Source organism: Synchiropus splendidus, chromosome 18 (assembly GCF_027744825.2).
Source record: "Synchiropus splendidus isolate RoL2022-P1 chromosome 18, RoL_Sspl_1.0, whole genome shotgun sequence".
Taxonomy (NCBI): domain Eukaryota; kingdom Metazoa; phylum Chordata; class Actinopteri; order Syngnathiformes; family Callionymidae; genus Synchiropus; species Synchiropus splendidus.
In genome coordinates, this window is record NC_071351.1 from 14,463,409 (window position 1) to 14,751,766 (window position 288,358).

General features: G+C 42.2%; 11 protein-coding genes across 29 annotated transcripts; 5 read left to right on the top strand and 6 right to left on the bottom strand.

The window, feature by feature from the left end:
- Window positions 1-5,732: 5,732 nt before the first annotated feature.
- On the bottom strand, window positions 5,733-13,417 carry ythdf1 (YTH N6-methyladenosine RNA binding protein F1). Its single transcript, XM_053850146.1, has 6 exons — window positions 13,060-13,417; window positions 12,523-12,547; window positions 9,844-9,923; window positions 8,066-9,715; window positions 7,935-7,979; window positions 5,733-7,798 (listed from the first exon to the last, which is right to left on the bottom strand). The coding sequence occupies exons 1-6, from the start codon at window positions 13,084-13,086 to the stop codon at window positions 7,772-7,774; spliced, it is 1,854 nt and encodes a 617-aa protein (XP_053706121.1). The 5' UTR covers window positions 13,087-13,417; the 3' UTR covers window positions 5,733-7,771.
- A 392-nt stretch (window positions 13,418-13,809) lies between these two features.
- birc7 (baculoviral IAP repeat containing 7) lies at window positions 13,810-16,112 on the top strand. 2 transcript variants are annotated; one of them, XM_053849994.1, is made up of 7 exons: window positions 13,810-14,748; window positions 15,054-15,153; window positions 15,223-15,304; window positions 15,366-15,411; window positions 15,479-15,694; window positions 15,750-15,809; window positions 15,874-16,112. In XM_053849994.1, the coding sequence occupies exons 1-7, from the start codon at window positions 14,208-14,210 to the stop codon at window positions 16,071-16,073; spliced, it is 1,245 nt and encodes a 414-aa protein (XP_053705969.1). In that variant the 5' UTR covers window positions 13,810-14,207; the 3' UTR covers window positions 16,074-16,112. The 2 variants fall into 2 exon arrangements, with proteins under 2 accessions (XP_053705969.1, XP_053705970.1); XM_053849995.1 differs by having other exon boundaries at window positions 15,223-15,301.
- On the bottom strand, window positions 15,335-46,040 carry nkain4 (sodium/potassium transporting ATPase interacting 4). 2 transcript variants are annotated; one of them, XM_053849996.1, is made up of 7 exons: window positions 45,713-46,036; window positions 32,045-32,182; window positions 30,835-30,915; window positions 27,321-27,521; window positions 23,857-23,917; window positions 18,444-18,528; window positions 15,336-17,629 (listed from the first exon to the last, which is right to left on the bottom strand). In XM_053849996.1, the coding sequence occupies exons 1-7, from the start codon at window positions 45,764-45,766 to the stop codon at window positions 17,620-17,622; spliced, it is 630 nt and encodes a 209-aa protein (XP_053705971.1). In that variant the 5' UTR covers window positions 45,767-46,036; the 3' UTR covers window positions 15,336-17,619. The 2 variants fall into 2 exon arrangements, with proteins under 2 accessions (XP_053705972.1, XP_053705971.1); XM_053849997.1 differs by lacking the exon at window positions 18,444-18,528 and having other exon boundaries at window positions 15,335-17,629; window positions 45,713-46,040.
- Window positions 46,041-48,999: 2,959 nt separating this feature from the next.
- On the top strand, window positions 49,000-76,421 carry LOC128749626 (uncharacterized). Of its 4 annotated transcripts, none has more exons than XM_053849384.1 (9): window positions 49,000-49,276; window positions 65,585-65,785; window positions 67,567-67,621; window positions 67,695-67,785; window positions 67,848-68,254; window positions 68,324-68,488; window positions 68,714-68,875; window positions 69,957-70,091; window positions 73,403-76,421. In XM_053849384.1, the coding sequence occupies exons 2-9, from the start codon at window positions 65,655-65,657 to the stop codon at window positions 73,904-73,906; spliced, it is 1,650 nt and encodes a 549-aa protein (XP_053705359.1). In that variant the 5' UTR covers window positions 49,000-49,276; window positions 65,585-65,654; the 3' UTR covers window positions 73,907-76,421. The 4 variants fall into 4 exon arrangements, with proteins under 4 accessions (XP_053705359.1, XP_053705360.1, XP_053705361.1 ...); XM_053849385.1 differs by having other exon boundaries at window positions 67,851-68,254; XM_053849386.1 differs by having other exon boundaries at window positions 67,698-67,785.
- Window positions 76,422-77,812: 1,391 nt separating this feature from the next.
- slc2a4rg (SLC2A4 regulator) lies at window positions 77,813-97,128 on the top strand. 3 transcript variants are annotated; one of them, XM_053849388.1, is made up of 9 exons: window positions 77,814-78,257; window positions 79,044-79,279; window positions 92,042-92,142; window positions 92,540-92,775; window positions 93,449-93,549; window positions 94,655-94,928; window positions 95,361-95,501; window positions 95,871-95,998; window positions 96,180-97,128. In XM_053849388.1, the coding sequence occupies exons 1-9, from the start codon at window positions 78,024-78,026 to the stop codon at window positions 96,289-96,291; spliced, it is 1,563 nt and encodes a 520-aa protein (XP_053705363.1). In that variant the 5' UTR covers window positions 77,814-78,023; the 3' UTR covers window positions 96,292-97,128. The 3 variants fall into 3 exon arrangements, with proteins under 3 accessions (XP_053705366.1, XP_053705363.1, XP_053705365.1); XM_053849390.1 differs by lacking the exon at window positions 77,814-78,257 and adding an exon at window positions 78,713-78,864; XM_053849391.1 differs by lacking the exon at window positions 95,361-95,501 and having other exon boundaries at window positions 77,813-78,257.
- Window positions 97,129-97,709: 581 nt separating this feature from the next.
- Window positions 97,710-148,676, bottom strand: zbtb46 (zinc finger and BTB domain containing 46). Of its 4 annotated transcripts, XM_053849382.1 has the most exons (9): window positions 148,488-148,676; window positions 131,609-131,829; window positions 130,653-131,541; window positions 112,123-112,398; window positions 107,850-108,172; window positions 106,652-106,688; window positions 106,422-106,547; window positions 103,655-103,830; window positions 97,710-103,310 (listed from the first exon to the last, which is right to left on the bottom strand). In XM_053849382.1, exons 2-9 carry the CDS (start codon window positions 131,792-131,794, stop codon window positions 102,882-102,884), a joined length of 2,442 nt encoding a protein of 813 aa, XP_053705357.1. In that variant the 5' UTR covers window positions 131,795-131,829; window positions 148,488-148,676; the 3' UTR covers window positions 97,710-102,881. The 4 variants fall into 4 exon arrangements, with proteins under 4 accessions (XP_053705357.1, XP_053705356.1, XP_053705355.1 ...); XM_053849380.1 differs by lacking the exons at window positions 97,710-103,310; window positions 103,655-103,830 and having other exon boundaries at window positions 103,838-106,547; window positions 131,609-131,826; XM_053849379.1 differs by lacking the exons at window positions 97,710-103,310; window positions 103,655-103,830 and having other exon boundaries at window positions 103,838-106,547.
- A 15,589-nt stretch (window positions 148,677-164,265) lies between these two features.
- uckl1b (uridine-cytidine kinase 1-like 1b) lies at window positions 164,266-175,010 on the bottom strand. 3 transcript variants are annotated; one of them, XM_053849910.1, is made up of 15 exons: window positions 174,915-175,010; window positions 171,366-171,559; window positions 170,517-170,623; window positions 169,489-169,659; window positions 169,229-169,300; window positions 168,359-168,548; window positions 168,151-168,212; window positions 167,508-167,524; window positions 165,978-166,076; window positions 165,815-165,908; window positions 165,556-165,618; window positions 165,370-165,492; window positions 165,194-165,301; window positions 164,971-165,127; window positions 164,266-164,897 (listed from the first exon to the last, which is right to left on the bottom strand). In XM_053849910.1, the coding sequence occupies exons 1-15, from the start codon at window positions 174,950-174,952 to the stop codon at window positions 164,818-164,820; spliced, it is 1,575 nt and encodes a 524-aa protein (XP_053705885.1). In that variant the 5' UTR covers window positions 174,953-175,010; the 3' UTR covers window positions 164,266-164,817. The 3 variants fall into 3 exon arrangements, with proteins under 3 accessions (XP_053705885.1, XP_053705884.1, XP_053705886.1); XM_053849909.1 differs by lacking the exon at window positions 174,915-175,010 and adding an exon at window positions 172,875-174,894; XM_053849911.1 differs by lacking the exon at window positions 174,915-175,010 and adding an exon at window positions 172,487-172,849.
- A 510-nt stretch (window positions 175,011-175,520) lies between these two features.
- znf512b (zinc finger protein 512B) lies at window positions 175,521-194,910 on the bottom strand. Of its 5 annotated transcripts, none has more exons than XM_053850029.1 (18): window positions 194,795-194,910; window positions 193,949-194,186; window positions 191,850-191,978; window positions 185,274-185,353; window positions 184,997-185,125; window positions 184,684-184,859; window positions 183,683-183,948; window positions 183,525-183,596; window positions 182,909-183,043; window positions 182,669-182,796; window positions 181,498-181,590; window positions 180,348-180,446; window positions 179,810-179,950; window positions 179,246-179,563; window positions 179,059-179,160; window positions 178,928-178,990; window positions 178,633-178,731; window positions 175,521-178,487 (listed from the first exon to the last, which is right to left on the bottom strand). In XM_053850029.1, the coding sequence occupies exons 3-18, from the start codon at window positions 191,974-191,976 to the stop codon at window positions 178,170-178,172; spliced, it is 2,346 nt and encodes a 781-aa protein (XP_053706004.1). In that variant the 5' UTR covers window positions 191,977-191,978; window positions 193,949-194,186; window positions 194,795-194,910; the 3' UTR covers window positions 175,521-178,169. The 5 variants fall into 5 exon arrangements, with proteins under 5 accessions (XP_053706004.1, XP_053706002.1, XP_053706005.1 ...); XM_053850027.1 differs by lacking the exon at window positions 194,795-194,910 and adding an exon at window positions 194,593-194,788; XM_053850030.1 differs by lacking the exons at window positions 184,997-185,125; window positions 194,795-194,910 and adding an exon at window positions 194,593-194,788.
- Window positions 194,911-196,880: 1,970 nt separating this feature from the next.
- LOC128750004 (sterile alpha motif domain-containing protein 10-like) lies at window positions 196,881-229,074 on the bottom strand. Its single transcript, XM_053850080.1, has 5 exons — window positions 228,904-229,074; window positions 215,200-215,384; window positions 206,924-207,092; window positions 201,699-201,839; window positions 196,881-197,972 (listed from the first exon to the last, which is right to left on the bottom strand). The coding sequence occupies exons 1-5, from the start codon at window positions 228,914-228,916 to the stop codon at window positions 197,950-197,952; spliced, it is 531 nt and encodes a 176-aa protein (XP_053706055.1). The 5' UTR covers window positions 228,917-229,074; the 3' UTR covers window positions 196,881-197,949.
- A 5,275-nt stretch (window positions 229,075-234,349) lies between these two features.
- prpf6 (PRP6 pre-mRNA processing factor 6 homolog (S. cerevisiae)) lies at window positions 234,350-240,698 on the top strand. Of its 2 annotated transcripts, none has more exons than XM_053849171.1 (21): window positions 234,350-234,552; window positions 234,970-235,132; window positions 235,206-235,324; window positions 235,400-235,478; window positions 235,623-235,799; window positions 236,186-236,314; window positions 236,409-236,503; window positions 236,609-236,765; window positions 236,925-237,087; window positions 237,155-237,273; window positions 237,344-237,562; window positions 237,693-237,815; window positions 237,887-238,008; window positions 238,096-238,234; window positions 238,335-238,454; window positions 238,940-239,116; window positions 239,182-239,315; window positions 239,456-239,547; window positions 239,875-239,989; window positions 240,060-240,186; window positions 240,309-240,698. In XM_053849171.1, exons 1-21 carry the CDS (start codon window positions 234,377-234,379, stop codon window positions 240,459-240,461), a joined length of 2,898 nt encoding a protein of 965 aa, XP_053705146.1. In that variant the 5' UTR covers window positions 234,350-234,376; the 3' UTR covers window positions 240,462-240,698. The 2 variants fall into 2 exon arrangements, with proteins under 2 accessions (XP_053705146.1, XP_053705147.1); XM_053849172.1 differs by having other exon boundaries at window positions 234,404-234,552; window positions 235,238-235,324.
- A 1,687-nt stretch (window positions 240,699-242,385) lies between these two features.
- On the top strand, window positions 242,386-244,417 carry aar2 (AAR2 splicing factor). Of its 2 annotated transcripts, XM_053849811.1 has the most exons (4): window positions 242,386-242,449; window positions 242,514-243,397; window positions 243,462-243,691; window positions 243,821-244,417. In XM_053849811.1, exons 2-4 carry the CDS (start codon window positions 242,632-242,634, stop codon window positions 243,986-243,988), a joined length of 1,164 nt encoding a protein of 387 aa, XP_053705786.1. In that variant the 5' UTR covers window positions 242,386-242,449; window positions 242,514-242,631; the 3' UTR covers window positions 243,989-244,417. The 2 variants fall into 2 exon arrangements, with proteins under 2 accessions (XP_053705786.1, XP_053705785.1); XM_053849810.1 differs by having other exon boundaries at window positions 242,392-243,397; window positions 243,821-244,416.
- The last annotated feature ends 43,941 nt before the right edge of the window (window positions 244,418-288,358 follow it).

Here is a 288,358-nt window from a genome sequence, read left to right on the forward strand (position 1 = left end):
AAAACGCCTCTGATGCGCCGACGCTCTCGACAGAGGCCTGCTCCATCTGCAGGGGAAACGTGTGGGGGGATGGGTGGGGTCACGGCGTGGCACTATATGGATTGTGGGCTTTTTTAATTTTAAACTTGGGTATCAACTTCTATTCAGTAAATGCATTTCCCCCCCCTTAAAATATTGTTTGTTTGTAAAGAAACAAACCAGAATCAGCGACAATATTATATTATATTATATTATATTATATTATATTATATTATATTATATTATATTATATTATATTATATTATATTATATTATATTATATTATATTATATTATATTATATTATATTATATTATATTGAACGTGGGAGTATCATTCTCGTCTCTGACAAACAAGGTTTCGTGGAAGTGCAGGGTGGTTGAAGGGTTAAGTAAAAGAGAGGAGCACTTTGCTGTAAATAGGAGTCAAAGCCTAGTTTTGTCACAGTGCACGCCGGACTAATGAATTATCTCAGGTGTGTGTGTGACTCATGCCGACTGTGATTCATGCCATGATATCCATGTCACCTCAGTGACTGTGTTTCAGCTCCCGTCAGAGAAGTGAGCAGGAGATGAGTATTTTGGTTTTGAGCTGCTCTTTCTAAATCTATATTTCGTGGGGATGAATTCCACTTCATCTGCGAGTGAAAACAAGCAGCAGGTCAATAGTTCCCCTCCTCGTCTTCTCCTTCCCAGATCAATGGAACGCTTCACAATTATAATCAGATAAAGTGGCCGACTGATGCTCAAGTGTCTCCGTGTTGTTAATGTGCGTCTGCATGTGTGTGTGTGTGTGTCACATTTGATTCTCAAATCAGCCGTTTGTTCAGTCATTTGGGTAATTTCAATCATATTTATCAAGTAATTATAATTGCAGATGGGTGAAAATGACTTGGTGCGTCAACACAGTCATCAAAATCATTATGGGATTGTTGGAATCATATTATCATGTAATGGGGAGACGCTTGTGATGCATGAGGTGAATCCAGGTTGCTTTTTAAGAAGCATTACCAAACCTAACCTGAGACCAGATTTAGGTGCCACAGAAAAGTGTCATGGCTGCGCTCACTAAGCTGAGCTACTGTTTGCTGCACCTGCTTTTTTGTGGCGTATAGTAAACACATGTTTCTGGACGCAGTAGAAAAGTGACCAAAATACGTTCATTTCTGAAACGTTAGATGAAGTAATGTTAAAAATCTGTGTGCGTTGAGCATGCGCACACACACCTTCCTGCCTTCGCTTCAATGTATTGTCGTCATCCTCCAGCCATCATCATCATCAGTGAGCTCCATACATTAGCATTTCTCCTGGAGGGGGCCCCTCGCATAGAAATCAGCGGCCCGCCGCCTGATCGCAGAGGACAGCTTACTAGGCCTCTTGAATTGTTCCGCAGGAACAATAGCTTCTTTTGTCAACGTCTTTCTCTTTCTGCGGGCGCACAAAGCTGGAGGGTCCTTGTGGCTCCTCGCACTTAGGACATGTTTGCAGAATTACACCTCCGTGCTCCTCACAAGTCAGGAGACAAGTGAGGAAGGACGAGGAGCGAGCGCTTCTTCACCTTCCTCCTTTCTGCGAGGCTTCCAAACATGGCGTCAGAGCACCTGGCGAGTTGCATGATGGAGAGTTCTAAGGTCGCGAGAGTGAGGATGGGTCCTGCGTGAGCACAACCGAGCTGACCTCGCCCTCCTCCCCGTCCATGGACCAGAAGCAGAGGTCCAGCTGTGCCCACTCGGCCCTTCAACAGCATTTGGGAAATCTGTGTGATTTTCATGGGAAAGTTGCCTCTTCTCCCTTGGACTCGGCATGTAATAATAATAATAATAATAATAATAACAATAATAATGATAATAATAATAATAAACATGATAAAATGTATTTAATGAATTTAATAACAATAATAACAATCCTATTATAAACAAACACTAATATACCTGCTGCTATTGAAGCTCGCACAGAAATACATATATATATATAAACCTTCCATTTTTCTAAAATATAAAAAACAGTAGAAATAGAAATATTCATTGTTAAATATTTGTTTAATTTTAAAGGGTAATAAAAAATATAATTGCAGCCTTCATTGTTTAAAAAAATATTTAGGAGCATGCTCAATGGCATTGTCGCCATTTTCATCCGCCGCTCTAGCTTTTTTTAATGTTACTTATTTTCCAGTTATTTCCTGCAAGTTTCACGTCACGTGAATTGACATTGTTATCATTTACAGGGTGAAGCTGGTAAATCAAAGAAGATCAGAATTTTATTCCCAGATTATTCTTTGAAGTCCACTCGTAAATGCAGCTCAAGCTTTCCACTGAGTATTTTCCCAGAAGTGCAGGGGCCGCAGCTCGCACAACTGGGGCCGACTCTGCTCTCTCCTTTTGTTGGGGCTATTGTAGGGGGTGTAATGAGGGGGCTGCGACCCCCCGATGGGGGTGCATTTGCCGTCCAAAGACCGTTAGACAGTGTGTGAATGAATGGGGGCCTGGATGTCATTGTAATGCACAGGGACAACTCCCCCCTTCATTCTGTGGAGGCCGCTCTCACAGGAGCTGCTGCACTTCAATCCTGCATCGCTGCTGCTGCTGCACCGCTGACATCGAAGGAGGATTTTTGTGGGGCGAAATACAAGAGTTAAGTGAGACCATGGTTGTCTGTGGGAGAGAATATGGAGGAGACCTTGAGAGAAGGAGCCACTGGTGAAGAAAACAAGTGGATTTATCTGACTGGACAATTCCATTTTGGGTGATCCCCAGAAGAGAGCGACGAGGCCTCCATAGTTGTGATCAAGATGGCAGGATGCGTTCACGTGCAGGTTGACTGGGTTTGCTTGTTTAATTGCTTTTGTTTGACAACCTCTGCGAGTCTATAGGTGGAGTTACGGTAAAGAACCATCCTCCTCTGCATCTCTTTGTTCAGGCAGCGGCAGGAGATGGACTCATCCACAAACAGGAAGGACCTTAAACACTGCTTTTGACACCCCAAAGAAACTGGTTCATTCTAATCCTGCCTTGCATTCTAAAGGATAGTCCTCCTTCTGGAGCACTTAGGGTTACGTTGAATTTAGGCTTCACATGTTTAATACTCCAAAATAAAAGTAGATATTAACAAATATAGGCTGTAAGCATGAAGAATTCAGACATACACAGATGCTAAATATATAATGAAGCCTGTTTGGAGTGTTGCTCCAAAATAAAATGGCGCTAGCAGGGCCGATTTTAATCATTTGGAGGCCCTGGGCTAAAGATGGCAGCAGCTGCATGGAAACATTAATTGACAATGGGCGTCGATACCAATGAAAAAAAATAATTAAAGTGGCAAAACTGTTCTGGAATTATGGGGCACTGTAAATTAAAATGGCGGTGAGGATGAGTAAATCTGAAGGCAGGGTTGGTTTGGACCATTTTAGAAGCCTGGGGCAAAAAAAAATGGGGCCCCTCCCCATTCAGCACTCCATCTAAAATATTGGTGGAAATAAGTAGATTTCAATGACATATAAGGTTGGGACTTTATGAATTAATTTTAACATAATAGATACCCTTAGAATAGCATATTCAATTTAGTGTTAATATTTTTTTTACTTAACAAAATAGCTTCATAAAGTGACATTGTAAAGTGAAATTATTGAAGATGAAATCGCATTTATTAACTACATAAAATATGCTCGAGACATACAGTATTTTGGGGTGTCTAAAGATTGCATTATTTTCAAAATTATTTAATTCTTTAATTCGCACCAACGCTGGTGGTTTGATTTCATCCGCCATCTCTGGCGCTCCCGAGTATAAACAGCGTGTTCTGCAGAGTATAACATCGATTTCTGGAACAGGGAGGTGGAACAACGGCCGGCCAGTGCGCACAGCGTCCTGCTTCGATATTTACTTCTGGACCGGTCGCAGGTGGTGATGCAACTGAAAGGACGCATGTTAACTCCAACCGAGTCAGGCCGCTGGTTTCAAGGACATTTGGAGCTGATGAGGATTTGGTTTTAATGGAGATGAGGGGGCTGGGTAGCGGTGATGTGTTGGTGTAGTGGTGGGGGTCGGCTCGTGACGTCATTGTGCGCCCATGTAATCCTCTTGCGCTGAAGTCCAATCAGCAGAGACTCGCAATTGTCTAGGATAGGAAGAGTGGGGCGCTCTAATCCGGGAGGCAGAGGATCACACAGCCCGGCAGAGAGGGCACCGACGCCTGGATTCTGGCACTAAATGGGTCACACGATCCGAGAGGAGCTGAGAGAGGAGCGCTAAAGGAGCAACCAAGAGGTGTGAGCTTGCTGGCTAGTACGCAGTGGAAAAGGTAGAAAGGAGAGACGAGGCATCGCGCGTTCATCTCTCCTTCGAGGGCGTCGATGGACCCTGGCTCAGGAGTCCTTCAGTGGGATGTACGGCGGAGAGGCTTCTGCTGGAAGGACAATGCCTGCAGATGTCATCTGAGCGCGAGGTCACCTGCCGGTAGAAAAGCGCGCAAGCGCTGCGGTAAACAAAAACCTGCTGTTCTGGGGGGTCTCTCCTCGCGGTGCGTTGACAGTGGCGCAGTGATATCAATATTCCGCGGAGGAGAGCTCGGACGCGCTCTGTCGCGGCTCCGAATTCGCTTTACGTTCGAGTGCGCGCAAAAAAAAGACGCGTTACAGACGCTGGCGCGTGACGGGTTGTCGCTCTGCGTGTTCACAGCGGACCTTGATTTAATGTCCAAACAATTAAGGCACGCGGTGAATGCCAAGAGAGAGAGCCACTGAGCGTCGTGGGAGCGCGCTTCCGTTCCGGGGACTACAGGCCCCGGAGGCCACCGTAGCTCCGCGTACTGTAAGTGCGCGTTGAGTGCACGCCCGATCACGCGTGCGCGTGTTGCTTTGATCAGGTGGGTGCAATGCGTACTTTGATCGATTCCCGTCGACGAATTAAAAACGTCGTCAGTGCGAAGTCACGTGGCTCGTGAGGTTAGCTAGTTTGCTGGTGTGTTATTTGCTTTTGTTTCTTTTTTTATCATTAAAAAAGTATTTAATTCGTGTTTCGGTTTTGGAAACGTCAATATCGCGTGTCGCAGCCTCAGATGTAGGCCAGCACCAGCGTGCTTCAACCTCAGGCCCGCGGCACTTTGTGCGGACGGCGAGGTGGCGGGAAGGCGGAGGCTACTGAAGGGCTGCACGCTTAAACAATAACGATCTACCGCCACCTTCAGGGGAACCTTTGCCACTGCCCCAAATTAGCCAACGATTCCATGTCTCGGAAGGTGAAACCACATTTTTGCTCTGTGCTAGTTTTGATTTCCAACGATGTTAGGATTAAAATTTGTACTATTCCAATGAAATAAGATAAAACTTAATTTTATGAGAGTGGCAATGGCAGCAGCCTAATAAATTTTAATAGGCTACCCCTAAACCTATGGAGACCTGTTCGTTATATATTGTCAACTAGCATGCAGCAGTCTTTCCAGGGTGTCCCCGTTTTTCTTTACTTAGTATTTTCATTTGTGATGCATGTTGTGATTCTTCTATAAGCAATAATTAATAGATTAAACAAAATGAACACTGCAACCATTGAAATATTGTGCATTAAATGATATGTAATGATGTGCGGTTTGAATTCCTACCATGTAAAGTGCATCTGCTTTTGTTTCTATATTTCATGTTTTTTCACACTGCATTGTAAGGCAACGATCAATAAAGCATTGAACAGATTGACACTTCTTGTAGCGTGTTTACTTCTCACGAAGGATTTAATCACCCATTTTCTCCTCTGGACGCATTAAACAAATACTTTCGATCACGTCTAGTCAGCACCATGGAGAGCTCCTTATACGAGCCACCCGTCATTCGTCGACGTTCGTGCTGCAGTCTAAACAAAGATGACCAAATTAGGATGCAGACTCCTACCAGAATTGCGATGCGTTCGTCACTCTGCAGTATCCACCTCTTAATGATGAGTGTCCTTTTATTATTTAATAGTCAGTTTTAAGTGCATCAAAGGCGCCTAATTCATGAGATGAAAACAAACTGACTCTTTATTAAGGCTTGATTTTGGTCAAGAGATGATTTTCTGTTGAACAAGCTGAAGTACCCACGACAGCACTGTTTTTTCAGTTGACTATTCTTCAACATTAAATAATATTTTCTCGCTTCAAAAGGCTGACTTGACTCCATTTCTTCCCCTAGAAAACAACTTCCTATTTCAAGCGCTAGGTGAGCCCAGACAGAAAACGCCACCACAGAGATCATCCCTCAAAACAAACAAGACATCCACTTCTGTTTAATAGGGACACTCCTCCTGGTAGCGCCCTGAAATACTTACACGCGGCGACACTGTTAACAGACCCGAAGGTGAGAGAGAACCGGCTGGTTTTTGGGTTTTCAAATGACTTTTGGTTTTGACGAGGAGGAACATGAGGACACTTCCAAACCATAGCATCGTCACTCTCAATATTCAGACAACAAAAATGTTTCCTTTCAAGCATCAACATACCTGAAACCACTTTATATCCCCTCTCCAAAGTATTTTTTTTTTCGTGTAACAACCAAAAAACACACAGAAACCACATGTAATTATTTTTTTCTTTCTCGATAGTAAATCAGTTACAGTAATTATTAAGGTTATACATTTTTAGGCTTTCTCCATTAATATATAGGCTCCTACGTTAAAGCTTAGCATTACAGCCAACATGATAGCAAAAATCCAAATTCAAAGAAAAGAAAATAACAGAGGATTGAGACAGAATGACAAATATGTTAACCCCTCCCCCCATTTTTTTTCTGAGCAAAAGTAATTCATCGTAGCACTTTACATCGACACAACTGATTGTAAAACAATTTAAAATGGCAGATGCGACAGTTCTCTCTTGGACAGACAGGATCTCCTGACGCCAATCTCAATATAAATCCCTTCTCGACGAGAACACAACGAGAGCACGAAGCAGAGGGCTGTGAACCAAGTACAATTTTTGATCTAAACGGTGAGTTCGGTTTGTCAGTTAGTTCGTTCCCAGAGGCCTTTGCGACTCCTCCTCTGAAATGTTTCAAGTCCTGTGTGACTTCACACACTATCCCTGATTTCTCCAGCAGTGTCACTGTTTTGAGTAGTTCATTTTTGAGAAGTCATCAATAATTAGGACAACGAAAAAAAAAATCATTAAGGCTCCAGAAGAGAGGTTTCTGAAATGAAAACTGTCAGTAGTAAGCCAAAAAAATAGAGATTTTGTCAATCTGAATGAAAAATAGATAAACCATTGGGGTTCTACTTTCGCACAGTTCCAAGTCCGACTAAGGGCCTTTGGCTCCTCCAACCCTGTTGGCACAGTTTCACCTCTGAAGCATGGCAATGCTGCCCCCGAGTGGACAAATAGAGGCAGGACATAAACGTTCCTGATTGTACTGAAATATAAAGTGGCAGATATACTGTATATATATATATTTTAATTCTCCACGGTGCAGTCAAACCCTGATTCAGTTGGAAGGAGGAGAGTGGGGGTGGGGACGGGGCAGAGAGATCAGTCTGGTGAGAGAAGAGTACTGGATGTGATCGCAGGAAGAAAAAAAAAAAAAAAAAAAAGACTGAAGCAGTGACTGGTGAGACATTAACTCAGCTTGTTTTCCCTGCACAAGAGGTGGGTGGACCATTGGGCGAAAGAGAGTCTGGACGATGGCAGAGATTTCCCCCGAATAGAAAATAAAAATGAAGGGCTTGGTTGCATTTTCATGTTCTGTCTCTTTAAATCAAAAGTCCTAGTGTAACGGTTGATCAAGCCATGGATAAATGTCTTCTATTGTTTACTCCTGTTCTGGCGCTCCTGTGTGGACCAAGGAAAGACCAGAGATTAGACACAGCTCAGATTTGTAGGACTCCTACATCGCTTTACTGAGACATCTAAATGGAACTATATACTTTGGTTTTAAGATCTAGGTACATGAAGGTGAAGTATTTACCTGATCCAACCGGGAACGGCTCTGTATTTGAGGAGGTTCAAAGGTCTGAGGCGAACAAGGGGCGAGAGGGAGAACACAGTGAATGAGGAGCTCAAATGATGAGCAAGGCTTCATGGAAAAAGGGCACCCACCTTGCGCACTTCCTCCTCCTCTTCCTGCCTCTTCTCATAGTGGGAGAAGTCATCAAAGATGGAGGTGGTGTGTTTGTAGGTGGCGATGATCTTCAGCACCTGCTTGGCCTTCTCCAGAGGAACTTCCTGGGTGTCGCGGGAGTTGGTCACTGGCTTATTGTCGTTGTTCTCCAGTCGAATATGGCGCAGTTGGCTATTAGGCACGTCCTTGACAAACAACCAGTCCACGTCAAATTTGCCCTTCCACTTGTCCTGAGCCCAAACACCTGCACTGGTGCCATAGTCCACCGGCGAGCGCATTTCTGCCACGCCGCAAAAATGGCCGCTACCATTAACACTGAAGAGCAGATAGACCGGGCCCTTGCCGTTCATGGCCCGGAAAGCCGAGTCCAGCCGCTTGTTTCCATGCTCGGTGCTGCACCAGATGGAGTACTTGATGGAGCGATGGATGTCATCCTCGGAATAGCTCTTGATGATGAACACGCGGCCGTTCTTCAGATTCCACTCAAAGTCCTTGGGGTTGTAACTGTGTGCGGCCCGTAGCTTCTCTAGCACAGGGTGCGACTCCATACCAGGCCCCTGGTTCAGAGAAGATAGAGGGCCGCCGTTGCCACCGCCGACCATCCCCATGATGCCGTTATCCGGGCCCAGGCCTCCCTGACCGTACCCTTGGTTGCGGTTTCGCGGGGCGACCCAGCGGGTCTGCGGTTGTGGGGGTTGGGTGTGATTTTGGTAGGACTGAGGCGGGGGCTGATGGTGCTGGTGGTGGGGTGGTTGGGGTTGTAAGGCCATAGGCTGCATCTGGGGCTGCACCAAGGACTGAGGAGGGGGAGGTTGCATGGGTCCTTGCTGCATGGGGGGCTGAGGCTGCATGGCATGAGGCAGACCAAGAGGCTGCTGCTGTTGCTGCAGAGGAGCTGTGGCTACTTTCGTCACAGGCCCCTTCTCCCAGGTCCCAATGTTCATGTTGTGTTTGATGGGGGGCGGAGGAAGCGCGCCCCCCGGATTGGGCATACCGGGTTTCACCTTCGCTTTTAGTTGCTGAGGTTTGGCTGGTTTGCTGGCGATGGCGGCCCAGGAGGTGGGCTTGGGTGGAGGCATACCGATGGGTGTCGCCCCATTTCCCGTGGCCGCCACCGCAGGGCCACCTATCACAGACCCCACTGCCTTAACCCCAGACCCTTGGCCGGTCACGTCGCCACCAAGCTTTAAACCAACCATACCTTGCTCCAGGCTGTTCATGCCAGGGGCTTTATTCAGGGTGTCACTGTGAAAGCCAGTCTGACCATCAGGCACCAGGGTGCCACCCAGAGAGCTCGGCGGGTAACTGTAGCTGCCCCCATAGGCTGAATTTTGAGTCTGCTGGCCCTGGGAGCCGCTAGTGCCCCAAGCAGAGAAGGCAGGATTTTCTGGGAAGAAATTAAACCTGTGAGGGTAGATGCTGCTTCCCAAGCCCCCCGGCTGTCCGAAAACAGTATCAGGCATGAAGTGATGGTCGCCGTTGCTCAAGGGTCCGTAAGGGGTGAGGTAAGGAATAGGGGGGTCCCCTCCTGTGGACCAGGGAGCCTCACTGAGAGGGTAAGGAAATCCAATCGAGGGTGCGTAGTAGCTTGACAGGTATGGGTCAGTGATGGACTGGTAGCTGTTGTTCTGGAAGCCAGAAACAACACGTGATCAGCAAGAGTCCTCAGGTCCAATGCTTCACTGACAACATTCCAGCACATTTCATCCCGACACACATGCATCACACCCACTAAAAGCAAAAGACTTAACTTTACCTGAGTTGATTGACCAGTGAGGTATGGCTCAAAGTCATTGTCATGGACAGTCTCCTTCTGATGCAGCGAACCATTTTGCACTGCAACAACAACAAAAATGCAGTAACAACTTTAAAATTACCGTCCATTTCAATTTAAAGAAATCCCGAACAACAGCAATGATCACTACAAGCCAGAACATGAATTCTAGTTGGCTTCAAATAAGGCTCCAGCAGTAGTCACAATATAACAGTGGGGATCACCTTTGGAGGCACTACCAAATCTAGTCATGCTCCTCAAACAATAATCATCTACGACTTTCATGAATAGGGCCTGTTCACCAAAATCCCACCCATAAAAGATATTCCTCAGAAATCATACTTCAGTCTCGTGAGTGCAGGACCTGGAGCTGGATGTGGCACAGTGTAAAAGGTCATTTGTTAATTCTATATAAGCAGTGTTTAATCCACAGTTGCGTGGGTCTATTATAGCAGAGTCGCCACACAAAGAGAGCCTCTAGATAATTCATAAATACTTGGTATAGCACTAGATTGTAGTAGATGTGTTGTGTTCACCTGACACTTTATTAATCATAGAAATTAAAAATAGCTGGTGTTAAATAGCTGGAGCAAAATTTACAGAAAAACATTTTTAACTTGTGCTGCAATAAATCTGTGACAACCAAACCTACATTTTGCATAGAAATGTACTCTTAACAATAAACTATTCACAGCACAGAAAAGACAGGAGATTGGATCAAAACTTGTGGTGTATTTTCACCAATGATAGGTTCCAACTCTGAGATTACGGCAAGTACATAATGAGTGAATTAACTCACAATATCATAACGCAAAACATGTCATCAAGTACCATCCTCACAGCATGACGGCACACAGGGGGCAATGAATGCGGAACAGACTTCAGTGGGAAAGACATTTTTCCATCGTAAAAGCAACAAAAACTAATGGACTCAAACACTCAATAACAATAATAATAATGGGCTTCAGCCATCACAGAAATTATGAAACATTGAATTAACCCTCTGGGTGCCAGTTTTTTCAATGCAACATACAACTCTGATATTAAAAGGCTGTTGCTTGAGAACGCTTAGAGATAAAGGCAAATGGGAATGTCACCCATCTGATTTGAATGCATCATCACGCCACTGGGCGGCGGCCATAGTGAATTACATACTTTTACAGGCGTTCGATCAAGTGGAAATACTCTTCCTCATCTCTCAGGCATCCATGCTGCCCCCTGCAGCAATTCCCTCTCTATTACAGCTCTATGTACCCCAAAACACTCTCACAAATGTTCAGAATGACTGTCCGCCATCTGACTGTGTAAAGCAGACATTACATCAAGGCTCCATATTTGCAGCTTGGCATGTTTAAATTAGGGCTGAACGATTAATTGCATTTGCGATTATACCGCAATATGATAAAACGTGATTTTCTAACCGTAAGGCTGCGATTTGACTGGTCACGTGACTTTCACGTTGGTGGCGCAGCGCAACGGTGGGCTTTAGCCTATGAAGGTAAAATGGGTGCAAAATTGGCACATACCCGTAACACAAGACTCGTATCCATGCGTCAGAGGCACATATGCGTAACTGTTCATTTGCATCCGTAAACCCCGTGGCATGTGCGTGTAAAAAGAAGATTTACATTCATACAAACACGAAAAGTAATTTTGCCTTCATTTTCTAAGTGCACAGATACAAGTGGCTAAACACGAGCTCTTGAAACTGTAATTGTGACACATTGCCAAGTTTTCCACCTCAACCACCACCAGCATAAGTTCCACATACTCGTAGAACACGATCCGTATGCAAGTGCACCCTTTTGCACCTCTTATCACACCCATAGATAAAACTGATGCGCACTCGTAGAAGTGGCGGCAATACGTGCCTGTTACTCCATGCGCGTTCCCGGTAGTCACGTGACGTCTATTGTCCAATTGGCTTTTTTTAAAATTACTAATAATGGGCTGTTTATGTTCCGACAGTGCTTAAAAAGTGCAATCTACGTTTACATGAAGAGTTGGACGTGTTAGAGTGGTAAAGCCACATATTGGTTTGCATTATTGTTGTAATATGCACTTTAGATTGTGTGATTTATAAGTTTAGTAAGTCTACAGTTGAAACTGAAGTAGACTAACAAACCATCTTTCATTTTAATTCATGCTTCATTTGCCTTTATCTTAACATAAGAAGATAACATAACAATAGCATATAAGGAAGAATAATTATATATACTGAACCACATATGGTTTATTATAATACAGATTGATTTATTAGTTGTGTTTGCTGTAAAATACATGAGAAGAGGACCTTGAAAAATAATCGCACATTTAATCTCAATCGCAATATTGAGAGAAAAAAAAAATCGCAATTAGATTATTTTCCAAAATCGTTCAGCCCTAGTTTAAATGCTGCAATGCTGCCTTGGCACCTAAAGAGTGAATCTCAATGACAAATGCTTAATGTTGGATGCACACAAGGATATTAATAAAACACCCATCTATTTGGACAGAAATGGAAGGGTATTCACATGAAATGTTCTGTATAAGTTGCACAATTACACGTGAAATATTTGGGAGCAGGCAAGAACAAAACAACGGATAAGTGGAGATACAGAGAGAAGATAGATTTGGGAGTGATCCATGCTAAGGCCTTCATTGATTGATGATAGTTCTCACCTTTAGATGCTTGTCCCTTTGATCTCTGCATCCACACAGATTCATGAAAAGAGAAAAAGATGATAGATGGTTAGGACGCGATGTCTAGCTTAACAATGTGCACTCGAAGCGGACAAGGTAGATTCTGAAAGACAGGCCAGATAAAGATACAACCACCAACAGAGATTGCTAGACACGTCGTTTTTTTAAAAAAGGAAAACACATTTTTACGTTTGAAATGCAACAATCACGTGTGAGGTTGGCGTTTTAAACGAAGAAATTGGTGTTAGCATTTATGCTAGCAATTCAGCCACAGGGAGTATTTTCCAAGCTACGTCGTTGGGGCTTTTTAAACTGGTTTTGGAAACAATTTGGACCCTAAAATCGAATTCCCTTTAGCTGTTCCAACAGGTTGGCTGAATACACGAAAACATTTCCCGAAATGAAGGCAACTTCTTGGCGTCATGCACCGGCGGCCACGTTAGCAACACGCTAGCACTTCCGAGCAATAGCCGTAGCCCGGCAGCTCTGCGAGGCTCGCCGCTCCGTCCTTCCTACCTGAGGGTCAATGCTTGTGGTAGACATAATTCATGAAGCAACTCCCTGGATTCGCACAGAGCCTGAGCTTGTGACCGGATCTCAAAATCCCTGGGATGTAGAAGCAAGTTCCCAGCTCAGACGCTTAGCAGTGCCGCTTTAGCCAGATGCTAACTTCCACAGTTGGAGTCTCCGACAGCAGCCAAGTCCGTGAGCTGTATCTTTTAATTGAGGAGGATATCACCGCGAGGCTCTTGAGGTCCCGTTAAATCCTATCTTCTCGAGTCACTTTTCATTCCAGAGAGAAGCCCCTCAGTTACGTTACAGCCCTGTACACTTCCCCAATGGCCGCTCCATCCGGGCTCTGAGCCACCGCTGTAGTTCACACGCTCACCGCCAGGGGGCCGCAGGTCAAACGTCCCAAATGATTTCAATGAAATAATGTACATTATATTATCATACATTATATTATGTTATATAATAATAGTGAATAAAATTAGATGCGCCTACCTTTCAGCACGCAGAGTGCACATTCATTGTTTATTTAGAACAATCACTACGACAAATTATTTCCATGCGTTTATCCGAGTGTATTTTTTAAATCCATTTTGTTTAAAGATTCTCAATGTAAATTTTCAATGTTTTCAAAAGCTCTTTTCTAAGGAGTGAACGCATTACGAATGAATATAGTAACAATAATTTTCCTTGTTTATTTTCTCAGTGTATTTCATTTATTTATTTTGAGGAACAATAATTACTGATAAAATTACATTACTCATCTGACGAATTTAGGCCACATAATCCAAAAGCTATGTTAAAAATGATCAATGAACACTGAGGAAAAAGTACAACTTCTTTTGAGAGCCGTATGTGGTCCTGCTCTCTGATTTACAGCAAGAAATTATTGACCTCAATATACATAATCAGGTGCTTTAAAAGAGTCAGTGTTTTAGAATTATTGACCTTGACCCCAAGTCAGATGTGGCTCAGCAACATGTTGGGTCTATTATTCACAAAAGTATCAATGAGCCCGAGGTTCTAGCATTTGGAGTCTTTTCTGGAATGTGTTGCCTGTAGGTGGCGTGGCAGCTCCCCCCTGCTGATTATATGAATTCCCCTACTGCGCTGGACTTCGCTTCAGTGTGTGTCTACTATGGACCACGGAAGTGATGACCCTCACAGGACCGAAAGAGAAAGGAATACCTTCAAGCCAGAGAGTGATGGGTGACAGAAGCCCCCTGCTCTACATCCTGGAGGAACCTGGGATGAGGAGGGAAGAAGAGAGACTTCGAACGTATCACGGCTGGCCTCCTGATGCTCCTGTTACATCTGGAGACCTCGCCAAGGCTGGGTTCTTCTTCCTGGGCCCAGTGGATACAGTCCAGTGTTTCTGCTGCGGTGGGGTTTTAAGATGTTGGGTGCACGGAGACAGACCTGCCGTGGAGCACAAGAGGCACTTCCCTGTCTGTGGCTTTATCTTGGGTCAGGACGTCGGAAATGTCCCTCTACAGGCCGTATCTTCGGACCTGGTGGATGGCCAGCTATTGACCCACCTCCAGCGGCTGACCATCGACGATCAGGGCTCAGGTGTGCAAGCCGTCTACCCAGAGCTGGAGGATGAGGACTCCCGACTGACCACCTTCCACAACTGGCCCACGGAGGCTTCAGTCCAGCCGGACATTCTCGCCAGAGCAGGATTCTTCTACACAGGTGCGACTCAGCTTTACTGCATGATTTTGATCCATCTGCTTTATCTGAGCGACATTCAGCTCTGACCCAGTGACTGCCAGAGTGACCTCTTTTTGTCAGGCCTCAATTGCCCTGCTGAGTCAGAGCGTTTTGAAAAGAACACAAAGCCACTCTCATGATCACTGAAAGTGGCATTTTAAGTACCTCCAAATTCACCTGTAAATATACATTGAGTATCCAGTGAAATAAAACCTATTGAATTGAATATTTAAGCTTGAAAAAGTTTGATTTCTACATTCATTATTTCATTATTATATCGCTAATAGGCCACGCTGACAACGTGAAATGCTTCTACTGTGATGGTGGGCTGCGGAACTGGGAGCCAGGCGATGACCCCTGGCAGGAACATGCCAAGTGGTTCCCACGGTAACCATAATCATAACCAGGATAAAGTACACCGTGAACTGTAAACTAGTAGCCATTTTCTGTCTACAGGTGTGAGTTCTTAATCCAGGAGCGGGGACAGGATTACATAAGCAACATTCAAGACACTCACTTCCACGTGGGGGAGACGGTGGTGAGGGGTGGCAGATACTGACCTCAAAATTCTGCAGGAATAACACGCATTTATTTGACAGGTTGAATCAGAAAGTCCATCAGGCAGAGACGTTGGCTCAAGAAATGGTCAGTTCCAATGATCAAATACATTTTTTGGTATCAATATGAAGCCAGATGACGGTTGTTCTTCTAGTTTCAGATGTGGTTGGAAGCCTGGGAGCTTCGTCGACCATGCTCTCTCCTGTGGTGCAGACTGTCCTGCAGATGGGTTTTGAAGTTGGGCTGTTGGAGAGTCTGGTTCAGACCAAGTACCTGTTGACAGGTCAGCACTATACCAGCGTGTCTGATCTGGTGTCTGATGTGCTCCAGGCTGAGGAGGAGGACGGAGGCAGGACGCCACAGGGCAGAGGTAACAGCAGACTTGTTGAGCAGAGACAGTGTCTGAGTGTCTGCTGTGTTCGCAGAGGTGAGGCAGGGATCCAGCACTGCAGGTGTGAAGACACAAATCTCCACCAAGGAGAAAGGTCAGAGGTTTTGTTTTCTCACATCAGCCATTCCTTCTAGCCGCTGACGGTCCGTCTTCCACAGTGAAGGACCACAGTCCTGAGGAGCTTCTCAGACAGCTGCAGGAGGAGAGGACCTGCAAAGTGTGTATGGACAAACTGGTGTCCATCGTCTTCATCCCCTGCGGTCATCTGGTTGTGTGTGGCGACTGCGCAGCCAGTCTGCGCCACTGTCCCATCTGCAGGGCTGTGATCAGGGGCAGCGTCCGAGCCTTCATGTCCTGAGGACGCAGCACCACACTGCTTTTTTACACACTGTAATGTTGGAATTTAGAACTTAAACAATGTTTTTATTACTTTATTGTTCATGCAAATTGATGATCAACAAGTTTCTTGGCTTGAAAATGCATTTTTTGTTTGCTTTTTTGCCCTCAGTTGGTCCAAATAAAATTGGTAAACAATGATCACTTTTGAAAGGCACAATCCCACTTCAAAAATTAAACTGTGAATGACAAAAAGTGTTACATTCCTCCACAGAGATTGAGATTATCATCCCTTGTTCATTTATGAGATTAAAAAACAGTATAGAAAAGAGCAATTTCCTTTTATTAAAGGTCTATTTACATAAACACAACACTCAAGAACAGTCCGAACACAAACGCGGAACAACAAATTTGGGAAACGGATCACATTTTTAAAGAATGTCATGATGGTAAACGCTCGGCCATCTTAATGGTCAGCAGTGCATTCAAAACATCTCGAGTTCATATTGCACTGTGAGGAAGACTAGTTATTTCCGTGTCACTGGTTACCGATTATAACACTGATTATGTACAATACGAGGTGTTCTAGTCCGAAGTTTGTAAACTTCACGATGAATTATAAATCCCTGTCAACAACGATTCCATTAGAAAAACTACGACACCTTCGGCAGGAGCTACACGGCGTCTGTGACCACTAGAGGGCAGTCACGAGTCACGCAACGGTACAAGGCAAGCGTGGATCGGAACCAAACATCCCAACAAGAGAAGAGGAAAGTGCCAGTGTAGGTTCTTTCAGATCCACATTGACGCACAAACATAAACAAAGTTGAAGTTTCTAAGTGAACCACTATAACTGCAAGTGAACGCATGTAACTGCTGTTCAAACACCAAACTTGAAAGCTTCTATCCAAACAAAAATTCTTTTCTTGAAGTCAAAAATACACCTCAGCACAATCGCGTGGAGCGACCATCTCTGTCAATAGTTTAAGAGGACGTGACGTGAAAAGCAAAATGGTTGACACTTCAGAAGCGGTGAATTGACTGCTTGGTAAAAATAACTGCGATAATGAGACTCTGGTAGATGCTTCTCTTGCAACTAAAACTTCCTCTCGTTTCGCTATTTACAGTTTCTATTTTTGTTCAAACGTCCTCTGCCATCCCTCCTCCGCCGCTTCCTGCTTTGCTTGTGTACTTATGCGCACAGTTTTCCCCCTAAAGTAAACAGACGGCACACAATGGCCGATTCCACAAACCAAACACCGAAATCCAGCCCTCCAGCCGAGCTCTGATCTAAATTAGCAAAAGCATCCTTGGCCACTCACACGCGCTACAATCACGGGCCGATATCACATGACAACGGGCAGCTCAGGACAGACGTGAAACAGTAACTATTGATATTTCCTAGTGGGATCCTCGTGTCGCTGGTGACGGCAAGTGTAAATGCTCCGGGCAGCTCACCAGTAAACAACACAATGAACAGACGATGAAACTGACAGGAGCTGGAATGTCTGACAAGTCCAAGCACAACAGAAGTCCGAAAAGCCAATCTGCTGTCACCTTTCTTCTATTTACGTAGACCTGAAAGAAGAAAAAATGATTTATTATGAAGCAAAATTAAGTTTGATTTAATGATTCCTATCCCAGCTATATAGGGTGAGAGGCAGGGCGATGAATCATCGGTCCATCACATATGAAACAATTGCATAAGTAAGTGTCAAAACTCAAAACTATTTTTCATCTTAAATGTTCCATTTGGGAAAACAATGTATTCTTTAGTGAAATAAGTATTAAGTTAAGCAGTGGAACAACTGAATGGTTTCTCTGCCGCTCTTTCTGCTCAGCCCCAGAGACAATACAGAACAAGACAATAGTTGTTATTTTATATTTATGAGTGAATGCGTGTGGTTGACCTCGTCACCTTGAGAGCCAAGAGAAACAGTGGACGATGAATAAATGAATACATTACTGCAGCAGGGATAAATTTAGCAGAGGTAACTGACAGTCGCTCAGGCAGTCGTCTGTTCTTCAGTTTGATTAGACTGTCATACACTTATGAAATATAGATGCCAGTTTCTCGGAGAATAACTTCCAGACTGTTATCAAATTCTCTTTCACAACGTGACTGATTCATCGTTTTTTTCCCCGACACACACGTTGAGTCACATGCTTATCAGCGAGCAGAGGAGTCAAATGAAAGGCTCCTGACTCCCCAGAGCCCTCCGACAGGATGCGGCATGTCGACAGAGACGTGACTCAAAGAACCAGGTAAACATCCAACTGCTGGTTGTGTCACTTCCTGCTGATATAATTGATAGCTGCTGCATTTGCAAATAGTGACGGACGAGAACTTGAGGTGGAACGTGAGCATATGGCACGGAGACAGAATACTTACGGATACATGGGCTTTAAAAGGAGATGAGATGGTTTCTCATTGACATGGTAGAGTGGGAATGGGTCAAATCCACCAATAAAATCAACTGAAAACAAAGAAAATAAACACAAAAGTATGTGATATATTGAAAGACAGACAGATGAACTGAAAATGAAAATGATCAAATGTCAATGTTTATTTGTTTTTAGAGCCGTGCTAGTGGCGCCAGAGATTCACAGACCAGGCTCACAGCACACTGACTCGCATGGAAACGTTTAGCTCACTTCATATGAGTTTTCCTTCAAGCCAACCATACATATTTCAAGACTGAGAGGTCAGTTTAAGAGCCTTATATGTTCCATGTTGTTTGTCTTAAAAGCAGATATGTTGGACTTCCATTAGCCGTCACAGAGTCATGGGATCAAATATTCCCTTGCATCAGCAGATGAAAGCAAGCACGACTTCTGTGGCTCAAAAAAGTGCCCCAACTGGAAACAAACGGTGTGAAATTGAGTGAGTAAATTAAGCTTTGCCAGAATTCTTGAAGTTTACATTAAAGTACTGAAGCGCACTCAATCTGACAGTTGAAACGATGACACAAAAATTGGGGAGAAAAGACCACTTCAGGTTGATGCATTACCAATTTAAAAAAACCCTGTCAAATAAAAAAAAAATGACCATATTTTCTTGGTTTCCACCTCTTGTAGGTTTTTATTTCATTTTAAATGGGTGGGGGAGAGAGACGTGTATTATTTTTTCTTAGTTTCATTTATTGGTAACTTGCTTTTATATGAAAGTTTTTTTATACAAAAGTTTAACCGGGGGGGATCTTTTTTGTATTTAAACTTCTTCAATAAAATTACAAAAATAAATGAAATCAAATGGTCTGACCATGATAATCTTACTTAAAATTTAGTTCAGTCTCTATATGCCCTGGTAATAACTTCATAAATAATAAACATTAGACTGAAAAATACTTGAAATAAAAATTGAGGAGAAACAGTATGCAAAATTAGCTTGTGATATTTTGTATCTGTTTTTAGTATCAAATTTTCGTCCCAAATTTAAGGTTTCCTAAGACGATGAGGCATGGAAGACATGAAATTATTCAGAACATTATGGCTCTGAAATGAACAAACACTATTCAGGAGTATTTTCCCTGCTTCACTAACGTAATATAACAAAAGTAGGCACTTGCTTCTATCTACTGAGGTCAGAGGGAAACAGGTGAACAGTGGCCAGCTGTCAAAACACAAGGCCTCCTATCGCTTCAAAAACAGCTGACCTTCAGCCCAACAGAGACGCTGAACCCTCCCTATTTATTTTCTCTCATCCGAGGTCAAACTGTGACAAGCCTTGTGTATCACACCAGCACCCAAGTGCCTTTCACCCTAAATCGTTGCAATGCACTTGATATTTTGGAGACAGAGGGAAACCCTTGAGCGTGGACACAGAGGAGAGGAGGAAGGGAGTGCGTCATGCTTGTCACTCTGACCGACAGGAGCCAACGAGACTGGATGGAGGGGTTGAACATGGAGACAAGGCGGAAAAACACATGGAAAGTTCTGTGAAGTCCAATCACTTGTGATAAAAAGTGACAGGAGGTCTGCAGAAAAGTGATATGAGGACAGGATGAGTGCGATGAGCCACAGGGGGGCTCAGGGCAGGAATATCCCCTTCCTCTGACCCTGCTGTGGTTTTGCAACATTTGGGATTGTGAGCGGTTCACACAAACAGAGGACAAAAACACTTCTATTTCCAGCATTTTAGCATGGTCTCTTTCAGTGTGAGGGTGAATGAGGTGAGTTCTCTGTGGCGTTAAATTGAAGAAAATCCGGTCGCCTCCTCGCTCCCTTTTATTCCAAACTCAATTAAAATACATAACTGTTTTAGGTGCTGTGCACATGAAAGGGATATAACAACGAAAGGCAGAGGAAGGGGAGACAAAAATGTGGAAAGTTAGTGAGCAAGAACTATTATATAACTACAGTGTTAATTGTCACTTGTCTGAACTGGGTATAATCTGCTGAGCGTGCAAAAAATTTAAACCGGGGGAAATGCAAGTCATGAATGTGAGCAAAAAGTTCTGCTGTATCAAGGAAGTACACAGACGTGTCGTTGTGCACTGCTGTGACAAGTGAGAACGAAGCGCCGGTAAGATAAGAAGTGACTGAGAATGACCCTGAATGTTTAGAGTTTCAGAATCTCGAAGCTCGAAAATTACAGATAATTCATCTGTAAGTTTCTTGATGCAAAAATAAAAATATATTTGACATGCATGTACATAATCTTTTTGTAGCATTGAAGAAATGCCAGATTTAAATTAAAAATAAATAAATTACGACATAAAAAGATTGTTCCCAAATAATACAAATAAAAAATACGTGGTTAAAAAAAACTTTGGGAAAAAATAAAAGTCTTCCCTTTTTATTTTTCACTTGAATATATAATATAATTAAATATATAATTTATAAAAGAAATAAATAGTGTCTATATTGAAAACAGTCCCTAAAAAAGCCCTGTTTTATGCTAATGTTTATTAAGTGGTGTGCTTCGTAAAATGTGTCCAGGTTTCGTAAGTGAGACTTTGATTCACTGTCGCACACTCTGCCACGGGCACCAGCCCGTCTCGTGCCTTGGTCTGGTGCGGTAGATTTTCCGGGGATGTGACTCAGCATCGAGAGCTGCTGCATAATTAGCAGACATGCTAAAGAGAGCTTATCCCGACGCGAGGCGGCTAACTCCGTGACCTACTTTACAAAGAGGATTTTCCCCCTTGCTCAGTCTGACGGTGCGTCTGGGAAACGCTGATAAGTTTGAGATACAGGTTCGTGACTCTGTGACCGGCACAAAACACCACAGCGAACTTTGTTGCCTCAGCAGAGATGAAGTCACATTAACGAATAAACACACACTCATCAGTGACACAGCTGAAAAGCGATGGCCAACACCTTGCTTTTGTGATCATCCCTCTTTTCCATGAGCAAGCCAGAGCAGAACTCGTCTTCCTCCCCAGAGAGCGCGAGGGTAGTTGGCAGTACCTGTCCTATCTGCTGAGCTGATAGAAGCTAGTCTCGCCTTCCACATCTTTATACTCCCCTCTCTTCCCCTGAGACTAGACAGAACCAGGAAAAATACCAATCACCCAATAACCTTTCTAACCGGAGCATGTTGTTTTGGCACACTGCGAGAAAAACATCAAGCCGTACTTGAGATGGACTCTCCTTTCACAGAACCAGTCAAAGGGAAGCGAAAACTTTGGGAGTAGGAGGAGAAGAAGTGAACACAGCCCGAGAGCTCAACGCAGGAACTTGCTTTAATCTCACATCAAATAGAAGGAAATGAGAGCAGCAAAGTGGCTGCTTTTTGGATTCTGCACAGCGTGTTGGTGTGCACCTGCCTCTGTTTGGGGAGGCTTGTGTGCCTCACATCTAAAGGCTCATTACAATGACAAAAGGTGGCGGAAAGATGCGCCCCTTGCTTTAGGTGCATTTTGGATCAAAGTCAAGCTCTCTGATTTATTTACGATTAATAATCCTGCAGCTCGGCCCTCGAGACTGTTGATACGACTTTTTCAGAGAAATTATTAAATTCCGTTTGTGAGAGCGCGAGATGTCGTGGGAGACAGGGAGAAGAAGGGTAACATTAACAATGACGTGGACCGAGTTATGTGTGTATATGTTTATGTCTTCCTGCCACACACACAGTCACAGTCAGACCTGTCAAATGAGGAAATGAGAGGGAAAAATGAGGATACAGATAAGTAATAAGGACACCAGGAAACAAAGAATGAAGCACAGAAACCGACAAAGGAAACATGTACACAAGAAAATGAACAAGGATACCAGGACTCAAGGACACAAAAAAGGCAGTTAGACTATGATCTAGGGCAGAAGAAAACTGAAACAAGGAATCAATTAAGTAAACGTGTAAACAAAAAAGAAAACAAGAAAACTAACAAGGGAACAAGGATGCAAGGAAATGAACAAGGAGAGCAGGTAAAACAGAGAAGCAAGGAGACAAACAAAGAAATGAGGAAATGAACAAGGACACAAGGAAACAAACAAGGAAGCACTGAAACACATTCATAAGAAAATGAACAAGGATACAAGGAAATTAATAAGGAAACAAAAAGGAACCAAGGAAATAGACAATGGAACAAGGAAACTAATGATAAAAAAGGAGACATGTAACCAAAAACAAGAAAAATAACAAGGAAACAAGAATGAAATAAGGCAGAAAGGAGACCAACAATGAAACGGGTCAACAAACAAGGACACAAACAAGAAACTAGGAAACAAAAAAAGAGACCAAGGACGCAAACTAGGAAACATGGAGACAAACAAGGAACCAAGGAAATGCACTAGGGAACTAACTAGCCAACAAGGATTTTTAATCCATTAATATTTACTATTAATAATCATCCAGGAGAAGTAGTCATTGTTTCCAAGTAAGCTACAAAAAACAACTTACACACAGAGAAGTGCATAATTATTGAGCTGTGTAGAAACTCAACAAGTTATCTTTTAGAGTTTAACTCATAAAGACCTTCAACTTGGCTCCAGCAAGAGCCCAAAATATCTCGCCGGTAACTGGGGAATCTTAATGCAAACATTTTCATGTTCACAAAAACGCCAGTAGGAATGCATGATCCACTGAAACAAAACCGTTGCCCTCCAGATTTACCTTGTGGTATGTCCTGGTGGAGGAGCCTGACCACTCACTCTGGCATCTGACCACTTAATAACAGCTTGTATTTCTGGTCTATAGCTATACACAAATATGTACACACAAAGATTACAAGGCGATGTTGAATGTACTGCCATTAAAACATGTATTTTCTTGCTGGCAGTTTCCTCACAATTTCACATACCATACATCCTCCGGCGACTCATTGCAGTAGCTGCTAATCATATATTTAGGCCTCGAGCTGTGACCTCTGACCTGCTTCCTATGAGGTCATAGCATCTGAGGCATTTATCAGAGCCTGTCTCCGGTTACATCCCCACTGATGAGTCAGCTCATGATCTCAAACTGTCTCATCGCATGAATCTCACTGCTAAGCAACTGTATTTATTTTTCAAGACTAGAATGACACAGGAAACAGTTGCGATAATGGCGAAACTTCTTCATTAAATTAGTCCCAGGCTGGTTCAAGTATTTTTGTGATCATTTTCCTTCTGAATTATGAAGCTTTTAACCAGAAGGATAAGGCTCAAAACAAGAGATTTGGGGGGGGCGGATCGACAGTGAAGCAAACAGTCAGTAAAGGACAGCTGGAACGACAAACGTGAGGAGAAAGTGTGAAAAGCAAAAGCACATCTGAGGGCCCACAACAGAGCATTGAGGTGACAAGTGAGGGGTTACAGCTGGCATGAAGGAGTGGAAGGGAGGTAAAAATTGGTGATTGCTGCGTGTGTGATTCTGTACTCACAGCTGTCCTCCTCTTCAGTGATGGCGCTGACAACATAGCAGGCATACACGAAGCCAAGAAGCTGCAAACACACAGAGAGATCAGAATGCTCAATATGCAAGATCCAATACAGCAAGATATTATACGGTGTGAAAGACTTCAACTTCAGAAACACAAGACAAGAACAAGAGGCTACAAATAGCATGAATAAAAGCTGGATATTAGCTCATGGACCTGGCAGATGGCTGCCACAACCCCTGAATCACACCCAGTGAGAGATAGTTTCTCGTCCATCCATCATTTGGCGGCCTGCCACGCCAATTAAAACAGTGCCAGGCGCGCTGCCCTCTCCACATACAATTCAAGAGGGAAACGGCGGTGAACGATGGCAGTCATTTGAGCCACATCAAAAAAGTCACACACATATGAAGACTAAGAATCATTTTGGTGGAAATCGCTTGAATAAAATGCATTACTTTCTGATAAAAACAGTTGTGTTATGAGACGCAACCCTTTTTTGATTTGGCTTCCCTTCAGGATCTAATTGCGGGGCTCACCCCGGCCATTATGGCGGAGGGAAATTAGCATATGTATGAAGCAAATGTCAACCACAAGCAGGGGGAACACAGCGTAACGCCATCCCTGTGTACATGAGCTCCACATGTTTCGCTTCATACGGACGCATCACTAATGAACATGGTGGAAACGGAGCAAACCTGGGCAGATACAAGAAGGATATTTTAATCTATTTTAGCTTCAGCTTGAAGGAAAAAAGAGGTTTCAGATGACAGGAGATCTAAGGAGCAGGTCAGACAGTGAAGATCAGCAGAGACACAAAGGAATTACTCAGCTGAACAGTTTTTTTTAAAGGCGCCAGACATGCACCTCTGGTTCAATCGCGGGTCAGTTTATAATTTCACACATTTAATTAAACTCTTAAATTACGGTTCTATCCTCTGAGATTCCCGTCGAGTCTGTCGGCAGTCACTCAGGTAAATCTCTTGGCTAATAAAAGAGGGATTTCAATAGCCACAGCAGAAAGTTCTATGGCATAAATGAAAAACTTCAGGTTCCAGACATGAGTTTGGATGGATCGTGGTTTCGACCTATAAGCATTGATTGGGACTCCATGTCAGGCAAATGAAGCTGCAGAGTGTATAGTGTAACTCAAGGGGATTCTCGGCTTAAATATCAAAACAGGAAGCAGAGCATGAGCCTTCAGATTCAGCTGCAAATTCGCCAACAGCTGCCTGTTTAATGGGAGACACTGAAGAGACCTCCTCCCCCTGTTCTGCTCCCCCCCCCATTCTAAACGCACACGCAACAGGGATCCGAAAACACATTGATCAGTGTTCATTCCAGCATTGCAGAGCACATCATATCCAAAATGGCCGTCACAGTAAGCGCAAATGGACATTTATCAGCCCTGGCTGGGCTTAAAATGTATACAATGTGCAAGGCTGTAGAGAAACTGAACTTTGGGATTGATTCAAAAGAAAGTAAAAACACTGAGGAAAATTTAACTCAGCATGAACTAGATTTAAGGAACTGTATTTAGAGCAACTGCATGGTTTCCCTTTTGGGATTTGATTTTTCCTTCTTTCTCCCCACATAAATGCATCCACTTCACCAGCGATCTGAGGACAATCCTGCATTTTGCAAAACAGATTAGACTGTACTGAAGCTTCTGGCTGTGACTGAAGTATCATCGCTAATGTTTAGCCTGAGTCGGCATCATCAGACAAGCAGGAACATTTCATAAATACTTTAACCTGCCTTGAAAAACTACAGAAAAGTGGATGACTGTGGTTTTATGCCACAGACAAAATGGATGGGCTCAAACAAAACACCCAAAATGCTTCCAGTTGGAAAGCCAAAAATGAACCTCGGATATCAAGGGGTGGACCATGACCTTTTGGATGGACGTGTGGCAGACGAATTAAAGGACACTGAATGCAACCGAACAAGCAAAGCGCTCGGATGCAATTACAGGGGTTCACTCAAGCTCACTTTGCTGGAGGGTCCAGTCCAATCAAACGAACGTACAAAGGGGCTCTGGCTTGAAACACGAGTGAGTGATGTGACGGAGAGGAGAAACAATGAGCAAGTCTTGGCTCAGGAGTCTGCATGATGTTTTGAGGCTCGGTGATGACAACACTGAATCCAAATTTGACATGATTTACGGCATGACACTGCTGAAAACAAAGCCTCCACACGCTGCGGTCAAAGCCTCACTCAGCAGTGAGGGGAGGCTCATCCTCTTGCACAATACTTGTCTTCACTCCTCAAACTATTTTCTCAACCACAGACGTCTCATTTAACCCAGCAGAGACCCTTGAAAGGGCAAGACAGGACAGGACGATGGAAGGATTATAGATTGGAAAACAACAGGCGTTGAGTCACTGAGGAAGATGTGCAACTTAGACATCACTTAACTACACAAGAGGCTATTGTTTTAAGTGCCAAATTCTGATCCAGATCAGTCCTGAACAAGGCAAGGTAGACACTTTCAAATCAAGTAAATAAAAATATAGAGGCAACCAAATGGCCTTTAATGCACACAGTTCCAGGAACAGATGCGTGAGATTAAGTGGATGGTACCAGAAGGAGAAAGTCAAAAGAGTGCCAGGATTGGGAAGAAATAAAATGAAGCCTTGACTTCCACGAGCCGCGTGATGGATCTGAGCAGATAGACGACAGTGACGTCTTCACTTTACTGGGGAGAAGATGCACATTTTTCATCGTAATGAAACCTTCTCCACGGAGGTCAAACTAAATATTTAATGGCCTTTCATTTGACCTAGAAAGCCTGCCGAACAAAGAGCGGAGAATTGCTCCCTTTCATATCATTTATTTTCCTTCAACTTTCTCTCCAGCTCTCACTTCAATAGCCCGGCCGCTGCAACTCATTTGGGAGTCCACAGAGGTGCCCATGAATCCTCGGAGGGAAAATATCATATTAGACTGCAGGCAGTCATTTTTATATGGAGTTCAATCATGGAGAGAAATAAACCGATTCACTCCCCACAGTGAGAGGGTTAATGAGGTTCAGTGCTAAAGTTAAGGCTCCATCACAAGGTCAGTCATTTTATGACTTTGCCCCGAGGGGGTGAATGAGTGAATGGGAGAGCTTCTTGGCTGGCTTCCTCCCAGTATTCTCCAGTTCAACCCAGGAGTGTCTGTGAGTCAACATGTGCGTAGACTGGGTTTCAGCATGTGGCAGACTCATACAATAAGTGTGCTTGAGGAGGCGGTTGTGAGCAGACAAAACAGTGACCGCTGCACAGGAAGGCAGCTTGGGCTTGACAAAACATCTCTGGCGTGTGAAAGGAAACAAAAACATTGTCTTCCCTCTATGATCTTCATATTTCCTGCGCGCTAAAGAGGTCTCCACTGGTGTTTTAAAGTGTCTTGGCGGGACGAGCCCAGACTTGTTCAGCATGACTGAGTCAGTGTGAGACTCATTTGAAGTGATTTATACTCACAGCAACGAGGATCTGGGCTCCACTGTGCACAACCTCGATGTACTGGTAGTCCATGAGACAGCCCATGACAGTAATGTAAGACTGGCCCTCGGTGGTTTGTACCCCCGGAGCCTGAAGCATCTCTCTCCTCACACATCCGGGCCCATGTTCGCTCCACCAGGAGTGATGGGCTGAGATGTTGAACGTCAGCAGGTTACTGTCCTGCCACACAAGAAAGAAAATACAACACTCAGTATTATTTTAAAGAAAAAAGGACATTTAAAAAATGTAAAATAAAAAAATAATGACACCATTAATTACTGTATCAAAAAAGAGATTGAAAATGCAATGTGTTAAAAATACTAAAAACACTGAAATAGTGAAAATAAAAATAAAAATAAACAAGCGTTGTGTGTTAAAAAATAGGAAAATACTAATGACAAAAAATATATGTTAAAAAATAAAAATAAAAATAAAAGATTGTCAAAGCAAATGGGTTACAAACATAAACACAAAATAAAAATAAACAAAAATAGAATATGAGAAGAACCAATGGCAAGAAAACTATTTAAAAAAACAAATTATTATGCTACATTATTTCATTAGAAGTTTTCAGCAGTGAAATTATTTAGTAAGATTTAGTGAGCATTTTTTGAAATCACAATAATAACAGACACAAAACTACTGTATTTCATATCAACTATCAACTTTCCATTTATAGTAAGAAAAACATATCATGAATATGCAACTCTATCTTTTGGAAAAAGTGATAGCAATCCCTGGCCTCATAATCCCACACCCACGCATCGATCAATACACCAATACAGCGATCTAACCGGCATCTGCCCTCTGTGACAAGACATGCATTATTAACGGAGATAAGTGATGTCAGGAAACATCTCACATTCCTATCAACCCCCCACACAGAGCTAGAGCTGTATAATAAAACATATGTGATTGAAATAGCAAAAAGCAAGAGGGAAATTGTTATTGATCACACATCTGCATTGAATTTGAATCATGCCAGAGAGTTACACTGTCAATCAAAGACTTAAAGAGTTCACATTTGGAGAGACCACAGAGTTGCTTATGAGGCATGAAACCGTTCAGTGACTTAAAACTTTCACCCTTGATACTATCAAAAGCAACATAGATATAGAGCTCCTCAGACATGGTCCCCTGTGCCTGTATATTCCAACAATGAAAAAGGAGTTTAAGTGCTGAAATGTAAGAACACAGCTGAGGTGGGAAAGTGATTTTTAGTCAATAATTTCAATTTTTTTTGTAGGTTCTGAAGGTCATTCTTCATGAAATGTCAGCAGAGAAAATGAAAAAGTATGAGTAAGCCTGTTTATATTGCTCAAGAATCACAATGGTGGTGGTATGTTTTGTTGACCATTTCGATCAATAGGTGTATGTCAAGTAGCAGGGGTCTGTCTGTCAGTCTGGCCTGCACCATAGGGAGGCAGCGAAGGGCATCAATAGGAGGTGAGAGAGCATGTGGCGTGTGACTTCCACTTAGAAATAAAGGCTCTGGCTTTAGCACATGCAAGAAAACAGTTGGCCGGCGCTGTATAGCGGGTTGGCTGAACGTCCTTTTTTTTATGATAAAATGTGTTGCTGTGTCAAGTGCATGCGTGTGTGACCATTAGCCGTCTCTCCTCCTGGCCACCATATGCAGAGCCATGAGTCGGGCCTGCCCCATCTGTCAGGTTAATGCCCAGCCCCGGCCCCGAGCAGCTGGCCCCTACAAGCTTCATTATTGGAGACGAGACACATAGGCACACGCGGACACCTCCGCGGACGCTCCATCACCCAATGACAAAGACCCCAGCGCACAGGAAAGGATGTTCAGGGAAATCACAGCGCTGCTGCCAGATGAATGTTGCACAAGTGAATTCATTATTCTCACTGGTCAGGCGGGCAATTGGCCAAGACGCCCATAAATAGTGGAGGAGAAGTGGGGATTTGGAAGGGGGAGGGGTGAAATGATTAAATTGAAATTTGAGGGGTAGTTCAGAAATGAACTTCCAGAAGTTATGTTATGTGGTTAAGAGCTAATAATGCACCGACATATTCATATTTGTGAATTGAAGCTTCCATTAGTTAAGAAGATCATTATTTAAAAATGTTATGCGCTATTAATGTGGCAGTGACACGATTCATCTTTCAGATTTGGATTCATACTGCGACATGAATTCACTATACACAGCGAGTCATCATTCTCACTTGGCTGCACTCGTGTTGGAACACCCAGGCTTGATCGAGACAAACCGCATCAGACGGCAGTCTCGTTTAATTACACTGAAAATGCATCCTATTCAGAGTAAGAGAGAGCGATATCGGACACGTTTGGTTCTCTTTCTGCTGAAGAAATAGGTTCTGTTTAGGAAACACGTGGAGGTGAGCATACTTCTGCTCCTGCCCTTTTGAATAGGCTCGAGGTGAAGAGACATGAGATGAGATTAGATAGAAGCGAATCGATCTCCCTCGGGGAAATGCAAACGTGACTCAGCATTGCAAAACCAGTGTGAAAGCATCCTGAGGCTAATATGAGTAACCAATGTATATAATTACACCATGCAAGAGAGTAATTGTTGGAGAAATAACTCCATAATTTGCTGACTTTTTGCCTAGTAAAAAACAAGTCTGTTCTGGATGAAAATGTATTCTATAATAATCTTTTTTTTTCCAGAGCACCGCTTTTGTTGCAGCCACCCCTGAACTTAATCCAACTAGGAATTTATAGGATTACATTGAAGCATTAGTCACCAGTTGAAAACCTGGCTTTTGTGGTGTCAAGCATGGCAAGAATCTCAGTAAAAGCTGAAGGCATTTACAGTTGTGTTGAAATGACTGTTAAAAACAGGGACTTCTGGATGATCAGTGCAATTAGAAAACCGTTTTTCGAAGCTAAAAACGAGAGCAGCAGGAAGCGAGCAAAATAGCAAGCAATGTTGGAAAGCTAGTTATTTAGTGAGTTCAAAAGTGATTTTACTTCAGTGGGTATTGTTTCACATTTTTAACATGAGTCACTTAAAACATAAGGCAGTTGGTGAGAGAAGAGAGACCAGCAGGCTGCTCAGTCCTACCACACCAGCTAAAAATGCCTGCTCGAATCAGTCAGCAGTAAAACTGAGTAGCAGGTCAGGAGTGAAAATATTGTAGTGTATATACATCAAATAGCTCACATTCATCATCTCACTTTGCACCCTGAAGTCCTTTTAGAGTAAGGACCTTGTTATCAAGTGACAAATCCAGCTTTTTGGTGTTTTCTTCCACTTCAACTATTAGTACATGTTGACAAAAGTCACAGTACTGTTGGGTATTTGCTAGATGCTGAAAATGTAACTTCATTAAAAGGGACAAAAGCACTTGGTAAAAGCACTTTATTTTAATCACTGTATTTTTTTTCTCAGCGATATAGAATCAAAATAAACCCAGGCAAGCCAATTATAGAACAGCACAACTGTGAACATGTTCAGCCAAGTGACAACTAGACCTCTAATAATAAAGGAAATAAAGGTCATCTCACCTTCGACAGGCCTCCGACTTCAAGGTAGAAGCAGATGATGAAGACATTCCAGGCCACCCACACTGCTGCCCATACTGTATACTGCCGGTCAAAGACAACAATAGAAGAACAAAACTTCAGTTTGATTGCAACTCTAGCACCTGTTCCAAGTCTTGCAGTGACACGTGACTCGCACATAAAAACATTGAACATACATTTTATTGCCGAGAAAGTCATCACTTTAAAGGTGCCAGCCAGTTTGGGATGTCTGCCACAACTCTTAGAAACTACGTCCGCGAGCAAAGCACTGACAGATCTCGACTGGTGCTGAGCCGAGCTTGATTGATAGCAGGAGACTCATCAGCATGAGGATTGTGAAACCTCTCTGACTCACCCTCATGAGTGCCAGAGGTGACGGAGAGGAAGACCAAAAGAAAAACATGCGTGTCGTATCATGAAGCTTCCTCACTCAGCTCTGCTGTCATTTGCCTCTGCCGTCACTCAACTTCAACTTTCTCAACTGCTGTTTTGGAAAGCAAAGGCTTCTTTTTTTGAACTAAAAAAAACAAAAATCAAACTGCGGCTGTGGTTAAAAAAGGATGACCTTCTGAGCTGATTCTGGGTGATAATTATAAACCTGACGCGCTGCTGCAACATCCGCACCCACGGTAATTAGCCCTAATTACTCTGAGATTAAAGTGATTTAAGGGTGTCACACGAGGCGTGAGAGATCACCGCATGCCCAATCTTCGGATGTAAGCCGAAGAACTAATGCAGGGTGAAGGGACGGAGCTTTACCAAAATCTTCAGCAACAGATTGGGTGTCGACTTTCATCCATTGGTTGCGATCAAGGCTACTTCCAGATCTGGGACCTGGGTGGTTTCACGTTACTGGCTTTGAAAGGTTTTCTCTTTGAGGAAACTTAAAAATAGACTCACAAAAATATAAACAGGGAGGTCCAAGCTACCTCTCCCAGTCTGGGATTCAAAGCAGCTCCCAGAGAGGCTCCTCCACTCAAACCCATTGTGCAGTCAAAAGCAAGACCCCACACAGCCCCGACTCTTGACTGAATGAGTCTCTCTCTCTTCAGTAGCTGCACCTCAACAGAGAAAGTTGGAGGTCACAGCTTGAGGATCTTGACGGTTAATCTGGGGTTCCCTCAGGCTAATGCTTCCCTCATGCACACGTGAACTTCCTCAATATAATGCCAACGAAACAGAAGACACTTACCACCACAATGTAGCGTGGACGATACTGGATGGTTCCAAAGAGTCCAAGGATGACGACGATGATGTGGAAGAAGTTGGCAAGGATGGGGGCCCACTGGTATCCCAGGAAGTCAAACACTTGCCTCTCTAAAGCCAAAACCTAAACAGAGGCAGCAGAATAACACAATTATAGCGAGGGATTCAGCCTCACACAGCTGGTATACAAGCGTCTCTTGAAGATGAAAACAGTTTTGGTCCAGCGGTGCATCTGTCTCAAAGGGGAAACATGAAGTTTTACTAAATAAAGAAGAGCAGATTTATTGATTCTGTGTTGCAGAAGTGAGCATACAGGTTTCCAACCTTGAAGGCGAATTCCAGCACATTTTTCCTGTCCTGTTCTTATGGACAGAAAAAGAGACGTGCAGTTTTCCCATTAGCATCAGCTCAATTAGCGCCCCATCTGAGTTGGTGCGGGGTGTGAGACATTTAATTAGGATTCTGTAGCCACTCTAACACCACACAATTCCCCGCGTGTCTTGTGTCTTTGTTACACCGCGCTCATTGACATGCCATTTCCAGCCAGAAGACGGATGAGGTGGGAGTAATAGAAACGCATCACGGCATTTGTTCAGGCCAAAACCAACAAAAGAAATGAGCGGGGCAACATGAACGCATGCTGACTGCGCTTCAAAAAAAACAAAAAACAGAGAAGACGGAACACTGAACACACACACACGTAAATGTGAATCTTGCATCGCCGATAGCACACATTTTAGGTCCCTGGAAATATACATCAAACACCTAAGAACCTCCCCGTGATATTTCCACTGGCCAGTAAAACGGGAAGAAGGATGTGTGACTCTCCCTCTCTTCTCTCAATTAATCCAATTTTTTTACTATTACGATTATGTCTTCCTACGATTATGATAATATTATTAGTGTCATTAAACGATTATTTAGCCGGACACCCGTCTCATTCTGTCCCGATGCACCCAAACGCTGCACCACGCCTCGTCTCCGTGAAAGTTGCCCGGTTGGAAGCTACTCTGGGGGACCGCGGTCAAGCCCGCACCAAAACGCAAATCCTCAATCCAGCATTGCACGTCTATTGATTGTCATAGGACTCCGCTAGACTCAGACTAGAGCACCCCAGGAATGCACACAGGAAGTTGTAACTCTGTCCCAAGTGGCATAACAAAATAAAGGCCTTTTGAAAATCATAGATTTTGATGAATGACAGTTATGAGTTTATGATGATATTGAGCAGAATTCCATAGTTTCTCATCAATGCCAGTGGTCTAGACTTAAACTAGAGCACCCCGGGAATGCACACAGGAAGTTAGAACTCTGTCTTAAATGCCACTTCAAAATAAAGGCCTTTTGAAAATCTTGGATTTTGATGAATGGCAGTTATGAGTTTATGATGATATTGTGCAGAATTCTTTAGTTTGTCATTAATGCCAGTGGTCTAGAATTAAACTAGAGTCAGCTGTCAGCGAGAGAGCTCGAGCCTCTGTTCGCGCGGAGCGGGGGACGCTAATATTAGCCACTGTTAGCTACAGACTCAGTTGTCTTTACAGGTTTTCAGCATAAGAACCTCTGAGGAGCAGGCGCACATCCAGCGTTCTGAGTCACAGCATCAGTGCTAGCTGCTTGACGGAGATGTTTTGAAAACTAATTTGGAAGTGGGTAATCACGAAAGAACAATCGCTGGTGCTCAACCCGAAACAGGGGTGATAAAATCAAGCGCTCCTTGTCATTCATCACGCAGACATACAGTTTATATACAAATACAGAAGTTTTATAATCGAAGGAGTGACTTGTTCTCTCATGAAAATGACTAAAAAAAGCTTGGAATCACATCTTACAGCACAACCACATAAAAATGTACGCATTGAAGCCAATTGTCTGCTGAACTTGAAATATTGTCCCCTGTCTCCACTGTTCTAAAGCCAGACGATACAGATTGTTTTTTCTAGAGAGAAACATTTAACCTACATGATGAAGGTTAAATATAACTGTTAAATTGTTTTATTGTAGTTCATTGTTCAATAATCGTCTTCCAGGAAACGGCTTGTAAACGGAATCCCACGCAGGAAGACTGGGGATTGTTGCCCATACCATGCTGTTCCCCAGGGATTATAAAACAGAATTTTAGAAAGTGGCATGCGGATGGATGTGTTAATATAGGTGAATAGAGCAGCCGCGTCACCGTTTACCTGATAAGCAGCCGTGCTACACGTCAGAACATGGAGCAATTAGGATGATAAATGCTGATATGATCTGACAATGCCCTGAGATATTGACCTCACAATGCCCTCGCCCCATTTCTGGTTCCCGCCGGCCATGCCATTGTCCTCACTGGCGCGTTGAAATTACCACATATAATTATGCGTCAACATAAACTCTGGCTGTGTGAGAATGAGTCATACTTTGAGGAGCTTGGAGGGAAAAGATTAAGGATTGTAATGGAAGAAAAATGAGTAAAACTGAGACAGTTTCCAGCGGCGTGTGACTGTTGTCGTGAGCAGATCGATGTTCCTGGTGCAACCACGTTTATGGGAGAAGCCTTATGTCTTTATCAGCAAACTTTATGATGCTTTAATGGATCATTCGTGTTTTTATAACAGCAGGGAAGTGTCGCGGGAGTCTCTCTTCTTTTAAAGAAACCTCATTTGCACATCAAAGTTTCAGCAACAATGAAACATTTTTTCAAGTTTGATTGTAACCTAAGAAAGAATGTGGCTTGCCAGGATTCAGCTCATATTTATGGCTTAGCACATGATGCTTTCCTGGGGAACTGGGGTGGGTAAGGTCAAGCTCGGGGTGAACAGTCTTTTGCGTTTTTTTACGTAAATTTTTTGTTGCCTTCTGAACATGATTTTTTTGCAAAAATCAAGGTTCAAATTTAAGGTTTTCTGACACAAATATTTCAGGAGGTATATCAGCGGGGCTTATGAGAGGATCAAGCAGACTTGGCTGCATCAGCTGGAGGAGGAACACGGCAGAGCAGGAATGTGATGAGTTCAGTGTCAACCCACGTGGATTAATGTCACTTCAGGGCTGCGTTTTCCTTCATTGTTGCAAAACCTGATTTGCTTTGATGCGGTAAGAAGAGACAGGTGACTGGATCAACTCGACAGAATTTTTTTTTCACATTTCTCCTATATTTTGATGTTACAGTGGCACCTTTCCACGAAAGCCTTAATATTTAGCTCCTTCACTTCATGTTCAGTTCAGAATTGTCATGCTTTGACAATCCACATTGGATTACATTTGAAACGGTGAGTGGTCATTCGTTTTTATAAACCATATATATATATATATATATATATATATATATATATATATATATATATATATATATATATATATATATATATATATATATATATATATATATATATATATAGTTGTATGCAAAAGTTTGGACAACCCTGATCATTTTCAAGATTTTCCTTCATAAATCATTGGTTGTTTGGATCAGCAATTTCAGTTAAATACATCATATAGCAGACAAACACAGTGATATTTGAGAAGTGAAATGAAGTTTGTAGGATTTACAGAAAGTGTGCAATAATTACTTAAACAAAAGTAGGCAGGTGCATAAGTTTGGGCACCCCAACAGAAAAATTACATCAATATTTAGTAGATCCTCCTTTTGCAGAAATAACAGCCTCTAAACGCTTCTTATAGCTTCCAATGAGGGTCTGGATTCTGGTTGAAGGTATTTTTGACCATTCTTCTTTACAAAACATCTCTAGTTCTGTCAGGTTTGATGGTTTCCGAGCATGGACAGATTTTCATTAATATTCAGGTCTGGGGACTGAGATGGCCATTCTAGAACATTGTACTTGTTCCTCTGCATGAATGCCTTAGTAGAATTTGAGCAGTGTTTAGGGTTGTTGTCTTGTTGAAGTATCCAGCCCCGACGCAACTTCAACTTTGTCACGGAGTATTGAACATCGTTCGTAAGTATCTGCTGATGCTGACTGGAATCCATGCAACCTTCAACTTTAACAAGATTGCCAGTACCTGCACTGGCCACACAGCCCCACAGCATGATGGAACCACCACCAAATTTTACTGTGGGTAGCAAGTGTTTGTCTTGGAATGCTGTGTTCTTCTTCTGCCGTGCATACCGCCCCTGGTTATGTCAAAATAACAGCACCTTATTCCAAAATGAAGCTGGCTTGTCCAAATGTGCTCTAGCATACCTCAAGCGACGCTGTTTGTGGCATGTGCGCAGAAAAGGCTTCTGCCGCATGATTCTCCCATACAGCATCTCCTTGCGCAAAGTGCGCTGAATAGTTGGATGATGCACAGTGACACCATCTGCAGCAAGATCATGTTGTAGGTCTTTGGAGCTGGTCTGTGGGTCGAGTTTGACTGTTCTCACCATCCTTGGCCTCTGCGTATCTGAGATCTTTCTTGGCCTGCCACTTCGGGCCTTAACTAGAACTATACTTGTGGTCTTCCAGTTCCTCACTATGTTTCTCACAGTGGAAACTGACAGCAGAAATCTCTGATCTAGCTTTTTGTATCATTCCCCTAAACATGATGTTGAACAATCTTTGTTTTCAGGTCATTTGACAGTTGTTTTGAGGCTCCCATGTTGCCACTCTTCAGAGAAGATGCAAAAAGGAGAATAACTTGCAACTGGCCACCTTAAATACCCTTTCTCATGATTGGCTTCACCTTTGTATGTAGGCCAAGGGTCAATGAGCTAACCAAACAAATTTTGCATTACAATAGTTAGTGCTAAAGGTATTCAAATCAATAAAACAACAAAGGTGCCCAAACTTATGCACCTGCCTACTTTTGTTTAAGTAATTATTGCACACTTTCTGCAAATCCTACAAACTTCATTTCACTTCTCAAATATCACTGTGTTTGTCTGCTATATGATATATTTAACTGAAATTGCTAATCCAAAAAAAAAAGATTTATAAAGGAAAATCTTGAAAATGATCAGGGGTGCCAAAACTTTTGCATACAACTGTAGATATATATAGTGTACTCAGAAACAATGTGTTTTGTCGTTCACAAAAGGAATTTTTCAACTTTATAATGGAGCTCTAATATGACACGAATAAGCAAAGTGAGATGATGAATCAATTCTTTCACTCCTGGACTTTTATGATTCAAAATTTTGCCAACTGATTAGAGGAATGTCCAGGTGTTTTTAGCTGGTGTGGGTCGGACTGAGCAACATGGTGGTCTTCCCACAGTCTAAGACAGTCTTATCATGGTGTTTTCCAACTCGTACTTTAAAGCAATACACAGGTAAATATGTTTTTGGGGGGTCCTAGTGCAGAAGTATTGGGGACTAGAATAACGACAGTTTCAACGTAGGAAAAACTTTGGAGACGTTAAGGTAATTTAGAAACACTTGATCAAGAGCCTGTTAAGCAGCGCAGAGGGATATAAATCAAATCAAGTTCATTTCAAGGAGATGGCTGCATAAAAATATCTTCATTAAATGACTCCCCGCATCTGCGCCGCCTCGTTAACAAATGTTTAGATTTCACCCCAATTAACCGGCAGCAATGAAGTAATTCCCCATTCGGATGATGCAGTCAAAAACAACAAGCAGATGTCAACAGCAAAAAAACTCTCAGTGGCACTTTTCAAAATGAGTCACTTGATGCTGTTAAACACTGAAACCATCCTTGCCAAGTGAAACCAAACCACCTCAGTGTTCATGTCACAAGTCGAGAATACGTCCAAGAGGGAGGCAGGTGTCCTCCATTTTTTGGAAAGAAAACAACTACTGCTCTTTTCATTTTACAGTCAGACTGAGATACAGCAACAAATGGACTTGGTGTTCCCTCCCTATTGCCCTTTGTAGCAGGGACAAAAATACATGCATGAAACATCCAGCATGTCTCATCTCATGGAGAAGAGAATAGCAATCCTTGGAAAAGTAGACGAATGTTTAAATAATACATGTTCTTAAAACAAACATGACTAAAAGCCTGATATAAAAAGATGCCTTTACTTGAAAGACCACGGGGATCGAAAGCCATGTGAGCTGATCCGAAGTTTGTTCTTGAAAGTGCGTGTGTTGGGGGCCCACTGTGACACTCACTCGCACTTAAACAAATAGCATCGCTAGAGCCAAAAGAAAGATTCCATTTGATCACCACTATAGTTTAACATTGCGGGGTCATTGGCGCGGAACGCACACACGCAACACTGAGCGTCGGCTTCACACACTCTGCCCAAGGTTTTCAGCATAACCACATAATTAATGGCCTGTTAAATTGAAGACAATAAAAATGAGCAGGGCAAAAACAAAGGAGCCAAGGACGCGGCAGAAGTTAGATGCTAAGAACATGCATTAGCAAGTGGAAGGTATGAAAAGATGCGTTTGTTTTCATCAGACATGGCTCACTGTTATTGAACGTTTCCATGGTCACAAATGTACAAATGATCGTTGGAGACCTCAAAGAGGTTTGGGAGCAACCAAATCCAGGATAAGGTCTCCGGGGGTCGTTCACATAATTGGCCCAGAGTGAGAGGTCGGACCCTCGCCCATCCCCCAAGCCTCACTCCCCAACCTATCTATTTGCATCTCTCTCCTAAATCTCCAGAGTCTCCGGATCAGAAGGTGAATCAATAATTCACGTCAAACCCAAGGCAGGGAGAAGCGGGGGGTGATAACATGAGGCTTTGTTGGGCTTCAACAAAGGCTACACATTAGAGGCGGAGCCTGGTTGCTCATTACACATTCAATCGCTGCATCCTTCACTACCCAGGTTAAGCTTCCCAGGTGGGGTGATGGCCCAGTGGGGGGAGGGGGCAATGTTGGGGCCCCGGAATTTATTGGACAGTCACCTTGCCTCATGACCTGACACACAAATTGAAGACTCCTAGGTGGCACACTGTGTGTTCACAGACTGAATATTTTGGATCTTAAAGAGGGAAAGTATTGAGCAGGAAAGGGCTGCTATCATTTTTTATTTTGGGGGAAAATCATTTTTGTTAGAGAGCGGTGCAACACAAGAACAAGTGCAGTGTGGTCAGCTGCTTCGGGGCCTGCTCTTCTGAAGGTGACCTTGCAATCAACAGTGAGTGAAGACCACAATCAGAGCACAAGAGGACGCCTGGATCATCATGGCCTTTAAAGCCACAGCATTTCTCCCTCCCCTTGAGCAAACAGTGAAACCAGGCGAGTGCTGTGAAGTGGTCCGCATTTCATTACCGTAGCACAACTGTCTGGAACCTTTTTGACTGAGAGAGACGAAAACCAAAACCCCTCATATTTTAAAATGCCATTCCATGAGCTATATATATATATATATATATATATATATGTATATATACACTGCTCAAAAATAAAGGGAACACTAGAGTAACACATTGTAGTTCTGCATGAATGAAATATTTTTCTTTCCATAGTTGAATGTGCGGACAACTAAAGCACACAAAAATTATCAATGAAAATCAAATGTATCAACCCATGGAGGTCTGGATATAGAGCTACACTCAAAATTAAGGTGGAAAAACACACTGCAGGCTGATCCAACTTTGATGTAACGTCCTTGAAACAAGTCAAAATGAGGCTCAGTAGAGTGTGTGTGGCCTCCGCGTGCCTGTATGACCTCCCTACAACGCCTGGCCATGCTCCTGATGTTCCCCTGTGGGATCTCCTCCCAGACCTGGACGAAAGCATCTGCCAACTCCTGGACAGTCTGTGGTGCAACTTGGCGTTGGTGGATGGAGAAAGACATGATGATGTGCTCAATTGGATTCAGGTCTGGGGAACAGGCGGGCTAGTCCAGAAAATCAATGCCTTCGTGTTGCAGGAACTGCTGACACACTCCAACCACATGAGTTCTAGCATTGTCTTGCATTAGGAGGAACCCGGGACCAAAGAAATGCCACTGCACACCATCACTGAACCACTGCCAAACCGGTCATGCTGGAGGATGTTGCAGGCAAGCAGAACGTTCTCCACGGCGTGTGAACCTGCTTTCATCTGTGAAGAGCAGAGGGTGCGAGTGGCGAATTTGCCAATCTTGGTGTTCTCTGGCAAATGCCAAACGTCCTGCACAGTGTTGGGCTGTAAGCACAACCCTCACCTGTGGACGTCGGGCCTCATACCACCCTCGTGGCATTTTGGAGGGCTCTGGGAGTGCTCCTCCTGTTCCTATGTGCACAAAGAAGGAGGTAGCGGTCCTGCTGATGGATTGTTGCCCTCTCACAGCCTCCACCACGTCTCCTCATGTGCTGGTCTGTCTCTTGGTAGCGCCTCCATGCTAGATTGACAGACACAGCAAACCTTGCCACCTGTATGTGCCATCCTGGACAAGCTGTACTGCCTGAGTCACTTGTGTGGGTTGTAGACACCATCTCATGCTACCACTTGAGTGAAAGCACTGCCAGCGTCAAAAATGACCAAAACATCAGCCAGAATTATACATCTGTATATATATAAGTACACACACACATATATATATATATATATATATATATATATATATATATATATATATATATATATATATATATATATATATATATATATATATATATATATATATATGTAGAGAGAGAGAGAGAGAGAGAGAGAGATGGTGACAACAAACTGTGTGTCTTTCGTGACTACAGTACAGCACATCCAGACTATACTACCGTCATAGACGTGTTTCAGAGCACAGCAGCATTGGTCCCATCACTCTCAATAACAAACTCAGTTATGGTGACTTAAACAGTTCCCATGATGCTTTGCAGTCCATTCAACCAATCACACTGCACCATGGTTCCGCCTCCACAGCCGGTCAGCTGAATAGCACAGTACTCCGGGAACAGAAGAGAAGTGAGAAGAAGAAGTCGGAATACATATTGCAATCTTGGCAGCATGAAGCAAGATTGCTCGCAAAATTCCATAATTCAGTGATCAACAACAGTGATTGGTTGACTGGGGTGCAGAGCATCATGGGAAATCACCATTACATACCACAACATTTATTTAGGTGGCTAAACAGAATGGTAAAATAGAAAAGATGTAAGAGAAACTGCAGTTAGTTCTGACGGTATTTCGCACTCCAACCTCTAATGACAGAGTCGTTCAAGAGCCAGACTCCTTGTCGAAAGAGCCACATGTGGCTCGCGAGGCATAGGTTCCCGGCCCCTGCCATAGGAGGACAGGCTTTAAAAGTCACGTCAAGTCAAGTAGAATCTATGACTGGAGCGGCGGGATGTGCTCCAGGAAGCCAGTAAAATGACTTTATTTGTTGTTAAAATACAGACTGAAGAGTCTGCTCTCGTACCATCCTGACCTTCTTCTGGTCACATAGCCCAGGAAATCCTCTGATCCGCGTCAGGAGAGTGAAAACGGGCCACAGCACGCCACGTCTTTAACTGGAAAATGGAAATACCTCACGGATTATGAATTTTGACCTTAATATTTGGATAAGCCAGCCTTTATTAGCCTCCATTGTCTGAGCCGCATTTTTTTATTCAACAATAAGAGGCATTTTCCCACCACCAACACGCCATTACAAATTCCAAGCAGATCCCCACTATAGGCAGCCTTCAAGCCAACATTGTTATGCAGAAGGCAGAAATCATGTTTCTGGGACTTGGACAAGGAGGGAAGGTTTCGGTTCCAGGATTAAGAAGTGGGCCAATTCAGGATAGATTTCATTTCCTTATTTTCCGTCATGGCCTAGTTTGCGCATTATTTGTGTCTACCGCTGCAAAAACAGTTTTGACTTTAGAGCTTCGAAGCTACATTCCCAAGTTGGTAAATGAACACGCAGTTTGTCATGACCTACTTTCTAAACTTTCTTGTAGGTTGAACCTGCTTTTAAATAAAATACAGTAAATAAACTGGAGCTAACAACCCAAAAGCAAACAGCCAACTTTTACAATCCATCAGTGTTTATTACTGCGTCTATTAACTTCACAGCTAACCAGCTTTCATGATCTCTCCAGGCAGAAAAGCTCTGGTTTTATTGCCTCATTATTGCCCAGCTGCTGTGAAATTGTTGGGGTTTACTCATTTATATTCAACATTATCCTCTTGGTTTCTGCAGAGCAATAGAGAGAAAGAAAGGAAATGCTAAATTCATCATGGCTGAAGCGCTCCTTGCCAGTGTATGACGTAGTTTCTTAAAATAGAAACTGGACAAGACACTCTTCATCCCTGGTTTGTGGAGGAACTTAAACTGAACCAATTTATAGTCAATTTATCCAGGCCTCTTCTGCTATGTTAAAAAAAAAACAACAAGATATTTACAAAAACCGTCTTAATCTGAGAACCCTAATCTCAAACGAATTCCTTTACCTTTAAACTAGCTACATAAGAATTAAGATGACAACATGGGTCAGGGGTTTTCTAGCTGTAAATAAAAGAACCTGAGAACCTGGGATGTTTATTAAAGTTGCACCAGGACCACACTTCTTCTCAATCCAACCAATCACATGCGACACACTGCCCAAGCAGGGGTCTCGACACATTTGTTTGTTTCGTCTTCAGCATCAAACACTCTAGACAACTTGAGGCACGTGAACCAAACAGTGCCTGAATTTGATGGATCTGCATCTACTTCGAAAGCTAAAATGCTAACAATTCTGGCCTTCAGCAAACCGACCGCCATTTTGGATGCAACGTCCTACAGTTCCATCGGATGCAAGAATCGCAATCTGAATTTCCTGAAACTGGAGCGTGAGCAGTGATGTCATAATTTCACTTCATATTTACGACCGTTTCCCTCATTCATTTGACTTGCTAGCATCATGATAATTTATGAGGGGGACACTGTGTTCTAATCTGGATCCTGTCGTGACTTGAAAGACCTCCAGAACCACTTAGATTTGAGTCTCAATATCCTACTCAGTACTATAATAATTCATGGTAATGACTGATGTATTAGTACCTTCACACACAACAGCTTGTTTCTAAATGTTGTTTAACCACACAAATTGAATCTTCCATAACCAAACACCCCCACCCCACCCTCACCCCCCTAGCTGTTATCTTTCCCCAACATTAGACCTACTAAGTCATAACTCACAGGTCAGAATGCACAGCTGCAGAGGTGGGTGTGACCATGCGTGGAGTGAAATAGGGTCCTGTCGAGGTTGCATTTGTTCGTGCTGGCAGAGCAGTTACGACCGGCCAGGCATTTTCAGGGTCAACGTTCAGTTGTGAGCTCATTACCCTTCCGAATGGTGATTATGTGAGCGCGCAATGACAGGAAATACCGCCGTCATCAATCGAACATTGTGTTGCAGTGATCATACTGCTCCTCTTGGAATGCTTCAACATAAGTTGGGATTTAGGTCAACTCATCAAAGAACCCATCCCAATGGGACCACAACAAGCTCTTCTGTCTCTGTGGGTCCAAACACATCATTAGACAGAGAGGTTCCAGCCAGGAAGAGCTATTCCAGTCCAGCTAGGGAGAAACAATGTCAGTATTTTTGGTTTCCTGAGTTCATCTTGACTTCACCTTCCCGCCTGTGTCTCACAGATGAAGACAGCGGGCCACTTACAGTTAAGCCAGCTGAATCACCAACTACAGTAGGGCGACAAGGAAATCTGGATCAATAGGGAGCTTGCATCCGCTCTCCCACATGAATATTCACACCGTCATGAACCCGCCTTCCTCAGGGGTCAGAGGTTTAATGCTTCCCCTGTTTGCAGGTTAAACTCATCTGAAATGTTTATGGCCGTACGTGTTTCCTGTAGGCAGGAAGCGTCGCGTCATCTAGAAACAGCGCTGAGGGGAAATGAAGCCGTTTCCAAGCGTCTTCGGGGGCTTTTCAGGCAGCCCCTCTGACAGCTTTATAAAGCTCTTAACAAATGACCGGCCTCCTTCTCTCTAATGAGGCAGCCAGGAGAAAACAGGTGTGCACCTTGACGTGGACCATCCTAAGCTATGTCGACAAGAGGAGGACTTGCCTCTTTACTCTCAGCGCTTAGTTAATTCACAGGCGGAAAACCTACTAGACCTCAAATGAAGGCCATTGGATTCTCATTTAGTTAGGTGGGAAATGGAGTGAAAAAAAACCCCCAATAATTTAACAGAAAAAGTAAGTAAAATAAAACAAAATTAAACATTACATTTTATCAGTAATATATTTAAAAGAAGTAAAAGCATCAAAAATATAGGAAAGTTAAAAACATATAAATATAGAAATAAAAATCTAGATTATTAGTTGGGTTTCAAAGGACATATTTAATGAAAGAAAACCCGACAGAAATAAAGAGAAAACTCTAACAATTGAATTTCCTAAGGGCCCACATTATATCGTGTGACAAATGTGAGGGGCCATCTAGTCACATGGCCAAAGAAAAATGTATTTCTTAAATATTACAAAATAGGGAGAAGGCTTAACATTGAGTTACTTGACTAAATATTTGTTTGTTTTTTTTAAAATACATTTTGGTTAAAGATTCTCAATATAAATCAGAAATATAAGGACAATCTTTGAGGGCTATTGAAAAAACATGATTATTTGTTTGGTCTTTTTTTAATAGATTTTATTATTTATTTTGAGAGACAATAATTACTGAATCAATTACATTACTCAAAAAAAAAAAAAAAAAAAAAAGAATTTTAAAAGCATACAAAGAAGTGAAAAAATAAAAGGCAGAAAATAGTGGAAAAAGGAAAAAAGTATCATGTCTTTTGTGGTACTGACGCCAAGAGGGCCACATGGATACAGGTAAGGGCTATGTGTGGCCCACGGGCCTCACTTTACCCAACTCTGACGGTCAGTGAAAAGTTGCTGGGGCAGTTTTTATAGATGGAAGGTGGATACAAATATATCAACAGGCATGTGAAGGTGCCTGGCAACCTCAAGTTCATCCTTGGGACCAGCCACTTCAAGAGACGCGGGGAGGTCGACAACATCGGAGCGAGCGTCACAAGTTTACAGCCATGATCACTTCTGATGTATTGTGTATGATTACGATTTAAACAGATTTAACCAGAGATGAAGTCATGCAAAACCTCTGCATCATCTGGATGTTATGCTGGTTAAATTGCCCCTCTGCTTTCAGTCAATTTACCACCACAACAGCATTGTTCTTGGATTCTCTCAAGTGTGATACCATCTATCAGGGCTTTCCCCATCTGACTCCTCATCTGGAGACAACTTTATTGCTCCCTTGGCTCTTCAAAGCAGCATCGGGGATGTGGTGCGAGCCAGCCCGCCTTTAATACCCCCGTAAATAACACTGTCACACCCTGTCAAGTAACTTCGCTCTGCGATGGCAGCAGGGCGAGCTGGAGTGTGAGTCCATGGCAAAGCATCATCCTGAGACTGCGCAGTGGAGACATCAGTAAAATGCCAAGAGCCACACTCCACTGATCTGCTCTGTAGTTGGGGATCACTACATCCCAAGTTTCAGCTGGGTGGCCACGATGATGATGCTATTCTTCAAAACATCAGAGCACAGATGACAACAAGGAATTTAAAACTGAGATCATCATCAGGAAAACATGCTTCATCATTTTAGATTTCAATGTTGTCCTTATGAGAGACATTTGTGTGACCCAGTTACGGATAATTATTTTGAAGTTTTAAGTAGTTTAAACGCTTGATGGAGAGCAAGTGTTTACAGGCAGGTGATAAACTCAGACGCTGAACCAGGGATGAAGTTCAAGAAATCTCGTTGTTAAAGTTGAGGATTCAAACTCTAAAGGAATCAAGTCGAGAAGTGACTCACCAGCTGTAAAGTGCAAATGAAGATGAGGGTGCATCGACCGCTGCAGCAGCCCATTGTGTCCGCGATACGAACCGGGTTCACTGGGAAGAAAACCACCTGGAAACAAGTAGCGGATGCTCGGAACGCTCTGACTCAGTCCTGCTCCAAAAAGCTAGGTCCCATCATCCCCGAGTGTCCTTCGGATCTCTGTTAAGAAACCACGGCTCCAGTGGGTGCGGGGTCCCTGTCGAACCGACCGACTGGTTGGAGTTGAGGTGACTGAAGAGGGAGACGCCTGGAGCCGCTAGGTGAAGGAGGGAGGAAGGGGAGGAGGGGGAGGAAGGGGAGTTGTTTTAGTGAGGTTGTCGTTCAGGGGCTGAGGTCAGGATGAGGGCGTCACCCCTTCCGCTGTCTGGAGAAAAGACAACGAGACGACAAAATATTTATGGCACAATATTACACCGATGCCAGCTAAATAATTACATTATTATAACTAACACATTTGGGGGGGATCAGGGTTTATTTTTTAAGGAGTAAAAGTTTCGACATTGTTCAGGCGCTGTGAAAATTTAATATTGGCGCTATACTACCATCTAGTGGCCAAAAGGTGTATCGCACTTTTAAGAATAGTAATACTGGCATAGTTACTACAAGATGTAAACACGTTTGAGAAGAATTGTTGTCAAAGTACAATTTTATCGAGGTTGAAAATTGAAAGGAGGTTAAGAATGTATATATATATGCGTCACATTTAGACGAAGACTTGAAGACCAAAGTTGGGAAAATGGTTGAAATAACAGGCCCCACACCCAAGAAGAAACTATATCAGTTAACCGTTTGCTGTCGTTTTTTAAATGACTAATAGGAACTTTAAATTAAGCAAAAAGGTACTTTTAGGTCAAAGTTTGGTGCTAACAGGAGGAGGAAGGAAGCATTATTTTAACACAATTGACATTACTGCTGCTGCTCCTATGTAACGGTTCATTCCAAAAGGCCCATATGGACAATGTCTGATTACTTCAGGCTGACTGAACTGGCGTGCTTTATTCTTCTTTAATATCCTTTAGCTTCACCTCACATTCTTTCCAAATCCCCTTTGCTCCCGCTCGCTTTCTTCCCAGCCCTTTCATTTGAATCACCACTTGCCTTGTGGGCAGCCGCTGCTTGGTGTGATATGTATAATGGAGCAGATTTTAAAAGCGACACTCTCAGTCACCCTCCTTCTTTTCTGTCCACTCGGAGTGCTGGGAGGCAGGTCCCACCTCGCTCCTCACCGGCTTGATAAATCTTTTACACAGCAGCAGACTGAGTGAGAGAAGCCTTCACATTCCATTTCATCATTCACTCCTCCGCTTTGCTCATCTAAAGTGCATCTCTTCTCTTCCTCCTGCTCACCTGCATGCAGGAGAAGCTCCCTCCCACCTTCTCAAAATATACACTGGCTGTTTACAGAGTTCAGGATGCAATAATTTAATGTTCGATCTTGCAAGCTTCATGTCCCCAGCTAAGACATTCCAGATGCAGAGTGGATTTAATCTGGACGTCTGATCTCGAAACAAGGATCTACAGTGGAGGATTTCACTTGTCTACAGCTGTTTTGACATGCAGTGAATTTCTCCTTTGTCAGATTAATAAAGTCTATCTCATCTTATATCTATTCACTAAGTAATTAAATTGAGTTAGTGACAAATTATAAACAAATGAACTCACATAAAGCACTTATAATAGCAATTGTTCAAAATAATGCAATATTAAAATAGAAATTTATCATGATTTTAAGGTATAATTCTATTATATTAAGACAATTCAGGTCACACTTTCATAATGGAGGTTCCCCTTTAGCCAAGCATCTTGTGGGCCGCGTGGGTGTGTGTGCAGAGCATTTCTTTTCTGGTGAGTAGGCGCTGACCCCACTGTGGCTGCTGTTTGTTCCACAAAGACACTAATGTGAAGTGACAGGACAGCCAGTGGTGCGCTGCTCGGAGGGGACCAGCATTGTGAAGAAGACCAAGCAGTCTGGCTCGCAGTGGACAACAATGGAGGAGAAAGCAAAGGACAAGGCTTTTTATCCAGCCTTGAAAGGGCATTATACTCCTGCCTCTCCCCCTTTCTTCCCTCTGATTCTTTCTTCTTGGGTTTTGGCGCTGAAATAAACTATACGGCACTTCAAACTGAAAAGTGAAATATATGAAATTGAAATAGAAATATAGAAAGTACAATAGAAAAAGAAGATTATTATAATTATTGTGTTGAAAACTGCTTACAAACAAGCAACAAACTTAAAATATCGTTGTGTATTTTTAACAATTTAAACCCATCAATTTGATTTCAAAATTATTCATTTTATTATTGTTTTTTTTTTCTCCACTGACTCTCAACCTCAGATGCTGCGAATTTTCTTCCCGAATTTGAAGTTACTCTTATCAAAGTGTTCTCATAAATTCGAGAGGCATTATTCAACTTCCATCGTGAGAAAGAGCTGTGAGCAAATCTATCAACCCACAGCGCAGCAAGTTACAGCCACCGTGGGCTGTCCCACCAGCAAATGAGTGCTTTATTTAGAACGACTCATCAAACTTTAACATTCTGTAAGTGCCCTCGGAGGCAAAGTCTCATCTGATTCCCTTCATTTTTCCTACATAGAGAAACGCGATGTACTCAATGAAGAATAAACACAGGGGCTAATACAAGGAGCATGTGAATTATTAATAGCGGCATTACGCTTGGTCGTGATGAAACACTTCCATATACCGTACATGTGTAATAACATTATCGCCGCTTGGTGGCGTTCGCCAGTGTGGTCCGCTTGAATTCGACGGGTACTGCGATGGCTGCGTCAAGTCAGACAACGCGCGCTTGGTAAAAAAAAAAAAATCTCTTTTCAAAATAAAAGGGTCAGGCTTGAAATAATCAGTTTTTGAAAAAAGAATGCTGTTCAATATTTATGCTCAATTGAGGTTTAACGATTTCAGTTGACATAAACGCGAAAATACAAATAAACCAAAAGTGATTTTATTTTAGTTTCTCAGGCGAATAAATAGGTTTATTTCCCCCCTGCATATATGTTCCTGTTCTAAGTTCATTGTGACAAGCTAGACAAGAAGTCGCCATTATAGTCAGTGAGTGCTATTTTGATTTCAATGGGAGGAATATGGCTGTAAACAATGCATTTGATGTCTAATTTCAAATTTTAATCCCAGATTGACAGTGGGGAAATGAAAAGGATTAAATTGAAAATGGCTCCCGGAAGTCAGGTGCATCACCCCGCCCACTTGACATCGGTTTGAGTCACATGGTGCTGATGGAGCCAGAGCAGCAGGCAGGCAGGAGTCGAGCCCCTCCGCAGGCGCGTCAGCAGCATCACCGCAAATCCGATGCTGTCACTTCATCCCCACGCACACAGACACACGCACGACGGTGAGCCTGCGACAACCCATCTGACATGGTGCCCCTCGCTGTGACGCGCAACGGGATGCGGCTGGAGGCAGAATGGTAGCGAGGATCAGGGTGCGCTGTCCCGGGAGAACTCATCCGAAGAGCCGGCCGTCAGACACCGGGATGCTTCAGTAACGCACCGGAGGGCGAGTGAGTACATCCTTCGCCTCCTTCCTCCGAGCATCGATCCACCTGTCTGATCGATCAGCTGTTTCTGTGTCTCACAGTGAGAGCGGCGTGACTGAACTTGAAGTTGATCGTTTTTGGGGTCCCTTCCTTCACATGCACTTATCACAGCTGATGGCCCGAGGGCGTGGGTTGGTTGGAAAAAAGAGGGGCATAGATTCATAAAGCATTGCGAGAATCAGCGTCTCCTCACGTGTGCTTATATAAAAGATTGATGCTTATATGTGAAAATGTGAGCCGTGATTCTATTCCTCTGGTGAATAAGCGTCAGGGTGATCTGCCTAGTGCGTGTGGGCGTGAGTTGAACTTGAACAGGAGAGAGCACACATGAATGAAGCGCACCTACCATGCAGCAAGTGCATTACACAGTGTCTATGTGTTACAGCTCATTACATCCATTATGTTGACTCAAGCAGGAGGGTCACCCCGGAGGTCTGCCATCCAGACCTCATTGCGGAGGGATGCCCCGGATTACAGCGGCGCTAGTAATAGCAGGAGATGCATTTTTTTCTTCCACACCATTTGGTCGGCCTCCGTCTTGGTCTGCACCGTGGCCTCCTCCCTGCTACTGTGATTGAAGTGGTTCCCTCCTCCTGTTATCTGGAAAGATGGGTGAACCTCAACGAAGAGTCACCCCTATGTGTAAAGAGACAGTTGAGTCAGACAGCCCCCACCACGCCGAACAGTTCCTGCCTCTGATGCAGCCAAGGCGACAGGACTGGAGCGCTTCTCTCTGCTTCCCTCGCTTCCATTCATCCCTCCCCATGATGGAGCCGTACGGTCCGGCACACCTGCTACCAAGTGCTTTTGAATTTATAGATGTGGGGGGCTCTTTCTCCGCCACGTGCGCCGACACGTGCTTTAGGCGTAATAATTCATGAGGGGTAGTTGGCCTTGTTGATGCAATGCAAGTAATTTATGAAAGTTGTTAGTCACCATGAGGTTCAAGTCTGCGGCAAATAAAATATGAAAGTCATCTTCACTTGGCTTAAAAAATATGATAATATTGTATTCATTATGCTGATATATTAATCAAATTATGAGTCTCTGGACTACATTCTAAAAAGTGCGATATAAAAATTCCTTTCAATCTAAAGAAGTTGGAAACACTACCATTACAGTCATAAATAAGAGGGTTAAGAAGGAAGACAGTTCAGTGTTTGAGGTCAAATGGCTCACTTATATAAAGTTAAAAATAGCCAGTGTTGCCGCAAACTAATGGGAAAAATTGAGTTAACTGAATGACACTAAAAAGACATTAAATAAAGATGGAAAACTGCAACTTGTCCTTTGATACTCCATCGGATTGACTTATATTTGACTTCAAGCTGTTTGTAGTAAACAGACAGATAATCCCACTGAACTATTGCTTCAGTAATTCCTTTTCAAACACAGCAAAACAACAAGGACGCACAATAGCATATAATGCATGTCTTGCCGTCGACGCTGGTTGTGTGTGTGTCGTGAGAGGATGAAAGTGGGTTGTGAGCCGTGCGGGTAAATGAAGTCCAGGATGTGTGTGTGTGTGTGTAGTTGCTGTGGGATGCCCCGGGTGAGCTCACTCGTTCACCAAAAAATTATTTTACACTTCAAATGATGCCCAACATTTAAAGTGTCCACTCCACTTTCACTTCACCCCGTTTCTCATGAATGGCTTTGCTGTAGGGGTTGATTAGTATCTGTCAAGTCACTGCTCACTAAATACATTTCAGGCAGGGTATTGCAGCAGCCTGCCATTAGAGGAGGAGCGCTGTAATTCATAATTATTGATTTATGTCTGAGCCGCATTACAGCATAATATCCATGTGCCGGTACATAACAGTATATACGAGAGAATACAACATAAATAAATTAGTGAAGAGAAAAGCTCTGGCTTGTATGGATAAGCAGCTCAGAGTCTGTTGTGATAGCATCATGAAAAGACACTTTCCGTTGATGTTTCACTGTTAAAAGATGATTCAGCTTCTGTGGATGTTTTTCGTCAACAACCAATATTCATCTTCATATATTAGCCGGCCTATTTTACACTTATAATCCTACTTATTACGAATCAATTCCCATCAGCATTAACTTTTGGATGAAAGTTTAGCGAGCTGAAAGTCACCTTTCTGAAGCTGCTTCCAGAGGACGGACTTGGTGAATCCTCTTCAACTTCTACATGTACATGACTCTGTGTAACCGTTGCAGGCGAAGTTTAACACTTAAAACCAAAGTGAGGGTCTCCACTTTGCTTGAATTTGACTCAAGGGATCTTGCATTTAAGAGTCAGTTTTAGTTTCATTGTCACGTCTTCTGGCGTTTGACTAAAGCCCACAGAAGGCCCCGGACTTCATACATGCGTTGCCGGTGCAAAACACAACGTTTTCCCTTTCAAAAGTAATTTATAATTTAACAAAATGTCATGTGAAAAAGCTGCTAGGTTTTATTGTCAAAAGAGGAATGGAAAGAGTATTGATACAGCAATATATTGTGACATTTTGACCTTTAATATAGTACTAATATATATAACTAATATTTATAAATATGTAATGATATTTAATAATAAAAACATAGTGTATTTAAAGTTAAATATTTTTGCATGTTTTGACTGAAATTGTATTTCCACTTATGAGTGACTTTCTGTGTTTTTTTTTTCCTCTGGTTAACTGCATAGAGTAACCTAAAATACGACACTGTGATATCCTGATAGCATCATATCGTGATGTGTATCATATCGTGAGGTTCTTGCAGATATTTGCCCCTAATTTTTATCCACAAAATGTGAGTTCTGCGCCTCTGAACACAGCTAATCACCTGGGTCTCATTAAAAACGGCATGTCTGCCTGCACCTTTAATGCCAAAGTTAAAAGGATCCCTGGCTCTTTAAAGTTGAATCTTATAGGGTTTACTCTGAAGACGGTAATATTTCAGGATTTTGTAAAACAATAATCCCTAACCAGGGTCTCCGCTGGATTGAATATGATACTTGTGAGTTATTTATTTTTGTTTGCTCATCTGCAGTGATGAAGAATAGGTGTTGATACTTTACTTTATGATGTACGTAACTGAGGTTGAACTACATTTTTGCCTACTGACTCCCTTCCATTGTAACTGAATTAGAAACCAAACGGTGAAAAGGCTTCATCATTCTGAGCTGCATTTCTTCTGTCATTCCTGGTCAATACAAACAGTTATATTACATCTGCGGCTCTGTCTGATGAGTGAGTTCACCTTTGCAACAGTAGGTGTTCATCGATTCCTCTGACAGTCACGCAGTGTTAGGATCGTCGGATCAGCCTTCTCTTCGCAGTACAACAAGGGCATCGGTGCATTAATGCCCACTGTTGGGTTTATTTATTCATTTCCAATCGCTTAGAAGACCTCCACACTCAAGAGCTGTTAGTCTACTGTGTAACAGCAGGAGATGAAGGGTGGAGTTCAGGTCTTGAGAGACCGTGGCGAGGCAGATCCTCTATTGATTGGTTTATGAAGAGAATCCTCACGCTTTCAAAGGTGCTGCTTAATAAGAGTGGAAAGTTAGATAACATCAGCTCAACTCCACTCTGGAGGCTGCTTAGGATACAGCATGGCAAATAAAAACATCAAAACCGAAGGTAAGAGCAGACCGCTGGTGTTTCTATGAGTCAGCAGCTTGTTAAAATTCACCTTTCATTTTGGGTGCTGCGCAGAGTTTCCAAACTTGTCACATTGCGCTCTAATTATTGGCATCATGGGTGTTGCATTCGGGGGTCTAAAAGTACACTTTGAAATGATTTCTTCCCGTAAATGTCGGGTTTGGGCTGCGGTTTTGAATTCAAATATAGACTCAAGGTGGGTGAATGTGCTCGGGTACAGCACAGCAGGATGTATTTGTGCCGTCACGCGGCTCTTGAGGTTTTTTTGCGTGGCTGCAGACACACCTGTCTTTGTGTGATGTCAAGCTGGAGTTATTTTGGGCTGCAGCGGATTGTGTTAAATGAGGAATTAAAGTGACACAACTGGGGTTGAGATTTCTTAGCGCCTGAAAACCTTGAGAACGTCTTTATTTAGTTCGCAGTTCCCCCGACACCGCTGCTGATTGCATGCAGAAAAATGAAGATGTGGAACCGCACTCCAAACTGTAGCCTTCCAAGCTATTTTTTCAACAAGCTATTGGGGTTTTTTTTCAACAATTTTCAACAATTGAATCGATGCATATTAACTCTGCCTGTCTAAATTACTCATGTGTTTGTGTATGTGCAGCACTTAATCCAGCGAAAACACCTGCTGTTTGTCCTCCGTTCAGATCGATAGCATGCTCAACCTCTGCTTACACAATTAATACAACAATCGGCAGAAGCCCTTGAACAATATTAACCCCATTTCTGCACTTAGTCATACACTGTAAAAAGCACTTAGCAATATTAAGGGTTCTTCATTTCTTGAATATATAAGTATGTTCTGCTGCAGCAGTCAGACTGTGGCCAACATTATAAACACCATTCTATCTCGAAGGAAGAGGCTGACTTTGTTCTGCACTCATCTGATGCTGTTTTTTCTTTCAAATCAAATTAAAATTTCAGCCCAAAAAAACCTCAAGCAGAAGCTGGGAAAATTAACAGTTTGACACGATAACATGAGAAGAACAAGGCTCAAATGGTATGAGCCAACATGAGATGAGGAAAACATAAAATGATCAGATAAAATAAGTATCAGATAAATGTGTTCCAAGAGTAGAAGAAAGGCCGTGCCGCCATGGAAACAGACCTCAGTGCAGGCTCTCAAAAGTTATCAATCGTCGTGTACTGTGAACGATTTGACCAGGAAACAGATAAAAATCACATCATATTAACTATTTCAAGTACAGAAATAAATCTTAGAACACAAATTGGGAAACTCTAAGACACCTAAAACACACAAATACAAACAATATCTTGGTCAAATGAACTCACAAAGAACACTCTGGGAAAATAATAATAATAATAATAATGCAAGATAAAGCAGGAGGAAAGGAACAAAATGGCAACAGCTGTCTAAGACACAATTCAGCATGAGGATGTAACAACACACGGGTGTCTCCAGTCACCTTATAAAGCTTCAGCCAGGTGATCAGTGGAATTGTCTCTAGTTGTGTAGAATGCAAGCTGAGACATGCAGATTGCAACAGGAAGTATCACAAAATAAAAGCATACAGGAAGTGACTACACACATGCTGTTGTTCAACACCATGTTCTATGGTATCAATAAAACCCTGTTTATTCCCTTCAGAACGGAGGTTGTTTATCATTAATTAACATTAAAGCAAAAATGTTCATAAAATGTTGCCATTTAAAAGATCTATTTGTATCAAAATATCCGACTTGGGTGAAGCTATTTACATTCTCACCGTGATGTTTTCTTGCCTCCGGTTATGGCTTCTCTGCTTTTTAAGCAGAGCACTTTAATGAATGCAAGGCATTTTAATTGAGATGGAACCTTGTAAAAATCACACAAGAGGATTGAAGCTGGAAAGTTTTTCCATCGAGGCGAATTAGTGGAATTACAAATGAACTGATGTTGTTTCCTTGTAGGACGGCGGTGAATCAAGACTATTACTGTTTAGGTTCGGTCTAACCAAACACGGAAAAATACATTTCCTCTCCCGCCTGGTCGACTTCATACATAATCCCGCTGAAAGCAAAACGTTCTGTCGAGCATATTTTACATTGCACTCTTTTGCTCCTTCCCCCATAGATGAAGCTCACTGTAGTGAAATTTCTACGTACCTTTTTCTTCTCTTCCTTGTCTTCTCTCTATTGAGCCTTTTATTTACATATTTATTTTTAGTCCTCACAACACAAGCCTGACTTACTGTTGCTTCATGTCATTTAATAAATCTAATAGCTGCCTGTGTTTAACCTCATCCAGCGACTACAGAAGAAATAAATGGATGCAGGTTCAAAGAGAAAGTCTTCTGTCTTTACTGCCCATATCTGCGGCAGTGTTGCTAGTACCGGACAAGAGAGGTGAAGATGAGAGTGCAGGCGTGGCGGATCCGTGCAGAGAGGAGACAGTAACCATGTTTTCTTGCAGAGACTAGTCAGACTAAAGGCCCATTTATGCTCAACGCTCCATATGGATCCGGATACAGATGGATTCTTCTGTGTTCTGCGATCATTTTGTCTGTATTTCTGTGCATTTCCACAAAACTAACGGATACAGGACAAACGGTTCAGCACCACTGGAAACCATGAGGTCAAGAAGAAGACTATGGCAGAAATTATTTATCCACCAGTCACAATATACAGTAGTTAATGGTGTCACCTCCGCTGCCAACCCTGGCACTATTTTTCTCTTAAGTGCAAGAGGTACAAAGCAATACTTCTTCCACAGTGGCCATCTTGGATTTGGAGTTTGTTGCTGCCCCCGGTGGGTATATTGGTGATCAACTATAGCAATGTAATGGAGCATAAATGGGCTTTAAGCTTTACAGTTAAGATGCAGAGTTCAATTGCAGTGTCGTCGACCTCCCACAGGTTTCTGGAGTAAATGTTCCAGTTTTGGAATATAATAATATAGAGAACAAATGGCCATCACATGTTGTCTTTGTTTTCTTTGTATTGCTACAGTAGGACGATAGAATGAAGGTCAATGTGGTTCCTAGATTTAACGCAATGCTATTAATTGACTAAAGATTCTAATGGTTCATAAACCAACAAAGTTTCCAGTGAGAACTATCTAAATTGGAATAAAGGTAGATGAAGGTCAAATCTACTAGAGTGACATGATCAGGACATCAGGGTTGTGTGTTCGCCACAGACATTGACAAAGACTTGAGGTCCAATGCAGCGTCACGCAACTTCCCCATTGTACATAATGTTATTAGATGGAGCTGCATTGACTCCCTCAATAGATACTCACGAACTCGCAGATCACCATGTAAAGTCTTAGCCCAGCAAAGCGTTTTTTTTTCCATTCTAAAATGATTGGGAAATCCTTTAACATATTGTTGAGAAATTGGAGGTTATTCTCCCATATCTGATTGTAACAAACATCAAATTTGGTGTGAGTTTTCTCTGTTTTTGAACAAGACAGATCATGTTCAGCGGAGGCAGCGAGCATTTAAGCAAATCAAATTAGTCATCTGTGACTTCTCCACAGTGTCAGGGGCTTGAGTGGTGTAATAGATGAGCAGGCGTAGTAACTTGACAACAGCGGTGCAGGAGTGGAGGTGTAAGGTAGGTGGCCTTGGGCACAGAGTGTGAAAGAAAAGGCAGCATGACTCACACGGAGAGGAGCCTGGATACCATTGAGAAGCATCCCACAAAGCGCGTCTCCTCTCATTCTTGCTTGGTTTAATGGTAAGTGGGACATGTATGTAAGCTAGGTTGTCATTGTTGACCAGGCTTGAGGGGCAAAGGGAGGCAAAGCCAATCGATGCAGGTGATCCGCATTCTGTCTGCAAAATGACGATAAGAATACAGCCTGTGAAGGAAATGCATAGACTTGAATGATGACTCATAACACGCTAGATGTTAAATGTGCTGATGCAATTTCAGTAAATATTTTCCGACTGAAAAACAATAAAGAACTACCAGGATAACTTGTATTCGTGTTACATCCTCCTCTAACGTTTTGATTTTGACTTTGCATAACAATGAGGGCGTGTCCTGTTTTGTAGCGTCGCCTCGGGGCAACGCGCTGGCTTCCTTTGCAGGAGCTGCACACCCAAATACCTTTGGATATCGAGGCAAGCGAGATTGAAAGCTTGCAAGTGCAGAGTATGACTCACCGAACACCAAGGGGGAACGTGTTAACGAAGCCACAGCACACACTCATAACAGTCAAACCTCCCTTCCTTCGTGTCTCCATCCGATCTCCACTGTTCTCGCACTTGGTTCTAATTGGCTTGCTTAATAAGAACCCGACAGGCTCGGCTTCATCAATATGCTGACACAGAAATGGATCTCAAAATGGAAGTGTGGATGAATGAGGAAAGGAACATCGCAGTTTATTGTCTCTTTGTTGGTCTTCCAGCTGATAGCGACTTGGTGTTCTGAATCGGTGAATGGATGTGTAGCTGCTCCCATCAGAGGTCTCTAGGGAAATATAGCAAGATAAGATGAGCTTTGCTCTGACACAGACTTCAGCATGGTCCGTCCTGTCACTGCAGAATGTCTTGTTATATCAGACGTATTGAGTTAAAGCTACAAATAAATCCGCAGTAGATACCTGTGTGTATCAGGTGTTTAGTTGCCATCTGTTGTCAGGGTGATAAACACTGCAACACAGCACACGATATGTGCCAAAGCTCTGAATTTAAGCATCATAATCTGTCACAAACCAGGTTAAACTCACTGACAAAAACAAATCTGCTGTGGATTATACCACTGTTTTAAACATAAAATATGCCTGTGTCAAACTCAAGGCTCAGGGGCCCAATGTGGTATGCTCCTTTATTTTAAGTGACCTAAACGAGCTTTGAATACTTCAACAGAATATTGTTTAGATAGTAAAGACAAAGGGTGGAGATGCTCAAATTTAACAGGGGCTATGATTAAAATATTGGCCCGTCACATGATCAAGTTTGACAAAACCGAAACAGAGGTACAGGTAAATAGTTAGCTACATGAGGCTGCTTTTCGCCTAGCAACTTACCTTCTAAATCACCAGAAACGCGGTGACGCGTGTCACTCTGAGATGTCACGCACACTGACGAATTATTGACTGCAAATCCGAGGATCATTGAGCTTCAAGTATGTTTAGCTCAAACTGCTTTGGCGCACTAAGCTGAAGTGAAAAGATGGTAAAAAGAACTACAAAGTAAAGAAGCCCTGGATCCAGACAATGATGTGGAGCCGCCCCAAAATCGAATCGCTTGTTCCATTTCTGGCTGAAAATCCCTTTTTCAGTTTTGATGCACACAAACTACAACAAACCAGCACCATCAAAAACACAAGCTAGAAGCGGGTAATAAACCTCCTGAAGATGTGAGTGCCCTATGTCGATGAAGAACTCTGCATCTAACTTCAATTTTCCATGCTGTCAAGTTAATTGAAAGTTTAAATGTACTCCTAAATTATATGATGGTTTTACATGCTGTAGCCACGCAAAATCATGTAAGAGTCTAAGGAGAGTCAGGACGGAGACAAACCTGCCTCGTTCCTCTCTTCCATTCCTTTCCATTGTAATTGTTTAGTGAACTGCAGAGAACTGGAAGCTGGCACAGAGAGGAGATAAGGAAAATAATTCAGTCTCACTTCCGTCGCTCTTTGATCCCCACCTCCTACTCCGTAGCAGCGTGATTGCCATGTTTATGACATCTCCCTCTCCAACCCTCCTGTCACGTCACCTTACTGTACGTCCCAGCACATCAGCGGCCTGTGGTGGAGGTCTTCAGGCACACATGCTCCAGCACATGCACTCACACACGCTGACACAGTCTGAGCCAGCAGGACTGCCTTACCCCACTCCTTTAAGAGGTAACGCAAGTGCAGCGACGTCCAAGATGAATAATTGAGTTTTCTAGCTCTGTGCAGAAATAGCAATCTCCACACACAGATGTGAAAATATCCGTTGCCACCGCTGCAACTCATGCACATGTGTGCTTCTGTTTACACACCTGTCTGCATCTTGTTCAAGCTGACGTTGCATTGTAAATTGTTATTGTCTTTTGCAATTGCCGACCGACTAGCCTTCCAAATAATACATTTAAAAAATAGTCAATACTCTATGTGCCCTAACCAGTGGCAAACAATATAATCTGAGGTGTATAATTTTTATTTACTTTAACGCCTCAAATTGGAATTTATTATTTATAACGGCTTACGATTGAGATGCAGAACTGACCCACTAGTGTCGTACTTCCAACTGTCTTGGTCTGTCGTGGCTGGATGAAAATCAGGAGCGAGCCTGGCACACAATCTCCATGTGAGCGACTCCCGGGAACTCTCAGATCTCGGAGACGGTGACAAAGCTGAGGGAGCAGAATCACAGGCGACTGACAAATAAGGCCAAATATGACAGCAGAATCCTCAGAGCGACTCCAGGCTTTGACAGTGGAAGAGCCAACGCCCTCAACTGTGCCACGCTGGAGACGAACTTGAAATACAGAGTGAATCAAGAAGTTGCCGACTGTACTAGTGGAAAGTGAAAATCGTGGTTGCATTGTTAATGCAATTTGGGTTCAGTTCAAAGACAAAATGGAAGGCATACGGGCCAGTTACTTCCAAGAATAAAATGATGATAAGGGGCATTTCACCCCCAAGTCCACCCTTGCTGTCCTCTGTATTGTGAGACTATTCATATGTTTTGAAGCCAACCAAAACATATGATCAATTCTGTAAATAAGTGTGTAAATAAGTGTTAAAAATGATGGCCGAAGTGACTGGCAACAGATTCCCTGAGGTTAGGGTGTGGAGTATAACTCTGGAAAATTTTAGGAATTAGTAAACATCAGTAGGCTCATGGACCAGGCAGGGGTCTCCATGTTAGCGAATATTTGCGGTCATTTGATGGTGAATATGTGAAGCTGAGGGGAGGCTGTTTCTTGTCGTGCACCAGCTGTTTGGTGTAATAACAGGGGGGACAGAGATTACCTTGCAATCCTTCTGATCCCGCCCGTACATACACCGCCTCCTGCCTCCTCACAAACACACATGATAGCGAGTAAAGGACTCTGTTATTTAGAGGATTCCGTGTGGCAGGGTTCAAGTTGGACATTTTCAACAGCGTGTGCATGAAACACTCCAAACGATGGCATACATTTTCTGACTCTATTTATAGATTTGACAGCTTGCTTTCACCGACTGACGCAGTAAGCGTCTCGGCACAAACAAAGTGATTCCAGCCGGTGATCTTTACTCCATGTGTTTTCGGCAGGGGCTAAGAGTCTTAAACTGTGGGCGAATCAGAAACGAGTAGGTCTCATTGGGACATTTGGATTGACCCAATCCTGCTTTTCTGTGTCACTCTCACTCATTCTTTTGTTCTTCTATCTTCTGGCATTCTTCCTTTTCTCACTCTCACTTCTTCTCTTTTTGGTGCAAGCTATTGGGGAGGGGTGGGGGGGTCCTCCAAATTGGCACACAAATGAATAATGCATCTGAGGGGATAAGTAGCGAGCTAGAGTTGGATATATATGTCTGTCAGAGTCTTTCTAGCTGAGAGTTTACTTCAGTAGTCTCAGCGTATGTCTATACTCTGCATCACATGCATGCATGTTTATGGCCGTAATATAAGTCTCCCACTGCGAAAGAATGTGTCTGAAGTGTTTTTTTTTCTTCGCATCCATAATGCATGCATGCAGTTTTTGATTTCATTTGATTCTCTGTGTCGCCTCACTGGCTGTGTATTTCTTGCAATTCCCCGACTCCGATGTTAAAAAAGCAAACTGCGCTGGTGAGCATAAGCCGGCAGAAGCGCCATCATTAAACTAATGAGCGAGAAGTTACCGCTGAAGTCGACCATAAACAGAAATAGAGGAGAGGGAGAAAGAAGAGGGAGCGCTCCTCAATCCCATAAGGAGGAATCTTAAATCCTGAACGTTGCTACTGACTCATTCATCTTAATTAAGTCGAGTCATGTGAGAGGAAAATGGGGTCTCGACTTGCTCCAGTCTCTGTGATCGCCAACGTGCGGACCTTCAATAGAACATTATTGGCGGCGATAGAAGCGACGAGAGAGCCTTTTTACTTGCCTTTCAGGAATACCTTTTGATGAAACAGATTTGTGCTTTGTTTCATTCGGATATTTCACCTTCAAATGCAGTAATTTGATTGAATCTGAATTCTTTTGGAGCCTGAAAGTATGTGCGAAGACATGCAGTCCCTGCTGAGAAAGCTTTCTTCCACGTGACACAGGATGAGGCAAACAGATGTAACGTCAAGCTCTTGTCCGACTGAGTGTATAAAGCCTAGAAAAAAAAACAAAAAAAACATCGCCATTTGAGATTGAGTCTGGAACTGTGAAGACAAACAAGTTGTTCTTACCCAGCAGCAACCGGAGTAGTGCTGCCAAGTGTTCTCTACAGAGAGAGTATCTGTGGGTTTTACAAAAGTTCATTTAAATAACAATTACACCAAAGTTCCCTCAAGATTCTATTTGGTATTGTACATTGGAGTTTGTCTTTCTGAGATGTAAAAAAAAGCACTTCTACACTGAGACACTTTTAGCGGCCTTCATCACCGCCAAACTCCAAAGTCATTTAATGCTACAGTTCTGGTGTCGAAAACCACACAATATATTTCATCATATTTCCTAAAACATATCTGGCACAGTTCAAGTTTGGGAGAAGCAGCAACCTTCAAACTGAGCTAATCCCTCTCTGCGTGTAACGGCGAGATAGTCGCTGCAGTTGATGGCGAAATATTTCCAAGGGTTAAGCCTCAGCCACCTCCCCTGTCTCTCCCTCTCTTCCCTCCTTCCTCGCTCCCCGTTGTTATGCACCGTGTCGTCCCATGGGGCCAGAGATTGGACATGATGTGATTTCTCATCTCCTCTCAACTGTAATTTGCTGTAGCTCAGACCTGTGATGAACTCGACTCACAATATTTGGCAAACTGCTGAGCCTTGTTCCTGCTGTCGTCACGCCATATTTCATCAAGTGTCATCAATAACGAAACCACTGTAATAAAGAGACTTTGTTGAGCTACTCTCCTCGCTGGGCAATAGAGCTGATGCAATTGTTGCCCTTGATAACAATCGCTTATTTGGATTTGTCCTGATGTGATGACAGAGGCTGAGAGCTGCACGTATCAGCCCTGATCTCCGGCCACAATTAGGAAAAATGCACGGATGCTGAAACCAGTTAATTCAATGAGGAGTTGAGAAGAGGCTTTTAGGACGGCTGGGATTTTCTGAGATAAATTCTGGCAGCTCAGGGTGAAAATACGAAGAAAACAGCAAGTTATTGCATGCTATGAATAAGAAGAAACGTCTTTAGGTGAGGCAAGTGGAGTGGGAGAAACTAGTAAGGTGCTTAATGCGCCCCGCCTCTCCCACCATTTTCCACAGCCATCTTTGGATTACTTCCTCTACCCCAGTCCAAACTTCATCTCCCATTTTTTTAAGCTGAATACAAAGAACCCCCCACCCAAAAATGTGTTATTTCCAGAAACCTTTTCTCCATTAGTGCTCATAAAAAAATATTTAATATTACTCTGCCAACTCCTCTGGCTCAGTCGACGAAAATGCTTTCTACTTTATTTTCTCATCATCAAACAGTCGGACTTGAATTAATTTGCAAGTTAAACACTGGGTTACATCATCGGGGGTCTGAAGGACTAAAAACTCCTCTTTTGATTTAACCAACACGTTTTAATGATGTTTATTCTGACAGAAATGTCCCAAATTTCAGGCTAAAATCTGTCTATTTTTAAGTTTAAATGCAGCAATGTCTTTGAGCGAGTCTACTGGCGTATGCTGTTTATTTTGATTCACATAACCAAAGTAGCTTTTTGTCATTTTACTATCTGATACTGAACGCCTTTAAATTCACACAAAACTAATGTAGCTAACATGTATTAATTGACTAGAAACTAGTATTTCTATTTTATTTGACATGTATTTTATGCTGCTGAAGCCAAGAATCATCTTGCAACATTGTGGCAAACTTCTCCGTGGTGCTGTGTGTGCGAGCAGCCATCAGAGGAAATCTTCCACCCTGTGGTCGTGCTGCACCGCTGCATCTCCAGCTCCATGCATCCGCCCCACGCTTTGCAGCCTGACCTCATTATCACCATCATCATCACCATCCACATCTGCATCGTCATTGACATCTTCATTACAATCATTATTACCAGACGCAGTGGGCACCAGTGTCGCTAAAACAAACTTTTCGTGGAGGTTTTTGTTGCTGCGGAGCGACACTGTGAAGTCTGCGCCGCCCGTCCCTGTGCTGCTTTTGTCTGCTGCGTTTCGGTCCTTGGATTTTTCAGAAACAGCTGACAAAACGCAGACTGCAATAGACCACTGATGACCTCCTTCTTATTGCCTCATCCTTTCATTTCTTCCCCCTCCCTTCCTGTTCTTCTCCCAGGCTTCCCCGCTTTTTCGCTGATGGTCTTCACAGTCTCATCCCTCCCCCACAGTTTATCACACCCTCCCTCCTCGGTTCATGTTTAAAGTATGCGCCCCTTTTCTCTCTTTTTATTTGCTACAGCCACCTGTCTCTCCATTCTTTCCTCTCATCCGTCTGCCTCCTCTCTCATTCACCTGCAACGGTTGCTGTAGAGGCCTCCGCTCTTTTAATTCATTGGCTGTGCATCGCCTCAGATATCTGCAGGGTCATGCAGACACCGAGAAGGACACAGATAGACAGACATCCAAAATGAGCAGAGCGAGAAGGAAAAGAGGCAACTGGAGGAAAAAAAGGTTTTGTCTCCTAGAAACAGAAAGCCAGTATTTCACCGACTCTCTGTCACACAAAGCCTGCCGTGACCTCCTTATGCTCACAGACTGGTTTGTCATTTCAGTCCCTCATGTTTTCTTTTTTTGCTGAGAATTTAACCACATTCCTGCTATTGTCTCTGTAAAGGAATGCTCACGTACAGGGAACGCCTCTGGGGTAAGAGCTGAGCTGATTTTGTCAACTGCTCTAAATTCCAAATGTCTTCCGCTAATATGTCAGTCAGGGCTCTGAAACTGAGCACAATGTCTGCTCAGGCGAAATGACAGTGCTGGTGTCAACGGGCTTCAATAAATACTATCAACACATCCAATTTTTAACACTAGAAAAGCACCACCAAGCTGCTAGTTTACAGCGATTATTTGTTTTTGCTTCTTCTTTTGATAAGCTGAAAACATTATAGTACACATGCCAGTCCTGTGGGTGGAGCTGTTTCACAAAATAACAAAGAAGAAGTACTTTCTGTAGAACCTTATTCAGCTGTGGGTGTGTGAGGCAGTGAGAACGAGAGAGCCCCGAGATATAGACTCCAGCCCTGTCCCCTCTGTTTTCTTGCATGAGAACGGTGTGAGTTTTAGGCTGGACATGAACCTAGGGATATGTGTGGACCAGTAGGCCACTGACCAGGCCCATACAAACAAGATATATTCACTGAAATCCACACATTAAAGTTGATTATTTCAATGACAACAATACGTTTGTGATGAGTGCCCATTCTATCTGCTTGAGCAGTAGCCCAACAAAATGTCGACCACGGTTTGTTGAGCTTCATGTGTTGCCGTGTTAGTAAGTGTGGCTATTTAAGAGCATGTTTTTATGTTCTTATTAGCACTTGTTTGTTGCTGTTTACTACAAAATAGGAGCCCAAAATGTTGTTGCTATATCAGTGGTTTTCAAACTGGGGGGTGCGATCCCTAAGAGGGGCCTGGCGTTATGACGGAGGGGGGGCTTTTTATTATTGATTTACAGCCAGCAGATGGAGCTTATTTTACGACCAAGTTCCTTATAAACACCACCACAAGAAGACTGTTAAAAATGTAAACAATACAGGAACAACTTTTAACCGCTTGCATGGACGAGTTCGTGAGAGGACTCAGTGTTAAAGACAAAGCAGATGATGAATCAAGTAAGCCGACCCAAGCAAAGATGTACAACAATGGGTAAGGAGGCAAGACCAAAGTATCACTGTGTCTCAGAATACTGGCCACTGTCAGCATCTCCTAAAAGCGGCGGTGCTAAAAAAGCGTTCCACAACTTGCTTGCACAACATGAAGAAAGAGCTGCAGCTCCATCCACGGAGAATCCTTTGAACCATTTAAGGACTCGGGTCCCGAACACCACTGAAATAGAACCATCAGACCCAAGTATTCTGTGACTGTGGATAAGTTGCTGTCAGCTAACTGAGGTACCACAGTGGAAGCAAACTTCAAGTACAAAATGGTGTCGAAGGGCAACCCAGTAACCTCGGATAAGTGTTTGGCTGCATTGTGTTTTGCTGCCAAGGGCAAAAAATCTATATTAAGTGCCCAGTTTGTGAATCAAAGACAGTTGAGATACAGCATCTTGATGGGGTCAATACAGTTCCACAGGAACCTGTCAGGGCAGTTTGAGGAAGAGAATCTAGAGCGAATCTGCGGTGAGATGTTACTCCTGGGAACTCGCTTTTTTACTCCACATCTCCGCAGCTTGTCAAATAAGTGCCCTGCTGGTATTTGATCTTTTTTTAACAGAAGAAACACAGATGATGAAAAGTGATGAAACTACTTTTGGCTTGTTCACACCGGCTGCTTTGTCAGGTGTTCTATTTTCTGTGCATTCTAGTTTTAGTGAGTCAAAAATAGAAATGTCAGGGAAGATAACTAATGAACCCGTTGTCCATCTTGATTCTAACGTAACGTCATCCACGTGTTGTGCCTCATTCTCTGCAGGTTTTCCTGAGCTGTGTGGCAGAGTTAAAGCTCCAGTAGAAGTGAGTGAGTGAGCCAGCGGGAGTGTGTCATGGATGAAAGGGAAAGCACAAATGTTGAGGACCCTCCCTACGAAAACCTGCTGCTCCTGGGAGCCATCGCAGCAGCGTCCGCCTTCGTGGTGACCATCCTCATCGTTCTTGTGTGCGTCGGCTGCCAAAGGTGAGGGAGAGGGGAAAATCCTTTGCAGCATTCGCTGTCAATCATCCAATATTCTGAGCTGTTAATAGCTGACTGAGAAGATCAGAGGTTCGCGCCACATTTAGGAAGTCATGGGCTTTTCAGCAGCAACAGAACACCCTGCAGTTCAGTGAGGCTCAGACTCAGAACCAAGAGCGAAGGCACAGCCTATTCTCCCTCCGCCTCTTCCTAGAACATCGAGAGGCCAATCAGAAGCCGTGCTGTGGCTTTGTTGCCATGGGATACACAGTTAAGGAGACGTTTTGAACCAGCTCACGGCTGTGAAGTAAACAATATTTTGGAAGCACAAGATTGACGTAAATATGTTTATGCTAATGAGAATAAGCTGTCAATGAAGCGGATTATCTGTCATCTTGTGGTGACGAATGACAGAGCAGGGAACAAGTGGAAATAAAGGCCTCAGAAGCACAACTCATATTGAGTCTTGCAGTGTAAATATAATTCTTATATAGCTGAATAAACTATTTGTGATCACCAATTGGCTTGAATGTAGCATGACAGCTCTCTCAAACATACAAAACTCTGAGCAAAAGCACTGTGGTTTGATCATAACTGTGAGGTACAGCTAAGTTTGTCACTTCATTCTAACACAGAACTGGTCAAAGTGTGGCCTGTAATTACATGGCCCTCATATAGTGCAGTAATAAAACACGAAGAAATATTCAAGCTGTTTTATCCCTCCTTTTTAAAATTGATTTTAAACATTTGTCATTTCCCACCACTCCTGATCATTGTTTTTTTCCCCAACAGTATTTAATGTCCCTCAAAATTTGAATGTTGAGGGCATTGTTAGTTATTTTGTCAAAAACATTCTCCAACTACACAGAACTAAAATGCATATTGAGACCCCTAAATAGTATAAATGTATTTGAAATATAAATAGAACTTTATAATATATTTTAAAATCCCTTCTTCTGGCATTTTACATTTTTTTTCTTTTGTACCATTTTGTCCTTTTTATGCAAGTAATTTTCCCATGATATAATCATTTCCCTCCTGTTTTTTTTTTGTTTTTTTTTCCGCTTGACTGTATAATGTGGTCCCTTGGGAAATATAATTGCCATCCCCTGTTCTCAGGCAAGAGCAGACTTGGAGATGATCCTCCTTGTATTAAGAGGCCATCACCAGATGAGCGATAGTGTCAGAAATCATAGAGTTATCAATATATTTAAGGGCACTTTTGGCTCTCAAAGCATCACTATAGTGTATAATATAACTATGCTTCTTTTGAGTTCCGTTTCACGTAACTTGGGGGAAGTTACATATGTTTGATGTCTGCATCTGTTTGCAAACCCGGCTGCTGTTTATTGCAAGACATATTGCTATGTGGGGGTTTTGTGGTGCAGCAATAACACCTCTTATGTGTTGTGGAGGGCAGAAACCGTCTCTTATTTGCAGCTCCACCCTTGAGCTTTTTGCCTCGCGCACCGTTTTCATCACCACTGTCGCTGCATATCAACAGTTTCCTATAGCTACAGTCGTCTCCAAGGACCTGCAGTGATATAGTCCTTTGTTATACAAGATGAACACCGGAGGTTATTGAAATTAAAACAGGAAGTTGCTGGAAGGAAAGAACATTATGAATATGCTTTGTTTACACGTCGAGAAATAAAAAGCCTGAGTCATGCGGTTTGGGCTTGTCAACCAAGGACTTTCAGGCCCTGTCCACTGTTGATCTGAGTGTCCGTTCTCTCTCTGTCCACCGGCTTCATTTGACCTCCCGCGCATCCACGCCATGTCAGGAAAAGCAAGAGCAAGCATCCCTCGGCAGGAGAGAAGGGGACATCTGTAAACATGGTGAGTGTAGCTGTCTGTCTGTCGCCTTGATGAGGCCTTTACAGCATTTATATGTTTTGCTTTGTTGTGGCAGCAGGGCACCCTTCGGTATCCCAAGCTGAACTCCATGAGCAAATCAGATACAAGGTTGCATGAGATCAATCGCTTCCCCTGCAACGGAAACTGTAAGTGATGCTGAGGTAGGTTTTGATTGATGGTGACGCTCAATATTCTCCCGTTCTCGCAGCAGTTAGTAAAAGCCGTCCGGCCAGCATGGACCTCCTGCTTCTCCACAGTCGGCGCTCGCAGACAGATCTGAGGCCTTCCCACGGGCGCCAGCTCCCCCAGATCCCCAACAGTCCTCCGGGATCGGGCCAGAAGGGAGGAGGGGACCCTGGGGGAGATGCCAGTGGCGGCGGAGAAGGAGGCGAGGCACGGGATCACACTTACACCGAGGTGGGCCTGAGAAGCAACCCCACGCCCACCCACTGCTTAGACGACGGCCTGTATGAAAGCGTTGGGGTTCGGGAAGGTGAAGCGGGGCCCAAAGCTCCACCTGCAGCACCACCAACCTCAGTCAACAGTCCAGCGACAATCAGGGCTGCTCCGAGCCCCCCAACTCAGGCTAATGGAGCCAGGAATGGATTTGGAAATGTATGTATATTCATGCAACGGTTTCTCAAAATATAGCAATGAATTTACACCATAAATGTGCCTCCTCAGGGCAACAGAGGAAACGGCAGAGGGAACGGCATTCTTAATGGAACAATGGCGACCCGAGGTAATGGCCTGAATGGGACCAACAGGTCGCCACTGTCCTCCGTCAACTCACTGGCTAATCAGGAACCAACCGGAGTGGAGTATGCTTCAATACGCAAGTACAGAAAGGTAGTTTCCTCAGTGAAAGTGTACAACCCAAACTGAGCTCTTCAAACTTTTTACTGAGAAATTTGGGCCACAGAAGGTGACGTTTTAATTGCGGTTTTCCACCACAGCTTGCAGCTGCTATAAGTTAAAAATGGATGTTGACAGTTCCACAATATCAACCTTACATCACCATGTTTGTCTCTGATTATTTATTTATATATTTTTCTGGTGACTCAATTCCTCAAGGTTGACAAGGCGAGCCGAAAAGAAAATAATGGGGCTGACAGTCAGTCAGACAGCCAGTCGAGTGTGAGTGATTCACCATCGACTGCTCCTCCGCCGCTGCACCGCAGTCAGGAGTTTCCACGCAAACCATTAGAGCCGTTTCACCTGCACAACTTCCCGAAGGTAACCCCCGAAATATTCCCTCGTTGTAATGACTCATACTGACCACATGGTGGCAGTGCGAACCTACAACTGGCTCTTCATGCTTGAACGCATTCGTCGCAGATAGGAGCGTCCATATCATGTCTGATGTCGGTTTTATCTCACAGGGAAAAACAAATATATGTTTAAACATTTAGGTCTCTTCATGTCATATTGAGCAGTAATCTTGCTTTATAGTCTGATCTCGACTAAATGTCTATACAGATTGATGTTTCATCATCTTTGATAATGCTTTGTTTCATTCACAGATTCACCAAATTATGTTTGTAAAGTTTTGTGGTGGGCAGCAGCTTAGTTAACAGTGGAAGGATGGATAATGTAAGATGTGGGCCAGCTGCCTGACTGTATGCATTCCTATTGGGCAGCCTGAAAAGGTTATCAGAGCCAGCACAGGGCCCTACAACGGCCACCTAGTGATACAACGTGGTCCGAAATGAAACCCAGAGAGGGTTTGATCAGTCTTTGCTGCATCAAATCTGAAACAATTGACATCAACTGTTGCAGTAAAACTTTTTAGTTTGGTGTTATTTGTGCTATCACTTCCTGCTTTAGCACGTGAAAACGCAGCAGTCAGCAGATTGACATGATTTGCATGAAAAGAAGAAAACGAGTTTTCACTTGACTTTTCTTGATAATTGTTCTGAGCAAGTTGAAATACATTTTTTTTTTCCTCAACAGCTCACATTTATTTCTTGTGTGATGATGGCTAACTTTAGGGAGGTTGTAATAAGATAATGAATGAATGAATGGCTGAGTTTGTGAAACCTACTCATTCTTCATCACATTTTAGGATTACAAAAAAAAAATCAACTGACATTAGCCAAAACGTTTGGAATATTGTTAGGAGAGTTTGCACCAAATGGCGTTTTACTTTGGCATTTTTCCACGACGCTCTTTCATGAGACGCCTCAGTCTTTAACGCAGTGGAAACTGAAGCGATTTGCTTTTTGGATGGAGCACAGGAAATTCTAAATGAGAACAGTTAAGCGCATTAATTGTTTCTCTCCAAATATGAGATTGCCTTCCTGATTGTTTCTCCCAGGAGCCGGTGTTCATGGGGAACGGGGAGCAGTACATCTGGAAGCCTCCGGAAGACGATGAGATCATCACCTTGCATGCACCTCCGCACCGCATTGAGAACGGACAAGGGCATCCGTCACCACCGACCGCAAAGGAGGTAAATGTCCACGTTGTGGTGTGTGTGGGAGTGGCGACCCGGCATGAGACAGGAAGGACTACATGCAGACGGGGTTCTGATTTGTAACTGCAGTGTTTACAAATCAGGGCGCCGATTTGATTGGTCTTTGGCGTCATAACACGACTGCCCTGTGACCCACTTGTCATATACTGTCTCCACTTACAGCCAGAGGTTAGGTTACACGTAGGCAGCAGCCCCAACCCCCAGTCTGAACTTTGACCCCAATATGCAAGCCCCCACTCATCTATCTGTCTGCAAAACTCAGGGCACCAGATGGATCCAGAATCAGTATCACCTGCTGCCTTATTATCTGAAAGCATTAAGTCATACATGTTTATTTGAATTTAGCAGATGGTGAAATACTTGTTGAATTTCAATGCACAAATTTGAAGGTGAAGTTATTCAGACTATATATATATATATATATATATATATATATATATATATATATACATGAAATAATCCCCTGGTTCAAGAGCATTTTCCTTCATTCTCATTTCCAAAGCAGGAAGTCAGATTAACATTGTTGCATTTAAAGTGAAGCTGTGGTTTTCAGCTCTTGGCGTTTCTATCTGTTGCTCTAAATCAGAAAGACAGAACAGTTGTCCCAGTTTCCCCCTGCTGGTGTCATTAAGGGTGCACTCTGCTTTCTGTTTCTAGTGAAGAAAAGCAGCATGAGTTGTTCATTAAGTTCCATTATAATGTTTGGTCCACAACATATGACATTAATGCTCTTAGATGTCAAGTCAATAGAACATAATTCCTAATGAGTTTTTCTGCCTGCCTTTGAGTTTAGAAGCTACATGTGGGGATTAAGGGGTTAAGTCATCCACCTCCTCCTCAAATCAGACTGTTGCTTGCCGAGCAGCTGGCAACACGCTGTTGTCTCGCTCCAATAGCTCCTGTCTTTTCTGTCAGACGACGTGTTTTGTTTAAAGGTGTTCGGCTGCCCTGACATGCCCAAATTATTTCTATCTCTCAAAGTTTGTTGGTTGCACTCATCGGAGGGTGTTGGGTTACCTCAGGAATCTCCTCCTCCTTAGTGATATTATCCATCTGCTCCACTCCCTGCTTGGATTTGAAGGCAAGCAACCTCCCCCACACAATCACATTGCAGCAAGCATGCACAGGGAAGTTTTGACTGCCAGCAGGCCAACAACACGACAGTATGGACCAGTGGTTACTCACTAAAACAAGGAATGACTTCTTAATGTTTGAGAAGAGAAACAGTTTCATAAAAAAAAAGCAACTGTAAGGAGCTCAAACACAGGGGCGGATGAGAGAAAACACTATTTGCAGGCTTCCTCAACAGCTGCGGCCCAGTTTTGAAATCCCCGTCATCTTGTGACTTCCTTCCTCTGTTGCACCGAGGCTGCGAATTTAGTTTGCACAAATGCACCCTCGATGCACACAAACATGATTGTTTGCTTTGCAGACTCTATCGGAAAAGAAGGTGGAAACATACGCAACTACAATATCACCACAAAGTTAAACCTGCTGGTACTGTGATATGTACATGCAAGACACAGACCAGAAAAAAATTCTGGCGCTTTTTTGCTCATAAGAAGTGTAAGCCACCGTCGTAAGGTGATTCATAAGGTGGTCAAGTCAAACTTATTGAATAGAGATTTTGAGTAGCCCTAGCGACAACTAAAGGTAGTGTGAGTTTTGAGTAGGAAAACATGGAGAATAAATGTGTGTGAAGTCGGAGTGGATTGGGAGGTTTCTCCATGTTTGAACAACAGTGTTTCTCCAGGCCACTGGTGGAGATCTACTACTCTGTTCTGGGTGTGAACGCAGAAGGTAAACATGACCATTTCCCACAACACCCTGCTCTGCCTTGATGAGTGTTTGGAACAAAACGCTGAACGCCACTGCACTGGCCTGTCGAATTTCCCCTAATGCTTGTCTGAAGTTTGAACAAAAGTTGCAAACATTTAATTGGCTGTTATCCAACACTGTTGCCACAGTTTTGGTGGTGAAATTTTAACAGGTCCATCAACTGTTGAGCTAACGCTGCGTCCCTGAATAGACCCCACCGACTGATAACACAGTTTACTCTGTCTTATCCTGTCCTGTCAAAATAGGTCAGGTTACAGCACGGAGCAAGCAAAGGCTCGCACTTACAGCAGCTCTGTGTTGTCTCATACACATTTGCAGCTGTTTATGTTGACACTTGTGGCTGCAGTCAGTGCGCAGAGAGAAAAACTTAATTTAAAGCTAGAACAACAATAAACATATCAAGTGAGTTTGGAATGTACAGCATGATGAAAACAACGCTGCACTTCACTGCTGCTCAGTTAGTAGTTGTAATTATAGTCAGTACTTATTGTAATATTAAAATCAAGATTAAAGATCCTTAAACAAGTCGCTCAAAAAAATAAGTGTATTTACTACATGTCATCATTATTATTTATACTTCTGGACATCGGGCTTCTGGCCTGGATGTTGAAATGCCATGCTAGCTTTTCTTTTTTTTAGAAAGATCCTGCCAAAAATGGCATAAAACGTTCCGCGTTTTCCTGTTTGTCCAACAGTTATCAACTTATTAAGCATTGAGAGAGTGCATACCTCCACCACGCAGCTCATTTCAACACACATAACCCCACAAACGGCTTGTTTTTTCCTCCCGTTACCACGGTAACTAAAAGTAATTGAAATGTTCCCATTCAAGCCTTCTGCCTGAATCGCGAAACAACGGTGAAAACTCCTGACAGACCATCAATTACAAATTATATTGTGTGTTGAACCCAATCAAAACGCTGTACTGAAGTGCACTTCTTAAAATCATGTGCGAGTTATAGGAGTGTGTCTACTTTTTAGCCCTCCTTTTTAGTCGATCCGAAAGTCCGCTTCACCTGCTCAAGTCAGCAAATGAACTGTCTTTCAAACACGGTGCAGCACCGTACATTTACAATACATTACCTGACACCGCCGCCACCTCATGTTATTTAAAGTGAGTGTAAAAACACTGCATAAAAAACTCAAACTCATATCACAGTCTGGAGTCCTCAAACCTCTCTTTTGCTAGTTCTAAGTGAAGCACGTCTATGTTATGTATGAGCATTTCTTTACATCTTAAAGTGTAATGAAAATCCATCATTGACTTTTATGCGGCTGACAAACAAACAAGCCCAGTAGTGATGAGTTTCAAGACCTTGAAAACACTGTGTAGAAGCCATTTATTAGTGGACACAATGCTCTAAATGAAGTCATGTGAGGCAGGGGTGTGGAGTTGAGCTGCTGTGTAGTTTACTGACACTCAACTCTGCTGTCTCCTGTGTTCTCAGATTGCAGACACTTACTCCATTGTGTGTAAAAGTCAGAAAAAGAAACCCATGGAAAACAATGGAGCTAAGACCCTTCCGCGGTCCTTCGGTGGAGACAGAGGGACGAGGGGAATGGGAAGGGGTGTCCAAGCTCAAGCACGCTCACAAGAGGAACCTTGCTATGAGACAGGAGACAGGTCCTGGTCAACGGCGGTGGAGTCTGACCCGGCCTACGCGACCATTGACTCCCAGCGGAAAAACGACCAGGCAGGAATCAACAGCAGCGCAGTCGTTGGCAGCGCCACGCTGAAGCGGAAGAAGCCAGTGCCCCTGCCAGTAGCACAGGCTGTGCCAACCCCAGCACCTCAAGCCTCAGGACCCACCTCAACACCAGCCAGAGGCCTGCCAGGGGGAGGCAACTTCTATGAGACCATCAGTGACGTCAAACAAGGGGGCAACAGCTCCAGCACCACCACCATCTTCACCTTCAACGACGGGATGGAGATGTACGTCACCGGGCTGTAGCTAGCCTGATTCATCCGCTGTACATAAACGCAACCTCCTCAAAGACAATATGAGGATACATTTTCTGTTGACATCAGGTAAACACAGGGTTTTTATGCAGGTTCAGACTTTGACCCTCAAGAGTTCTGAACCAGCCCAAACCCAGTCTAGCTCAAAATGGACCAGCAACGTCTCAACAACAACAACAAAAAAAGAAAGAAAAAAAGATTTCTCACTATCCAGAGTCACGTCATTTTCCATCATATCTTTATTTTTATATGAAAAATTTGTCTTTGAAAGTGTGCTGTGTAAGTCACAACATAAAGGGAAAGCATTTGAAAAAGAAACATGCATGCTGCGCAAAGACAGAACTGGCTGGACGACCAGACCGGGCCATACAATTTGCCATGTCACAGACAAATCTTTTGGGGCATTATGTAATATAAACAGATGGATGTGCTGAGATAAACAAATTGCTGGCATTTGTTGTTGCAACTTCAGGTTTCCAACCTGTGAAATGAATGAGAGCTTTTGTCCGAACATGACAATTCAACCCTCCTAATTCAAAGAAGTATCAAAATCGTACCGACAACACGCCCCCAAATGAATCATGTTTTGCTGACAATCCTCTCCAGTTTGACAAACATCTGTGGCTGATAGCGGAATGAAACATCCCATAACGCCTCCGAACTGCTCGCTCACTCACACACAGACTCGCATACTTGGCAGGCAGAGCACTGCAGTGTAAAATGATCAGGTCAGGGGCGGCGAGTGGTTTGGGCAACAGTTTCTCCCAGTCAAGATTTCACAACCTTCCTTTACTGTGTTCTTGTGACAAAAAGAGAGACGACAGTTTCAAAGTATATATGTGGACGTGTGCAATTCATGTATCTTTCTGTGAACAACAGGTTTTATGACTATCATTAGATTGCACTGGGCAGCTGCAGGACTTGTTGGCTTGTATATGTGCCGTTAACTTGGCGGTTTAATTTGGCTCTCAGGTCTCCCAACAAAGCCAGAGACCCCTGTAGCTCTCTACACTTTAGACGGGGGGGTTGAAATGGCTCCAAGAAAGCTGGACTAAAGGTGGAAGTCCTGCCCTTAAGCACCCACTCCAGCATTTTCACCTCCACCACTGTACAAAATGCCTTTTCCATGTAGCTTTGGGGAGAAAAAAAAGGGAAGACAAACTGACCATTGAAGGATGTACTCACTGTGAGGTGTTTTAAATGGATCAGTATGTTTTTAACTTAATGAGAAGGTGTGTAAAAACAAATGCACTCTGTATTTTAATGCACTGTTTATTTTTTCCTACCGGTTGAATAGCTCATGCCACTGCCATGAAAACAGTGTGATTATGTGTTGGTGCAATTTCTTTCCTGCTTGATCAAAAAAGTGCATGCATTACTATATGGAGATGAAACTAATGTCGTGGTACTTTTGATCTCTTCTTGTTTGCGAAAAAAAGTTTCTGTTGTACTTCTTGCCATGTTATGCAAAGTGGCTTTTGAAGGTTTTCTGTTGACGGCAACAGATTGGAGGAGGATGAGAGCGGTGGATAAGAAAGAGAGAGACGGATGCTGTTCAGTATTGAGTGTTCGCCCTCCAATCTGAGAAGAGACGGGGGAGGGAGAAAACAAGTTTTAGAAAGCTGGACGGAGATCACTGAAAACGATTCAAGGACGATCCTCCTCTTGATGTGTGTTTGCCCGCGCGCACACACACATCCATACGAGCCAATTTCCAGTCTAAATTTTTTTTCGCATATTTAGCTTCCCTTGTATACATGCCCTCCCCCAGCTGTGTTCGCCTAACAAATAACTGACACAGACCGCTTTTCTCCGCTTCACCTCTCCCTCTTGCTAGGGGGGTCTTTGATGTCGAGTTCTGAGGGACTCTAGGGGTGAGACTGGGGGTTGCGGGGAGGGTCATTGGATGGGGATCAGGCTGACCCTACCAGTCTGACGTCCACGAAACAGCCCAACTACTGTCAGACATGAGGCTTCACACTGACAGTCTTACCTAATCAGATTTCCTTTTGGCTGTCAGTTGACATGTCACACTTTCTTTACCCTGCGGAAGAAGATTTAATAGTGAATATACTGGTGAACACAGCTTTACACAGTTCCAGACAAAGGTTAATTGCACAAATACAGTATGAGGATGTAAATGTGTAAAATACTTTGTGGCTGTTCTGACGTCCCAATGTAACATTTGATATGCAGTATATTTAGTGAAAAAAGATGGTTTATCACAGGCACATTGTAATTTGTGGATGCAAAATATTTCATGCTTTTTCATGCAGATGCTCTTTGTTGTCTTCAGATATAAATATGGGACAATTCTCCTGTGAAAGCTGTAGCCAATGTTATATGTTCTAAAAAGCACAGGGTTTCGTCAGAAAATATTACATATAAGAAAAGAAAAATCTAGTGTGACAGTGCAGATATGCAAAAGATTGTAATGTTTTATATTAATCTTCATAAAATATTAAAGTGACTTTTTACTTTTTTAATAAAGTGGCACATTATAAAGAGTCTCTTGTCTGTGGAGTCTTTGCTCATAGTTAAAGGTATACAATTTAAAACCTCTGACTCGATATAATTACGGTCTGACTCGATATAATTATAATTATGGTGCGTGCTTCCGGTATGATTTTATATTACATGAAGCGGCACACCCTTCTGTTGAATATTCTGACTGAGCTGTGATGAGCAGGTTTCAACTGTAAGTCAAGGATCTTTGCAAGAGTGTGAGGTCAGAGAGAAGACATGGTTTCACCCAATCTCAGTGAGGCTCAAAACAAAAGGTGGAAGGGCAGACAATTATTAAAATATCACCATCAGATATACAAATTTGGTATTGAGCTTCAGTTGTTGCAGTGTGGTTTGAGTCTCACATCGTATGCAAGTGGGTGTTTCAGCGGAATAGAAACAATGTCGCCAGCATTCAACATCCTTAGAGTGAATAACCTTACTAAAGTATGTACCACAGTTTTGTTTTGATAGGTTGTTGCATGAGGCGCAATGAGACAATCAAGCGAAATATGACATATAGAAGTGAGGTCATGTGGGTCATTGATTTCCTCTTCTACTATGCTAAAAATGTGACCGCATAACACAATTCCTTGCAAGAAAGATTGAAAACATCACGCTGATTAAGTCATGTTGACATGAGACATCAAAATGATATTTAATTTTGTCATTTGGTCAACAAAAATATGCCATCTGACAGGATACTCCAGACATTAACTAATAATATTTTTTAAATTTTTCATCACAAGTAAAAAAAAAAAAAAAAGCCAACAACCGCATTCTTTAATTCTCCATGTCTGAATGTTGTATTCTAAGGTGTCAAAGTAAGAAGCAAGAGACAAATAATGCTGTCTATTATTGTGAGGGCATATCAATAAAACAGGGGATTCATATCTTACTATACAATTCGATATTGGTGAGAACTTAAGGCGGCACAAGGAAGATGTGAAGTGCATATAAAAAGTAAAAATGGATGAGTGATAGCAGCACACAAATTCACAAAAGAACAGCGTCAATTCTATGAAAAGTTACAATGAATCAAGATCACATTAAAGGCTGTTTTGAATATTAGACGGTGGACGGTCAATTTTGCAATAAATAAACATCATGTTTGCAGAAACTAAAGTGCGTAGCTCACACTTCGGGCCCGGGGCTGTTCCGCCTCTCGCCGGCTCCCAGTCGCCGACAGATACCGGCCGGTAAACTGCAAAACCCGCCTTCCGCTTCCATCATCCAATAGAAAGACAGTATAAATGATAGATGTTGTCACAGAAACCAATCAGAATCCGTCTTGCAGTGGAAGCGTGCCAAACTGGAATGTTTATGTACGGCGTGAGCCAATCACGGCGAGCCAGAGGGGGCGTGGCGTTCTTTTGGAGGAAAGAGGCAAAACAATCTTTTATCCTTCTGGCCGGGCGCTTTTTGGAGATCTTGGGTTTTCGGTGTCGGTGTCGGCGTCGGCGGAGGTGGAGGTGGGAAGACCGATCAGCAGCAACACCGCCGGTAGCGCATCGTGGCGACAATCCCGATCAATGTATCCAACCCCAGCAATTTGCACTAAAATCTATAGGAAGCTGGTTTTCTTTCTTTAGTCTCCTCTGAATATGGAGTCCAGATATTTTTTGGAAAAGCCGATGGTGGGAGGTGTGGATTTTAAATACCGATCGGTTCTCAGAGAGACCCGCTCGGAGAAAAGCGGTGTCCAGCCGGTGTACACAAACGGCCCGGTGCACTACAGCTTAATCATAGACGGCGGATCGACAGCTAGAAGCGAGCAGACCTCTTCTAAAGGGACCCGGCTGCCTTCGGGTGGGCGGTTATTGCACGACACGGAGAAAGTAAGTTCTGCTTCAGTTACACTCGTTTAGTTACAAAGTACTTGCGGCGTTATTACACCCTTTTTTACATGCATTCGTTGCGTTTTAACGGCTTGAACGACCCTCGCAGCGATATGATCGTGGAAATATGAAGTGCACTTTCGACATACGCAGCAACTTTTGAGGCTGAAAACTTTTCTCCACAGTTGGTTTAACACCCGAGCGTTTGAATAGTTGATGGCTCTGTGTGCAAAGTTTACCGGAAAGAGGGTCAGAGACCTCGAACTCGCAGTCAGACCCCCTCCCCCATAAGAGCAGGGTGGAGCTAGCACCGTGGGCTGAAGAGCACGACCCAACCACACTTCTGTATTCCAAACTTTAATGTTAAACTTCTGAAAGTTTGGATTCGACGTCGTCTTATACGTTTGAATTCTTATTTATTTCAGGATAACTGACGTTCTAAGTAGAGGGGCTGGCTCACATGATGCATAATGTCGACGTTAGTTTAGTAATATAACCTCATTGATTTAACATGCAAACTATCATCACTGAACATAATATCACCCATCAATATATTTTACAGTTGAGCTCAGAATTTAAATTATATTACTCGATGAGAGCTCTGCAGGTAATATACTAAGAATATTCTGGTTTATTGTTTACACACTGAAATGAGGTAATTACTTTGTAATTACATTTCATATTATTTTTATTACTTTCTCCAGTCTGCAAACAACTCTCATGTGTTTTAATGCTTCATCCAACCTAGCATTGCAAGCTACTGAAATATTTTTAATGTACTTACAGACTGGTCGAGGGGACCAAAAAGATACAGGTCCTTCTGGGATCTTGAAGAGGGCCAGTCCAACCAACTGTCCGAGCACAAATGGGCAGATACCCGGCAGCTCTACGACCTTGGACATCAGGAACCCAGAAAAGCAAGTGGAGAGAATCATCAACTTCAGGGCAACACCAGGACAAAACGTAGCACCAGCAGAGAAGCAAGCCTGCACTTCCTCCCATATCCCCGTTCCCAGAAACAGGTAGAGATTTTTTCTTTTCATTTCCCTCATCAAAGTTAAACTCGCAAAATTACGTTTATTTTTAAGTTTTAAGTTTTATTCAGCTGAAACATTTTTCTTTCAGTCTAAATGCTTGCCAAGTAAAAACAAAATGAGATTTAAAAAAAAAACAAATCTGTATCCACCACCACTCTTACAGGCAATTTATGGTTTGTTGTTCTGTTTTGCTGCTGTAGAGGCTTTTAACTTGAGTGCTCACTGTGTCTACAATGTGTCGACAATCTGGAGTGGCGTGATGTTTCCTAACCAAAATATTTCAACCCTCGCTGCAATCCGTTTACCCGACTCATGACAAGTGACAGAGCATTGTTGTCCTTTAACAAACAATTATTTTCAGTCATCTAGATTTCATTGACAGTGCAAGCAGTTCCAAACTGAACATGCTGCAAATGCGTCCAAGGACAAGCCCAGTTCAGTAGTTATGTAACCGTGGGAGACGGGGAGAGGCAGTAGGCATGGCTAAATCACTCTCCCTTATTTTACACAGCTAGGGATTACTGTCTTGTGTCATGTCTGCAGAGAAACCGGCGCTTATTGTTGCCGACATGTTCAGTCATGTAGTGTAATAACGACTTAATAGCCTAACTCTGAGTAGCTCTTTAATCGTGTATCTGTGTCGCTCCATTGATCTTTAAATAAAGGGTCAGACTAATGTCGAGTTACAGACACACAATTGTTTTTTTCCGTTGATATTACACAGCATTCTACTTTTATACACCCATCTCTGTATTATAGCTATTATTAAGACACTCTAAAACACATACATACGTAGCACACCGACATTGCTCCATTCTTGTGTGGGCGATGTTGTGATTGATACTTGTTTATGTTTGTTGGCTAGTGTGTGAATGTGTCATCATGTGTGTGTAGGTGTGGTGGATCCACATTGGTTGTACTCTGTACTCTTTAATGTCAACAAAGGCCTTCATAGCTTTCAAGTATTCAACATGAAACTGTCACTGTTTTATATTGACTTTATTTTCAAAGTCCTCCGCTTTCATTCAGAAGGGCCTCTGACGCTCAACCTTCTACACCTAGTCAGTACCTACAAAGTAGGTCACAATCTATCAGGCATGTCTGGGCAATGGAAAAAAAAGGGGCTGGACAAACACATCTGCATATTCGTACATAATTCTTGTCACAGTTGTTCCTCATCTCCTGTCTTTAATGGGTGTCTCATCGACTCTCAATGGCTGAGCCCGTTCTACTTGTCAATACTCATCAGTTCCTGATCTGGCTGCCAGATAAAGAACAAAGACCAGGTCCACTTAACAAAAAAACTGACGAGAGAAGTGGACGTTTTGTTTAGATTTTCAGAGGCATTTCTTTCTTATCTCTCCCTGTTCAGGTACGATAGTAGTTGAACATGAATAGACAACACTGAGTCAGCATAAACAAAGCGCCTAATGACAACTTGAGGAGGGGGTGGATGTTGGAAGCAGAAACGAAGCGTCACTCTTTTTAATATAATTAACGTACATGTTTCAGTTAGAGGTTTTGGGTCACGCTGGTTCGAGTACACCCCCTCCACCTCATACGCACCGGCAAGATCTGCTCCCAAAGGAGACATTACAGCCTGTTGTTGAAGGTCAGAGCCAGAGGAAAATCTACCCACCCCCATTCTGGTCTTCCATGTCGAGCCAACGTCCAGTTTCATGTCTACACAGAATAAGATGCAAAGGAGTATCCTTATTTTTCCACAGCAAAAAAGCACAGTTCATGTCGATGCTGACTTTTCTCTTCCTTCCAGACAACAGGAGGTTAAGGGTTTGCACTGACACAGGCTAAGGTGAAAGGTCACCCTCAATGAATGGAGCCATGTGTGGCAAGGGTTAAATCCAGGATGCTAGCAGGCTCAGAATCTGGGTTAGATGGTCTGTGCCATTGAAACAGATAGAAGCCTTGCACTTGACAATTGACAGTAAAAAGTTTCTGCGGCAGAGACTCAAGGGTCTCATGCTAATGGGTGGAATTCATACTGTGCGCGCGCATAAAGTGCCCTGATGAGACATTAATCATTTGCTGCTCTGGAGTGAGAAGAGAGGAAAAATCAATTTCATAAGCGAGGAGCAGAATAGGAGACACGGTGGAATGCGTTCTGCAAATGGCCTGCTCTGCTGTAAAAAAGTATCAGTGGTGGTTCCAGCACAACGTGAATTGATTAAAAATTGTAATACGTTTAATCCCATCACCCGTTTTTAGGTATAATTGGCTTGTTTATAGTAAAAGTGAGTCTTAGTCGAGAGGGGAAAACAGGCAGAGGAAATCTGTGCACTTTTGGCAGCGCTGCAGTTAAATGCTTTATCCCTTGCTCACCCACACTAATAGACACTTACATAAGACCACTGCTCTGCCTCAGCAGCATTACAGATGTCAAACTGAGTTGTACTTTCTCAATGTGTCTTTTGGACCAGCAGATCGCTCCTCTGCTTCTCTCCCACACTCGCACAGGAGAGTCCATTGCGTGCACAATGCCCTGACATGTTTGAGGCAAGAACCTTTAACTGATGAGGACTTGTGCAACTTTTGGAGCTGTGGCACAGTCGTGGGCGGTTTACTTGGCTACGCTTCAACTGCCTGGACAGACAATGTTACAGTAGTTGCGCATGATATTTACTTGCTAAATACTGCTGCCATTTTCATTCCTACTCAGCTGCTGCTATAAAAGCCTCCTGTGAAAGGTAGTCACCACAAAGCTGACTTTTACATGAAGATGAAGATGGAATACATATCAAGTGTTATTGACTGTTATCCGGCACAGCTTTTCCCAAACAATAACACAGTACTTGGGAGTCCAATGAAACATTTTGTTACATTCAACTGTCTTTTCTTTCTGGATATTTGCGTGTCATTGAGGCACCGTAGCGTGAGCGCCAAACCTCTCTTTCATTATATAACACATGCGGTAGACACCGATGGCACCGCCACTCATTACGGTACAAAACCACATCTCTACTTTCTCTGAAGTCCTTGATGGCTAGTTAATATTCACTGGTTTAAATGAAAACCATTGACGTTAATGCTGGTGACTGAAAGGGGATGAACAAGGAAGCATCCGATTAGTCTCCATTTTCTCATGAACAATGCAGTTCTGAACAAGACACCTAAAGAAATTGAACATTCACTTAAATGCTGAATCTTAGTCGCCGTTGGTCTGTTGGAAATTGAACATCTGAGGTGTGTTTTGTTTGCTTTTTGGCCTTGTGTACCATTAGCATTCACCAGAATGTGAAATGCCTTACTGGGTTTTAATATCTTTAATCTCCTGGCAATTTTTGGTCACAAACTTTTGGAGAGAAAAATAATTTCCCCCTGATGTCTGTAAATGCAGCCTTTACTGAAGCATGTAAAAAGCACCCTTGGGTAGAATACATGTTCGCTTGTTGGCTTACATTTCCTGGGTATTTAAAACTGTTCATAACTGGCCTCTAACTGGAGGTTGTGGAAGTGAGCCTGCTGAAATCTGCTGTTTGTTAAGTCATTTTGAATATAGGTGTTGGACTCATCCATTGAGGCAGAAGATTTCAGTCTGTTTGACTTCGATCTGTGACGACCCTGGTTGACCTTGCGGCTGAAACTATCTTGAGCATCCCATTTTTTTCTAAGTGTTTATAGCACAGTTAAATTTAGGACCAAACCACCATCATTACAAGGATGTTTTTGATGCAACATTTTGTGTGTTACTAAATGCAACCGTCCCTCTTCCTGTGGCTTTTCTTGCCCTCTGTACATACAATTTTCCATCCCACTTGGCCTTTCGCCCCTTATTGCTCAGCCTCAAGGCTGGCCACTGAATTGTGCTCAAATCCAGTGTATATGAAACGAAACCTCCGGAACAATGCTGAGTTTCTGTTTGCCAGGAAAGATTACAACCCACTCCCACAGCAGAGCCATTTTATTTTTTTGCCTAGAATTAAAATATTTATGTTAAAAACACATCAGCAGTTGTAAAGGATGTGGTGAAACAGGCTTAAGTGTATTCCTCAACTTAAAAAGTCATCTTCAGGGAAATGTTGGGCTTACTCATTGCCCTCCAAAACCATGAGGATTATCTCATAGTTCAAGACATTTTCACATGCTCTTAATACACAACACACTCCTCAGAAACATTGGGAGGGTGATGTAACCAAATCATACCAGCCTGATGGCAAGAAATCAAATTATATCCAGGGAAGAGGCTGACGAATTCTCAGTTGAAGTTAGAGTTCACAACACTGCTTTTTCTCTGTGTGCCACGCATCCCAACGCAAAGCGCTTGCATTTTGGCTAAACCTATTTATGGATAAAGATGATCAACAAAGTTGTGGTGATTTTGAGCATTGTGCTGTCGCAAGGAGGCCAAATTTCACAGAGCACATCTGCTGATACCTAACTTCACCTCTCACTACACTGGCTGTTGCGCAATAGACAAGAGTGATGTGCTGCTAATTCATTTAACACAAGGACATTAAGAGCGGCAAACAAACTGCTGAGATGGAGGTGATGAAGATGAGTCACAGAGTGAAAATGAGCAAATATTGCAAGCTGTTATATGCGTCACACTCCAGGTGCCACAGAAGATGCATTTGCTTTAAACAAAGGATGCCAAAATAATGTATAAACATTTAGCTAGCCCATGCTAGTAGTAGCTTCTTGTTGATCTGGAAAATGAGCAGAAACAACTTGAAAGTATGCTGCAAAGTTGGACTGAATATTTCCTGCCTGCAGAGAAGTAAAAAGTGTCTGTGCTCCATCCAGCACTAACATGCCACTGCACACAGCTTATACTGTTCATGCCTTGAGTATAGTGCGTCTCTGACCACTGCCTGAATAACCCCACAACCACTTTAGCAAGTTCCGGTTTCCTGAGAGTTCACACTTGTTTTATATCGGTGTTGTTATTTTTCTGCGGCTAGGTTCATTTCCTGTCAATACTGTCATTAGAGTACCACATTTCCCAAGATTTCTTTTTGGTGAATGTTGTGACTTTTCCACCGATTTGAACTGCTCTAATCTGGTTTTGGCATGACAGTCAGAAGCTTGTTTGTGTATGTCGACTGGTGTTTACAGGAGTGGAGAACAGAGGACATTAATAAGCAAAGAAATCTAAAAGTAAGCAAACAATACTTGGTCCTCCGCTGGCTCTCAATGTCTTCCTGTGGAATAGATCTATTATTCATTTATGCATTCTGTCTCTTAGCCCTGGGTAGCATGGACCGGAGTCAATCTCAGCGCACACATAGATAGAACATTTAGAGTCATCAAATTTGTATGTTTTTGACTTGAGTGCTCAATGAAAACCCACATGAGCACACACATTTCACACACAAACTCAGAGTAGCCTCACTCTGGATTCAAATCTGGGGCTGGCCACAGTGACATATTGGATTACCTGGGCTGTCAAATGTAACGCAGGTTAATCCTGTATAGTGTTTTTTCATGCTGAATCAAATGCAATTGCTATAATAAATAGTGCATCATAGTGAGACACGAGAATGCACCCACATGATTTCCCAGGCATTTCAGTGGCGTCTCTTGGATCATAACAGTTTTTTGCCTGCATCTTGGCCACCTATTACTCTGTAAGTGGTTCACACAGCTGTCCCTTCTTTGGATGGACACTGACCCCACCAAGGGGGGACCTTTTCTATATGACAGGTGGTTGTTACATCTTCAGACATTCGTCAGTACCAGCAAGAGAAAGTGTTCCTTTCCTAAGCTGTCCCGCTTGATTCAGCACAATCTGTTTTCTAGTGTGATAATCTGACCGAATGAAAAGTTCAGAAGTCATGGCTGCGTGTAGAGATGGGCAAGCCCGTCCATCTGCCTGTCAGTGCGGAACATGGCTGCTGATTCTACCCCTCCGGAGCTTGGCCTCCCTTGAAAAAAACCCCGCACAGTAGGGGCAGCCAGTCGCATTCTAAGTAATTCCTTTTTGTGTGTGTGTGTGTGAAACTGCCACTATTGAGGATTTCGTAGGAGGTCTAATGTTGCAGTCAGATACTGAGCAGCTGTTTAATACCCATCTGTATTACGGAGGATCAGTACTCGTCACAGCTGTCTGTGGTCCGTTATCTCCCTCTCCCCTCCAGTGTTTTCACCATGTGCTATCATCGCCTCCATTTTTCTTTTTTACTGTCACATCGCTGGCATCGCAGAGTGATGAAGGGGCCATTTTCTGCTCCTTTATTCCCTCTCGTGTCATTACCTCTTTTCCAATACCTGTAATTTAGAGCGCGTTACCGAAAAGTCCTGGGAGGGAGTTGTTTTATGAAAACACGTATTGCTGTTTTTTTTCTTCGGCTTTGTTCCGCCATATTTCTGCAATAGCTTTTACACGGTTGGACCTGTCAGTTGGGGCTGGGATTTTGGGTAATGAGGGAAAATTTGGCGCTGGAATTTATTGAACTGATGAAGCAAAAACCTTTCCTTTTTTTTTTAGAAAAGCTGCACCATGTGTTAGTTTTTTACTGGAAAACTATGTCCATGTTTAGAAAAATAACTACAAATCGGATGAACCGATTTCAATCAAATTGTTAGAAAATGTTGACAATGGGACAAAGAATTTATTACCACAGATTACCATCAAAGTCTCACATCTTTTCAATATGTCTCCACTACAGCTACAGCATGAGCTCTGCGTAAGCAAGTTCTAGAAATCTTCTGGTGCTGTCCACATCAGCTTATTTGAATATTAATGATATCAGTGATATTTTAAATGCTAAAAAGGTAATTATGTAGATAAAATATCTTAATGGTGGGTGAAAATGAGAATCTGTGCGCGCTCTGGTGAGCAAATGTGTAGTCTCTTCATCTGGTAAACATTATTGAAAAACAAAATCTTATTCAGAGAGCTGAAAAAAGAAATATATAAATCCCAGCCTATTAAACACCCTGCACACTCCTACTCTAAAAGGAAAATCCATTTGAAACGCCGCTGCACTTGATCTCATTCTTCTTATTTTAACATAGTGCATGAAGTTCAGTGAACAAAAGAAACATTTGATTTTAAATGTGCTCCACAACAATGTGCGGGGGTGTTAGGTTTAGGTTAACTACAGCAGCCAAAATACTTTTCAAATGACTGCATATAACGGGTGTATAGATATTCATTTTTCTGGAACTATCTGCAGCTTCCCTAATCCACTGAAGAAAAATGTGTTTACTTGGCTCCGCATCTGCTTTTAGTCCTGCATATCTTGGCGGGAGGAGTCCAAGAAAATCCACTAACCACCACTTTCCCTTTTTCATGCCGTCTTCCCTTCTGAGCTGCATCTCCTAGGCTTGCTATTTCAAGCAAATAATCAGTTTGTTCTACTGTCTGAAAACGATGCTGTTGGTATTTGGATTTATGGAAATAAGTAGTGCACAGTTGGTGGAGGACAGTATTAATTTGCGAAAAGCAGGAAACCACCAAAGGACTGATTTTATTTGTACAGACAAAATGGCAAAAACCCGAGAGGAGACGTGGAAAGGAAGTAAAAGTTTGAATAACGCAGATAGGAAAATGGGCAAGGAGAGTGGGAAACATTTTTTCTTTCTTATAACATTGGAGGTCTTGTTTTCTCTAAAATGTGAAGGGGAGTGAGACACATTTAATCTGCGCAGGATCTCTCTCTGTGCATGATTTGATTCAGTTACACTCCACAACAGGCACAGCAGATAACGTTGGGATTTGATAGGGGAAACCCTCTGTGGTTTAGTAGCTTGGGGACAAACAGTAGATATAGTGTTTTGGCAGTGGTAGGTCTGTGACAGCAATAATGAAGAAGAAGCTGTTCTACTAGGGGACCCGTCTCAGGCATATTACATCAGCTCATAACTACAAGTGATTTATTGTGGAAACATTTCCATGATTCTTAAAAGTCTTATTCATTTCCCACACTAGTACTTCATGGTGTGATGTTAAAGTGGTACCTCTCAGATAACACCCGAAGGAAATTTGACTGAATGTTGCGGTAAATACGACCAACTTTGGCGCGTCAGAACAGAAGCTTGTGCGTCGTGCTATTCTACCAAAAACACCAGTGTAGAAACAGACAGTGTGGACGGTTGAAGAGGTTGAGACAACAACACGCTTGAACTATCAACTTCCACCACTAATCTTTGAGACAGAATTATTGCTAAATAAACAACTACGCTCCTCATTTGGATGTTAAGTAAAACAGACATAGCCAGACACTGTAAGCTAACAGACCAAAGTGAGTAACAGTGAGTTGAGTTGAGTAGTCTGGCCACACACGTGACATCAGTTGTAGATAGTTAAGATAAGTCTCATCTGATTAAAGAATTGGGTTGCTTTCATAGCACTGCGCGCTTGTATGAATCATAAACAGGTGTTACATTAAACTCAATACTACAGTCCCTTGTTGATCTGTTTAGCCGGAGAGACACGGGGAGCCAGAGGTAATCATGTCTTTAGCTCGGTCTCTCTCCTCCATTATTGTGATTTAAACAGCCATTTGTTGTTTTGGTCAGCCCTAAAGCTACAAATTGCATTGGTTAGAAAGAGAGAGAGTGAGAGAAAGGCTTCTTATTCAGAGTCTGAATGGCCATTATTGTCACAAGCCACCAAAAAGAGGCACGACTCCTGCTGACAACAGACTCTCCAGGGGGCTCAGGGCCTGGGATCTTGCATAACCTAGAGGATGTCTGCGTAGTCTTCAGTCATACATCACTAGTACCGATGCACTTCTACCATCAGACATTGTCACTTCAATAATATTATCAGTCTTTGTCACGTGTTAAACGTCTTTGTACTGTATATTTTAATGTGCAGAGGTGAAAACATATGGAACGCTATGGTTTGCTGCGCACACAAAACAAGAGGGCTGACAATGAGTGAGCTATGATTAGGGGCTGCTGTGGTTTGGTCAGCTGTCGGCAGAGAGAAAACAATCGACACTCCAGGCTGTTTTTACCTTTTCTCATAACCTGTACACAAGCTTGACTGCCGGTTCTTTGCACTCTTTTTCTACGTGCATATTTCCTAATTTATTTGTTTTAATTTTTCTCTTTGAAAGTGACGCCACTGAAGACGGACTTTTCTGGAATAGTAGATACAGAAAAGGGAACATGCCGAAATGCTGAAGAAATGAGTGTTAAAACACAAAAGACTTGCTTGTTACTACTCTCCGGTCAAACTGAAAACAAAGCAGCATTCAACACCAAACTACTCTGTGGTGCACTTTCTCATAACATTCTGAAATTGTCGCCCAGGGCTTTTGAAATCTTCTCTTATCGCCTTCCAAACATTGATTTCTTCCAAACACATTCTGTTTTCAAGCATGTTTTTAAGGCAACAAAACCTGTTTTTAAAACATAAATAGTAGTTCAGTTGTTCAGGTTTGGGTGCTAGATCAGATTCACTGCCATGGATGAAATGATGGGGGTGGATTTTTGGGGGGTGCTGTTGTTGGGTTAAATATAGATTGAAAGCCTTCTCCCCAACAACAGCAGAAAGCGCTTCGTATTCCGGGGTGCCAAACAGCAGCAGGGCGACAGTGGAGAGCCATCTACATTATCAGAGATCTTGTTGAGAGTAATAAACTGGTGTGTCTAATTCATGCTGGGAACAGTGACAATGTCAATTATCAATGCTTTTTTAAAACTGCTGCTAATGTTCCTCGGCTCTGCTGCTTGAGTTCGTTGCTGCTGCTTGTGCTCTGCTTGTCAAAACAACTCTCTCTTCCCTTTTGAGCGTGCGCCTCGGCTGACTTGTTACCTAAACTGACCCATGTGTTGCAGCACTGGCAGGGGGAAGGAAATTTGGCCCAGTCAAGGCCAGCACATTTAAAGGGGGAGCCTTCCTGTGTGTGTTGCGGTTGACAGAACAGGCTTACTCATGCAAAGGCATGTGAATATAACACTGCGTTGTACAGTACAATAAGACGTTCAAGTTTTGCCTGTACATTTAAAGCAACAGCATCTCTAAACACAGCACAATTATTCTTGGCAACACATACACATGCACAAATCAGGAAGGTGCTCTCATGATCCTGTTCCAGTTTTAAATACTGTGTGGATGCTTATTTTTGAATTAGGTCATCCACATGATTTGTTGTCATATGACAGACAAATTGTCTTTCATTCTATAAGCCAACTTTGGTACGCTGAGGTGTTGTGTAAACATCCAAATTTGGCACAGTGAAAACACCCCATTCTGTAAATAAACACACAGGTCTAAATTGAATCTTAGCTCTCTGCACGTCCATGAATAAATGGCTTCAGAAATAATAGCTGTTGTGCAGTTCAGCTCCGACGAGTGCGATGGCATGTAACAACCGCGCTTACTGTTTTACTTTTATGATGGAATGAATGAAGTCGGCCATCTGCTCTGAACTGATAGCGAGATTATCACACAACGCCTGAGTCTGTTGTGCTGTACTGCAGAACATCCTGTACGTTTAATAACAAGCGTATAAAACTGTGTGAGCAAACTCAATACCATCAGTCATCATCGTCTTCCTCCAAATCAATAAATAATAACAACAAAATTGAAGAGCATTACCATGAGCAGTCTGATTTACAAATAAAATACTATCCCACGGGGCAGAAAAATATGTTGGATGAACGCACTAGGTCATCAAAGTGCAGGATGAACAGGCTTGTTGTCCGAGTGTGTAATTTAGCACCACATTGACAACTTCACCGACTTCAGTAGAGCTCACTTTTGAGTATTACGGTTATGATCTTGCAGCACGAAACTAAATTGAACCCATAACTCCAGCTGGGGTGCAAGAAAATATCATGATGCTTGACGGCATGATACTGAATAGATATTGAAAGTAAATATTGATATTAAATAAATAAATATTTGGAGTTGTTTGTGTCCTTTAGATGCATTAAGCTTCCGGCAAAGGTAAAGTCAATGCAGCTTGGGTGAGAACGCCACCGTCAGCAAGGCTGCTACAGTGGTTGAATCTGAGAGCTTTCTAGCTGAGACGGAGTTCATTACCAAAACATTTTAATGCACATAATGTGGTATTTGCAAAGGTGCTATATTGCAAATGATTTATCTTCTCCTCACTCCTGTATCAGGACATAAATCGTGTCATCACATTCCTGTCAAGCCACAGACTAGATCTTTCTTTCTTCTATAAGAAGGCCACAATGTCAGGGTTCTCTCTAGCATTTTAACATTTATATACTCCACATATATACACATTTATATACTCCACATATACACACACACACACACACACACATATATGTATATATACTCCACTTTTTAAATTCACAACTACCAACTTTTTCTTCACTGTGTTTGCTCAAAAATTGACAACACGTCCATGTTCTTTATCCAATTCGGGCAACCACACAGCAGTGTTCTTAGGAAAGAAGTAGACAAATCCGAAGTGCGTCCCAGGCCGCTGCCGAAAACAAGGCTAATGACTGAAACAGGACGCGGCTAATCAACTTATCTCTGTAGCTCTCCTCTCCACTGTGTTTATGATTGTGTGTTTGTGTGAGGCGCTCTCTCCCTCTGGGGATGTCTTGCTCTGCGTTATGGGTTTTTATAATTTGCATAGTGATTCACTCTGGTTTTGTTGGGTCGCTCTAATTACACACGACCGTACAACTTCACCACAGCTATGTACACACATCATTTTAAGGCTCCCATTGTAGTGTGCAGGGGGAGAAACTAGTTCAGCTGGGGCGAGTGTTACCACTGAGCACTCTTGACAGAGATTCTTTCATAACTTTTGCATTCCTCTCTTTTATTTGCTCCCAGTCCAACTCCTGCGTGGGAGTCGAGCCACTTTTTGAACTTTTCTATACCCAGAAAATACTTTTAAAAGACTTGTTTCTTGTGTTGGTGCCAGCTGATGGAGCTCATGGCTGGCAGTTTATCCCTCTGTACATTCAAAGATAGAATTATTAGAGTGTGGAGAGCCTCAAAGAGAGCCTCAGCCAGAGCTTGGGGTTTGGCTAAGAGAAGCTTCAAACCAGTTTACTCTGGTTGTGAAGCGAAGTTTAGAGGGCGGGACGGACCTCTTAAAGCTGCAGAGCATGTTTTATCTGTGTGTCTATTTGTGTGTCAGTGTGTTTCTGTGTTAATGTGTGTGCTTGAAGATTGAATTAAGCTGCACACACAGGTGAATAAAGTCAGCTAAAGTTGGTTTTTCATGCTGACTCATCAAAAAGAAATTGACTTAGGAGTGAACAACTTTAAGTCAAATATACCTACCAAGTTTACTTTTATGTTAGCACTCTCAATTTGACTATATAATTTTCTTTTTTCTTCTTCATCTTTAACCCTTAATTCTAAAATTTGCACTGTCGCACTACGGGCAAGGGACTGAGATTTAAATCCTAGTCCAAGTCACATGCTGAAGATCTCGATCAGACTCTGTATCAAATATATGTGGCTAATATCAGCATATGTGTAGTTAACATGAAAAATAGATAAAACTTCAGCTTCTCCTTGATGCACACGTCTTTTCCAGATTATTTATGGATCAACTCAACTTGAAAAAAAACCAAAAAACATCTGAATGCCATATCACACTGTACTGAGGGTGTTGTTATTGTTTAACCTGAAGCCAAATACCAGTATTTAAAACTCACAGGCCACGCCCACTGAAGTGTTTTTGGACATCATTCAAGACATTAATAAGCTGCTACACCAGGTGGCTGGCTGACTCGATAATAGTCTCACTATAAAGAGCAGCTGCAAGTTTATAACAAGTCATTTTACACTGACAATAAGCACATTGTTAACAGTTTTGCTTGTGTTTGCAGAAAGCCCTCAGGTCACGCTGATAAGGAGGTGATGGCCGCCACTGTGCTGACATCGCTCTCCACATCCCCACTGGTGCTGTGCCCATCCTCTGTACCCACAGGTAACACAACCAAAACAACATACCGCGCATAAAAAAAAAACGTGTGGCGTGAGGCTGCCATCTTCATTCCAGACGTTCAAAGTCCTCTAAGCTTTTTATATGCAGCGTCAGCAGAAGATAAACATCTTACTCACCACGGGAAGCACCATGTAGTTAATAGTTGATAGATGGTCAATCCTCATTTGTATATTCAGTTTACAGGGCTGAAAAAAAGGGTCATGGTGGAGAGATAATTTAAAATACATTTGTGCTTTACATTTACTTCAAGTTCTAATTAAAACAGACTCACAAGCGATCCTCAAATAAATAACGCTGTTAACTATCCAAAGTTTATTTTTCTCAACTTATTTTATGCTGAAAAATACTTTTTGGCACATGGATGTGATTCTCTCCGCAGTGCCAGAACCCTCCAGCAGGGTGTGGAAGGAGGCACTGTCTGCCAGCTACAGCAGCTCCACCAGTGGCAACTGGAGCTGGGATGCCAGTGACCAATCGGTGCCCTCCACACCGTCCCCGCCTCTCCTGAACGACACCAATAAGAGCTTCTTGGTGTCGCAGGGTGATGATGTCAGCGAGGACGTAACTGAGAACACACACTTCATGTTCGAGGATCCCATACCACGCAAAAGAAAGGTGAGAATTGCCACGTGATGAGTTCAGGTGAATGTGGGAATGGAAGCGATTAGCACCTGCGTGGAGCGTTGGAAGTTTCAAAAGCAAACCCACTGTGTTTTAAGATCATTACTTGATGCCACAGAAGAAGAAACCCTGAGTTCATTTGGGGTCACAGACCTCCCAAACAAGAACCAGCTCACCAGACAGCTCTGCTTATTGTTAATTAAGCAGCTGAAGGCAACACCTGGGGTTTCAAATGAGCAGCATTCCCTTTAACTTGTGTGGGAGGTTGAGCCTGCTGTGGGATGAAGTGAGAGACCGTGACTCAGTCCCGGCAGGGATCTGTGTCGTGGGGAGAGATTTGTGGTGATCAGTGTTAGAACTACTCTCCCTGACATGCTTGACAGAAGGTGACCACACCCACTTTGGTGGAGATGCAAGTCCATGCCTGTCAGTGATTCAAGTCGACGTTCAGCAGCAGTAAGAATGGCTTAAATCAAAGCACACGGCTGCTTTGTGGGATATCAGGTTTTATCTGAGCGTTTTACCCTTCGCTGTTCTGATCCCTTCGCAAGTTTGTCCTCGACTTTATTCACACAACTCATAATCTGGCAGCTACTGAGAACCAATCCATAAAAAACATGGTGGTTTAAAAGCTACTTTAAAGTCTAACAAGTTTTCTCTCCATCAGAACTCCATGAAGGTGATGTTCAAGTGCTTGTGGAAGAACTGTGAAAAGGTGCTGAGCACCTCCTCAGGAATCCAGCGACACATCCGCACCGTCCACCTCGGGTCAGCTGCCATCTTGTTGTACTTATCTAAATGCCCCCTGTCCCTCCCAAAAAACCCTGGCTCAATCATGTGTTAGTTTGTCATTTTACTTTTCATATGTAATCTTGTATTATTTTAAGTTGCTGCGAAGTTGACCTACTTGTTTTCCATATCAAACAAGTTTCTATTTCTGAACTTCAGTTGACCTCAATATTGAGCTAACACGAGTGTGGAGAGGCACATTCGACGTGTTTGTTTAAGCAAAGTGCACAAAGCTCCGTCGTCATTTTCACTCACCCGCCCAGGAGTCTTCAGGGTGTTCTACACCAACAGTTACATTCGAGTTCTGACGAGGAACATCCGCCGTTTTACGATGATGTTTGAAGAAAAAACGTTGATGAAAAGCGAACACGCACGTGTACTGCCACCTGGTGTTGAAACCATGTAATTACACCATGTAGTGCTTCGGGTACATTTGTCGTCATGTCACTCAGAAGTGTTTTTTTGCTTGTTAATTTTAAGTCGGTGTTCTAAATGAACATTATTGCTACATTTTTTTTGCATTCGCTTTTTTTCTATTATTGAAAAAACTGTACGTTTTTAATCCGCTTTTTAAAATGTATATATGTGGAGGCACCAAAGGTGAAAATGACGACAATCATTTTTTATTTTTTTCAAATAAATATAAATATTAAATATTTTCAAACAAAACATCAAATACTTGTTACATATGAAACACTACACTTGAATGTTATGTCCCATTGTTTCATCTCTGTAAGTGTTCAAACTAAATGCTAAGACTAAATATTAAATGTAAATCTTAAATCTCAGTTTTAAGGATTTAGAAGCCCCTTTCCTCCAAGTGGAGATTTTGACGCCTCCTTCTGCTCCTCAGCTCATTGAGTTTTAACACTTACAGAGGTGTAACAATGGGACATAGCTTTAAGTGTAATGTCTCAAATGTAACAAATCTGTGAAAATATTGCCAAAGATTTCTGCTAAATCTGGGGGAAAAAAACATTAATTTTTACATCTGGTGCCCCAGATATATGCCAGTCATTACCTCTGCATGTGTAATTTAAGAAATGTTTTCAGCTGTGTTTATTAAGATAATTCTCTCGCTCAGGCGTAACAGCGACTCGGACTACAGCGATGGCGAGGAGGACTTCTACTACTCTGAGATTGAGGTCAACATGGACAGCCTGTCTGACGGTCTGTCCAACCTGGCCCCCACGTCCCCAACCACGTGTGGTCCGTCTCCCATCTTCCCTCCTCCGCTGACCGACATCCCTCACTCCGAAAACATCAGCATGAACGGACTGCAGAGCCACGCGCCGACGCTGCTCAGCCAGTCGGCTCCCTCGACGCTCTGCCACATCCGCACTGACCACGCCTACCAGGTGCTGCACGGTTCAGACTTTTTTTTTTCTTTAACCGTCAAATCTGTTTAGTTCAAACTATTTTCAAGGAAGCGCACCTGCACTCCTTCCCCTCATCGTTCGCCTGACAGGATCAATTGTTCTTCACATGTTTGCCCTGAGAGGCATTCACTGCAAAAACGGGCCGTGAAATCTTCCAAATTGTGGTTCCAAATTTTCAAGTGATGAAGTGCTGGAATGCGTTTCTGAACTTTGCCTTTATGGCGTTAAAAGGAAGTGCCAACTGTCCCTCGGTGTCAAAGAAATCTGAAATATTTTCATGTCTGTCGTCAATAATTCAGCTCTTACTAATCGGTTTTTCATTTTCTCTTTCCTAATTTCATTCTACCTGTCCCCGCCGCCCATGTTTTCCCCTCGTCCCTGACTCATGTGGGGTCCTTGTCCTTGCTCCAGGCCACTGCTCCAGTGAGCATCAACATGGGTCCGGAGCTAACTGAGTTAGCCAGTGGTAATGAGGCCAGGCCTGGAATTGGGACAGGAAATGGCATCAGTGTGTCATGGCAGTCGCCTCCTGTCATTTTCAAAGGCGTCTCGGTGAGTGAGGCTCTGTTTCATTGCTTTACTTTTTTTTTTTTAAAGTATCTTCCTTCCTGTCTCTGCTTCGCTCTACTCTTTTAACCCAGAAACCACTCCTGTTTAAAGCGAGACTCGACTTTAAAGACTAGACTTGGCCAAATGCTGGGGGCTCCAAGTATTAGACGTTAAAAAGCAATTCATAACCCTGTGATAAAACATGGAGACAGACCTGAAGACTAGATGGATTAACTGATCATTGAAATCACCTGGTTCTAATGATGGTGTCTGGATCAGGAGACCAAACTTGAAAGTAGATCAAATGACTTTTTGTATGAGCATTAAAAAAAAGATCAGAGCATTGATGGAACTAAATGATCTTGTCTCCAGGGACCGGTCACTCACGTGCGCACAGTCAGTTTCGGAGAGAAGCGCCAGCCGGTGGTCAGCACAAATGCCACAGTCACCAAGAACCATCCCTCGAACGTGTCGGCAGCTAAAGCAACACCAGGAAACAGGTACGGTTTTAAGGAGTGATGCCCAATAGTTATATAATTACAGTGTTGATGTCATACATTTAAAATGTATGGTTCGGTGACTTCCGATACTGACCGCATGATGACGCCTTGGTCTTTTAAAAAAACGAGGTTGCTTGATAAAGAAGAGTTGTGTTTACATCTGTCCTGCCTGGTCACCCAGGAAACCTCGCGGCGAGGCTAAGAAGTGCCGGAAGGTGTACGGCATGGAGAAGCGAGACATGTGGTGCACTGCCTGCCGATGGAAAAAGGCCTGCCAGAGATTCACCGACTAACAAGTCAGTCCGATGAGAGCTGAGCTTCAGTGCTTTTTTTTTTGTTTGTTTTTTTTCCCTCCCAGAGGTTTGCCTTCTCCCTTTTTTTTATTTTTTTTGTTCCCAGTCACAGAGAAAATGACAAGAAGACAATGACCGACAACATTTTCTGTTGAGGAAAAAGCCTTTTAACGGGAGCCCTTTTTTTAAAAAAACAAAAAGTCACTTTTGTACAACCTCAGACTGCGGATAAGCTTTTCAAGTCTGTTTCATGGGATGGATTCTTTTTACCGTCCCGTAGCTTCTCTCACCACCTAACATCACCGTATCCAGCAGCCTTAATCTTCACCTCGTCCAGTGGTACAAGCGCCCCCCTGTGATCGTCACATGAAATACATCTTCCCTCTCTTCTTTCTCTGCTTAACCTGTAGATATTTGCACCTTCAAGAAATAAGCCAACCTTCTGGATATCACTTTAAGCGTATACCCGAGAGAGTGGACATCTATTTCTTTGTTTTGTTTTTAAAATCGGCATGAACGTGCCGCAGCAGCTCACAGTTGCACCGTGCAATCGGCAAGATTACAGAATTTAATGTTGTCTTTCTTGCTTTGACATTGTCTTTGAGGTGGAGTCGAGGCGAAGGGCTCTTGTCTTGACAGCTGATCTCCAAAATTACTCTGACTCCGATGTGGTCAGTCATTAGCTCAACAATCACTTCCTGGTTGTGAATCAGGATTATTTTTAAAATGTAATTTTCACTCAGTTTGTCTTAAAAAAAAAAAAAAAAATCATATTTTGGAAAAGAAAGGTGAGAATCAAATCCAGTCGGAAAACTTTTTTTTTTTTTTTTTAAATTACATCCAATCTTTAGATAAACTAGTTTTAGATCTTTTAGCTGGATAGTGTAGAATCTGTTTTCTTCTTAAACGGCCACGTTTTTCCAAGTTTGACTGAAGTAAAAAATCTTTTTCCTAAAGCGTCTACCTTCTCAACGTTTTTTTAGCGACAACGCAACACCCCACCATTCCTGACTTAGCAACCTGCCAGATTGATGTCTATTTTAAAAGCGTTTTGAATGTAGTCTCTCCAACAACGACATGATACCGTCGAACAAATTTTACCCCACTTTATTGCTTTATTGTTTTTGGCCTGTCTGGTGTTTTACTTCAGGTGGCATTATCTCCGACAGGGGTTTGGGGTTGCCGTCCATCACCCAGCCGCCCAGTCTCGTCGGAAGCTTCACTAAGTGCCAATGAAAAGAACACGAACAGGAAAAGAATACTGACCGATTAAAAAATAATAATTGCACTACACTGCACTGCGCAAATACGTTTTATACGTGAAAGTTTTCTACACAAACAGTTTTGTTCTCATGAGGGTGTTGGTCACTGCCGGGTGATTTTTAGTTCCCATCGGCAATATCGAGGTCAGTTGTCCGTTTTTTTTGTTTTGTTTTTTTAATCGCTTTCCTGAGTCAATACAACACTGCTTCAACACTGGAGATATCAAACTTTAGAGTTGAGCAGGGCCCTGTATGATCTTGGTGCTTCTATAAAGCTCCTAAAACAACTTTTTTTTCTGTTGTAAATGAGTTCTTTTATTAAGTCATAAACACCAGCTTGTTTGTGAGGCCTAGATTCTCTGTACAGCAACTGTCCATTGAAACGCTTCCCATTTGAGTTTATGTTTCGATCTGACTCCCATCGTCCTTGCGAGCACTTTTCTAGATTGGAGGTGAAACCTTTTTCCGAACTGCGGCACACACTCAGTTTGACGGCGACTATTCCATCATTCTGTCTTGCACTAAAAGTGGCCGGTGAGGTCAAAGGTGAGTGGTAGGAAGGTACAAAGCTGGCGTGACGCGGATGGGCTCACAGTTTCAGGGCTTGTTTGTAAATATGCAAGAGAATTTTGAGGCTTTTTCTTCATGTATTTGCATTTTTTTTCCTTTTTTACTAGAAATGTTTTTGGAAGATCGGTGTTTATTGTAGCTTGGAGGCAAGAAGGGGAGAAACTGTTGAATGTAAAAGAAAAAAACTGTTTAATATCCTGGCTTAATCAGATATATCCCCCCACAAAAAACCCTCATTGACTCCCACCACGCAGTATTGCTCCCTGCCTTTGTCTCTGCCAAATGGAAATTTCCCCGAATGTCGTCGAGTTGTTTTTAAGACGGGGTGACTTCCCGTCTTGCTGGGCACATTCCAGGTGTCTCTCTTCTCCACTAAAATTCTCCAGCTTTAACGTCAAGCTTTCACCCAGTATATTAAGCTAACAAAAACCCTTGAAATGTGCATAAAAAGCCTCTGTGTATTTTCCAAATATGTCGAAACCCATGCTGCTTTTTGTTTGAATGTCAGTTTTCATGTAAACCAGCAGCAGAAAGCCAATAGATCCTTTGTTTCCTCTCAAAATCTAAAGCATTGCGACGGCAGCTCCACTCGACTTTACGCTTCTTCTACTGTATTGTAACGTCCAAGCCAATTCTTTTTCTTTTACGGCACCTCGGATCAGCTTTGCGAGGTCATCCTGCATGTCCAGCATCGCTTTTTATTTCTCATTGCTTTGTTAAGAAATACAACACTGAAGGGTTTTGTGTTCATGAACCCCCCTCCCCTCTGTGAGCAGGCGATTGCCTGAAGGGGGCGGGGGCGTCAAGATTTTCTCCATGTGGACTCAAGTCTCTGGTCTTCATCAGCTGATGGAGGAAGTACTTTTTCGGAGCGGTGCACTTACGGAGTCTGTGTGAATGTCATGCTCCAGGAGATGAATGACCATTTGTGATGCTGATAATGCGATCGATGTGAAAATAAAAGGAAGAACATCCGCCCTGTCTGCACTCTCTTCTTCGCTTACGACAACAGGAAACTACGCATTCAGTGAAACAGTTCTTACAGCAGCATTTTTTTTTATTGAGACTGATTGGTTGTAGCAAATAATATTCAAGCTAATTCGTCCACTAAACATGACCTCGCAAAGAGGCTTGCATGGCGGCGGGGCCTGATCCAAACATCGAAAACAGGAGGCTCATGGTTGACTGTAAAAATATTCCATAGTGTCACCCCGGGAAAAAAAAATAGCACAAGAGCACTTATCTCGAACATTTGAAAAGAACAGGACAATTTTTTTTTCATTATTTAAACACTTTTTGTTACAAACACAGGTTTATGATAATCATCCATATAAAGTCATATTGAACAAGATTCCCAATGAAAAGCAGCTTCAGGTTTGACCTTTTCACAAATCAAAGACCCTCTGAAGCTGGAGAGAAAATAAATAATATATAATATAAATTCATATATATGAAGGTATACACACATCACTCTTAATAGTCGAACAAAATCTTAAGTAAGACGCGGCGAATTTGAAATATAGTATCATACAGATATACCCATATCTATGGCTTCATGATTTGCACTTGAAAAGCTGTACAGGCTAAAGGAGGATTTTCAGTTTGTACATTTGAATACCCATAATCATCTGCAGGAGAGAAAACAGTTCCAGTTTTGCATCACGTGGAATTAAAAGGTTGTGTGCAGATGCCGAAGACGTCGCTTTGGTTTGACAAAATGAACACGGACATGCAGTCGAGACCAAAGGGCACGAGAGGTCAAGGACACACGGTGGGGGAGGAGAATCCAAAAATCGCCCGTCATGATTTGTCATCTCAAACTTTATTTTTGCATTTTAGCTCTGGAGCGGGCGTGCTCACACACACGCACATGTCAGATGTCATCGAGGCACATATCGGGGGGTTTAGATGGCAGACGTTTTCCTGAAGTTAAAACCCGGCGTGAGGAAGAAGACGTACAGTACAGGTCATGAGGAGAGTGCAGGGTTGCACACACACACACACACACACATGCTCACACTGAGAATCAGGTCCATGTTTTCTCACTGATTTCGGGCAACTTCCTTCCCCCATCTTTAACATTCATAGTAATTTGACCCACAACTTGAATTTTAAGCCACATAACACCACCACTTAATAAAGGGGACAAATGCACAATAAATAAATGCACAAACAGAACAGAGCAGAGAGGAATGTGCAGTCCACGGCACCAGAAAAGCAAAAGCAACAAAACCTGACTTCCCTTCGTGTAAATTCAATTGCAGCATTTTAATGTTGGATCATCAGCACCACACGACTTTTAAAGGTCTGTAAATTGTGTGACATCAGCTGATCATTTAAAATATTTTTAAATGTTATCTTTATGTAACATGTAGGTAAAAATTTGTCTTTCATGGTATATCACACGCAAATGCTAACTTTCTTACTTTGTAAATAGTTACTAATAAATAACAAGTCACAATTTACACTGTACTTTACCAAACTATTATATATTTATTCTCTCTCTCCACGTTTTTTGACTTGATGTCAGGAGGAAAATATCAGTTATTCAGACGTTTGTTGCTAATGACATCCTCCATGGCAATTCGAATACCACATATCAACCGATATGCGACGTTGTTTTGATTTAAATTAACTTAAACTTTAAAAAACTCAAATTTAAGAAACTAAACAAAAGATGAGTGATCAGTACTACGTGAGTTGCCGTAGTCAAAATGGCGGGTGAACTAGCGCATGCATGGGCGAACCAGTCTGGCGCTAATTGTTAGTGAAAGACTTTTGCGGAAACCTGCGCTGCTTGCAAAGTTTGATTGATCTCAACGCGAATTTTCAGATTATATATATGTTTACTCCTAACATTAGTGGATCCTCTTGTAACCACATGTAGACCAGCAATGGTCGTGAATTAGAGACATAGTTTTGATGACGCTGCTACTACAAATACTGTTCTAAACGTTTAACTTATTCGGATTATTTCTTTAAAGTCGTGTCGTGTGCCATGATCCAGATCATATAATGGCGAATCCCTGTGATTGTTTTGAACAACTGGTGTTTGACAGACCATTCCAAGTGAAGCAGTAAAGCCAGCCTAAGCACATCAACACAGCCCTTCATATCGACAACACCGGTTACGTGCACTCACTTAAAATGGTGAAATCCAATTCATTTTAAAGAAAAGAACACATTAAACCCACCAGCACCTGCACACAGAAACTGGAACAAAAGCACTTCATGTACAAGATTATTTTTTTGGTCGTCGATTAGTGATGCAAAAGCATGTGCTGAATATAGGTTGGTCATTTAAGTTTTGACAATGAATTTGTACTCCCCAGTGGCACATAAAGAAAAGTATAACAGAAGAAAAGCGTAAACTGGCACAAGAAAAGTTGATTAAAAAGCCCCATGGCTTGCTGTCCACAACAAGGCAAAGTATAAAAGCTCTTTTTTTTCTTATACAAGATATAAAATATAAAACACACGCACAATAAAGCTTAGCATCCAGCACTTAAGAATAATTAATAACCATAACATCAACAACAATAATCATAATTTCAATAATTATAATAAGTCGAGTCATCCGTCTCACTCTGAAAAGAAGGATTTGTGAACCAATATAGACATTTTTTAAACATTCCTGCACACCCATCCCGCCTCACCGAGCACACAGAAGTAGTCAGGAGGGAACGACTTTTTAAAAACACCACAAAAAAGTTGTCAATAAATAGCAAAACAAATTACACTCTCAATACCAAATTTTCAAGCACGTTTTTTTGATTATTTTCTTACAAAGCCAAAGAAAACGTCACCAAAAGTAAAAGCGTTTCTGCATATTGTGTGTTCAGAAATGTACACGGTATGAGGAAAAGAGGAAAACACAGACTTGTGTTTCAGAGCAAAGGCAGCTTCCCTCTCCCCTCAAGGTGTGAGAGACTCCGCTCTCAGGTCCAATCGTCACAACTCAAGAGACAAAAGATTAAGTCATGTGGATTCATTGTTGATATTTCACGGGTGAAAAAGGGGTTTGAATCTCTTGAGTAAATGTCCAGAGCCGTATGTACATCTGATATTTTCAGTTGAACCGAAAAAAAAAAAGCTTTTGATGGACCCGACTGAAGGCATATAAACAGCAACTTGCACAAAGATTCAGTGATTTCTCTCTAACAGTCAAGACATTATCCTTAAAGGTAGGTGCGGTCACCGAGTTGTTAGATAAGCAAAGATCAAAATGTAAACCAGTGGGTTCAGGGCTTTGATAAAGTGCACGTCTGTGGCAGTAGAACTCTGCATCAACAATGTGCCGTTGAGCTGTCGTCTCCTCCGACACAAGTCTAGATTTGCAATAGATTTTCCCTTCATTTGTAGTGACGCCCCGAAACATGACCGCCAAAATGTGACCACAGGTCTTCTTCTGAATCGTCACTGCTGCTCGGTTTCCATGGTGACTGGTGAACATACAGTAGCCGCAGCGTCTGCCGTATCCTCGGCAGTGTCCCTGTTGATTGGTGTTGTAACAGAAACTACCGGAACTTGGCCTGCATCCTCAAAAAAAGAAAAAACACTTTATCAGACATGGAGGAGGTACTTCGTTTCTATGGCAGTCAGGGTTGTCCGTGTGAGTTGAAATGGTTTCAGATCATTGTCGCGCAAAACCCGTCAGCGTTGCCCCAGTCGTCAGGGACAAGCGTGAAGAAGCCAGAAGCCTCTTGGATCTTCACAGATCTTCAGATTGTTGAACCACAGAGAGGAGCCAGAGAGATTCTAAGAGATCCAAGCAAAGTCCCTCTCACTCCCGTTCTGCTGCTCCCCCTCCTGTACCGAGGAGTCACTCTCCTCTTTCTCATTGTCCAGAGGTCTATGTCTCTCTGCCCCCGAGTCTTTCCATTTCCCTCCTTCTTCTTCCCCTTCGCCGATCATCTCCCCATCTCCTTCCACCATCATCTCTTCTTCTGCGTCTCCGTCGCACTCTGCCTGGTCATCGTGGAAACGGTCACCTGGGTAGAGTTCCTCCTCAGGGGATATGTCTCCTCCCACTTCGCCATTGTGGTCAAGCAGCGCCGCCATGCCGCGGCCCGAGCAGTCGGCACAGACACCGTGGCGACGAGAGCCATGTTTGATTCCGACGCTGGCGGCTGACATGAAGACGCGGCTGCAGACTTTGCACACATACTTTTTATCTTTGCTGTGAACCTGCAAGAAAAAAGAAATGTTGAGTTATTTCATATCATGCCTTTGAACGCCATCTGTTTTGCCCAGTTTTTTGGGCAACAGGTGAGAAGGTGGTGGGGGCCGGGAGAGGTGCTACAACCCTCATTGTTCGCCATTTGAGTTAGCTGTGTTGAAGTGAACATTTGGCTGTGTTGATTTGAGTGGGTTATGGTGGGTACATACGCCAAGAAATTACAGCTTTCATAATGGCTTTTATTCTGCATGTCCTTGACACGAAGAATGCATTCTAATTTCCACTATGTTTGTTTTGATCATGTGATACACATACGTGACAATTGCTGCTCAAACATGAGATTGAGACTCACCAGCGTGTGCCTCTTCATGTGCTCCCTTCTGGTGAATTTCTTGCCACAAATGTCACAGGGGTAAGGACGCTCGCCCGTGTGGGAGCGCATGTGCCTCTTCAAGATGCACTGGTGCATAGCGGAAAAACTGCAGTAGGGGCACTTGAACTTTTTCCGGATCACTGTGAAGTCGTTTACTGTGGGGAGACAGAAGAGAACGGAAGATTAGTGGTCAATGACGCCTTTAAGTAAACTGAAGTGTCCCTTTTCAGTTGCGATATTTAATTAGCTGCATGGTCTAGAAATGTACTGTCAATTCCCATGGCCGCACCAAACCCAGTGAAAGCCACAGTTGCCCTGGCAACAGCTCTTCCTCTATACTAAGCATTAAAAGCAAAGAGACACTATAAACACGGGCACGACAATCAGTTGATTCTAGAAGGTGCGCAACATAAAACACAGACGAGAAGACAAACACAGACGATGACAGAAGAGCTCGGGTAATAACACCCACACACACAGCGAGGGGCTTGAGCAAGAGACTGGGTGCAAAATCGTATCTACATTCACTCTGACTACTGCATGGAATAAGTATGTACACAAAGCAGGACCAGTGACACAACCGAGGGGTTTTCACAACAGAGTATATTTACCTCGAGCTCATCATTCCCTCATGCTTTTTAGACAAAAAGAGCAAAACACATGCAAGTACACAACATCTGCACAAAATTGTGTGGAAGAAAGAGTCAGACACATTTTTCCATTTGACAATTTTCTACTTTAATCGTGGAATAGAAACTACAAACAGTTCCATTCTATGAAAAAGTCTGTACATAATGAGCAACAAAGCGACATAAAAATGATCTAGCTGGACACAGTTGCACCACTGTTTTAGCTGCTGAGCAGGACCATGTCGTCTACCTGAGAAATGGGATTCAAATCGGACATGGTTTGGCGTTCAGACGTATTCTATGGGTTTTTCAGTTAAATGGGCGTCATAAATTCCATTGCCAGGAAGTTTGGAATTTGGGTTTGAGATCACAGTTTCGGCTAAACTTGTATTTTACCACACCTCACAATGCTTTCTCCTCTCTTATTTTTGTCCCAGCCTCATGATAGCAGCCCTTATCAGTCTCTCAGCTGTGACATCACGGAGCTCCTCCGTTTTAAAGGGCATCTGCCCCCAGTGCCCAATTCCTCTTTAGAATAGAGGTCAGGGGTTAAGAGCGGCCGGAGCCATGAAGGACCAATTACTGTCCGGATCTGGCCTTTCTTTTCGTCGATAAGACTGGGGACTTGTGCAGCAGGCCAGGTGGACAGGCGAAGGGAGAGTATGTCACCGTCCAACCCTACTTTGTCTACGTACTTCTGAATTCTAGATGCGCTCCAAAAGCCTTGAATAACCCGTGGCCCGGGTCTTGATGATGTAATACTGTTGACTGCCAGTAGGTGGGGTGCTTGTCATATAGCAGTGAGTTCCGGCAAAAGCCTTTGAGATCTAAACTACTGAATCCAAGTGCGCATAGAAAGACAAATCCTAAAAAGGACTAAAGAGTTCAGCAAGACACAAAAGTGCCGCCCTGCCACCGGCCCACTCCCATCATACCTCTGCCTGGCACCAGAGTGGGACAGAGTTCACCCGTACTTCAGGCTCTTCCTGGTTAAATGTGCTCCAGTCACATTTTGGTTCACAGAAGAAAGTGTTGCATAGTTTTTGTGCTTCTTCAAAGACGTAAACAGCTGCTGCAGAGCTAAACCATTTTTGGTCTGCATATTCAGTTTATCAATGAAGCTTGAAATGTGTTTCACCTTTTGTTTAACGTGTAAAGGCAGCACCTCTGAATGTTAGTGGCTACAATTCCACGGACAGCATTAAGGTGTCAGTTACCATTTTAAGGCAATAATCCTGTAAAAGCCAGTCTGTTCATTTTAATTGACAGCTTCCAGATTATTGTTTATGGTCTTGGTTACCTATTAAATGGGTATTGTTCATCAGGCATTGCTCAGGCTGACTGGCTTAAGTGCTCAAGACCATTTTATGGGTTTATTTGTTGTGAGGTTTGTTCTGTGATGGGTCAAAGTTGTCCATGCAAATGTAGCACTGATGGGTGAGTTTTAAGTTAAACACTTTATATTTAGTCTCAGTTATCCACGTTGATACGGAGATTGTGATGTTCAAATTTCATCTCTTCCGACACTCGCCACAGTGGAATTTGTTCCACGCCCTCAATGCCGTTGCTGCCTCCCATGGTGACCCCAGGGATCTGGCAGCACACTTTCACATGGGTCGCTAGGTTCTTTTGGGTACTAAAAGACTTGGCACAGGCTGGGCAAGTGTGCCCTCGCTCTTTGGAGTGTACCGAGGACAGGTGCCTGTGCAGGTCTGTGCGGTCTCTGAAGTGTTTCAGACAGTACACACACTGCATGAGCTTCTTCTTGAAATGAATCGTCTTCTCGTGTCGGTCAGCATTGGATTTGAGGGTGAAGCTGGCTGGGCACTGCGAGCAGAAGTAGCGAGCCGATACGGGCTCACCCAGTGTCGGGCGGAAGAGGGACTGGGGGACATGGAGCGGCTGGCTTTGTAGATGCTGTCGAGGATGCTGGTGTGGGTTCTGCATGTTTGGCCAGTCCAGCGACAAGGCCATGAGAGAAAGGGTGTGTCGGTACTCGTGCTCCCGGAGGCGTTCCAGGCTGCCGAACTGCCGTTTGCACAAGGAGCAGGCAAACGCTTGCAAGGGCCAGGCGCTGGGCTCTGGCAGGATTTTCTCCACTGACCTTACTTCTTTGCCCAGCGCCACCAGTTCCTCACTCCCTCTGTCAGCATTAAAAACTAAGGCAGGCGTAGTCAGGCCACCAGCACAACACCCTTCGGCCATCTGATCCCTCTCGACAGGAGCCTGGTCACCTTCCAAAGCTGTGATGGCATGATAAGAAGTGAGCGGCCAAGGGACAGAAATAGAAAATATACAAATTGCACTCTAGAGATAAAGAAAAAAATGTGTTTCCAAAAATGTATACCTGTTCTGCATATGTCTTCGCTCCCCTTTCTGATGTCCTGTCAACAGAAAACAACCAGTTATGCGTCAAATACACACCGAAAGAATTTGTATTTAATGTTGGCGGCCATGCAAACGGAAGATGGGAGTGAAGACTGAAAAGAACTCTGAAAAGAAAAATAAATCACAGAAAAACAGAAAGAATTTAGAAAGACATCTGATTTGCAACCGCAGGTTAACATCAGTAAATGGTCTCGCATCAGATGCTGTGGCTAACTACAGCTCATCATCATTGTAGCATCAATGTTGGTTACTAATTTTTAGATGATATATGATGGGGGCTTGTTTGTCTGTGCTATTTTACACTGGCTTCTTTGAGCGTCTAAACAAAAGCTTTATTTCGGAGTCTCCTTTTCTACCTTCCTCCAACCCCAATAATGTCCACCATTTCCTCGACCCCTACTATCCTCCTCCTCCTCCTCTCTAAGAACAGAACACCATGCACTGAGCAAACAGATGGCTTGTCCTGAGAGATAGGGAAGCTTGTTGGTAGGCAGGTCCTCTGAAATGAAATGCTGCTCCTAAAGGCTTACCCACACACTCACACTGTATACACACAGACTGGCATAAAAACTCACATTCGCACATGGTCATACTGCCACACTCACACACACGCCCACACAAACACACACTGAGGAGAGCAAACAATTTCCTGGACTGTGAGAGCAAACCCCTCATTGTCTACTAGTATTGATTTTACTCAGTCTCCTCTCGCTACCTTGCCCGTTATCTGCCATCTGCAAGCGCGCGCTGCCATTGTGACCAGATGTGTCATCTCTAATGTAAGGACTGGCTGCCACATTAGCGCTAAACGCCGTCCCTGGGAAGGGGTTTGGCGTGAAGTTATATTAAAAAAGGGCAGATATTAAAAATTGGGAGCTGAAAGGCTGTTGGAAATCTTGAATGAAAGAACAACAAAAGAAAGGAAAATATGGCAGACTTGACTCAGAGTCAAAGAAGGGAGACTTTGAAGAAGAATAACACCAATTTGACTTGATGCAGTCTGCTTGTTAATGTTTTCCCTCTTCGACCTCTCCATCACCTCTGCGTCGGGTGAAACAGACCCTCGGGGTTAAAGCTCCGAAGCTTTAGACGGATCAAACTCGGAAGACTGTGGAGAAGCGGTGCCCCAAAAGTTTGCAGCCACACTGTGTGCTTACCTCAGGAGAGGTGGAGGGCTCCAATCCCTCAGGTGGCTCGTCCACTTCCATGTCCATCCCTTCTGACTGCAGTACAGGCGCTCTGGCCCGTAGCCCGGGGGCCTCTAGGGGCCGAGGTTCAGCGGTAGGGTGTAGTGGAGTGGGCGGAGTGGGTGGGCAGTATGATGTTAAAGTCGTTGGTGGCTGAGGTGGTGGTGGTGATGGCGGAAGATGAGAAGGAAGAAGAGGAAGAGGAGGAGAAGAGCCAGCCCCCTGTTTGTTTTGAATAGTGGCCCCCATGGCCCCTGGCCGGACCGTGCTGGAGTAGTTGCTGGAGCGCAGCCCTGAGGAGCACAGGAAACCAGTCTCACCCACCTACTTACGTACAACTGCAACGCGGCTAGCAGCTGGCCACCAGAACACAACGGGAGAGAGTGGGCAGGGGGCACACTAAGGCTGCCAGTGCTTCACTATCAAACACGGAGGAGAGGGGGAGGAAGAATAACTCAGAAGTTTCACTTTCCAGCAGCCGAGGGGAAAGGGTTAGGGCTTCTCTTCTCTCTCTTATTCTTTCACTCCTCTGCTCTCCTTCTCCTTCCACCCACATGCGTGCGCAGAGGATGGCAGTGTGTGTGTGCTTTTGCGAGTGTGCGAGCCAGTAAAATGCATATAAGGACAGGGCTTGAGGATCCTCTGTAGTGTGCAGGGAGATTGTTTTGGAGAGGTGCCATCTTGCTGCTCCAGTGAAGACTTTAGTACGAGCAGAAAGACTACATCAACCAAGTATGACGCAACCAGCAGGAAGTTTAAACATTGTACACAAAAGAAAGTTGTGAAATACAATCCCCTCAAAATGTCTCCGTTGTCAGCGTTGGGCCTCTAGTTTGTATCTGCAAGTTCTTCTTGCTTATGAGCATGTGTGAGCGTGGGTTGCGTTTAAAGGGAATGTCTCCACAGTTAGCCATTCATTGCGATCTTCGCACAACAACCAGAATCACACAACCATGAGGCTTGACCATGAGTCCTGGAATGTTAAACTACCGCGCCCGATACTCCCACTTTGCAAGCGCGTGCACACGCAAACTTTCAGCATTCTCGGCGCCGCGTCAGGAGCAGGAGGATGAAATAGATGAGTCGTAGGTGAGACAATGCCGCTTGCAAACAAATCTGTGTGTCGGATGAAATCCCTATCCAGTAAAACAGTCTTGTGTGAAGCCAGATGTCATCCCTTTCGTGCCTCATGACTGGTCTTGAAGAGGATGCAATTCAGAATGCAAATATCAGCAGGATGACTCATTGCAAAGGAAGAAATCTACAGAATATTAATTTACCTCAATATACTGTAGCATACCACACATCAGACTGCGTGAAGAAGCAACACCACCATCCATTTTTTGCAACAACAGCAGAGGAAAACAGTACATTATGGAATGCCCACCACTGTGTCAGATATAGGAACATTACATTGCATTATTTTTTGGGGTTTTGCCCAGCATTTCCACGTTTATAACTCCAGTACGACATGATACCTATACAATCCTGCTGCTCTGTGGTAGCCACTTTGTTTTAACGTGTGCAGGGAATTCTCCTGTAAATTCCACTGTCTGCCATTGATTGTCTGAAGTACAAATGGGTTGCGGTGCCAAATCCCAGCGCTCTTTAATGGAACTTGATTGACACAAAGACCAGTATCTGCACTCCTTTTGGTCAGCAGGAAGAGTGTTCATTTTGGATGCTGATTGGGCGGCAACGCGGCAGTCTGTGGGTGTGATGTGCGTTCTCTAACAAAGAATGTAAAGGAGTGATGTGTCAAGGCCTTTTCCTGATTGTCAGTGGTCTCACTAGAATAGCCCGGCGACCTTGCAGCACTTCTTCACAGTCTGCGATCAATACTTTCCCAGGATTTTAATCCAACATACTTTGACGCTCCACAGCTGAAATAAAAGAGACAAGCACAAGACAAGGACGGAACCAGGACCTGATCAGAGGAGAGGAAGCGTGTAAGGGACGAGTGAATGAAGGGGGTGGAATAGAACAGAGGGATGGTCGCAGGGATAAGGCGGAAGCAGTCGAGAGGAGGGGCAAAAGGCTCGATGGAGAGAAGAAGACAGGGAGCAGTGATCTGTCAAATACTCTCCTCCACCCAGTAATCTGAGGTAGAGTGTTTGTTTAGTTTTTGTCCTCATTTAGACTGATCCAGGGAGAGGGTGAGCGGGTGAGGGAGGGATTGTTGGCCAACTTGTCATACCCATTTCCCTCACTGCTATTGTGCTGGGAATTTAAAATAGGCTCTGGTTGACCAAACTCCCTCTGAAGGTTACTTTGGCTGCAATAAAACTGATTTAAAGTTTTCTCTCCACGCAGGGAGCAAGTGATTAACATTCGTTGAATTCTTAAAATATTCTATTCATATAGTCAAGGCTGAGTCTATCTGCATCAATCTGCGTGTATCAAAAAAGCCTCTTCTCTTTTCTGGAGCTGGCGAGGCTGTCTATCTGTGCTCATTCTTTTCTTTGAGCCAACAGAAACATCTCAATCCCACACACTTAACACTTGCACAAAAGGGGTGATGTGATGTGCGCGCGTGTGCGAGCGAGGATGTGTTTGTGCCTTTCGCTCCATACAGTCTTGGCCCTGTCTATTATTTTGAAGGTGAGTGGGGCTCAACTCTTAAAGCATGACTAGGCTCGGCGTTGTACCCTTTATTTCTTCGCTTTTCTTCCTGGCACAAAGAGCGACAGAACTCTGGACAAAAGATCCAATTACTAGCTAGTGAAAGCAACAGAAATACAAACACAGGAGTCACACTGAATGTGCCCACATGGGCACAGAGGCAGCAAATACACACTCCCACTAGTCCATGCACATACAGACACACACTAAGACGACCTAAAAGGATACAGTAACTTGATTGTATGAAGACAGTTTTATTATAACATCATTAATAAGGACAAAATGACGCACGCATTAGCACGCTTAATGGTTATGAGCTAAGTGAAGATGTGAGGAAGATTGCTGACTTTGTAAAACCTTATTGGGATAGTTTATTATGAGAGAGATTAGGATCAGACAACAAAGATTGGTGTTCAAGTTTCAGAATAACTATTTTTTTAAGACGACAAAAGAGATTTGTCACGGGAGGCCCCGTTCCTATCATAAAGTCCATGTTGTTTGTTCATATAAAGGCAAAATCTGGGTAGATTGAACCCTTTTTGATGATTTTGTCGGTGCTGATGGCTTTGACATGCACTTCAAATAAATGTAACGCCTCAAAGGTTTATTGTAGATAGAAAATTGGGAAGCCAAGGCTTTGCAACACCGGTACAACTATCCTAAACAAAAAAAGAGTCCTTTTCTCATGCGCCAAGAATTGCACAGACGTCTCAGTTTAATAACTCCTCTAAACCCAGAGATGTATAGCATGCACACAGTAGTGAGTCGGAAAGCAATTTTATTTCAGTTAGAGGGCTAGTGGTTTAAATTTTTTTATGTGAATTTCATATGAACCGATGCTGCGGCAAGAGTGACAAGACCACAAGGCTGCTCAGAAGTGCCACACGAGACGTATGAAGTGGCAGAAAAACTGCACAATAGAAGGCCAGAGGTGAAGGTTGTTGTTGTCCAAGTACTTTGCTTATTCATTTTAAAGTTCTCATCAAAAAAAAACTTTTTTTTGTTATACAAAAAAAGCACTCAAGAATTGTACAGCCGTAAAAATCTAAATAAACACAGACCTGTTTGGTGAATGTTTTTAAACACTAGTGCTGTAGACAGAAAGTACATCGGTTGGTTGTTTCAATTGGAGCCAAGAAAAAGAGGAAGTAAATTATCAAATGATTCTCATGAATAGATGCATGTTAATTCATCTATTACTGCTGTGTATTGATGATTAAGTGGAAATCATGACTGACTTTGAATCAAAATGTTTATTCATCTTAAGTCCTTGTTGAGCTGCTGTGAAATATTGTAAGCAAATCACATGAATATTAAATAGCTATTGTGTTGCGGTAACATGATGTCGGCGCGCTAAAGAAGGTGTCGCATAAAAACAAAACACATTTTCTCTAGACAGTGGATCTCGGCAAAATGTTCTCTCACTGAGTCACCGCTCACCAGTCATCGCTGGCACGCGAATGAGTGCACACTCATTTATTGACAAACAGGCAGGCGGAAAATTCAAGTGGAGGAAAGTTGTGTTAAAAGTGTACATTTGCATCGTGTTTATCTCTTGAGTTGTAATGTCGAGGTGTGTGTGTCTGAAGCATGCAGACGGTGTTTGTAAATAGTCACTTACAAGACAGGGAGTGTCCTCCTTTTGGCAGGTACTCGTACAGCAGGGGGTTATCATCGCCCATCATCTCAGCCCGCAGGGACAACAGGCTGTTTTTGCTCATCAGTGCTGCCTTCAGATTGGCCACCGATGAAATGGTCCCGCCTCCGGCTCCAGCCTCCTCTGATTCATTCTGACCCATGAAACCCGGCTCTGTGGCAAGAGACTCTTCCTGTTTGAGGAAGAAGTCCAGGCGTTCGCCGCGGCTGTCTGAGCTGTTGGGTTCCGTCACGTCTGCCCCTGGAAAGCAAATTGAGATGGGTGAGGCTCAGTTGAGCTGATGTGGAACGTAATGGGTTTATGTTGACCACTCATGACGCCGTGAAGTGTTTTCCCAGAGACTGAAAATCAGTGATAAAGCAGTTCTTCCAGCGACTTGTTTTCTGGAGCTACTGAAACACGTCAGCACCCTGATTCATTCCTCACCATCCCAGACTCCCTCACACACACCTCATCATCACAAGGCAACAAAAATACAGGGTGCTCACTGCAAGACAAGAGACAGACACATAAGTGTTGGTCTGTTTGTGTGCGTTATATACACGTTCAGCCGTCAGAGTAAAGTGGTCAGCCGGTTAGTGTGTCCCTGGAGGTAACACTTCAGATGTAGGAACACAATGCTGTCGACACCCTCCTTGTCTGCTAATTGACATTTTAACAGATGACAGGTTGCGTTCCCTTGGAAAGCCAAAAGTACACACACCGCCCAGAGAAGTGGAGACTTGCGACACCTGAAGCAAACACACACACTAGGAGGAAGAGCTGGGTGTAAGACACAGAATAGACTCACGACATATCCGCTCATTTGCGTCACAGCTGCAAGAACTAGTTTGAAATGCAAGCTGCCTTTAAAAGTAATCTCTCATTTGCAGAACAGCATGAATAATTTCCTCCTATTTTCCTTATATCCTTGCTGATGATGCTTTGTTTTCGTGAGCTAATCTGCCAAATACTTGGTACAATTGCCAGGCACTCCAGTTGGTGCCTAAACAGTCAGCGCAGTCAGTCGACGATCGACAGATTCAGGAAAATCAGATCCAGTGTGGATGAAAGACACGTAAAACAGATGACTCTACCATGGCTGAAGCTCTTAACCTGGATAGTGGTGTGATGTGACATCTCAACAATGTCGTGCTCAAGCTGATGTGTGCAATAACAGTATTTGAGTCACATAAACAGTGAGTATTTCCAACCGAAGATTACCCCGTGTCAGATGTTAACAGCTACCTGGTTCCAGATTCTATCAAACACAAAGGATTGTAATAGCAGTTAATTTAAGATGATGCTTCACTTCCTGACTGGGATTGATGGATAAGATGACATGGAAACAAGGGATGTGAAGGTGCAAAACCATTAAAGATGTAAACACGAGCCACTATTTAACTAGTCAGGTGGAGCTGTATGCTTCCTGCGCAGCCCTGTCGCCGTCTCCTACTGCAGGGGGGAGTCAAGGTGACAGAGACAGTAGTTTGGCTCCATGTCTGGAATACCGATGGGTGTGCAGCCCCGCTTTCCAGCCTTCTGGGTCAATGATGACCAGTCTCCATCTCACACTCACAAATTTTTCATGCTCGGTATAGATAAATGATCACAGCTCAGATGAATGGTTACTCGCTCTGTATGCAGAGATGAGCATGGCGACATAGATCAGAGGGTTGGGAAAGAAGGACAGGGCGAAGGAGACGGAGCATGACAGATGACTGACACGGTAACAATAGCAAGGGGAATCACAGTGAGACTTACAATAAGTGATCACAAGGTGAAAGATGATATTGAAATTATACCATCAAGTGTGTATATAGAAGTGACCACATCAATGATTCTGAACTGGCCTGAGTCATTATCTGGCCATACATGACGAACAAACAAGGGTATCCCCTGACCCTCATCCTGTGTAGCCTTGAAGCTTGTGTCCCAAAAGACCACAACCGGAAGATGATAAGGCGCTGTATGAAATGCATGACCAAAGGAACAAGATCCCAGATACAAGCAGCTGAAATGATCTGAAACACATGAATGCTTCATAACAAAATAGCCTCCAAATAACTAATATCAGCGGTTTAGCAATAAATATTTGCTAAACATTTCTTTACATGAAGCACATCTGCTTCAAGTCATGTACGGTTATGGACTTTGCATTAAAATAAATACCAAAAAATGCCCCGTTTGAGACCAAATTATGTTTCGCTGTATTGATTTTCTCTCCTTCCCAACTTTACAAGAAATAAAACGGTACAGTGAAAGACTTGTAAAGAGTCTTTGAAGGGAGAAGAGGAGTGAAAAAGCGGGGGTGTTGAGCTATGGAAGACTAGATACATACATAACACACAAACACCGAAGCATTCAAGCACACCCTCGCTTGCACACACAAACACACACAAAGTTAATTAAGGAGGGGTGTAGGGGTTGGTGCAGGGGGCATAAGGTGCAGGAATTCATTAGAGCTCTGCCCCCTCCTTCAGTGGGCAGCCCAGCAGCCACAGGAGTCAATCAATAACATAGATCTGCTGTTGGCCAGGCAAGCGCACACACATGCACACATACATGGAGAAAAGAGACCAAAGAAAGAGAGGAAGCAATGGAGAAAAAGAGCACAAGGCTGCGGTCACCTCTGACCCCTATCTCCCTCTTCTCATCTATCCATTGGATGAACAAATGACCCCTGACCATTTTTTCCCCTGCATACACTGGACACTTACAGATGGAACTTGTCCAGCCCCCACTCCCACTTAAAACAGTATTTAATTCAAGCGCATTTCCTGCATGACAAAAATACATGATCCGTGTTCCCTCCCGTCGCTCACTGTCCTGTCCCGCAATATACTGTATGTCCGACGGATTTATTCATATTACCAAGACGAGGCGGGAAATATTAGAAATTAGTATTCAGCCGACCACAAACAGGCTTCTGCGGCAAATAATCGGAATACACTACATAATCTTCCTTCATTTATGTAAGCTTTATCGGGCCTGCGTAGATGGTGTGTTACTTAAATCTCATCCTGTTCCGACAGATAAAATCATTAACCACACCAGAAACAGTGGCACCTAATCCTTTGCATGCAGCTTATGGATTTCATCATATGAATGCCGGTTTTTCCTCAGAGGATTTGTGGTCACACACACACACACACACACACGTTGGTGTCTTTAAGAGGCAATAGGTTTAGCTGGAGTTTTAGACACACAGCAGTTGCATCATTCACTCGTACAAATATGCTGATTTTCATTGACACGGTCATATTCCTTTCATCTGCATGACCGAATTCCAAAAAACAAACAAACGCATTATCCTGCTAGTCTCTTTTCTCGTGGCTTCCCAGAGCAGTGGGCTCCGTGTTGCGGGGGGGAATTTTCATTTTCCCCGTCCTAAAAGAGTCCGAATAATTTAGATTTCTGCCTTCTGAAGAGATCCTCCGTTTAATTTGGTTGCCATGGTAGCCAGGCACCCTTGGCTTCAACATTTATGCTAAATAAAACCCCCTTTAAAAGCAGAAACAAATGTGTGGAAATTGGTGGATTCCTTTGTTCACATGTGCAAAAGAGAGTGGCTGTGGGTATTTTAATCTGGTGCATTTTCTTTAGGACGGATGTGAGTTGGTGTTGTGGGGAGTGCTTGCTACACTTTCTTATAAATCACTGCCGTAGTTCCCAAACACAACTATGTGTTTGAAATTTGCAAGGTCAGGGGATGAATGAGACAGAACAAGTACTGAGTTGGAATGTCATCTGTGTACATCAAGTGTTGGAAGGAATTTAACAAGTATTAGGAGAGACGGCTGAGAGATGCTTTAATGTTGCTGGACAAGAGGAGTCGTGTTATGGGAGCGAGCACTTCGGTACAGAGCCGGCAGTGGAGAGAGAGCGGGTCGCACAGGGTCAGCTAGTTTGAAAGCTCAAATTGCCAGACTTGTATACATCACGTTGCAAATATCATTATGATCTTTTGAAACAGAACATTGTAGTAGTTGGTGAAGTGCAACTTGCATGTGAAATATCAGCGGATCAAGAAGGTTACCAGCACCTCAGTCAGGTGGCACTCGGGGCACATGCTCCACAGTTGGAGAAACCAGTCAGTCAGACCTGTCAGAGATCACAGAGATTCAGTCCAGCGACTAATGTCTGTGATACTCTCGCAGGGAAAGATGTTTTATTTTTGATGCCCTAGTTCAGATCCTCTATACGATTTAGCCATGTTAGTGTTCAGATTTCCTTCATTGAAACAGCTTACTTCTCTGTGTTCTTTGTTTTGAGGGATTAGAGAATCAGAACTTTGAATATATGTTGGTTTGACACTGAAGTTATTCTTATTTCATCCAAACCGAATTATGCACCACTTGTCCACTCTATTAGCAACAAATTGGGAAGCTGCTGACCAGACATGCAGATGAAACAATACAACACTCAATGCTTCGTTTTACCAACTAGTTTCAATAACAATGTGGTCTTTCAAAAAACGAGTATCATTTGCAATTGTCAAGGATGAGCTTAGAATGCTGCGAATCCACCAGCAAATGATTGAAATTTTGATTTTGATCGATTTAGATCTTAAAAGACAGAGGAATCCAATTCATATTTTTACTCAAAGAAAGGTTGGATTTGAGCTTGAGGTCATATTTCCTGTTTGGTGCAAAAAATCCCTTCTTATTAATATAATGATGATAAAGTTAATATTTGGTGTAACTAGTGGTTGCGTAAATGACAAACAACCAATGCTCTTCACCTTGTCCCCACACACGAATACACAAACAAACACACAAAGCCAAGCCACACCTTCTGAATCAACATCCACAGGAGAACACAATGGAGAGAAAAGTCAAGTGTGGTTTAAGCAAGGAGCATTGAGCTACCAAGGCTTTCAAGCCATAAAAGAGTTGAAAATGAAGTTAGAGAAGAGGTGCACAAAGTTGAAAGACTCTGTGTACTGTATGTGTGTGTCAGCTCAGTAATGATGTGTCCTGCCCGATGTTGAAACGGACAAGATGTTACAAGAATAGTTTTGTCACTAAACTCCGCTGGTTTGCATCATGTCAATGATTTTACAACTGAGCTCTATAAACAAGTAAATGCCTTGTTTTAAGGCGGGCTGCTAGATGTGATCAGTGATTGTCCTCCAGTGGACAAAAAGTGAGGAGAAGGTGGAACTTGCTTTCTCAGCATGCCAAGTTTGAAAGGGTAAAAAAAGTAATTTCAGCCAAGAAGAGGGAGTAAGGCACTAAAACAGTTGAAGAATTCAGAGGCAATTTAAAAGGCAGTGTGGGAGAGGGGAATGAAAAAAATGCCGGGTTAAAAAGGAGGGAGGATGGAAAGTATAAGAGGCTGTTATTCTCTCTCTGCGTCTTCACTCCCTTGCTTGCTCTCTCTGTTGTTTTTAGGGACTGGCCTAGGCCACAACCTTCCAAGAGTGATGGAGATGGGTGAGTGCTGATGGGGTGTGCATGTGGATGGGGAGGCCAAGGATAAATCAAGCAGAGCCTGAAGGCTTTAAAGGAGGGAGGGACAGAGAAGAGGGTGGTAGAGGACAGTGAAGAGAGAGAGAGAGATGATGGTGCTGATGGTGGTACTGCTGGGGGCTCCAGGAAACAAGAGTGTGGGTGGAGGGGAGGAGAGAAGAGAAGAAGAGTGCGGTAACTGTAAGAGTGTTGGGGTGAGAGGTGGACAGTGGGGTGACGGAGTGTGGGTGGGTGAAGGGGCAGAGAAGGAAAGAGAGAGGGAGGTTATGGAGGCAGTGGGAGGCAGGGCGAGTGGTGGGTGTGAATGAGCAAATGAGAGTGAGGCCACGCTAAACAGGCTAAATTGGAAAATCTCGTTATTTTCAGCGATATTCAACTTCTCTTTTCAGTATTGGAGAATGCGTAATGTGTGAGTGAGTTTCAAAGTTCAGTCTCAAGCAAAGTCAATTGAGTATAACAGTAACACCTGCAGGTGTTTTTTCTTTCTTTCCGTTTCATTTTAACACAGAAAGTTGCCTTCATCCAATATGCCAACCACATGACATCTGACATCATGAAAAACTCAAGGTGTCTACCAACAACCTGGACCACCATGTCCATACAAGGGTGAGGAGACTGAGTACAGGGCTCTTGGTGTGAGCTGTACCATCTGCAGCTCAATATGGCAAAGTCCAAAGAACTGGTGGTGGACCTTCGGAGGACCAAGTCTCCTGTGATCCATCCGGGGGGTCAATGTGGATATGGTCAAGGACTATAAATATCTTGGGGTCCACATAGACAATAAACTGGACTGGGCTCAGAACACTGAGGCCCTTTACAAAAAAGGTTAGAGTCGTCTCTTCTTCTTGAGGAGTTCCAGGTCCTTCAACATCTGCGGGAAAGGGCTGAGGATGTCTTATGAGTTGGTGGTGTCCAGTGTAATTCTGTTCACTGTGGTTTGCTGGGGCAGCAGATTAAAGTTAGCGGACACTAACATACTCAACAGACTCATCTGCAAAGCTGGTGATATGGTGGTGGTGAAACTGGACTCCTTAGAGGTTATGGAGAGAAGGATGCTCCTGAAACTTAGGAGCATCCTGGACAACATCACCCACCCCTCCATCCGCTCTTGGTCCAATGCAGTAGCACATGGACCAATAGATATAGACTACCCAACTCAAAGACTGAGCACCACAGGAGGTCCTTTCTTGGCACGTTTTTCTGTTCTTGAAGTGCATTTTCTGGCACATTGTTTTCTAAGCTCTTTTGTATCACTTTTTTGCACTTTATAATATTATTTATTTTCAATTTATTGTGATGTGTTGTGTACAGAGCATGTTACGAACACAATTCTGATTCTGATATTGATTATATATCCCGCCACATGACTTGGAGTTCCGTAAATAGTTCCATAACACACTGCAACAGTTGAAACACTTTTGTCTAGTCACTGTTGTAGATCAAATCTGTAATCGTGATTGACCATGAGCTAAACATTCAGTGAACTTGAATCTTGTGTGGTGAATATTAACCTATAAAAATATACATTTTTCGTGACTCTCCTAGACAGTGCTCTTTGAAATGACTATATTTGGGACACTTGTTCACGACTGAAAATTTGTTTATATCTAATTAGGGGGGGTTATTTAAATTGAACCAGGAAATACAACTTTTAAAGTGCCCTAAAATTAGCCGTGTTATAGTGGCCGTCTGAGTGAGCCACTGACGGAGCGATGGAAGGTAGGAAAAGAGGGAGCGGGTAAGTGTGTGGGGGATGGAGGATTGCAGGGCTCAAGGTAATCTCGGGAGTTAATGCAGCTTAGAGGGACTGAGAGTGGGAGGGAGGTAGATAGAAAGAGAGAGAGGGAGTGATGGCAGAGGGAGGAAGAGAATATAAAAATAATAGGGTCAGCAGGGAAAGGGGGAGAGAAATAAATGAAGATGTATCAGAAACAAAGCTGTAGCAACTCAGGAGTCGAGGGGGTGAAAGAAAAAGTACATGGAGTAGGAAAGCTTAAGAGATAGGAGAGTAGGGAGAGAGTGAGATAAAGAGTCGACTAATGAAAGGTAGGGTGAAGCAAAGTGAGTTGGCGGGCAGAGAGAGAGAGAGAGAGCGCGGGGGAGAGGTCTGCATGGGGAAAGAATGCTGGGTGGGGAAGGAAGGCAGACACGTAGGTCTTTGTCCTGAAAGCAAGGGGATGCAGGGATTGAGACCAAACAGTGAAGCCAACAATCCCAGTCCAGTGTAGTCCAGTCCGGGTTGACTTTGAAAGGTGAGGTGGGAGAAGTGAGAGCTCGAGTGGAGGGATAATGGAAAGTGTGGGAGGAAAACGACAGACTTTGGGTGGGGATGCTGCACGGAGCCAGTGGGTACTAGTGTGTGGGTTAGCACACAATGGCCGGCTCACAGCTCCAGGCAGCTAATAAGAGAGAATTACTGGACTCAAGACATTAATTTAACATGAGTTGGACGACCAAACAAAGTTGGCAAAATCATTTTCCAGTTGGGGGGAGTTTAAGAACAGAATAATAAACAAGTTGAGCATATTAAACATTGACACACTTGGTAGTGTAAATGTTTAACAGAATGTGAGTTGGACAGGGAAGTATATTTAATTTAATCTCTGAAAATAATCCTTCTGAATTGTAATCTGTCATATAAACTACCATTGGAATTATATAGTACATCACAGCAACGCGAATACTGCAACTCATACAAACCAGTTGAACCGCTTTAAATGCCCCATGATTCACCGCAGCTCCCACTTCTGAGGCGACTCGAGTGCTCTCCAAAAAATATGCTTGAATGGGTGACAGAATAAAATAGACGCTCCATAGCATGCGCACTACTCCATTTTATCATTCACACATTTCAACTTCACGTATTGTGGGGCCACGTTCGAGGAACAGTGATTTTTGTTGTGATTTTGTCATTCATTTTAACCAGTTCAAGACTCGTATGAATGTCAACTGTCAATCCAGATGCTTCAGAAATTTCAAGAGTCTGTTCTGAAACAAGGGATCAGCTGACATGAATCTCTAACAATGCGATTCCAATCAAAGCTGCGAACAATCGCCAGCTTTTTTTTTTACCCTGGTTGTTCAACGCTTGCACGCTTTCTCCACTGAGGGACCCACAGCAGAGCCGTGAGCGGGGGTGTTCACTGCATAGTCGGGCTGCCGAGTGACCAGTGAGGCTATTGCCCCTCTTCCCTCTCTCTGCTCATCTCTCCCACATCTCATAACATTAAGACTGTGCCTCTGTGTGCTTGTATCCTTGGCAACCTGCCTCCAACAATGGAGAGAGCTCTGGCCTCAGCATGGGAGGAGGATGGTGCCATGGAGAGGAAAAGCAAGGCCGAGGGAGATAGAGATAGAAAACTGGCAGTGAGAGTGAGAGACAGAGAGAGGGGGAGTGAAGGAACGAGTTGCATTGTTTGTTGAGAACATCTGTGGGTCAAAACCGAGGAACACTGGGTTCAAACAGGAAGGAAGCACAGCCTGCCAAACCTATGCGCGCAAGCAAGCTTAATGTTTGTGGATCAACGGAGATTTGTGCCATTCTAGTCGCTCGAGTTTAAACTCTAAAATCTAAAGCGGCCTACGGATAGTCGACGTCCTCTAATTCTATAATCACAGATCTGGAAAGGCGCATCAAGAACATTTAAAACTTGGGATCTAAGTTGGGGCTAGGGCACAGATATTATGTGTCTCCCCTTCTACGCACGATGTTGGAAGTCAAAAGGCTCAAGTGTTAAAGTAGAACTTAGTGGCACGGTTACGTTGGGTGAGGAGAAAATGTATGTAATAATGTAATATTCAATTTGAATTCTGACCAATGTGTCCTCTTAAAGAACAACAACATGAAAGATAAAGCAACTACAGCGAGGGACTTGTGCGTTGGACAGGACTGTGTTCGTTCTCTCTTCCCCCACTGCAGCCGCGCTGAGCCATTGAGATTAATTGCTTATGATCAAATCAGCAGAAGCTGTGCAAATTAAAGAGCGCCCCACCCCCCCACCTCCCCAGCCCCACCTCCACCACATCCCCACCCAACCAGTGGACACTGCATATGATGAGTGCAAACGCTTATTCAAGGCTACAAACGTGTCATTTCCTTTTTCCCCAGAGAGGAACACGGACCTCAGTAAGGGCTTTAAATGGGGCAAAGGGTCAGCCCAATAGTGCAAACAAGCACACATGCCTAGAGGAGGACTACTGGTATCTCAGCCGACTCTCAAAACGGCTCTCTTCTTTGCCTCTGACTCTCTCATTAAGAAGCCATTAGTGAAAAGGGCAGCGCGAGACCACACGACCTCTTCATAACCCCTGGAAACATCCTTGGATCAGATCCAGGCAAATCAGATTGTTCTTAGGACAGTCAATTTGGGGATGGATGCATGGCAACAGTCATTTTTTGGGATATATTTTTGGGTAAAACAATAAGCAAAGAGGTCAATAGTTGAGTATGTGGACTGTGTTTTAAAGGGATTAGTATACATAAGAGAGTAGATGAGTTGATATGTTTGTGATAACCATGCCGTGACTCCAGGAGAAGGGGGTAATTTTGGGAGTGGAGGGGAAGGCAACTCCTTCCTTGGTCGGTCAGAGGAATGTAGAACGGGCGGAGACCGTTGTGTGGGTTTTTTGGAGTGCAAGTGTGTTTGTGCCAGACAGGAATCCCGAAACCCCCACCAACTCCGGCTCCACTTATCAAGGCCTGAACAGTGGGGCATAAACGGAGGAGGGGGGGAGTCTGGGTGTCCTGCACTATCACATCCACCTTTAAGCCCTATCACTGTTTTCTCCTTCCCCTCACACCCACACACACTCACTTGGGCATGTGTCTCCACATGTTGAACCTTGAAGCTGAGCAGCAGAGCTATGGGAAGGCCAAACATTCTCACCATGAAAAATAACTTAAAAGACAGCCAGGGTCACAAATAAGCATAATACTGTCTCAGTCTGTCTATATGGAACATCACAGACCATTCAGACACTCTCAGAGGATGATGTTGACACAGCTTCATAGATGGAACAGTTGGTGTCAGTTGGTGGATATACCCTGACTACACATTCGCAGAAAGACATAAAGACCTAATGTCTTTATGTCTTCGCCAAATTGGCTTATTTGTGACATTCGTTTTTTACGTCTCTAGGATTAAAATTATTATCAACACGCCGCATAAGTCATAAAGTACATATTGGTCAAACTTCTTTTTGCCTTTATTACACAAACGCACAGCAGCAACAAAGACCTATAGAGAGACCATGTAATGTGGGCGTTAGCTTTTCATCCACCAAGTATCTCCCAGTGTGAGATGATATTAAAATAAAGAGGTGCTTTTAATAGACTTTGTTTACAACACGATGTAGAGCTGAGCGTTTCAAAAGCTGCAGGCCTTATTTGAGGGATGTGGGCACCCTTATTGTTGGTGGTAACATTTTAGATGCAGAGATAGGGAAGAAGTAAGGAGACTCCTTGCTTCAGGATGAGGGCAGTGTGGGAGATATGAGGGTGGAATAGGGTGAAAAAGGGGTTATGGAAAGTTGGTGGTCCTATCAGTGATCCACAATACTTGCCAACTTGACTACCACGAAACTGAGCCATGTCTATGTGTCTCCCAATGTCTGTGCAACGCTGTCTCCACATGAGCTGATATATTCTCTGATATATTCAAGTCTGATCATAGACCCATTATCATAAACACATATAACGTATGCATGTGCTTAAGATCTTTAAACAGGATTCATCACGTTGTTATTAAAATTCCTCCTCATGAGTGTCCAGGCAACAGAGTTATTAATAAGCCTGCACACTGCACCACCAACAATTTATATGAAAATGAGATATTGCAGAAACATAAACTATCTACAATATTCAACAAATAACCTCCACCTCTGGGATTAAATGGGGGCAATATGAATCAGGCAACACATCTGCGGTAACATTTGCTTTTACAAGTCATTTAGAAAAGCTTTAAATGCCTCCAGATGAGAGCGGAATACTTAAACATAGTCCTCCTCACTTCCACGCGCGGGGTGAAGATTTAGGTGCGGAGAAGAATAACTCACATTTCTTCGGTTGACGCAGAAAAAGAATGTGCTTCCAGTTGAATTTGAGGATTAAACTCATCCTGCTTAATACATTTATCAAACCACCATGACAAAACCTCTGTGCTTTGCCATTTGTCCAGAAGACTACCAACTTAATTTATTACATTAATGATGTCTCAATTTATCAGAACCCTCATCATCATACAATTTTGAACACCAATTTCTTCATCACCTTTTAATTCCCTGCATTTCAGCCAGGCTTCTCCAAAGTAGTCAAACATCATCGCTCAACTACAACTTTCCATAACGGTTTCCAATAAAAATAAATAAATAAAGACCAATGAATTTGCAAGCTTTGGAACCTGGGAGACTTAATATGAGTACAATTTTTCGTTTTTCCTTTCATCCTTTGGTTCGTATTATGTTTTGAGTGATACAGTAGGAACTTGGGTTGCAGTGCAAATGGTGGGAGAGATATGCAGTAATAATGCAGGACATTTAATGAGCTGAATGGAGTTTGAATTACGCTTCATGCTTTGAAAGACACTATAGTTTCAGTGTGAAAAGTTGATACTATTGATGCTTGATAGTTAGATGTTGATACTAACTATTACTGACGAATGTCACTGTTCCCAGTGAAGAGGTTGGAGGATTGAATTTGGCTTCATCCTCTTCGTCATATATTGTTTACCTCTGTCTTTTTCCCTTCTGCACACACACAGCCGTGGTGTTGGTGTGTATGGGGGGGTTTGTTGTACGAGAAGAAATGAGGGATGAAGGAGAAAGAGGACTAAAGGACGGCGGTGTGGAAGGGTGTGACGGCGGAAAGGGGGAATGAAGGGGAAGGAGGGAAAGGACAGAATGAATGCAAAAGAGGAAGGGAGACTTTGCCCTCCAGCAGGAACACTCCCACGATTGTGTGTACTTGTGTGTGTGTGTGTACACTTCAGTGTGTATGTGTGCAAACTGCTCCTTAGCCAAACCGACACACCCACAGGCAGTAGACCTCTATATCCTGTTCGGCCTGTCCTTTTGTCCAAACATCATGAACCCCCTCCCGCCCCAACATTACTGGTCCAGGGGTAGAGACGGATGGGGCGAACAAAGACACCTTTCTTAAATAAACAGCGGAGGAAAGAGGAACTTCAGGTTGAGTGAAAATCATGGCTGAGAGGCAGAGACAGAGTTTACTGTAAACCAACTCTTTCAACATTTCTCCTTCTCCCTGCCAGTCAGTCTGCCAGTGTGTACTCCTGTGTCTACTCCTCTCATCTAAACACACACTTTACTAGGCTCAGCGTCGCCACGGCTGCTGCCTGATGCACTTTTGCTGGAGCAACAAGGCAAGTCGCAGCCACGCTGCACAACAGCTCAACTCTTTACAAACCTATCAGATCATCTTCAGTCTCTTTGTTACCGATGCAACTCAACGATGAAGGAGGCTAAATGCTTCTGTTGTCTTATCTCAAACACAAAGCCATCTGCTGGTGTTGGTCTACTGGGTTTTCCGAAGTCCAAAGTCAACCCAGCCATTCGTTTTCCAACAGGACGTGGCACCTGCCACACTGCCATTGCACCAAAAGCTAGTTTAATGACTACAGTATTACGAGGAAAGATCTACTAGAACTAGAACTAGAACTTTCCTGGCTTGACCCACATTGAGACTCTTTGGCGTAATGAAGAGACACCAAACTTAACAACGCAGGCTTCTTCGCACCTGCCACAGTGTAAAACTATGTCATATTTGAGTTACACCTTCAGAGAAATGACAACATATCACCCATGTCCCAGTACTTATTATTTTCTATTATATTTATCTGTAATATTTTAGAAAATTTCCCCATTTATATTTTAAATTAGCATTTTGTAAATACCAATTCTGTCTAAATGAATTTTTTTATGCAAAGCATAACTCTTTGAAACGTCAATATGCCTTCTTTGGCAAATGATAGGCTCATTCAAGCGTATAATACACCATTGCTCCAAAAACACAAGCGTAGGTTCTGTCGCGCCATGACTCTCATCAATCATAGTTGTCCTGTAACCTACAGCCCACATCCCTTCCTGCTCTTCAATGTAATGGAAGTCATTTTGCACATATATATATATAATTTAATCTATCACTGACATAAGTTTGTAGTTTGTGTGAGCTTGTGGTCAAGCCAAACAAGTCCAACCCAAGTGTACTTTGGTGTCATGTCTAATCTTTAACCAACACACAGCCAATGCTACTTCCTCCTCCTGCTCTTCACAACTAATCCATCTCTCGCTAGTTCTTTTGGGGGGCAGGGGGTGGACAAGGGGGGCGTGTTGACAAAGGGAAAGGGTTTCCTGTCTAAAACGGCTTTTCAAAAGTCATGAAATTAAAGCTAAAGCAGGTGCTGAAATGGAGAACTGGGAGAGGAGAAGACAGACAGCAAGAGTGTGAAAAATAGTGTGAATATCTGTTTGCTAAAAAGGGGCTTTTCAGAGTGGTGGACAGCCCATCATGTCCTGCAGGATGTGAGGTCATTTGACAAAGATGGCTGGTGGGCGGTGAGAAAAACTGGTTACCACGGTGATAACAGAACTTCTTTTTTAATTTAATGGCAACTGAATAGACAGTGAAAAAAATAACGGGGGAACATGTTTCTTATAATGTAGCAATTAAAAATGGGGTTGCGCTGGATGGATGGTAAACTGGGTCACAAATGTCAATAGGTTTGGAGGAAGGGGCAGTAAATAGGGGGTGGGGAGGACAGTGATGAGAGACAGACCTGGTCATGGAACTACAATCGACAAGCTGCAAAAGGTGGCGTATTAATGGGGAAGAACCCAAAAACTATCGCCCATATCATGTCGGTATCTAACCCATGGGGTGTCAAGCAGCCAAGCAAGACAGGAGGGGTTAAAAATTAAGTCCACACTGTCGAAGTATTAAATCTATTTCGGCTTTTATGAAAGATGACTGAATAATATGAGAGAGGATTATTCAACCTAAAAGCGAGAAGGAGTGGGAAAGGGAGAACAGTGAGGTATGTGAGGGGTGAGGGGGTTGGAATCTGTTCACGGTGTCTTAAATATTAAACCTATTTCAAGTTTAATGAAGTGCAAAACCTATGGGGAGATTCTTAACTGGAATACAGAGAGGAAGGGGGTGAAAGGGGGATCCGATTCATTATTTTAAGTGTTCACCTTTAGACTGTTGAGACTTGGGGAGTGAGAGTGAAAAGAAGAGCAAAAGTTTTTGAGGGAAGTGTGATGGCGAGGGCAGTTTTTCAGAGTTCGCAGAGTCCATGTGGCTTTGCAGCTCCAGAGGATGAAGGTCTGGACTCAAGCAAGACAAAACATGCAAAGCTCACGAGAATAAACAACACGCTAACACCGAAAAAATGATCATATATATATATATCTATATATATATATATATGTGTGTGTGTGTGTGTGTGACTTGAGTGGGGGGGAACTCAGTAGGGGCTGTAGCCAAAGAAAGCTAGTCGGATAAAGATGTTGGATTCCCAAAAAGATTTTCGATGTAGTCAATGAGCAACAGCTAGAGGGAAGTGGAAAGAACAACCCACGTATGATTGAACAGTTCATGTCTACATAATCAGATGCTCTAAGCCGTGTGTGTTTTCTTGAGTTTGTGTGTGTCTGTGTATCACAACGAGCGTGTACCGCGTTGCCAAAATCCCCCAAGCTGCAGAAAAGGTCAAGACGTGTGTGTGTGTGAATGTTTTTTTCATACGACAAAAAAACAGGATAAGTATTTTCAGTTCAAGATTTTTTTTTTCTTGTCAGATACAAATCAATGTGGGTTTTTCCCCCTATCAGCCAGCAGGTAGTGTGTTCAACCATTGTTGGGACTGTCAATTTTACGGAGCTAATCGATCACTTGCTGAAATTAGTACTGAACTTCATCATGATTTTTATTATTATTATATATTTTGACATAAGTAAGCATCTATTAGCTCCTTCAGATTGTGTAATTCTGTATTGTTAATGATTTTTATGTTCCATTTTTGGCGTGGCCCATACTGGGATGCGAACATCACCATATAAAAGGTAAACGTATCATTGACACAAATACAATCTGAAATACTTCTATTCCAGTAAAAAAATGTCAATAACTTAATGTTTGTTTCTGTAGTCACTAGGGAGTGAAAAAAGCTTTGTGTAGACTGAGAAAAAAAAGAACAATTGCCTGACAATCAATTGGTTGACAGCTGGTTGTCTCAGGATTACACGGATAACAAAGACACGAGTGACACGATGCAGTCAGTGACAAATATACATGATTATCTGAAACAGCTTGACTGGCTCTTTGAATTGCAGATGTTTTTAATTCAGGTCAGAAACAAGCAGCGGGGACAAAACTAAAAATAATTCCAGGTAATTATTTTAAGATTCAGCACATCAGCCGACAGGAGTGGCAACTATTTAAAACTCCTCACCTCGGAAATTGTCAGCTCCAATATCTGCTGGCGCAGGAATGGAATATATGTGTGCGTTCAGATTGCTTTGTGTGAGATGAGCGCGAATTTACTTCTACACATTCCAATGTTGCACTTCAGGTATCTGTCTCAGTTGGGTGAACATCAGGAACGATTACATCAGGACTTGGCCGCCGTCGTGTCAGCAGATGTTCGCAAGTGAAAGGGATCTAAAGATATCAAATCCTAATTCCAGCAAATGTGCATTCGCACACCACCTGCAGCTCATCCGAGATGTTTGCACGGCATATCCGATATGAACACTTCATGTATCCTATGAGATCCTATATGGTCCATGTTATTTTCACCATGACCCCACTATATTTGAAAGTGGAGTTGAGCTTCATAAACGCCAAACATGAATAAATCTTGGGTCGGATTTGGCACACGTGCCTCAAATATGACTTGCCAGACCGAAAGCAAAATCATGGACGACATGTTTCCTATTTATATGCGCACTATATAACTCAGTTGTTTGCAAGGTGAATAAAACCTTTTTTATTTTTGTCTTTCTTTTGATGCTCCTCAGCAACGTCTCTAGTGCCTTTAAATAGAACCGTACTTAACTTTGTAATTCCCTGGTTGTTCCATATGCTACTCACATCAGATTTGGAGATCAGGTGTCAAAAGCCATGATTTACAACGACTTAGGATTCATTTGGAGCTTACAGGTCCACTTAAATCCGGTTTATACTTTTAGCCTTGATTTCATGAAGCAAACTAAGAAGCAACTCCCGTGACATAAACTGCACACCGTCTCCAGACCACAGCCTTCGAGCTTCTGACCTCACTAAACCAGTTTGGCAATCCCCTTCCTTCCCAAAACACGCCAAGCAAGGACACAATGGCAGTGTCATACAGCACCTCTGTGAAATCCACTCGTAACTTGATATTTTTCTGCTAAAACAACCTTTCCAAACGACCTTAGCATCACAATTTCGCACAAGAAAAACCAGTTGCAACTTCAGGTACAATTCCCCCCTCTCTGTCAGGTGTCATTTACTTTGCGGGTGTGTGCGTTTGTATAGACAAGCCTGCCAGAAGACATCAGAAAATCAAGGACTTAGGACACTTGGCTGGCAAACACTGAAGAACAGGCGGATTCCGCTTTGTCCTCCACGTCAATCCTGTTACCATCTGCCTCCTCCAGTTATATCCCCACTCATCATCCACTTTAACTTCCTCATAACTTTTCCCTTATTTTACTCCTTTTCCGAAAGGTCCTTCCAGAAACCCCCAAGAGAAAGGGGGGTTTGGGGGCCTTGGCTGGCAAGGACGCACTGGTAATCCGTGCGGTGACCCAGGTCAATTCAATTATCCTGTTTTTTTTCGCAGTGCAACGTGTGTGCCCATTTCACAGCCAACTCCCTTAATGCGCCCAGGATTAGCTTCTCTTACTTTTAATGATTTAACTATCGACACCCATGTCCCACAGCACACACACGTGCATAGACGTAGACACAAACACCATTGGTGCATTTAAGACAATACCAGAAAAGGAGTTCTGACATGTTTTTACTGGGCATTCGGTGTAGTCCGAAAACAGCAACCGGGTGGGGATTGTGTGTCCATCTGCATGTGGCACAGTGTCACCTTACAACTCTATGATGCGAGGTAATCACCTTAGCGCTAACACCTTGGACATTTAGCTTGCTAATCTAAACCCTTAAAATGGAAATGAGGTTGTTTTCTACGAGTAAACTGTGCTTGTGACACGCTTACTGTAGTTTAAATACACAAACTGGCTTAATTATGTTGATGGAAAAGTATCGGTGAGGTTAGATTAGTGTTAAGTGATAAGATGACCATCCAGTATTGACTAACAGTAATCTACTTATTCAACCAGTAAAATGCCAACTACAAAGTTAACTCAGTGATTGCACTGTTTTGTGTGATTGTTTGAGGAACTGGTCATTTGTGGATCTGCAGTAGTGAAAGTGTCCAGAATGTCGTGGTATGTGGGGACATGGCGCAAAGTAGTTTCAAGCACCAGACAAACAATGTAACTCCTCCATGTGACATTTTTAGAATGTGTCACCGTCCAATTGGTCAAATAAAAAGAAGAAATAAATGTAGCTGACAAATGTGTTTATAGCAAAATTATCTCCTTGTTTGTACACTGCATGGAAAAAAATACGTTTTCACAGTCTCTTCTGTGGCGACATTTTTAAAATCAATGTACTGCTAAAAAGGCTACAAAGCTGCACCCAATTATGTATGGACTTCTTCCACCTCATGACCTCATTAATTCCATGTGCCTGGGAAGCGCATGTAAATGGTAGTTAGCGATCAGCTAACCAAAGTAATTGGTGAGTTGAAGTACACACAAAGTTGGGGGTTTCAGCCTTTCAGTACTAACTTTTGGTTGCACAACCATATCATTTTTGATGCAGCAATAGAATTGAAATCCCAACCATACTGTGGATTTTCCACAAAAATATACTTTGTAAAAAAAAAAAAAAGCCTTTAAGGTGTTGTTTAATTTAGTTGACGTAATAGTTTCAGAAAACCTGTGGCTGGAAAACAAACTCACCTGGAATATCCTGTCCATTGTAGTTCCACCCAGCCACAGCGAGCATGGAAGGCAGTGGAGATCCCGGTCTGCTGTCTCTGTCACGCTCTCTGTCCCAATTCTTCTCAGCTTGCTGGGTAATATGTCTGACTGTGTCTTTGTTCTTTCTATTCTTCCTCCTCCCTGACCCTGACATGGGTTGCAGTGGCCCGTCTCCTCCTGAGTTTCCTCCACTGGCACCTTGTTCGCCTTGACTCTGGGCGGCCCCTCTAGGAGTGTCCCTCGGGTGAGAGGAAGATGCTGGGGAAACTTGCTCCTCTTTGACAGTGACAGGTCTGTAGTCATGAGGCCAAGCAGGCTGGGAGTCATGGCAGGCCTCCTCCTGGCTCTCGTGGCTCTTGGGGGGTTCCTGGTCTTCCTTCCCATATGTGCTACCACCTTCATGGCAACTAGCGATGGCGGAGTCACCGGAAGAGTTAGCTGGGCTGGTGCGACGCGCTAACCAAGGGGAGGTGCTGCGACCAGACATGATAGAGGCCAGCGCTTCAGACGCCATCCCAACAATTCCCCCGCTGAGACCCATCCCAGCAACAGCTCCTGCCCCAGTTATACCCACTCCTCCCGGCACACCTGTTGCCGTGACAGCTCCCATTTCAAAATCGGCTAGCTCGTCCGCCATCTCGGTTCGAATGCTAATGTCCAGCGCTGCTTTGATAAAGCTGTGACAGGCCTGGACAATGTCAGTCATCTGCAGGTAGCTGGCGGCAGACATGACCTCTATCACGTTCTTACTGGTGAGCGCCAGGTGCGCTGAGTACATGAAGTCCAGGATGGCTTTGAAGCCTGTTGCAGTGACAATATCCAGATGAGTAACAGTGGTCTGGTGATGTGGCTCTGCACCCTTTTTTACCTGGAGCATCAAAACCAGAACAAGATATATAAATGTAGCCAACATGCAGAGTCATAAGCTCTCCTACCTGGCAGTAGAGCGTTTTGAAGTAGCGAGAAGAACCCAGGAGTACGTTCTTATGGGCCTTGAAGATCTTGCCGTCCACAATAACACAGGCGTCGCAGAGGATGCCGTGCTGCCTCTGCTCGTTGAGCTCTCGCAGGAGCTGACGGTAGTGAGAGGAGATCTCCATGTCCTCCTTCCTGTTGTTCATCTGTGTACCTGAACAAAAGCCTCTCCAAAGATCTGCTGGAGAGGAATAAAATTCAAATGAAACATGCACGACAGCAAGTGTGAACAGTTCAGTGCCACCGTTTCTTCGACCATTCTGTTGACGACTGTCTTATCCTGACACCCTTCTGCATGAAAAACAAGTGAATTTAAATGGAAATGACCGAAGGTGAAGACACTTGGATAGTTATGACATTTAAATGTGACATCAATAGGAGTCACATCGGTGCTGCAGGAGTTTGATCTGTGAAAGCAGCCCGCCGAAAGTCAGAAATATCAGTTCAAACCAAGTCTGACAGGCACAAGTCTGTGTGCGAGCGACGCAGTTATGGTTCATTAAAAAAGTGTCATTTAGAAGTCGATTCTTAAAAGTTAAACCCAAAAAAAAGTTAGGTTACAAAGCTTTTTGTGTTGAAAGTAAACACAACCTTGACCTTAATCTTGGCTTTGAAGACTTCATCACCAGTTGAAATGATACTGAAAAACACTTTAGATCTCAGACCCCCAAGTGTTTCTGATCTTGAACAGTTCGGTGAGGGCTGCGAACACAAAGATTTCGAAAAACTTTTAATGAGAATCCATCTATTTGTTTCAGATACAACTAGTCAATCATAGCTGCTATTAATTAGAGCTGTATTTCTCGACCCATCATGGAAAGCTTTTTTTTTTTCTTTTGAGAATACATATTGTTCATTCGTCTCTTATGCAGTCATTGAATAGTTGCCTTTTATGAGTGAAGGCCACATAGATTGTACAGCTGAATGCAACAAAAGAAAATGCAAATTGCTACATTGCAATTCTCAAGAAACATGGTGGGAAAACAGAACACAAGTACACATATACACACAAAACCCAGCAGTGTCTAAGCTGTAGCCTTAGCGGCCTGTGCTACTGCTCTTGTCTCAGTAAATCGCGGGGACGCGGAGTGTTACCAGACACAGCGGTGATTTGTTTTGGGAGCGCCACAGCTGTCAGCTCTCATGGGCCATTCGAAGAGATGACAGCTTGGATTGGCCAAGGTGACAGTAACGTTTGCTCGGGGGCCGGCACACTTCAGGTCATGTTTAGCAAAGCTCTGCTCAACCTGATGGCTTGTAAGATCAGATAAATCCAGCGTCTCAAACTTGGACAAAAGCAGCACCTATGAACTGCGCTGGACAAGCAGACAGAGCGATGGTGACAACTGCTGAAAACCATTGGCAAATAAAATAAATAAAAGCGCTCCTACTTACAAACTCTGATTTCGGCTTGCAAGAAATAAAAAGCACACCCCTCCATCCAGCACAAACTTCCATTTATGAGGAGAGGTATTTTCAAAACTTTTTTGAAACCACTACTTGAAGTTTTTATCGTGAGTATACCTGTAGAAGCGGTAGCAACTGCTGAAACCTTTGCCACGAAAAATACCTTCCTAGGTGTTACATCTTTGATTCTAAGGCTCTAATAAGTATGAAACTTGGAAAAAGTGCAAGCCTCGGCTCCCAAGGCAAGTCTCAACACAAATGTTTTCATCCCCCAGTTTGTACATTTCTTAGAAAAATCTATTGCCCATCTAACCTTCGGATACTCGTTCCTTTCTTCAAAGCCCTGATGGAGGTATTGAGAGTCTTCTCCTCTCACCTTTGAAGACAAACTCTGCAGCTGTAAAGACTCAACAGCTCTTCTTTTCCTCTCCTCTCAGGGTCATTTCTGCATTCAATTGTATAGCAGGCCCATGTCGAAATGATAGTCAGTTGAGCCACATAAAACGCACAGGAAAAGTCATCTATTCAACCAGACATACTTTGTGGGAAACACAACAGTCAGATGAACAAATCAATTGACACAAGAGATAATGCCAGCACGCCAGTTCGATTCCACAATCAAACAAAGAATTCAGCGTTTCTGGTCATCCATGCTCCTGGAGCCATGTTCATCGAGAATTAGAATTAAATTGTGACTCTGACTGTGACGATAGTTTGACGTACAAGATCTTATTGTACAGTAAAGTCAGCACAAAAACATCAGCGTGTCGCACTGACACTGAGCCTGAATTTCTAGAATTAAACCTATGTAAAGCTGTTGTGGACCACATAAAAGTAATTGTCAGGCTGGATTGAATCCCCGGGCCTGGTGTTTGACACATGGAGTCAACTTTCACGATCCATTTTTAAGTAGTAGCATATTGTTCCTTGTTGTCGGTATTGTCTGTATTCTAATTACAAAGCAATAGTCTACCGTGAAACACATACATATATCTACTTCAAATTTTCTGTCGTCGCGTCATTTTGTTTTAGCTACAACCCCAGATGGAGTCGTGGCTCTAATCAGCTCTGTGCGTTTTATTGGAGAAGGGAATCACTATTGTCGTTTTACCAACTGTGTGACTGAAAAATGGCCTTCATTTCTTTTTCTTCATTAGCATGTCTTGTTTTCTGCCGCAGCTGAGAGGTTTGGATTTAAATGTATTCTGTCTACAAGGTCACAGCAGACTGAGGTGATGGTGAGCGACAACCTGGACTTTAAAAAATTTCACAGTTAAATGAAAACATTCAGAGGAGAAGGAAACAAAAAAAGAAAATCCGTCCTCCCTGGTATCAGCTACCAATAGAGCGAAAACACGCATGCTTATTAATAGCTGGTGCAATGGGTATCACATTTTTGTTTCATAATGTACAAATAATTGCAAGAAAACTCATATTAAACATGGTGCACAAAACCGGAATATTCCAGGAACTTTTCCTAGAGTTGTGTTTTGGAGTATTTTTCCTAGTTTTTTACAGAGCATACAGAGCAGCGACATTTCCCCAAGTTTAACCAAGCAGTAATAACAAAGTCACTTATTATTACAGTATTTTAATGTTGGGATTTTGCAACACTGCTCAGCGGATGGAGAGGATCAAAAGTAAATCAGATTTACTGCTTGAACAGATAAACGGCAGAGCCAAGAGGAAGTTTAATGGAACGAAGCACTGACTTCTGACCACTTTACTTGCTTAATTGACTTGTTTCATTTCACATTTCCCTCCAGTCAGAGGTGCCAATCGGCTCTACACCCCCCTTCCACAGACAACCTTTTAAGCAATCATCCTACATGTCTTTTTACTCTCCCTCAAGGAATAAATCCATCTTTTCAGCCCTCTAAAATAAGCCATGGAGAGAAAGAAGAAATTGTGAGGCAGCCCTGCAGTCATAACATGTGTGATCAGTAACGATAGTTTCAATAAAGCTCCAAGTCACCATCACCCTTCCGACTGCGAAATCAGAAGTGACGGCCCCTAACATGGCCCTGCGCCCCTTCCTGTCTCCAGCTCGGACATATACACACACAAAGAAATGCCCCCGTCACACACGTATCCGACCACTGAACACATAAAGCAGGCGTGCCAAACCTGAAATCCCTCACATTCACACGCTTAGCAGAGTCGTTGTAAGCGTCACAGCCAGTTTATCCCGGTCGCATCACGACAAAGTCACTTTAGGCTTCGGCCAGACGAGTAAAGTGATGAGACGTGTGATGGAGTGAGAGGACAGGGCTTCTTCCTCCTTGTATTTCTCTTAACACAGTCTGTCCCTCCGAGCCACTTCCATGCCTACTGGACCACACAAGTTGGACAAAAAGGTCTTTCTCAATCACAGCAATCCCTGAGTTGGGAACGCTGGAATCAAGTGTGATTAAACATGTATCCATCAGACTAGCATTTACCTAGTATTTCCAATGAGATCGCTGTTTGACTTTTTAAAACCTAGTAGTGGGACTTTTAAGCAAGAATTGCAGACAGCACCTCTTGCTATCAAGCTAAACCTCCTCACTTCAAGTTATCAAATGCATTTGCATTGTAGAGGAAACGTTCTGAGGAAACCGCCGGACCTTTCTTGACAATGACATATAATCGCTTAAAAAAAAAAAGTATTCCACAGCCTGATAAGTAAACTTAATTTCCGTGTCAAATCTACATATGAGTGATTATGACCGCCTGCGTCTCTGGCTCTTTCACACCTTCAGTCTCACACATTCACAAAATCTCTTCGGGGCTTTCCCCTCCAAATGCATTTCTCAGCAAAGTAAAAAAAGGTTAACTTGCCTGTTCAGTTCAATTACCATGTGATCTGTTGGAAACATGGTTTTAAAATTATATCAGCGTCATGCTTACTTCACTGGCTCAAATCTGAGCTCCAATACTGTTAATGATACGAATTAATTTGAATAACGTTTTTCTTTATCAACAACTTATCTTGGCCATAAAATCCAAACAAAGTAAATGAAGTAGCTTTCATATGTCTTTATTTTAAAGTTATAGTGCCTTTGATTCTGGTGCGTTCAGTGCAGTCAAAGGTTCAAAAGAGAAAAAGTTGGTGAACAGGTCTCTTAATGAGATAATAAAAACATATTTTTGGGTTGATATGAAAAATAGTAAGGGTTCTTTTTGCTCTTGGCCATTCAAACGCCATGAGAAAGTTAAAAATACCTGATATATCTGTTGAACATATCATATTTACGTTCATCTTATCTAATTTTTACTTGGTCAACAAAAATAAACTTTCCCATGTAACATGTTTTTCAGACAAGTCACACAAAAATATGTGAAAGAAATATATGGGAGCATATCATAGCCATCAGATAAACTTGTCGAATATGATTTCCATAGAGATATAACTGAAAATATGATGTTCCGATACCAACTATCACCAAACGTTTGATGGCGACAAAACAGTAATCGCGTACACGTTGAAAAACAGGCAAATATATGACACATATTTGGAACATATGCTCTTGTTATTAATCACAGGTACAAAAAATAAAAACAAATTCTGGTGATAAAGTAAGATGAAAATTAACTTATCTTATCATCCATCTCCAAGTCAACTTTCACTGACATTTTCAGCAACAAACGAAAACTCCCTTTATGCAGCACAGCAAACTAAAAAGCCGAGCATCTGTAAAAGCAGGTTTGCATGTCCACGCAAAATGAATTATGTATAATGTAAAGGCTTCAAAACCAAATAAATATCAGCCTTAAGGAAAATGATATTAAGAAAGTTTCTCTGACACGGTATGCTAATATTGGTGATAAATTAAAAGGTACAAAAATACAGAACGTGTTTACTTCAGCAGGAGGGAAAAGCGCAGCATGCATAAGTAGAAATAAAATTAAATTCAGCAGCACAAAAGATGCACAATAACTCAGAGTCCTGGCAGTGGAGGTGAGCTGTTGGATAAATAAGTGGTTTCTCTTTGTAATTGCTCTTCAACAGGAGTTAAAAGTTAAGACTACAGGCCACGTTACAAGGATTTTTATTTATTTCCTGAAATGTCAGCTGCAAGATGAATCCCCCATTCAAACATGTGGTATAAGAGATTTTTGTGCCAAATAATATGATGACAATAATGTTGTATGTTTTTCGCCAGAAAAAAAAAAATCGTAAATTTCTAATATCAGAGTAAATGAAGTAACTGAATTAAATAGTGAAAAAATAATGCAATTTGATTGATAGATTTTATAAAAAAGAATTATAACCATACAATCACTGACTAAATTAATAATGAATATGAATGACAGACATAAGAAGAACGCCTAATTATTTGCTTTGCTAACTTAAATCTCGGCCATTAAAGTTAAGTTACAGCTGAAAGCTTTCAGAAACAAAGCTAAAAATAAAAATAAGTACAAAAGTGACAGCAGAAAGAAAGAGATGAAAGACAGGAAGGGAGGACGAGCCAATATTTTTAAACAGCTTTGCTTCCACTCAACTGGGCATCAAGGCCATTATCCTGGGGTTAATCCCCAATCCGACGGAGCTGGCAGCCTTCCGGGACAAGTCAGGGTGACAGCCCATCAACAGCACAGACATGAACGAAAATAACACAGCGCTCATACCTACAGAGGCCCTCAGCCCGACAAGCAATTAAAAAACTACCCTCTAATCCGCCCAAAGAGTTCATTCTTCACCTCTTGTGTTTTTCAAATGTCTGATTTTATCTCACTCTTGTTCCTGTCACAAACATGTACAGCCCATCTGCCCATCATCCACTCACTCCTCATTCCCATTCTCTCTGTGTGTTCCACATCCGCTCCTGCTTTCTCCACCTGCTCTCTGTTTTGTTGGCCGGCAACCAAAAAGAAAAGGTGGAGGAAGAGATTGACTCTAAGAAGGATAGCCATGTCATGTGGAGAGGGACCAAAGAGGATCCAGGAGGTTTAGGGAGACTTAAGAGTTGCTTTTCTTCGCTCAACCACCCTTGCACTCGCCACCTAAAAACAAAAACCAGGAGCCTGCACAACAACACCCGAACACCTGAGCGCCTCCGACTCTTTTTGTCAACCTCCGACACCTTCAAAACAATCACTCCTTCCACGGTTCTCTCTTTTCTGCTGCCATCGTTGGCCACACAGAGGTGTTAATCCTCATGTGATCTTATGTAAATCCAGATCATCCCCGAGTGGACATAAAAAAGGTGTAACTCTAAGAAGTTTACATGAAGGTCCTGAACGCAGATGGCTCCTTTATCCTCCGTTGACCTGCAAAGTGCCAGTGATAGCGTTTAACGTCTTTTTGCTTTTCTAGATTGAGACACAATTTTCACTCATCAGTGACGGCATGATAAACTAGACTTTTAACACATCGTATGAAAGTCGTCTGGTGTTATCCAATTGGAAAACACATGAACAGGCCTACACCAAAGTGACACACCTCTCCAGTCCAGACTAATATGCTCATCTCAAGTGAGTCCACAGTTCGTTGGGTGGTCGCAACAAAACATTAATGGTGATCTGCTACAGAAACATCCACTGCGTCGCAGTGTTCGCGGAATGCCTGGCTGGTGCTACAACCAGGACACATCTGGCGCCTACACCTCCTAAAACTCGTCTCATTGTTGTCTATTTGATGACACACACGCGCAAACAGCACAAGTGTGACCTCGTAATATTCATAAGATAAACACAATAATTTAACAGGATGGTCTCAGTTTGGTGATAAATAAAAAGCAATGTTTGACAAGTCAAAACATCCAGAGCTTGCACTTGTAGTTCCGCTAAAAGCTGTAGTCACTACAGAATTTAATAATGAAACATCTAATTATCACTGTTGGAGGAAGACAGTTGAGATGGTGAATGTTCAGGAGAGAGATTTGACCAAGGATGGAGAGGAGTGAAGAAAGACTGCAGAGAGTCAAACAAGCGAAACAGAAAGGGTGGAACCGGCTACATTTACAAACAGAGGCGGAAACCAGATTGAGTGAAGACCTGCCACTCAAATGTCAAACCATCTCTCATTGACAGAATTCGAATGAGCGGAACTTTCTCACTGAAGCCTACTTGAAATGTTTTGTCGATAGATTGGGAAGTTTCTTAAATACACATAAAATGTTTGGCTTATTCATCATTTGTCATGGCATGTGCAGATAGTAAACATAACTTAATAATTTTTGATAATATTTTTTTTGTCATGGTAAAACTGTCAGCATTATGTAAGACTATTTAGATTGATGATTAAGTAAATTATACTTTTTTGCCTCAAATGCTCCTAGTCTAAAAAAAAAAGCTAACAGGTCAGGTGGGAAATATTTGTTCTGCATTAAGCTCTCACCGGAAAAAAACTTTCCTCAAGAGTTCTTGGGTTGGATTACACCGTGGATCCGACCTCTAAAGTCATTGCAAGTACATGTGCAATCCGAGGCAAAGCTGTTAACATCCGTCCAATTGCATGTTGGAGAAGAACAAAACAAACATGTTATCCTGGTAAGTCACCGAGCTGCTTTTAATGCAAATGAGATTGAGTCGGTCAGATTAGAGCTGCCTTTATTGGTTTGATTGTGGATTACCAAAAGGACAGTTTTAAATCACTTGTCCCACAGACATCCAACTGCTTCAGAATGTTTATCATGAGAGGCACAAAACTTACATTTTCGGGTCATCCTGAGCCAGAAGATACTAAGGTCACTAAATTGGCGATCTGTAAATTCTTATTTATTTGCTTTTCTACATTATATGTCAATTATTCTTAGTATATATTAGAGCGAGCGGGTGTCTGCTGGACTGGTGACCAGTCCAGAGTCCAGAAGCAGATTTGCAACACTCCACCTTCAGTCACAAATCCTGTAAAGAAATCCCCTGAGCTCAGAGCATGAATCAAAGTGATGTGTATTGAAAAAGGTTGCACAAACCAAATTATCAATGACCTTTAACTTGCTTTCGCGCCCAGAAAAAAAGACTTTTTTAATGAGCATGCGAGGATTCAAAACTGTCAATGCCGATTGATGTGTAGACGCTGCTCCAAATGTGTCTAACAAATTATAACCAAGTTAAGAAAAAGCACATTTTTTTATTCACACTTTAACCATTATTAAGTTGCAAAAACTGTAGATTTTCAGTCACTTTATATAAACTAGTTAGTAAGTTTAACAAGTGAAAGGGGAACCAAAATGGCAACTCGTCCTTACAAGTGTGTGTGCAGACTGATTCTATTAGCCTTTGTAAAACCAGGTGGCTGTGTCGGAAAACAGACAGACGTCTTATTCACCTACTCATGTATAGAGTGAAGCAATAAAACGACTGAAGATTCAGTCCGCACTGACAAGTATGACAGACATCCTTCACCGCCCCTCTGCAAATATTGAGAGACTTCACCCCCTGCAAATCCAGCGTACAAACACCTCCGAGCGCAAACAAACAGGAAAAACTTAATTTCACTGTATTAACCGAGTCCTTAAAATCCACCCTTGTTTGGGGCTGACTGAGCAGCGCAGCACTTTACGTCTACAGACTGTTTATAAAAACATATTGGGATGAAACTGCCCAAGGCCGACTTGTCACTCATCAAGCTGATCAAACCGAATACAACAGTGATAATTCCCTCATGCCTTCTCTCTAATCTGTCTTTCAAAAGCAGGAAAAAAGACGGTGAGATAAAGGGAGAGACATCAACCAGAGAGAGGAGCATCTAAATATAGATAGACTCGTATTTGGGAGTCAGGAGAGACAAAAGAAAGTGGACGGGACACCAAAGACGAAAGAGGTAAAAAATTGGGGAAGGAGGAGCGGTGGCAAACAAAGACAGCAGACTAAAATTAGCACTTTTGAGTCAAAGTTGGTCGGGAAAACATTGACAAATTTTCTCAAATTTAATCAACTTATAGATTAACTGGCTTTTACAGGATCTCTCCACAATAGTGTCTCAATACTAATATCAAATCCCGTCTTTAAATTGGAAGATTGGGGAATGCTTTTACATGTTGAGATCTAACACGATGTGCAAGTGTAGGAAAAACGGTGCAACTAAAACGTGACTCCTGCTATTAACTTCGGTCTAGAACTCTCATTGCACTGAGAACACTTTTCCAGGCATCAGTGAAACCTCAACTTCCACAGCTTGCTGTTGAAAAGGATGTCGCCTCCAAGATCGGGTCGCTGATAAGCAGTTGAAGATGAGTATCTGATTTAAAGCCTGTGATTCTATTAAGCACTTTGTGTTCCTTTAAGCAGAAAGAGGCTGAGCTCCTGACACCTATTCAAAAAATGATGTTGCTCCGCCCATATTTTACTTCTGAGTGTGTCCGTCCACGCATTCAACAGTTCCTCACTGAGCACACATGTTGTTCTAGGGCAAATACAATGTTTTGCACTTTGAGGAGGTAAACATAAACAGTATGTACGTACATGCTGTTCATGGATCTATTGTACTAAGTTCCTGTCTTCGCCTTTGCTTTCACGCCAAGAAGTGAATGGGGTTCCTGATAAACATCTATAGGTCTCACAGTATGCGCAACAAATTCTAAAAAAAAAGGTATTGCTCAGGTAGGTGGTAACCAATCTGTCTCAGGGAGTACAGCAGCTCACTCCAAAAAATGCAGTGGACATGCACTTCCTGATGACTTCAACAAAACATATGTTCATGTCAAGTTCTGTCTTGGTTGTTCAAGATGTTTGAATCGGAACCTGGTATCTGAGGCTGAAAGCCCACCCCCCGCACATAAGCCAAAAAAAGGAGAACTACTTAAAGAGTTGTCACGACCAACCACATGAGGGAGATAAATGAGGAAGGAAAAGGTGCAAAACTACACCCATTGTCTGACCAGAACGATTCCCATGTTTAATTTCATGAACATTTTGAGGAAGTGGAAAAATTCCACATTTTGAGGTAGTGTCACCTCACCTGCTTTGTGACACGCCACAGTGCAAGACAGTTGGGAGGAGTGAAAAGAGGATAGCAGAAGTGAGGCAGGGAGGATGCTGTGGTGAGATTAAAAAGAGCAGGGCAAGGGAAATGACCAGTCGCAGACAAAGGCAGACAGAATGGCAATGAGAGAAAAGAGGAAGAGAGGGGGAAAACAGAGATGAAGAGATGAGGTGAAAGCCCTCTGCCGTGGTGCCGTGTATTCACAACACAACAAAAAAACAGCAACAATGGGACTGGACGTATCTGCTGGTTTTTTGTGAGCACTTGGTGAGTTTGCCCCTTTTCAGTCAAAGGTGTGGATCATATTTCCGTTTTAAACTGGTCAGGTTTTTGGTCAGGTATTTCCCTTCATATAGGCGGCAGAGTTGGAGACATGGTTGGGGAGGCCACAACAAATGTTGGAGAGATAAAAGGTGACAGCCAGTGGAGGTGGCAAAAGAGGACATGAAGATGATGGGGAGTGATGATAGAGGAGCAAGATAGAGTTTTGTGCAGGCTGTGGCAACATCTGATGGGAAATGTAGACATCACTAATCGTCAAAAACACACCAAATATACAAGTATTCCATTATTTGGAGTTTTGTTGGAAAACAAACTGTCATGTTCCGGCATCTTAAACTGCCCCAGTTTTGCCGGTGGTTTGACTAAAAGGATGTCTAAATATGAGCAAGGGTCAGGGGGGAAGGATAAAAATGAGAAAGGGAACAGGGAGAGGGTAAAAATGAGAAAGGGAGTAGAGGAAGGGTAAAAATGAGAAATGGAGTAGGGGAGGCCACAGGAGGCACCTGGCCCACTTAGAGCAGAGGCGGGGGAGGAGAGGTAGGAGACTGAGGAGTGGGAGGGGACAAGCAAAGGAGATAGGAGAAGAGGAGGGGAGAGGAGAGAGAGGGAGAGTAGAGGGCAAGGAGGTACAGCTGGGGACAGAGTAGAGGGCAATGTAAGGACGGGGGCGAGGTGAGAGAGGAGAGGTGAACCGAGGACAGAAAAATGGAATAATAACGGAGGTGAGAGAAGGAGAAGAGCGAGGAGGAAGAAGAGGTGGCCTTGCGATGCTGAGAATGGAGGACGAGTGTGAGGGATGTGCGTCTGTGTGAGCGTGGGAGTCTAAAAAAATGTGACAAAAAAACTAACACCTCACCCAAAGTATGAAAAAGCGGCCACAATGCAGGTCCAATCTCTTCTCCCGGCACGGCGAACAGGCTGCCCATTCCGCTAATATCCCACTAATACCACCCACAGTCCTCGCTCCACCTCACATCAATGAATATTTCATGTCCTGATGGCACTTTTAAAGCAAAAACTAATTAGCAAATCCAAGTTGATCTGGCATTAGTCATATCAGGCCAATTAAAAGCCTGGTCCTACTGTACATGTTAATGGCAGCGAAGTGGAATAATTGTATGCTGAGAATGTTAAACAAGCTTTGTTAGCGGCACTTTAGCTCTCCAGTTCATGGACAGATTACAAAAACTGCACAAAAGCAGGAAGCGTAATCGTCACAAACACAGACATGATCTTCCAAATCAAAGAGAGATCTGGTGAAAGTCATGGAAAATGCGACAACCGACTGATCTTTTCCACAAATGCTGCAAATTCATTCACTGGATGTGATGTTAAAAAAACCTCCTGGCGATTGCTCAGTGCGCAAGTTGTGGTTTAAAAATCCTTAAAACAATACAAAACCTCTTCTAAAATAGCTTTAACTCAGCTTGACAGGTTAGGGTGCTGGTTGCACCGAGGTAGGGGTTGAGAAGCGAACTGAAAATAGGGTTTCACCGATCAATATTAACTCATCATTAGTACGAATCTACTGGCGAACTATCTCAAACGTATTATTCAAGTATGAGTTTAGATTGAGACAGACATCACTGACACATACGCATGGATGCAACAAAAAAAATGACAGGATAACAAGGGCCAGACAGGTGTAGAAGTATATCTTGACTGTGCCTCCGTTTCATCACCCTCTGCCTCCCTCTTCCCCTTCCTCTCTCTTCCTCCCTCTCTCACCTGAGCTTTGATATGGAAATCTATCGCCAGGCTGAGCTTGAGGCTAGTTGACTGTTTCTAAAGATGTATTTGCTCAAAGACGCTCAATTTCTCATCAAATGCTCACACTGTGTGCATAAAAGACTTTGTATTTCAGTGGGAAAATAACAACTAACAGCCTCATCGTGCGTGTGCAGTGCTCTCAGTCAGCACGACTCGAACAAAGAGCTGCTTAAACCTTCAGGTTCGTTGCAGCGTTTGGAGAAAACATAGGTGAAATTATCCAAAGTGTTGATTTAACAGCGCAAACTTTTGTTCCAGACAATCATGAAGAGTATTACAGCTACCTTCTTCTGGAGTTGTACAGTTTAAAGATTCCGACTGCTTTAAATCCTTACATTTTCAAGAGAACATTGCTGACTTTAGAAGGGAAATTAACAAGCTAAAAACATTAAAACTGGCATTACGTTTTACTATAACTATTATATCACAAAAATGTTTCAGGGATGCATTGGCAGACTAAGAGCTTTAAACTTATTTGACGACACAAAAAGACAAGAGACCTTCAATCCCAGACTCCGATCCTGAGCCTCAGATTCGTCAGGTAAGTGTGGGAGAGAACGCTCTGCAAATTGCCTTTGCATAGAAAATTCAGGGACAAAGAACAAAAGGGAAGGAAGTGTGCGCACTCTTTATTGAAATCCTATCGTTGGCGCTTACACAGTCACACACCGTGATGAAATATTAAGTGAAATCGGGGCAATGGAGGGCATCTCTTTTAGCTTAAACTCACCTGTTCACCATGGGGTTTAGGAGGGGGGAGATAGGGATGACAGCTGCTACAAACACAAACATCCCCCCACCTAGTAACCCCACAGGGATTAGGAACACCTGTACTGGTGCTTGCACAATGACCCATAGAAGAGGTTTGGCTAAAAAGCCTTGGTGGATAGAAGAAACTGGGGGATGGTGTCCCCTACAGTTAAATAGATTCACCTGACAGATCAGTTAAGCGTTGAATACGTGAGAGCAGACAAGGTGTGGTGATGTGCGATAATGACCTGCAGATTAATGTCACCTCATAAAAGTACAAATATGTTTTAATAGACGTCTTATTTCTTGGTTAAATGAAGTGTTTTACATTCACACCATCTCCAGGGTTTTATGAAGCAGAGACCGCTTCCACACACACACACACACACACGCGCCGGCCTACAACCACCACCTACTCACCAGCAGTCTAACGCACAATGAAGAGGCAACAATCACGAGTCTTAAACTAACCACCCGAATTCATACCCACTGCCGCGTTATCTCATACAAAGTCCAACCTTTCCACCAACAAGCGGCATGTGCATCTCGCTCTTCCAAGCAACCTCCACCACCTTCATTGAGCACGACGCACAACTTTGGAAAGTTACTTGAAAAATGCCTTTTGTGGATGAGTGAAAAGGCATCAGAGACGTCCACTTGTTTTTATGTTATGTATGTGACAAGCACTTTAACATTCTCTATTTAGGATGATGGCAAGAGTCAACACTGAAAACAGAAGACTTTCTGGAGCAACACTGTAGGGTGTAAGAAAATATTGATATACTCAAATATCGTGATACTTTATTGCACGATATTGCATCAATATTTTTGCTAAGATAAGTCAGCTATATCAATATTTATAGTAAATATATATATTATACTATATAATATACTTGGATATGTAGCAGCATTTGGAAGGTGTTTTGTTGATTAAGGGACGACGAAAACTAACTGAAAACTTGTACATATTGTACTGCATTATCTGTTTTCCTGCCTTAAAATGGTGGGCCTATTACACATTATTTCTCCCAGTAGTCCCTGACTATTACAGATAATCATGATACTTACACCTACTTAGAGAATGTTTTTTTCATTCTTTAAGATAGCGCTGCATAATATATACTAATCTTAACTCAACAGATATGGAATTTTCATGTGTGTTTAAAGGATTTAAAATTAGCCTCTGGCTTATTTTGAGGACATTTAACAAACTTTTTATTGCTCTTTTTGACACCATTCAAGGAAAACACACTTCCCTCGTGACGCAGGGAGTGTCGACCACGACTTAGTTGGAATGCATGTCAAAGTTACATCAAGTAAAAGTCACGCACACAGTCTGTGTCGCACCATTGTTAGCGCACCACTTCTTGAGCGATCCATCTTTCATAACAAGAGGAACACTTAACAGTGGGAATTTCCTGCATGCCTTCGTCCGCTGTCAAGTTCAAAACCCCCCCAAAAATAGGTGGAATTTGTCGTTTACCATTGGACTGCACACGTACGATTTCTTTACCAATACAAGCAAACAGAAAAGGTCCCACTTAATTTTAAAAACCTGTTTCAGCAGCCAATTTAAATATAAAAGCCGGGAGAGCGTTTGATTGTCTCTGGGGAGTTTTACTTAGTTTTCACTCACGCACAAACACACCTACATGCAGGCTCACACAATCCTATAATAATTGAATAATTGAATAAAAGGCTGTGCAGGGGCTTATCATATCAAGTCCAGAACCTTAGCATAACAAGAGGCAGGGCAAAACAAGCAGACAAATCCAGTGGGGCCTTAAGACAATTTGGGAAAATCGCTCAATGGTCTCTTAATCCCAGAGATCCAGTTAGCCATTGTCAAACACACACAGACACAAACATTATTATTTTGGGGCAGCAGTTACCTTTGTTTGTTAGAATGGCGAGTTACACACAGCAGCCATTAGCAGAGTAGAATAGAACGAAAAAGATTGAGAAGTTTTCTAAAAAGTCCTGACTTGTTAAATTATAGTTATTGTTCACATAATCTTCTATTGGGTGTTTTTGGACTGGTCTACAGATCAACTATCGAAGTGCGCCATCAGAACTTAGTGTCACATAAATGTGTGCAGGAAATCAGATTTTACATGGATGAAGAAATAAACAAGCAAATGTGACGTGAACGTGATCAAAAAGAGCTGCAGCTGAAGGCAACTTTTTCCGTTGAGTCCGTGCTGTAAAAGCCTTCCTGACACTCCTGGTTATTATTTAAGTTGACATCATCTCTGAAGGTGAAGTTGACAGGATGAGCTTTAAATATCAATACCAAGAGTAAGCTGATGGCAAGTGTAAGCGAAAACGAATAAAGCGTGGATGTTCCCTGGTCCTGGGTGGAAAACGGAGATGGTGAGAATTGACTGGTGTGAGAGAGCAGACAGGAGAGAGACGCTTTCAGCTCCAGTCACCAATAAACACAAATCACTTGACGGCACACATACGAACAGGATCGGATGATTGAAAACAGCACATCAGCAATTAGAGAAATTACCCTGGCGAACATCCCCCACACTCATTCATTCACCAGCTGGAGAAATCCCCCTTTTTTGGGAGGTTAATTAGGTGGATCAGGAGGAGATCCGCGTGTGACAACTATATATAGAGAAAATAAATTGAACTATTGTGTGATACATACAGAGAGGAATCCAACTTTTCACCATTCATTTTGCAAAACTTCACTGAATACACATCACATTGGCCAACAACTAAATAATAATTTTAAAAAAATGCAAGTGTATGATTATATAAGCAACGTATATGGCGTAATATCCTTTTGAGGCTTAACTGGGGCACAACTGCGACATCTTCTCTAACACACAAATGGCATTTCAAATGTAGTCTTCGTTAGAAAGTGCAAGCCTGATGCGTGTCATAGAAAAATGTGTCAACCATTCAAAAGCAATTTCTATTCTCTTAAATATCCATCTTCACCATCTACACATTATTCAATAACCATGAACAGCTTTAATCAATTTGAGCGTGTGTTTTCTCTTTCTGTCAATTTAGATTTCATCTAATATAACAAACATAGACAGTGCAAAAAGAATACAGGGTTTGACAAATGGTCATTTGAGACACCTGTCTGTGTTAAGCTCCTGATGTTCGTAATCCAAGTGCTTTGACTGAGTTGTTTTAAGTAGCTAAAAAACATTCGCAGTGGGATCAAGTTGGCTGAGAAGTGATCCAAAAGTTGTTCAGAAATAAATTTGGTTTAGTTTTATGAAACATCAAAACCAGACATGAAGCTTAATCGACTTAAGCAAAAAAATGGAGAAAAACTTCACATAAAAGAAATACTAACTGTGGGCGGTAAAAGTCGCGAGCATAAATTCTAGTAAATGTATTCGTAAATCGACTCAAATTTTGGTGAAAAGGCAGGAAGCGAGTGAGTGACAGCTCTCAGCACGCGCTCGGACGGTCAGCTGGCTGTCAATCAGCAGGTACTTTCACCGCGGCCGTATTCTGTGTCATAACGCGCGTTCACTGTCGACAAAAACACGCACTCGGGCCTTTAAATATAATAAGTTTGCATCACCGACTGTTTAAAACAGTAACAATGACGCGATTTGACTGGTTTTAACGTGACAACTGCTGCCACTGAAACTGAGAAATACAGACGCAGGTTTCTGAATGAAACCTGTTGGCTATGAAAAACCTGGATTGTGTTGCTAACACAGGGAAGTCAGACGTACCTGTTACCCCATGGGGTCCGGGGTGGACGGTGTCGCGTCTGCCGATCTGCTGTCTGGGGGGAGCAGCGGAGGGGATGTCCAGAGCTCCGTGCGGTCCTTCCTCTCCCCGGTACGCCTTCTTTAAAGTGTAATTCCCCCTGTTGTCTCCCACTCCCCGCTATTCCACCACCAGCCCCTTTTTTCTTGCTCTTTCCCTCCCCTGCTTTTCCGTGTCTTGGTATCAGGAGCCTCCCCCTCCTCCCCTCCTCTTCCTCCTCCCCTGCGCGACGTCTAGGTCTCTCTCCTCCGCTCTCTCTTTCTCGCCGTGCACCCCATCTGATCCCTTTCACACAACTCATTCAGCATCCGATCATATATATCAGACATATTATTAATAATAGAAATGAGAACTCCGACTTGTTGCTGTAGTTGTTGTTGACTTACTCCCCCCTGTGGTGAATCCTAGTAGTTCTGGCAAGAACATGTAGAGCACTACTTTCTAATTTTAACACTTAAAATATCTCCTGATCAGTTGGGATGGTGGTCAGTTGGATTCATTCACCGCACAAGAATGACAGATTTTAAGCCTAACCATTCATTTATTTCATTCTAAAAAAAAAAAATCCAAAATGAGAGCTCAAAGTAGAACTGCCACATTTGTTTGGACGCATCATGAACGCAGGCTTCGGTATTCCCAGGAAGTTCAACTGGATGAAGGTCAGGCGTCTCCCTGGAACAGCAGGAGAGGGTTCCTGGGGAGAGGGAAGCGTACTCTTTTTTTTTTACTCTCTGCCCTGTGTAATCCACCCTATGAAGCGCTGGAAAATTTATGGCATCATTGAGTGAGATTTCATCCCTAGAATACATTGAACAATATGAGAGGTTTACGCCAGATATGTCATTAATAAATACAATAATTTGAGATTAACTTAAGTGGTAGCGATGAGGATCTGTTCACAAAATCTGTGGCTATGACAGTAAATTCATGGATCTTTCGCCAAGGCTTTTTGAATCACCTGCACGAGGACCAAATACATGGAGGACATCCCAGATGCTACAGATAATGATCCAGTGACCCTGCGAATAGAAGCAGAGGCAATGAATAAAAATAAATAATATAATGTAAAAAATAAATTCTACTAAAGCAAGAACTTAGTTTCATGCAGAATATTACTCAAACTAGTTTGCTGAGATGCACAGGAAACCTGCTCTGATTTTACTCGACGACTAGAACTATAGTTGCGTTTCTAGTTTTTCACAGTTACGGTGGAAAACACCTTGAGAACCATGTGATGTGAGGCAGCATTACAAGCCAATTTTTTGGGGGATTGTCCAGGGGAATTCCACCAGCCTCTCTATACACCTTCATTCACCTTTCATATTCAGTTTGTTATCTTCAAACAGAGAATAGAACAGAGCATATTGTAACTATGTTGGTGTTGTCTTTATTTACTGCATACTTTTACTCCAATGTGGAGAACTTTACATAGGTAGTTTGTCAATACATATGAACACATCCAATCATACTCTCGTATGGACGTTTCAGTTGCAATTCATTGACATGGTTGGCACCCAAAGCAACCCAGAAGAACCCTTTCTAGCACTGTAGAAAATGGCTTCTAGACAATGACTCAAACTCCTGTGTGAGAGTCGATTGCAAAAATGTTGGTTGAATTCAGTGACATAACTTCTACTCATTGACTTCCACACAGTTGGGTCTCGGGGGCAGAAGCTGAAGTAAAGACACATTCCACTTCCCAGAAACGGATTCTTATGGAGGAATATTCATGTATCCAGGTCAAATGGAATCTCTCAGGGAGGAGCAGCAGTTGAGTGTCTCCCAAGCATCATCCCCTCCGTCTCTCCTGAGTCCAAGCACCCTGCAGAGGCTCATTTCGGCACGATCGTATTTATAATCGTCCAGAATGCTAAGACTCAAATACATCCCTCCAACATCTCAGAACCTCAAGTACTAACTCTCATGGTCACAGATGCTGGAACCAATCCAGATCTAGTTGCTGCCAACAACTTGATAGAGGCAGCAGTACCGTCACAAAAAGTAAACATGATGATGTTCCACTGAAAAGTTTCATAAGGGGTTATTCAAAGACTTCAATTTCCATTGTGAAACATGTTTTTGTAGAGTAGTTTTGGATCAACCAACAGCTCTGCCAAAGCACTCATTGTTTTTTAGATGCATTTAGAGAAAGACGTGTGGGCGTCACTGCCCATGTGAGTGTGTGTGCTAATGGGGAACTGTTGACAGGCTGGTTTCTTGGTGTGTGTGTGTGTGTGTGTGTGTGTAAGCTGCAATCATGAATTGATGTAGTTTTGAGGAAGTGGGAGGTGTGGGGGAGGCTGTCGAAAGTCAAGCATGTAGATTGCATGTTTGCATACGTGCAAACGTGTGCACGTCCTTGTGTGCGTGTGTTTTACTCCACGCAGCAGGGGGTAGAGTGAGACCTCCATCAGTCTCGAGGTTTGGCTGCCAACTGTTGGATAACACCGAATATCGGGCCGAGTGGATTAGGGCTGTAGGTCTGTAACTCTGTGGCAGAGATCGCATTTGTACAAACACACACACAGACACATTCGCTGGGATAGGCCTGCAAACACAATCCCGTCTGAAACAAGCTGCTTTGCTCAAAGCTCCCACACGCCAGTTGGCCTTCCCCTCGACTAACACGACAGGCACGGCCTCTGCAGACCCCTGCATCCTCACCCCCTCCCGCTCATCTTCTCCCCTGCTTCTCCTCTGCCTGCTCATCAGATGGGTTTAGTTGTCATTAGGCCACTTACACATGTATTCAGTCCCAGAAACACTCATCCCAGCAATCCACTCATGAGGGAGAGCAGCGGAGTGAGGGGCTGCCGGGAATTCTGAACAATGGATTTCGGGCCTGTGCGAATATGGCACTCGTGTTTGGGAAGAGTCCTTGAAACACAAGGTGGTGTGTGCATGTGTGTTTGCATTGAGGGGGGTCAGTCATGCCAAACTGAATTGCTGCGAACCCAGAGCGATAGTCTTCTATCGTAATGCATTGCTTTGAGAGAACCACAAGAGAGCAACAGTGATAATGCTGCTCCTTGGACTTCAAGATGGATCTGAACAATCATAGCCAACTGCCAAAAAGTCACGCATGGGGCTTCAATGACAGCTCTCAATGTACTGTATGATTCCATGATCCGTTCATCTCGTGACGGTAAGCTAACTCAAGTGTACCACTTAAAGGTGACCGGTTGGGAGACATTATCCTCGCCTGATATTCATGACTTGTGATATGACACAGCTGGACTGAGGACACTATTCTACGCAAACTGTCAGAGGTTCTGTTGCTGAGTTCTGGACCAGTTGAAGGCATGATAGAGATTTCTTGTTGATGCCAGTTTGGACAGAATGACAGTAATCCAGATGGGATAATACGAACGCATAAATAAGTCACGTAGGAGCATTATATTTTTTTTTCACATGTATTATATTGTTGTATGACTATTATGTCACGTCTTGTTACTTGTTACACTGCATGCAATTCCGTCAATATTACCTCTTACATGGTACAGAGATTGAAAAGGAGCAGAGTGCAAGAACAGTTGTTATAGTTTCTGCCCCTGATTCCCACTTTCCCTCTTTTCAGATTTCAGATTGCTTGTGTGTACCTGTGTATGACATTGTGTAGTGTTAGATTGTGTGTACTTCTATCTTTGTGAGAACCTGTGTGAGTTTTTAATGATAGAGTGAGGACATTTCTGCAAAGTGAGGACATTTTGGCTGGTCCTCACTTTGTCAAGCCTCAGATTGAGGGTTAAAAGTACAAAATGGCTGGGTTATTATACTTGGGTTTCAGTTTGGTTAAGAGTAAAGGTTAAGTTAAGCCATTTGTTTTAGATGGGTAGGTTTAGAGGGAGTTGCTGGGGATAGGGTTATGTTAATATATGTCAATGACGGTACTGAGTAAGATAGGAAGACAAACGTGTGCGTGTGAGAGAGACTAACTGTCAGTCAGTTTTGACTATTGAAAGTCAATGATCTAATGGAGACCAGGAGTTTTGGACTCAACGTGTTGCGTATTTAGGGCTATTTCTGTGCGGAAAAGAGTGAGGAAATTTTGAGCCATCTGATAAGCATTGTCTTAAAGACCAGCTGGGACAGCAGCGACACATTGAGAGTCGCTCATGAGTGGGTAAACGTGTGGTCCAAGAGTGTCGAAAAATAAATGACTCAGTCAAGAGGTAGTAAGCAGATGGAAATGGAAACTAAAACAGAGCCTTGCGAAACCCCACAGATAACTTACTTACTCAAACTAGATGCATCCTGTAAAAAGATGTGACAAAAAAGTGCATTATCTTCCATTTAGGATTAAGAGACTTTATGTGGGAAACAATGAAGGGCGTACAATTTATGGGTTGAACTTTCATTCCCCATAGAAACCATGACCTGATCCACTGGATGTTGACCAGCCATCACAAAGGTATTTAGAACAAGTACATAATGGTGTTGTCTATGAGGACACTACCCTGCTATGCTGCCCACAATGTTCTGCATATTAATGTTAATGTTGCGCACCAGTTGCTCATAACACTGAATATTTTGAGGCCAAAAACATAACTTAAATGCCCTTCCCCACGCCCCATGCTGGGAGACACGGCAGTGTAATGGTTTACATGAAATTAAACAACAAAAATCAAACTGCTGTTAAAATAGCACAAGGTGCTTTCATGGCCCCTTGCTCTAGCCTTTGCTATCAATTTACTGAGGGGAACAGCTGTGTGGTGCCGGTGCCATCCAAACCCGACTTGTATAGAAGGTAGAGCCTGCGGCTGAAAGAGCACTATCTCTACCAGGTGCAGGCAGGGGATAGGGGGGAGGCTGCACAAAGGAATATTTGGCACAAGGTGTGAGGCAACAATATGTGTGAAGGTGCAGCTTGGTGATACTCAAATCAGTGAGGGATTCTATAAAGAGTCCTCTCTCAGAGAGGCAGAGAACATAAAGATTATTGATGGTCAGGGGGAAGCAAGAAAGGTGTAAGTCGGGAAAAAATGATCAGATTTCTCCGAGAAATCAGGTACAAATGAATGAACTGAAGCAGAATGAATGGAGGTGATGCGATTTAAAGGATGTATAATCTTTTGGAGGCTGCAGAGAATGTGTTTGTGCTCACTGCCCACACATTTTTGTTCCTGTGTTGAGGCAACATGTGGAGGGGGAGGCAGCGTTCACACCGCTGCCTGTCCTTGTGTCACCCACAGGACTTCCAGTCCTCCCTACAGGGGCAGGCCTTTGTGGCTATTGTAGGTTTATGATGGAACGATGCCTCTGGATGTGGCTGCAGATAACGTGATTGTTACCACTCAAGATGTGGTGTTGTATGATAACGATGACTCCTGGCTGACCCTCCGTCGTCTGCATGTGGAGAAGTCGCACATTTGTCCCGCATCGTGACCTGAAATATTCCAGCCTCCTTTTCGTGTCCTGGATTTGAAAGGTTGCTGGCCCCCTCACTGGCTCTTCACTTTATAAAGAATCCAAATCTTTTCCTGTTTGTCATATATTAGCTCTCCACTTTGAATCCTGTATCAAGCTGCCCTCTGCGCCTCTGCACTTTTGCCATCTTTTTTTGCACGTCTACCCTCTTGATCCCATCCTCTGCTATCCTACCCCCTCAAAATCTCATTTACTCTGTAGGAAGTAGTAGGAGGGAAAAAAAAGAGGAGTACAAAATGACCTTCTCTTCCCCGAAGCAAGAACATCTTCTTATTGTGGAGGTCACTGTTTCAGCGCAGCCCCATGCTCTCAACACTACGCTGCTTGTTTTAATGATGCACAAGGAAAGGGAGAATAAGAAAGAGAGGAAGGGGGGAGGAAGATAGGAGGACTGGCTATTCTTTTTTTTTTTTTCAACTGACTCCATTCACCCCCACCCCCTCTTTACCTTCCCTCCACCTCTTGGATGCTGAAAGTGCACCTCTCTTTCCACATCCATCTTGAAAGGTTCTTCTAAACTGTCTAACCTCTCAGCAATATTATATATTATTGCTTGACGCAACCCACACTGAAACCTGGGTTGCTATGCTACAATTATATGACCTCTCATCTCCTCTCCTCCACTGCATTTCCTCTCTCATTCCTTTGGCTTATTTCTGCAGGGAGGCAGAGGAGGAAGGGAAGGCAGGGGGAAGCTGCCCCCTCCCCGTCAAACCTTGCTTTGTCTTATGTGACCTCGTCCAACCTGTTGAGGCTGTTTGTCCTGAGATAGCTGGACGTGCTCGGCCATGACCTTATCTATCCATCCAGCTTTAAATCAGATCTGCGTGGACACTCCCCACCTCCTTGCACCTTCCTCCATCTTTTGAATCAATTTGATTTTCAGACTTATGTTATTCATACCTTCTATTCCATGCATCATCTTGATACATCACTTATATATTCATTCTCCATTGCCATCCACTGATCTCCTTTTTTTCTTTCAATCTATGGATTTATAAAAAAATAACGTCCCACTTGTCCCCTATTGTCCGCCCAACCATACATCTATGAAAGATCATCAACTAATGGATCATCACTTTCATAAATATGGTCAGTAATCCATGCATCCAACCATCAATGATCAATTCATCTACCTATCCTTCTTCTATCCAACCACAGTCACTCATCAACTGTCTATCTACGACGGATCAATGTCCCTATTATCAATGCAAGTATCCATTTATCTCTGAAAGATTAATAATAAATAAATAATAGGTGATCGATTCACCCATCCATTTCAAACAATCTATAGACAATATCTATGACTGACCATCTATTTGAAAAAGTTTTGAGATAACCCTGTCAAAATTCCTTGCTGCATCATCCAACTTCTCAAAAGCTTCCTCCTCCACCGCCTCACCTTCTCCCTCTGCCATCCTCTGCTTCCTCCCTTATCTCTATTGGCCTTGTCTCATGGGGGTCTTTCGTTTTTGTCATAATCACCTTGGAGATTGGGGACCGGTGCCCATGGCAGAGCTGAGTAGAGGAGAGAATGAAGGAGAGCAATGGTTGGGGGTGGAATGGAGGCTGAGATGAGCAGCGAAGCTTCCTGGCAGGGAGGTGGGGGTTATGACGGCTTGTCTGGCTCAGACCCGGCTAATGTGAGGGGACAGCTTTGGCTTCGCCTTAGCCACACTCTCACCGAGAATGCCAGGCAGAGAGGGCTGGAGAAAATAGACGGATCAAGCGCTCTCCTTTTCAGCCGTGCCTTCCTTCCACCCGCACTGACTGCATTTGGAGGCGCGTGGGGCCCCGATGTCACACCCTGTAGGTGTTTAAGCTGCTTATTTACACCAACAAGAGGACGAGATGAGGCAACAGAAGACAGGGGAGCGAACGGGAACTGGAGCTGCAAAAAGAATGGGAGAATAGTATGGAGCTACAAGAAGGTGGGGGCGGGAGGTCACGGTTGTAGGAGGTTGCAACATTCAAATATCTTACTTTGAGTGTTTCACAATGAAAAAAAGGGGAGGAGGGGAAGAGCGAAACTGTAAGCAACATAACTTTTCTCAAGACGAAAACTTTTCACCAACCAACGCTGACATCTCTTCATTCATACTATGAATACAGGTGTGAACCACCTACCCCCCACTACAAGCAAAGGATTAAGGTTCACGTCAACCCCAGGGTTGCACCTGAAGAAGAAAGACAAGCGCCAACTACTGCCTTGATGTCATAACTGAAAATAGGCTTTGCTCCAGGGTAGATATGGGTAGGTTCACCACTTACATTATTGCACATGTAATAGGTCAAAGGCCAACACTTAGCAACTGTTGTGTATCCCCCCCCTCGTCCCCTCTATTTGCCGCTCATGCAGTTTCAACTGGTTTCTCTCATCTCAGCAACCTTCTTGTTGATGCACGCTGGGTCGGTTCTCAGACACTCCCTCCTCAGGTCGCTGACTCTGTTTGTCCTGGACCTTCATTCCTTCATCCCCTCCTCCCCTCCACTCCTCTGCTCTCTGCCTCGCCTGACCAGTTCCTTTAATTTGGTTTCTCATTTTTCTTCTGTACCTCATCCCTTCTCCCTGATGCTATGTGGGGGTAAAGCACAACCCCTCCCACTTGACTATGTTTTTATGCTTGTTTTCCTTGGTGTGTGTGTGTGTGTGTGCATGTGAAATCCCCCATAAGCACCAGACACGTTCATTTGCATGTCTCTTCTTCAAAAATGAAACAGAGTTGGCAGTTGGTAGAACAAACACAACACCTAGCTCACATTTAACATGACTAAAAACTTGTAACTGAACACACCTGCACTTGCTAAGGCTACAAAATGACAACTGTTTTAGCGTCATCAGAGGGCAAAATCTGCAGAATAGAAAATAGAAAAGTGAGGGCCATTAGGTTTTACATGCCTATTATAAGTTCCTAAAAAGAGTCAGGAAATTAAAATGAGTCACAAACACCTTTCACAATTTACTTCTTCCTCTGTCTTAGACAGTTGTGATGATGCTTGCGAGTGTGTTCAACAAGGAAACTGAGCGCTACTGGGTGGTGGGGAGCTTACAGTAAATGGAAACATTTAGGAAAGCAGTGGAGAGATGGACACAAACAGGCAGATCATAGAGGTTTGAATATTACAGCACACTAGGGAGCATCCTGAATAGAGGGAGTGCGGGAGGAAGTGATAACCCTGATCAATACTGGATCTCAGAACCTGCTCAGTGGAGGAAATGAAGAAGAACTTTGTCAAATATTAAGAGTTGTTCCTGAGAGCGGGTGGGATTTATGGAAAAGATGGAGGTGCGAACTTAGAGGGGTCAGGTGAGAAGGGAGAAGACATGAGCTATGCAGTCATGAGCTCCTGACCTCCGCTGACCCCACAGTCAGGAAGGTTCAGAGAGCTGAGGTCTGGGGGGAGGCTTTTAAAAAGGGAGGTTTTATTGATTTGGGTCAATAAGAGATGGAGGAGGGGAAATTAAGTGTGAAGACGAGTAGGGGTCAGCTGACCATCCAAGGACAGTGGAGGCCTTCAGGGTGATAATGGGGCTTCCTCGATCAGCCTCATGCACTAGCTCCGACTACTAAATGTGTTGATGTGAATTGTAATTCATAATCGTTCAGTTGGTTAAAAATAGACCTAAAGTTTGTGATATGATCCAAATGGAAGATTAAGGATTAATAGAAGTACTAACACATAAAAAGCATAATATGAAAGTAGTGAAAGGTATGAACTAAATATACGCATTTTTAATTCAAGGTTTTCAGAAACGGTTTAAATCATTTAAAAGTACATAAATTCATAAAATTATGAGTGAAAAAAACATGCAATATATTAGGTTGTATTACATCTAAATTGTAAACTGTAATGATTGAAAAAATTACAATGTAATAAATATTAATACTTCATAACTTTAATGTCTAGGTCTGGATTAATAGAAACAATTGAATTTAAAAATGTGTTTTTTAATCATGTTATCCAAGGCAAATAATCTGTTGGAAACAGCTGACTCATATTGAGATTGTATGTAAAGTACGTACACATCTTCAGTTTGCACTCATAAATAATGAATCGGAATCAATTCAGTTATGCACAAATGTTTTGTATCACGCGTCCGAAGATGTAATAATGGCTTTCATTCTTGTGCCGCAGTAGAGAGAAAGTTGTGGGATGGTTTTTGGCAGCCGCCACGGCACAGTGGATCATTTAGAATTCTTCATATAGTCACTATCGACTGTGTGAGTGGAGAAACAAAGGAGCTGGTCAGAGCTGCATTTGCATGAACATCATCAGTCACTCTTCGCACACGTCCATCAATATCTGATTTGTCTTCAACCCCCCTGTTCGTGTTCCATCCATCTCACGCACACTCTCCCTTTCCTCAGTCTCCTCACAGTCCAGATGGCCTCGCTGCCCCCACACTCACTCCCCCACATTCACTCACTTCATGATCTCCACCCCTTCTCCTCCTCTGCCCTACAGGAACAGCACACCCTTTACTCCCTTTCAAGAATACCCAGCCCTCTCTGTATCGCCACTGCTGTGCATCAACTCAACGTACACACACATCTTTACTATACGTCCACACACCACAGGCTTGCACACGCCCACTCACACACATCCACAACGCTGTTGGGTAGAAATAGAAAGAACACATTCTCTTACAGACACAGTGCAAAACTTTCTATTGTATTTTCCAACACCACGTAACAACTGCATCTTGAAGTGATGACTCAGCTATACAAGAATAAAATAGCTGTTACAGCATCAGGTTTAAGTTGAGGTGGATTCTTGTGAGGGTGGAAGAGCAAGTGCTTTAACTCACTTGGAGTTTGTAGGCTGTTTTGCTTTTATTTGACTTGTGGTAGTTGACAGATCAGCAAGAGCTCCTCACCAAAAATAAAAGACCTTGGGATAACTTGGTCACAGCAAACCCTAGGCCTGGGGGCCAAACTCGGCCTGCCAACTGATTTTAAGTGGCCAGTACTCTAGCTGGCTTGAAATGAAAGTACGTATTCAAAGCAACAATCTGTTGTGTAGTCAATGGACATTATAAATGTCAAGAATTAAGCGGAAAGCTTCCAAAAAATGTGCAGACAGAGAGGAAGTTGATGCAAGATGGAAAGTAGATATGGTTGGTTTCAAAGACAAAAACCAGAGGCAGAGATGAAGCAGTCAGTAACCACAGCAATGCTAAAATTAGCCTCCAATATAATCAAAATAGAGATCTTTATGTCTTGTCAGGTCTGTTATCTTCAATCATTTATTCAATAATCTAAATAATGGGTTTGGTCGATTATGATATTTGTCAGGTTTTAATATTGTAGAGCTTAATATCTTTCTACAAGATCATCCAGTAAAATTAGCTTCTCATAAAATGGATACATTGTTCTTCTGAAAATACAAAACAAATGGTCCAATTGTTAATCAACTTTTTATTAGTGTTTTACTGTGCCCATTTGGAAAATAAATGAAAAAAAAGAACAAAAGGATTATGAGAGTGCGTCTTCGGGTAAGTGTGTGTGTGTGTGTGTGTGTGTGCGCGCGGGGGGGGGGGGTGTTCAATGAGGGTGTGGTTAACAGTTGCAGTGCTCACAGGAAGCAGCGAGGCAGAGAAAGAGGAAGTGAGCCACCCCCACACTTTTCCAAAGCTACTTGGCTGAAGATATCTGACCTCGACAGCCACATCTTTGAAACCTCTGAAACTGAAACTGCGTACGTCCCTCCACCATTACTGCGACCATTTACAGACTTGCAAAAATTATTTAATATATCTAATGCTCTGTGTAAAAAGAACGACATGCAAATGAATTTGACCTTTTGTTTCCATAAACAAGCAGACAAACATGAAGAGAAATTTAATATGATACACAAGCAAAAAAGGTGTGTTTCTTGGCCTGAACGTTTACTTTAAAGGCAAATTGTGTAGTGAACTACACAAATCAAATTACATTTCTGTGCCAGAAGTAAAAACACTAATAATAATAAATGGTAAACAGTTTACCTTTGGGGCCCTTCAGTAACGCTCACCAACTGTTTGGCTTTACTGGAACCATCCACAGACAGATGCGTTGCATCACCCAAGTGTGACTCAGTAAAGACAGGTCTGAGATGGAGTTGCTTAGTTTGAGTATTGCTCACAGCATCTAAAAGTAACATTGACCATGAAGCAGCAGGTGATGTAATCATCAGCAGCTCAACATTACAGTACAAATTCTGTAATATAATATCAATTGCTGGTTTAGCATCAACCAAAGACTAGTCTTATCGCTGGTGCTGGACTCCAAGATGCTTGTCTGTTACGAGTGGACTGACATTTAACAGTGTTGACAGTCATGACTTCCAACAATGAATGACACACAACTTAATATAAAATGTCCAATGGTGAAAATAACACCAACTTCTCCAGTAGTTGCAATGTTTGAAGAGGAAAAGGGGTGCTGACAAACCTTTCAATGAAGTCTTGTATAGCGTTTAGAAGGCATCTACTTCCAGTGACACCAGCTGAAGCACGTAGTAAAAATTATTGTTAATATTAAAATTAATTAATATTAAAAAAAGACCTAACAAGCACCCGCAACGTCACTCACTTTCCTTATTGGATTATTGTCGATTGCTATCGAATAAAGTTGTTTCTTTTTGCCGAGTTCTGTCGAAGTTGCTGTGTCATCGTGGTTGCCAAATTTGGGTGAATAAAGTATGTTATGTGGATGTTATACTACAGACAAATTGGTATAGCACCTGGCAACCCAACATCAACAGTATCGGGTGCTTGTACCTTTTAAATCCATCAAACCGTTGAACGACATTAAAACTGGCAACCTTACGAATCATGAATTTTCCTTTACTGACTCTTTTTAATCCTTTTATCCTCCCGTAATTATTTTATATCATATTTTCCATTTTCATATCATGACACATATGTGTTATAATTACTTCACAAATGTTACCATCATGTAGCCATTATATAATAATAATGGAATTATAAGGCATATAACTAATTTGTTGAAATGAATATAATATTACCTTTTGTACTCAGGAAATGGATGCGTTTCTGTTCGTGCGTTTTCACTTGATCATTTTGTTTCATTTGTGTGTTTTTCAATAAGCAGTGAAGAGAAATACATCACAAAATAAAAAAATATATATATATTTATTTCAATACAGCATATTCAAAAATCATATCAAAGATATTTTATCATTTGGGTCAGCTGACAGAAGGTGAAGGACTGTGCACTGGACGGAAAAAAAAGCCCCTCTATAGTGAGAGTGCTTGTTCAGACGTGACCCGGTCATTGTGGCGACACACCATGTTGCCGTGGAGACCAGCATGATCTGTCCGCAGAGAGTTGCATCTGACCTTTGACCCCCCCATGACAGAGAGGTCATGTGGGCCACACACTTCAGTGCTGTGTTGTCTCTATTTTGCTCCGAGAAGGTGTTTGTGAAATTAGCTTTCAGCTCCGACAACAACGCGTACAGCAGTAATGCAGTTATGCTGATGCGATTTCTTCAAACAAACTGGGCTGCACCTGCCGCGTACACCAAGTAGGTCGGACACCACAAAAACCCAAACATATTCAATCTTGCTTTATTTTACACCTCTTAATCAATATTTAAAGTTATATTTTTTTGTCAAACATCAGCAAGAAATTTTAAAAAATACACGACGCTAAATGAAAGAGTTTCTGTTGATGAAATTATAATAATAATAAAAAAACTCATAATACACAATATGCAACACATTTTACCTATTATGTAAAGTAAAAAAGTAAAATATTTATGTTTTGTTGTGGCATTTCAAATAAAAAAATATAAATACCTATTGTAATGGTAATGAAATAATAATATACATATTATTAATGCAATATTGGTACTATTAACTATATTAAAAGTAATCAAAAAAATATAAGAAAAATAAACAAGAGATTAAATTACAAATACATTTCATGTGACATAAGACTTGTGTGACTATAAATCTATGCCCAATATCTAGAAAATACAAAATATATTGTAACGGCTGTAAATCATCTAACGAAAATGGGAAAACAGAATGCTTTAAACATAAAACAGCAGTCTACATGACTTGAGCTGACGAACCCTCCCTAAGATACGAATGAGCGTTTCACTGTTTATGAGAGAATAGCGACCTCTAGCGGTGTATTGGGAGAATAACTTTAAAACGTCAAACAAGGTATTCAAAATGAACTATTGCTTTATTTAGAACACCTGTTGGATGGTTCTACATTTAAGAAAGGCCAGCGACAACATTATGACCACCTGCCATTGACCTGCGGTGGTTTTGTGCCAGGTCAAAGTTTTCCTCCACCAACAACCCGGTAGATTCTCCTCATCATCGCTCTGTATTGGACCGGTTTCTTGTCTTCAGGTGACCCAAGCGCAGAAGACTTAAAGCATCTGCTGCGGTGAGCCGGTGTTTCATGGGCTGACGAACCTGAGATTGAGCTGAAAGTCACCATTCTCAGGATGGACAGTCCTTGAAAGCACCACTCAGAAGAGTCCGGGCCCTCAGCGCCTGCAGTGCCACACTGCAGGGAATTACACATGAATGTGGGTGACATATTGGACCAGAATATGAGATGAACCAGAGGAGCATATTTGAATTTTGGCTCATCTGTTAAGATTCATTTCAGCTCCATTTGTCAGCGGAATATTCAAACTATTAAAGACGCTCTAAGATGAAGACAAATAATCTAATATTATTATTTATTTATTTATTATTGGGTTATATTGCAGAACGAAACTCTGTTGAAAAACTGGATTTGCGTCTGTGTTTTAAAATCTCAGCGATAGTTCATAGAAACAGATGTTAACGATAACATAATACTTTTTAAATCATGTCCATATTGAGAGCTCAGTGAACTAATATTGGAAAATAACTTTTGTTCACGTTTCTCTATTGAGCTTACTATGAACATGCAGCACTCGTGAACCCTCAACTGAATTGCATTGTTACATGCAAACAAAATATTCTTCTCATTGCATAAAAAAAATGATAATTTCCATACCTTTTTATCTTCATTTTCATTCTAATTGAGACAGATCTGCGTATGAAACCTTCATTAAATAAAGCATGTATTCGTGGCTTTATAAACTATTCATTTTTAGAATAAAAACAAAATCATTGAAATACTTAATAAAAACTAGTTCATTTATGATTCTTAAAAAAATCACCTCTTGTGCTAATCTAAATAAATTATGAGAGCACCTCATCACAAGTCGTACCTTCAGAATCAGTGGATAAAAATGGTCAATAAAGTATTAATATTTAAAGTATTAAAATGCTAATTATCCACACAATTTCATCAGTGTTTTCGAGCACTCGAACTCTCCACTGTCACAGTAACACCTTATCTCACATGTGTTCATGAGTACATGACAATATGTACTATGGATTTTTAGCACCTGTAATTCATATAATTTTCACATAAAGGAACTCTTTTTAAAAATCCATGACACTTCTCCTGCAACAGAAAGGTCAACACAAAGAACTCGTCATCCAGATGAGATGAGTTGTTTACAATAGAGTCGCTGCTCTCAAAGTAATAATTAAAATGACAGTTAACATGAACAAGTCAATGTTCTTACCAACATGTCAGACCCTCCTGAGACCACCGGCAGGAAGAGAGTGAAGAAGAAAGATGCTCTGCTACAACTTTCTCTCGCTCTCTCAGTCACACGAATCTACGAGCATCTTCCTGTTTTTGGAGGATTCTAAACTTTCCACTGACATCTTCAACCCCCAAAACCAATAGCTGACTCTCAGTCCATCAAGTGAGTTATGCTGCACAGTGGAGGAGGAAGCAATGTCCGACAGAAGCGTGAGCCCGGCTGACATGTGCTCAACTGCACTTGACGCACGGTCATTCTCCAACAGAAGACCACAGTATCCTTCCTGTTCTGTCTCTCAACCATACGAAGCCTTTTTTTTTTTTTTTTGTTAACTCTGAGAAGGTGCTATCAAAGTTGCAGTCAGTGATTTACACATTGACCAATATCTTGAAGTAGAGTGAAAATATTAGAAAATATTTAACAAAATGAAAGATAATGAATTTAATATAACTTAAAATTACCAGCTTCTTTTTACACTTTTAACAAAAAAAACCAACTTAATTTAAAATCTTGTTTTTGCAATCTAGTCAAACGATATTAACAGCACTTGCCGTTCTGCAGGATGTACGACGCTCAGGCTGGGACATGAGCCAACCATCACATGTGTCAAGATAATTCCCCAATTTGCATCACTCACTTCTGGCGCACTTCAAACGGAAGGCTAACCAGCGAAATTCAAATGAAAATGAGCGGAAATAAAAGATCTATTGCACTTTATTGAACAGCAAAAGTGGCACACAGAACAGTGTCGATCTCTTTCTCACAGTTGAATGTAGCAACACAAAGATTAGCAATACATACTTTGTTTTAAATATGAATCAAGGTGCCAAAATGGACTGTGGAGTAAAACTTCTGATAAAGGTTGAACTGGAAAATAGTGAGGCACCAAAAGCTACTTATCCCTAAGTATCAGGCACTGACTTTATGAACACATCTGACTGATATGTTGACAGGTTTTTAAAATATTTCTTTAACCATAACAGCAACATTAGTGCAAAGCTGTTATATTGATAACAAACCAACCATTTTTGGAGAAATCTGAAGTCGCACGTCACATTAGGCTCGCAAAACATCTGGACTCACAATCCACATATAAAAATATCATCTTAAATCAAAGCAATATTTAGTTAAAAGGAGTCATAATTTAACTGTACATGTACATTCCACCATGTGTCATCGCCGTTCTTTGGCCTCCGAGTACAAAAATTGTTCTGCGCGTGGCGAGCTCAGCTCTTCAACAAGGTAAAGTCAGTACGTCGGTTCATCCATATCGTCGTCGCTCCAGTCGGGAGGTGCGTCCGTACCGAAGTACCGATCCCCGAAGTTTCCTGCCGTAACACCAAGCCAAACTTCAGTTGATTTAATAACACCATATTCAGGACCTGACTCCGACAGACTCACCGATGCCTGGAATGATGTGGAACAGATCGTTGACCTTCTTGTCCACAGCTGTGGTGATGATTTTGACCTGCGGGAAGGCGTACGCCACTGAGTGGACGCCCATTTCCGCCATCAACAATGACACCAGCAGAATCTTGTCTTCCTGCACGTCATGGTCCTGAAAAGACTCCCAGATTAGACTCCTGAGCGGCTCAGTTTGGGCCTGAGATTAAAGCGAACTGACCAGGAGAACTCTGACTGCCATCATGGCGGCTGCTCCGGTGGACACAGTGCAGTCCATTAGAATCACATGATCCTCGCTGATGTCTTTCGGTAGACGCAGATAGTGAAGCTGTGGAGAGTCTCAGGATTAAAACCAACTCTAAGCCGGGACTGAACGATTCTGAGTCATGTCATCACCTCGGGCTCTCCTGTGTCCTGATTGGTCTGGATGAGGATTTTGCCGATGCGCACGTCTTTGCACACGGCCCTCAGAGCCGGCTCCATGGTCTCCCCGGCTCGCAGGATTGAAACTCCGGTGATCTGGACAGACACTGGCGTCAGAGACAACTGACACCAGCATGAGTAATCTCTGCCGCCACTCACCCTCTTCCCGTGGAAGGTTCGGCCTTCGTAATCCTCCCCCTGAGGCGTCTGGACCACGTGGACCTGATTTCAAGACATTAAATAGAAACTGTTTTAGTGAACCATAAGAGACTTTATATGGAAAAACGAGTCAGGAGTAGGTAGGAGAGCAAGCTTTTCTTTGTGCTACAGTGCCAGTCTAGGGCCAAAAAGCTTATCTTCTTCATCTTAATCATAAAATCATATTTTTCTCAGTGAATCATTTCAAATTAAAATCCACCTGTGAGGGGAGGAAGGACAGCGCCCGCTCGATCAACAGTCGCATCAACCTCTTGGAGTAGAAGATGAACTCATCTCGGCTGGTCTCCTTGTTCCTAAGTGATTCAAGAACCGATGAGTGTTTGAACTTTTCTCTGGCGATGGCAGTGGCGCTCCATGTTTACCTGATGATGGTATGCATTCCCTTGACCTGGGGTGTGCTTTCCAGGACGCTGAGAGTCTGGGGGAGGGGCTGAGCTTGGTGAGCGGAGGCCAAAGCAGCCCTGTTACCATGGCAACAGGTGGATGCAGAGGTGGTGAGAGGACAGAATTGAGAGAACTTTCTTTGAGTCAACAGGAATGCAATTTTTAAACTTGAAAGCGGTGTGAACACACGCACACACACACAATTTAAGTACATGCAATAGTATCCCAATATTTGGGTGGGTAAGGGAGGCTGGTATCACCGCTGTGTGATAAAAATCATATCAATACAGCACACAGTGACTGTTGTGCACATGATGAATAAAATCTCATAAATTAATCACCATGGGATTAATAAGTCACATTGAGAATTAGTTTGTAATTATTAATTCGAGACCGACTTCATTTCAAAATGAAAAATACAGGAAGGAGGAAATAGTTTTCATTTCTCATGTCTCGGCAGCATATTAATTTCCAGGTTTCCACACACATATTTGGCGAGGTTTAGCTGGTGACACCCACTTTAAGTGCAGATGTGTTGGCTGGTGTCACTGTGTGCTGACCCAAAGAAACACCACAATGCAGATGCAAAGACAAAAGAGGAATCATAACAAATCTGCTCACATATCCCAGCGAAGTTTCCTCTATGGGGAGAATGAGGTACAATGACAGACAAAAGGATGGAGGGAAACACATGAGGAAGAAAAAAAGTCATCATCAGCTGGATGAAGGGATGATACACGGTGAAAAGTGTGACAGCGAGTGTTTCTAAATGAGTGTATTATCAGTGAACCAAATTGGTTGTGGCTTGTGTGCATGAAAATAACAGTGCGTGGGAGGTTCACACACTTTGTGCTGCTGTCACTCTTTAACCATGAAGAACATAGAAGCTGGTATTTCAGTTCACAGGCACTTCCTGTGTCTAAAGTCAGACACCAAGCTCACTTCCTCTCCAACGCTGTGGCCGACACTTAATGGAAAAACTCTTGTCGCTAGCGTATTGGAAACTTTGTGGCTGAGCAGTTACCTTTTTCTTGCCTTCTATTATTGTCGAAGGGAGGGGGGGTCAGTGACAGATGTATTTTTAGACACAGACGGCATGAAGACTGAGAGATGCCATATAGGCTGGGAGGAAAACCAACATCTGTCTTAGTGAGCGCTGGCTGCTAACTGTTCGATTTCTCATAAACGCTTTGGTTTCTTTGATTATAGTCAGAGTGTTATGGGAGCTTGTGCTGCCCTGATTTAGAAGTCACGATTTAGAGGATGAAAAACAGACTGAAATGTGTCAACGCAACAATGGAAACAGAGTTCTTATAGCCTCCTCTGAACCGTTAAGACCAAGGTTTATGACCTCATTGGGTCAGCTGATGCCATGTGATGCTAGCAGCCAGCATGTCGGTCAAAACAGGTGTTGGTTTCACTCCTGCTTGTTTCTCTCCCTCCTGAGGGAAACGGTGAAGATGATGAGGAGGAGAGGAAATTAGACATGAAGATGAAGGCTACTCTACCTGACGCTGAGCTCGCGCTGTGAGCCGTTTTTGGGATGTGGGGTGGGAGGGTGGAGACAGAGTGGGAGAGCAATCCATCAGCATGTGTTAATGAAAGCACTTTAATTGCAGATGAGGCGGCTGTTAAGCTTCTATCCCTGTTTGTATTTGGGCACCCGACAATCACCGCGCAACATTACGACCACCGGCCTCACATCTTCACGCACTAGTTCACCTGGGCAGCTCCGAAGCTGCCCAGGTGAACTAGTGCGTGAAGATGTGAGGCCGGTGGTCGTAATGTTGCGCGGACCCGAGTCTGCAGAGATCACTGGCTATCAGAAGGGGCGAACCATGTGATCGAGATTAGAGGAATAAAAACTCACCAACTCAGGCAGGTGATCATAATGTTTTCAGTGACTGATAAAAATTAATTGTGTTGATGCTGCTCATTTAGTACATAAAAGTAACTATTAGGTCAGATAGTAGCTCAGTATTACATTTGAAGGTTTCAACTGAGTTGCAGCGCATTCAGTAAACACTAGAGGGAGGTATTTAATTCAGAGACGCTGGATGTATTTTTCCTCTTGAGAACACACATTATAAACAATTCAGTTGACAACGTAAGAAAAGACAAAAGCATCTGTCTCATAATGAAATTTCTCACCTCCTCCAGCTGACTGTGGACGTGCTGCACAATCAAATCAATAGCCACCATGTTTCCACCACCTGACAAACAAACATCCAACAAGTCATTTAAACAGCATCACGCCACTAATAACATCACTCAGCGGTGTCACTTCAGGACACACATCCAAAGTGTAGCAGTAAAAAAAATATGTGAGAGGTTTCTCTGAGCAAAGAATGTTCTTTACCTCGAGGCACAACAATGTCGGCGAGTCGCATGGTAGGTTCGATGTACTGCTCGAATGCTGGCTTGACAAACTTGTTGTACTGCTTGATGACTCCTTCGATATCCCGGCCCCGCTCAGTGATGTCCCTCCGTAGCCGCCGCACGAGTCGGATGTCGGAGTCTGTGTCCACGAAAAGCTTCATGTCCAGTAACTGCAGGAGACAGTGAGAAAATGTGTGATCGAGCCACTTCGAAAGATTTTTACAAAGCAAGACATGAGCATGACAGAGATATTTTTATGTCTCAAATTTCATTTGAAACTTCAGAAAAACAATAAATGAAATGGATAATTAACTCGTGACAAATGCAATGCTTGACTGAACAGGCAGACCATTGAAAAACTGACAGGTGGTTCAGAAAACACTCCCTCTTGTCTGTCACTGTGCACCTTAATTAAAAATACTTGGCAATTTTTGATCTTTGATTCAGGGCCAATTACTTGACTCTCCATTTCTATGTTGTGCAGCAACCTCAGAACAGGCTCATTTCTAGTCGAAATTATGATTCATATAACCAAACCATTTGTTGAATTATTGTCATAAACGCATTTGGAAACTCATTATTAAACCAAAAATGAAGAAATATCACCCCAAGAATGCTACGCAAGGAGGATAAAGTAAAACAAATAAATACATATAAGGTACTTCTTAAAATTGATGTAAAAAATATTTTCAATTATTAACTAGAAAAAATGTAAACTCATTTTATCTTTTTATCTAAGAAATTCTACTGATTTATTAAGTAAAAAAATAATAATACAAAATAAAAACATAACCTTCTGCTCAATCATCCCAAAGCCAAATGTTAAAAATCACTTTTATAAGAAATGTACCTTCAACAGTTCTTTGTCAGCGAAAGCCATAATTCCTTCAAAGATGATGACACTTGCGCCATAAACAGTTTTCTGTGGGAGACATGCAGATTACTGGTTAACTACAACAGTGAGAGAGACCATAATGCTGCTCTGGTATTCTACTGGACGCTCTTTGATTTGTTAGTACTGATATATTATATGGATAATTAATAGTCACTTTGCAACCAGATTTTTATGTTTCACCAGTGTGTACTGTTGAGCAAGGTAGTGTCACATACCCACTCCTTTTGCCTTCCGTGTGTTGTGAAGTCATAAACTGGGATTTTTACGCTCTTCCCCTGTTTGAGTTTGCGCAGGGTGTGTGTCAGCAAGCCAAAGTCGAAGGCGTCGGGGTGATCAAAGTTGTAGTCGTTGCTGGCAGCGAGGGCCTGCTCTTCCACAGATAGCACCTGCAAAACAAAAACACACAATCAAAACAAAGCATTTGAATGGGTACTTCACGTCTCCCAGGATGTAAATATGACATCTGCATAACCCGGATCTCATATTTTCCTAGGGCAGTTACATAATTTATGCTGGTTTTGACAATTCATTTGTGCTTCAAGATTCAAGAGCTGTTGAAGAGAGCAGGCCTAAATTTAGGAGGGAATCATGCGCCGCCGTGACGTCTGTACCAGGTGGTGTCTGAGAGTGTGTGTGGGTGTGCATGTGTGTGTGTGTGTGTGTGTGCGTGTGTGTGTGTGTGTCCTAGGGGTGGCCACGCATCAAAACTTAGACCTGGTATCTGGCAAGCTGAGAACAGCAACATCTGCTAGAGTTACACATCTACATGTTATTGAAACAAAACCGACTGAGCTTAAACCAGATGTTTGGATTTGGAAGGTGGCTGGTGGTTAAATGCGCAAACTAGCTGTTGTCTAGAATGTCATTAGTAGCTGGTAAATCCCCTCCCACTCTGAGCTGCTGCTGCAAGATAGCAACAAGATTACATAACCAGAGGGAGTGCACATCAGTGATGGCCGCAGCTCCTCAGCACTTTTGCTATTTTCTGAACTAAGGCACATCTACTTTGACTCTATTTTTATTACACCACTTCATTTAAATGTTCTCTTCTTCTTTTCTCCACCTAAGGCATTCCACTGAAATCCCTTTTAAAATGCATTTTGCTTTTGTCAAAACCACTCATTCTTGTTCTTGCACAGTGTTGCCTCAGGCCACCAGGGTGTCACAACCACAAGATAAAAAGAACAAGTTGCTTCTTGGATAGAACGAAAGCCACAGAGAATTAGCGTTAAAAGAATCCAACCTTGTAGAAGGAGTCCATGGAGAGGAGAACCACCCATGGAACATCAAGAGCCTCGATAATTTTTCTTGCAACTGTCGTCTTTCCTGAGGCACTGCCGCCGCACAACCCTGTAAGAAACAATAGAGATCACCTAAAACTATGCAGTAGACAACAGAGTTGGTTCTTTCTCTTAAAGTGGCTAGTGGTTACAATTGGCATGTACTAAAGCACGTAGAAGGAATCCTGACTCATCAAAGATACTGTTGTGAAGGATTCCCGAAGCTTCTTACACTCTTATGAAAAATCCTGTTCATATGTCAATAATACAAGTCATATTTGACAGTTACACATGTGACAAAAACTGATGAGAGAGGAAACTTGAACCAGCAGCGCGACTCATCATCAGTTTGTCAAAGGTTAGGTACATAATAATTCAATAACAGAGGGTCTGGAGTTCCAAGAAAAACAGCACAGATATATCAGCAAAGACCAGCTAAACCTTGATTCGAAGAGAGAATGAAACAGTTCTGCTGAGACTCCTTGTGGTGTAAAAGAATAAACATAAATAATAAAATAAATACATGTAAGTGAACCCATTTTAAGACATTTTTTCAGAATTTTAAATTAATTCATTCTAATTTTCTCAAATGTGAAACATCTTCCTTTCAATACTAGAAGTTCAAAATAAAGGGCATGATGATATCCAAAATATGACATCGCAACACATGGGCAATTTTGCAATCTTTAATTTAGTCATGCAAAATGGCAAATCAAACATTTTAGGCATTCTCAACTTCCATTTTCTTTTTTAAGCCCCTATATTTTGGGAATCAGTTCAATTTTGAATGCACCCGTTTTGCAGAGACTCACCGATGACGAAGGCTTCTTTGGACTGGGTGCCATGCTCATTGTACCAAGGAGGCCGACCAGCGGTGTAGATGGTCCGTTTGGACGTCCGCAGCAGAGGTGGCTCCGACTTACACTGGCTGGTGGTCCGTTTTCTGGGCGAGAGGCCCGCAGTGACCGACGGGAGGAGGCGGTCCAGAGATCCATCACCACATCCACTGCAAAGACACATATTACAGACTAAATACCTGACAAATCATTTTCGCATCTAAAGGTAAAGGAATAAAAAAAAGTTTGAATATACTCAACAACTATCTACGGTTTACACATAGTACTTTTGTTAACGTTGTAGTTTCAAGTTAATCTTGTTTAGATGTCCATCTCTCAGAAATAGTAAAGGTTAATATGCTACTTTTACAATTCCAGTGGATCTGGCGTCTGGCGTAATGCTTCTTTATTTCTGCTACCGTGCTTGATGTTTCTTAAAGACTCAACAGTTATATAAACATATCGAGTACTGCTAGCATTACAATAACAATAAGCCAAAGTCATAAGAATTGTGACCCAAAACAATTATTTATCACAAATGTGATAACGTCAATGAATGTCTCTGAACAAGTTTGTGCTGATCTACAGTATAGGTTTTTTTAACCAGCAAGCAAGCTCTGGATGATGCAGTTATAAAAGGTAGCAAAGTGCAGCATATGCCAATTTTACAGTGGAGTAAATGACCTCAATTGATATCAGACTCCGGAGGCCAAAGCCAAAAGCGTTTTTCGAGCAGGTTCACTACCCAGGCAACGGTTGCTATCGACACAGAAATGTCATGTCAACATGAGTGGAACTTCTCCCACTATTACTATATTCCAGTCCTTCACGATAGCAAAGGAGAAAAACATTCAAACACAACATCAGTTCAAGCTAAATCAAGGAGGATGAATTCTGCAACCAAGACCACTTCTAAACCATGAAGACTACATGGTCCAAAGTACAGCCAAAAGGTACCTTCTCATATTGGCCTGACATTAGCATGTATTTATGTGCCACTAATCCTGAGGAGTGTCTTGAGGGCAAGAACAGATCACTTCTAATTCTGGTCACTGGTCAATGACATGCCTGAAACAACCGGTGAGACAACGACTGACCTGTAATTTAAAGTCCCAGACCCAACTGATTTGCATGGTTTCGATCACAAGAGAAACAACTGGTCAATTTCCCTCCAGGCTGGGGAATAGGGAGGTTAGATTCAGGTACAAAACCCTGATCAAATCCAGAATATAAATGAGTAGGAAAATAGAATGTAAAGAAACAAGTTCCTGGAAGTTTACACAAAAACCTTTTGATCCTCCACAACAAAGTCATGTAACTTAGCCACAGTGCTCAGGCACTTTTAAAAGCAGAACAGCAAACACAAGACTGGTAGCAAGGAGGAATTGCATAACACTTAAGTACCTTCGTGCGTGCAAAGGCGCAACGCAGAACAACATATACTGAATAATTGAAGACATAAACAAATGAAGAAAAAGCACTTACCTGCCATCAGATCTTAAAGTCCAACATCCAGATATCCTAGCTCCTGAGTAAGCCGGTAGAGAGTTCATAACTGGTACAACTTCACAAACTGACAAAGTTGTATTTTCACTGCCGCCAAGAATTATATTTATACACGCTTATCAGCTACAACAGACCAGTGGGCAGAGATAAACAGAATGGACACTGTTGAGGGGAAACTGTTTTGAAATGAAACATCAGTTTAGCTTTCTATTTCCTTCATACTATGAAGCAATAAAGAGAGAGAGACGAGAGTGCAGCCTGGGAGAGTTTGTTCAATGTGGAACTACTGCACAGCTTTTCCCTCCTCTTTCACTCACTATTCACCCCTCCCCTTAGCCAACAAATGTAAGAGGATAACCTACCCTCCAGATTATGTTCATTAGGTGGTATTAATAGCAGCAGGTTAGACCCAGGCCTGGCACACACATAAACATACACACACCAAGTTTAGGTCATTTGTCTTTGACAGGCGGTGCCATGGAGAGATGCAGAAGAAAGTGACAGCCACAGACTCTAGTGCAAAAGCTACAGTGTTCTGAGAATTAGGTATCCGTGCTTCAAAGATGAGGCAATATTGATGTTTTTCCTCTCAGCAGGCACTAGTCACATCTCTGCTTTACACTCTGGCGGTGTCGCTGAAGCGAGCAAAGTCCCTAAACGCTGTCCCCTCCCTGACAGCATAAACAGCATGATGAAACCAAACACCACCTCAACTGCAGACACTCTGAGGAATAGCCTTGAGCAATGTAGATACACAAATACGCACAAGACTTGTACAGACCAAACAAGTCATTACTCCAATACCTTTCTCACAGCAAAACAAGCACATCTTGGTATTGCTTTAAATGCATTAACTACTGTATTTATTTTTTAGAGAAAATAAAATGGACACCGATATTGTAGGACTATAGGTGATTCTTAAAATTACACCAAGAAGACAGCTGCAAAGCAAGTTTAGAAAGTGGGGCCCAAAGCTTGCTGCTATGCCAAATATCTTACAGCTGTAATTCATTTGTTTGTCCACTATTATAATTCTACACAGATAACAGCTGTCAATACACCTGACATTTTGATGCAAATATAAAGCCTGGATTATTTTCAAGACAATGCAGTGGGCAAATTGTACTTTCAAAGCTGTATGTTCAAAGTATAATCAAGAAAGAGTTTAACTTCAATAATGTGCACTTTTAACAAGTCCAAGTTTCAGGTTTCAGCAGGGCACTAACTTGACATGACCCAAATTCCAAATGTGTATCTTTAACTATGACACTAAGTAGGTCAAACCTGTTAATATAGAACCATAGATTGGACACATTGTTTAGTTGGGGGGAGTTTGCACCGACGTTAGCTCACTCATTTCATTCTACACGCAGATACATGTGTAAAATAGATAACTTCAGAGGAACCTGAAAGGCTTCTGGGAAGGACTGACAGTCCTCCAAGCAGAGGCAACAGCTCTCTCTAGTGTTGTAGAAAAAAAACAGTGTTTCAGATGAGTGATTAAGACTAACTGTTAATATTCAGACACAGATTTCCATAGACATACACACACAGTACACTAAATCCAGACAGTTGTTTTTTCCCCTATTCGGCGACTTAAATGTAAATGAAAACCAAGTTCATTTTTATTTACAGTTCAGCAACATTTTTTTTGTTCACACAGTACAGAGTTACAAATGTCACCGAGAGACATTAAAGAGATGCTTGTTGAAAAAGTTTCACCGTTATGTTCGCTTAACAAGCACGGTGATGTTATTTTCGGGATGTACCTCGTGTTAAATATGGCTACTAGCAAGCAGCCAACCACAACAAAGGCGAACGAACTGCTTAACTTTTGGTGAAAGATAAAAGGCTGTGTTTAAGATATAGCTATAAAGATAAAAGCTACAGAAGCAGCGTGACAGCTCGCGTTTCCGTGAAGATGCTTAACCCGACAACTTGTGACTTTCGAATGAAAGACACGTTCGTTTAATAATAGAATTACTTCCTACGTGTTGGTTATTCGTTTTAACCGTTTACCTGTGACACACAGCTGAAGTTTTGTCTTCTAGGTCCATTGTAAGAGACGTTCTTCCGTTCTCCTGCTTCAGCTAGCTGTTGACAGTCAGATGTGGAGAGCAAAGTGGCCAGGTGCATCATGGGAGTTGCAGTCTAACCAAAGAGCCGCATGCAGCAGCGTGAGCCGCAGACGAAACTACAATTTCCATAATTCAACATCATAAAGCGGCGATTAATTAATTAAATAATGGCATTACTTTTCAAGGTGGGGACGACAGTTGATTTGAGGAGGTCAACTCATTTATGTTATCACTATAATCTGGAGCGGTTTGTTTCAAATCAATCGCTACATTTGAAAGAAAGCATAATATTATATTATAACGAGTTGGATTGTTACGATAAGTTGGTATTGGTACATCTCAAATGCTGTTTTCCCAACTGAAATTCTACTACCAAAATATTGCACAGACTTACTGTAAGAATCTTTCAATCTATTTGTGATATAATTTACAGTGATTTTTTTTCATTTGTGAATGAGTAATTCAACCTAATATACAATTGAGAATTTAATGTCTTGAAAATATTCTTTTCCGATTAATGAAAATGGTCAACACAAGCGTAGTCAACAAACCTTTATTAAGTTTTAGTTTCATTTCCCAATGCACATGTAGTACAACAATTCAGGTGAAAAATAACCGTAGCAGTTTCGACTCAAAAGGGGTGCAGTGCGTCCGGACAGGACTACAAGGGTTTATTTTTGATACGGAAATGTGTAATACATTTTTATTCTCATGTCAGTTGTTGCCTATACATTATATTATCACCAGTTATAAGCTACAATGTCAATGTCTTCATAGAACTCTAGCACAGTTTCACAACAGTGACTCTAGCAACAGGGACAGTTGCCCTCTTCTGCTTTAAGAGTAGGTAGCATACAAATCACCCACCGTCTCTAAACAAAAAATGGTGGAGTGGGAATTCTAAAGACTAACCTGGATTTGGGAAAGCAACAGAGGGAAGACGTTTGAGTCGGCTGTTTCTCCAGATACAAAAGTCACAACACACACACAGTCTGGATAACTAGAAAGCTCCAAACAACACTCCTATTCCAAACCTATTTCAAGATATAAGAAGTGTAGTAAGTACAGAAACATGTATACATATGCCTTATTGTCCCATTTTGATTACTAAATGACTCTGTTTGATCTGTAAAACAAAACAAATATGGATATGCATCAATATATCCGAGCACAACAGTATATGTCAACCTAAAATGTCAAAAAAAATCTCTGTTATTTGACTGAAAAAAAGGGGGTTTGCTATCTATATAAAAGCATTTTAAAGCAAACAAAAAAGATCAGGACACATTGATATATCAAAATATCAGCAAGCCAACAAACCAGCGAAACATGGCGTATTGCTATAATCTAAAAAGGTGTCGCAGTTCGCTCACACTGCAGGATAGTAGTGTACTTTCCACATCATAGGAAGACAGAGAGTAAAGGGTGAGATCAAATGTAAAATACCCCACTTTTAAAAGCAGTGCTAAACTATTATATTGCAACACCAAAGCTCGTCAGGTAAACACAGTCAATGGGGCGTTATTGATGAGTGACAAGCTGCTGGTGAACTGTGCCGCAGCTTATGATAGAAAATTAAACTGAACACGCACGCACGCACTCTTTTAAACCACCCATATTGACATGGACAAATCAGTGCTTGACTTAACCGCCTGCCAAACCTGGATAGAAAGGTCGTCACCCCAAGAATGAGCGACACATGCATAATCATCCCTCATTGGAAAATCGGCTTTAGTTTATTTAAAATGGAGAAAATCAGCACATTTAGAATAGAAAAGTCACACGGGATAGGTTTGAATCCCATATTGATTTTTGCTCATTGACATCAGTGCTTGACTCAAATTATGGCGATCATGAACGCAAAAGGCTTGTTCAGGAGGACAGACAGGTTGGCTGGACAAGGTGGCCTTCAGGGACATGCTAGTCGTTGCAGCCATTTTCTGAATCCTGCCTTCTGAGACCCTCAGTGCTCACACCAGTGACGCAACCCAGACGGGATCAGATTCAACTTTAAGGCCATGGTTCTCTCTCTGCATCTTAAAAATGGATGTTCAAGTATCTTTTAAATATAAATTTAAATTATATATTTATATATATCACTTCACACATTTTATAATTTAAATATTTTTAATTAAAATTCAACCAATACTCTGATTGCATGATGACAATAAATGTTTTTCAATAACAATCTGCGCTTTAATCAAATAAAATTTATTTCTCATGACGATAGAATTCACCTGCTCCTAAGCCCGATTCGGATGAATTATCTTGAAGTGCAAAAAATACAAAAGGGCAAGAAGCAGGCTTCAGGGGTTAAAGTGCAAGACGATAACTTGGAGCGTCCAATCGTTCATTAATATACTACACATACTACGCAAACATTGCAAATTCTTTCAATAAACCCTTCCTCTTCTTAACCTCTATAAAAGAGAGCTTCCCAGCTCTTTCAACAACAGTTGGCCTCTGTTTAAAATTTCGATACTTCTTTGATTGTGCTGCAATGGTGCAACAAGCTTAGCAAACAATATTCAAACAATTCAATTTTCTTGGCAAACTGGTTAAAAACATTGATTTTTGACCGCAATTGTTGGGTAAACTCAAACTGACAGTGGCATATAAATGAAAATATACAGTAAAAAAATGGTATGCATACACTGCGACAAAAAAGCAAAATAATGCCACTGAAATTATAGCTTTAGGAAAATTAGCGTCAAAACAGAACAAGACTGACACACATTATTAGCTTATATGACAGTTATTTCAAAATGAAAACATTAAAGGACGTTAAAAACAATAATTTGAAAATAGCTGGCAAACAAATTTGGGCGTTAATGACACAACATTGGGCTGAGTATATAGATATATAGATATAGATTGTGTTTATGTACACAGTACAGTATATGTGTGGAAAAACACTGACTATTTATAAATGATTTTGCCATGCGAACAGAAACACCTCTCAAACACAACATGTAGTTTGAAAACAAGGATTACAATCATTTTAAATACTACTTCTGTTCCAAAACTGCTATGTTTCGATGACTACATGTGCTTTAAAGGTTAAATTAAATTGTTGGATTTACACAGGGAAATGGTGGTCTTAAAAACTAGTTCACGTCTAAATGGTCAGTCCTGACGGATAAACACCACGCCACCTGGTGGCGCGACATTTCAGAATCTTTGTTGAAGAGGAGCTTTACTCGGGTAACAACAACTTCTTCGGTTTATTTCTTCTGTCAAGCAGTGAATTATTGAGGCTGGAATTCTCTTCATCTGTAAGCATCTGTGTTGGACTAGAGGAGCCACTCATGGCAGGGGAGGAGTTTTGGGAGGAGGCTGACTCCTCAGCAAGCCTGTGCAGAGGCTCGACCACAGGACGGCGCTCTTTAGGCTTGCGTCCCCTCTTCTTACCAGTGGTGGCACCATTTCTCACCTCAGGTTCAATTCCATTATCCTCCAGGGATTTAGATTTGCTACTGGACACGACCTCGCTGGCTGCCGCTCTGAACCAGTTCTGAGAGAATAGAAAGGGTCAGATAAGGCCTTGGATTTTCAGACTCGAAATTAACAATTTAGATAATGAATTTAGACGAAAAAACATTGTCATATTGAAGAAAAACCAAGAACATCAAAAAGCAAAAAAGCAGCTGATCACCTACCTGTGAGTGAGTCTTACTGATGTGGTATTTGACTCCGCTCTCTGAGTTGAACGCCTTCTGGCAGATGAGACACGTGTATTTCCCAAGTTCTCCACCGCGCTGAAAAAAAAAATTCTCTTCACGTCAGAAAATCACTTTCAGAGATTGACTGTCTAGTCAATAATAATCACTAGAAAAGAGCAGATTTATTGACTGCGTAGGTTCAGTTGAGCCCATCTTTCAGCTTCCATCTTTTGTCATGGTCCCCCACTACAATGTAGATCTCATGTTTGTGAATGACCTGTCCAGTTTTTACCTGACTACAGTTGGCAAGGTGGGCTTTTAGTCCAGACACACTGGAGTACACGGCTTCACAGTTCTGTAAACAAAAACCAAAAGCTGTTCAAATGTTTCTTTAAAGTTTTGTTCCTTTGTTCGAATCCATACTTCGTTAGTGCAGCAAATGAAGCCTTTCTCCTTGACTTGGTTCTTCCAGGTCTCAATAAGCTCTGGGCTGAAATTCGGGAGGCCTGGGCGAGTGTAGTTTAGCTACACACAAGACAATAATTGGTTAGTGTTTTCTAAACTCTGGAGTTAGATATATCAGCGTCTGGTGCCTTGAGACTATCCTCACCCTCTTGCTATCCGGAACCAGGTCATCCTTGTTTCGTCGCTTGGTGCCCCAGTCTTTGGCAAGTTCGTCCTCAGCTATCTCCTGCAGGTGAAACACAGCGACCTGAGCTGATCGTCGCCGCACTCTGCCGCTCGGAGTCCGTTCAAAGTCCTCTTGAAGTCCCGCGTTTGGAACAGGTTTCTCATTGACTGATTCACTGCTCTTCTTCTCCTGCTCCACCCCTCTGAACTCTCGATCTTTATGCTGTCTCTGTTGGTTGTGCCACTCTCTCCTGTCATGCTGGTCTTTCTTCCCTGCAGATGGTACCACTTCAGACACCTGAGTAAGAGAAAAAAATCAGCAATAAGATGAAACAGTAAGAAGTCACACCACTGCGCAGAAGAAGAATGATAATGTGTACTATGCAATCTTTACGTATTTTTTTACGCATATTTCTATGGAACCAAAAATATACATAAAAATGGCACACAAGAAAAAAACTATTAAATCCTATTTGCACAAAGAGTGTTAATCCAAGACATTCAAAAATCAGCTTGAATTATTCCAACATATGAGAAATCTCACCTTGTCTTTGCCAGTGTTGTTGTTAGTGTCGGTGACGTGGTCTTTACAGTTGACAGTCGCAACGCTGCTGATGGCAGCAGAGTTCTCCGTGTGTGCATGGTAGTCTCTCTCAGCCTTGGAGCGGTGGTTCTTTCCGGAGTGCTGGCAGAGAGAAAAAAACATTTGTTTCTGGTGGTTCTGGTGGCCCATCATACCAGGGATGTTTACAACAAAGAAGCTTCCTGAGTTTGAAGTGGAAACAAATGACACAGCAATGATGTGTCGGATGGTTTATGTTGAAAACAAAATGACGAAAGGAAATTGCTCATTTTGCCATGTTGTTTGCTTTGTAGCGCTCTTATTTCCACTTTCTGAGAATAGAAAAAAGTGTGTACGTGTTGATGTGTTGTGGATAAACTACCAGCTGCAGTGCTTGAAGTGAAAATGATGGCAACAAAATGAAGGAGTCAAAATGAAGGAGTAAACAGCACAGAGGAAGAAAGGAAAGTGGGAAAAGGAAGAGAGAAATGGGACAGAGGAAAAACAGCGGAGTAAATACCTCACGAGGACACTTTATTCGCCCCATCTGTTTGAGCGTTCGCCGTAGACGTTCTCTCTCGTCATGCTCGTCCGCCACCTGGCTCTCACTCCCGGAGGGCTAAGGAGGAAAAACATGTCACATAAGTGTGTCCAGAAACTGACACAAAAAAACACGCTGTGGAAAACGCGTTTTCCATCTCGACTGCACGCCGATGATTAATTAGTTTCACGGCGAGGCTGTTACTCAAGGCTTGTTTATGACAACTGTCAGGCTTTCACTCAACTGTTGGCTGGTGCCAAGCCCCCACTTAGACCAGAACAACAGATGGTGACGCTGCCAGCTACTCGAAAGAGATGTGGAGACTAACTGGGGAATCCCAGTGGAAATATAGCTGATCGTGTGTTGTGTTTTTGTGATTTTTATAAGGCCTAAAAGACCCGTTTGAGCATGTACAGTAAGCGACTAACACCCTACAATAGACAGTAACTAACAGAGAGGGAGGCAGTGTGAGAAAAGCCTCTGGGCGGCAGCAGCGGCATGAAGGTCAAACTCAACAGGGCCACCCTTGTCCTTCTGCCAGCCTGTTGTATTTACCAACGTGACACCTGAGTGGTTGTATTAACCACATGACAATCACAACTAAGCAAATCCACTAATCGAACCACATGCTGAAGTACATTTTGCTCACCACACCTGCTGTGATTGACTGGTCAAGTGAGTGAAGAGACTAGTCAGGTGCTCAATACTTCTTACATGGTTGCTGTTATTAAATGGTGATCAAGCAAAGAAAAAATAAGCAAAAGAACCTCTCCAGCATGTTCCTCACTCAGACCCACACGTGCATCATTCTACGAGCACTCCTGCGAGTACATTCATTAATATTTCATGACACATCTTGAAACAGGCTTGAATAATTTAGCAAACTTCATGGCAGGACCATTGTTCTAATGCCAGGCCTTCACGATCGTATCTTGCTGAAGCTTTTCACTGTCAAACTTTGACAGCTGCGGTAATGCCGTTCAAAATCCAGAATAACCAGAGGATGTCAAGATTCCTCATCGCTGACAATGTTTGGAATCATATTTAATTAGTTTGGCAGCGCTTTTGTCAGGGAGCTTCAAAACCAAACCCACTGATTGACGCAGTGAATAAGATTCCCTCGACATACCTTGGTACTGTGTTCAGCCATGATGTGGTAGTTGAGGCCGGCTTTGGACCGGAACTGTTTGTGGCACTGCTGGCACTTCAGAGCATCTTGGAGCTGTAGAACGATAAACATTAGAACCAATAATAAGCACAGACTATGAAGAATTATAGCTACTGACACACAACTTTATTTCCATGTTAATCACAACCAGGCTATCCACCTAAATATAGAAAACATCACAAGTACTTATTATTAGTATTTCATTTCAAATAATAAATCATCGTCCATGCTAGCAAACATTAGTTCATCACTTTATGCGGATCATAATAACAACAGCGACTTCCTTCTTGAGCTTGGAATTTGAGAGAAAACGCTATGGCTTCAACAGGATTCCACTCCAGAGGAGGCAGCCAGGCTAGCAAATCTCAGGATTGTTTGAAGTTGATGCTGAATTTTTTTGTTGACTAGTTTTTCCAAAACAGATTGCCTATTCTAATAATAATGAAGGAACTGCTAATGAAAACACACTCCTTGGCTGCTCTGCTCATGCTACTGATGTGGTCAGATGTTGATGCTGGATCACTTAACTACAGAATGTGACTTTAATATAGTGACATTGGCCAAGGAGCCATTAAAACAACAGTTGGAACACGACTCTCCTGAGGCACTAAAGTTATTGCCCTGCTCTTGATGGGTCGTCTTTCGGCAAAACTCACTCTAATTTAGTAGTGTTACCTTCTTTCACACAATCTCATTTATTACTTGAGTGGAAAATAATTTAGTGTGCGGCAGTAAAATCGAAGTGCTGTGACAGTGACCGTCTCATTAATGCGTCAGCTGCTTTCCCTTTTTTAAAGATACCACAAACAAGATGCCAGTATTCAGGACAAAATGAACAGATGAATAACTCCTTCATACTCAGAAACTCAAAACATTAATAGCAACCATGACTCAAATGTGTTTCCATTATGTTAACGTGGCTTCCAGACCGCTGCCAGAGCTTCGATTTACGCATGGAATGTCACATTTTAAACAGCTTTTACATTCCTGTCTGCAGTCCAGACGAACGCCTTGCGCACACAACTCTAAAAACGTTACATAATAGGCGAATATAATCAACTTGGATGTACAGATTTGAGTGTATGAGCATGGATCTGGTTTTAATTGACAAGCAGGTGTATGTCATACTGACCTTTTGACAGATCTCCATGTGGTTCTTTAGGCCCTGGATTGTTTTTCTGGTTACAATGGAACAGGTGGGGCAAACCACTTCACCTCTTTCTGAAATGGCTTTCTGCCACAGTGTGTCTGTGACGCTTCCTATGAACATCATCAAAACATGACTGTCATTTACCACTGCACGCGCTTGAAGCTTCTTAGACCAGATCACAGTAAAGGGCTAAGATGATAGAAGGTTTTCATGCTCACTCACCGGTACTGCTTGTTGCAGCTTGGTCTTTCTTGGAGGTCTGATTTGGGGCTGGTCTTTTCTGAGCTGCTTCGTTTAAGTTACCCTCTGCTTTCTTCAGACGGCCGGCTTTCAACTTCTCCTCCACCTTTGTCATCCCTGAAAATATTAGGAAGGATTGACCTTAGACACCAACAGTAACCGCAGTGCCCATTTAATTTCTTCACTTTTTTGCAACAATGCCTCGCACTTTCATTATTAAGACCTGTATATCTGCGCCATGAATGCTAATCCACTTTTAGTACCTCCATTTTTCCTCTTCATTACCTTCAGTCAGTTCTTTAAAACTGCACCAACCACTGTCTTCTGCATGTTTACTTTTATTCTCATATATATTTTGTTGAAATATATTGCTGCTACTCTTCACTGTGCACATGATTAGCTACCATGCCTTTAATCTGTTGGATTTATATGTTAGTGACATCCTTTTTAAGACAAACATATATTCCTGGTCTCTTACTCTGTTTTTAAAGTTCCCGGCTTTTAATTCAACAACAAGATAAATACAAGCCCAAAGGTAGCAACTCATTAATTGAAATGATTATTATCTTAAATACTAAAGGTTGAAAACAGGATTTACCTTTTAATCCAAAAGTTCCAGAAATGGAAGGCTGCTCACCAGTGAATTTTTTGGGAGTTTTCTGTTTCCTTCCTTTCTCAGGACAAACACAACACAAAGAAGAATTTGAGTGAAATCATGAGGATAGAGAGGATTTATGGGTAAAATTTTCATCTCACTGTGTTTCATCCTCTCTGGATCCTCATCAGAGTACAAGGGAGGGAGACTGCCGCCTTCGCTTTCACTGCCTCCTGCGTCAGATGACGCACTGTGCGACTGCTGTGACTGAGACTGGACGGACTGTTGGATGTGAGGCTGGTTGACGCTGGGCAGCTTCCTCTCACTTTTGTGGTGGATCAGCTCCCCGTTGTGGAAGGGTGTGAACGTCTCGTGGATCTTTTTGACCTTAAAAAACACCGGTGATGGAGGGCTGTGCTCTAACGGCCTGGAAACATAGAAGGAATCACTCACAACATAAATCATAGCTAGAAAATCGTAATGGGACGGCCTGTGAAATTGAGGAATTTAAAGCAGCCTTTGGCCTTAAAGAAGCTAGTCGACATCTGTCCAAGCAGGTGATCACAAAGACTCACCGAAGGCTGAACAGCTGTTAAAAAAAGAATAGAATGCAGATCACCAATGTGATGCACTTAAAAATGGATTCCAGGAATTAGAGAAGACATTTAAATGCATGGGTTAGTGTGTAGGAGAGTGTGTTAGTGTAGGGTATCGATGGCAAGTTCACTGTGTGAGAGATTTGTGCGTGACGAGGTACGCGAGGGAGAAACTGAGGTTTTGCATGACCAACAAGTAGCGTGTGAAAGTGGAGTATTTGCAAGTGACAGGATGTGAGGCATCGCAAGTTTGTTCTGCCTGTGCTCGTGTGTGTCACAGTGAGAAAAGGAGGGCATGCTTGAGTGAGTGAATGAGTGGAAGTGATGAGCATCTGCATAAAGGATGACTGTGACGTTACAATTGATTTTAATAATTCATTAGTTTGATCCAAGCATGGTGCTGTCACGGCCGCAGATTCCAATCCAACAGAAAAAAGACAGGGAGGAGAAAACGACTGAATCTTTTAAGCAATAAAGGGACAAGAAATGATGAACCACCTCTTCTGGAGAATCTGTAATCGAATGCTGAATGTTGCTTATTGATATTGACATTTTTTGTTGCCCACCTTTTCTTGCTATTTGACTTGATCGCCTTCTTCTGAAACTTAAGCTGCTCATCCTTCGCCTCCAAACTGACTTGCTCAGGGTGATTCCACAGCTTGTGCTTTTCAAGGCGAACCTTCGTGGCAAACGTGGCCTCACAGTAAGGACAACCGTGACTCAGCTTCTCACCTACTGTTGCCTGGAAGAGCCGTTAAAAAAATCAAGTGAGCTATTAGAGAAAAAGAAGACAGTCTGGAAGTTTCATTTTCTACAAGTCTTTTCTGAAGTGTGGAATAGAAATAGCCTCATTATAGAAAGCATAATTTGGTTGCTCACCCCCTGGCAGCGTTGATAGTGGTACTTGACGCCATAGATGCTGGGAAACTCTAACCAGCAGCCTGAACACGGACACTTAACTCTGGAGCGTCTCTTAAACTCTTCCTTCCACTGTTCTATCATAATAGCCTGCTCAGGGGTGAGACAGAGAGAACTGGATAAATGCAGTGAATAATTAAAGCTGTACTGTTAATTGTGCACATTTGTGGCACACTAGCTACCCTGCTGGAAGACGACGCCCACTTTCAACACCCACGAAGCCCAAAAAGATACTCACAGGGATGCTTCGGAGCTCCTGCACTTCCACTTTCGGCCGACCTTTCCTCTTTCCTTCTGTTGGGTCATCACTCTCTGGACCTGATGATTAAATATTACTCTTAATTTCAATCCCCCTTACAGACAAATTCACACTACAAGACGATATTTTTGTCAGGATGACACACTAGGATTAGCCAGGAAGAAGGAGAAAATAATGCACACTTTCCAGTCTCTCCTCTGCTCCCTCCATCCTTAGCTGTCTGGCACACTTTCTGTTCTCATTTTATGCGACTGAATTCGACATCCCATGAATCCTCTTGAATCGTATCATAAACATTTAGTCAGAAAGCAAAGTGCCACAACGACACGCTGACAATGTGCTACTCAGGAAGCTGCGGTTGAAAGGGAGAAGAGGGGTGAAACTAGGTGAGTGAATTGCAGAGGCGTATGATTTCTTCCTCTGACCAAGCAGAATACTAAATGATGCTGCTACTGCTGCTGCTGGGAACCGCGTTACATAGGGCGGCCCGATTCACCTAGAATGACCAGAGAGCAGCAGCAGAAGCAACGCGAGAAGATAATGTCACTTTGGGTCAGGATGGAAGCTCCTTGTTTTTGAAGGAAAATGCACCAATAACCTTGTAGTCAAGGTGCAATATCCTTGAAATGCAACTGCCTTCATTGAATATCAAGGCAATGAAACACCTAAACGGCACTCAGTGAATGTAAAACCATTTTCTTATGAAGTAAACGCTGGAAAACATGTAGCTCAGAAGTTCATTATTAAAGGGGCCACGATCTACCATGGGACTAAGGCCAAAAAGACTGAAACAAAAAAAAATTAGAGACTTAAATATCATAAAATAAGTTTAGTTATATATTTAGTTATTTTATTTAATAATTATCAATATAAGTATTACTATAAATAATAAATAAATAATCTTGGCAACATACCACTGGGTAAACGTAAATATTTAAAAAAAGCAGTTTATTACAAAGCATTTTCCTCAATATTTTCATTTATTTAGTTTGAGGGACTGGAAATACTGTAAAAATGAGCATTACATGGAAAAACTATAAAGAGTCTAATCTCCGACCTCTGATGTAGCTGGTAGATTCATGACAAATTTGTCTTGATATAAGATGATAGCTCTCATGAAAAGGGTTCCAGCCAGGACAGTTGATCCTAAGGGGCTCCTGTGCTGAGATATGACCCCCTTTGCCAGTTCAAACTAAAGCCATTATTTTCATTTTGTTGATTTGTGGTGCTGGGCCTGTTGTCAATCATGTGCAATGCTGAAGCTGTTCTTCATTTGTAGCTAGAACATACAACCTGGCATGTTCACATCGTTCCACATCACCCGGCTGATTTCATAGATGAGATGAGGTGTCCTTATTTGTCCCTCAGTACATGTATTTATTGACAAGTCTTTAAGTGGGAAGCACCATTTCAGTCTCCATTTTATTTATTACAGGCAAACTATAGAATTTTTAAAAATCCAACTGAGTCTTAACCCTTTTTGCTTCTTTTAATTCACAAGATATCTCCTAGAATATTTGCAAGCAGGAGGCATTTGTAGTGGGTTCAGAATCGAATCATTCGAAGTGTGGGGACAGCACTTATTAAAACGGTCGGCATTCTGCACAGAATAGAAGCAACATTTAATCAGAATGTAGCCTTAGTTCTGACAGGTTGCGATAAAATACAGCACAGAGGAAAGTACAGCAATGCATTTGTGATTTTGTGCGACCAATGGTGCAGGAACTAAATGCTTGACACACAAAACCGCTGTGTCTGTGTGTGCAAGTGTGATTTGTGCTCACGGATTTGAGCATATTAATATTCTTCAGGCGATGAAACATTCTCTATTAGCTGTCTGAGTAGCAGCTGGTGAGGTGATGCAGTTGGCAGAGCCTTTCTTGTGCTGAAGAGGAAATTGAGCATGCGTTCTAATTCCTGTCTCAGAAAATAAAGGTCTTGTAAACGAAAGGAGCCAATTAATGAATTCAGCTGTTGGGTAAGATATGTTTCTGTTGCTATGGGGATAAGAAGTTTCCCTCACTGACAGCCGCTTTCCTCGAAGCAAGATTCTCCGCTGTGCTCTTTCAAAACACCAGACGCTCACGTATCAAGCCAACAGGTTAGAGCCAGAAAGCCAGTGTCAGACATCTTTGGATGCATCTTGTGCTTGTAAATGGATAGCTTAGTCCCGGCAAACACCATGATGCGAAACAAAGCAGGCCCATTGTGACAAGCGGCACAAACAGCTGCTCATCTAATGTCAGTGTGACTTGATCCCAGCTGTCCACAACTGTTGCTGCACGCTCACTAATACTGACTGAGCAAGAAGAGGCGAAGAAGAGAGGAGTCGGGAAGGGAAAACTCAGGACGGCTGGCAGCTGCCTACTGATCTCAAATAACCTCTCCTCGCTACGCCTGCGATTGCTCCCCCTGAGTGCCAGGATATGCACACACACACACACATATACATAGACACATGCACGCACACACTCAGAATACAGTCGTTTGTTTTCCTTGACACACACTCACACAGGAGCCTTTGTCTTTGTCTGCACAGCAGGGTACCGGCACGCTGTGGTTTCAACTGAAAACATTCAAACACAGCAATGCCACTTTTGACTGACATGGTGGAAATGTCCCACAATCAATGCAAAACTACTCTTACTCCACGGATACTGCGTACAACATCTCGACTTGCCAATCAGATGCTCCCTATGAAGAAAACCGTTTTTTTTCCTGCCTCCAAAATGATTATTTATCAGTACCTGTCTCATACTTACACACAAGTGGAGTACATTTCCCTGAATCAACATTTATCTTTCAGTGTTTGTTTTGTATCCAGCAGCTTGAAGTGTCAATAACTTGGTCGTCAAAACCTCACACAGGCACTCATACTCAGTGTCAGTTTGTAAAAGTACATGTAGCTCGGCTTGGCAGTACTTTGAGAAAACTGGAGGAATAGACTTATGTAAGTAATAATGCAGCTAAAAAAAGCATATTCGCAAATGTTTATACACATTATATTGGTTTCAGACCAACATATGGACTATCTGAAACAAAATATATTTATAATTTATTTAATGTTTTCTGGCAGACAGTAACATTGAAATCTGTCTATCTAGGTAGCTAGCTAGCTTGCTTGCTAGCTGTCGGGTAGTGGGTGTCACTGCCTGATCTGGTCCGCCGGAAATTTCGGGTAACCGGATGTTAGTAACACGCATGCGCAAGTTCTACGAATTGTGTTTACTGGTTATATCGGGTAAAGTTGTGATTTTAAAAAAAAATAAATGTTAAAATAGTCTATATTTAACATTAAAATCTGGAAATTATACGTTTTTACGCATGCGTAAGTACGCAGTATTACTGTGTACCCGCACGTTTTTTAGCATAATGGCGTCATCACATTGTCAGAATCTAGATTTAGAAATTGTATGTCAGTATCTGATATTCTATTTTTTTAAGTCCAGCATTATGGAATCAATAAACATTTCAAGCTCATCCAATACATTTGACCTGCGCAATGTATTGCTTATTGCTTCCAGTACACAGCAGACATTATTGTATAGGAAACATTTCTTACATTTGTTTCACATAGATCTAACAGGAGCAAGAGTGAGCACTTCTGCCCTGAACGAGATTTATGTATAGCGTGGTGCGGTGCTTGAGTTTGTTTATTTTGTTGGATTAAAAAAAAATTGAATACCAATTAAAAAATATATAATTTCTAAAGCTGGAATATTTTAAGTAAAAAAACTATTTTAATACATAAAAAACGTCATCACCTTTGCGTGATATAACCATGTACGCTTGTGCTTACCAGTAAATGTCAGTTGGTAAAACGTGCATTTCCGGATCCAGCACCAGAATTTACGGCGGACCACATCAGGCAGGCGGACCAGATCAGGCAGTGACAGTGGGAATTACCTAGCTAGCTAACTATTGTGCTACTGCAGGTGCCTTTCTAGACAAATAAAATGTATCGGCCCTTTGTCCTCCTGAGGCCACCATAGTTGGGAGAACTGCTACTGGCGATGTACAGACCAGCACAGTTGAGCTCATAATATGAGAGAGGGTTTAACCTGCTTGTGTTGATTGGAAACCTGAGTGAATGTGTTCTAAGAATCTTGGTTCTGAAGATCTCATTGGTCAGTCTGAGAGGAGGTAGGTCTATGATGCCCACTGTGACCCTTGGCTTGACTCAGGGTTAATGTGTTCCTAGGAAGTCAAAACGCAAGAGTTCATCATTTAACATACAAATGTTACAAACGTACAAAAATGAAAGCTATTTAGTTTTCTAGATCCCTGTTTTAATCTATGGATCCCCATCTCTTCTATACAAACTGCAGCACACCAGACATTGTCTGATCCAGTCTGCTTATGTCCACCTTATGCACAGTGACTCACCAACTAAACCTCCCTCATTTTCCACTTTCCTCTTCTTCTCGTCTGCTGTCCATAAGCTTGCCAAATAAAGGTGTGATGAAGATGAAAATGCTACACCCACTGAGCGACTGCAGATGCAGCATCAAGCGAGCGACCTCCTCATGTAAACTAAGAATGCGACAGCAGCTGTCGCTCGTTTTGATTTCCTCCCATTGATAAGTTATGTGAGCAATTTAAAACATCAAGGTGTCGTGAAGTTGAAACAAAAGGAGATACTTGTTCAGCGCAGATTGAAATGAGAGTGGGTGAAGTGAGCAGGGATTTGGATCATAGGAAGGTGAGGATGATAGAAAACATCATTCATGTTGGAAATAAACCATTTTGACTCGAACGTGGAGGGAAATGAGACGGCAAAGGAAGAGATTGGAGCTCAATATAAACAAGGACAGCATCACTGGAATGCTGTGCAAAAACGTTAAAAAGTTACAAAAAAAAGTTTAAAAAAATTATAAATAATTTAAGCAGTTACACACACAAGAATTTTATTGTATTTAAACATTTAAACATTTTTAATTATAAAAAATGGTAATTTCATTTAGAACAAAATTAAACTAAGTCACCCATCCTGTCTTCAGTTTGTTGTCACTATTCCAGCAATAGCAATGTTAAGAATTATAAAAAGCTTTCCTCAAATCAAACCATTCTGAAAGAGAGACAAAGAAAACAGTGAGAGTTTCCATCAAACAACTCATGATACAATACGCAACGACTGAACTAGAGAACAATTCAAGCTCGATCAAATGTCTTTCCAAGGGTCATGTGAACAACTCCAAATCTCTCCTTGTTCTGACTGGGTCTCTTAAAGATTGAATGATTTAGCTTTTGGTTATCAAACACTACATTCCTACGATCGCAGAATGAAGGATGACAAGCAAGCGTCACAAAGATAGCAAATGTTTTGGTTTATGCAAATCAGACAAGAACATTGTGTACAATTGGCATTAGGCTCAGTGCTCCAATCCTTCACAGGGATCCTGAGATTGATGTCTTTGTTTCCCCAGTCTGAGCCTCAGAGCCCCCTGGGATAAGCAGACTAACACCAGACTCATTTTGATTAGCTCTGTCGCGCTTTCTTGCATCGTTTGCAATAGAAAGCTCAAGTTAGTCACCGGTGAGTAATAAGATGGGATACATTATTCAACAAAATGTGCGAGAAAAAAAACGATTCTAACACCCGCCTAACTTATTTTAGGAATGACTCATACCAACGGGCCACTCCAGCCATATTAGCTGAAGTGCTGAGAGAGTTCCAGTGGTGGAGGTTTTCAGTGAATCACTGGCTAAGAAATGAAACAGGAAGTGGTCTAGATAAGAGAAACTGAATGTTGAACTGCATATTCGTATGAGTAAACAAACCGGGTTGCACACTCGTAAATCTTCAGTCGGGAAGCACCTAGAAATCCAGATGTCACGAAACTTGATTTCATCAGGGTCAACACTGAATTGTACTTTGCACACTTGTGGAGTAGTCGGCGACTTTAACCCACGTGACATCGATACATACCATTGCTTGAAATAAACATGTCCTGAAAATTAGCACAGATTACCGAAAAACAAAGGCTACATTTGAACGTCAAAACATTAAATGGCCAGCAAATTTAGGTTTTAGTACTGTGTACACCAACTAATAGTCTTGAGCCGCTGCCTAAATTGTATTTCACACCTGCAAGAAGCCTTTGTTGCCAAGTTAAGCTTAGGCTGATGAACTGAGCGTAAAGTTATCTTCACTACAGCCTTGTAAATAAGGAAGGCATTAGTATTATTATGATCACTGGGATTCTCTGAAAATAAACAGTCACCATCCAGCCAGGCAGGGATGAAAAGCCAGTCTGTGGAGCGGTTCAAATAATAATTTGAAACAGCGCAGTTTTAAACATGAATGTCGCACACGAACGGCGCGAGCAAACCGACCTGTCAAACATTAACATCCAATTGGTGTTGATTTCAAACACAACTGAGTTCAAACTATTCTTCTTTTGTTTAGATTTTTTTCCAAGAAGTGGAAATTAAATTTCTGATGCTTTCACCTGTGAATGGCAAAATTGCAAGTCACTGTTGAGCCTTTCTTTGGCTGGCACATTAAGCCGACTCTATACATGAAAAAGACCTGAGTAACCGGTTGCCACCTACTATTTTTGTTGTTGTCCGTACATGCCAGGGATCCTGGGTCTTGAAGATGTCCATGCTTTGCCGTCCTGATCTTTGGCATCCCGGACGAGGTTAGTTTCCCAAGCCTGGGGCTACTTGGGTTCTCCATCACTGCAACCAAGGACAAAGACCAATCAATGACAAAAAACTGTGTCAGTGTCATTCCTTCCAACCATTAATCCTGCTGCATTGATTTTGAAACATAATTAGAAATAATCTACACTCACGCTGTCATCCTGCGCTGCACTGCTAGACGCATGGCTATTTGAATTCGGAAACACACATCTGTGGTGCTAATGATTGTGTGACCTTCCATGTTTCATTTAAAAATCAATAACCTCTTACACCTCATGCTCCACACATTAAACACCAGAGGAGTTCAACACAATTCCAAAGGCATCGCCCTTGCTACAGTTAAGATTGGGCTTCAATGATCTGCAAAAAATACTTCAAAATAAGACTTGGGAGGTCGTGACACCGTCTTCATTAATATCTACTTAATTTAACCAAGAAGTCATTGGTGAAGGGTGATTTAAAATCCCATTAGTAGAAGTGCAATAACATATCATGTTTAAATACATGATACATGTATCCATATATATTATATATATTGAAGTATTGAATGTGACTATTGCTCAAACACCCTTAAAATATTTCAAACATTCTTCATAAAAATGTAATGGTAATTTTTTACAACGTATTAATGTTTGGCCAATTTTGGCACCCGGCTGTCAGCATTGCTAATAAACTTGAAAATATCACTGCCATGATCTTTCAAGAGAAAGAAGTCAGTCAGTAGAAGTTGCAGCTGCAGAATAGAAACTCAATTCACTGAAGCCTTCTGGAAAAGTATGAGCAAGAACAAGACAGTTATTATGAGATAACAGAAATAATAACCGGCAATAAACAATTTCATCTATTTCTGAGTCTGAAACTACTGTGTGCTACTGTGAGCATAGCAGGATAGCAATCTCTTGAACCACTGATGCAAATCTGTTTTTTGATCGCAGCAAGTTTAGCATCCAACAGGCTGTCAACTTACACTTAGACGGATCGCTGCAGTTCCTGTGAGCTGGATAGCATCACACAGATCCGTGTATTAAAAAATGCAGTAGGGTATACAATATTGATGGTTCTGTGTTATTAATACTTTTCTGTCTGTTCTCTATAAGGTCATGGCCTAAAAACTTCTGCTATTTTTGGTTTCCTGACTCTTTGGTCAACGATAATGCCGCTGTAACCAAAGCTACTTTAGGCCTCCAGAGTCGGTAAACGGTGAATTATATTGGCTATATTACTGTGAGTGTGGGGACTTGGGCATCTACCTAAAGGCTGGACTCCCTTCTGGCTTCCGAACAGCTCGTGACTTGTATTCAAAACAGCGTCAAAAGAGTTGAAGTTTTGGGAGGAAAATAAAAGGTAGTGGGCTTCAGAAACACATAAAAAAAACGCAAAATAACAGATTTGTTTGTCACTTTAAATCAGGCATGTCCGCCCCGGAGCCATTTTCCCCAGTAAAAGAATTGCGCATCAGTTTCTAAAATCGCTCATAAAAGGATCTATTTTAACAGCGCATCAACTCGGTTTAACAAGAGTCAGGATAAAATGCTACTTAGAGAGTGTTGTGAAATATTTCAATATCCTGTTAAACCAGTTCATAACATACTTTACATGCTTTTTCACTCAAATGCCAGCGTTTAATAGCTTATTAATATTAAAAAATGACGTTTCATTGACATGCTGTATGTTAATGATAATGGGGTCACATATTAGTATACTTATTGTTATGGATATTGACTTTAGTTCTGATTTAAACATCTTATTTAAGCACAGAAATTATCACTGAACTGTGGAGGTAATATAGTTATGACCCCTAAAACTGTGCTTTGCTACTACTTTCTGCAGCTAGTGCAGCATAGGTAGCGGAAAATTAGTAGTAAAACCAGGTTAAATAATCATTAGAACTGATTTTGACTTAAATATTCCGTCGGATGACTTGTTTCAATGTAAAGAACACGTTTAAAAGAAGCAGTAAATGTTTTGTTGACATGGAGCCCCAGATTGGGGTCGACCACACCTACCAGTCTGGCGCTCTCCGGGTGGCCCCGGGTCACCCACGTGTGGAAGGACAAGGTCAAGGGTCAAGCACCTTCCTGGGCGTACTTCCACAGACGCAACGTTACATGTCCATCACACCTGCCGGCTGTCCGAGAGCCGTCTCGCTGGACCAAAAGGTGGCCTGAATGAAACCGGACAGTCGTCGCCGTCGTCCCGTATTCCGGAGCACCGCAAACCTTGACGCCGGAGGAATGAAACAACCTAGCGGGAGGAGATAAACCACAGCGTCTGTCAGCGAGCAGATCCCCCGGACACTTTCGCTTTATTTATTCCTGGTTTCCATTTTCCCCGGTGCTCCCTCCTCTCCGCATCAATATGTTCACCATGAGGCACTTCTCCTCTGCCTGCTCGCCAAACACTCCCCTCAAAAATACCCTCATAAACTCACAAAATCCCTGAGCAAAAATGTCACAACACGGAATCGGTTTATAAAGGCAGTGAAGCAAAATGGCGACTTTATTACGAAGGAGGAGGAAAAAATCCTGGCGCTGCTGGAGCTGAAGGGAGGACACAAACATGTTGTAATGTCGACGCCTGTGAGACTCATGGCGAAAGTAAAAGAGGACGGAAATAAACGTTAAGAACACATTTCAGACGTGTCGCTTACCTCGGGTTAAATATAAACGGACATTATCTCGGCGGCCGTGTACAGTATTACGGTAATGTGTGTTTGGTCATGCGCGTATCCACCTTTGACAGTTGCGACCACAGTCTTCAGGCAACTTGCAAACTCTCGCGTTATTATCTCCGCTAATATTATCGATCTCTAATCACTGATCGCAGTCAGAAATGATCAAGTGCCCCGTTACCCCATGCTCCTCCGACGTAACGGCGCTCGGTGCTGACGAAAACTACTTGGGAGCTTCAATTCTTTACATCAGCCTTCGCCAAGCGCTTTATCCCCATCGCCCTCCGGTGACCAGATTTGGCAATTTATTGAACAATATCTCCCGACTTCTGGTATCAAACTGTTTCAAATATATTTATTTTAAATCTAAACTGCGCATTTTGACTGTTTAAAAAACAATCTTAAAACATATTTACCATCTAAATTTCATTAAATGACGGAATTTTAATTTGATGTTGACGTATAATTCTATATTCTATAATCGTAAATGGTATTTTTGAAACCATCCGTTTTCACCTTAAAATCACTATTCATTTTAATATTTGTATATTTATATAACTATCGATTAATGAAGGAATACCACTGTGAAACGCAGCGACAGTTTTATTTGTGACCCACAATTTCCTCTCAGTGGAGAAAATGAGAAACCATGATGTAATCTTTGCTTCTAAATAGTCTCCCATATTGCCAGTAGAGGGCAGCAAAATTGCACATTGAAGGCGTAAATCTGAATGCGAGTACACGTCAAAGCAAAATATGTATTGTGATAGCTGAAAGCTGAAAGGAAAACTCACATACATGAGGTATCAACACAGACGCTTTTATTCACGGTTCCAACTTCCAACAAACTGGATGGTGACCCGGCAATATAACAAGAGCGCCCCCAAGTTGTGACCCCAAATAATCCATGACACATCATAACATCTCTTCCCCCTCAAATTGGTCACGTCTTCCAACTTCAATCCGCAAACCCATGTCACCAAAACCACCATAAACACTAAGTAAGTAAGGTAAATCTAAAACAATAAAATGGTCATAAAATAGAATGGAACTTAAAAGGCTAACCCAAAACAAAACAAAACAAAACCAAAACATGACCCTTTAGGCTAAGGAATAAGAAAATAGCATGCACCATGGCCCAAAACTTTTATCTGCTGTTCCACTTTTTGAACATAATCTTTCAGATACCCTGGGGGATTCCTGCTCCTTTTTGATCGAACTCTTCCTAGAGATGGTGAGCCTACCAGGTCACAGTCTGCCTGTTTGTTTAGTTTTAAACTGACTTCTTCACTGTTCCCTTCACTTGGCTCAGTCTCCAGTGAGATCCCATCCTCGTCTCCAAATGTGACAGCTGAAAGCTGTAGGAAAACTCACAGGCGGTATCAACACAGCCGGTTTTATTCACGGTTCCAACTTCCAACAAACTGAATGGTTACCCGGCAACATAACAAGAGCGCCCCCCAACTTGTGACCCCAAACAATCCATGACACATCATAACATGTATCATGAAGACTTATTATTTATTGGGAAAAATGTTAAGTACAGTGATGTTTTGTATTTATTTGTTTATAGATAATACATATTTTTGCTTTGACGTGTACTCACATTGAGATTTACACATTCACTGTTCACCAAGCTTCTCACCTTCTTGTTGAACTGCCTCACTGTCGCAGGTGCCGAGATTACAAGATCAATGAATTCCCTTCACCTGTTCGACTGTCTCATCACTTTTTCTAATTGACTCTCAGCAAGCTGCAGTTGCATTCCACCGAGGGGCACTGTTGCATTACTAATCTTCCAATTGAATCGAAAAAACAAATCGAATTTCAGATATTTCAGTTCATATCACTGAAATGAATGTTCCCACTGAAAAGCACCCCAGCAGTTATATGGCGGGGTGCTGCTGCAGGACGCCCTGGAAATGCAAACAACTGTTTAGGCACCGACCCCTCTACTCACTTTATGAAAATAATTTGCGACTTTAACTCCTTTCGGGTCATGTTGTGGCTTTCACAAGTCCACCACACCATCATCGCCAGGCTGTTTGCTTTCGTCAGTCAGTTTATTAACACAAATCGATTCACACAGATTTGCGCTTTCATTTCTGCATGCTGATTGGGAAAAAGATTGCTTCCATTTTCATCATCCTGTCAGACTAATCTGATCACAGTTTCAAGCAAATAACACAGAAAGAATGTCTGTCTCTTACTGGACTAGAGACCTTTTGCAGCTCTTCAATAAAGAGAAATAATTACATGACGCACTGTTTAATATCAGTTTATTGTGAAAGAAAAACTCACTGTATTCCCAGTCTTTTTGCATCATCACTCATCCCACCACATGGTCAGGTACAGTACAGTACATCAGGTTTACTAAAAAAACACCCTTTTAACAGTCAACAACACAAATCAAAACAAAAAAACGTATGTTCTACATACACCTGTCTCCTCTGGAAATCTAAGTCGCTGTCACAGTGTTCTGCTGAATGAAGTCACAGTGTCACACATTGGTACGGGGTGCTGAATTATTTAGGCTAGATTTGTACCTGTGAGAGATAGTAGAGGATATTTAAGCACACAACCAACATGGAGCCACAGTAAACTATCGTCTTTGAGGAGATATTCCCCTCAAATTCACCCTTCTTTTATGAATTAGTCTACAGAATAGTCACACTGATCTCTCTTGTTACTCTGAAGCACAAGTACTCTCATTTGTTTTCATGTCTTTGACTGAGTCTAAATGATGTTTGAACCTGCTGTTCTGTAGATGGGTTGACTAAGTTTCAAGCTTGATGGATAGAGTCTCTCCTTCCTGTGTTGATGGTTGCCATCTTTCTATGCATGCGAATCGTGTTGTCCTGAGAAAAAACTGCATCATGATGAGTGGTAAATAAATGCTGCATTGCATTGAAACCTGAACAGGTTCCACATTAGAAGCTGAAAAATGGGTCCAGAAAAAATGTGCGCTACATTTAGATACACAAAAACGACTTTCTCTTTTCCACCACGCTGCCTCAAAACCACAAATAAAAGGAAGATACAAAATGATTTCTAAACAGATACTCATGTAATGAGGAGCATTAATCCACCATTGATCTGATCGTTGTGCATAATAATCCCAACACAGTCATCTGTTTTGTTTTATTTGACTTGAATGGGCTGGCCAGCTTCAAGCAGAGATGCTTCTCAGTCTCCGTATCCAGATTGGCCATGTTGAATGAGAATCCCACAGACAGGCTGGCTTTTTTTTGGTCCATTCAGATATCTGAAGACAGCAGCTCCCAGGGACTTTTGTTACAGGGCATAAGACAAAGGGGCTCCCACATCCCCTGTGACCTAAGAGAAGTTTCCAAAGGAAGCTGCAGAGAGAGGATGAGAAAGAACACCTTCCTTATTAAAATTTTACATCATGATGCACAGGATGTTTGCAATGGGAAATCAATTATCCCCATCCTCGCAAACTGTGTTGACCCTGTGTCATGTGACTCACAAACCATTGGGCTGCACACATCCCCATTATCATTCACTCTCATTTTTGAATTTTATAAGCTTGCAGAAGCTCAATATCCCCGTCCTGGTAACGTTGACCTCCTGACCTGCATATATTGATACTTTTCTGTTGCAGTTTAGCGGTTCTATAGTGAAGGATGTGCTGTTTTTAAATGAAAACATCTAGCCTTTTTATTCGCTTCCACAGGAATCAATACAGACAGTATGACATATTTTCCAAACAGGATATCCTCCTAAATGAGCTCCCGACGGAAGTGTCATCACTGAGCAAGCAAAATATGAGAATTGAAAGTCCTAAATTTGGAGTACATTTTGATTCCACTTTGAATATATGGTGCGTCCTGATCTTTTCTAAAGCTCAGTCCTATAGCAACCAACAGCCAAGGTCAAGGGTTGTTTGCGAGGTTATTGCACATTTCACTGCATTTTGCTATTTACCACTGGGGCACTGAGACGTAGCAGATGGTTCTCCAAACTGTTAAAATTTGATGTGGTGGAGGAAAGAAGGTAGGGAATGACAATTTATCAAAGATGTCAGAGAGTACCTAGGTGACCAGTCCCAAAGCCCCACAGCAGCTCCAACAACTTACAAGCTGCATTGAATATGAACAGAATGACAGCTAAAGGAAATAAAAAGTGCAGTAGAGGATTTATTTTTATTCTTACAGGAAAATATGTCGAGTAAATGAACAACAGACTGCAGAATAATGTGACGGGAAAGTGCAGCGGTGAAGGTCATATATTAGCATGAAACTGAATTCTGAATTTACAAGTGTGTCATCAATTGTTTTAACTTTGAAACCACACCGCAAAAAAAGCTGTGTAAATACTCGAAAGACATTAATGATTTAGAATATTAAAAGATTTTAATGCCGCGGCTGTTCTCTCCTTTATAAAGTCATCTTTATTTAGATGGTTAGATCATCAATGTTTGGGGACTTCTCAACGATAGTCAGGTCTTCAGGAGCAAAACCCTTCTGGGATTTTATTGCCTCTCTAAAAGTAGACGCATAAAACCGAGCTGAAGCGAAGTTTGTGTACCATTTTGTTCAATTTGCTTCATCTACACCTCAGACTGCGAAGACGTTTCTCATGGATGCTGATCTCATGGAAAATCTGTGCCACACACTGAGACAATTTCATTTGGATTTGATTTTCTGAAACGCCATCAGATCATGTGAACACAAAAGAGATTATAAAGGAACAACATCAGGAGCTGAACCGTCACAGCAGATAAAATGTTTTCACTATCCATCACCGTCCCTCCCCTTTTGCAATTTTTTCATTATTTTTTTAAGACTTCCTAGGCACCTTAAAAACTCTGTCACCAATATTAAAGTGTAATCCCAGGGGGATAAATCAGAGTAAAATTCCACATCAGATTTTGACCTAATTCATATTACGATTCTCTTCTCAAATGTTGCGAGCGTGCAACATTTTCTAGGCTTTGGAGATGAATCAGAACTGACAGGCAATGTGACACGAGGCTCTCCTGCCAGAATAATAAATGCATTTTGAGAATCATTCATGGAAAAAGGCAATAAATGTGTATCAGATTGTGATGAAAACAGTGCAGAAAAACACCCTAAAGCCAAACCTTACTGGGATTTCACTTAGCTTCACGGACAAAATAACAGTTTTCACAAGGAAATAAATGGCGTGTGACATTATCAGCACCACTTATGTAGAAAAAAATGAAGACAGAAACAGCCCCCGCTTATATCTGAAGCAGGGGGCAAAGGAACCACATTTTACAAGCTGAATGAAGAGATAAAAACACTTTAACTTCGGTGAATAAAATATTATAAAAAAAGAGAAAATAGCAATAAGCAAAAGCACACCATGACAATACAGCGTGATTAAACTATGTAATTTGATGATATATTGTAGATTTTATTGAATGATTCCTGATACAAATGATATTTCTTCAGGTGGTCAGAGAACAATTGGATAAAATATAAAATATCAATGCACTTTTTTGTAATTTTAAAAATGTATTTATTTATTTATTCATTTTGAGGAACAAAAATTGCATCAAATTGAACGTAACATTGCAATGTAACCGACAGGAAAGAAAAACAGAGACATAAAATGAGGGAGAAAAAAAGAGTTTTATGTAGAATTGAGATGGCAATAAATGTGGAAAAAATAAGTAAAATATTTTTTGTAATATAAATACAGGCACTTTATCCATGCCTGATGTACAGAATGGATCTTGATAATTCTAATGAGGAGAAACTGACTTTTTATACAGAATAAAAAAGATCAGATCCAAAAATCATCATTTGTTCCTGCATGCGTGTTGTTTTTAATGAGTAAATTATGCACCCAATGTTTACAGAACTGGAAGGCCGTCGTGTTGTCATTTCACTCGTAACTTTCTCTGCCTTTTGCCTCCTTGTCCTACTTTTTCACCACCTCATCATTTCACTAGAGTTCTGCATCAGCCCCATTATTACTCCCACCTTTGCTCCTCATGCTTCAGCCGTCTCCTTCACCCCCCCGAATCTCCTCCAACCCTGCAGACCTCAGGTGTTTCATTAGGCCTTTGCATTAGCTTATCCTTCTCGCTCAGAGTCAGAACCTGCTGAACTGGCAAATTAAATTTGCATGTCTCTATTAAAAAGAGTGTCCAACAGCAGTCTAATTATTGTCCAATAACTTGACCATTAAGGCGCATTGAGGGTCCAGTTTTAACTCAGGTGTTTTGGACTTTTCTTTGACTTGAAAAAAATCTTATGGCTCAGGATGTTTATGTAGTGAGAGATCGCTGAGGAACAAACAGTGTGTGCAAGCATGCCACATATTCCCCTGAAGAAGAGAAACTAGTTTGAAGTTACTTCATTTCATGTCGCATGCCGAGCATGAACAATAATTATCTCCACCGGACTGAAAACATTTTAGAAGCTTCTTACAGTGTGACAGCTGCAGTCGCCGGACTTCTGCCTGGGTTAATGATGCACAACAACCACAGATGGGTGGAACGGTGCGTCAGAAAACGTAGGAGCCAAATACTTTGTATGATGGTGGCGCAGCTAAAGAGTGGTGTTCTTCTGTGTCTAATAAGCAGACATCATCCTCATGATATTTTCTGTGTAAACACCTTCTGTGAGGATTGTTTACTAAATTTCAAACACTGCTGATGACTCTGGCGCTCTGGTCCAAACGATCAAAGAGAATGGACATGAAACGCCCGGTTAATTATATCATCCCCCTCACATGCTTGTTCACATCAGAGCACATTGAGGCGAGTGGCAGTAATCAGCGAGCCCACATCAGTGGCATGAGACCCAAAGAACCGACGATTGCAAGGGCCACTTCATTCGCTTTTCTGGAACAAACGACGTGATTGTGACAGCCGCATCGCAGAAGCTGAGTTTGCCATCGAGGCGGCAAATCACAATCTGCATTCAAGTGCGACACGAGTGAGTTGAAATGACATGTAGGAAATTTGGATCACCAAGCTTCATTGACAGACTTTTCGGAAGCAGGTGATCACCTTTTACTGGATATGTGAACTGCTGAAGGCCTCATCATGAGTGAAGGTATCCAACAGTCTTGTCTCTGTAACTTACTTCTACTGAGGAGTTGAAGGTTGCGGACTTCTTCCCTGACCTGCAGCTGGAGAACCTGCTGGAGGACCTCCTGCCTCAGGGTGTCCTGGACGATTCCCATCCTGTGAAGCTTCTCCCCATTCAAGCGCAGCAAAGCCCGTCCTGCCGGAAATGATCACAGAAGTCAGGTTATTCTCTGTCATGTGTGTAAGCAGACCACACATATGTCTCACACAACTTGTAAGCGACTTCACCCAGCCTGTCATGTTGCATTAAAAAGTAGGTCAATCGACTTGGGGCGTGTCTAAAGTGAATCTGTGATCTGATCTGATCGGGTAACAAGCAGTATTCAGCATTGGCTGTCACTTCAATTGTGCTGTAGCTGCGACCCTGCCAGTCTTGTATGCCCCGCTCACATTCTGTAGCGCAACAGTTTAACGTGGCAACACATTGCCTTGTTACTTAGATTGTTTAAATTGGTGTGCCCAAGACTTTCAGCAGCAATTCAAGTGACTTGGATTCATGTTTGTTCCAGGAGTTCATTGGTAACCTCATCCAGGTGGCAACACCCCTGAAACACTGAGGAGTATCTGTGCTTGGCCCGCAGCCTGCCAGACTATTGAGGACAAGACTGTGGTAGAAAGTGGAAAGCGTCGCTGCCAGGTCTCCACGCTATTTATCAGCAATAGGAGGAAAACCTTCCAGTGAACCTTGAAAGCTGCTACGACGTTATCCAGATGGCTCTGGATCAGAGGCCTTAGGCCAACGTGACGGGAGACGAGCCAGGGCCTGGCAGGGTCACGACTAGATGATGTTGAAAGATCTGACGCACTCAATGACCTCGGGACATATCAGATTCAGAGATGATTTATGGCTATAACATAACGCTGTATGTAGAACAACAGCAGTAGCATCTACTGCTAAATCTGCTACACCACATACAACACAAGGAAAACAACCACACACACAAAGGCGGATTACTGTGCGCAAAGGGAGCTTTGTCCTTCACTGCAGACAGAAGCGGAATCCATCATATCTGAAGCAGCTCTGTACGATGCCCAAATGGTAATTAGACTCATTACTCATACTTTCTCCACAAGATTCCATTTATTTCCATTTCCCATCTTGACACCCGAACAGTCCACTGAAATTAAATCGCAGTGTATTTGTACAACTCAGCTAAGATGCCTGTTTGATAAAGGAGAGTGTTGGTGCTAGCAAAGCTGGGAGAAAAGACGCACCATTTGAGATGTTACGGGCTGTTTATGAAGTAGAGTGAGTTCGTTGTTTGTTAAAAGTACTTTCCTGCTCCATCTTGCAGGCTTCCATTTCTTTAGAAACCACACTCTCTGGTGAAATAAAGCAGTTGGACTAAGGCCAGACTTTTAATCCCGATTTAAAACACATCTCTGTCCATTAACCTGTCTTTAGCTGGCGTGAGGCTTTTCTAAATGGTTGCCCGGGGCGAGCATCAGAGTAGTCCAGAGAGAAAAACACTTTAAAAAGTCTTTAAACATTCAAGTGCAGCAAGTTAATGCAGGGCTTCTCTGAGTTCTGTTGATATACAGCTGTTTTGAATGAATGTTTTGTCGCTTATTTGGATATTTAAAAGTGTCATTGCATGCTAAGTTCCATCATGTGCATTGTCTCATCTGTCAAAACCAGTGGCGTCCAAAGTCAGGGGCGGGGGCCAGTGGTGGCCTTTGATCAGTGAACTGCAAGTTCCAAAAAGTTGAGCTGCAAAGTGTTGAAGCTAACACTAGTGTTAATCTTATTCATAGTAGCAAGTGTACACAAATGTAGTGTCAAGAACATGTGTATGGAAAAAATTTAGACACCTCTGGTCAAGGTTGGATATAAAAATCTCTCTTTAAGCCTGGTGCATTTTCCTTTTCCGATATGACCAGTGGGTTCAAGTTGTGTAGCCCAGTTTTCGGTTCAGCACTTTCCACTTCACGTTCTTCTTTGTAATCCAAACTGTCTAATCGATTATTCCAAAAATCAGTTTCCCTCTTCCTCTCTGTATCTGTTCTCTCTCCTCCCTGCCCTTAAACATCCCTGTCAGGTCCAGATTAACAATCTATAAATAAAGACGGTCTTGGCATTAAACTGAAAAATGCCTTCAGTCAGCTTGTGTCATAATTGCCTGTATAGAAACATGAACTGACTTGACATAAACAACACCATCACAGAGTCTGTGTGTTATAAAAAAAAAAAAGATGCAAGTATCCACCCATTAAAATGTGGTTTCCAAAAACAAGTATAGAGTTTTATTGGGCATGTTTCTCTTCCTAGTGAGAGACAGGAAGTCTAAACCTGTTATGAATCTTATGCCTGACTCTGTCTAGTGCAGCTCACTCTTCTGACAAGTCATCCACTGCCGAGGCTTTGACATTCTTTCTTCCCATTTCAATTTTGCAAATGCTGCGTCTTTGTTCAAGTGAGTTGCAGGCTCATCAGTCAAAGTGGGGTTTGAGTAAAAATGAAATTTTGGGGAACTGTCTCAAGAGGATGGCTCTTAAACTGTCTCCCCAAATGGTCAAAGTGGGTGCATGTTTCTGTTTTGGCTTGAAACCATATGTGTGATCTGCTTAAGCAGGGATATAAACCCAATGAGGCACAATTATCTTGTGATATTCATGGATGAAAATTAGCTGAGGTGGAAAAATATAGAGTAAAACATGAAAATGTAATTAAGAATAAAATAAAAACTTTAGTCAAGAGATATAAAACATTTTTGTGAAAAATAAAGAGATAGTGGGATATGGTGTTCCGGGTTCAGCAGGGTTCCTCTTACTCCCTATATTCTGAGAATTAAATCCTGGTGAAAACCTTAAAAAGTCTTTCATATATAATACATTTACACTTGCGATATGAACTAAACAAACTTGTCTGTGATTTTGGAAGCCTTAGCCGGCTTGTTTTTTCGACCAGATGAAATAAGAGATTCAATAGCTTCCGAGTGCAAAGCTTCATCCCCATCCCACTGCCGACCCAGGAGACACATCCTTGATAAACCTGTTAGCTTTCCTAATGGGCTGATGGATGAGGGTGTATGCAAGTGTGTGCACAAGCTGTTAAAAGACCGTTTTACTTCTCTAGATCTCTAGAGACTTACCTCCTCTGTCTCAAACAAATTGTTCTACTAGAGCGAATTCAAACTCAACAGACTGTCTTCCGCCACTGTTTTTTTTTTTTTTACGACAGGGGATAAACAAATTTCTCTTTGCTACATCTCCTCAGCATCCGTCCGGCGCTCTCTTGCCGGCAGCAGAGCCGGTATATTGAGGAAGAACACTTCCCTTGCTTTGTTCGCGTGGGTGTACTGAATGAGAGAAAGCAGATGAATGACGAGCAAATCAATTCCCCTCAGACAGACTTCATAAAGCCCTTTGTAATTCTATGCAGATAGGGAGAGCCATGCTGTCAAAGGCAGGAAAGGGACATTACAACAAAAGCAGCTTCAAAACAGAGATTGTTTCTCTCAATTTAGTTCATAAATAAATTTCTTATTAGCAGTGACCATGCGCCAGAGGGGGTAAAAGACAATAATGACTCTTGAAACAGCGAGCATGAGTGGAGGAACAAACCCGTGATTATTATTATAGCTGCATAATTCAATATCCTAATATTCACATAAAACACTCATTACAAGAGTTATATAAGCAATACTTCCTGCTTGGGGACGGATAAGTTCGCCTTTAAATTGATGGACATATAAGCTAAATACTTGTGTCTGAATACTTTTATGTAACAAAAGGGATGAATATAATTGACTGTTCACTGTGCTGGATAGTTATATGACAATACATAATACATGATGCACATGAGGTTACAATTAACTCTGCTTTATTACGTGACATTTTTAATAGAACAGAACATCATCTTCCAGCAGAGCCTTCACCTCCTTAAATGATATGAACACGGACATACAGCCAATAGAAGCATGAAACAAATAGAACACAGATCTCTCGAGGCAGATTCTTCCACTATGCCGTTACTGAGCGAGTGAGCAGGACACAGTTACTTTTGGGTCACTGAACTCAGATGATTCAGACAGAGAATCAATTCACAGCCCAACTGTTGCCGCGGTCCGCCATCCATCTGTCTATAACTAGGGAAATGATTCATGATATGTCATCCTGTGATACCAGTCAGACGCTTCCAACTACAAATCACATTTGCAACATTTGCATTAGGCAGCAAATGATAAAAATCAGCGAGCAAAAGATGTCATTTCTTTCCGATTACATAAATAAACTCATTAACTTGCATAACTCACTACAAAGCAATCTGGTTCCTGTTCATAAGAATTTAAACTTTTCTGTCCATATTTGCTCTTTTCTTCACATAAAAATAGGACAAGCTCTTCCTATTATCACACATGAATGCTGTTCAAATCTCCTTAGGGGAGATTTGGGTGTAAACCTGGTTCCAGTTGAAAAAGCAAAGCTGTGGAAGCAGCGGCCTGAAAATAAAACGTGGTAAGCCTTTTGTGGCACTGGTTTTACGATTGATTTAAATGGACGGTGCAGAGGTCAAGAGATACTTAGGCGGTCATAAAGAGACCAGGATGGTTAAAGGTTACAGCCACGATATTCACTCAACAAGAACACATATAACACTTCACAGGGACCAGTATATGGGCATACTTACAGCACAACAGCCTTTTAATAATATAACTTTAACAATAGCATTCCAATTAACACATTATTGCCTCCACGAAACTCAACTCAACTTTGTTCTCAATGTGTGTTGTCAGGACGTGCTATATAAATATGAATATTATATGGCTGACAAAATAACAGGTGGCTGGATTTGAGTTAAATGTTCTTAAAATGTTGATAATGCTGCACAGAACGAACAATAAATTTTTGGTGGTGAAATGAGCAGCTTGGTGGTCTCTCTGGGCTCAGATCATTAATGGTTCAACAATTTTTCTCATTGCATTCATGGTGATTGCAATTACAATTGTTAACAATGGCATAACTTTCTGTTTATTACTGATGTATTTAATGCATTATTACTTTGTTTTAATAAACATAATCGATCTTTTTACTTTTTTGTGATCACATGAAGCTGTTTCATACACTGAATGACGATCACAAATTTTATCCAAAGGCTGAGACTAAAATGAAAGCTGAAGCCTGAGACCATAATTGAGGGCAAAAAAAAAGGGAACGTTCAAAGTCAGCGAGCAGGCCATATATTGCGACATGCTTCTTTATTTCAGCCATGGTTCGTACCTGTGATGGCGTGATGAGAGAAGGCCTCCACGTAGGTCAGGTAGTTGTGCGGACAATGCTTCTTTAGCCACTTGCAGACATCCTGCTGAGTCCAGAGCACCACTGGTTTTGAGAGGCTGGATAACGTTGGACTGGTGTGGTACACAGTGAAGGCTTCACCTGGATGCAGCTGAGACAATAGTAGTTTGAGTTGCGATAATCTGTAGACATGTTTCCCGCTACCATTGTTATCACATGAGCCTCACCCAAACACACAACAATAATCCTTCAATTTGAAGCTTCAAAACACCCTTTTATTTATTCATTTTCGAGTGAAAATTATCTGGTGTGGCATCTTAATAAAACTTAAAAAAATGGACTTGTCACTGCAACCATATGGTTCTGGTGCTTAAGCCTTTAAAATGACACAGAAATTCTGTCAGTCGCCATTCTCATCACAATCATGGCTCCTCATTATCTCCCAGGCTATTCCACGTACATCTACAGTTAACAGTCACACATTACGCGACTTCCTCAAACTCTTTGTTATGCTTCTCTTGTATGTTTTATATTTAGTCCATTTATTCTCAGTGGCTCGGAGCCAATCTTCCAGACAAAGACGAATTGCTCCTTTTCAACAGAGACAGACAAAGAACAGCAGCCAAATGTTCCGCTCAATCACAAGATGTATTTAATATGCAAAAATGCCATGCACACAAATTCACACGCTCTTGTTGTATATATATATATTTTTTGTTTTCGATTGGCTCCATGTATAAAGACAGGCTTCAACAACTCCATAATGTAATGTACAGTTTAATAGACACGTTGCTATTATTTCGCCAGCTGTTCTGACAAGATCGCCTCCTGTCACTCTCAGATGAGAAGCATCAAGTTCTAGCGGATATTGTTCTGTGCCTAGTAGGTTGGCTTGAAAATAAAAAATGAAAAAACAACATGGCAAACAGATACTTACTTGTGCAGTAACTGCGACATGTTTTAATGATCTTAAGTAAAATTAAAGGACTATAGACGGATGAATAGATTCTGTTTGAGGCGTCACATGTGAGTCATATACTTTCAGTCTTCAGATGCACTCCAGGGTGTACTGGTCTTGTGAAATGGATGCAGATGCACTGTGATTATTTTGGAGTTGTTCTGCTGAATAATCCTGTGACGTTTATTCGGTTGACATCTTGTGAATCGCACCAACACTGACTCACAAGTGTTTCGTCTTTCTTTGTGTCTGCTTCTTCTAAACAGGAAGTTACAGGAACACAGGGTATGTATGCTACTATCCTCCTACACACCGGGTGTTCACTGTATAGCGACATCACAGGCCTTAAATAGAGTGGCATACTGTACAATAAAGATGTGAAAACATGTCGCAACACGTGAAAACGACCACTTGAAAATTCATAATTTGAAAACATTTTCTTTGACAAGAAGATTTAAGCTGATGCAAATATGTGGCGTCATGTGTTCTTGAGTTGTTATGGTTGAACCACAACAGGAAGTTAGTTATTCCTGCAGGCACAGCTCCTGCTGGCACGTAACTGCCACACAGCAGGTGATCTTCCCAGGGAAAAGCGAGGCAAGCTAGTTGCCTTATTTCAGATGACCCACACACAAGATGCAGGACCGCACTTCTTCAGACTCCATAGCGACAACCAAAGGTGAGTGTAGGGCTTACACAAGGGGCTAGCCCTTCCTTCAGTTGGGCAGAGAATGAACTCATAGAACTTGAGTAACATCCAAGTGACAAGCATATCTCTTTTACTCCATAGTAATGCCAATTTGTGGATTTATTTCGACTAATTTCTCCTTTATCCACACAAGGGGTGAGTGTTGGTGAGAACCTCAGGATATCATAATATTGTCATACATTGCAATGTTTTATACAGTTAATAAAATAAAATATTACTCATAATTGAGATGACGGAAAATCAGTTGCATTCCTACATACACTATATTACCAAAAGTATTTGCTCACCTGCCTTGACTCACATATGAACTTAAGTGCCATCCCATTCCTTACCCATAAGGTTGATGTCAGACCACCTTTTGCAGCTATTACAGCTTCAACTCTTCTGGAAGGCTGTCCACAAGGTTGTGGAGTGTGTTTTTGACCATTCTTCCAAAAGTGCATTGGTGAGGTCACACACTGATGTTGGTCGAGGAGGCCTGGTTCTCAGTCCCCGCTTTGCATTGCACTTGGTGATGTATGGCTTGGATGCAGCTGCTCAGCCATGGAAACCCGTTTCATGAAGCTCTCACATGAAGTTTGGAGCTCTGTAGCAATTGTGCAGAATTGTGCAGAAAGTCAGCGACATCTTTGCACTACACGCCTCAGGGGATTAGGACACCTGACTCTGATCATTTGAATTGGTGAGCAAATACTTTTGGTAATATAGTGTACATCCATTTAATTTAAAAACATGATTTAAATTTAACCAAAAAGATTCCTGTTTATTATCTACAGTGATGAACGTCAGCGAAAATTATACTAGAAGTCACGATTAAACCAGTTTCATCCACATGAGTCAGAGTGCCACATCGACCTGGGAACACACTTTCATCAAAGTTAGCAAAATCAGTAAATTCAATTCCAGGGTGAAAAGAGTCATAACGCTCTTAATAGAGGCTATAAACTACACTTATGATCCTCTGATGGATCATTTACCAGATACTGTCTGAGAGGGTGGGTTTTTGACTGGCTTTGCCTCTGATTAGTTTGGAATAATGAACTTGAAGAAACTTAGCCAAGAAAAATAGATCCAAAGGGAGAAGAGAGAGAGAGAGGAAGAATAAAAAAAGGATATAGGGGCTACTCTTTCATGAATAATGGCCTTCATCATCAAGAAACCGAGCAGAAGGGGGCTGCGGCGATAACACCGCGGCCTCCCTCCTCCTGCTTTCCCTCTCCCTTCCGTGCTTCTCTCTCTCTGTTTTATAGCTATTCATCAGAGCGCATCTCCTCCGGCCAGTTCTCCTTCAACCCTGCCCGCTCCTTCTGAGACCTGCTTCTGTCCAGCAGGAGGAGCAGCCTCATTCATTACATCCAGAAGCAGAGATGCAGCGAGGAGCAGAAGTAAAATGAAGCAGGAGAGAAAGAAGCAGAGTAATATTCAAATTTTAAATATCAGATCTCAACTTCTTAATTACGTCTTACATAAGCGCAAACTCAATGAATGACTTGTGAACGTAGTTTCACTTTTCTAAAACTGTACTTTTATATAACAAAATAGGGACACTGTTTCTCACTGGATTTGTGTTCTGCTGTTAAATGCACTGTTGTGTGTCACAAAATATAGCAATTTATCTCATCTCCTTTATCGCTTTCATTTGCCACATTCACCCTGTTAAGTGGCGCCTGACTTTTAAATGTTTATGTGCTATAATCTGAGCAGCGTTCCTGTTGAAGACAACATGCAAGTGTGTGTGAAAACTCAACGTCAGTCAGCTTTCCCGACCTCTGCCCTTGCGTTCCCTCGGGACGTTGGAGGACAAATGGTTGGGGTGGGGTGGACAAAAAAAAAAGCTGGACAGACTGGCGACTTGTCATCAAGTATTCTCTCTTATTCTCTCTAAACCACTCATGATCATCCTTCCATCATCATCATCCTTTTCATGTCCTCCAACAAGACCACCCAGTCCGACACGTCTCTCCTCTCCACGTGACCTCCCTAACTTTGTCTCCATCAGTCTCCACTGTTCTCTCCACCCTTTCCACCCTGCCTGCACTCTCTTCTTCACCTCCCACAACCGCCCGTTTCCTACTGTACTACTCCCCCCTGCTTTCCTATTCTTCCTCATGCCTCCAACATACAGACAGTCAACACTAGATGAAAATTCTGCTGACAAAAACACCCATTTTTCTGCACTCCTAATCTCTCAAGTTTGGTCAACAGCTCCCCTGCATGCTGCTGATTCTGTTCTCCACCAAAGCTTTTGTGTTCCAGCACTGTCAGAAACCAACCACCATTTACTGTAAATGGGTTACAGTCCATCAGATCTTCGATTAACCTTCAAAGGAGTTATTCATCTGTTGGCACAAACACAAGCTCTGAGGGCAGATATTTAGTCGGTGGCAATCCTCTATATTTTCACCTTTGTTTTCTTGGTAAAATGGAAAAAAACTAAATATAAGAACAAGGTCTTAGTTCTCCACCAGCAGTCAAATGGTTTTCCTCCATTTATTTAGACATCTTCCATCCACACTCACACAGTTTTTTGCATGTCCTGACCCCCTTAACCAGAGTCCCCTTTGTTTCTCTATCTGAGAATTCACCACACTGTTGGTGTCAGGTGGAGTTCAGTTATTATGTTAATAATGTGGAACCACAGTGGCATCTTTTTTTCTTACTCATGTGCCAACCATGACAAATTACAAACAATAATACCAGCAGCAGCTTAGGACGGTATATAAGTCGGACTGTGGCAGCCTCCTAAACTAATTCTTTACCTCTGTTCCGTTTCCAGTTAAATGAAAGCGCCTTGCTTTATATCGAGTCAGGAGTCTGAATCTGACTTTTTGCCTTCTATTTCAAAGGAAAATATCAACAAAACGTGTGCTTGTTTAGCTAAACAATTTTTGTATTTTCATGTGAACCACTGAGATACCATTCTGTTTTAACTCCATGAATGTATTTGTTGTTTTTAAATTTTGGCCCCAATTTGGGTTTGACATTACGAGTATAAACCAAACAGAGTTACATTTAAATTGATAATATGAAATAGAATTTCAATAAATGATTTTTTTCAGAGAAAGGTCATTTATCTTGTGCTCACTGGATTTTTAATAGGCCATTTAATGTGTATCTCTGGTGGGAGTTGTCTTAAAAGCAGCAGGACACTGACAGACAGTAGTCTTTAATGTCCGTCATTATCTTCATTGAACAGACAACACCTAACAAATAGAAGCATTTCACTTTAGTGGCTTCCACAGTGGAGCTTATGTGTGCACAGCTTGTGTAATTGAGAATAATCTAATCATCTTTCCTTGGAGACACAAACATCCGTCCACAAACCTCCTTCATACGCTGGATCTCGGAATAACAGAAGCACAAACTAATAACTGCATGCAGATTTGCTCACATCAGAGAGAAGTGGACTGCTCCCTCAATTGTTGAATAATGTATAAAGAGCTATTTTGCCATAAGGAGAAGACTTAGCATGGAGGTTTAATTATCCAGCCACAGCGCAATCACATGGAAACAGCTTCGCACAACTCTTTTATTAGGAGTTCTATAGCTGTTAATGCTGATGCGGCATTCTTTCATGAATTATTGAGTAATCTTGTGAAGCATATGTACATCATAAAGCCACACTGTAGCAAACTTTCCTAAAGGCAGTGGGGAGTCCAAACAAAAGTCCTCCGCAGGGTTATCTGCTCTCTGATGTGAGCGGTTGGAGTTGGAAAAGAGGCTGTTGTGTCATGTGCTGTTTTAGGTCAAATACAGACCCTGTCCAAAAACAGACTTGTTCTCTCTTTGTTTGGCCTCTTTGTTGAGGTGCACAGATGGGATTCATTTTTGTGCAAGAGCAACATGCGGAAGGAGAATGACACTCTGGCTTTTATGCTCTTACAATCATTTATTCTCATTTCCTCACCCAAAAAAATAGAAATCTTTTACAACAAAATGGTTTTGCATGAAACCAAAAAAAGGTGTTTATCAGAATTATTTTTAAAGTTTTGGATCGATTGCCAGTCATGACTCATAATTTTAATCTGTCACCTTTGGGTTATTAATATTACTTTTAATTGCTTATATAAGTAATATATACATAAATATGCAAAAGATACTTATATTATTTGAAATTAAAACCAAAAAAATGTGTATGATTAATTTCACAATTTATTTTTTAAACAAATTAACGCCTAGCTTCCAAAAGGAAAACTTCATAAAGCATGCAATTGAATCACTAAAATAAATCAACTTCCATGTGACTTCCATTTGTTTGGTCTTAGCAATTACTTGCTGTAAACAAACACCAATCCACCTTGCCATAATTCAAAAACTAATGTTCTCTTTCTCTCTTGAATCCTACTTGGGTAAATATGCCATATTGAAGGAAGAGGAAGCTGTTACATCACGAGCAGTGAAGCAGAAGCTCTTGCACTATCTCCAGTTACATAGAGACTTTCTCTGTGGTCACATCTTGAACAATTTCAGGTGCGACCAGACAATGCTCCGTACACGGAAAATCAATTAGTCTGCCTGCTTCCACAGAGATCTGTCTGCTCCTGGCAACCACTGACACTGATGCATTAACCTTCCGTTCCTCTCGCTGATGTTAACAGATCATCCAGCATATTGTGCGCGACATCTTTGTGGAGGAGTGTAGCAAAGAAATCCCTGCTTCATGTCACAGCAATCCTTCTTGAAAGTAAAAGTCTGAGTGGACCAGTGAGTCAAAGAGGTTGTGTTCCTTCACATAAATATTGAGAGCATCTACCTGTTTTTTTCCTTCAGATTTTGAATTACCGGACGCTGATGAGGGATTTTAGTTTGTTCCCTCAGTTTCAAGATTTAGATTCCGGTCAATTAGCAAGATATTATATGATTCAATGACTGGCTACAGTCCAAGCATCCACCTGAGCTTTTGCTCAGGAACAACTCCCCTGCCTGCCCACACTACTCCTCAGTCACATCACACCACTGTTCCTCACAGCCTGGAGCCACCACACTGTTCTCTCTCCTCGCCTCACCCTGCCTCCCATATCCTCTTCAATTAATATTAAGCTTCACGTCTTCACTTTACATCTGCTTCTTTGGTCTGGATTTAGCTCCACCAGGGGCAAGGATTCTGATGTGAGAACAAGGACTACATGTACAGGTTTGGTTGCTCGGTGTGTCTGGAATCATTGGTAGCCATCTCCCACTATGCAGTGGATTAAATGAACGATTCCCTCAAATTGCTTTTAGTTCAAAATTTATGCACACAATACTTTGGATTCTATTCAGTAATTCCAACGGACAAATTTACAGAAGTTCAGAAGACGTTCAAACCCAGTGTTGGTTGCACCATAGCTGCAGACACGCAAGGACGCCAAGACCTGGTTTATGGACCAAACCCAGGACCCCTCCAAGAAGTTACACTGCAGAGTGAAAGGGAATTGAAAATTCCAGCTTCTAGTCAAGGATGTCAGCTGACACGACTTGAAGATAATGTGAGCAAATCTGAACCTGGGGATCTGGTGTCAACAGGAAGTCACAAGATGGCCATAGAACTCTCTTGCAGACCAGTCCATAGAGTTCTGGAACCAGGGGTTAAGTGTGTAGACAGGACAGAGTGTCCGAAAGCAGGATTCTAATCCTGACAGTCAAGAGACAGGCAACCCATCTGCAGACCAGTCCTCGGATTGGAGGTACACTTGGAAGCAGCTTGGGATCGGTGCTTCACTGACAGGCGTAGGGTCCTTGCTCAGGACTTAATTATTTTTAACTCCTGAGCAAAGACAAGATGCTTAAAATCTGAACCTTTTTACGTGCTCATGGAGGCCTGCTATCAAGAGGAACCTCTAGGAGTCTCAAAAGCAGTGTAGCAGACCTGCCTGGGGTTGTGGAACCAGAGGCATGCTTTCCAAGAACGTACTTAGGACAAAGTGTCCTAAAGCAGGATGCAAATCCTGACATCAAGTCCCTGCAGGTCAAGAAATCATGTCTCGAGGTTCCGACCCGGGAATGTGTCACTGGAGGTGGCGTATCGCTGGAACTGTGAGATACAAATGCATGTACAGAACCATGGACTAGATTCTTACTAAACCTTTACCTGAAAAACAACATGTTTTCCCAATATTTCTGAAAGCAATGTCACCTGTCTAAAGGGGGAGGTATGAATGCATGCAATGTCAGGATCAGTTCCTTGCACACCTGATTTAATAGAGCTCAATTTCAAGCAAAATATCTCTCCCACTGAGACATTATCTACCGGCCCAACCCCCTCTTATGACGTGAGCTGGGATTTGTTCCAGCCATCTGTGACCCGGTTAAAGATTAGGGAGAAAAAAGAAAATGCATAGCGAAGCCTGACATCAAATAATAGCTTGAGTCATTAAATAATATCACTTTTATTGCTGTTATTTTGCCTGTTTTTTTATCAATGCTTGTCCAAAAACCCAGTCTAAATGGTTCCTTTGTTTGTTCCAAATAGAATGGCAACGTGGCCACCCAACAGACTGGATTTCGTACCTTGCTTTACCACAGCAGTAGACAAATATTGCTTGCTTCTAAATGTGTGATGCCTCATGGACAACAAACATGAATCTGAAAAAGTTGTAATTAACTCCGTACCTGGATGCCCTCTGTGCCAGGCTGCTGCAGAAGCTTGACAGTGCGCGTGTGCGCTGTCTTCTGTCCACGGCCGTCATGCCAGGTCAGGTTGCTGCCTCCGGAGCGACGCGGCAGCTGGTAGCTCAGCTCCTCAGCTGACATTGTGTGCTCCAGGGAGGCACGACAAAAACTGAAGCTGGATGCCGCTGACAGGAGAGAAAGGAAAACAAACGCGTAAGTCCCCACTGCAACGCTCCCAGATGCTTCCTTGTTCAGTGGGTTTAAAGTGAAGCCCAAAAACCAACAAAATGAATGATTAAAAAGTAGTTTAACAGGCCGCACTCCAGATTACGAGCATTGTGTACTCCCTCACTCGCACAATACAAACAGATGGGTTTGTGCTGCTGTTGTGTTACTCCAGCGTGAGCTGCATTTAAGCGGAGAGCATATTCATAGAGCCACCACACAAGGTTCTGTATCCTGAGTAGATTAGTCCTTGAATATTTAAATCCTACATCATGAATATTTGATATTTAACATCTGCCCTTTCACTTGCGACTCTTCCCTTGCAGGACTGTAACACTCAAAGCAGTGAAGCCGACATGCTGTCACTGTGGGGTCACAGTCGAGCTCCACATTTTTGCTTCTGTATACGAAGAGACATTGTCCATGTATAGTCACAAGATTGGGTTTGTTGTGTCAGATTTATTTCTCGTACAAAGATATGTTGATCATCAGCACCGTGTAGCCTCAAAGAACTATCCACGTGTGTTTTAATTTACTGTCAACTCACAAAGAAGCTGAGTAAAACTAAACCCTCCAAATGAAAGGTGGAGTAAAACAAAGTACATCAACCATGAAATCACAAATTCTTCCACCGCATTCATCGCAGGGTTATTCCAGTGCAGTCTGCATGTCTCCTTAAATTATGAGCAACGGCTCGTGATCCCACTCAAATGAGTCCACATAGTAATTATGCAACACTGCTAAAAACATTACGCATGAACTCTTGCGCCGGCATTCAGATGATTTTTTTTAAGTGACATAAGTGGATTAAATGAATGAGTAAAATATCCTTGCATTTATTGGGATTAATATTAAGTGTTCTATATGATACATGGATTCTTTGGAAGTTAAATATTAAACTGCAAACTATACTTAACATGGAGAATTAAAAGCACAATGCTTAAGGAGCACCTATAATTGAAGTGAGGCGTTTAAAACCATCCTTCAACAGAAATTTCATTTGGAAGTTTTCCACTGAGCGGAGATCCCAAAGCATGTGGCGAGCGTCTCTCATCAGTTTCAAAGGCCACTGTATGAAGACGATGAGAAGGATGAGAAGATCTCCTGACCCTTAACAGCTTCACGAGGGATCAAGATTTCTCCAAGCAAAAAGAGCTTTATTGGGAAAAAAAAACAAGTCTTTGACATTCTCTTTATGGTCTTTGAATCTTTTCCTTCCATACTCTTACCAAAAACTTTGTTTCACACTTTTCAGCAGTTCCCACAGTGATGGACGAATGAAAATGCAGGCAGAAAATGCCAGTCAAAACCACTGAGGTGTGTCTTCTTGCGATCCGTCTTTCCCGCTATCACCCTCCCCGCTTCTTGTATGTTTCTACGTCTAATTTAACTCAGTCTTCCATGTTCTACGTCGTTTTTTTTCTTTCCTGTAGCTGACAGCTCCTGTGCTGCTCAGAGATCTGCTCTTTGTGACATACATGTCAGATTGATTCCAGAGAAGGTATTCTTCAACAATCAAAGCAAAGCTGGGCCTTTTTTTCTGAGCAGCTCTTTGCCGTTTGGCCCGAATTGATGGGGAACCCTTCAACCAGAACCAATTAAATTGCTTTTATATGGCATATTTTGCCCATCAGCGACTAAAAAAAATGAATTATTACACACAAGTTAATGAGCTTGTCATGATTAGTCCCAAAAATCTGCATATTATGTTTCTTATTTTATGACTCTAGCATTTTTTTGTCAAATTTCCTCATCCCCATTTCACTTCTTTTCTCAGATCACTCTTGTACTACCCAAGCAGAGTCACCCTTTTCTGTCTGCGCATGTAGATCAGCCTGGCTTTCGGCCAACCGCTCTTGTCCTATTCATCACCAAGTGACGTTGTATTATCTCACAACGCGCCTGTTCTTGATGGCAATCACCTCCAGCCATGAAACAGAAAATACAAGCGATGATGGAGTGTGAGCTCCGAGGACAGCGATAAATATTTTCTTTTGGAATCTGACTGCAAAGTCGTGATGTCAAACCTGAGACAGTGTTTTGCGTGTCTTTTACATTTACTGGTAATTACATGACCATCAGGAACACTTGTGCTTTGGGTGTTGCAACATTATCATCATTTTAAAAAATTCACTAAATCTGAAGTGGGGCAAAAGGTCACTGTGAAGGTCACGGAATTGTTGCTGTTGTTGCAAACTTTGCCAATATCAAGGGCACATTTTCAGCAGGTGTTTGCCTCTGTGTGTAGGGTAGACAGGTCAAAGGAACCGGGCTCACTCAAGTGGAACATGGCATCACCTGCTCCTGACAGAGCGGCATATCTGCAGGGCTCTGCGGCTGTTAAATCTCCCAGGTATTCCTGTTTTGAAAAGGTAATTAAGCTGTACGGTACAGCAGCCTGGAAGGTCATCCCGAACCAAATCCCCTGGCAGATTACAATGGCATTACCGGACTCTGAAAGAGGAGACCTAAATTAGCCTCTATGGATAAAGTTGTTGCCAAAATGTTGCAACCTTGAAATGTTTTTATGGTCAACGAAACTTGAATCAGCACTTTTTTTCTTTTAAATGGCCACCACTGCCTTCACAGAACGTGCTCCATGTACCTCCCCAAAGCATGCCTGCCTTATCTCAAACTCAGATTCAACAGTACCCCCGGAATGAGCCATGAAATTACTTCATATTGAAAGAGCAGGGGGGTGAAACACAGGATCTGGTTGCGGCTCTAAAAATAAACACAAAACCATGGACTCTCTGATTTTAAGCATGAAGCTCTGCGGTCTACTTTTCCACTGTGACAGGAGAAATTGTATCACAGGCTACGGTTGAGGTTTACCTTTCAAAAGCAATCACTGTCACGGGCGCGAAGCGGATACAGCGGTAAACACTGGACATCCACAATGCTGGCTGATGGAAGATAACACACAGGCCAACGAAATACCAGCCAAAACAGTGTGTGTGTGTGTGTATGAGAATCCAGTGCCAGCACAAGACGCACATCTTTGTAATCACTGTCCGCTTTCATTTGGGTCTAAATTGCTCTGTGAAGGCTGAATCCTGGGGACTGAATTCAAAGCAATTATGGACAGTCTAGCCCAGCGGAAGCATTCGGGTTATTTTGCTGCAGGTCACATTAGAGGTCCATCTGCACAGTAAAAGAACCAAGCTGAGCAAATGAGTTAGAGGAAAATGTGTCAGGAGAGACAGAAGCAAATGGTCAATAGACAGCCAAGTTTGTGACCTGCAACACATATCTAGGAATTGGGAATCACAATCATAGCAACATGGAAAATTGCTTTGGAATTGAAGCTTCCCTGCCTGTGTGCTGTCATGAGTATGATAAAATATTCTGATTCATACAAAAAAAATTAACTGGAGCATGTGTATGTCGTAATGCTACCGCAACATCAATGACAGTCCACAGAATCCAGAATGGTGCTTCCATTTCTTACACTTTTGGCCTTTAAGATAAACGTCACTGTTGCCGATCTCATTATGACCGGTGAGGCAACCTCCAATTTTATTTTATTTTTTGCAAAAATGCAGCAGCTACACGCTAATGTTACCTTCATTGATGTGCTACTTAATATCAGTGGCTAATTTGACTCATACTAAACTACTAGATTGCAGACCAGGCTTTAGCTCAGATTTTTTTCAGTGGGTGTCCTTCCTGCCGGAATATAATAAGCATAAATGCTATGGTATGCAATGCTATGGTGTGCTGTGCTCTGTTATGCAGTGCTATGCTATGCTATGCTATGCTATGCTATGCTATGCTCCATGTTGCTTCACAGAATCCTGACAAATGACGTGCGACCCAGGCAAATCACCGTGGAAGTAAAACAGGAGGAGGTAAAACAAGGCATCGATCTGGCCTAAAAGTAGGGTGTCTCTTGGTGAAATCCAAGTCATTCATTTCCACTTTTGTTTTGCCTTACATTGTCCTACATATATTTCATCAATAGAACTCAATACTTTCTTTTAAGTGTTTGTGCGTATGTAGCAATGAGTTCAACGGGACTGTTGGTGGCAGCCGAATTCTGGAAACTGCACCACAGTGGCTCCTTCTGGAGATGGTTTCGTTTCCACTGCCGTCAAAATAGTTCAATCTACCAGCCAAAAAGAGGCCAATAATTAGTTTAAAATAATGAATCATAATAATAGATGACTTGGTATATTACCAAACTAGTATATTCTGTCCCACAGATTAATCCTCGGTTATTTTAACCAAGATGTTGACAAGACATGCAATATTAAGAGAAGCTTCAGTGTCTCCACTCAGCCAATGTTTTGACACAGGCAGATAGACAGTACTATTGATTAGCCACGAATGCGTCACACACCATGATTTGTTGAAGAAAAACAGACAGACAGTGTCACGGTTTTCGGGGCATGTGAGTCCTCAGACAGAGACCTCTCGCTGTCATATCTACTCAAGCTCTCAGCACGTGTCAGCCAAGAGAAAGGACGACAGCGAGATGCGGACGAGCCGCTTAGTTACAGAGGTCTGAGGCGGTCATGTCCTCTCCAGATGAGGTGATAGAACTCAGGCTAAACTCAAGGAGACACATTTGACAAGCCAAAAAAACACAAAATAGACACGAAAAGTGGCTTCGGAACGGAACATTAATATTAATTGCTTCAGGAAATGGAGTTGCTGATGAGACAAGGAGATCTAGTGACTGTCTGTGTTTTCCACCCATCACAGCCAAACTCGCATACGATGACACATCAGGACAGATTAAATCCCACTGACAATCGATAATCCAGAGTGAATGTCAAAGGGAAAGGGGGAAGGCAGAGGAGACGGATGACTAATGGGATCTGAGATGTGATCAGATTTGATTTGAGATAAGATCAATGTCAAACTCTGCCCGTCCGCATTTCTGCTCCGTGTTGGAGCTCAACACAGCGAATGACCTGGATTTCTTTATTGACACCAGAGAGAGGGATGTTTTATGATTAACATAACTACTGGGATCATTTCAATCCTGGCTCTAAACTCTCTCAATGCACAACAAATATTTAACATTTTTCTGATTTAAATGGCTCGTGATAATTAAAAATAATTGCTAATAAATAAGCTGCTTAGATTCTCTCTGATCTAAGAAAAACATTTCAGTCACAAATTCTACTGAGAACAGGTCATATTGGATGCAACTTAAAAATAATATTTGAAGCAAACTCTGCACCATTCGTTCTAATGAATTGTATTTCAATATTAAAGCTGTAAAATAGAAGCAACAGCACATTATAAGATGGATCAGTATTTTGGAAATTAAGTGTTAGCGCAGATAATCGAGGACATCCACTCGCCGTGTGTTACCACGATCTCGCTTATTAGATTTTGAATTATACCGACAAGTCAGCTAAAGCTAATCAGATGATCGATGAGTGCACACGCCCACTACACTCAGTCTTCACAGGCCATTCACAGATTCATCGGATCCGACCGAATTAGGCTGGGTTGCACTCGCCGATGTATCGAGGCAAAAGAGGAGCTGGAGCGTGAAAATGGGCAAATTACATAAAAAGGTCAAGCAGGCAGAGAACAGCTCAGAGCTTGTTTGAAGACGTGCAATTCACATGACAGAGGTGTCCACAAGCAGGCGTCAGAAAGGTTAAGACAAAGGTACATCCAGACCACTGGGCAATATTTTAAAAGGTCAAAAGTGGGGAGCTTCCGGATCAAGAGCACATTTGAAGCACAGAACCTGTACGATGAAGGTGAATGACTAGGCACGTCTCTGGATAATAATCGATAAGAATGTTCAGAATGATGAACTGTGTTCACATGATTGATGAATAAAAGGTTAGAGATTCCAAATGCTAAAAAGGAATTTTTGTTGTCAGTAAGTTCCAGCACCTGGAGACACTTCAAGATGCGCAATATATATTGGGCCGCACATAACAATGCATTAAGATAGTCATAAAAATGTAAGTCACAGAAATAGATGAAAGAGCTTCAATGATCCACTACAACAGGCAAAGTACTTCACTCAGTGAGCTTAAAAAATGTATAAAATACAGGTCAGGTTCGCAAAATAAAATAAATTGTTACCACATTTCAGTTCACATTTTTACGTTACAAAATTAAATCAAACAGGAACATAGTTCAGAAGTAAAATTAACTGCTCAAACTAAATATTTTGAAGACATATATGTCACAATTTTTGGCCAATTTTATGAGATATCTAAGAAATCAAATTCATATTTGATTTGACATTTGATTGATGTTCAATACATTTTTAACATATGTATTTCATGCTGGTATCTGCTGGTATCATGACCTAACCTTTCTTTTTTTTATTAATATTTATTTACACTGTAAATGCAAGGAAATAATATAGTTTAAAATATCAAATATTCTCAGCAGGAATTAAAGTTAGCCCTTATATCTTGTAGTAGTAGTAGTAATAATAATAATACCTTCTGTGATTCGATTCAAGGTGCTTCGACAGAGACCCATTGAACCCTGATCAAGATCAGTGTGATCAAAAATATCAAAGCAGTTACAGAGGTGGTGTTTACAGAATCACACGTTACCATCCAGAGTGTAAATGGACAGCAGTTCATTGTGTGACCCACATGTGGTGTGTAGATCAATGCACTATAGTGGGCTTGCCGTTCAATACTCTATTGAGCGTCCATATGCTGCGACTGAGCTGCTTTGCTGATGAATTCATGTAAGTGGTTGAGGAGCATTGAGACATATTGGAGTGGAAACAACTAAACAAAAGCATCGCAACCAGTGCACAACAGTAGAATGTAAATACACACACGAACACACCTGGGAAACAAATGAGGCTTCACCCTATAAGTAAAACGTGTGTGCCACTCACTTTGAAGCAGTGATGGACAGCAGGACAGGAAAACAATGACTACAAACTCTTTCTGTTAAACTCCTGAATGCCAGCCAGAACACATATAAGAAGCTTGAAGATCTAAACCAGTTTGAGTATGAGATCCAAGAAGTGGCTTAATCCTCCCCAGAGGAAGGGAAAAAGGTGGAATTTAATTTGCAAAACAGGAAGTCCACAACAACATGGCGTGCGAACGGCATTGTCAACTTGAGGGGAATTGATTTATTGGCTTTTTAGATCATTTAACAATAATGCATTTAAATTGAGACACCATTAAGTTGCTCTAAAAGAAGCAAAGCCTGATCGGCTGAAGTCGAAAGCACGTTTCTCTCGAGAGCGTGTGTCCACACCAGCCCGACGTGTTCCTTTATTTTCCATCCAACAGAGAGATAAATGAGCTGACACCTGTCGTGCACACTCCCGTCATCCTTGTCTCTGCATGTCCAGCACTCCCACCAATCTCGCTGGGTCCTACTTCACGCTGAGCTGATTGTGGGTCTGTCTCTCAAAGCATAATTGTCATATTAACAGCTCCCACTTCCTTAGCGGCGCTTTCCTCGGCGCATTCAGTCAGACAGACGTGCCCATTACCATGGACGCTTACTGAGGATGCACTGTCTGGTGGACAGTTAAGTGAATGCAGAAGAAATTTAAAAGAAAAGAATGAATGCGTGAAAGTCTCCATACCTAAAAATTAACTTAACAATATTAGATTAATAGTGAAAACAATAAAGAGAAACACTGTATCCCCTCTAAAACGGTCCACATTTTGAGGACCATCCAACCTACAACACAATCCTCTCCGACACCTAGGTGGTGTGAGAAGCCCCAGCAAATCAGCCTTGTTTCCCTCACAAAACATGACTCAGTCTTGGCCCTTATTGTGTAATTCGGAGATTTAAAACACATTTGATTTCCTGTGAAAAACAGCAACAGTGAACGTAACACTTCCCGTCACTATTAACATCTTGTTTATGGCCCACCTAACGTGACTTCTAATGATGCCAGATGTTTGGTAGACAGTGAAGTCGAGACTGCTCAGGGCTCTTCGTACACAACCCCCAATTAATCCAGCTTAATATGTGTGTGTGTGTTTGCTTGAAAGCCCTCCACTGCCACATCTAATGTGACTATGTTCTCAGTAATCTTTCTCCAACTCATTGCTGAACCTTCTTTTGAAAGACAGTATGGACATGTGACACACTTTTTTTGTTTTTTTGGCACCGCAATGTATGTTGTGTTGTCTAGCTATTGTTTACAAGGAGAGGCAAGGTTTTCCACACAGCTAAAAGCACCTTAGCTAACTGACTGACAGCTCTGTAACCTCTGACTCCTTCGGATTGGTCTGCCTGTCATGTCTTGTCGAACAACAATTTGAAATGCACCATAGAAGACACCCAATTGTGATGATAGATTTTTGGGGGTGGTTGCAAAGCAGCGTGACCACAGATGGCTGTTTGTATTTTCAAAGTCGATGGCTACAAAAGTCTTGTGCTGCTGCAGCAGAGAGAAAAGATGAACTGCTCTCTTCGCCAAAGGAATTAGATGCTTTTGTGACCGAGGCAGCACCACGTCCCACTGCCTCTATCCTTCATGATTCAAGGATAAAGACACAACATGTCTCAGTAGACTCAACAGAACCAGGTCAAAAGAGCGCAGGAGCTTGAGAGGAATCAAGGATTAAAACAACAAAAATCCAGTGAGACTGTCGAAGCTTTCATAATAATCTTTATGAGTAGCATTACCAGCTGTAGTTATGAAGGTTGTGAGTGCAGATTGCTAATGCCTAAAGGCTTCCGGCGGGTAGGTAATTTTGCCATCTGAATGATCATGATGCAGTATGGGTAAAAGCTGTTTGATAAAAGTAATGATTCCTCATCAGGAGTAACACTAATCACCGACTCTAAAAACAGCCAGCTTTTATCGGTCTGTCAGCCATATACCTCCAGGGTTTCTGATCAGATTTCAGTGAAAATTACAGGAGTTGTTTAGCTATTGAACAGATGGTTACATTTTGGCTGGGTTTCGGATCACTATGCACGATCAACTTTCTAGCACCGTTGCCTTTGGGTCATGGTTCCAGTTTTGCTTGTTTTACAGGCTAAAATGTCCATGTGCAGGAAGGTTTTAGATCTCTGTTGCTTTCCGGATAAAGGTTTTGGGATAGGTAACCAAGGGAGACAGAATCATTTAATGAGAATCAATTTAGGCAAGATCAACCACCCGCTTTCGACGCCTCCAAACTGTGACATTAATCTTCCTTAGATTCAGCTTTTTGGATCAAAGCAGGAAGTTCAGACCCATGCGAACGGTCGAACGTCACATTAAGAAATCCATTTAAACAGATTATACTCCTCAGCCATCATGCCTGTCATGGCGTGAGACTTTTCTAGATAGTGCCATGTGGCCTTCATAAATCTCCTTGAGAGTGCCTTGTGGGATCAATCGTGAGTGAGATGGAGATTGTCTTTTGAGTTTGTAAATCAACTACAGAAAGGATTTTGCCATTAATAGAGAAGTCCTGAGATGGAGGTGGAGAAGAGACATGTAAATAAGTCCGTAAATCAATCCTCGCAGGCAAAAGATGCAGGGAAACAAATGTTTCTTACTTTAAGAGCAGAATGCTTGACGGCATAGAGTGAAATCGGACAATTAATTTTCCGTAAAGCAATTTCTTTGCAGATGTTGAGCGACATATATTCTAATTGTGTAGCGCAGAACTATGGTGTCTCTTGAATAATCTGAAACGACTGGCTCGGCGTTTTTCCCATCAGTCATTTCGCAATATCACTTGAAAAGTCAAAGGTTTCTGAATAAGATCCGGGAAGATATACACCTTTTCTGTTTGTTATTTTTTCTGTGGCTGGTTTAGATCCACTAGATTCCACCACGGAAAGCAGTGTATTACACTTGCCAGGCGAGTAGAGGGTAGTGCTTTAGCAACAAGAAAAGAAGAGCTCTAATAATAATTATAAAAGTGGAATTTATTATTTTAAAATATGTCTTTTTGAATAAGATTCTGTTGCCTTCCTTAAACTGAGTTTGCAGAATAATTATCATGTTATATATTGTAGTTTGGACATTGTTATGCAGTCAGTTTTGGTGACGAAAGGTATAGAAGGAAAAGTGTTTTTTAGTGCTTTAGAACCTGCAAACTTGTGAGCGGAGAAACATAACTATCTGATCAGGAATCGGAAGACATTAAGATGGCTTTTTTGTTTTATATCTATCACTTCATATCGCTGCATTAAATGTTCGAGGAGAAGGAGAAGGAGAAGGAGAAGGAGAAGGAGAAGGAGAAGGAGAGAAGGCAATAGAGAGGATGCTAGTTCCAGAAGTTGAGAGTTTTTTCTTCCCACCTCAGCAGTAAAGTTCAAAGTGGTAAATTGGAGGGTGATCTGAACTGCAGTGAGTGCCAAAAGCAACAAAGTCCATATAACGCTGCAACTATTCCTGAGAGGATGATGTATTTTCTGGAGAAGGACATGTAGGGAGTAAAAGAGAAGAGCCATGGTGAGGTCAAACGCACATGCTGGTGATGCATAAGCATGTAATAAACCTAGCACGAGGGTCTCCGCCAGCAGATTAAGATTGGCAACGTAATTGCTTTCGCAGAGCTGGAGCATGACTCCTGCACTTGGAGCTCAGAGGTTCTCTGACTTGTTACCTGGAGCCAATAGCCATTTGGTTTGGTGGAATTTATAGGGGGAACAGGCCAAGCAATTAAGAGCGAAAACCTCCAAGCTGCCGCTCTCCCAAAAGGCAGTGCTTAATTAGGGTGTTTGTTTAGCTCTAATGGAGGGAACGCAGATGTTATAGGAGGTCATTGTTTGTCCTTGAAGCCTACAAAGACATTCCACCATGAAAGCGAGACGCTAATGTGGTAGGCAGTAATGAACAACACAAGTTTACACCTCCAATTCATTACAGGGAATCTATGATGGAGTTCTGTTGTGACGCCCTGACTGTCGACTACATTTCATGGACTTAAACTGAATGTAATCATGACTTATGACATGTAAAAAATCACACTTCTCATTCGCACTCCGTCACCGCCTCAGCCTAGTATTGAAGGCTAATTAAGGAAGAGAAATTGGATACGGGCCTATGCACACACTAAATGAGCAAAGAGGGAGGGTGAAAGATACGGAGGGGTGGAGGTCCGATTTAAGACAAGGGCACTGGATTAGAACAGCGAGGGCTTGTCACTTCTGGAAGGTTGGTGTGGGATGTTGAGTTGCGAAGAGATCTCAGCAGACTCCTGTTAATCCTCCTCCTTCATACAGTCAAGATCTTTATCCACTCTCTGCTCAACATCACGCCGGGTCAGGGAATGGCGGGGAAATTTCGATTGAATCGATAACCTCAGAGCAAATGTTTTGCATCTACTCCACGGTTGTCTGAGTCCAATTGATCTAAGTCTTTCAAAGCTTTTGAAGACTTCCAATGGTGGCTTTTATTGTGCTTTTTTTATATAACATTTTTAACACAATGCTTCTTCTCTTCCCTTCATGTTGTCCTTGATGATGCCCTTGAAACCAGGCTCAGGAATTGATTATTATGATCAGAGAACACTTTATTTTTCTGGGGAGTCTCAGGTGAGTGAGTAAGAGGAGGAGGGGGGTGATCACAGCCTGAGGGATGAGGACAATAGTCTGAACCAGCGAATAATAAAATTACATATTGCATTCCGACTTATGGTGTAATACTTCACAACAAAACCCTATTAGTATTACACACGGCCTCTAGCTGTGTGAAGGCCAAATGGATGTGGTCAGTGTGAAACCACAGGCTGCATTTCTCAGCATAACACCTTCATCAACCCACTGAGGTGTCGGCTCCTCCCACTCGGCTGCGTGATCGCAAACAAATGTTAGCAGAAACAGAACTAAATGCTCCCACTCTTTCTCTTCTGAGGAAACGGAAATTATGTCGTGCTTGAATGAGCACACGGCTGTGCGATGGGAAGGCTGGGCGATTGATATGCTGCGGGGGTCAACAACAGTCTGGACTCTTGACACAATTAAAAAGAATGATGAGCAACACACTGTTATTATAGCTTTGCGTTCAGTATGACCAATAAATGCGATGTGTTTATCCGGCTGCCAACTTATAGATTTACCTTTGCGCATCTGAGTGGTTTCTCTATTGTAGCTGGTGGAGAAGCCTGCATGTTAAGCTACTTGAAGCATTGAAATGGACACAGGACCATCCCCATTCCACAGTTTAAGAAACATTGCCCACAGAAAAGCATATGTTCCTAGTCAGTTCAGTCATTTAGTTATTGACTAGACATCTAAATCAGTCAAATGAAAGTAGACGTGGTGCAGGACGACTGTCAGAGTGGCACCAGTGCCCATGGCAGTGGCTAAATTAATGATGCTTAAGTAAACTATGGATTAATTATAGATAGCTCAATGTGTTGCTATGCATATAAGCATATCTGAAGGACTGTGATACCTTGAGCTTCTTAATGAAGAGTGAACCTGCAGGGAACAGGTGGCTGAGTGAGTAACCCACTTGGCACTTTACTGATGTACGCGCACATAACTGCCCTTGAGCGGGGAGAGGGTGCATTTAGGCTGCACTAGAGTTTGTATGCCTGAAGCAAACACCAGCCAGCCAAGCTGAAGGAAGAATCGGGGACAGGACAACAATAACAACGGCTCCACGAACGGGGCTGCACAATGCAAGTTTTGTTGTGACGCACTCATTTCAAGCTTGGATGTGCTCCTGTGGCACCGGTTTGTATTTGAAAATGTATTAGAATCTACTGACTGGTGTTTTACATGTGAAAATGATGTGCAAGTGAATGATGAATAAGGACATTATTAAATAAAATAGCATGTCAATTGGATTGTATTTAATCCCAACATGTATTTAATGCAACACACAAACCAACTCATTGACCATATTAGACTGTCTTTTTTTATTTTTAGACGTGATTTAATATGAATCAATTAAATAAAAAAAATATTGACTTAGTATTTAGAAATAGCCCCTAAAATGTCCCATCACTGTGAGAACACAAATATTGACCACATTTTTAGTTTTGACCACATGAGAAGCTCCTAAAAATAAAACTGCAATGTTTCAATCTAATCCTTTATTTCACTTCTTAAAATCCATTTGAAGGATGAACTGTTATTTTGTTATTATCAATTGTTTTTGTTCAAGCATAACGACAGTTAGCACAGTTGAATTAAACACATATAAAATAAATAAACAAATAACACGCAAAAGGGGGCGGAGGAGTTAAACCTTTCTTTTCTTTGTCGTGACAAAGGCACGTAGAAAGTAAATAAATAAAGAAAAGATAGTAATCATCAGTAAATGTAAAGATGGGTAGCGATTTGTTCAGAGTTAAGAAGAAGCTTAATCGTCCTGATGTGTGAAATGTTTAGTAGACAAGAGAGCACCGAACAAGGAACTGATTTACTGTTGTCTGCATCATTAAACAAACACTTCGCCTTCTATTTGTCGTTTGTGATGATATGAAAAGAAGCTTGACGCTACAAGGCGATGCATTGGTTACAATTAAAGTGTTGATATTATTAAAATAATAGCGGAATGACACTAAAAATAGATCAATAATGAGGCTGAAAAAGTGCTCCTACCGTCCACAGCCATGGTGGGTCTCAGCGTGAATCTCTCCGTGGTGTCAACGCGATTCTCCCATTCTTATACCAGACGGTCTCAAACTCGAACCCCTTCTACGTGAGCGCGGAGAGCATCCTCACTCTAGAGAGACCAAGACATCGCGCTCTTCCTCTCTCCTGGCCATTTGTCGTCCGGGACGCCGGGAACTGGCTGATATGAAGCGGACACCACTAAGCTCCTCCCCCCCCTCTCTCCGCACCTGACGCCCGTAGACAAAAGGTCATCACGTCCCGACACCATCTGTGACAGAGACAAGCGCGCACGCATGTTTTTATTACCCACCACTTAAACAATAGATAGCGACTGTTATTTCGATGGAACGAAACTGTGTTTCATCGACGCGTCTCATAAATGTAACATAAATACAGGCTGCCATTAAAATAAAGTTTAGTTGACTGTAAGCAATTGCCCTTTATTCATCTTTAAACCTTCAGCTTTTTAAAAAAGCACATTTATTTTTCTTTTTTTTTTTTTTAATAATTATTTTATTTATTTATTGCGATGTGATCAATAATATCCAAAAGGTGAGTTTGAAAGGTGAGACAGTCCCAGAAGAAATACAGTCAAATACAGCAGTTAAGATTATAAGTTCTTTACATTATTATTACATTTATCAATTGGTCAGTGCTTGGGCAGGACATGATTTGGACATTTAAAAATCCAAATTTCAGCTTGTTTTTCAAGTGAATTTTCAGATGCCCACCTCATTTCTGTGACGCACTTCTGCACCATTTGTGTTCAAATCTCGGTGATGGAATGTGTGTCATCATGTCAAATGCACTCGAGCATCTCAAGGAAGTGTCGGGGTAATTATTAATCATAACCTCAAATCATTCATCACTCTGCAATCTGACCTGAAATAACACAAGCATCTCGCGCCGGGACACTGCAGATATCTGCTTGGAAAATGCATAAATTATTGAACATCAGAGGACTCCTTTCAGGGTCTGAATTTTCATAGCTGACATCCAAAAGTACATTTGAGCTATAGCATCAAATGGTCTTTACAGAGAACCACGAGGGAGAGACTCTGCTTGCAGCGAAGAAACAGTAGTCCCCAGGTGGACACAGACGTTAGCTGCTATTTGGTATCAAACAGCCGAGCTCGACTTCAAAGGGAGAATTTGGGAGCAAGTTGTGAGCGTGTCTTCGTCAATGAAATCTTCCAACTTCCTGAGCTGATTCAGTCTGCAGGGGCTGAGATGCTCGCACAGTTTTTTTCTGTGACTGAAGAAAGTCTGGACAGTCAAACTATACAGCTTAATTATAAGAGAAGTTCCGCTGGAATAGTTGTGAACACTTTCCTGCAGCCAAATTTAGAAGTGTGCTTCACACTTCAGGGCTTGTAAGTACATTTTGTCCTGCAAGAAAGCGAGGAGTCAGAGCTTATATCTTTAATTCAGAGGCCGGTCACCACAGTGAATAATGTATGGCCTGGGAGCAGCAGACATCAAGCAGCGAGACCTGCTGCACATCCGTCCAGAGGGTGTCATGTGGGAGAGATACAGTGGCGAGAACACGAGGCAATCTTGTGCACAGATGTGTTTGTACAGTGTAGAGCTGGTGAGATAAACCTGAGAAATGGAAGCTCTGGGGAAGAGGAGATTTACTTTGGTGCTCCACTGTCCTTTTAAGCCTGCTTCCTTGGCTGATTCCAGGTAGCAACACCAGGTATAGGACCACAATAATGAGGCAACATGAATCTGTCATTTGCATTTCAGCAGCTGATGTGTTTGGGAGAATGGTTCCATTGATCTGGTTCAGAGAAAGAGAGAGAGGACGTTTCTCTGAGAGGCATAGAGAAGCTTTTGATGCCCCTTGAGTGCTGCAGCAGCTTTGCCAAAAACTGGTGTCATGGTGTCATGGGCTGGTGAACGGTCGGCCCCAAGTTGGCGCTCATCCTAGCCACACTTAAATAGGATGGGAAAAAAGTATAGGGATCGAGCAGATCAACCTATGTGGAAAGAGAAACGGCCATTGTTTTTCTTGAAGGAAAACAAGGATTCACCTCCCTCCTGTTCTTAATTCCATCTGAAAGACACAAGTGCTTGGAGTGGTCGTGAGGGAAGCTAATGAATTCCCAGAGGAAGCAAGCTGACACATGAGTGGATCACGGAACACCGCCAGCTATTCAGCTTGGGCTGTGGGATGGTTTAGCAAAAAAAAGACACGTCGTCCATACATCTATATTTTTATCAATTACTCGCCTTCTGGCTTGCTTGAAAAAGAGGAGTCTGCGTGGACTGAAATATGCCCAACACTAAGAATAACAGAGACATTGTGTCATTGTTTTATTTTGCTCTTTTTTTAAGCTTTCTCCGCAAAACATTTTCGGGATCATTCACTTACCAATCGATGATATAGTTGTATTTGCTATAATTATTATTATTAATTTTTATTTTTATTTTTTATTTTTTTAGGAAAAAGAAGTTTTTGTTCCGAAGTTAAATGTATATTATTTCATTCAGGCCTATTTAAATAAATGCTGAGGCTGCAAAAAAAGGCTCCTTTTATCATAAATAATTGATATAAACCTGCAAGGGAGTTAAATTTGGAATTGAATCAGCAGCAGCAGAATGGTTTCAGCTAAATTTGAAGTAGAGAAGGTCTCCTCTCCTCTCACTGTAAAGTGGGTTGCAACTGAATGTTTTTCATTTTCTGGAATAATCTTAAATAGGCTATCTGTTTTTGCTGACAGGCCGAAATAAAAACATGATCAGTGAAGAAGAGAAGTCAAAGCACTGTCTAAATCAGAGGTGGGCAAAGTGAGGTTTAGGGGCCTCACGTGGCCCTTATGTGACCTGTATCTGAGTGGCCCTTTGATGTTGATGATGTCATTCATTATTATGTTTTCTGAATTTTTATGTCTTTAATTTACTTATCTTTTGTGTCTGTTTTCCCTTTAATAGTTGAAAAAGTGAAATAAATACAATTAATACAGACTTTCATTGGTAATGCTCATTTAAATGTCCCTCACACTAAAAAGACTAACTAACTCTTCCAATATTTATGATTTATGATAAGACATATTGAACCAAATACTATATTTTAAGCATTTAATGTCATGAAATAATAACATCTCCTTGACTTTTAAGTTACATTTTAGACTCTTTTGGCTCTTCGCACCTCACAACAGTCCAAGTACATAATGTGGCCCCTTGGCAAATTTAATTGCCCGTCCCTGATCTTAATAATTAGTTTATCATGGAGGTAAAATGTTTTTTAAAAAATACATCATTGTGTTCTCTTTCAATATACAAGGAAAAAAAAGGTATGATAATAATAACTGAATCACTGTGATGACACTGCTTTTTTTAAAATTAAATAAACATATGAAATGTTATTAATTGTGTTCAATTAAAATATTTTGCAAAAAGCTTTTTAAAAAATAGTTGGTTGAATTATTATTTCACTTTATAAGCTGAGAAAGCAAATAAAGACTGAATGGACTGCATGTTCTTCTTTACAGCACATTACTTTATCCCTCTTGATACGACGGCCCTGTTCATAACCTCATTTATTTTTCCGGGCTTCTCACTCTGGTGTTATTGTCGGTTCATGTCAGGCAAGTGCGCTGTGTGAAACTCTGCTTTCAAAAAGCGGAGTTGATTTTCCATAACACTCAGTGAGTACAAGGAACAGTCAAATAAAAGAGCTAAGAGAGCTACGCCTGTCAATAATCTCATTTATCTGGGCTCCTGTTAGCCACTCCTGCAAGATTAAACTCTTAAATCTCAAGCTTAGTAAAGATGATTTTGCTTTCTGAGATCCAAGGTGACCTGAGTATGAAACTGACTTCCTCACTATCACTTTAATAAATTGCCTCCTATAGTAACGACCTTTGGTACATATTATTCAGCCTGGTGGAAATGTTTTTTATGAGTGAAATGTGACCTTAAAAAACTTTTTTTGCAGTTTGGGGGGTTTCTGCAGACCAATTACTTGACCGTCTTTATTCTAAATTTGTTGTCGCGCAGAGTTCAGCTGATCAATTAGTTCAATTTGCACAAAATAAAGGCACTTCAAGAAGCTATTTAGCCGTGACTCTTTCCAAAGGGCGACTTTCCACTACTTTTGAATCTTGGAAACTGGTGTAACAGAGCAAAATGGTCATTAAAAGTTTTGAGATATTTTTTCTTTCGCGCCATAAATCTAAAGCAAATTTCATACCTCAAATGAATATGCATTTTCATGTTCATTAAAAAGAAACAAGCAGATAATAAGACCAAGGACTCTTGACACCTGGTTTCATGCAGCTGTGTTTATGAAATAAAGCTGAAATATGCACTGCAGTTAAGCTCCTACCCTTCCCCCTCTTCGCATGCCATTTCATACGTCCTGGATAAACATGAATGGAGGCATGCATCCATGTATAATAGTGCTCATATAAATAGAAAAGTATTCTGAAAGAGGAACGTTATAGCAACCAGCGCATCCATTATTTGCTGTCATTGACTTGTTTCTGATACCAAGAGGTCATCAGCTGACCCAGAGAGGTCGAAGGATTCCTGCTCCCCTGACACAGATAGGAGATATTGGCCTGTGTAACAAAAATGCAAGAATTGTTTCATTCAACTTATGGGCCATTTATCTCAAAACAATTGGACACATTGTTTTATACAAAGCCGATACAGTCAATTGCAAGCGGCTCCTAAGGGCCAATTGATGAAATGAATTAGCAATAATTCAGTACCACTAGATTCATAACCACAGGATGAAACAAGCCCTGGTCGTCATCAGTGAAAACTATATGTTATCTTAACATGTTTAGCAGTCATGAAGGAGAGGATTAATGTCTGTCCTCGGGCTATGAAGATCAAGAAAGTCTCTGGCAGTCAGAGACGCGTGAAGCGGAGCATTATTCAGACTAATTGATAAATGGCCCCTTCAGAGATTCATCTTTGAAATGCTATGCTTTATTGCACATACAATGAAATGTAATTGGACCTCTTAAACACCAGTCATTGTCTAACATCCAGTCAAGTTATTCATAGACAGTTTCTGGACTAAACTCAGGAAATATGAACATTACTACTAAATATCAGCATTTTTATGAAGTGGTATTTTAGAAATGCATTTAAATGTCTGATATGCGATGAGATTTATTATGAGAGGGGTTTATTGTTCCTCACTTTATTGTTCTGGATGTCAAGAGCGACATCTTGCGCCCAATACTGACGTCACTCCAAAGACAGATCGAACCTCATATATAGTAAATAATTTATAAAACCGTACAAGACGTTTTTAGGAATACATTATATTGGAATTCATCTTTTATTCTTTTTATCACAAAGCATCGTGATGAGTCAAGTGATATCAAACTTACGTCCGATAGGGGCGCTATCGCCAAAAAAGACGGGCGTTTCTGTCTTTACCGGATGTGCTGTTGTTGTTCATCCGGTGTCGGAGGACCTCGTCGTTTGAGCAACGATGGCGAGTTCTGCGGCTAAACAAGCGCCTAAAGCGGCCCCCAAGGGGGCTGGGTCGGCTGGGGCGAGTGGTGGACCCCCGGTGATGCCCCTCGCCTCACCACTAATGGGGAAAAAGAAGAAGCCGTTCCTGGGGATGCCCGCTCCTCTGGGTTACGTCCCTGGTCTCGGTCGAGGGTGAGCTAACTCAATTAGCATGATGCTAATTGCATGGAAATAAGCTGCCACGAATGAAAAGTTGCTTGAATCTGAATAATTTTTACGGTTAATCCACATGTTCATTTCCCATTCTCATGAAACATTGACGCGTACTTCGTCTTTAGCTAACCTAAAAAGTAGGAGTCGAAATTCCTACTACAGTCTTCATAAAAATAGCGAGCGTTTCTTTTGCCTATTCAAATGGAAATAGTGTCATGAGCTGTCACATATCTTAAGTAGTCTACTTGTAATACATTTCAGTTGGACACAGGTATCAGGTAGTGTGTAAATTCTTTTGGAAGGTTGGTCTTTATTTCTCTAGTAGCTTTCTCTAGAGAGGTTGATTGCAAAAATCTGTTCTTGAGAACTGTGTGATAATGTATTACATTTGTTTAGTGCTACTGGTTTCACCACCCGTTCGGATATTGGTCCTGCTCGCGATGCCAATGACCCAGTCGACGATCGACATGCCCCACCAGGAAAAAGGACTGTTGGGGACCAAATGAAAAAGAGCCAGGATGATGATGATGAAGATCTCAACGACACCAACTATGATGAGGTGTGTGTCTGTCGTTTGCAAAAAACAAATCAGATTGATTTTTCTGAATAAATTATGCATGATCTTTCTGTAGTTCAATGGTTACGCTGGGAGCTTGTTTTCCAGTGGACCGTACGAGAAAGATGACGAGGAGGCAGATGCTATATATTGTGCCCTGGACAAGCGGATGGATGAACGCCGCAAAGAAAGACGGTATGGAGTTTCTGAATACCTCATTTCACTCCCAGTCACTTCAGTTATCTAACATGTAATTTTTTCATGTATTAGGGAGCTGAGAGAAAAGGAAGAAATTGAGAAGTATCGTATGGAGCGACCCAAGATCCAGCAGCAGTTCTCAGATCTGAAGGTAAAATGCTTCATCATCTCTAACTGAACTTGTAAATTCAAACGATTGGTATGGCTTTGTTATTTTAGGTTTCGTTATTTAGTTCCCATGTATTCCTTTCAAACATTGCTCAACTGTTGAACTGTCACTTTTTTCTTCAAACAGAGGAAGTTAGCTGAGGTGTCAGAGGAAGAGTGGCTAAGCATCCCAGAGGTTGGGGATGCCAGAAATAAACGACAGAGGAATCCACGCTATGAAAAACTCACCCCGGTCCCTGACAGCTTCTTCTCAAAACACCTCCAGACTGGAGAGAACCATGCATCAGTTGATCCACTGCAGGGGGTTTGTATACTCATTGTGAACGCATCCCTGTGAAAATCATGCTGTTTAAATTGCTGACCTATGAGCAATGAAACATTACTTTGAATTTTCCCTTTCATCTCCATTTTAAATGTATCTCTTTCTTGAATTGACAATTCACATTTGTAAAGACAAAGTGTGACATAAGTACAAAAGCACTTTTTACCCCTTAAATTTGATCTCCCTACTAAAACACTATTCTTCCTGGCAGCATTTCTAGTTACTGGGAACATTTCTGGAAACTTAAAATGTAATCTGATCTGCCTGCATGTGCCACGTTTTTTTCTTTGCTTCAAGACAGAAGCTAGGTGATAGATGGTTTTGATATCCTCTTTAAAGGAGTTTTCTTACTTTTTTCCCCTCCGCAGCTCGGTGGTTTGAACACACCTTACCCTGGAAACATGACCCCTGGATTGATGACACCTGGGTCAGGAGAGCTGGACATGAGAAAGATCGGCCAGGCCAGAAACACACTTATGGACATGAGGCTCAGTCAGGTAATACAAGTCTGTTTTTGATTTCTCAATGGTTTAAGTGCAACACCTGGAGCAGTGGCTTCAAGTAAGTCTGTTATTTTGTTACTTCTCTCAGGTGTCCGACTCAGTCAGTGGTCAAACTGTTGTGGACCCGAAAGGTTACTTAACAGACCTCAATTCTATGATCCCCACACATGGAGGAGATATTAGGTGACTATATACTTAATGTGATTTTTTTTCTTTATATCTTTATAATAATAACAATATTGTTGTCTGTTTTTCTACGATTTTATTATACAATGCTTCTCTTGTCAGTGACATTAAGAAAGCTCGCTTGTTGCTGAAGTCAGTGAGGGAGACAAATCCACACCACCCGCCTGCCTGGATCGCCTCTGCCAGGCTGGAAGAGGTCACTGGAAAACTTCAGGTGGCCCGGAATCTCATCATGAAAGGCACAGAAATGTGTCCAAAGGTAACCTGTGATGTTCAGGCAGTCAAACGGTCTATTCATTGGTGCGATATTTACAGTGATTTATTACATTTACTCATGTAGAATAATGTATTTGCACTGATTGTCCAAGGTATTTTATGTCTTTACGATAAGTGTTTCATTTTTTAATGTGCGCTTCAGAGTGAGGATGTCTGGTTGGAAGCAGCTAGGCTTCAGCCAGGAGACACGGCCAAAGCTGTGGTTGCCCAGGCCGTCCGGCACATGCCACAATCTGTACGGATCTACATCAGAGCGGCAGAGCTGGAGACGGATGTGCGGGCCAAGAAACAAGTCCTACGGAAGGGTGAGCGCCTTGCGATAATTCCCAGCGTTGTCTCAAATGTTCAACTATATTATAATGCACTTTTCAGCCCTGGAGAATGTGTCCAAATCAGTGCGTCTGTGGAAGGCGGCTGTAGAGCTGGAGGAGCCGGAGGATGCTAGAATCATGCTTAGCAGAGCTGTAGAATGTTGTCCCTCAAGTGTAGAGGTACTGATACCAATGTCAGACTGCACCATCACATAGTTCAAACTACAAACAGGTGTTGTATCTATTTTAGCTCTGGTTGGCGTTAGCCCGGTTGGAGACATACGAGAACGCCAGGCGCGTCCTCAACAAGGCTCGAGAAAACATCCCGACTGATCGCCACATCTGGATCACAGCTGCCAAGTTGGAGGAGGCCAATGGCAACACTCAGATGGTGGAAAAGATTATTGACAGAGCCATCTCATCCCTTCGTGCCAACGGCGTGGAAATCAACAGAGAACAGTGGATCACAGTGAGAACACTTTAATGTCAATACAGATTGAAAACAAGTGATGTCGTTTCTGTCTGGGATGTATTGAAAGTAACTGCAGTGCTGATATTATTTGAACATGGCTGCTGAATGACGGTGTAATGTTCTGTAGGATGCCGAAGAATGTGACAAAGCAGGCAGTGTGGCAACTTGTCAGGCCGTGATCAGAGCTGTCATCGGGATTGGCATTGACGAGGAAGATCGGAAGCACACCTGGATGGAAGACGCTGATAGTGTATGTGTGACTGAGACCCATATACGTGGCCCAGACCCATGACAGTGATTTTTACTCCTTTTGTGTTCCAGTGCGTTGCTCATGGAGCTTTGGAGTGTGCAAGGGCGATCTACGCACATGCTTTGCAGGTGTTCCCCAGTAAAAAGAGCGTCTGGCTCAGGGCTGCCTACTTCGAGAAAAATCACGGCACAAGGTGATCATAAAATACTCTCTTTATTCTTACTCCGCTTTTTTAAGGTCTGCTTTCTATCCTCTCACACGTGCTATTGATCATCCTTAGAGAGTCTCTGGAGGCCCTTCTTCAGAGGGCGGTGGCTCATTGTCCAAAGGCAGAAGTGCTTTGGCTCATGGGAGCGAAATCCAAGTGGCTGGCTGAAGACGTCCCTGCAGCCAGAAGCATCCTTGCGCTGGCCTTCCAGGTGAAGTCTTGATGTTTCTTTTTAAGATGGCATAAATGTCGTCCACATCACATGGTGAAATCATCTTTTAAGACTCCCCCCTGTGTCCCTGTTGTTTTAGGCTAACCCCAACAGTGAGGAGATTTGGTTGGCTGCTGTAAAGCTGGAGTCTGAGAACAACGAATACGAGAGAGCCCGCCGGCTGCTGGCCAAAGCCCGGAGCAGCGCCCCAACAGCAAGGGTGCGTTAGTAGGATCATATGGTTTTAAAAAGACACTTGGATGTTTCACTTTTTTCTTGAGCATGTGCTCTACTTTTTTGTCCTAATGTATAAAAGTACTCTTGTATTCCTCCACACACTTAAAGTGGACCCACAACTTTTTCGTTGTTTACAAATGCTATCTTGTCCAGACTTGTCTCTTAACAAAACCGCCTGTTTTTTTTACTGTTTTAATCTGGCATCCTGCGACTCTTCAGTTACAAGTGTTATATTTGTTTGTGTATCCAAGGCAGCAAGTATGAATTGACGCATGAGTATGATTGCCAGGAAGATCAACAGAGCTGCTCCAGAGAGGCAGTAAATCATTGTGGTTCTGCCCTATTAAAACGCTCTTGGTTGTTATTAGAAGCCTGTGAAATCTAATCGCTTTCCAACTCCAAAGTTTGTGGTTTGTGCGAATGCATATCTTCCGCCTGTAAAATATTTGTCTTCTGTACACCCTGCAGGTGTTTATGAAGTCAGTGAAACTGGAATGGGTGTTGGGCAACATCGAAGCAGCTCAGGATTTGTGCTCAGAGGCTTTGAAACATTATGAAGACTTTCCAAAGCTTTGGATGATGAGGGGCCAGATTGAGGAGCAGTGTGAGCATTTGGAAAAAGCAAGAGAAGCCTACAACCAAGGGGTAGGTGCAGTGTGGAACGTCAAGAGTGCAGATGTCAGTGGCTCTAAAAGCATCTTGTGTTGCAGTTGAAGAAGTGCCCTCAGTCCGTCTCCCTCTGGTTGCTTCTGTCACGTCTTGAAGAAGGCGTGGGTCAGCTGACGAGAGCCAGGTCCATCCTGGAGAAGGCTCGCCTCAAGAACCCCCAGTCCCCTGAGCTGTGGTGAGGAAATGCCCTTCAATCATTTCGATTGAGATAAGAGTGAGGAATAATGTATTCATCCATTAATCCCTCTGTTGGGTTTTCTTCACCGCCTCTTGGCGTCGCGAGAACGATCAAACATTTCTCTTCTGCCTATTCAGGTTGGAGTCAGTCAGATTGGAGTACCGGGCTGGGATGAAGAATATTTCCAACACACTCATGGCCAAAGCTCTGCAGGAATGTCCGAATTCAGGTGGGCAGTTGCTTTCTTGGAATCTGAAGATGCATTTGTTGGGAAAATCCGTATGTGCGACGTGTTCGCGAGGATGTTTTGTTGTTGTTTTTATGGGTGTATCTGTGTTAACATCTGTGTGTGTGATTGCTTCTCTTGCCAAGCACTTAACTGCAATTAGAGGGGAGTGATAACATGCGCCCTTTAGCTTGGTTTCGTAAAACTGCATTTAGCTTTGCATTGTATTAAAGCTTCAGAAACAATATGTCACGCTGTTTGTATTTAAATTTGTGTGGCTGGATTTGATTGTCCTTATTTAGTCTTGTTCTGCTCCCTTTACTCTGCAAGGCATCCTGTGGGCCGAGGCAGTGTTGTTAGAGGCCAGACCTCAGAGGAGGACCAAGAGCGTGGATGCGCTGAAGAAGTGTGAACACGACCCCCATGTCCTGCTTGCAGTTGCAAAGTATGATTCTGACGCTCGAATTCGGGGAAAGGTTTTCCTCTCTGGTCACGCTCACATTCCCGTCTTCCAGATTGTTTTGGAGCGAGCGCAAGATCACCAAAGCCAGGGAGTGGTTCCTCCGGACCGTGAAGATTGATCCGGACCTCGGAGACGCTTGGTGTCTCTTCTATAAGTTTGAGATGCAACACGGAAGCACAGTAAGATTGGAGATGATTCTCAGCTTAATTGTTCTTGACACCGTTTGTATGTGGTTGCTGCATGGAGGAGACAGGCAAGAAATAAATCTTCATGTTTAACGGACTTCATCTCTCTCCATCAGGAACAACAGGAAGAAGTACGGAAGCGCTGTGAGAATGCAGAACCCCGTCACGGTGAGCTGTGGTGCGCCGAGTCCAAACACGTCCTCAACTGGCAGAAGAAGACCGGGGAGATTCTCAAGCAGGTGGCCAGCAAGATCAAGAACACATTCTAACTCCAGGAGGATTCAAACCTGAAGTTTGTAGTTGGCCAGAACACAGAAACCAGTTTTTGTTGATGCTTTGTTCATTCTGTTATCTATGGTTGTGATCGAGTCCTGGATGATGTCAATCATGAAAATGAAATTCAATTCAAATGGATTGGGCTAGAAACCATCTGTAAACTGAGCAAGACATGTTTAGTTGTGTTTGAGTTCCACGTTTTTAATAAAAACAAATGCAGCACCACGCTTGATTCATTCGTACTTTTATTAAAAGCCTACCTGACAAAAGCTGTTAGACATGCGCTGGTGTGAAACACTATTCACTTCTGCAGATTTCTGATCCCTAAAGAGTTAAATAGTTGGATCACAGCATCCACTAAATGAACTCTGCTTCATCTGAGTTCACTCCGCTGAAACCGAAAGCGTTGTGATGATTGATTGCCTGGTCTGGATGCGACTGGATTTTGGTGAAATTCCACGCCAAGCTGCAGTCGACTGTGACGGGCACAGAACCTATCCTCCCTCACCGGGCGCCACACGAACACTGACCGGAGACCACTCGGAGGCGATGTGCGGCTGGTCCCGATCCGTCTGCTGGAGGAGATGAGCTCTCTCGTCAGAGGCTGTGATAAATGGTGAGCGTGGTCTTGGCGTTCGGTGGTTGCGCTTCACTTGCACGTGTGCTGATACAGCAAACAGTGACACGCTTGTTCTTCCCAGTGTCTGATCGGAGCTCTTCTTCGGAGGGTGCTGGTGGTTGTGATTTTGGCGAACTCCTCCTGCAAAATTAGATGCAACTACAAAGAGGTTTTGGACTCCTACCAAGCCATTGTTCTTGTCGAGCTCAAGACTCTGGTGAATACACGTTTTCTTTCTCTATTATCAACAAAAATGTCTCATCTAAATATCGAACTCTTTTTTTTCCCGTACTAGAATTTGAAGGGTTTAGGCGTCTTTAACAACAGCGACCTCTGTCCTTCAGGGAAGGTACCGCAAGTTTTAAGAAATTCAACGTATCGTTTTTCTTTTTCATCGAGTGTTTGATGCTCCTTCTGCACTGCAGGCTGGTCGAATCCTTGGTTCCATTTATTCCTCCATCCAGCGGACGCGGTGTCATGTAAGCGAGAGGAACAGTTCTCAGTTGGAAACGCCGTTGAAGAACATGGAGCACCTCATTGTTTTGAACTGCAACCAGGAATTTCTGGTGAGACAACAAGCAGCAAAAATGAACCTGAAAAACATCCCACCTAGTAACGTGATGTTGTTGTTGGCTTCCAGAGAGGAACAATATCCTGTTCATCTGTCCAGAGATTGCGAGGGAAGAAGCGGAAGCGGAGACGATTGATCAAAGTTATCAAGTCGCTTGTCATCTGCTGGCAAAAACTTCAGAATGTTGCGAACATGGGAAACACCCATTAAAGTTGTGGGGAGGATTTAAAGTCATAGAAGTCCTGGCGTTGAATACTTACCACACAATATATGTTTGATGTACTAGACTGTACTTTATTGGAATCGAATGTATTGTACAGATCATATCATAATGTTTTTGATACACCACTTTTACAAAATAGCATGCTATTGCTGTTGATTAAATCTATATCAATTTTAAATAACTACTGTTTTAATTACTTCTATTCTGCGGGACATACATTGCAATCGAGTTAACAACATTTAAAACATAAAACAATGTCAAAGCATTACGAACTTGTTGCAAACGCAGCTACCATTAATATTGATAATTTATCTGTTTATATTGTTTGGGCAACAAGCGGAACCGCTATTCCTTAATGCAACATATTTTATCTAAATAATAATTCAGGCAACAGACACATCGAGTCGCTTTGAAACGCCAATAGAATTCCCACCAGTAGGTGGCGGCAGCACACAAAGATTTGTGTAAGGAGGAGCGTAGAAGAAGCGTTTGTTTCTCTCCGGACTTGAATCAATGTAACGCACATGAACCACGATCTGTGAACGAAGCCCAACAACTGGATCCTACGGTAATGTTCACGTGTATATAATTCATATAATTCAATCTCAAAGACGTTATTTTGTCCCGAATAGATTTATATAATGGCCCTGGCTGTAGTTGGAGTCGTGGTTTAAACGTCATGGAAACAGTCCCGCCAACTTGTGAATAGTTTTCCTTCTACTTGTATTTCACTCGTATTCAAACTCGATCATGGCGAGTGGCAGCAGCGCGGAAATGGATCCTGATGTTGCTCGGAGGCTGTTCGAAGAAGGAGCCACGCTGGTCCTGATGGGGGTGCCACAAGGTACGGAGCTCGGCATTGACTGTAAAAGCTGGCAGGTTGGACCCCGTTTTAGAGGGGTCAAAATGATTCCACCTGGTCTGCACTTTCTCAACTACTGCGCTGTGAACCAACCCAACTGTGGTGGAGAGGTCGGCCCAAAGAGAGGCCTCTTCCTCACCTTGAAACCAAAAGAGATCCTGCTGGCTAACTGGGACCCGAAGGAAGAAGATCTGGATTTTTCTGCATCTCAGAACGAGGAAGAGGTGAATAAAATCCGTGCAAATCTGAGAGATCTGGACCCTTACTTAGGACCGTATCCCTATGAAGTGATGAGGAAGTGGGTGTCTCTGACGGACCACTTGAATGAAGAAGTCGCGAACAACCTGCAGCCTCTCTCTGGCCGAATATGTGCCTTCAGCGATGTAATTCCCGAAACCCAGTACAGACACACCAAGGACAGAGCAGATCAGCCCAGGAATGACGTCGCCTGCCAGAGCATGAAAGAGGGCCTGGACAGACTTCCTCGGATGAAGATTCGGGAAGGCACGGAGCTGCGTTTCTCCATCATCCCTGAGAAAAACTACCCCCCTGGTGCCACCCCAGCTCAGATAACACAGTACAGCATGGACCTGAGCTACACTCTGGAGTTAGTACTGGAGAAGAACCACAAGCTGAATCCTCTCAACTTGCTTGGTAGGTCTTCTACAGAACATTCTTGTTCAAACTTGTCACTAAAGATGCATCCTGTCCTCTACAGGTGAGCTGCAGTTTGCCTTTGTGTGCTTCATCATCGGGAATGTGTATGAAGGATTCGAGCACTGGAAACGTCTGCTGACTATCCTTTGTCGTGCCGAGTCCTCCATGCACACGCGCAAGGACTTGTATTTGGGTCTCATTGCTGTGCTCTACCACCAACTTGGAGAAATTCCTGCAGATTTCTTTGTGGACATCGTTTCACAGGACAACTTCCTCACCTCCACTCTGCAGGTCAGTAGATACTCTTGTCACTTGAGAAGCCAAAAATGCCACACACGGTCTTATTTCCATATTTCCACATTTCCCATATTGCCAACTCTGATTTGGTCTCTTCATGGAGCCTCCTTTTTTTTCCTTCAGGATTTCTTCCAGTTTGCCAGTGGGCCTGCTGTGGATAGCTCACTCCGCAAGAGAGCAGAGAAATTTAAAGCTCATCTGACCAAGAAGTTTCGCTGGGATTTTGACGCCGACCTGGACGACTGTGCTCCTGTGGTGGTCGAGCTGCCTGAAGGTTTAGCCATGGACTGATAACTGTCTAATATCTCCAGTCTATTGACCAGTGTGTCATCACAACAAGAATGAGATCGCCTTGTTATAGCAGATCCAGCCCTTTGTTTTCTTCTCAAGTTTTATGAACACTCTTGTGGTTTAACTTCTTTCTGAGGTCAAAGTTGGGTTTAAATACTTTAATATCTGAGAAAGTATTTCGTTGTGCCATGCAAATGACTATACATGGAATCTTTGTGCTACAATAAATTAAATTTGGTTTGTTAAAACGTGGCTTTTCTTTTTTTTTATGTGGTCAGAAAATTATTTTGTTTCTGTAAACTCTGTTTTTTGCACCCCTAAATTTTAATTTCTTTATCAGGCAGAGGTCGTTAATATAGTAGGGAAAAAATTCATATCGCCACCACTAGATAGCGCCATTGCGCCCTCATAGCGTCCAGTCTTTTTTTTATTTTTATTCCGAGTCTGGAAATAAACCGATGATACATCATTAATTTTGTTTTCTCCTCCTTCGGTCCTTCTTTCTCTGCTGCGCCGAATCGTGTGACGACGAATGACCCTGAATCAATCCCGTCTGGTCCAGTTGATCAGGATCCAAATGCCAACACAAGGCGACCATTCTCCTGCGAGACAGATTGGAACGAGTCATTATGATTTACTGGAAGACACGACATGAGAGTTATGCTATTGTTTTTTTTTTGGTTTTTTTTTTAAGGAGTGTTCTTCGTGTGTTGAGCACATGTTTTCTTATCTCGATTGTGTCGATGCTCTCCAGGAAAACACTGCACTCCTTTGTGGAATTTTCACCTGCATTTTCGCTCATTATTTTACCAAAAAATCTGACACCAGATTGACCCTACAAATAATGCTTTCTGTAGATGAGTGAAATTATCTGACATTGTCTGACTTCATTAGTAAATAGGCTTCTTCCCTTGCTCCTCAAAGTCATCTCCATGACACACAGGTCTAAAACACTGAAGCTAAGTCACAGCACCACATTTATGCTGAGGTTTTCGCTGAAGTTTTCTCTTATAAACCGACATGCATCAGGATCAGCTGTGGTCCACCACCGATCCCCGGTCCCGTTGTTGTTTTGCCTTGGTGAGCAATTACGTGAAGAAAATTGCTCGGAAACTGCGGTGGAAACTTATCAGCTCGACAAGAACATAAATACGCACCAATTATTTGTGGACACGTTTTCCGCTCTGCAAATGAAATACTGCATTTTTTTCAAATGGGTCGGTCGAAGAGACGACACTGCTGGGACGCCTCTGGAGTTCCAGTCCAACCCAACTAGTGGAATTACAGCGTGCCGTGGGCTCATTATGTTGTCCAACTTTTCTATGCAGATATGACCAAAGTGGTCTGGGTTTATTCCAGGGTGCAAATTGCACCGCAAGCCGAGAGATAATGGCTTTGATCCCCGTGCACCCGTTTACCCTCGCTGAACCCGCCTGGCTGATACAGCTGCCATCTTGCTTTCATCTCCCTTATTTTACTTACGTCCCTGGGAACCGAAGCACGTTTGGAAACAGTCAATTGTGCAGAACTTCGGAGCCCTTGATGTTCCTGTCAGTCATGGTGAAGAATTTTCTCTCCATTAGATGAGAGCTGGTCATTTTCATGGAGCTCATGAGCTACTGACCCTGCCAGTGTAAACACTGGCCCCTCTGTTTCTCTCCCAGTCACTCATCAGCTGCTCGCCGCCCTGCGCAAAATGGACGCCTGCATGGGCGTGTGAATTCCTACCCGCGTCCAGTTTTAATGGACCAAGTAAATGCTACCAATACATCAACAGTTGTGTATTAATGAGGAGCCACTGCTCTTTACTTAATTTCTGCAGTGTTTTTGTGTCAACTTTGCAACACTCTCTTTTGTTTTTGACATTGTCACACCTCTCCTTTAAACTCTACTAGAAACAGCATGGTCTTTCCACCCATTTCCCTTCAAGACTGAAGCTTGAAGGATCTGTCCATTGGTGAGGAGAAGAGGCCTACACAAGTGGTCCAGTTGAAGCACTGGTGACTGGGTAAAAAAGTTGTCTCCGTGTTGTGTCAGCCCTGCTTTGCATCATGCTGGTCACAATCAAACATGACCCAACGAGGCTTCAGTTTATCAATCTGTTTCGTATCATTTTGTCATTCTAAACAATATTTTTTCCCATAAATCCCTCAGGTTTCCAAAACCATTTCAAATATTCTTGCAATTTCTTTGCTGCCCATCTGACTGTCATTGACTTAATCCTCCTGTTTTGACTGCTTACATAATCATTAGCACGTCACGACTGTCTGTTGTCCACACAGTGTCAGAGCCGATTACAATTTGAAAGATTATTTTTCAGCCCCAAATGAAGTTTAAATCACAAATTTCATGTGAAAAAATAGATAAGCGAATTCAGAGTGGTTGTTGCAACGTTCAGGATTCCTATAGAGGGTAGCAGCAGGGGGTCTTTTTAAGAGCAGGATTGTTGCCACCCCGTGCTCATACATGTGCCTGCAGAAGTCCACGGTTAGTGCCGTCAAAGCGCCAATGAACAAGCCAAAAACTGAAGATTTTTCCAGGAGACGCAGAGTGTGCGAACAATATGTTATAGTGATCTGTCAAAGTGATTAAAGTCAGGAGCTAAAAACAAGGCGCTGGACCATTTGAGGTCTGGAGTCAGCGGGCAAGTGTCTGTCAGCGTGTCTGCCTCTCTGGTCACGTGCAGCTCGACAGCTGGCCAATAAATGTCTGAGGCTGAAAAGTGGTGGTGCTGAAATGTGATTAACACACGTGCGTGCACGAGAAATAGCAGCAGTGAAAGAGATACCATGATAACCCCCACGGTCATGTCACGATGTGGCCGCGGAGCTCATAAAAATGTCCACGCCGGAGCCCTGCGTCTTTCTGGAGAGCTTAACTAAACACTGGATGCTGATTCAAGTCTTGTTTTGAGAAGCCACCGCAAAAGGATGCTGGCCCCTACTTCCACTCCTGGGTCCATCAGATATCCTTTCATTCCCCCTCCCTCCAACTGCCCATCAGATGACTGACATCCACTTTTAGAGTGTTTGTGTGATCTTTGGCAGTTGAACTCTGAGCTCATGAACTGTGGAAGACCCTTTTCCAGCAGAGAGGATGTGATTAACAATGACCCCACACACCCCACCCGTCAGTGCCAGCAGACAAACACAGGCTGAAATGTCTGCGACTCGCTTTCACTTGTGGTTCAGTGTAAAACATAGAGGGGGAAGTGGACCCTTCCTGGTAGCCCCAAACCCACGGGACCAAACCCACTGAAAGGTGAAGTGAGAAACCTATACGTGCTTGTCGATAGAATCTCTCATATGCTTCCATCCCGGGACAGAAGTGTTGGTGAAACCAGAATAAAGAATTTGCGAGTGGAACAACACATGTCTGGTGAGCTGGTTGACCTGAGGGAACAAGTGCAGGTGCAGGGTTATACATTTGTGGGTCATTAGCATCACGTGTGTTTCAAGTCCGACCGGGGGCTTCAGAGCCCACATCCGCTCCGAACCAGGCTTTCTCTTCACGTGTTTCGAGACCTGGACGCACAACAATCAGGGTCCCCCAGGCTGATCTGGACGAAGGGCGTTTTTCTGGAGGAGAGTTCTTAGTTTCCCACACAGCTGCTTAAATCCACAGGTCCCATATCAGTGAGACAATCTTAGCTCTCAGTCCCCCTCTCACACTTTGAATAATTCATGGTGCAATGTTTTATTCAGACTCATTCCTCTTTGTATGTACCACTGAAAGACATTTGCTCCACTCAAGCCGGACACAAAATACGTCGTTTCACACGAGAAACTAAATGTATTGCGTTGTTTAAAAAAATCCATTGTGAGGTTGAGAGAATCGTGACCGATTTATTCGACACTGGTCATGACACATTTACAAAAAGGGGAAACAAGTGTTGCCTCAACTAAGGTGTCCTTCTGATTGATAGTTGGATGATAATTACCTGTCTTGAGAGACACCAGAGGGCTGCATAACATGGAGGCGTTAAACTGCCAAATCCAATGCAAAACCATTAGAATTAGCCAGTATGAGGACTAAAGGGTTGTCTTGTGCTTCCGTCTGCGTAACAGGGTATGTGGGTTGCACCCATGAGAAATGACAGTGCCAAAAAAAGAAAGAACAAAGTATCTAAAAAGATATGCATTTTTTACATTTATACTGTAAAATTTGTGTACTACCTTATGCTGCTACACTTTTATTTCTAAGTTGGCCCTGTTCAAAGCTGCTGTTGAGGGGCGGGTTTAAGGGATGGGGGCGGGGTTTGCACATTTCTCACCAGCATCTGTGCTGTGACCATGACAATGCCTTGATGCTTTCCATAATATTGATAGTTCACAATCTTTTTTTGACCTGATTATTCTGCTTGCTTATTAGGCTACAAGCTTGCACATGAGATTTGTACTTTTTCTCTGCTCACTCCGGCCTGTAGGTGGCAGCATGAGTGACATAGAGTATGCGGTCTCAGCAGTCACAACTGGTTCTGACATTCACTGAAAACTATTCGCCATCGAACACTGTTGATGTGACTGAAAATGTTGTCCTTTGTTGAGTTATTTTCCCAAATATTAAACGTCACATTTTCCGCTGGTCACGTCATTCGCTGTATCTTGAGCTGAGCTGCCTCAAGCAGAATTTCACGCACAAATCTGGGACGAACGCCACCTCTCCGGGCTCGGACCAAAACCTTGTTCACTTGTATTTACATTGATTTTTGAGGCAAACCAACTGTGGCTATAAAGGGCACCCACGCACTCCTGCCTATGGATGCATTGAAGAGATTACAAACAAGGGTATCTTCGTGTTTCCAGGCCGTCTCTCTCTCTGGAATGATCTCCCTCATCCCTCCGAGGCCCATGCAGGTGTGCAGTCCTCTCTCATTTATCACGCCTCGCCTCATTCTGAAATGGCCAAAAAGCTTTTCACAAGCCACAACAAAATCCCCACGACCCCTTCTGTTCTCCCTGGATCTCTTTTATACAACAGTAAATCTTTGCTTTCCCGTCTCCTTCGTGCAACATCTCCCCAGTGCACCTTTGCCTACTGTATTCCACTTCCTCCAGTTTCACCTTAAGGGTCTCCCTTTTGAGTTACGACCGCCTTTTGCCCACAACTCTTCTGCACGCTACACCCTGACAGCTCGAGTCATTGTGAATCACTAACAGACCCTGAAGCAGCATTCATCCTCATCAGGTTATATTTATGACAGAAATTAGGAAGGGCCAGACGGTTCACGGTTTTCTTTGCTGCTGGCGGGAATCCCAGACTCCGAGTGTTGTCCCTAATTTGAGCCCAAGCCTCTCCTGTCGTCCTGTTGTCACCACAGCAATTAAATCTGTCTAATTGGACGAGCTTCTGTCGATGAATATTTCTTGCGTCCGTGCTGTGGCTAGTCTTTCTGGAGCCAGGTGGTCATGTGTTTGGTTAAACCTCAGTCAATAAACACAGTGGAGGCAGGATTAAGGCGCACGCAAAAATGCTGGCGACAGATTCAATAAATCATGTTGCATGCTAACTTGAATCTGTGGTCAAAGGGTTTGGCTCTGAGCTGAGCCCAGATTTGACTGTTTAAAGTGACGAGAAGGAGATGACGTTTGACCACTGACAGTCTCATTGTCAGGCTCTCAAAGCCCTTGTTTGGAGGCAGTTGGCTTGGCTGCGATGTCCTTTCAGATGGATGGCTTTGTCTAGGAAATAAAAATAATGGAAACACAATATCATTTGAATCAGTATATCCAGTGCCAACCACCTTCAAATATTCGAAGCACCTAAGCTTCTTTGCGTTCTAGCTCAGCTAATTTTCAACTGTTTAAAAAGTGCCTCTTGACAGTTCCAGTACCAACAGTGTGTGAATAAACAATAGAAATGCCAGACAAAACTGAATTTTAATTATTGCAGATCTCATAGATGAGGATCAAACAGGATTCATACCAGGGCGCCAAACACAAGATAATATCAGGAGAACATTACATATTATTAACCATATTAAACAAAACAGTATGTCAACAGCACTGATAAGTTTAGATGCAGAAAAAGCATTTGATGGAGTTAACTGGGAATTTTTATATCAAACTTTAAAAAAATTTGGGTTTTATGAAAGCACTATTCAAATGATCAAAACAATCTATAATCAACCTACGGCTCGAGTAAAAATAAATGGTTCTCTTTCAAGTAGATTCATTTTGCAAAGAGGCACAAGGCAGGGATGCTGTTTAAGTCCCACGCTGTTTGCCTTATATATAGAACCATTGGCACAGATAATAAGACAAAGTGATCAGGTAAAAGGTATACAAATCCATAATCAAGAACATAAAATCAGCTTGTTTGCTGACGATGCAACCTACCAAATCATTTGACCAATTAATACAAATCCTAGAACTATTTGGTTCATACTCGGGGTATAAAATAAATATATCAAAAACCCAAATACTTCTCTACAACACCACTCTGAATGATGCACTTAAAAAGTACAAAATAAATTGGGATCTGAAATCACTGAAGTACTTAGGAATAAATATAACTAAAAATCCCGCTAACCTATATAAAAAGAATTATTCACATATTAACAATGTAATAAGAAAAGACATGGAACGATGGTCAACTTATCCAATGGGACTGAATGATAGGATTAGAACAATTAAGATGAATATTCTCCCACGCATGCTATACCTCTTTCAAGCTTTACCAGTCAGCATACCACAGTCACAATTCCTCATGTGGGATAAACTTATGTCAAGATTTATTTGGGGAGGGAAAAGACCTAGAATTCGATATTCTACTCTACAACTAGCAAAAGAACAAGGGGGCTGGCACTACCAAATTTAAAAGAATATTACCATGCAGCACAGTTACGTCCTGTCTTATATTGGTGCAACAATAATTGTGGCCAGATGGAAAGATATTGAATCAGGTAAGACAGGCGTTCCCATACAAACACTACTTGGGGAAAAGGAACCAATTCAGATTCACAATAATTTGGATGAAAACTTGATAATTATGTTCACATTGGACATATGGGCATCAATAATTAAGAAACAAAAAATAGGAAAAGAACTGGGCCTCCTGAAATGGATCGCATTTGATAAGGATTTTGAGCCAAATAAACTGGATAATACATTCAAACAATGGACGTCTAAAGGGGTTACTGCATTTCATAAAATAACCGAGGATGGGGTAATAAAAACATTCCAAAATTTTAAGAATACATTTCAATTAGATAAATATGATTTCTTTAGATGTCTACAAATAAGAGATTATTATGATAAAAAAATTAAGACAAATACAGAAGAAAGTCACCCTATAATTAAATTAATTATGAAATCATATGACGATATTATTACCAAAGCAATATCAATATTATATTTACATTTAATGGGATTTAAAAATGAAACCACAATATATGTTAAAGATAAATGGTCTAAAGAATTAGGTGAAGAAATAACTAATGAAATGTGGAACAAAATGTGGAAAAATCTGAAAACAACCACTCAATCCCATGAATGGAGAGAATTTTCATGGAAAAATTAAATACGATACTTTATTACGCCCCAGATTAAAAGTAAACAATGTAAACAAAACCGGACATGTTGGAGAAAATGTGAGCAAATTAATCCCGACCATACACATATCTTTTGGAGTTGTCCCGAAATCCAGACATTTTGGCAGAATATTCACGGGATAATATGCAAAGTGCTGGGATACAAGATACCCTTTTCTGGAAGTGTATTGTACCTTGGATATCTTGAAGGAACTGTTCACAAATCAGACTCATACCTGGTCAAGATTTTTTTGGTGGCTGGGAAGAAAACTATTACAAGAAAATGGCTCCAACCTGTTGCACCGGACGTGGGCCAATGGACTGACATTGTTTAACATTTGTCAATGATGGAGAAACTCACATTTAAGTTGAAAATCAAAGAACTATTTGACCGGAACTGGGAAAAATGGTTGAATTACAAAAAACAAACAAGCATTGTATTGTGAAATAATATAAGTATTCCTCACAGACACCATTTTATTTTATTTTATTTTTATTTATTTTTTTTCTCTTCCATATGGTTTTGAATTTTGCATTTCCTTTCATTTTCCTTTTCTTTTTTTCCCCATATTATTACATATATACAATTAAGTTTTCTATGATGTACTGAAGTGAAATGAATAATGCTGTAACTGTATTCTATATGTGCATCAACAATAAAAAAATATCAAGTTAAAAAAACAACAACTGAATTTTAAACGAATATTTGAGTCATAGTAACATCACCACTCTATTTGGTAAAACCAAGCACGTTGCTGTAGCAACAGCGTTTTTGTTTCAATATCATTTGACCACATGCCCAGTCAATAAATGGATCTCTGGTGAGTAGGTTGGGTCTGGAATCTGACATGGGAGCTCTGTTTTACAAAGTACGCTGACATCGCTGTAATAATAGATCATTCACAAAAAACAACTCTTAGCTTGATGTTTCCATCAAAACAGTTTGTGTGGATAATTATTGGTCTTTCATCACTCCAACAAAATCATCAACAACTTTTGTGATGTCACTGAAAGCAGCAGATGATTTTTCATCAGCGACCTTCAGGGAGGAAACGCTGATTTGTTTTCATAGGATCTTCTCGGTGCTCGCCTGCTCTCTGTCATGCGGCTTCTTTAGGTTCTGTTGCTGATGTTTACTGCTCCGAATTGTGGCCTGTAAACAGAGCTTGGCGTTGTTCCTGGCTTTGTGTTTTTCCTCTGGGCCGTCTCCATCTCGACATGACCACTGAAGTACAGCTGGCTAATGAAAGTCAGGCCCTGGATTCTCACACATACTTACAGTCTATTAGAATGTTTAGAAGCATAGTTGTGCTTGTTTGTGCTGATATAAACAGCTAATGTGGCCACCACAGAGAGATGATGCTGATCAGAATGTTTTGTTTGAGGGCTCTCCAGAGAGAGGAGGTGGGATTGAGGGAGACAGATGCATCTCATCCCCAACAAGTCTCCAAATAGTCTGGGCTTCTGTAAAAAAAATATTGATGCGCTTTTATTTTTGGGAAGTGGGACGGGTGCGTAATTCTTTTCATCTAAAAGTTCATTCAAGGTTTGACTGTTAAGCCCTGGACTTGCTAGAACTCAAGTTATGGCCATATAAAGCAAGCTCAAAAGATCCTCACCATAACCCTTTTCTCTCTGGGACATGTGGAGCTGTAAAAACTGCACTTGCAACTGCTGTCATGTGAGTCAATTGTGTTGCATGAAGTAAAAATCAAGGTGAAACCAGTGACAAAGCAGCCTCAAAGATGCTGAATTCTCCTGAACTGGACATACGTAAACACAAAGTGATGATAAAAACTGTTGCATGGATGTGCACTATTAAGTTTCAATAGATGCTGTGACACTCGAACTGAATAAAACTGATTGAGGAAGAGAAATGTTTAGATAAATGGATATTCAGCACATAGGTTCTGTGATCTGTGCAATACCAAAAGAAAAAAAACTGCAAACTCTGGGCTGCTTGCATGGAGATGCAAGTATCCAGTGTCCTTGCTATACATTGATCGATATGTTTGAAAAAAGGTTGGATTTCTCACTGTCCACAGGCAGCTATAAACAAAGCCACTGGAACTGACTTGAGAAGTTACAACAAGAAAACACTACCCTTAAAAGAATTCACTGGCATATGGTCTGGTTGGTTACAATATTGCCATGAAAATCTATTTGTTTCGTGATTAAGCATGTATGAGCAGCTGGTATGAACACACTATTTTGCCAGGTGGAATGTCAAATCCTACCTGGGGGATCTGTGTCTGTATTGTCGGTGTCGTTTCTCAAAGGATGAGGCTCCGTCCAAAGTACACATCTGATCTGAGCGTGCAGCAAGTCGCCGCCAGCTGGCTTGAAATGAGTTCTGGCTATGTGTTGAGTTTACATACAGGGATGAAAAATGAAGATTTCTTTTATAGTTAGTTATATTCTACTCTCTCAGCATCCAGTCTGCATCCCATCCTGCACACCCCCAACACCAGGGCTGCCAGGAGTCATGGGTAGATAAACAAAGACCCATGCTGCAGCGGAAACACGTGCAGAGATCTGGGAATGTTCAGAGAGGGATGCGGAAAAAAGTATTGCTGCCACTAGTCTATATACACTGGTGATGGAGGTGATAGACTGGATGTCTTGAGTTGAGGGGGAATACTTTGGTTGAGGAAGTTTAATGGCAGGTTCCTGGTTCAAATCCAGCTCCTATAACTTCCCAACTATATGTGTGAGTGATTGTCTATGCACAGGGCTACAAATGTTCTATTTATGCCAATAAAATGCATATTAAAAACCTGCCCACGCACAGTTTTTTAGTTCCAAGCAGTTGGGGGTTCAGCACGATGCTCAATTCCAGTTTTCCAAATTAAACTGGGTTTCATTTGTGACACTTGCTTCTTTCATTCCACTGCAGCTACGCAAATATGTAAATAATAAAAGCATTTGGAAGAAGCAAGACTGAGGAAACAATTGTTTTTTATATTGCAAAAAAACTATTTTTGAAGCTATTCTTTATGTATTTATTAATCTGTAGATCTTATTTTATTTAATCTCTTTGTCATGAGCTCCAAAATGTACATCTCGAAAGACATGTAACTTATTTAATTGGAATTTTATTACTGTATTATTTTAAAAAAACTGAAAAAAGGAAAAAATGACCAACACTCTGGGGAAGTCCAGGTGCTGAAAATGACCACTAATTGCTTTTCCCCTTCCTCATTGGATGCTGGTGTGGCATCTCTCCGACTCACCTCATTCCTGAACCCCCAGCCACCTGTGTTTTAGCTCACCTGAAGACCATCATCTGGTTACTGCACCGCTTTAAACAGACTTCCTGCCAGGCTCTTTTGCCAAACCTCATTAAAGGACACCATTTTGCGCTGCTCTGTTTGTACCACGTCTGCACGCTGTCATCTTTGCAAACTGCTTTCTTTCAAGTCTCTTCACGTCATATATCCACACTTCGAAACAACAAATTCATGAGTAGATTTCTGCATCTTTAATAACAAGAGTAATACTTGTAGGCTGCTTTTATGGTCCAAACTGACCATGTTAATATATAATCTGTTGTATGGATGGTTAATGCCTGTAAACCTGACAAAACATAGCAGGCCTTCAGGCATGAACTGATTGAAGATATTGTATACAACAATCCCTGACATCATTCTTGGTTTTCAAGTCTTCCGTTCGTACTATTTTGGAGTTGGTGTGGAAAAAAAAGAAGTATTTATCAATCATTATATGTCACAAGCAGGTGCCTGTTGCCTAAGCTATTCATATATATATATATATATATATATATATATATATATATATATATATTCCAATTACTCTATGCATTTAGGTAGACTAAAGGTAAATGGGCTCCAGAGAAAAAGGGGTAGGAAAAGGGTGCATGCCTGGGTTGCGGGGGCAGCAACCCAAGCAAAGCAGCCTGGTCGTTCCTCTCCCATCACACGTTCTCCTCCTCTTTTAACTTATCTCTACAGTATATACTAGTAATATTACCAACAGAAATGTGCCATCTTCCACGTTATTTTCACGCTTTCATTGGCTTAAAAAGTAAAGTAAAACCCCATGTTAAACTCGTCATTTTCATGAGAGGAGCTGAATGAGGCTTTGGAGTTGAGCTAGTCACACAAACGTTTCACACGCCTGCGGGACCCCTGAGGCAGCATCAAGGATGAAGAGGGGAACAGGAAAAGCGCTTGTTTAGAGATTTAAAAAAAGATTTGTACTCGAGGGAGTCATGGAGGGGAACACGAGAGAGTTTGCAGCCAGACATCAAAAATACACCTCATTCAAAGCTCGCTTCTCCCATTGGAGTTGAACACTCCCACCTTGTGCAGCATCAGTATTCAGGAGTGATTCAACTGAATTCCTGAATAGACAGGGAATTCTGTTAGTCATGGTGCTGTTCCAGTGACACTGACTAGTAAATCAAAACAAATTCTTGCTGCTCCAGATGCTAAACAAACGCATGCAATCATTCATAAACAGGGTTGAATTGTTGCAGTCCATTATGACACTCTGATCATGAAAGTAAAGGCATTTAAATGTTAAGAGGTTGAGCAGAACGTTCCTGGAGTGCCGGGGAGCTTGCCAAGCTAACTGAAGAACCACATGCATGAAGCTTGCTGTTAAAGCTTCATTAGAAGTAGCAAAGAAAAACGCAAAGTGTCACATGCATTTACCCCATACTGACAGGCGCACACGTGTTCGTCTGGCACATGTTCCGTGATTGCTGCGGCAGATATCCTTCATTTCCTGCCTAGCTAAAGCAGATATTTGTTTGCCTTACAAATTCCAGGATTAGGAGCCAGTTAGATTCCCGCCAGTGAGATTTGCCCGTCGATGATGATGCCGGTACAAAAATCACCAGCTGATAAGTGTCACAACAGCGCCAATAGCTGATATTAAAAGTGAAGTGGATTGCGTGTCTCTTGGTGAAAAGATGCCATGTAATAGGCATGAAGGTATTTGGCATGATTAATGGGCTCAGTTGATGGGGGAGCTTTGGGTCATGGGACCTGGATTGGGGTCAAGGACGAGAGCATAGAGTTCATTGTGTTGCTTCTCTTCCCTTGCTTCATCACCGTGCTCATGCTGGTGATATAAACGAGGCTGCTGTGTTTTTGGGTGTCCTGAAACTTTTTTTTTTAGCTGTGATAAGCACTGTATTTATTTATTTTTTTTGCTCTAAATATGTGGGACAAAAAAACATCACATGAGCCAACCAGTCACTATGGAAACATGAGGTCAAGCTGAACTCATACAGCAGGGTTTGAGTTCAGTGAACATGGTCACAATTCAGCTGCAAACTGCACTTTGCTTGTCAAACACATTACAGCCCAATTGACATCAGAAACCTCTGTGCCAACATCACAATTAAAGTTGCCAGATTTAGCAATTAGGTAGCACACCGCAACTATTCGTCACCTATTAAAATCTTCAAAACACAAGCTCACTTGACTGAAAGCTCCAGAAAGAAAGAGCTTATGAGCCACGTTTTGTCGACAAACTCAACAGCTTCTCGGCTCATCCCTCTACAGGACGCTGCCTGTTCACCAGGTGGTCAATTCACCGCCAATGAAGTGTACAAAAAACAGACGTTTTCTCATGTTCCTGCGCTAACTAGCCATGTTAATCATCACTGACAGTTGCAGCTTGTGTTACTCCAACTGAATCACCTTCCCATTCAGCGAACAGATAGCAGAGCTCGACGCGACAACGGTAGTATTTCATACACAAAGGCAGATTAACAACATATGGAGCTTTCAACTTCTATTCCAAAGCAGGTGTGGCGCTCAATCTGGTCTGCAGTCCGTCCGTCTTTGTTTGTTTTACACCATGTGATATCCAGGCTCTTGCACCCGTAATGAAGTTGCAAGTTTCAGCTTTCATGCTTCAGATTGCTCACTCCCTTATTGATTTATTGACACATCCACCTATCAACTCTGATTACATTCCAGGCTATATTATTGCAACACTCTGGTTGCACGTTGAGGCTTTGCTGAAAGCGATCCTGTGCTCCGAATGCTTCAAGGTAATGTGCACGTCGTCCAGTAAGCTATGTGCAGTTTGGCAGCTGCTACGTGTTTGGTATGTGCATTGGAACGCGCCAGCATGTCCCATATAACCTTCAGTGCTGGTTGAAGAATGACCTCTGCGATCCAGTAATCCAGTGTTCTCTTTATGCATGTTAGGATTCAGTCATTCTTCAGGAATTTAACCACTTGGGGCCATATACCTGAACATCTTTGACAACAAGACACATGACCAGTGAGTCCGATTCATGATAGCATCATGAAAAAAATTCATTGCTAATATTGCGAAATACAAAGGAACTACTAGAAGTGGTGGTTTGAAGGAAAAGTGGATTTACACGTGTGTCAGCGTGTGGCCTTCCTGGTTGGACTTGATTTATGACTCCAGTCCTGGTGAGTTTTTTTTTTCCGTTCCAGTCACGTCACAAAACCCGCACTCATGGCACACCTAACCTTGTACCTGCCAGCTAACCTGTCTTCATTTTTTCAAATGTTTTTTCAGTCCCTCTACAAGTTGTTAAAATGTCTGTCCTATTTCTTGTCATCACCTACACACTCCACTTCCTGTCTTTCTGCATCCACAGGTTCTCGTCTCTAACAAGTAAGCATTTTGCTCTGCGATTTCTGCTTTATAACGCTCAACATTCTTCCTATCTGGACAAGAGAGACAGTCTGGGTTCTGCTCTAGTGTATTTTGTGGTGTTGGGCTCCCACTGCAGACTGTTCTTAGTCTTCCCTCTATCTTGTGTGGATCAACATGTGGTTGTTTAGATTTTTTTTTTTTTTTTTGCCCATGAATAAACTTCAAGATGCATAAGAATTAGGAGCACAACAAAACAGTTTTCCCGACCATTGTCTCTTATATATGACCATGTATTACAGACTTTTGCAGCTGTCCAGCTGCCAAAAAGAGAGCGATCGTTCCTGGAATATACAGAGCTTGGCCATTTTATATCCAGCTCATATGTGATCTCTGTAGGCAGCGTTTTACAGGTGATCACTCTGCTCCAGTTCATAAAAGTGAAACCACACACAGACACAGGCAGAACTCTCTCCTCGCCGGTGCAGAGGTATTTGTCAAATGGCGACCAGGAAAATGACTCACGTGCAGGAATCTCTCAGGAGCAGAGAGAAAAAAAAATCACAATGCAGTCTTTTACTACGGACGCGGGGAACAGTTCATCTGAAGTACAGCGATGGGGCAGAAGTCCAAAAATATGCTGAGAGGTCTTCTGCGTGTTAGGCAGCGCTGAGAAAGAAACAGTAAAAATAACAGAACAGAAATACACTGGAATGTGAAAAAAACAGTGTGTACTAAACGATGAAGCAATGAAAGTTGCAAGACAATAACAAGCTGTCAAACCCTTCACTCTGGGTTTCATCTGCTGTATTCCTACACCTGAATTTACATTTCCCAAAAAACCCCACCAGGAAATGAGTGCTATAATTGCTAGCTGCCTAACCGTAACGTCTTCTCCATACTCGCTGTATGACGGGAGCTCACGTTGCTGCTCGGAAAATGGTCAGCTGGCAACAATGTGACCATGCGAACACATGTATGTCTGGACACCGTAAGGTGTCTCATCTGGGCTATAAAATGCGATTATTGTGTGTGAAATAAAGGACCTTTCCCTTCGCTTTATGATCCTCCCCGGACAAATCAGGGTTAAAGAGAGACGATAAACAGGGGTGAGAGATAGCTGCAGGCAAATGCCTCACCAGTGGGGGGTAACGCTACACTAACTTATTCCATACCATTGCACACGGCCCTCTTCTTGGCCTGGTGGGGTAAAAGACAAATAATCCCATCACATATCGAGCTGATCAGGTCATATCCATCTCCAGAGCCTGCCACACATGGCCCTGAGTTGAGCAAACAATCCCACCCCCCCATTACTCGAACTGCTACGAATGCATTCCCAGCATAGCTGTGCTCTCGACTGACAGGGGAGCTTGCAGGTCACAGGATCACGGCGGGGAGTGCACATGTTAACCTAAATCTTCAATGGCAGCCACGTTTCACCGCTAGTCCCAATTAATATCTGCTAGGCAATGAGGTCAGTGGGAATGTAGGTCACGCCGGCCATATTTGGGAGGTCTACTTTTGGCGTTCACCTGAGGCGAGCGCAGCAGATACCGACCTTCTCTGACAGTCTAATTGGCGTGAACAATGACATGAAATTGTTTGCAGTTAGATTAACTTGAATCTGACTAATAAGGCATGGAAGTGGATTTACAAGGTCCGGTGATGATACACAAGCTTTTTAAAATAACACTGGTAGGCAGTGATGCCAGTAACGCGTTACTCTTATATCTCAACCTTTTTCAGTAAGGAGTAATCTAACGCGTTACTATTTCAAACCAAAGTAATGAAATTAAAGTTACTTGTCTAAGTCACTGTGCGTTACTATTGTTGCCATTGTCGGGAAGTGAAATATTACCACTCGCTTTCTACAACTGTGTCTTTGAGCATGACGTCGTGTGCGGGACGCGCCAGTCACCTTTTCAACACGCGGGCAGCTCAGGTGTCAAGCTGCTGGCTACACGGCAGTAAATAACAGGCGTGAGGAGAGAGATGCACGTTTCTAGCTGAAAATACAGCCACTACTTTGAATTGGTGTCTGCTATAGATGACAGTATTAACCCTGCCGGGTCCACCAACGTGCAGATTCACCGGTTAAAGACAACGAAATAAAGTAGCCTCGCAAATGTTTCAAAAGTGCAGAAAAAAACAATGGACCATTTTTTATCCTCTTAATAGGTCAAGTTAAACGACACTTATGATAGATTTTTAGGTTTTTTTTTTTCTTTGGTGCAAGAAGAAACGGTACTGATGCGATGTACTGATGTTGCATTTTTTCTCAAAAGTCAGAAATAAAATGGTTTTTTCTCAAAAGTCAGAATGATGAATGATCGGTGCGACAGAGTTGCACTTAAGTGCAACTACTGCCTCCAGGTGGCCAACAGGAGACGTGCCACACTGAGACTTGATAAACTTCTGCCTTGTAGTTAAATTAAAAAAAGCACAAAAGTAAAATGATAACAAAATAATGGGGTATTTCCTACATTTTATCATGTAAATACCAAGACATCACATTGTTTTGTTTTTCATACTTGTAGCTTTTTGTGTGAGATTTTCGCTCCAATGGGTTAGTGTGTCAAAGTAAAACTGTACATTCACATAACTGAGATTGTGCTAAAAAAATGACCCCAACCATGGAAAAACACTGGACCCCCAAGAACTCCAACCTCAAAATTGACATAAGAGATATTGTTTAGGCAATGAGAGCTGTAGTTGGCTGCCAATTGTAACTTGTAATCTAACTTACTTTTAAATTCAAGTAATCAGTAAAGTAACTAAGTTACTTTTTGAGGGAGTAGTCAGTAGTCAGATTACTTTTTCAAAGTAACTGTGGCGAGGAATCACTCCTCTAATGCTGGGGAACTGGTTCGCTGGCACCATTTGTGGGACCAAAGCTTGCATCTCATGCTACCGCAAGGTCTGAGATGTGCTTTTAAGGCTTTCCGTTTGTGTCTGTGGCAATGCTGATATGGTGATATATCCTGTAGCCAATAATAGGAGGCATGTATGAGGGAGATGGAGGCAACTGTAGTGCCAGGAGAGTCAGTTTGAGCCTGTGGAGACAGTCTAGAATCCTCTTCACCCACTGCTCTCTCAGTATTTGCCACATAAATCGTCAATAATTCCCCTTATTTCCACACTTAACAAATGACTTCCAGGTTGCATATCGGACACGTGTGAGCATCATTTTTACCTGCTAGCGAAAACACTCAGCAGGAGAGCCAGGCACGCAACAAAGAATATTATATCCTTCCTGTGATACAATGGAATCTCCGCCGGCGCGGCAGAAAACAGTTGTGTTCAATTAGGCACAGAACAGATCAGCAGGATCAGACATGTCTCTTGTCGTGCCCTTTATCTAGCTTCATAAATGACCCCAACATCGGCCATTTTTTTTCCCTCATTTCGGCTGTCGGACTTATAATTTATGGTTCAACGCTGTTGGTGAATGTAATTTCACTGAACCATTTTTTACTGTGGTCAGGGCACTTTGCAGACTGAGATGTTGATAGATTGCAGCTCTCGAAGTGTTTACTGTTGTGGAGTGGATTCCAGGATTATTACACCGAGTGGAAAGCAGCCTCTTGTGAGCACTGGATTTGTTTGTGTCTTGAGTTTGTGATCAGAATCCAACAAAACATCTCCGGCGTATATGTTTGCTCTCTTGTTGTGAGGAAAACATCTCAGCCCGTTCTCACACAGTAATATTGAGGAATTAGTGAAGGCAGTGGGGAATAAAAAAGCTTTGGTATAGTCAAGGAAAGATCTGGCTGATAAGAAGCAAATTATCTTCATTATTGTCCTCCAGCTCTCATTTGTTTCATGTGAAATTACTGCTCCCTAAATGAAGTGAGAAGGTCATGAGTTCGCCTGGAATGATTTCAGTCTGAAGCAGATTTATTGCAAGCACCTTCAGTGTGAAGTAGAAGAGGCGCGTCCTGGAGGACCTGGAGTTGTTAGTGCTGATTGGTAAGGTGGGAATAATTCTCTCTCTTCTATCAAGATCCATCTGCTTACGATTAAAGCGGCTGGCTCTGAGAAATATTCTACCCTGTGAATCTTTTTATTATGATTCTGGATGGGGTTTGTTATGATGATAGGATTTCGCAATCCACGCTTTGGGCTACGGATTCCATTCAACCAGTAACTGTATCTGTGTGTGTGTGTGTCCTCACGACTCTCATCCATTTGGCAGTTTGAAAAGAAGCCCGTCCAGCCACGCAGCTTGAGATTTCATCAGCGGTTGTGATGTTTACTACGCTTGACCTTCGCACAATTGCGGCGGGATGAAAAGGGGAACGCCACATGTAAATCCAAACAACCATGCAAATCAGGTTTATGCATCAAAGAGGAGGGTTTTGTTTTTACTCTGGGAGAGATGTTAATGCTGTTTCAGTGGGGGTGAATCACCTTCTCCAAACGTAGCTGGGATCGGTGGCGGGCAGAAAATGTGACTGTTAAAAATGAGATGTCGAAGTTTTACCCCTTATCCTTCTTAAGACTGCTGTCTCCAGACAGTCCTATTGCATTCCCACAAGAAAGCCGGCCAAACTACCCCCGGGGAAGGTTCTCAGCCATTCAGATCTTAAACGCACCACCATGTTCAACAAGCTTGCGGTGGATAGGTGAAACCCATCAGTGTCTTCTTCAAGGGGAGGATGGAACTTGAATTGGCAAGCTCCAAAACAGTTCACCATGTGTGTGTGTGTGTGTCTACCTTGTACAGCTACACTTGTGGGTACCTTTTGCCTCATTTTGAGGATTAAAGGTTAAAAATAACTGGGTCATTATAATTGAGTTTAGTTAAGGTTTGCCATTTCTTTTCAGGGTTAGGGTTCCGGAAAGAATTATGTCAATGAGCGGTCCCTACAGAACTTAAACTCAAACGTGTGTGTATGTATCCCTAGTATAACTATAGTTGTGGGATTCCCACATGGTTCAACTTGAGGCTTCAAACTTCAAAACAGTGGGGTCATTATAATTGGGTTTATGTTTGGTTCAGAGTCCTGGTAAAGGTTAGACATTTGTTTTGGATGGTTAGGTTCAGGGTGACAGGCTGGGGAAAGCATGAAAGTCAGTGAAATGTACCCACAAAGATAATGGTGTGTGTGAGTGTAGCCCTGCTTTCATTTTATTTCTGGATTAAAGAAAAAAAAGAAACGAAACTATTTCTTTATGACTTTCATTTTTGCTTTTTAACTCATTCAGTTTCACATATTACCTCACACTTTTTTGTCTTGAACGATCTGTGTCCGTTTCCTCTGAAGAAATATGGTGTCAAATATTTCAGTCCAATTGTTCAGTGACATTTTCTGTGGAAAATTCTGGTTCACTCATCTCCACGATGTTCTCTGTCTGCAAAACAGCAGGCTTGTAGTTGTCTAAGGCCTTACGTAACTTTATTAAGTACGACTGAAAGCTCTTATGTGGACGTCTAAATAACAAATTAAAGTCTTATTCCTGAAACTGTTTATCATGAGTCATTTCCTCTTGGTTAGGATGACACGATTTCAAACATGTGTTCCCCTCAGCTGCCAGGGTGATTGAGATCTGATGTTCTCAGTTTGGCGTCCGTCGTGTTAATGTGTCGAGTGCCTTATATTTGATTATACTTCTGTTGTGCCTTGTGTCTTCACTCATGATATTTTGTCTTTGGTTTCCCTCTATCTTTTCCGTGTGAGAATTAAGAGTCCAAGCGTTCCCATTCAAGTTGAGGATTGAGGCATGTCCTTATGAGCTGAGGTCGATTATGAGTCATCATATTACTGCTGGCAGCCATGTTTTCCTCTCATGGTTGAAGGAATTTCACCAAAGCTTGATGGCCTGGCTATCTTGATAGCTTGAGTAACGCCGATGTTGGAAGATGGCTGTTGCTCCTTCACATGGAAGTCATTGCGACTGGGAAGGTGGACAATGTGGAGCTGTGCGATTTGCTTGGCCGTCGGCCTCTGTTTGGAGAAAAAAAGTGGGATGGCTTCTTCTGCTGAGAATTTTGGTGCTCATCGTTTCATTTCCAGCTTTTTCATGTTCCTCCAGGACTTATGTAAGAGTCTGGCCTGGCGGCAGCTGTTACATCAGCAGAGCCAGGACAGTGTTGTCCTAAAGGTGGACGCACAACTGAGGTCGCTCTGGGTTACACATGTGGAGGCCAGGATGGATGGAGCTGGATAAATCTTTAGGGTGTGTTACAGTGCCGACCAATGCGGCTTTGAAGTTCAAGCTCAAGTTAATGAACTGCTTTTGTTGCAAATTAGGAGCTGTAAACTCTTGCACAACATTTATCAAATGCATCGAGTGTTCGGAGAAATTCTTGCACAGGAGTCCTGATCAATTTTACGCCGGTCTTCAATTCTATTCTGGGCTTACAGTCTTCAGTTAAAGAGTCAAGTTTGTGTTCTCAGTCACCCCACTTATGGTACAAAGAGGAACTACTCCAGGTGGGTTTGGAATCTACTCTAAAAGACTTGGGAGTTCGCTTGTGTATTGGTGCATCAATGATTTAAATAGACCACAGAAAAGGTAATGAGTCATGGGTTGTTTGAGTCAGTGAGCTGTGTGACAATGAAGCTAACAGCCCCTCTGCAGGACGTGTCTCCACCTGGGACTTAAGTATGAGAGAGCAGTTGAAATGAAGCTTTTAAAATGACTCGTTTGACCAGTGAAGTCCACATCTGAGTGGGCTGCAGTAATGTGGAATTAAAGTCCAGTCTAGATTCCCATCATGTTCCCAGTGTGATTTTATGACTCCACTCTGCTGAGGAAAACCCTCCATGAAGAACAATGGAAATATCTATCGATCTAGTTTTTGCTCAGTAGTATCAACATTGCATCTTAACCGGTGGCAAAATGGTACCCCTCCGTTTCAAGCGTTGTTACGGATTACATCTTTCCACGTGCTCTTTGCATTGGTATTGTATTTCCCAATATATCCACCAAGGGGAGCAGCCCAGAGTCAAAAGTTTATGACAACCCAGATAGTCACAAAGGCTTTGTAGTGTTTAAATGAATGCCTCTGCAATAGGGAACAAACGCAGACAAGTCAAATTGTCGTCCACTGTGCAGCCACTTTGCCCACATTTATTTGTCTGGTAAAAACAACAAAACATCTTTTCAGAGAAATATCAAAAATATTCAGGTCCCACAATAAATTGTCAAGCAATACAGTAATGCCCCTGGAGTCCTCCACCACGTGTGATGATGTAGCTTATCCATTAGCGTGCTACCGCTACTTACGAAACTTACATATTCACACATGCACGCACACATACTGTCCAAACAGGTTAAAAGGCCCCGCTCCCCGCTTCGCTGACTCTCTCCATCAATCACTCTCGAACTGACTGTTTACCTGCAATACGGAACAAACATAAGTCAAAGTTGTCATCCATGCCCAGTGCAGCCACTTGACTCGCATTGATTTGTCTGCCATTTATGTGTCTTATTTGTCAAAAAACATATGTATGCACATACACAAACACACGTACACACATACATGCCTATATGGGGAGGTGCCCTTTAAACAACTAGAGGTTCAGTTCAGTTTGTATCCGGATCAAAAGCATCAGTGGGCCTTGATAGGGGCTTTTTGGACTTCCTTCTTCACTTCAGGAGTGATAGACATTTTCATCCCTTTAAGGTTGTGATGTGGATTCACTCCTACAAAACTCTGTCACTCTCTCTTCTATCACTGTGCGGTACTTGGCTGCAGCTGCCTGTAGCACAACTGCATTTTAAAGTCATCCAAGTATTGGATGCTGTTTCCTCTCATTGTTTCCCGCCCATTGATACATGCAGGATATGCTTTGTTAAGAGACCGGCCAAAACGTCAAATAATCGTCTCAAGTTAGTTAAGCGAAATGGATCTTGTTGTAGCTGAATTCTCTTTCATCTTTCTCACAGTGCGGTCAGATGTTTTTCCCAAGTCGGTTCTGTTGGGTGGTCCTGTTGTGACATGCAAGCCACTGACAAGCCTTTTCAGACCACAACAGGATTGTATTAGATAAGCTTTTTCGTTTGTCAACCGCCATTAATCCTCACATCTGAGTCAGTGTGCTGAGCCGCAGCATGCCAGACCCATTTGTGATGACTGTGAAAGAACTATTTCGAGGATGATATAAAAATTGATGCACTGTGACTCAGGAATACCAATAAAAATGGAAGATAGATCAGATCAGGAAGCACAGGGGTTACTGAGCAATGTAGATCACAGAGGAGGACAACACACTGCTTGATAAGATTCGTCTACGCACAGGTAAGTTTTTATTCAACTCCTGATGTGACCTTCGGAAGCACAAGAAGCACCTGAGTGAACTCTCCAGCTTGCTTTCACAATCATATCACACATATGGAAGCAGTCTAAGATGAAAGCCCTTTGCCTTTTTGGACAGACATGAGAGAGAATCCGAAAGGAATGATGAAATCTGAAGCATAAATGGAGCTATAAATTCAGACTGCTCTTGTGAAGTGTCTCGTGGCGAGTCTGGACATCCCCACCAGGAATCGCCGTGTCAGATTTCGCACGTTTGCAGCACCGGATTTAAGCGCAATTCATAAAACAACTTTATTTGGCATACAGAATGCGTGTCACATGTGAAGGACTTGAGCTGTGGCATGTTGTTGTTACGACTGAGGTTCAACTCAAAAATATATCTGAAAAAAGCTTCATTTTTTACCAAAATGAATCACTTTTATGAACTCAAATAGATTTCATGTCGGAGGTACGGAGAACCTCAAGGCTCTGCTCTAAATTCCTCATTTTAATTGATTTAGCTGTCCAGTAATGCATCTTTTAACTTTGACTTTCTGGGTTTTTGTTGCCTGAATTTAAGTCGTATTGCTCTGAGGTTGGTGTGTCAACAAACTCTGCGACTCATAAAGATAAAGAATATTATAATCTACTCTTTCGTCTTAAACTCTAAGCAATAAACATATTTCCTATGTTCAAATACTCTACTCTCTATTCCTCAGAAAGCCCATTTCAAAGGTTTCATTTTCTTTTCGCCCCTTCGTGTTCTGGTGACATGATTGTGAAATCTCAGCCAGATGGATTAGGGATTACAGACCTGTCCAAATATCATCATCCACATCACAGGAGGTTGCAGGTGTCAGACCATGTTACCGTCATTGTCCCCCAGCTAACATACTTCCCACCATGAAGCCCCAAAAGTAACCCCAGGCTACTCACTGCCCCAGAATGCCACACCTGGCTTAACCTGTCCAGAGACGTTGACTGTGTTTGTGTGAGAGCGCAAAACTGCTGAAAGAAAATTGGACAGGCTCAGCGACTCGGTGTTAATGTTTGATTCCATTTCTCAAAACCCAGAGCTGCACGTCTGGACAAATTAAAGATTTTAGTTGAGGTCATTTATGGGAAAAGAACACATATATAATCCATTAAATTTATGCTATAAAAGCGTGAAAAAAAAGATAATGCCTTTTGAAATGTATTTCTTGACTCTTGCTTCTTCTTTTTCCTGACATCACCAGCACTCCACTCCTCTCCACGTGTCCAAACCATCTGGCTTCCCGATTCCCCAGAACTACTGTCCCTTTCCCTCTTGCTGTTACTCGCCTGTTATCCATCCTGGCTTGTTCCACCTTGCCTGCAGCCTCCTCTTTGCTTCACCAATACTGAGCTATGCTGAATTCGCTGCTTGGAGGAGCGACTGCGCCGGAGTCGACAAATACATTTGACATGATGTTCATAATTAAAGTTGGACCACAGTACTTCTCAATGCTTTTCTATCTGTTGGTGTAAAGGTCAGCAGTGTCAGTAAGGATCATCTCCACTTGGATTTGATCGCTTCCATGTAGCTCCTCGAGGGTCCAATAAATCCCAGATGTTTCTCCCGACCCGGTTATTCCCAGATGGTTTACACATGGAACAAGAAAGGGATACAAAGAATTGCATAGTCACGTTTATCCTCCTCAGAACTTTTTTTTTTTTTTATCAAAGAGTGATATGAAACAAATATTCTGCTGTCTTATGGATGTAAATGTATTTTCATGTCAGAGGTACCTTATATTCGAGTGGGTAACCTTGGCCAGGAGTACCTTTCTGGTCCAGAACATTTGGCGTCGATCGGAGATGCCTGCACTGGTGGGAAGAGCTACTTTTTCAGACTTTTAGGGACAAGTCTGCTTGACTTTGCTTATTTGTACAATCTGCATGACAATGAGGACTCAAAGTGTTTGCGTTTGTTCCTTAAATCTGTGGATTTTCCATTATGCAACTGTGAGAAAATAATGATCGAATAGTCTCTGCCCCGATCTTTGAAGTCTAATTCATTCTCTCCAGCTGGGCGCAGGCTTTATGTCAAATTACCCCGTCGCCTTCATTCCTCAAGCCACGCCCCCACTGCCGTATTAAGGAATGTGAGATTACAGCTGGCACAGTCAGATTATTTTATCACTCAACATGGAAACACAAACAGCAGCGAAGAAGGAGAGAAGATGGAATGTTTTGTCATGTACAGATTCCTGAGATCGCATGTAGCAGTAAGCAGAGGCTGCATGTGTGAAAGAGCTCTTTGTCTGCAGCCCAGGTTCTTGGGTTCAGCTAATCAAATGGATTAGCGACGGCTTTGAAAGTCCACCCATCGGAATTGGCCATATGCACAAAAACAAACAGCGTAGTGGCTGCACCAGCCCACTTTCACTTGTTTGTGTTTGTGTGCGCTTGTGTCTGCATACCAGTGCAGTGGACTGGATTTGACTGTATCTTCTGGCCTCAGCGTGAGAGCTAAAAATGGGCCCGCGTGCACACATGTCAGCTGTCATGAAAGCAAACAAGGTAAACATCATTTTCAACCAATGATGGTCTGCACCATTTCTCATGAGAAAACTGTTTTTTTTAGTGCGCACACATCTGTGCTAAAGCACAGGCTCCATTCAAGTGGAGCAAATGTGAGTGTTGTGAAGTCAGTAATACAGCCGAGAACTGCGCTGCTTTAAGTGACCAAAGTTATGGGGCTGGCTGTTTAAATCATGTTGTAATTAAATTTTAAGGAAATTTTGATAACAGAACAAGAATATATTCATTTATATGATGCTAAATATGTATCACTGAGTATTTTTGATCCTAAATTAATTGACTCAGATTTTTTCCCCCTTAATTTTCGTTGAAAGTTTTTTTTGTTTTGTTTTTTTTACCACCGTAACAATTTGTTTAACATTGATTTTCTTTTTTTATACCGATTTATTTTTATTTATTTTACATCAATGTTTAAAACTATTACAAAAATGGTTTATTTTACATTTTAATAAAGAAAAATATGTTATATAATTATGAATTCTGGAGCAAAAATATATTGTTTTCAATTCTCCATTAGACGCTTAGCTCCAGTGTTTTCAACATGATACACTCTGTGGAAACCACCCATTACTTGTTGGACCATCATAAAAAACCATGACACAAATTCTACGTCCAAGGCTGACGAGACAGGTTTGCATCCATAGATTCGGCTCAGAAATGTTAGAATCCAGAATCTGAGCTTGAAAATTCAGAACTCGCCAAGCGAGCCACTGGAAAACTAATACCCCCTGCTGCTCAGTGGAGATCATTGCCATCAACATTGTTTCAAATGCAAAAAAAGGTTGCTGTATATTGATTAAATAATCATGATCATATTGGGGAAGACAATAAACACTATAGGGGTGTGAATGAACAGCACTCTTTGTGTGCAATACTGAACGTCTATTTATTATAAGGGAGTTCCAAGTCTGGCAAGCCTTCAAGTCTTCTTTTTTCTGATGTTTGTTGTCCTGTGTGGGACCTTGGAGGATTCTAAGGAGGATATTTTTTGGGGGTGCGGCAAGTTCACCTAATGTTTTCTTCAAAATTCTTCCCTCACTAGCACAAATTAAACAAATCACCAGCTTCTAAATAACGTATATGATCATGAAAAATGTCTCAAACTAAAGGACCAGCCAAAGATTGACCAGATGCTTCAGGTATTTGCAGGACAGTTTTAAGGGGAACTAGCTCTAGTTCCAATGAATCAGAAGTGTGAAGGAGGGTCTTCTGTTGTCATCTCTGCTGAGGCTCCTCAAGGAAGATTACTTAGCTCAGCAACTATGGCTCACGAGTCTGGCTCATACTTTCTTCCATCCACTTTGTTTGGGAGTTTCCACTGGGTGTTTGCAGAAGAGAGGGGGGAAAAAAAGCCTAATCGCATTGGCTCTTGTGGATTTTGACGTTTCACTTGTCATTTAAACTCCCTCAACTTTAATCTATTAACCGGCCTGTGTGTAAACAAGCTAACTCCCGAATGTGCAGCTACCACAAAAGGCCCAGAGTTCCCAGGTGGTTCGCCAAATGCCTGGAGCATGATAAAGTGGGAAGGCCCCCTGGAACATGACGAGAATGAAAACAAGTTTTCCGTCCCAGAGATGCTCAGATAGTGCAAAACGTTGCTATTACTGAGCACAATTTGACTCCCAAACACCTCCCTTGAGAATGTTTAAATACAGTTTTAAAATTTTAAACTAGCAAAGCAAAGCTCAACTCTTTGATCCCACTCTGAAGCGTTGTGATGAACCACATCATAGAGGTGAGATATGCATGTCGTCACCCCCGAGGATTGCTTCCCACTGTCTTTACATTTTAGATTTCCTCTGACATTACCAACTACCGTGTCCAGTCTGCGACGACGCAGACGCTCTGAGCAGTCAGATGATGCTGAGCCAAACAAATGCGTGTTTATATTCAACACAAATCCATTATGCAACGCCACTGTAATGAAAGCCAGCAGGCGACGCTCTTTTCACATCTTGTCTCTCCCTTATTATTGAATTAGGAAATGCAAACGTGTCACTCTGGATTTCGCCTTGATATTTTAATTGTAAATAGATCTGGTCTGCACATGTTTCTGGAGGAGTCCAACAAGTGCATCGTGCGACAGACGAGGTGATGTCATTGCATGACTCTTTTCAGCTACAGCCATGCCCCTTGTAGCATAATGACCATTAAATAGGGATAAATTGTAATTTTATCAAAAGAAATTGATGACTGACAAGATGCTTTAATTCAATATTTTCTGGCATCAATTTAATTTCCTTGAGGTTTTATTGCTTGACTTGTGAAACAAGATAATGGCTAAATATTACAGAATTAAAAGATGAGATAGGACAGAAATATTGAGCTTTAATAAACTCAAAACTATAGGTTAATAACTAAGCATGTACATTATATTATGCACTTATATATATTAATAATTGATGTTTTAATGTCATATTTTATTAACTTAAACAGTTTCCTGGTTGGTGACGTGTACACTGTCTCCTTTATTGTGTAACTGAACATGAAATTTAAGAGTGGTTAAAATGCAATGCATGAAACGTCCCATAAACTAGCTGTGAATTATCTGTAATATTACAGATCAAAAGGGCGTCACCAGGAGAATTATGTTGCTGGTTATAAAATCCATTTGTCTTCAAGAGACAATCTTTGGGCCATGGAGAAGGTCTCTGTCAACCACAGCTTGATTTCCATCGCTGCTTCCACTGAATTCAGGAGTGAGACTTGGCCTTTCCGCGACTCACTGGAGTTTAATTCCCCCCAATATTTATGAGCTTTTATATGAAGAAACACACAGATTTCTGGTTTGAGTCATGACCAGATGAGTCTTAGCTTTAGTGGATGATTTATCATTGTGTTTTGAGGATCAATGTTAAGAAATATGGTGCTGGAAAAATGGAACTGTACCTCCTTAAGACCCCATGACAGACAGTTAATGGAAGCTTTAGTGGCGCCAGATGGGGCAATTTCCTGTCATTTTGGTAATCTCCAGAGGCATCCGGAGGTTCATGTGTTAGAACCAAGACGAGACTGACACGGTTAAGAAACGGGGTCAATTTTAGTTTCGGTGCCAGACGTCACGGATCTGCTGACATAATATCAGTGTTAATACCAGCAGCTACAGTATATAGAAGCAAATGGTGGATCACTGGGCAGCGAAGAGTCCAGCTGGCAAGGTCCGGGGAAACTGACGGGACAGCTGGGATCCTTGACCACCCGGATTACAGAAACCACTCTCAATAATCAATAGCTCACTAAGATGAGCGGTTTTCCACTTCAGCCCTCTCCAAGCACCCGGCCGCAACCCTCGCTGTTGCTTCAGTTTTGGACATGAAACAGAGCAGGCTCTCTAACCGCTTCCTGCGGTGAGCAAGAGGTTTGTCTGTTAAAGCTGTGCCTAGTCACTCAGACGTGTCCCTCCAGTGTAGGCCTGTTTATTCAAAGTGTAGATTTTGGCACCCATACCATGTAAACTCTGTGGAGAGAGTTCCATGAGTGATGACTGTTTCGTGAAATTGCGTCTGCAGTGACACAGTTATTACAAATCTCCCCATTGGGAGCCAAGAGAAGCTACCTATCATAACCCATGTCTTGAAGCTCGGGAGCATAGCTCTCAACAGAAATTGATCTTTAGCCCTTTTACATAGGAAACTTCAAGCTCCTGACTTCATACAAATGTAGGCGCTAAACAAATGGATGCTTATCTCGGTTCACAATTCCACATCATTACATTGTGTGTATTTAATCATGCAGTGGCAACCTTTTACCTGACTGCACTTTACGTTCCATATTCACCAGCGAACAGGACAGAGTATATTTTCACTCTGCCGTGGGAACATCTTCGGATTGAAGTTCAGGAGAGGGGAAGTTTGGGCTTCTATGCTCGAACTCTTGCCTACATAATGGTCTTATAATGAGCATGTTTTCAATCCAAGTTGTGGATAAAATATATTTATTTCAGTTTTCCCTAGCATCCATCCTGTCATTTATGCAGCTGTTAAACTCATTATCTACTGCATGTGAAGACTGAATACCCTTAATGTACTTGGAGTATAATTGACATCCACATTGAATGGAGGAAAGCTGACTGTTTTCGCACACGGTACTTCAAATATCCTCAAATACCAACTGCTCAAGTCAGAATAAAATGGCACCCTTAAATTATTCATGTGGATATGCATCTTGTTCTTCCATTTACTCTATACATTTGCATTTAGTTAAATAAAATAAAAAATTTTGGAATGAAAAAAGACTCCAGATTGGGCACTTTCCTCAAGCTGGCGTGAGCATCATAAGTATAATAAGGCAATATAATGATAATGTAATATCACATAATCTAATTAATGTAATAGCATTTTAAAAGAAAATATATGTGTGATACACCTCAAGGACATAATCTCAAGATGTTTATGAGCAGTAATGATTGCTTTTTATGTTAAAATATGAGAGGAACCCACCTCAAAACAGGGAGAAAAATATGATGTATTAGGTGCAGACAAACAGTGTGACTAAATAAAAACAGAAAGTTGAGTGACTAAAATATATCTATAAGGACGCCCAAGAAATTGTACTCTCATGTGGCTGGCAGGAACTGAGGAGACCCTTGTGGGGACCAGCTTTTGGGGAGAAGATGAGGATCTTGTTGGGCTCCTTGAAGTGGAGTCAAAGCTCTGTAGGTCCGGCCTCCATGTAAGTATAAGATGCCCTGGTTTGTCCCTAATAGCCATGCATGGGTGAGCAGGAGGTCAGCGGTTAATGTATGCTGGCAAAGCAGAGTGTCGCTCCGCGCCAACAACCGCTCAATTCTTTTGTTGGGCAGCTTCACTCGCAGCTCCAGTCTGAATGTCGAGCATATGTGTCAATGGTAAACAAGCCAAACAAACACAAGCAAATCAAGCAAAGAGCTCCAGTATGTCTATAATGACCATCCTCCTGTCTGTGTTTCCTCTCCAGCAGAATATGAAGTCCAGCATCAGCAGCAGTTCACTCCGATGTCTGCTGGGAAATCTGCTCTGTTTACACGCTAACTCAGGAATGCTTGGCTCAATTTGCTTCAAGACTTTGGGAACTTTTCTCCGCGACTGGCCTCTCCTATGGTGATTTCACACACTCACGTGGTGATGAATGTGTGGCTCAGCAGGCACCAGCTGCCATGGAGGTGAATGGCCTCCCGTCCACCTTCCCTTGAAAACACGCAGCTCGGCAAGTGTAACATGAGTTCGCTTCAGGCATTTCTCTATTAGTTTTGGGCTCAAGTTAGACTTCAGTTTTAATCGACGACACTGCTTCACTTATTTCAGGGACTTATCTGGTGGATTTGCACCCGTCAGCGTAGCTGCAGCCTCTTGACGCTTCAGTGTTCATCTGTAACTGATGCTAATCCTGCGAGTCCTAATAGATATTATTACATGACTCTGGAAGCCTGGCTTCACACAATTAAAATTCATATTTAACATGTTGTGTCCCTTCATAATCATGTCAGATGATAACTGAATTGTATTAAAAATAGGTGTGAGATACTTGGCTGCAATGTTTTGTGTGAGATTTTAGGGACCGAGTGTACCCCCAAATTCTGGCACCAAACTCAATAAATGGACTTTCACTCTGGAGATACACCTCCCCCCAGAAGGAGACAATATTGGATGTTGAATTGTGGCACAGACAAAACTCACTCTCTGTCCAAACCTGTTTTAAGCGACTTTCTAGCCAGTGAAGAGGTGTGAGTATGTCACACCAACATATTGGAGCAACATTGAAGTGACCAACTCCATTTCACATACTCAAATCTCTCATTGAAATCCCATCCATCTGCATCTGCATTGCAGACATTTAAGATCTTCCTTTGCCAGAAGAAAGCCGTGTATTTAAATTTGACCCCCAGGTCTTGACTTTGATACGATGTGTGCTTGGGCTGCACCAAGATGGATGTTAAAAGCAATCCGAAAAATGTTCGACCTGGAGACAGGTGGGGGAAATATGCTGCGTTGGCCAGGCCAGAACTGACATGGATGTCTGTCTACTCGCCAGCCAGTTATTGTGAACCTAGAAATTAATGTGAATATTTTACGTGAAAGATCCACAAATAATTGATTGATAATGATGCATAACAGGACCCCGGTCACCCAAATATGTCTCCCATTTCCTTCTGTTTACTGTCAGTTGTCACCAGTGTTTTCCCTCAGATGGCTTCTCCGGCTGCTGTGGACCTCTGCTTTTCATTGGCTTTATGAGACCAACTGTAAATTCCTGAGTGTGTTGAGTCTCACAGGAGAACTTGTCCAGTACTTCACCCGCTCACCCGCCTGGCGAGCCCTCACTCTGGCACATTTCTGTTTGTCAAATGGAACCTGGCATGATGAGGTGCGGGGAGGCAGCGTAAGTAGCCACGCTCTGCGCGTTCTGTGTCGCACAATGTGCTTGTGTGTTGTGTTTAAGGCATCCAGCTGCCAAACCAGTTCCACTGACAGAACAACTGGCCAAGTAAGTCTCTATTCACCATAAAAGATTCCAAATAAAACACACCGACAAATAATATTAAACAGTTAAAAAAACGGACTCAAAATGTGCCTGGCAGTTAAATATTTTGTAGTTATGCATTAGATTTATTCTTTATCAACTGTTAAACAATGGAACTTTTGCAATCAAAACATGTGCTGCTCAAGAGAGAAGAGAGAAAAAAAATCCCTGTCCCGTGTTTATTTTTCAATTGTTCACTTGGTTTAGCTCTTCATGTGGGGACCAATTCTTGCAAACACACCTACTTGAGGGGCCATTTTTGCTCGTCCCCACAAGGTTAAACCTGAATTTGGGGTTAAAACTTCAAACTTCAGCTTCAAACTAGGTTATTAAATCTGGGTTTCAGTTTGGTTAAGGTTAACCATTTGTTTTGGATGGTCAGGTTAAGGATGAGAGGCTGGGAAAAAACATGAAAGTCAATATAGAATGTAGAACAGTAGAACAGTCTGTCCATCTCAAACACGAGACGTAAGGGCCATATCTATTAAAGGATGTGCACTGCCAGATACGTTTTACAGATGAAATTTATACATACATTGCAGAAAGTTTGCTCAGAAGTTGCCTCTTTGGTTTAAGTACTTGTAACATTGTAACAATGTAACATTAAAATGAGATTTTATTATAGTTTTCTTTACACACAATTCAAATATGGCATATAAATAATGCGGCGTAAGGTTACAAACAAAATTATGGAACTCAAAATATGCTAATTCACTGATTTTATATGCAAAATGCCATAGGAAATTCAGCATGTTGGAATTTTAGTCTTAGATATGAAGCCAGCTTCTCAGCAGTCGCTGTTTTGTTAAAATATAAAGCCCTCCAGAGAAACACATGAGACAGTGTGGGACAGTGCCCATGCTCATTTTTCTTCCATCATAAACACGGTTCTGATTGTACCATCTAGTGAGCATTCATTACTGCGGTGCGGAAAGGAAATGCAGATCCAGGCTGCAAAACGGTATAATACAGTGAGTTATTGTGTGTGTGTTTGTAATCTGGCTGAAGGAAGCTTTTTAAACATCTGTTAATGATTTTGCAGATGTGCTTTGGGGACAGAGAAGGGTGAATTTCACTGTAACAACAGAAGCTCCTTTGTGCTCGGTCTGATTTAAGTTCATTATGTTCACTTTTTTTTCTGACCAAGGTTCTTCAATTTTTTGGCCCAGCACCTGCTGACTTACTATCAGTTAAGGCTGACAGTGTGGCTCGAAACAGGCAACAGTTTGTGTTGGCGTTTCGGCTCTTTAGCATAGATAAATGTGAAGAAAAAACAGCCATGATGTCTGTGATGGCAGAGATCTCTGCGCTCACGACTCCAAATTTTGCAGGTTAACTGCTTGATGAATGTCAAGTACAGAATAAAACGGGAAGAAACTCTTGTAGTTTTTCATCAGTGTCAGCAGCTGCGGAGTTTTTGGGACCTTTGTTGGGACAGTGGAATTTGGCAGCATCGGTAATCAGAAGAGATTAGATAAAATGCACCGGTTTGATTACGATCTGGAAACACTTGCCCCATTGTTTATTCACTGGAAAAATAAATACCTATGGTAATTACACTATTACAACAGTCAATGAGCTTGTGAATGCAACCCAGATTGGAGTGAAAACTACCCCCTCTTTTACCACAGGCTGGAAAAAAAGAGCAAACCCATGAATGAAAAGGAGGATAATGTCGCTGGAGAGGATAGTGATGGAATGTCATAGAGCAAGAGGGTGGTAGTGGAGGATGAGAGGGTCTGTGGAACAACAAGTCTGAAGGGTTGACGGATTTTGAACAGCTTGATATGCACCGCCGATCTCGGTTCCCCCTTCCTCCTCCACTCAGTCAATACGACATGGCCTTCTATTCTACTGTCACCATTCACTTGTTGTTTCCCACCGGGACGCCCCATTAGGAGAGCATTTTGTTGCTTTTTGTGCTTGCTGGAAAGGAAAGCCTGAAAAGAATGACGCATACAAGTCTTCCTGTCCGAGCCGGCCATGTCTTCATTTTTAATCCCCTCTCCTGCTGCATCTTATTTATCCTCATAAATGTTAATGTCAGAATAAGTGTTCCCGCTTTGCTTCACCGCAGTCTTCTCACCCTCAGCCAACCATCTGTCATTTCTCTGCATTCCTTCTCTGCAATAATATTCAGCACAATTGAGCTAAATTGTAACAACACAGTGACATTACAGCTTTATTATACAATACGGCACACACTCAAGAGAAGCTGTTTTTAAAGTAACCAGAGTCAGAAGTGAAGATGCAATTCCAGTGTGGAGGATTGTAGCACAAAGCGAGAGCGACCATCAGGTTTCTCCTCCTCATGTCCACGTGACCCTGTTTATCGGCCTTATAGGCCTCACTTGCAGAACACACAGAAGGTTTTCACCTCAGAAATCAGTTGAGTCTGCTGTTCAGTGACATACATACATAAATACAGCACTAGAATCCCCAAGATGCATCTGCTCGATACTATTTGGCCCAGCACAGAGTAACATTTTCTGCTGCGCTTTGTGTGATCAAGAAAAAGATGGGGAAATGATGGATACCGCGTGGGTCAAGTACTATCTGTATACCCTGACAGTTGTCTGCAGACAGAGCCGCAAAAAAATAAAGCTAGATCTGGTCTCTGGTTTCTGTGTTAGCATTGGTGGAGAACACCGCCAAATATGCAGGGAGTGTCTGGAGCACAATGTCCTGCTTGCCACTTGCATCATCGATCCAAAAGACAGTGTTGTTTGGACAGTACAAAATTATAGTCCTATCAAGCTCCACAACCATCGCTGGTTCCATGTGATAACACATGTTCTGGTTCCTGTCAAACATTCTCAGTACCAGTTTAAAGTCCAGTTAAACACATGTGACTCTGCATTCATTATTTCGGATGTTCTGTTTATTGGTGCAGGTGCGGCATAAATATGACAGAGCCAGTTTCAGCAGCCAAGTGAAGAAGGAGGGAGATGGAGGTCAGTCAGAGATGTGGATGCTAGCTTTATTTTTAGACACTGGTACGATGCGGATCATGGAACCATAACATCCCGATAAAGCCGTCTTGCACAATGAGCTGGAATCAGTTTGTTTCCCGGACAAATTCGTGCCTCTAATGGCGTCTCAGCGCGGACAGTAGCTTTGCTTTTTTGACCCCCATGCAGCGAAAGCTCCTAATTGTGGTTTCATTCTGAGGAGAAACAGATGCGGCGATTAGAGCAGCATTTGGTTGGAGTCGAGAGTCTTGTGAGTCAATGCATGAGTCTCATTTCTGGCTGTCAGTAAAACCCCTTGTGACTTAAGAAGATTTAAAATGAGTCAAATGGCATGTGCCGAACCTAAATTTAGCAGGAATGAAGTATTTAAACTACTCACTAATTGTTTTAAAATAGTTTAACAGCAAGACAAAACCCTTAACAAGAGTAGAATCTTCGCCTTTCACTGGTCAAAAAATGAAGTTCTCTCCATTCTGTAGCAGTACAGTGACTTGGTATGGGAAGAAATTCAGACTGACAGAGCGGTGTCTAATTTGGCTAATGCTAAATGTTGATCTCAATTTTTCTTTACCTGCAGTGGATGCAAACTGAGCTTCTTGGTGGTTTCACTTCCATCCCAACTGCTCTTGCATGCACGTGGTGAAGTGCAGCACAGCGTCAGTCTCAGTTGGGTTTCCTAGCTTTCTTTTAATTGCTCGCCTCAAACGTGACAAGCAACACCAGATGTCACTGAGCTGAAATCCAGCTGTCAAACATTTATGACGCCAGGAGAAACAGTTTATAGAGGCGATTTCACCATGTCGGGGCCAAATGCCGGTGCAGACCGTGTCACATGTGACTCTGAAGCGCTGTGTAGCTACAGGTTGGAATGTTCGTTTACATGTGTAGCTGGTGTGAGCTTGATCCTGTGTGAACTGTGACCTACAGTGTGTGAGAAGACAATGAACTGGATTAAACTGGATTATCCAGAAGGCCCTGTGCAAATCTTAGGTGGTGCTGTGGCACAAATCACAGAAAATATATATTTCACAGCTAGCATTATTGCTCTACATTAATTTCTATACATACAATTTAAACATTCAAAATATTGTTGGTTGCAATGAGCTCAATTGGACAACAGGTGGCACTGCAAATCCTTCAGAAGGCTTCAGATGGCATTCCAAAGCACCACCGGAATTTAATTATCTGTTCCTTGTCCCATTTTCAACAGATGATATAATTGAAATCCGTTTTTTGTTATGAAGATAAATAACCTTGTTGGCGGAACATTAACACCCTTTTATTATGCCGTTTTTTATCATTACAATCTGGATTTAATTTGAAAACAACTTTCACCATTTTTTGTGGGAATTTTTACACAAATGTGCCGCATGCATTGAAAGTGCTGAAATTATTGTTTTTTTGTGAGAAATTCAACTCCAATATTTCATCATCAGCGGAGTTAAACTAGCCATGGTTTGGACCCGCACTGGACGGTCACAGAAAACATCAGTCCATCTGTGTCTTTGAGCCCAGAGGCTGCAGTCTGATGCTCCGAAGAGCGGTGTGTTTGATGATCCTGCCGTCAGATCACTCAGGTATGCAGGCCAGGAGTTCATGCCGCTTGATGATGCAGCCCACATGAGGCCGACTTTATTAACGTCCGTCTTCACACACAGGAAATTAAGAGCTTAGACACACGCCTTCAATCAGCTAAGTGTTTTCAAACTGGGGTGATTGAAGATGAGCATCCTCTCCTCACGTGGAGAAACCTCTTGATGCATCTCTGAGATATCTCTCGCTGACACCAGGCTGAAGTATTTGCTGTGAAGCAATGTCTGAGTGTTTTCCATGAGGCCAGCTCTAACCAGTTCAACTCCTTCCAGCACGCTGATAAAATAATTGATCAAAATAGTTTCTTTTGGATCACATATCCTGCCAAAAGCTGCTCCAATGATTTGTTAGTTTGTCAGTGCTGTAATAAATATTGAACAGTTCACAGGGACTGAAGTCAGGTCATGAATTTGGTTCCATCTTTTCATCACAGAAGGTCTGTTTAAACGGCACTTCATTTATGAACAGTACATGGTACCACACCACATGTTGGCTTCCACCAAATCTATTGAAAATGGGAAGGTTTTCTCTAAAAACAGAAGGGACATGAATAGAAGGTTTATTCTAAAATAGTATTAAGTCATTTGCTCATTTAGAAAAAAGATTAGACTCAGGTTTATCTCATTTAAATTTCACCAGGATGCTTTCACTTTCAATTGAGTTTAGCTAAAAGAATCTTGTTTTCTTAGTTCAGTAGTTTCAGATGTTCCAATACGTTAGTATGATGCCATCATGAAGGATGGTTGCTAACATGAAAACAAAGGACAAATGCTGTACGCGGATGTGTTGCCCTTGGTTGGATCCAATTGTAATGAACCTACTAGTTCAATCCATATATATTTTTTTACCTTCAATGTCTAAATGGTTTTGATACATTGTAGCCTAGAAATCTTTCCTTTGTTTAGATTTACAAATATATGCATAAGCCAAAGTGACAAAAGGGAGATGCGTTTGGCAAACTTGCCCAATAGATCCTTCTTTTACCTTTGACTGTAACACATAGTCTTTGTTCTCTTTGCTGGTTTAATTTCTGGGGTTTTGTTTTTCCTGCTCGCGGTACTGTTGCTGTTGTAAAGCCCCTTTGAGACCTTGACTTTGATAGGGGGCTGCAGGAATAAACATTACCTCTCAGGACCTAAATTATCAAAACTGACCGAAGGACATTCTCCAAATTCCACATGGATTTCCTCGGTATAATTTTAAGTTGCATATTCTGTGTTCCAGAGTGTTCCAGATTTTAGGCTTTCAGAAGCCGATTAGCTGGTTTTCCGATTGGCTCACTGGTTGGCAGTCGGTGCCGGGCGCACCAGGTGGCACCAGGCATCAACTCCCTGCTACAGTTATTGTAACTCCTGGGGTTTATCAGAGGGGAGAAATCAATGTGAAGTAGAAACAATGACTTAAAGAGAGAAGTTTTGAATCCTGCTGGGAACAAATTGCATCTCACCGTCCTGAAATAATGAGTCAAATAAGTTCCACCTAAAATCCCAACTCTGACTCGATTGATTGAAACTCTTGGGGCTTCAACAATGATCAAATCTCTTGGGGGCGCCTTTGTAAATGAAGGGGGGCTCCAGGAGTTGTGAAAGGAAAGGCAATGATGGTTTTAGTATATAGAGTTTATGACCTCTTTAAGTGTTTCCTTGGGTGAACCATTAACAACCGTTTGTGTGGGAAAGACACACTTAGGCTGCATAAATGAACACACACACACACTGACACTTCCTCACACACAATCCTATCATGCTTCACAAGCTCCCCGTCATGTTGCAACAGTGATGGATCGGTTCCTGTTGTGTTCACGGGAAAGAGAACAAACACAAGACCACAAGTTTGCGATTTTGTGCTCCCACCACAGGCTTGAGGTCACCAGAACACAACCGAGGACCATTAAACTAATTGATTTATTCTCTCTACCATTGATAACATTACAGAAGGGTCTTGAACTAAAAGAAGCAGATCCTGAAAACAGAAATTGCTCTATGTACGTCTCTCATCAAGCACTTAAATACAAGAAAAACCTGAAGCCCGTTGACCCTTGAGGAGGGCAAATATTATGAAGTGCTGTCCAAATAACCAAGATCCTTTTTTGTTTTGGGGAGATAGACGTTGGTAGGAACCTTCGACACATGGGAAAAGTTATGGTCACACAGCCGCCGCTCTATCAGAAGAAGCATCAGCGCGCTGTGTTCGATTCCAAAAACATACAGGCTGTGCATATTGGCTGACGCCATTAATAATATTTAGCCTCAGAGCTTTGTGCTCAAGTGCCTTTTCACTTAATGTTGAAACTTACAGCATCTACCTTCATTTTTAGTGTGGTTTTTGTTGGCTTCTTTGAAATGCATGATACACACCAAGAAAATATTCAATGAATTTGACTGTTTTTGTCTTCAGCATCAAACATCTTATTAATGACACACTAGCTCAGTCGTTTTGTGCCCTCGCATGCACGTGCAAACACACATGGTCGCATACTTGAGTGTGTGTGTGTGTGGATGCCATCCCCTCAGCTGGGCAAAACATGGGCGATTGCATCACTGGCAGCGTCGTGGCTCTGGCCAGTAAACTCTCATTTAATTGCTTTGCAACTGAGAACACATTGCTGAGGAAACAAGGGCCTCATTGTGAGCGTGTGTTCATCTCAGCACACCTCATATTTTCAGCAGACCACTGCCCCCACTAGCTTGGCGGTGTTAACAATAAAACACAAAGCCAGCAATTAGGGTACTAAGTGTTTGCATGCAGGCTCCCATGCAGACGCTCTTAACTCAAGGGTCTGCAGCGCTGCCCTGCTCAGCATTCAAGAAGGTGGTTTGGAAAAATGTGACTGAAGTGTATGCGAGTCGGGCTAGATCTGTGTTGGGTGGCAATGGTGTGATGATGCAAACCAGATGCAGGCAACGGCACCCACAGCGGGGAGAGTGATGTTGGTATACGTGCAGCGCCACAAGTGATTACCAGTCCACCGTAATTTTGAGTCGCACCAACCGCATTTGGCACAAGGTGGAAACTTGCCTTGGCTGGAATGAGCTCATGCGTCATGTGAGCAACCCATAAATCATATTGACTGCCAACAACACATGCTGTCTAAATGTTTCGTGAGCATTGATGTTTTTTGCGGCTTGCCATGATTTACTTTGACCCCAGAACATGCATCATGGTGATATTTAGGATTAACTTTTGAATACATAAATCCTTGGATATAACAAAAGAGAATTGACATTAACTAACTATAACTAGGCACTGAGACAACATGTAGTATTGGAAAAAACAAAGCAATCCTGGCTGGCAACAAACCATTACCATGAGACCACCTGTGATGCCACATAGCCATGCAACCCTCCGCATTCCTGGGTTGCCGAGTAACCCTAAAACAATGTTGAATGAACAATAACTACACATTCTTTTATTATGGTGATTTGATAACCCACCTTTTTGCTTTTTTTCTTTGCCATACAAATGAAAATCATCCAGGAACCTGATGGAGCTTCAAAACCACCAAAATGTAAAGACATAAACCTAATCCTTTTCCATGATGAACATTTCCCAAAAAACACTTAACTATCATCTTGACTATGAGTTGTTTTTTTTGTTTGACAGACCCATGCCAAAACTATGTGACTTCAATGTCCAGCACTGGTTTCATGGCTGACCCCAGTTGTATCCCCAAGCTCTTGTCCCTGAAGGCATTCTCTTGGTCACAAAATTGGGAGACAGTAAACAATGGCACGTACCTGACGCAAAGTGACAACGGCATAAGGAACTTGAGTGGTAGCTGAGACCTGTGGAAAAAGTGACTATGGCACACTAGTGTGTACACTCCAAAATGCCACTCCATTCCCATACATCTTTATGAGTTCATATCCTCCACTTCTCATTGTCAGGAAAGAGGCCGTTTCCATTGCAGGAAAGCCCCTCTGACCCCCCTGAAAACCCTCTGCTTGTGCTTGTTTTGAGGCTCTGAAGTGGCTGAATCGACAACAGCTGCTTTCAGGTGCAAAATAAAAATCACTGGAGTAATTTTCAATGTTCACTTTTCTTGAAACTGGACTTTGGTACAAACATAGCTATGGCAACTCACTTTGAGTCTGGTCTGGTGAATTTAGATGTATATTTTTGTATCTTGTGGAAAAGCAGTCTTAGTTCAATCAGGTTTGACCATCTAGATTCGAATACGCAGGCCAGGAGAAACCACTGAGTTGCTCCTTTCTCTAAAATTTGCAAGAGGCAAAAGACTTGAAAGTCCATAACATATCATTCACTGTCAGTTGTCAGTGTTACTATAAGTGCAGCTATCGCTTTTGCTTACCATTTGTTGTCTACACAAGAGAGAAACTGCTCAGCCGCTTTTTTGTTTTTGACAATCTAATTACATCTGTAAAATTCCAGCTTGTATTTCCAGGCTTTTATGTCTGTCTCCACCATCAAAAGCTGATAATTCACCAAAGAACCAACAGATATCAGACCCATTAAAAAAAATCAACCTCCTTGTCTATGTTCTCGTGTCACAAATCAATTCCTGGCTGGAGCTCATCTTCTTTTCCTTGTTGCTGCTCCCTGGAAAGCTTCTTGCGACGTTGGAAAACAAAGGCCTCACTTTGCTTGAACATAAATGGTTTTCAAGTCATGCATTATGGATGCTGCTAAGCTGAGGGAGCATTCTTGAGAGATAATGCCAGGTTTTAAATAAGGTTACTGGAGCAAGTTATTGACAATGTTTGGCTTGTAAATCACATTCCCTGACAGCAGACAACGAATTGAATGGCTTTCATCAATATCTCATTTTTCTTTTTCTCTTGAAAAATCCATTTCCTCCAATAATATTAAGTGCATTTCCAGTCTGGACTGGGTCTAGGTTGAACTGATATAATTTTGACTATGTATTTTGCGATCTGCTTTTTTATATTATGTCCATCTGTGGCAGATATAGTAGTGCTGTCTGTCTCCTTCAAACTTATGATGTGTCTTGACAATTGGGATCAAGTATCCCACTCATTCCTCAACAGCTGATGTTACCCAAGTGAAACCTATCCATCCTTGTCTGTGGCCCGTTGAGTAAATCTAATAAAAATGTGTTCTGTAAGGAATAATGAAGTAAGAAATGAAGAATATATCTGAAGAAAAATGATGCAGTTCAATGGGACTTGCATGAAAGATGGGTGAGCAGAATGTTTACAATTCAAGAACAAAACCAGACTGTATCTGTTGTGGAGGACAATTATATGTGTTATGAAACATAGAGAAGCCTTTTTCTAAACTTCACAATGTCACAAGGATTGGGACTCAGATGCGGGAGACAGAGCAGGATCGAATTTTAACCACTGTGTTTAATCCAAACATGAACCTTTAGGGGAAACCACAGGAGGACAAGGTCAAAACCAGACTAAGAAAAGATTTGACCTTGACCTGGCGAGGACTTGATATGAAGGCTAGACGAGACTTGGCTTAACTTGACAAGACGATGATTTGACGGTGACCAGACAGGACGGGACTTGGCGATTACTTAACTTGACGTGAAGACAGGGCAAGACGAGATGATGACTTGACTAGATGAGACAGGACCTGACCAGACAGTTACTTGACTTTCTGTTGATACTTGACTTGATGGCACCAGACAAGACAGTGGTTTGACTAGATGATACAGGACTCGACGAGACTTTACTTGACATGAGGACATGACAAAACTTGACAAGACATAATGGCAGACAAAATCCAGGAAGACCAGATTAACCCCTTTGAAATAATAATAATTAATTTTATAATAAAATAAAATGAATGAAACATAACTAGCCTTCAATAATCCACCCTCTCAAAAACTGCCACCTACAGCAGACTATGTATGTTGTGTTAGAAATTTTGGCCCATTGTAAGGTTGCATTAGAAATGTCTGCTCTTCTCAAGTTTACAGAACTGAGAACTTCTGTCTCGCGCCGCTGGACAGAAATAGTAAAAAATTATGATAGTTTTGGAGACCCCTGAATTTTAAATATTTGAATTGAATAGTATCCAGGTGTCTGTTCATTCTATGGAAAGAAAACCAGATAAGACCTGAAAGTGCTCACAGATGTAGCAGAGAAAACACTGAAGAGACGCCAGTTTGTGTCGGTAATTAATTATTCACCCTAATGCACTCGAAATTATTCACTCATTCCATAAGAATTGGCAGGATAACTCATCCATTGATTTAGCTAATATGATCCTCTTGGATATGCTTTTTTCCTGTCCACACATCTGGACAACATGCAGCGATAGACATCTGTATTAAATTGTGCCAATCATTTCACTAAGAAAACAGTGCTTCCTGCCAGAATTGTCATAACGTAAAAATAATTTCCTCTTCACTGTCCTGCTGATGTTGAAAAGTCAGATGAGCATTCCGCTGGAAGCTAAACACCCTCTCACATTGTCTATGTCTGAGATAGTTCCCAAAATCTTGCGGAAAGCGACTGTTCTGGGGAAAAGTTGCCGCACACTCTGATACATACCATGGACCAGGATGAAAGAACCCGAGAGCATAACTCATAAATACTTTCCCCAGCCATTACTTTTTCGACATTCTTTATTCCCTTATCATCCTGATGACACGTTGCTGGGATGTACTGGAGAGCTGCGCTTCTTGTGATGTGGCATGAAGCTGTGTGTTTTCTTTCACAATGGTCTGTAAATGAAGAGTCAATAGGGCGTGTAAACAGACACTCTGGTGACAGGGATTCTGTAAACCGACTGTGCAAACAAGGAGGTAACTTCAAACGCTCCCATTGTTCGGATTGTTCATCGTGCATGGCTTAGTCCGACTGGCCTTCACCTCAATCACACAGCTTTCCAAGCTCGCTGTATCATTCACTGCAGTTCAGAAAGACCAGGTGGGACAGGGGACAAAAGACCCTGTATGGGATCTCTGTTTCGGCTTCTAAGAGCTGCACCAAAAAGCATCTTCCCCTCTCACCTTTGAACTGAGTTTAGTCTCCGAAGCTGTCTCCTTTTGCCAGTAGGACACTCCAATGTTCTCCCAGGACACTGCAGGAGTGGAGAGAAGGACGTCTCTATCACTTCATAGATAAGCTCAGAGGCTCCAAATTGATCACTTGGACTGGGAGAGCTCAATGGAAACTGCATCAGGCATGAGCACAATGACAAATTATTATAATTAAAATGTATAAAACTTGGAATCATCTCATCACTGTCAGCCTGGAATTATGGGGATTAAAATATTTGAGTGTCTCGTCTTTGGAGTACAGCCAAAAGTTCAGCCCTTGCCTTGGTAGTCCAGTGTGACTTGGAAGTGGTGCAGATGTTGAGGATGCTGTTGACATTGAAATGCAGCTCTTGATATTTAAGTAACTCTGAATATTTGCTCTTTGGTTTAGCACGAATTGACCTTTTTTCTTCTGTGATCCAAATGTGTTTTCTTAGATTTTATTCTAAAGTGATTTTCAGCACACTAAACAACTTAAGTCTCGTGTGTTTTGGTGTGCAGCGATTGCAAGGCGTCTTATTCTCATGCGTGGGTTTACCATGTTTGCACCCCACTTTCGGATTCATTAGTTCATATGGCAACCGCATGATCTTTCTCCCAGCGTCTCATTTATTATATTATAAGCTGCTATATATTAAGAGAAAAACATTGGTTTGCTCTATTTGCAGTAAATCTGGTTGGTATTATTGCACAGCACGAGAGCCAGAAAAACTACCACATCATATACATTCTATTGCAGAGTAGCATAAAAATAACAATTAAATTTTATGTCATTTTTTTTCCCTTATACATGGAATTTGGCACTCTCTTAGAATCCTTCCATTCTCCATAGAAGTTCAAGATGTAAAATGGAGACGGTACTTTTCTTCTGCTGCTGTATGTTGAGCACATTTAAAAGTAACCCTAAAAACTCAGATTTCCATTGAGCACATCTGTAATCTGTAACAGTGCTAGAGTGGGATTACAACCCAGGTCACTGGAGTTATAAATCACCTATCGCCTCTCCTTTTCTGATAAGCATATGTTTTTGTAACAGTGATGCGATTGTCGCCACATAGGCCTTTTAAACTTTGAACAACACTTGTCAAACTTAAGGCCCATGAGAGCTTGATGTGGATATGGTTTGCCAAAGCTGCATGTCAGTTTCATGACCGATCAAGATAGATTCCAAAAATAATATGGGATAATAATTTGACTCCACAGAGATGCAGCCAGTGCAGACTGAAGATGGCACACGTCGGAAAAACAACTGCATCGGAAGGTTTTGTGTTTGTGTCGAAGCAGTATTGCTCGTAAGATATTCACCATGAATATTTAAACCATGCGAATGAGTATGGCACCTCGACTTCAAGAATCTGCCTACAGTGCATCA

Excerpts from the sequence above, each read along its gene's own strand:
- ythdf1 (XM_053850146.1), bottom strand. The coding sequence starts at position 13,086 with ATGTCTACCACAAGCATTGACCCTCAG. Across the intron at positions 12,548-13,059 it reads CCACAAGCATTGACCCTCAG|AGATCAAAGGGACAAGCATC; the intron begins GTAGGAAGGACG and ends GTGTGGATGCAG. Across the intron at positions 7,980-8,065 it reads AGGAGGAGGAAGTGCGCAAG|ACCTTTGAACCTCCTCAAAT; the intron begins GTGGGTGCCCTT and ends TGTTCGCCTCAG.
- slc2a4rg (XM_053849388.1), top strand. The coding sequence starts at position 78,024 with ATGGAGTCCAGATATTTTTTGGAAAAGCCGATGGTGGGAGGTGTGGAT. Across the intron at positions 78,258-79,043 it reads TATTGCACGACACGGAGAAA|ACTGGTCGAGGGGACCAAAA; the intron begins GTAAGTTCTGCT and ends ATGTACTTACAG. Across the intron at positions 93,550-94,654 it reads ATCCGCACCGTCCACCTCGG|GCGTAACAGCGACTCGGACT; the intron begins GTCAGCTGCCAT and ends TCTCTCGCTCAG.
- zbtb46 (XM_053849380.1), bottom strand. The coding sequence starts at position 131,794 with ATGAACAACAGGAAGGAGGACATGGAGATCTCCTCTCACTACCGTCAG. Across the intron at positions 112,399-130,652 it reads CAATGGACAGGATATTCCAG|GGGCAGACGTGACGGAACCC; the intron begins GTGAGTTTGTTT and ends TTTGCTTTCCAG. Across the intron at positions 106,689-107,849 it reads AGCCCTCCACCTCTCCTGAG|GACATCAGAAAGGGGAGCGA; the intron begins GTAAGCACACAG and ends TTCTGTTGACAG.
- znf512b (XM_053850029.1), bottom strand. The coding sequence starts at position 191,976 with ATGGAGAACCCAAGTAGCCCCAGGCTTGGGAAACTAACCTCGTCCGGG. Across the intron at positions 181,591-182,668 it reads ACATGGAGATCTGTCAAAAG|CTCCAAGATGCTCTGAAGTG; the intron begins GTCAGTATGACA and ends ATCGTTCTACAG. Across the intron at positions 180,447-181,497 it reads TGGCTGAACACAGTACCAAG|CCCTCCGGGAGTGAGAGCCA; the intron begins GTATGTCGAGGG and ends TTTCCTCCTTAG.
- nkain4 (XM_053849996.1), bottom strand. The coding sequence starts at position 45,766 with ATGGGCTGCTGCAGCGGTCGATGCACCCTCATCTTCATTTGCACTTTA. Across the intron at positions 23,918-27,320 it reads GAGCCCAGATCCTCGTTGCT|CTTCTTGGCTTCGTGTATGC; the intron begins GTGAGTATAAAT and ends GTGTGTTTGCAG. Across the intron at positions 18,529-23,856 it reads CACTGAAGAGGAGGACAGCT|TTGATTTTATTGGTGGATTT; the intron begins GTGAGTACAGAA and ends CTTTGTTTTCAG.
- birc7 (XM_053849994.1), top strand. The coding sequence starts at position 14,208 with ATGACCCTCACAGGACCGAAAGAGAAAGGAATACCTTCAAGCCAGAGA. Across the intron at positions 14,749-15,053 it reads AGCAGGATTCTTCTACACAG|GCCACGCTGACAACGTGAAA; the intron begins GTGCGACTCAGC and ends TATCGCTAATAG. Across the intron at positions 15,305-15,365 it reads TCCACGTGGGGGAGACGGTG|GTTGAATCAGAAAGTCCATC; the intron begins GTGAGGGGTGGC and ends TTTATTTGACAG.
- LOC128750004 (XM_053850080.1), bottom strand. Across the intron at positions 207,093-215,199 it reads CTGGCACAGAGGGCATCCAG|CTGCATCCAGGTGAAGCCTT; the intron begins GTACGGAGTTAA and ends CTATTGTCTCAG. Across the intron at positions 197,973-201,698 it reads CCTTCAACTCCTCAGTAGAA|CTTCCTTTGGAAACTTCTCT; the intron begins GTAAGTTACAGA and ends CTCTCTCTGCAG.
- LOC128749626 (XM_053849384.1), top strand. The coding sequence starts at position 65,655 with ATGGATGAAAGGGAAAGCACAAATGTTGAGGACCCTCCCTACGAAAAC. Across the intron at positions 68,876-69,956 it reads ACCTGCACAACTTCCCGAAG|GAGCCGGTGTTCATGGGGAA; the intron begins GTAACCCCCGAA and ends TGTTTCTCCCAG. Across the intron at positions 70,092-73,402 it reads CACCACCGACCGCAAAGGAG|ATTGCAGACACTTACTCCAT; the intron begins GTAAATGTCCAC and ends CTGTGTTCTCAG.
- prpf6 (XM_053849171.1), top strand. The coding sequence starts at position 234,377 with ATGGCGAGTTCTGCGGCTAAACAAGCGCCTAAAGCGGCCCCCAAGGGG. Across the intron at positions 237,563-237,692 it reads ACAGAGAACAGTGGATCACA|GATGCCGAAGAATGTGACAA; the intron begins GTGAGAACACTT and ends AATGTTCTGTAG. Across the intron at positions 240,187-240,308 it reads AGATGCAACACGGAAGCACA|GAACAACAGGAAGAAGTACG; the intron begins GTAAGATTGGAG and ends TCTCTCCATCAG.
- aar2 (XM_053849811.1), top strand. The coding sequence starts at position 242,632 with ATGGCGAGTGGCAGCAGCGCGGAAATGGATCCTGATGTTGCTCGGAGG. Across the intron at positions 243,398-243,461 it reads GAATCCTCTCAACTTGCTTG|GTGAGCTGCAGTTTGCCTTT; the intron begins GTAGGTCTTCTA and ends TGTCCTCTACAG. Across the intron at positions 243,692-243,820 it reads TCCTCACCTCCACTCTGCAG|GATTTCTTCCAGTTTGCCAG; the intron begins GTCAGTAGATAC and ends TTTTTCCTTCAG.
- uckl1b (XM_053849909.1), bottom strand. The coding sequence starts at position 172,942 with ATGAACTCTCTACCGGCTTACTCAGGAGCTAGGATATCTGGATGTTGG. Across the intron at positions 170,624-171,365 it reads CAAAGAAGCCTTCGTCATCG|GGTTGTGCGGCGGCAGTGCC; the intron begins GTGAGTCTCTGC and ends TGTTTCTTACAG. Across the intron at positions 169,301-169,488 it reads ACGGAAGGCAAAAGGAGTGG|AAAACTGTTTATGGCGCAAG; the intron begins GTATGTGACACT and ends TGTCTCCCACAG.